Here is a 288,358-nt window from a genome sequence, read left to right on the forward strand (position 1 = left end):
GAAAAACGAACATCAAGTCAGTCAATTTAGATAACAGGTTATTGACCACATAGGGCAACAACGCAATGAAATGGGCAGGGAAAAGCTTTTAAAACAAAGAGAGATGCAATGGATTCAAAGGGTTGGAAACACTCAGACCTGATTTAACAGTATTTTTATAGATAATTCAAATATGGGTCTAATCTATGTATTCTTAGATAGAATAGCCAGCATATATCTGTGTATGCAAATTAAGTGCAGCGTTTTTAAATTAGAATGTAATTTAGTGAAATTTTGTTTAATTAATTTAGAGTAACTGCAGTTACTGATTGAGTCCAATAGATGGCAGTAGATAACTAAGAATTGAGAAACTTGTGCCAATTTGCCTTTATAAGCTTGTATGAAATGTTTGCACAACATGTATGATTAAGGGGGTGACCCCGAAACGTCACTAGTTTGTTTTAACTCTGTTGCCAATAAAATAATACCTTTTACAAAGGTGCTGTGGACCATCTCAGTGATTTACCTATCTCTATAGGAATACATTATATATATATATATATATATATATATATATATATATATATATATATATATATATATATATATATTTACAATAAAAAGTGCATTTTTTGTAAGAACATTGGGATGTGAAGTTTTCATATCTCCTGTTGGGGTGAATAAATGGGTAATATTTTTTTATTTTTTTTCTGCACTCTCCATTGACTTCTATAAGAAGTTAACATGGCTGCAATATTTTGTTAGTGTGTCTGGTTTCGTCAGGGTTGTCTCCAGAACTAATTAAATGGCGGGGGGGGGGGGCATTTTTTCCCACGAGGGGGCACGCATATATACTGTATATAAATATATACACACATATGTACACATATATATATATATATATATATATATATATGTACACACACACACATATATATACACACACACACATATATATATACACACACATACACATATATATACACACACACATATATATATATACACACACACACACACATATATATACACACACATATGTACACATATATATATATGTACACACACGCACACACATATATATATATATATATACACACACACACATACACATATACTGTACATACAAATACACTAATAATAACGGAGAGGGTCTAAACTTGATTAAACAATTCATATAATGTTATAACCCAGTTGCAGACCCTATAGTAAGTATTTAGCAATTAATAAAGAACTATACACATAACCAATTAATGAAAGGGAATACAGCATAAGAGAGGATTTTACCTCAATATTATTCCAATATAGCAATAACAAACAAATGATAACAAAGGAACATCCCTTAGCAAGTCAAAAGCTCAATACCACAACAATGTAGTTCATCATATGTATTAAATTTTATCATGTGCATTTCAAAGGTTTAGGCTAGAATCAAACTGCCAGCAAAAAAGTTGAATGCAACCAGAGGGCTAATTCATGGAGTCCCATATATGCACATATAGATATGTCCAGTTAACAAACACAGAAGTAACATGCAGTAGCTTCAAATCATTTTCTGTTTCATGGCAAACCTCTTTATATCTTATATCCCCACTGCGTACCCGGTTGAAGTGTTAGATGGCAGTTATAGCAAACTCCAAAATAGTTTAACACTTTGGCCTCCCTCGATCACAGCTGATGCTGCATTTCAAGTCACACGGCCCTCTCAGCTCTACAGAAGCCTACGCGCAGGCTGTAACAATTTGCTGCGTGCAGTCTTCTTTTATTGCTCTGAAGTTCTCACACTACAGCTGCACCTCCTGCTGGCCGCTATTAAAATAGCAATAAAAAATAAATTGAAAAAAAGCTTTAGCCCTTCTGTGGTCTGCTTACCCGCAGCAGGGCTAAATGTAAAAAGAAACCGCATGTCCAGCGCACAAAACTGCATGTCCCGGGCGTCGGGTGATAGGAATTGTGCATCCCTGTATCAATATTTTTTGAGGGGGCACAGCATTCCATTTGGGCGGGCATTGCCTGTCAATGCCCCCCCTTGGAGCCTACCCTTGGTTTTGCTTGCGTGCAAATGTTTTACCTTTAACATATAAAATGCACACTATTCAATGTGTGCCAAAAAGCCTCCGTCTATCAAAGTTATCCAACCTCTCAGGTGTGTGGTTGTATATAAATCTGCACTCTCCTATGTTGTTTCTCCGCAGCTAGTAAATGCAGCTACTGCAGGGTGCCCCAATGTGTAGTCCTCCTATATTGTATTCAACAGATGAGGTCTATGCCATCCTGGCAACAGATGAGGTCTATGCCAGGTCAGTACAGAGACACAGACAGTGTCACTTGAGAGAGTGTCACTGAGGCCCCTAGATATGTCACTTGTGGTCACGATGTGGCATGGGTACCCTCAAGTGCCACATCCCCAGAAATTCCCCTTTTAGTGCTCACCCTGTTGTAAATTTGGATATGGCAAATTTTACACCCATTCAGTACCTAGATATCATTTTTGGGGAAGATATTAAGCAGGAAAGCCTCCCATACAACTATATATGCCACCTAATATCTTGACCACAAGTTATATAACCAAATGTAATCGATGGTACCCCACATATTTAAAAAGATTCTGGCCTCTAATCTTATGAATGGGTATTATTAAAAAACCTACTAAGACCCAGTTTTATAGACCCCCATATTCTGAATTACAATGACAAGGGCACGACATGAAATACTGTTGAGCTTTCTGCACTTTAGCCACAACAGCATTTGCCCCCATAAAGATCACCCAGCTATGACAGATTGTTCAAAATGTGCAGCCTTATTAACTATTTCCAGGCTATGTTTGCTGAGGTGTACACCCCAGAAACAATATGTTTCTAGTGATGAGTCTCTAATGAAATGTAAGGGGGGGGGGGGGGCTGAGGTTTAGGCAATACATCCCATCTAATAAAATCTAAATTTGGCATAACATTGTATAAACTCTGCAAGACTAGAAGTGCGTATACCTTGGCCTTTTGGGTGTATGAGGGTAAGTACAGCCACCTTCATCCTCCTGGTTGCTCAAACTATCTGAGAACCACTGCCAAAATAGTTTGGGACCTATTTAACCCCTTTTTGAACAAAGGGTACCATTCATATCTGGATATTTCTGTTCCGTATTCTTTATTGTTTGGATACCTTGGCAAGTCAAAAATACAAAGGAGTTCCCAAAAGAATTGTCTGAAATCCGTTTAAAAAGGGGAGAAACCTCAGCTTTGTGTCAGGAGGACCCTTTTGAGAAAGCCGAGTCCTTCGGCGAAACATGTCAGGGGAGGTTAGGAGTTAATGGGCTCTCATTTTTCGTTATTTTAATGTAGCAGGAATATAACTTAAAAAACACCAGCTTACTAAATTTTGGCTGCACGTAGCCTTTAGTGTTGTCATTAGACTATTATGAATTTAGGCTCAAGCAGCTGATTTTTATAACCGTGTTGTATATACAGGAAAAGGCAGTCACTAGAACAATTATATAAAGTACTCTTTAAACAAGACGATACCTAAGGGACAGTAATGGTCAGATAATTAACAAATACGTGTGTATATATATATGTATTCGATCTGCAGATTTTCAGGATTAGGCACTACCGGTTTATATAACCTGCACAGAACTACAACCTAGATTGTGGATACACTCCGACTATAAATAATAGCAGATCCATACAGGACGCTCATATACAGCATAAGAGTCAGCAGATATATATAAGTCTAACAGAAGGGTCTTTGATATTTAACAAGCTAATGTTTTATATGGCAATGAGTACTACATTGGTAAACTAGATTTGATCCATTAGAACTACTTTAGTTTGGATACTACCTTCTATAAAGATAACTGCAATTTAACTTATCTTTATTATATCTTGCTTAAACCGATTACATGTCCTTGATGGAATAGATAATAAGTATAATACTAGAGCAAATATGCTTTATTCCACTAGCACATTAGTATTATAGTAGCAATAGAAGTTACTATCTACCAGCAGTATAAAGTGCTAACATAGGAATCAATACAACTTTATACATGACATTAAAGCAGATCTGATAACAGTAACTCTGTGGGTTTTTTCACACATACACAAAAGAGGATTTTGAATTGTATAATATTATCAGTAAGAATATTACAAGGAAACTTTGAATGACCTTATTCCTGTTCAATACATAATGCACTTTATATATATATATGGTATATCACAATATGCCATAATCACTAATCCATATGTGTTACTATAATACTTTCAGACTTAATCTGACCCGGTCCCATTATTAGGATCCCTCTTGATACAATCTTGAGATTATATAATCATTTGTTCGCCTAAAAACTATGGATTAATATTACATCCTAGGTCTGTGCTATAAAGACGAGGTAGTAATAATATAACGTTTTTATCTCATTAGAGGAGACCCTGCACCTCTAACAATGATATAATCTGGTATTACCATTTCTGCCGTTTAGTCCTGATTTAAGTTACAATTATTTCCTGTGGTTAAATGTTTTGTCTTTCCATTATTTTAAATGCCCTAATAAAAGCTAAATTTTAATATATGTTTCCCTGATATATCTGCCACTTGTTGCTTAGTTAAATCTAATTCACACAAGGGATTTTGAGTGCTGCTTATGTGTACATTTTTGGTGGTCTTGTACCTCCTTTTGTTAAAATAAGCGACTAGTACACAGCACCTATATTCTATATCATTATATTTTATTATGTTAGGAAGGTATATACTTTGCCTCCCTTTATGTAATTACAATCACCTAGATTTAGAGTTTTGCGTTAGAAGGGGTGCGTTAGCTACGCGTGTTTTTTTTCCCCGCACCTTTTAAACAACGCTGGTATTTAGAGTTCTCTGAAGGGCTGCGTTAGGCTCCAAAAAGGGAGCGTACAGGCATATTTACCGCCACTGCAACTCTAAATACCAGCGTTGCTTATGGACGCGGCCAGCTTCAAAAACGTGCTCGTGCACGATATCCCCATAGCAAACAATGTGGCAGCTTGAGCTGAAAAAAACCTAACACCTGCAAAAAAGCAGCGTTCAGCTCCTAACGCAGCCCCATTGTTTCCTATGAGGAAACACTTCCTAAGTCTGCACCTAACACCCTAACATGTACCCCGAGTCTAAACACCCCTAACCTTATACTTATTAACCCCTAATCTGCCGCCCCCGCTATCGCTGACCCCTGCATTTTATTATTAACCCCTAATCTGCCGCTCCGTACACCGCCGCAACCTACATTATCCCTATGTACCCCTAATCTGCTGCCCCTAACATCGCCGACACCTATATTATATTTATTACCCCCTAATCTGCCCCCCCCCACGTCGCCGCTACCTACCTACACTTCTTAACCCCTAATCTGCCGACCGGACCTCACCGCCACTATAATAAAGGTATTAACCCCTAAACCGCCTCACTCCCGCCTCCAAAACCCTATAATAAATAGTATTAACCCCTAATCTGCCCTCCCTAACATCGCCGACACCTAACTTCAAGTATTAACCCCTAATCTGCCGACCGGACCTCGCCGCTACTATAATAAATGTATTAACCCCTAAAGCTAAGTCTAACCCTAACACTAACACCCCCCTAAGTTAAATATAATTTTTATCTAACAAAATAAATTAAATCTTATTAAATAAATTAATCCTATTTAAAAATAAATACTTACCTGTAAAATAAACCCTAATATAGCTACAATATAACGAATAATTATATTGTAGCTATTTTAGGATTTATATTTATTTTACAGGCAACTTTGTATTTATTTTAACTAGGTACAATAGCTATTAAATAGTTAATAACTATTTAATAGCTACCTAGTTAAAATAATTACAAAATTACCTGTAAATTAAATCCTAACCTAAGTTACAATTAAACCTAACACTACACTATCAATAAATTAATTAACAAAACTATCTACAATTATCTACAATTAAATCAACTAAACTAAATTACAAAAAAAAACACTAAATTACAAAAAATAAAAAAAGATTACAAGAATTTTAAACTAATTACACCTACTCTAAGCCCCCTAAAAAAATAACAAAGCCCCCCAAAATAAAAAAAAATGCCCTACCCAATTCTAAAATAAAAGTTAACAGCTCTTTTACCTTACCAGCTTTTGCGGGGCATACCCCAAAGAAAACAGCTCTTTTGCATTTAAATAAACATACAATACCCCCAACATTACAACCCACCACCCACATACCCCTAATCTAACCCAAACACCCCTTAAAAAACCTAACACTAAGCCCCTGAAGATCTCACTACCTTATCTTCACCATGCCGGGTATCACCGATCCGTCCAGAAGAGGGTCCGAAGTCTTCATCCTATCCGGCAAGAAGAGGACATCCGGACCGGTAGACATGTTCATCCAGGCGGCGTCTTCTATCTTCATCCATCCGGCGCGGAGCGGGACCATCTTGAAGCAGCTGACGCGGATCCATCCTCTTCTTCCGGCGACTCCCGACGAATGAAGGTTCCTTTAAGTGACGTCATCCAAGATGGTGTCCCTCGAATTCCGATTGGCTGATAGGATTCTATCAGCCAATTGGAATTAAGGTAGGAAAAATCTGATTGGCTGATTGAATCAGCCAATCAGATTCAAGTTCAATCGGATTGGCTGATCCAATCAGCCAATCAGATTGAGCTCGCATTCTATTGGCTGATCGGAACAGCCAATAGAATGCGAGCACAATCTGATTGGCTGATCCAATCAGCCAATCGGATTGAACTTGAATCTGATTGGCTGATTCAATTAGCCAATCAGATTTTTCCTACCTTAATTCCGATTGGCTGATAGAATCCTATCAGCCAATCGGAATTCAAGGGACGCCATCTTGGATGATGTCACTTAAAGGAAGCTTCATTCGTCGGGAGTCGCCGGAAGAAGAGGATGGATCCGCGTCGGCTGCTTCAAGATGGTCCCTCTCCGCGCCGGATGGATGAAGATAGAAGACGCCACTTGGATGAACATGTCTACCGGTCCGGATGTCCTCTTCCTGCCAGATAGGATGAAGACTTCGGACCCTCTTCTGGACCTCTTCTTGCCGGATAGGATGAAGAATTCGGACCCTCTTCTGGATGGATCGGTGATACCCGGCGTGGTGAAGATAAAGTAGGGAGATCTTCAGGGGCTTAGTGTTAGGTTTTTTAAGGGGTGTTTGGGTTAGATTAGGGGTATGTGGGTGGTGGGTTGTAATGTTGGGGGGGTATTGTATGTTTATTTAAATGCAAAAGAGCTGTTTTCTTTGGGGCATGCCCCGCAAAAGGCCCTTTTAAGGGCTGGTAAGGTAAAAGAGCTGTTATTTTTTTAAGGGGGCTTAGAGTAGGTGTAATTAGTTTAAAATTCTTGTAATCTTTTTTTATTTTTTGTAATTTAGTTTAGTTGATTTAATTGTAGATAATTGTAGATAGTTTAGTTAATTAATTTATTGATAGTGTAGTGTTAGGTTTAATTGTAACTTAGGTTAGGATTTATTTTACAGGTAATTTTGTAATTATTTTAACTAGGTAGCTATTAAATAGTTATTAACTATTTAATTGCTATTGTACCTAGTTAAAATAAATACCTGTAAAATAAATATAAATCCTAAAATAGCTACAATATAATTATTCGTTATATTGTAGCTATATTAGGGTTTATTTTACAGGTAAGTATTTATTTTTAAATAGGCATAATTTATTTAATAAGAGTTAATTTATTCCACTAGATAAAAATGATATTTAATTTAGGGGGGTGTTAGTGTTAGGTTTAGACCTAGCTTTAGGGGTTAATACATTTATTATAGTAGCGGCGAGGTTCGGTCGGCAGATTAGGGGTTAATACCTGAAGTTAGGTGTCGGCGATGTTAGGGAGGGCAGATTAGGGTTAATACTATTTATTATAGGGTTTTGGAGGCGGGAGTGAGGCGGTTTAGGGGTTAATACATTTATTATAGTGGCGGCGAGGTCCGGTCGGCAGATTAGGGGTTAAGAAGTGTAGGTAGGTAGCAGCGACGTGGGGGGGGGCAGATTAGGGGGTAATAAATATAATATAGGTGTCGGCGATATTAGGGGTAGCAGATTAGGGGTACATAGGGATAATGTAGGTTGCGCCGGTGTGCGTTCGGCAGATTAGGGGTTAAAATTTTTTATTAGAGTGGCGGCCATGTGGGGGGACCTCGGTTTAGGGGTACATAGGTAGTTTATGGGTGTTAGTGTACTTTAGAGCACAGTAGTTAAGAGCTTTATGAACCGGCGTTAGCCCAGAAAGCTCTTAACTCCTGACTTTTTTCTGCGGCTGGAGTTTTGTCGTTAGAGTTCTAACGCTCATTTCAGCCAAGACTCTAAATACCAGCGTTAGGAAGATCCCATTGAAAAGATAGGATACGCAATTGACGTAAGGGGATCTGCGGTATGGAAAAGTCACGGCTGGAAAGTGAGCGTTAGACCCTTTCCTGACTGACTCTAAATACCAGCGGGCAGCCAAAACCAGCGTTAGGACCCCCTTATGCTGGTTTTGGATGGCTAATGCAGAACACTAAATCTAGGCGTAAGAATTAAGTCCATTTTACTCCCCAGTAGTGCCATTGGGCCCTCTTTTTTTGTTAATTGTGCCAGGAGGAGCTGCTAGCAGTAACATTTAGGGACAAAAAGGACGTGCTCGTGATTACAACAATCCAAGATGAGAGCAGTGTCCCTGTCGCTGTCAAAGCATTTAATAAACGCATATAATAAACATATGGGGGGGGGCAATCTTGCTGATCAGTTACTGCAGCCGCACCTCACTATGAGGAAGGTTAGGGCCCAGTATAAAAAAGTTGAAATTTATATGATGCACATTGCAACATTATAATTGATACATTTTGTTTACAAAAACATCCCTGGAAAGATATGTACCTTCCTCCAATATCAGCTCCAGAGGGGATTTTGCCTCAAGCGCCTGGTACTGTAAGGAGGACAGTGCACTTTATTTTTTTAATTCCTCCAACTCCAAAAAGAAAAGTCCCAAAGGTGCTGCAATGTTTGCTCAAGTAAGGGTAAAAGTACAGATAGAATCTACTACTGTCCTGACTGATATAATTATTTTTTTCTTTTTATTTTATCTAATGCATGTAAGCAGCCCATTTTAGTTTATATAGACTTCTTTCCCCTAAATCTCCCATAAGTTTAGGGATTCAGAAGTTTTACCCTATAATTGCACAAGAACCAGGTCAAGACGCAGATTGGGGGTACTGATGCTCAATGGGGACATAAAATGATGGTCCTGGTTTGAGTCTGGGGCCTCTCAAAAAATTACAGGTCTGGCATCTAAAAAATTAGCTGCACTGAAATGCCAGCCTATAATTGTCCAAGAACCAGCTCAAGGTGTAAAGTAGGGGTACCACTGTGCTTGGGAGGAGTTGTAAAATGCAAATATGTGACTTATACAGTAATATCATAAAATTGAAGCTTGTGAAATGCAATTGAAAATGGGATATGTCTGTAAAAAACACAAGAAAAACACATTTGGGGGTGAAATGCCAACATGAACAGACTCACTGTACCCCATATAGTGTAGCCATGTGTATTGTAAAAAAAATGTATGTCATGATGGGTTCTTCTGAAGTTCTCCAAAAGGGCCATCATGTCAAAATTACACATCTGGAATCTGAAATGGGCAGCACTGAAATGCCACCCTATAAGTGACCAAGAACCAGCTGAAAGTGTATATTGAGGGTACCACAGTACCCGGGAGGAGTTGTAAAATGCAAATATGAGGGTTTTACAGGAATCAGTCATTTTTGTAAAATTTACAACTAAAATGTGATTTGTCTGTAAATAAATCACAAGAAAAAGACGCTTCCACTATATTCATCAGCTATTGGTTGTGAAATGCCAACATGGACAGCCCACGTTGTAGCTTTGGATGTCTACTTTTGAAAATGGTATGGCATGATGGGACTTTTTTCGATCTGGGGGCTTGTGAAGTGCTTCAAATGAGACATGGGGGCACATTTATCAAGCCTTCAGACTCACTGGAAACATAAGTTAAGAAGCAGTGGTCATAAGAACGCTGATTCTTGACTCGTCCGCCACCTCTGAGGTGGTAGACAGCAATCATCCCGATCGGATACAATCACTATGATTGACACCCCCTGCTAGCGGCCGATTGGCCGCAAATGGGCAGGGGCGGTATTGCACAAACATTTCACAAGAAATGCTTGTGCAATGATAAATGCCGACAGCATATGCTGTCGGCATTTATCGATTTTAGGCTGACATGATCCGCTACACTGGATCGTGTCCTTCTGACAAATGATAAATCGGCCCCTTAAGCCCTGGAAACCATTTGGGTTACGGCTGTACTTGGGAGGAGTCATAAAATGCAGATTTTACAGTAACAGGAAATCTCTTGTCTATAAAATACATGTGAAGAATAGAATTCTGTGTGTGTAGCTGTGTGTTAAAAACCCAAGGAACCAAATCATATGAAAGACATTGGCCATAAAATGGTTAAATATAAAGTGTCAAAATGCCTCTAGATAAATACCTCAAGGTGTCTAGTTTCTATAAATATATACTTTTGTGTAGTTTTTGTATTGGGTTACCTCTAATAAAGGGACAGTCTACTCAAAAAATGTTATTGTTTAAAAAACTATTTATGTAAGAACTTACCTGATAAATTAATTTCTTTCATGGTGGCAATAGTCCATGAGCTAGTGATGTATGGGATATACATTCCTACCAGGAGGGGACAAAGTTTCCCAAACCTCAAATGCCTATAAATACACCTCTCACCTCACTCATACCTCGGTTTAACGTATAGTCAAGTTAGTGAGGTGTAAAAGGAGTAAAAGCATAAAAAATAGGAACAGGATAAATAAAATACTTTATATAAAAAAATCATAACCTGAAAAAAATTGGGTGGGTTTCATGGACTCTTGCCACCATGAAAGAAATGAATTTATCAGGTAAGTTCTTACATAAATTATGTTTGCTTTCATATAGGTGTCCATGAGCTAGTGACGCATGGGATATAAAACCCAAGATGTGGAAGTCCACGAGTCACTAGAGAGGGAGGGATAAAATAAAAACAGCTATTTCCGCTGAGAAATTAAATCCAAAAAAATAATTAAGTTTTCCTAAAAATTCAAAAAACTTAAATTATAGGCACTAGAATCAAACCGAGACAGCTGCCTAAAGAACCTTTTTTACCAAAAGCTGCTTCAAAATGGTAAAATGTTGTTAATGTATGCAAATAAGACCAAGTGGCTGCTTTGCAGATTTGATCAACTGAAGCTTCATTCTTGAAAGCCCAAGATGTGGCAACTGATCTTGTAGAATGAACTGTAATTCTCTGAGGCGGACCCGCCTCCAAATAAGCTTTGTGAATCAAAAGTTTCAACCAAGATGTCAAAAAAATGGCAGAGGCTTTCTGACCTTTTCTGGAACCAGAAACAAACCAAATAGACTAGAAGTTTTTCCAAATTCTTTAGTAGCCTCAACATAATATTTCAAAGCTCTTACCTTATCAAAAGAATGTAAAGACTTTCAAGAGAATTCTTAGAATTAGGACACATGGAAGCAACAATAATTTCCCTATTGATGTTGTTCGAATTTACAACTTTAGGCAAAAAATTAAACAAAGTCTGCAAAACAGCTTTATCTTGATGAAAATCAGATAAGGAGACTCGCAAGAGAGAGCAAACAATTCAGAATCTCTTCTAGCAGAAGAGATAGCCAAGAGAAATAACACTTTCCAAGAAAGTAGTTTAATGTCCAAAGAATGCATAGGCTCAAAAGGAGGAGCCTGCAAAGTTTTTAATACCAAATTTAGACTCCAAGGAGGAGAGATAGATTTAATAACAGGTTTGATACGAGTTAAAGCCTGTACGAAACAGTGAACATCAGGAAGATTAGCAATCTTTCTGTGAAATAAAACAGAAAGAGCAGAGATTTGTCCGTTCAAAGTATTGGCAGACAAACTTTTATCCAAACCATCCTGAAGAAACTGTAGAATCCTAGGAATTCTAAAAAAATTCCAAGAATAATCATGACTGGAACACCATGAAATATAGGTTTTCCAAACCTTGTGATATATTTTCCTTGAAACTAGCTTTCAAGCCTGTATCATAGGGTTAATCACAGAGTCAAAGAAACCTCTATGACTAAGGACGAAGCATTCAATTTCCATGCCTTCAAATTTAGAGATTTGAGATCCGGATGGAATAACGGGCCTTGAGACCGAAGGTCTGGTCTTAGAGGAAGTGACCAAGGTTGGCAACTGGACATTTGGACAAGGTCCGCATACCAGAACCTGTGAGGCCATGCTGGTGCTATCAGAAACACATAAGATTGTTCCATTATGATCTTTGAGATCACTCCCCGAGGTGAAAAAATGTAAGCAGGTTGGTAAAACCATGGAACTGCTAGAGCATTCATCAATTCCGCATGAGGATCCCTGGACCTGGAGAGATATTTGGGAAGTTTCTTGTTTAGACGAGAGGCCATAAGATCTATGTCTGGAAAACCCCACATCTGCACAATCTGAAAGAACACATCCGGATGGAGAAACCACTCCCCAGATGTAGAATCAGACGGCTGAGATAATCCGCTTCCAAATTGTTTACACATGGTATATGAATTGAAGTGATTAGACAAGAGTTGGATACAGCCCAGGAAACGTCTCTGTTCTGTAAGAAATAGAGTCATGGACACTGAATCTATTTAGAAACCTAAAAAGGTGACCTTTGCCTGAGAAATCAAGAAACTCTTTGGTAAATTGATCCTCCAAACATGTATTTGAAGAAACAACAGAAATTGTTTTGTGTGAGATTCTCTAAATGAAAAGATTGAGTTAGTACCAATATATTGTCCAAATAAAGAAACACTGCAATACCCTGCTCTCTGATTACAGATAGAAGGGCACCTAGAATTATTAAGAATATTCTTGGTGCTGTTTGAAGGCCAAACGGAAGAGCGACCAATTTGTAATGCTTGTTTAGAAAAGAGAATCTCAGAAAACGATAGTGATCTGGATGAATCGAATTGTGAAGGTAAGCGTCCTGTAAGTCTATTGTGGACATGAAGTGACCTTGCTGAACAAAAGGCAGAATAGTCCTTATAGTCACCTCTTGAAAGTTGGGACTCTTACAAAACGATTTAAAGTTTTCAGATCCAAAATTGTTCTGAAAGAATTTCCCTTCTCTGGTACAATAGATTTGAATAAAAAAAAACAATCCTTGTTCCTGCTGTGGAACCGGGATAATTACCCCTGAAAGTTCTAGATCTGAAACACATTTCAGAAAGACTTGAAATTTTACTCAGTTTTTGTTACATGGGTAAGAAAGAATCTTCCCAAAGGAGGTCTTATTTTGAATCCTATTCAACACCCCTTAAAAATTATTTTCTGAATCCACTGATTTTGGACAGAGTTTGTCCAAACTCTTTTAAATAGCTTTAGTCTGCCCCCTACCAGAAGAACTGGCTTGAGGGCTGCACCTTCATGCAGGTTTTAGGGGTAGGATTTGGTTTCTTATAAGGCTTGGATTTATTCCAATTCGGAGATGGTCTCCAATTAGAGCCAGAGGCCTTAGGGGAAGGAGTGGTTTTCTGTTCTCTATTCTGACAAAAGGAACGAAAACGATTGGGAGCTTTAAATTTACCCTTAGATTTCTTGTCTTGGGGCAGAAAAAACTCCCTTACCCCCCAGTAACAGTGGAGATAATAGAATTCAATTGTGAACCAAAAACATTTTTACCTTGAAAAGAGAGAGATAATAATCTAGTTGTATACACCATGTCAGCATTCCAAGATTTAAGCCATAAAGCTCTTCTAGTTAGAATGGCTAAAGACATGGATTTGACATTGGTCTTCCTAACATCAAATATAGCATCACAAATAAAATGATTTGTATGTTGAAGTAAAACCATAATGTTAGATAATTCAGAATCTGAAGACAACTGCTGTGCTAAACTGTCCAACCAAAAAGTAGAAGCAGCAGCTACATTAGCCATAGATATAACAGGTCTTAGAATATAGCCAGTATGTGAATATGCCCTTCTTCGATAAGATTCAAGCTTCCTATCTAAAGTATCATTGGCTACAGGGATAGGATACAATTTCTTAAACATAGAAGAAGAGTTAAAAGAAATACCAAGCTTAGACCATTCTTTAGCAATCACATTAGAGATAGCGTCAGAAAAAGGAAACTCTTCAGGAGTATTAACAGTAGTCTTAAATACAAAATTTAGACAATTACTAGCGTTATCATCAGGAGATTTAGACTCCTCAATACCCAAAGTAAACAAAACTTCCTTTAAGAGAGAATGAATATATTCTAATTTAATAAAAAAGAAGATTTGTCTATATCAGTCTCTGAAGTGGCATCTTCTGAATCAGAGGAGACCCCATCAGTAGAAGATACATCAGTATGCTGAAGGTCAGAACTTAATTCACTAAGTTTAGGAAAACTGCATGATCTAGAAAAGGTGCAGGAGGCTATTTGCAGCTTAGTTTAAGGTAAGACTTTAAGATGACTATGGTGTAGACTTTCCCTTTAAGCTTCCTGGTGCTGTCCCCTTTGTGACATGACCAAATGCGTAAGTGATGATGTCACCGGGACTCCTATGAAGCATGGAACTGCTGCCCACTAGACCACAACAATCACAACAATCCCCAACCAATGTTATTCCTTTATTCCCCCCACCCACACTCATTCCCACCATCTTGAGTACTGGCAGACAATTGTTGTTTTATTATTTTTTGTATTTATTTTTTCTGCAGTGTAGTGGTCCTCCTCAGCCCTCCCACCTCCCTGGTCCTTTTTAAATAGCTCTCTAACCCTACCCCTCCCACTAATGGTGGCCATATTTGGTACTGGCAGCTATCTGCCAGTTCCTAATATATACTTTTTTTCTGTAGTGTAAGGGTTCCCACAGCTCTCCCTTCCTGCGATAATTAGTAAGTGCACCCTAACCCCCCATTCTACCTTTTTTTGTAGTGTAGATTCCCATCCCACCCTCTCCCTTTTTTCTCTGCACTGTAGGGCCCCTCCCACTCCACTACACCGCTGGACTGCCACCCGCCTTCCTCCCACACCTCCCACCGGCACCAGCATTTTTTGTGTTTCATGTCCCTTTAAGTCTGGAGTCTGCACTTCTACTTTTACTACAATTATTTGAAAAAGTCATTTTACTACATATAATTAAAGTATAGTACAATATCAGGTTGTTTAATGCCCATATAAATTCAGTTCAGCCTGTTTGGTTCCTCAGTTGTGGTAAGCAATTCTCAGATGTATTATTGGTTAGAATAGACAGTTTGGTGTCTTGAAGATTTTTAATTTCTTTCCTTATATTTTTCAAATTTGACTCCATGGCAGTTGTTCAATAATAGACAGCTAGATTACGAGTTGTGTGTTATGAGTGAAAAAGCAGCGTTATGGCTCTTTTTTCATTACCGCTGGTATTACAGGTGTTGTAGGTACAGGTGTACCGCACACCTTTTTGGCCATCACACAACGTAACTACCGCACCTTTCAACAGCAGTTGGAGCAGTTGAAAACGTTCTGAATGAATCTGATAGATATACTACTTCACAGGCAGAGTTTATTTTGCAGTTATTAAATATTGTTTTAAGGTGTAATTATTTTCTTTTTGAGGATAATTATTATCTTCAGCTTCAAGGTACTGCCATGGGTTCCAATGTTGCCCCCACATACGCCAACATTTTTATGAATATGTTTGAGGAACATTTTGTGTATAATAATTCTTTATTTTTATCATATGGTGCCACTTGGTGGCGCTATATAGATGATGTGTTTGGCGTGTGGGGGGGCGACATTGGAACACTGGTAAATTTTGTTAAAGATTTGAATGCAGCTACTAGTCACATCAGATTTAAATTGGTCTTCAGTGAGGAGAGTGTTGTATTTCTGGACACAGTTGTGTCAAAATGCAAATCAGGTCTGACTTTAGACCTTCATAGGAAAGAAACAGATTGCAACACTCTCCTGCACTATAAGAGTGCACATCCCCCTTCATTGGTAAGATCTTTACCCAGGAGCCAGTTCCTACCTGTAAGGCGTATTGTGTCTGAGGAAACAGTGGTTAAGGATAGGCTTAAAGAAATGGGAGATTGATTCCTTCAAAGGGGATATCCTTGTGAACTGATTGAAACTGAATTTGAGAATGCATTAAATACCCCCAGACAGATGTTATTGGAAAAGAAAAAACCTTTGAATAAAAAACCCCCTAGACTAGTTTTTGTGAGTCAATATGCACCTTGGAATCAACAGGTTATGAAGATTCTCTGCAGACATTGGCATATTTTGAGCACTTGTAACCCTGGTATTCAAGAATTTAAGATTCCCCCTATGCCAGCCTTTAAAAGGGGAAAAATGTAAAAGATGTTTTGGTAAGGGCAGATATTGGTCCATCTAAAGGACCTGTCCAAACTTATATTGGTAAGAAAAATCTGGGAAGTTTTCCCTGTTTAGGGTGCTCAAATTGTAACAGCTTAAATAAAGGGCCAATATTTAGTCATCCAAGTACTGGCAAAAAATATTTTATTAAAGGGCACTATACTTGTAATACTGACTTTGTGGTATATTTGATTAAATGCCCATGTGGGCTGGGATATGTGGGGGAGACCTCCCAGTGTGTAAGGGAACGCATAGTCCAACACAAAAGTAGTATTAGAACCAAGAAAAAGGATGCCCCAGTTGCCCACCATTTTTTGTCTGCAGGCCATAATCTGAGTCAATTAAGGTTCCAGATTTTGGAACAGGTGAAACATCCTAGGAGAGGGGGTGATCGTATGAGATTACTAAAGAAATGTGAAGCATATTGGATTTATGAACTAGGTACATTATTTCCAGGTGGCATGAATAAAGAACTAGATTGGTCAATTTTTTTTGTAAAAAATCTTTATTTAAATATTTTTCTAGAACATTTATAATATCTGTTTATGCTAATATGTGATACAGATGAGCATTGATTGATGAAAATAATATGTATTACATATGGGCCTGCACTTTACACAGATATCTTTAGACTATGTATTAATTCATTGTTAGGTTAAAAACAATTATAGAGGTGTGATTTTTTAGATGACCACAAGGTGGCAGCATTTGGTAAACAGGGATATACCTGGCTATACAGGTGTTGCAATTAGCTTTGAAGGTGTGACTTAGGTGGGTATATAAGAAGTGAATTAGTGTCTGTTATGCATGATTAAGAAACGTTGCTGATTTTTTTTAATTTGGCTCAATAAAGCAATACATTTGTTAAACTTGGTGGTGCGACTATCATCTTTTGCTATATTGACTGGGGGTATTGTGCAGTGCCCCCTAGTTTGCACACCTTGGATCCCAGGTGCTGGACTCTTGGAATTTTATATAAGTTTTTGAAGACCGGACATCCATCCTCATTGAGCCGGGAGAAGTCTTCATCCAAGCGGGCAGAAATCTTTAATGAAGCCGGGAGAAGTGGCACTGTGCGAGTTAAAGTGGGATTGGTATAATAAAGATCCCTACATGAAATACCTAAATTAGGTGCGCACTTCCTCCAATGATTATTGATATCAATTACAAAAAGAAAAGGGAAAAACAAAGGGAAAAAGGAATGAAGGTTTAAGGAGCACTATTATCCACTATAAAATATACATCTTTATTTAATTTTATAAAAAAATCCAGGTTTAGGAAATAATTTAGATTCTCAGCCAGTGAGGTATATCAGAGATAAATTAAATACGTTTGATAAAAAATACTGCAGTTGTGAGTATAGGGGTTAAACTAATCCCCTGTATATGCTCCACTGCAGAATGGGAATACAAATATTTATGTACTTAAACCAGTTAGCTCACAGAGATACGCATTCCATGAATGCCCGGCCGATAATCAGAATACCTCGGCATCGGTCTGGAAACGTATTTGTAGCTTCCTGGCACTAGTTACAGACACACAAATATTAAATAGCACAAATGCATTTTGGTCCATAAACGGACCTTTGTCAATGTGAAGTTGTCTTTGAATTGGACAATACCTGAATGCCTAATCCAAGCCCTCGCTATTTAAGATCTGAAGTTTACACCTACTTAGGGGCATTTTCAGTTCTAAATCATATGGCTAATCGTAATATTCCTCCCTTACTTTTTATCAACCAATCATTGTTTAGGATGTGGTTGGTGTGTTATTGTCCCCACCTCCTCAACCATAGTAACATCATTGTTAGGGGAGTGTATCTTTATTGTGGATGCATGCCATAACGACACTACCTCTATAATAATAAACTGATTATTGGCCGGAAGAGATGGGCATATATTTCATCCGCCCTCTTGACATCATGGGTGGGGTGTATAAGAACTTGTATCAGATATATCACAATTATGCTATCTATAGGTATACACAACCTGTCAGAATTAAATACAGCTAAATTGTGTATGTTATAATCACTGATTCCCCATGTGAACTTATCTGGGAACCGCAAAAATGCGTTTTGTGTGAATTCGTAAGCCACTCATTTGCAAGCTCTAGTAGTCACTGAAGAGTCCATGATTCCACTCCGTCTGTATTAGTTTCCCTGTTATTGGTCAGAAAACAGTGGCCATGTATTGTTTCTCCGCCCCATCAATATCATCATGAGGGGAGTGAAAAATGACTAATGCCCGATATTTATAATTATGCCATCTAAGGGGATAATACAACATGTCAGATTCTAAATAAGACAGCGTTTATTATTATACCTGATTCCTCTATGTGTAGGCTTATCTTGGCTATACATTATGTGTGTAATATAAATTCATTCACACAACCAGATAGTCACTACAGAGTTCATATGTAGTAGTGGTTCTGTCACATATTGATTATGTATACTGATTTCATCCTCATAGATTATATCCATTCTCTCCATTACATATCTGTCTTACTCTGTAGGATCCAATAAAAATAACTAACATTTAAAAGCTTTATCATAGCCTTGGCTATTAGGATTATTAACTACTGGGTTTACATCTCTAATTGGAGCATCTTATCTCATTTCAACCTATGATCATACTCTCCCCTCTCATGTAACCTATATATGAATTACAGTCTATAGGATTTTTCATTATTAGGTGGGCTTTAAATGGCTGATGTATATATTATGTTATTCCATATAACTGTAGATTATTATGGGCCATCTTTTGACATGTTTATGTTGAATTAAAACATATGCAGTAAGTTTATCAGATGACTGAAGGATGATTTATATGAGTGCACTTTGCACATTAGTACACACTGACAGCTTTATTGCCAGTTTATTACAACTAGTTTTATTGCTGTCTATTATACTTTGGACCAATATCAAACAGTTATTTAAAAATATACCCAGTAATTATTGCATTCATTCAAACCGTTTGGGAATACCGTATTCAACAAAAATATCCATTTGGTTTCCTTTTGTAACAGGGTATTTTCTACATTGCCACCCCTAATGCCACATTTAGTCTGCTCTAAACCACAGCATTGTATTGCCTTTGCATTTCCATAATGAGGAGAGAAATTTCCTTGCTGTAAAAACTCAAAAAATAGCTACATTATACCTAATGCCAAAAATCCAGAAAAATAGTAAGTGCCCTCCGAGTAGATCGATTATATTGGGTAATGCTTCTCTAACTGAGAAGGCTAGTAAATATTAAGATGCCAGACTATCTAAAATAGTTACGAGAATCCCCTCCTATACTAGAGATACTGCTCATGTAATACAAATGATCAAAGATTTATATATCCCCGATACAGTGATACTGGTGTCATGTGACGTTGAATCTTATAAACCAGCATTCAAACTAAGTGGGGAATTAAAGCAGTTAAGCATTATCTTTCCAATGAGGAGAACATCCCAGATATTACCAAGGGTTTTCTCATAGAACTTATGTTTGTTCTCAGACATAATTATTTTGCGTTTGACGACAAGTTCTATGTTCAAACATGTGGTACGGCAATGGGTACCTTGTGCGCTTCGACGTACGCCAATTTGTATTTAGGGTGGTGGGAGAGCCAGATAGTCTCCAGAAGTGAATATCAGGACTATAGACAATACATACTCCACTGGTCAAGATACATAGATGACCTCTTCATCTACTGGGTCGGCCCTAAATCAGAATTAGAAAAGTTTATAATGGAGTAAAACAGTAACTCCCTTGGACTATATTTTACATACAAAACTAGCCCCTCTGAGATACAATTCTTAGATCTAGTGATTAAAAGGTTGTGTGAGAATAAATTGGTGCCTGAATCATATCGAAAACCAACAGCCACCAATAATATTCTGCATGCCTCAAGTGCCCAGCATCCTATGACAGTTAAAAATCTACCAGTGGGTTAATATTTTTTCAACTCTAGAATCTTTCAAAAAGAGTGCTAATGAATTAAGAAATAGATTACAAGACAGAGGATACTCGCGAAAGTACCTAGCAAGAGCTTATCACAGAGCTCTACAATATGAACAGGGAGATCTTCTACATCCTAAAATTAGAGATAAGGAGTCTGAGAATACTATCAGATTCATCTCTACCTATGATTCTGCTAGCCTAGAAGATAGCAAGATTATTAGGAAGCATTGGCATGTGCTGTTATCAGATGAAAAATTTTAATCTCTTCTACCTAAATACCCAATCTTCACATATAGGCGAGCACCAAATCTTAAAGATAAGTTGGTATCAAGTCATTACGATAAAAATGCTAAATCACAGCCTTTATATAAGGGGTCTTTATCATGCGGGGGTGCCATATATGCCCAAACATAATTAAAATTACAGTAATGACAGACAGATTTGGCAGACAGCAAAAGATAAACCAATACATAAATTGTAAAACCAGAAATGTGATTTATTGTATTGGATGTAGCTGCAATTTATTTTATTTGGGTATGACCACTAGGAGCCTGGGTACAAGGATCACAGAACACTTGTCCAATATCCGTAATGCCAAAAAATTATTTAGCTAAAGCTAAGAAAATAACCTCAGTAGCTAAATATTTCCTAGAGAAACATAATGGAAATGCAATGGCAATAAGATGCTGGGGTTTAGAGCAGACTAAATGTGGCATTAGGGTGGCAATGTAGAAAATACCCTGTTACAAAAGGAAACCAAATGGATATTTTTGTTGAATAAGGTATTCCCAAATGGCATGAATGAATGCAATAATTACTGGGTATATTTATAAATAACTGTTTGGTATTGGTCCAATGTATAATAGACAGCAATAAAACTAGTTGTAATGCGGGGGCGGGACTAGCCCTGCATCTGAGCGGTCGCATATTACAGCAACTCCAGACTTGTACCGATAATATATACATCTCTGACCGCTCAAAACATTTCAATTAATACTTAAGAGGAGGGAGATATCATACGGAGGTGAAATAGAACGCCGCAGTTTAAAGGAAGAAGACGGCTGCCCACTACCCCGAAAAGCATAACAGAGAGCATTGGAGAGCGGCCATCTTATCACCCACGTGTGTTTTAGCTAAAAACAGTAGAAGATTTCTGCATGACCTGCCGCAAACCCTCATTATGGAAGATATAGCTACAGTGCTATATGCCCTCTTTTCGAAGTTTGAGAGCTTGATGGTTCAAAAGATTGATCATGCACTGAACAATGCGGATACAGAGGGCAGGTACTCTTATACTCCTATGCTGATGATGTTCACTGAGGATAAGCATGTAGAACAAAACGGCTTTGCTCTCTGCTCTGTGTGCCAGACCAATGACACCGTGGATACCACGGCATCAATAGTAGCTTATTTAAATTCCGAGGCTGTCTTCTTGTCATCCAGTGAGTGTATTGTGGGGGATGTGGTCGGACCCCAAAAAAAAGAAGAATACCCTTCCCAGGAACAGAGGAAGGACCCCAATGGAACGGATTCCATAACAGAAAGTGAAACGCCTGTGTAGCCAGAGCGGATAAAACACACTTATGCCGATACATATAGTGAAGAGCAGAGGGGCGACGCATGGACAAGCTTGGAGTTCTATGTTAACACTGCAGTAGTTCACGTATATTACCTCCAGCTATCTCCTTCCAGAAGATGCAGTCACGAGGGAGTAGGTATGGCACTGAGACTTACTATACACATGCTGACAGATAAAAGACGCCTGCTTGAGAAACTGAGGCAGCCTACGGAAGGGGAAGAGGCTTTACCTTTCCTAGAGGTGATGCGAGTAACCCATGTTGGGCAGCAAATTCCCCACACTTCGGTACCCAAAACGAGAGTGACCGTTGGGGTAGGGTATGTCACTTGGTCGGAATCATCTGCAGCTATAACTGGTGGACTTTGGATGATCCATTGACTTTTTAACAAGGGCTCTACCAGCTTTGGCTACCTTGTAGAACTCCCATGCTGTGACTCTATCTAATGCCTACTATGTATATAAGTCTGCTAACCCGACTTAATTTACACACTAATGCAGCCTGACTCTACCTATACACCTAGCTTTACAGGATGTTCATAAGGTTTATTTAGAATTATGTTTTTTTTTTTCAAACACGCTGCCCAGTTCAAAGATAAACTGTAAATCACTCCTCAGTAGTGCTAGGTCTATCACACTACCTACTAATATGATACCAGACATATGACAATGTATTTTACTACCTATTAAGGGATATACTTGTTTATTTAGGATGTTATACAGACCAGAGTTAATACCTAGTCTTTGATCAATCTTGTTGGTTAGCTCAGGGAGTATGCTAAATTATATATATAAATATGTTGCATAAACAGTTCACATGCTAAACTAGTTATTCAAGTTGAATTGTGTTACTGAACCTTCTATTGATAGTGGCTTATTGTACTCATCTTTTTATGCTCTTTGTAATTCCTTCCTATGTGATATGAGTACCATTTAGCGTATACACATTACAGTTATAATTATGTCAGATACATTTGGTTTATCTGTATTAGTCATCCTTACAATGCTTGTTGTACTCTTCTTTAGGATATAGAATTAGTCAACATCCAGTACACATATATTTTCTGAAATATTTAGTGTGGTACGCTACTTACTAGTTAAGGTTGTTGACTTCAGTTTCAAATTTATTGTTAAGATATTTATTGTTCAAATGTTCGCTAAGGTATTCCATATAATTCAAGAAATACTACAAAGTCATGTTACTCTTTAATAGTTCAGTATAGGATAGGAAAGTTATTCATGAGATACTTTTGGTCAGAAGACATATATATATTTTTTACTTTAAGTTGATATCTGTATGTAAGTATTGAAGTAGATAGCACACACAGTTCACAGTATGGTCTATATTGACTTTGCTTAGCCTCAGGTAAATTTTTTGGTTGATGTGGGATTATAATGTAATACTAGTTAATATGTAATTATATATGTTAGGGGGTGATAAAATGTTACTCTATGAAACCTTATGAAACCTTGAAGGACTGCAATCTTGCTCTGAACCCCCTTAGTAATGGATATACAAATGGTAGCCATATAATATACTGAATCAACTATTTGAACTGGAGCTTTTTGCCGCAGGGTATAGGGCCATACTCTTGTGGCAATCTTACATTCTTCTCAACATCTACAAAACAAAGCTTTGTTCTGCAGATTACATATATGAGGTTAGATACAGACTGATTCAGGGTCGGATGAGTTATATTCATATTAGGTTGCTTTATCACATACCTACCCCCAGTCATTACCTTTGCATTTAATCCCACTAGAATATAAACCTTAACAGGATCTTTCAGATATCCTATAACCTGTGCTGTTCTTTCCATCAAGAGGTGTATGTGTGTGTGTGTGTATATACATGTGTATATATATGTATATATATATGTGTGTATGTGTATATATATATATATATATATGTGTGTGTATGTATATACATGTGTGTATATATATATATATATGTATATATATATATATATATGTATATATATATATGTCTGTATGTGTGTGTGTGTATATATATATATATATATATATATATATATATGTATATATATATATATGTATATATATATATATATATATGTATATACAGGGAGTGCACAATTATTAGGCAAGTTGTATTTTTGAGGATTAATTTTATTATTGAACAACAACCATGTTCTCAATGAACCCAAAAAACTCATTAATATCAAAGCTGAATAGTTTTGGAAGTAGTTTTTAGTTTGTTTTTAGTTTTAGCTATTTTAGGGGGATATCTATGTGTGCAGGTGACTATTACTGTGCATAATTATTAGGCAACTTAACAAAAAACAAATATATACCCATTTCAATTATTTATTTTTACCAGTGAAACCAATATAACATCTCAACATTCACAAATATACATTTCTGACATTCAAAAAAAAAACAAAAAACAAATCAGTGACCAATATAGCCACCTTTCTTTGCAAGGACACTCAAAAGCCTGCCATCCATGGATTCTGTCAGTGTTTTGATCTGTTCACCATCAACATTGCGTGCAGCAGCAACCACAGCCTCCCAGACACTGTTCAGAGAGGTGTACTGTTTTCCCTCCTTGTAAATCTCACATTTGATGATGGATCACAGGTTCTCAATGGGGTTCAGATCAGGTGAACAAGGAGGCCATGTCATTAGATTTTCTTCTTTTATACCCTTTCTTGCCAGCCACGCTGTGGAGTACTTGGACGCGTGTGATGGAGCATTGTCCTGCATGAAAATCATGTTTTTCTTGAAGGATGCAGACTTCTTCCTGTACCACTGCTTGAAGAAGGTGTCTTCCAGAAACTGGCAGTAGGACTGGGAGTTGAGCTTGACTCCATCCTCAACCCGAAAAGGCCCCACAAGCTCATCTTTGATGATACCAGCCCAAACCAGTACTCCACCTCCACCTTGCTGGCGTCTGAGTCGGACTGGAGCTCTCTGCCCTTTACCAATCCAGCCACGGGCCCATCCATCTGGCCCATCAAGACTCACTCTCATTTCATCAGTCCATAAAACCTTAGAAAAATCAGTCTTGAGATATTTCTTGGCCCAGTCTTGACGTTTCAGCTTGTGTGTCTTGTTCAGTGGTGGTCGTCTTTCAGCCTTTCTTACCTTGGCCATGTCTCTGAGTATTGCACACCTTGTGCTTTTGGGCACTCCAGTGATGTTGCAGCTCTGAAATATGGCCAAACTGGTGGCAAGTGGCATCTTGGCAGCTGCACGCTTGACTTTTCTCAGTTCATGGGCAGTTATTTTGCGCCTTGGTTTTTCCACACGCTTCTTGCGACCCTGTTGACTATTTTGAATGAAACGCTTGATTGTTCGATGATCACGCTTCAGAAGCTTTGCAATTTTTAGAGTGCTGCATCCCTCTGCAAGATATCTCACTATTTTTGACTTTTCTGAGCCTGTCAAGTCCTTCTTTTGACCCATTTTGCCAAAGGAAAGGAAGTTGCCTAATAATTATGCACACCTGATATAGGGTGTTGATGTCATTAGACCACACCCCTTCTCATTAAAGAGATGAACATCACCTAATATGCTTAATTGGTAGTAGGCTTTCGAGCCTATACAGCTTGGAGTAAGACAACATGCATAAAGAGGATGATGTGGTCAAAATACTCATTTGCCTAATAACTCTGCACTCCCTGTATATATATATATATATATATATATATATGTGTGTGTGTGTGTGTATATATATATATATATATATATATGTGTGTGTGTGTGTATATATATATATATATATATATATATATATATATATATATTTAAAACAGTTATACCAGCTGTTTTTAGGAAATAATAATGGGGTCGAGTTACAGAGATGCAAAAAATACCTGTTGCAAGTCTGGTGCAAGGGGGTAATATTAAAAACTATTGAAAAACAGGAGAGGCCAATTAGAAATACCCTTAATCCGGCACTACTCGTATACCAAAAAATTCCTTACTCCTCTGATGGGAAGTGCATAACAGGAATGGATACAGACGAAATTGGTTCGCACAAAATCAAAACACCTTTATTAAAGGTGATACACACATAAATGTATCATCTACCATAAGCGGTGCATTACATCAACATCACAATATCAGACACCAAATGAAACAAAATAATAGGCAACTGTGATTCTGTCATAGTCCATACAAATGGAGAAGCCGGCTTCAATTTCTTCGCATACACAATGTTGTCAACAATAGTATTACAGATTGAAAAGCAAAGTTAGTGATATAGCTGAAGCTAGTGGATTAGTAGCCAGGCAATTTAAGTTGGTCACAACCTGCGCAGGTAAGTTAAATAAAGTAGCCAGTCCACTTTCAACAAATGGGAGACAGATAACACAGTCAGTAGTGGTGGAGCGGTACTTCCCCTTACCTTCACAGTGGTACATATGATAACAGCTCACCTCAGTCGTAAAGTCCCAATATGGTCTAAAGGATTACAAACCGCTTCCTCGGTTACAGAGATCACTGTTATACAATACCCTGCTTCTCCAGATAGACTAGTGGTTCCGTCTTATGACACAAGACCTGGTCCCAATGGTGAGCTGACACACTGACTCAGTCGTTCCTCCTAGCATCCAGGGCTAGGGTACATCTTACTTCTCAGGGGTAAACCGCTTCCAACCAAACCAAACAAATGCCACGCTCACGGAGCTCCAGTGGGCGTGAACTTCAAAGCGACACGTGTTTCACCTATACCAATCATTCTATTGGGCTTCCTCAGGCATATGATTACGGCATGTTACATCTGTGCTATTTATCTAATGCCGGGTGAAATAGTTAACTACTTCAGTGTCTTTGTTAAGAATAACATTCAAACAATATTATATACAATTAATGCTTTCATGGCTGGCCTAAAATGACAAAACTTACGTTAGATTGTTATTACAAAATAAGCAATAAGTTGATTTAAAAACTGAGGATCCTCTTTAGTCAGAGGACTCAATTTAAAGGAATAGCGTTCCCACATTCATCAGTTACAGCAGCCACAATATTCATGTATGATGTAGAATCCATAGTGATTGTTACAATGTGTAATAGGAAATACATTGTCCTAGAGGTGCTAACGAGGAGGAGTAAAATTATGTAAATCAATAGACACGGTTATAGAAATTATTCTACTTTCTATATTATTATAAAAAGGGAGCATAATTTAACTCATTATTAAAGCCATTAGGCTGTACTGTGTCCAAATTAAAGATCCATTTGCATTCCTCTTGGAGAAGGGCTTTATCCCAGCCCCCCCCCTCTCTCACTTACACTCACTTTTTCTACTCCCATAAAGTATAGGTTTTTAACCTCACTATTGTGTATTTCAAAGAAATAATGTGCAATGCCACTGGTTTTAATACGTTTTTTTAGGATGTCACGTCTATGTTCTTTCATCCGCTCTTTGAATTCATGGTAGGTTTTCCCTACATACTGTCTGGGACAAGAACATGAAAGGACATAGACAACGCCAATGGTCTTACATGTAATATAACCTTTTACTCTGTGGGTGGTACCTTTGATATCTTTAATGGATTTTCCTCGCAATAAATGTTTACACATTTTACATTTATTACACGGATAACATCCATCTTTAGGTTTTGAGCTCTGTAACCAATTTGTTTTATCACGCTTAATGTAGTGGCTGTGTACCAACTTATCTTTAAGAGAGGGGGCTTTTCTAGAGGTTAATAAAGGAAAATCACCTACATATGGATGCCAATGCTTTGAAAGAATGGCTTTAATGTCATACCAGCTTTCATTGTAAGTTGTGATCATTCTAACTTTTTCGTTTCTAGGTAGATCTTTGGTCTGGTACAGCAATGACTGTCTAGGACAGTGATTTTTAACCTTTTTTTTGCCGTGGCACACTTTTTTACATTAAAAAATCCTGTAGCACACCACCATCCCAAAATTTCAAAAAAATCACACGTAGCCTAATACAGCATATATATATACACATACACACACACACATTGTATGTATTGTGCTGTTATGCCATGCCTCCTACAAACTACCCCTGCACTGGGAGTAAAAAACAACAACATTGTGCATGCAAAGAAATTGAAGCCGGCTTCTCCATTTGTATGGACTATGACAGAATCACAGGTGCCTATTATTTTGTTTTATTTGGTGTCTGATATTGTGATGTTGATGTAATGCACCGTTTATGGTAGATGATACATTTATGTGTGTATCACCTTTAATAAAGGTGTTTTGATTTTGTGCGAACCAATTTCGTCTGTATCCATTCCTGTTATGCACTTCCCATCAGAGGAGTAAGGAATGTTTTGGTATACGAGTAGTGCTGGATTAAGGGTATTTCTAATTGGCCTCTCCTGTTTTTCAATATATATATTGATATTTCTAACCATTTTGGCTTGAACCATAAAGTATGGTACCGTCACTCCCGCTTCGGCCTCCCCAAAATTAAAAATAAAAAGATAAAATTGGTTATAATACTACTTTCAAAGCTGAAATAGGTACAATCAGATTACAACCCTATCGTCCTTATTTTTATATATTTTATCCACTCCAGCCCACACTTTAGAAAGATATCTCCCCTCACCCTTTCCCATTCTGTGAGAGAGAGTGGGTCATATCCACTACCCCTTCTCCGTCTCTGTCCAGTGGTGACAGCAACCCCTGAGGGGAGATAAAACAAATATCCCTTTTCCATAATGGTTTAGTGGCGTCATAATTCTAGAGGGGGGGATACAGCTAACTGAAAACATTATATGGTCGAAACTTGATGCATATACCTTAACCCTCCACAGAAAGCTATATATATTCTTTACCAACCCAGCCTTCAAATTTTTATCTTTTTCTTTTTGCACACTAGTCTCCGCCTCCTGAGATTCTGCACTGTCTTTTGGCTCCACCCCCCACCCCCTCTTTTCCCCCTCCCCCCTGATGCCATCAACATTCCTACTGAGCATTTCTCTCCTCCCCCTATGTGTTCTTGCATTATATCTCTGCTTCTCAGAAATTTCAGTTTTGAAGACATATAGTTATACCTTTGCCCCACTTCTTTACACCTTTGAGCTTACTTTGTAAGCCGCGGAAAATATATCTTATAGAAATTTACTCTAGTTTTTCATGTATGTCTGTATGTTTTATTATCCACTGTTATTACAATTTAATGATGCTTAATTCTATGTCCCTGAACGAGCTATGACTAAACCTTAGTAAACTAGCTAGATGGGATCCTGATATCCGTGAACAGACTTTATTTTGTCTGATATACACCCTGAGAACATATTATGTAATTTTGCTCAATACTACTAAGATACATAATAAGCACGTCTCTATTGGATGTATTACTGAATCTTGTTGATAATGTGAAATACCACTAGTGTTTGCTAAATGTTTCGTTACAACGAAAAGTATCGATGCAAATATTTTCAATAACGTGACACTTTGTATACTACTGTATTTGATGAATCTGTCTTTATTAGTTAACATCTTGTATACATTCATATTCGATGTTTATTTGTTCACTTATGCAAAAAATCTTTCAATAAAACAATTTTGAAAAAACACAAAAAAAAAAAACTAGTTGTAATAAACTGGCAATAAGGCTGTCAGTGTGTACTAATGTGCAAAGTACACTCATATAAATCATCCTTCAGTCATCTGATAAACTTACTGCATATGTTTTAATTTAACATAAACATGTCAAAAGATGGCCCATAATAATCTACAGTTATATGGAACAGCATAATATATACATCTATCAGCCATTTAAAGCCCCCCTAATAATGAAGAATCCTATAGACTGTAATTATATATAGGTTACATGAGAGGGGAGAGTATGATCATAGGTAGAAATGTGATACAATGCTCCAATTAGAGATGTAAACCCAGTAGTTAATAATCTTAATAGCGAAGGCTAGGATAAAGCTTTTAAATGTTAGTTATCTTTATTGGATCCTACAGAGTAAGACAGATATGTAATGGAGAGAATGGATATAATCTATGAGGATGAAATCAGTATACATAATCAATATGTGACAGAACCACTACTATATATGAACTCTGTAGTGACTATCTGGTTGTGTGAATGAATATACATTACACGCATTATGTATAGTAATGTCCCGAACTGTTCGCCAGCGAACGGTTCCCTGCGAACATAGCTTGTTCGTGTTCGCCGCCGCGGGCGAACATATGCGATGTTCGATCCGCCCCCTATTCGTCATCATTGAGTAAACTTTGACCCTGTATCTCACAGTCTGCAGACACATAACAGCCAATCAGCAGCAGACACTCCCTTCCAGACCCTCCCAGGTCCCGGGCAGCAGCCATTTTAGAATCATTGTGATGCAGCTTTTGAAGAGAGAGGAGGTTTATTGTTGCAGCTCCTGATTTTATTGGGAAATTGATAGCTAGGCTAGTCTATTCAGTCTCCACTAAAGTCCTGAAGGACTCATCTGATCTCTGCTGTAAGGACAGCACCCCAAAAAGCCCTTTTCAGGGCTAAAATTTTTATTTATTTTTTTGCATAGGGCTAGAACTCCAGTCGTTTTTTTTTTTTTTTTTGCATTTGCCTGCCTGCCACCAGCCTGTGTGTGAGCCTCACAGCATATATTGTGCCAACTTGCTCACTGCCACCACTCATATCTGGTGCTTTAACATTATATTAAATGTAAAAAAAAAAAAACTTTTACATTAGTTTGCTAATTGCAAGTTTAATCTAATTTTATTTTCCATCAGGCCTGTGTGCCAGGCCTACAGCAAGCATATACTTTTATTTATTGCTCTGTGCAATCACTAATACCTGTTGTTTTAACATTATTTTAAATTTAAAAAAAATAAACTTTTACATTAGTTTGCTAATTGCAAGTTTAATCTAATTTCATTTACCATCAGGCCTGTGTGCCAGGCCAACAGCAAGCATATACTGTGATTAATTGCTCTGTGCAACCACTCATACCTGTTGGTTTATCATTATTTAAAAAAAACAAAAAACTTTTACATTAGTTTGCTAACTGCAAGTTTAATCTAATTTCATTTTTCATCAGGCCTGTGTGCCAGGCCCACAGCAAGCATATACTGTGATTAATTGCTCTGTGCAACCACTCATACCTGTTGTTTTAACATTATTTAACCCCTTAATGACCGGACCATTTTTCAATTTTCTTACCCTTAATGACAATGGCTATTTTTACATTTCTGCGGTGTTTGTGTTTAGCTGTAATTTTCCTCTTACTCATTTACTGTACCCACACATATTATATACCGTTTTTCTCGCCATTAAATGGACTTTCTAAAGATACCATTATTTTCATCATGTCTTATAATTTACTACAAAAAAAATAATAAAATATGAGGAAAAAATGGAAAAAACACACTTCTTCTAGCTTTGACCCCCAAAATCTGTTACACATCTACAATCACCAAAAAACACCCATGCTAAATAGTTTCTAAATTTTGTCCTGAGTTTAGAAATACCCAATGTTTACATGTTTTTTGCTTTTTTTGCAAGTTATAGGGCCATAAATACAAGTAGCACTTCGCTATTTCCAAACCACTTTTTTTCAAAATTAGCGCTAGTTACATTGGAACCCTGATATCTGTCAGGAATACCTGAATATCCCTTGACATGTATATATTTTTTGTTAGAAGACAACCCAAAGTATTGATCTAGGCACATTTTGGTATATTTTATGCCACCATTTCACCGCCAAATGCGAGCAAATAAAAAAAAAACTTTACATTTTTCACAATTTTAGGTTTCTCACTGAAATTATTTACAAACAGCTTGTGCTATTATGGCACAAATTGTTGTAAAAGCTTCTTTGGGATCCCCTTTGTTCAGAAATAGCAGACTTATATGGCTTTGGCATTGATTTTTGGTAATTAGAAGGCCGCTAAATGCTGCTGCGCACCACACGTAAATTATGCCCAGCAGTGAAGGGGTTAATTAGGTAGGTTGTAGGGAGCTTGCAGGGTTAATTTTAGCTTTAGGGTAGAGATCAGCCTCCCACCTGACACATCCCACCCCCTGATCCCTCCCAAACAGCTCTCTTCCCTCCCCCACCCCACAAATGTCCCCGCCATCTTAAGTACTGGCAGAAAGTCTGCCAGTACTAAATAAAAGGAGTTTTTTTTTTTTTTTATAAAAAAAATAAAATATTTTAGCTGTGATGGACTCCTGCCTTAGCCCCTCTCCCCTATCTAATTGCGGCCATCTTGGGTACTGGCAGCTGTCTGCCAGTACCCAATTTGCCCCAAAAACAAAAGTGTTTTTTGTTCTTTTGTTTTTTTTTATGTTTTCTGTAGTGTAGCAGCCCCCCACAATACCCCTATCCCCCTCCCCTTCCCAGATCCTTTTATATTATTTTATTAAAAAATATTTCCCCCCCCTCTTCCCTCCTCATTGGTGTCAGTGTCAGTGCCAGGTAATGCGTGCAAGCGCGCGCACATGCACGCGCGCCCCCCGCACGCTCCCGGCACCCGGCGTGCACATTGCACTTCTAGGAACCGGATGCCGGGTAGCGATGGGCCGCCCACCCGCCTCCCTGTTACGCTCCCACCCACCAACGAACCGGCACCATCGCTACCGGTGCAGAGAGGGCCACAGAGTGGCTCTCTCTGCATCGGAGTCTTCTAAAAAGGTATTGCAGGATGCCTCCATATGGAGGCATCACTGCAATACCCTGAGAGCTGCTGGAAGCGATTGCGATCGCTTCCAGCACTCTCTTAGACAACTGACGTACCAGGTACGTCCATTGTCATTAGCTGCTTGTTAATGCATGACGTACCTGGTACGTCAGTTGTCATTAAGGGGTTAAAAAAAAAGTAAAAAAAACTTTTACATTAGTTTGCTAATTGCAAGTTTAATCTAATTTTATTTTCCATCAGGCCTGTGTGCCAGGCCTACAGCAAGCATATACTGTTATTAATTGCTCTGTGCAACCACTAATACTTGTTGTTTAAACATTATTTTAAATTAAAATAAAAAAACTTTTACATTAGTTTGCTAATTGCAAGTTTAATCTAATTTCATTTTCCATCAGGCCTGTGTGCCAGGCCCACCGCATGCATATACTGTGATTAATTGCTCTGTGCAACCACTCATACCTGTTGGTTTAACGTTATTTAAAAAAAATGAAAAAAACTTTTACATTAGTTTGCTAACTGCAAGTTTAATCTAATTTCATTTTCCATCAGGCCTGTGTGCCAGGCCCACCGCAAGCATATACTGTGATTAATTGCTCTGTGCAACCACTCATACCTGTTGGTTTAACGTTATTTAAAAAAAATGAAAAAAACTTTTACATTAGTTTGCTAATTGCAAGTTTAATCTAATTTCATTTCCCATCAGGCCTGTGTGCCAGGCCCACCGCAAGCATATACTGTGATTAATTGCTCTGTGCAACCACTCATACCTGTTGGTTTAACATTATTTAAAAAAAATAAAAAAGATTTTACATTAGTTTTCTAACTGCAAGTTTAATCTAATTTCATTTTCCATCAGGCCTGTGTGCCAGGCCCACCGCAAGCATATACTGTGATTAATTGCTCTGTGCAACCACTCATACCTGTTGGTTTAACGTTATTTAAAAAAAATGAAAAAAACTTTTACATTAGTTTGCTAATTGCAAGTTTAATCTAATTTCATTTCCCATCAGGCCTGTGTGCCAGGCCCACCGCAAGCATATACTGTGATTAATTGCTCTGTGCAACCACTCATACCTGTTGGTTTAACATTATTTAAAAAAAATAAAAAAGATTTTACATTAGTTTTCTAACTGCAAGTTTAATCTAATTTCATTTTCCATCAGGCCTGTGTGCCAGGCCCACTGCAAGCATATACTGTGATTAATTGCTCTGTGCAACCACTCACACCTGTTGGTTTAACATTATTTAAAAAAAAATAAAAAAAACTTTTACATTAGTTTGCTAATTGCAAGTTTAATCTAATTTCATTTTCCATTAGGCCTGTGTGCCAGGCCCAAAGCAAGCATATACTGTGATTAATTCCTCTGTGCCACCACTCATATCTTCTTGTTTAATAGTAGTGTAAGTGTACATTAAAAAAAAATAAACTTTTTGGATTGTGAAACATCAGTCTGCTTTTTTGTTTCCTGCTCACAGCGTATACTGTGCCCACTTGCCCAGTGCCACCACTCATTATTTGTTTAATAGTATTGTAAGTGTACATTTTTAAAAAAATGACAGGCAGAGGCAGGCCACCCCGCAGGTGCCGTCGTGGTCATGGTGCTGTGATTCCTTTAGACCCTACAAATATGCACATTGTTCAGATGCCAGGTGCCAGGGGGGACGCAAAAAGTTCTGAGGAGGACCTAGTTGAATGGCTAAGACAGGACACCCAATCTTCTACAGCTTCCGCTCCTAGTCCTCCTAACCTTGACGCACCATCTACGTCCAGCTGTGCTTTGGGCACCTCTCAAGTGACCAGTGCCACTTGCCCGCCTGTCGCCATCACCAACACTAGCACCACAGCCGCTTCACTTGATCTGTCACAGGAGTTATTGACACATCAGTTGGAAGAAATGAGTGATGCGCAACCATCATTGACAGAGGATGTAGATAACAGTGATATGTCTCAGTCAGGCAGCATTACAGACATGGAGGTACGGTGTGATGATGATGATGATGTTGTACCCGCTGCTGCTTCCTTTCTTGATGTGTCAGATACAAGTGAAGCGGTTGATGATGATGTGTTGGTGGATGTCACGTGGGTGCCTGCTAGAAGAGAAGAAGAAGAGGGGGAAAGTTCAGATCGGGAGACAGAGAGGAGGTGGAGGAGACGAGTTGGAAGCAGGGGGAGGTCGTCTCAAGGAGCTAGTGGCACAGTCAGACAGCATGCATCGGCACCCAGAGTCAGCCAGACAGCACGCCAACGACCATCAACGCATGCTGTTGCCACCACCAGAATGCCGTCATTGCAGAGCTCAGCAGTGTGGCATTTATTTTGTGTGTCTGCCTCTGACAACAGTGATGCCATTTGCAACCTGTGCCAAAAGAAACTGAGTCTTGAAAAGTCCAACACCCACCTAGGTACAACTGCTTTGCGAAGGCACATGGTCTCACATCACAAACGCCGATGGGAAGAACACATGAGTAGAAGCAGCACACAAACTCAAAGCCGCCCTCCTCCTCCTGCTCCAGCATCTTCAGCCACGTCAACCACTGCTGTCCTCCTTACCCCCTCTCAACCATCCTCCACTGAGTCTCTCTTACGTAGCAGTTCCTGGTCATCTGCCCACAGTCAGGTGTCTGTTAAGGACATGTTTGAGCGTAAGAAGCCAATTTCTCAAAGTCAACCCCTTGCCCGGCGTCTGACAGCTGGCTTGTCTGAACTCTTAGCCCGCCAGCTTTTACCATACAAGCTGGTGGAGTCTGATGCTTTCAAAAAATTTGTATCTATTGGGACACCGCAGTGGAAGGTACCTGGCAGAAATTTATTTTCACAAAAGGAAATCCCAAACTTGTACTCTATTGTGCGAAAGGAAGTAATGGCATGTCTGGCACACAGTGTTGGGGCAAGGGTCCATATGACCACGGATAGCTGGTCTGCAAAGCATGGTCAGGGCAGGTATATCACATACACTGCGCATTGGGTAAACCTGCTGACGTCTGACAAGCATGGAATGCGTGGCTCTGCAGAAGAGTTGGTGACACCGCCACGACTTGCAGGCAGGCCTGCTGCTACCTCCTCTACTCCTCCGATCCATACTCTTCCATAACCTCTTCCTCGGCTGAGTCCTCTTCTGCTTCTACATCTTGCTCCACATCAACGGCACCCCCCCCAGCTCCCTAGGTACTCTTCAACATCCCAGATACGGTAGTGTCACGCCGTCTTGGGGTTGACTTGCCTGAAAGTGCAGAGTCACACCGCACCAGCACTCCTGACCGCCCTGAACGCACAGGTGGATCAGTGGCTGACTCCTCACCAACTGGAGATTGGCAAGGTTGTTTCTGACAATGGAAGTAATTTGGTGGCGGCATTGAAATTGGGCAAGTTGACACATGTGCCGTGCATGGCACATGTGTGTAATCTGATTGTACAACGCTTTGTGCATAAGTACCCAGGCTTACAGGACGTCCTGAAGCAGGCCAGGAAGGTGTGTGGCCATTTCAGGCGTTCCTACACGGCCATGGCGCACTTGTCCGATATCCAGTGTCGAAACAACCTGCCAGTGAGGCGCTTGATTTGCGACAGCCCGACACGGTGGAATTCAACACTCCTAATGTTCGACCGCTTGCTCCAACAAGAAAAAGCTGTTAATGAGTATTTGTATGACCGGGGTGCTAGGACAGCCTCTAGGGAGCTGGGGATTTTTTTGCCAAATTACTGGACGCTCATGCGCAATGCCTGTAGGCTCATGCGTCCTTTTGAGGAGGTGACAAACCTTGTCAGTCGCACCGAAGGCACCATCAGTGACATCGTACCATTTGTTTTCTTCCTGGAGTGTGCCCTGCAAAGAGTGCTGGATCAGGCCGTAGATGAGAGTGAAGAGGAAGAGTTGTGGTGTCCATCACCACCAGAAACAGCCTTATCAGCATCGCTTGCTGGACCTGCGGCAATGCAGGAAGAGGATTGTGAGGAAGAGGAGTCAGAGGAGGAATGTGGCTTTGAGGAGGAGGAGGAGGAGGAAGACCAAGCACAACAGGCATCCCAGGGTGCTCATTGTTGTCACCTCTCTGGTACCCATGGTGTTGTACGTGGCTCGGGGGAAGAAGATACCCTCAGTGACATCAGTGAGGATGAGGAACGGGACATGATTAGCTTGGCATCCAACCTTGTGCAAATGGGGTCTTTCATACTGTTGTGCCTGTTGAGGGACCCTCGTATAAAAAAGCTGAAGGAGAACGACCTGTACTGGGTGTCCCCGGTATAAGCATAAAGTGCCGGAAATGTTAGCAAATTCCCGCAAGTCAGGAATCTAACAGGGGAAGATATGAAAGTAATCCTCCTCCTCCCATGACCACGGAGGCAAGGACAGGACGCTTTCCTGACATCTTGTTGATGGAGGACATGCAGACCTTTTTAACTCCTATGCATCGCCAGAGCCTTTCGGGATCCAGCCTCAGAGAAAGACTCAACTGACAGGTAGCAGACTACATAGCATTAACTGCAGATCTCGACACTCTGAGGAGCGATGGACCCCTTGACTACTGGGTGTGCAGGCTTGACCTGTGGCCTGAGCTATCCCCAATTGCAATTGAACTTCTGGCCTGCCCCGCTTCAAGTGTCCTGTCCGAAAGGACCTTCAGTGCAGCAGGAGGTTTTGTCACTGAGAAGAGAAGTCGCCTAGGTAAAAAAAGTCTTGACTATCTCACCTTTATTAAAATGAATGAGGGATGGATCCCAAAGGGACTGACATTGGGCGATACATTTGAGTAAAAAAGGCCTGATGATGAGATGAGCTGCCTTGGGCTACAAATGGTACACACGCTCGCTTTTTTTTTCTTATAATGCAGGCTGACTTGCGTGACTTATCCGCCAACAACTAGTGTTCAAGCCGCAAGGTTTTAGGGCACTTTCTAACTGTTTTACAAACATCAATTATCTCCGGGTTCCATCTATGCCATACCTGTACTCTATTGTGCAAAAGGATGCCATATGTGCTGTTTCATGCTGTTGTACCTGTTGAGAGTCGTGGGCCATCTTATAAAAAGGCTGAAGGAGAACGACCTGTACTGGGTGTCCAAGCACGTTTTTTGTTCAATATTCCCGGAATCTCTAAATTATCTCCGGGTTCCTCAAATCAATGCCATACCTGTACTCTTTTGTGCAAAATGATGCCATATGTGGTGTTTCATGCTGTTGTGCCTGTTGAGGGTCGTGGGCCATCTTATAAAAAGGCTGAAGGAGAACGACCTGTACTGGGTGTCCAAGCACTTTTTTTGTTCAATATTTCTGGTTCCTCTAAATTATCTCCGGGTTCCTCAAATCAATGCCATACCTGTACTCTATTGTGCAAAAGGATGCCATATGTGGTGTTTCATGCTGTTGTGCCTGTTGAGGGTCGTGGGCCATCTTATAAAAAGGCTGAAGGAGAACGACCTGTACTAGGTGTCCAAGCACGTTTTTTGTTCAATATTCCCGGTTCCTCTAAATTATCTCCGGGTTCTGCAAATCAATGCCATACCTGTACTCTATTGTGCAAAAGGATGGCATATGTGGTGTTTCATGCTGTTGTGGCTGTTGAGGGTCGTGGGCCATCGTATAAAACGGCTGAAGGAGAACGACCTGTACTGCCTTGCTGCTCCTTTTAGGCAGGCCAGCTCTTTGCATACATGCCCACAGACTCTGTAACAGATGCCTCTTTTAGGGAGAGGTGCAGCCATAATGCAGGGTCAGAACCTCTGTCTGCAACTGGTATACTTGATTGTGCAAAAAAGAAGTAACCTTACCATGGTTCCCTGACCGCACGTCTTGTTGTTATATTTTGGTGAGGGTAATAATGCAGGCTATATAGACCTCCCCCAATAGGGGGAGTAACAGGGGTGAAAGTGCTAATAATAGTACTACTTTACACAACCGAGTTAGCCATGGGTCCCAGTCCAAGACCGCATGTCTTGTTGTTTTATTTGGTGCGGCTCATCATGCAGGCCATATAGACCTCCCACTATTAGGGGTTGTAACAGGTATTAAACTAATAAGAACAGTACTACTTAACACAACCTAGTTACCATGGGTCCCAGACCGCATGTTTTGTTGTTGTACTTTGTTAGGCTAATCATGATGGCCATGTAGACCTCCCCCAAGAGGTGGCAGTAACAGGGATGAAAGTGCTAAGAATAGTACTACTTTACACAACCAAGTTAGCCATGAGTCCCAGTCCAAGGCCGCATGTCTTGTTGTTTTATTTGATGCGACTAATCATGCAGGCCATATAGACCTCCCACCATTAGGGGTTGTAACAGGTATTAAACTAATAAGAACAGTACTACTTAACACAACCTAGTTACCATGGGTCCCAGACCACATGTTTTGTTGTTTTACTTTGTTAGGCTAATCATGATGGCCATGTAGACCTCCCCCGAGAGGTGGCAGTAACAGGGATGAAAGTGCTAAGAATAGTACTACTTTACACAACCGAGTTAGCCATGGGTCCCAGTCCAAGACCGCATGTCTTGTTGTTTTATTTGGTGCGGCTAATCATGCAGGCCATATAGACCTACTACCATTTGGGGTTGTAACAGGTATTAAACTAATAAGAACAGTACTTCCGAAATAAACCTACTTACCATGGTTTTAAGAGCCCAGGTTTTATTGTTGTACTTTGTTAGGCTAATCATGATGGCCATGTAGACCTCCCCTGAGAGGTCTGGAAGTAACAGGGATGAAAGTGCTAAGAATAGTACTACTTTACACAACCTAGTTAGCCATGGGTGCCAGTCCAAGACCGCATGTCTTGTTGTTTTGTTTGGTGCGGCTAATCATGCAGGCCATATAGACCACCCACCATTAGGGGTTGTAACAGGTATTAAACTAATAAGAACAGTACTGCTGAAAAAAACCTAGTTACCATGGGTCCCAGACCGCATGTTTTGTTGTTGTACTTTGTTAGGCTAATCATGCAGGCCATATAGACCTCCCTTGATAGGGGGAGTAACAGGGATTAAAGTGCTAAGAATAGTACAACTTAACACAACCTAGTTAACAGTGGTTCCCAGACCGCATGTCTTGTTGTTATATTTCGTCAGGATAATCAGGCAGGCCATATAGACCTCCCCGATAGGGGGAGTAACAGGGATTAAAGTGCTAAGAATAGTACTACTTAACACAACCTAGTTACCATGGGTCCCAGACCGCATGTTTTGTTGTTATACTTTGTCAGGGTAATCATGCAGGCCATATAGACCTCCCCCGATAGGGGTAGTAAGAGGGATTAAACTGCTAAGAACAGTACTACTTAACTCAACCTAGTTACCATGGGTCCCAGACCGCATGTTTAATTATTATACTTTTTCAGTGTAATTATATATCTAACAAATCTATCTATTTATCTTCTATCGATTCTATCTAACTATCAATCTATGTATATCTATCTATCCTATCTATCTATCTATCTATCTATCTATCTATCTTGTGTCCGGACTGTTTTGAGACAGCCACTTGTGTTTTTGACAAATTTGAAGTAGGAGGACAGACCAATCACAGGGATTAAACTGCTAAGAATAGTAATACTTAAGAAAACCTAGTTATACCAGTACAACCATGGGTCTCAGACCGCATGTTTTGTTATTATACTTTGTCAGGGTAATCATGCAGGCCATATACACCTCCCTTGATAGGGGGAGTAACAGGGATTAAAGTGCTAAGAATAGTACAACTTAACACAACCTAGTTACCATGGGTCCCAGACCGCATGTTTTGTTGTTATACTTTGTCAGGGTAATCATGCACGCCATATAGACCTCCCCCGATAGGGGTAGTAAGAGGGATTAAACTGCTAAGAACAGTACTACTTAACACAACCTAGTTACCATGGGTCCCAGACCGCATGTTTAATTATTATACTTTGTCAGGGTAATTATATATCTAACAAATCTATCTATTTATCTTCTATTGATTCTATCTAACTATCAATCTATGTATATCTATCCTATCTATCAATCTATCTATCTATCCTCTGTCCGGACTGTTTTGAGACACCCACTTGAGTTTTTGACAAATTTGAAGTAGGAGGACAGACCAATCACAGGGATTAAACTGCTAAGAACAGTACTACTTAAGAAAACCTAGTTATACCAGTACCACCATGGGTCCCAGACCGCATGTTTGGTTGTTATACTTTGTCAGGGTAATCATGCAGGCCATATAGACCTCCCTTGATAGGGGGAGTAACAGGGATTAAAGTGCTAAGAATAGTACAACTTAACACAACCTATTTAACAATAACAGTGGTTCCCAGACCGCATGTCTTGTTGTTATATTTTGTCAGGATAATCAGGCAGGCCATATAGACCTCCCCCGATAGGGGGAGTAACAGGGATTAAAGTGCTAAGAATATTACAATTTAACACAACCTAGTTAACAGTGGTTCCCAGACCGCATGTCTCGTTGTTATATTTTGTCAGGATAATCAGGCAGGCCATATAGACCTCCCCCAATAGGGGGAGTAACAGGGATTAAAGTGCTAAGAATAGTACTACTTAACACAACCTAGTTACCATGGGTCCCAGACCGCATGTTTTGTTATTATACTTTGTCAGGTTAATCATGCAGGCCATATAGATCTCCCTTGGGGAATAACAGGGATTAAAGTTCTAAGAATAGTACTACTTAACACAACCTAGTTACCATGCGTCCCACACCGCATGTTTTGTTGTTATACTTTGTAAGGGTAATCATGCAGGCCATATAGACCTCCCCCAATAGGGGGAGTAACAGAAATTAAAGTGCTAAGAATAGTACTACTTAACACAACATAGTTACCATGGGTCCCAGACCTCATGTTTTGTTGTTATACTTTGTTAGGGTAATCATGCAGGCCATATAGACCTCCCCCGATAGGGGGAGTAAGAGGGATTAAACTGCTAAGAACAGTACTACTTAACACAACCTAGTTATCCTGGGTCCCAGACCGCGTGTCTTGTTGTCATACTTTGTCAGGGTAATCATGCACTCCATATAGACCTCCCCCGATAGGGGGAGTAAGAGGGATTAAAGTGCTATGAATAGTACTACTTAACACAACCTAGTTGCCATGGGTCCCAGACCGCATGTTTTGTTGTTATACTTTGTCAGGGTAATCATGCACGCCATATAGACCTCCCCCGATAGGGGGAGTAACAGGGATTAAAGTGCTATGAATAGTACTACTTAACACAACCTAGTTGCCATGGGTCCCAGACCGCATGTTTTGTTGTTATACTTTGTCAGGGTAATCATGCAGGCCATATAGACCTCCACTGATAGGGGGAGTAAGAGGGATTACACTGCTAAGAAAAGTACTACTTAACACAACCTAGTTACCATGGGTCCCAGACCACGTGTCTTGTTGTTATACTTTGTCATGGTAATCATGCAGGCCATATAGACCTCCCCCGATAGGAGGAGTTACAGGGATGAAAGTGCTAAGAATAGTACTACTTAACACAACCTTGTTACCATGGGTCCCAGACCGCATGTTTAATTATTATACTTTGTCAGGGTAATTATATATCTATCAAATCTATCTATTTATCTTCTATCGATTCTATCTATCTATCAATCTATGTATATCTATCTATCAATTCTATCTATCTCATGTCCGGACTGTTTTGAGACAGCCACAAATTTGAAGTAGGAGGATAGACCAATCATCTTCTTCCATCTCCCTGTTCCAAAAATGCAGGCCAAATAGACCTCTCCCGATAGGGGGAGTAACAGGTAGTAGTAAACTGCTAAGAATAGTACAGAAAGAGTGATTGATTTATGGAATAAACTTCCTCAAGAGGTAGTAGCAACAAACACTGTGGGGGACTTTAAAAATGCATGGGACAAGCATAGGGCTATCCTACGAACTAGATAAGTTTATACTGTTAGGTAAGGTGGGGCAGACTTGCTGGGCCTATGGCTCTTATCTGCCGTCAATATCTATGTTTCTATGTTTCTATGTACTACTTAACACACCACAGGTCCCAGACCGCAATGTCTTATTGTTATACTCTGTCAGGGAAATTATATATCTTTCAAATCTATCTATTAATCTATCAAATCTATCTAACTATCAATCGTATCTATCAAATGTATATTGCATCTATTGATCGATGTAATACGTATCTATAAAATGTATATTGCATCTTTTGATCGATGTAATTCGTATCTATCAAATTTATATTGCATCTTTGGATCGATAAGATTCATATCTATCAAATGGATATTGCATCTATTGATCTATGTAATTAGTATCTATCAAATGTATATTGCATCTATTGATCTATGTAATTTGTATCGATCATATGTATATTGCATCGATTGAGCTATGTAATCTATCTATCTATCAAATCTATCTCGTGGTTGTGCAAATGGACTGTTTGCGGTTGTTTGCGGTGCATTACACTTGGAGTTTGGTCTGTCACTGTGAAGCGGGCGTAACCCTTACAATACCTGATCGATACGACATCATAACTGATGTTTTAAAGCACGTTATTGCAAACAATTTATTAATGTTAGGTGATTTAGGCCCTTTATGGGTTAAAAGCAGACTCTGCATCAACTATGTAATTTCCATAGGAGTTTTGACATGGATCCCCCTCCAGCATGCCACAGTCCAGGTGTTAGTACCCTTGAAACAACTTTTCCATCACTATTGTGGCCAGAAAGAGTCCTTGTGGGTTTTAAAGTTCGCCTGCCTATTGAAGTTCGCCGGTAGTTCGAGTCCGATGTTCGCGAACCGAAATTTTTAAGTTCGCAACATCACTAATTATGTATTGCCAAGATAAGCCTACACATAGAGGAATCAGGTATTATAATAAACGCTTTCTTATTTAGAATCTGACATGTTGTATTATTCCCTTAGATGGCATAATTATAAATATCCGGCATTAGTCACTTTACACTCCCCTCATGATGATATTGATGGGGCGGAGAAATAATACACACCCACTGTTTTCTGACCAATAACAGGGAAACTAATACACAGGGAGTGGTATCATGGACTCTTCAGTGACTACTCGAACACGCAAACAAGTGGCTTACGAATTCACACAATACGCATTTTTGCGGTTCCCAGATAAGTTCACATGGGGAATCAGCGATTATAATGTACACAATGTTGCTGTATTTAATTCTGACAGGTTGTTTATTTCTATAGATGGCGCAATCATAATATGTCTGTTAAAAGTTCTTATACACCCCACCCATGATGACGTCAAAAGGGCGGAGGAAATGTACGCACATCTCTTCCGGCCAATAATCAGTTTATTATTATAGAGGTAGTGTCGTTATGGCATGCATCCACAATAAAGATACACTCCCCTAACAATGATGTTACTATGGTGGAGGAGGTGGGGACAATAACACACCAACCACATCCTGAACAATGATTGGTTGATAACAAGTAAGGGAGGAATATTACGATTAGCCATATGATAGGTTTAGAAGTGAAAATGCCCCTAAGTAGGTGTAAACTTCAGATCTTAAATAGCGAGGGCTTGGATTACGCATTCAGGTATTGTCCAATTCAAAGCCAACTTCACATTGACAAAGATCCGTTTACGGACCGAAATACATTTGTGCTATTTAATATGTGTGTGTCTGTAACTAGTAAGAAATAGTTAAGTCTAGCACTGTGAAAAATAATATGGTAGGAAAAAGGGATATGATATTCCCTGGTGCTAACCCTTGATATAATTACTTAAATAAGAATAGGGGGAAGAGACTGGACAAGAAGGGGTTAAATAGCACTCATTCCTATAATTATTAGTAAATATGTTGATGTATTCAACTATTCAAAAGTATAAAGTTAAGTTAAAACTTAATATTTATTTAACCACGATTAAAAAGAGTGTAAAAGAACAAGACACTCTCACCAATTGCTAAATTCCCACAATTACCTCTACACACACACCAGTGATTATCACCCTGCAATATACCCAGACAGTGAACACAGATTCCACCACCCCCCTGTATTCCTGGCCAGTAACAGGATACGCTGGCTTCAGGTGACAGGGATGGCTTCTATTCTGTGTACACACGTCCCTTGCAGGATTTGGTGTGAGTAATAAAATAATTAAAAACACTTATGCTTGAATAAGCATACTGTTATGTTAGGCACAAACACGTTTCAGCCGAGTAGCGGCCTTTCTCAATGTGCTATCTGAATTTGACAAGACGAGTGACTCGTTCACAGCACCTTATAAACCAAACCCCTCTTCATTCCACCCAATCGTAGCGTGCGTTTACATCACGCCCACCTATCAGCGAATCACAAACAATTCAGAATAGCATGCTATGGGGTTGGAAGTCAGTGACCGATTGGTTGTTATTAGCTTACTACAGGTCCAATCAGAGATAGCCTTAAGTTATCTACGGTCATAACAGGATGGGCTATAACTTTTACTGTTGCTGTGATCACTCTGAAAATGCAGATTCTATGTGCACCCAAAATGATTCCATGAGCTTATGGTTACTTAGGTACAATAGTTATTGCAGTAAGTAATTATCCTATACCTAGTATACCAATGAGTCCGAATTATGAACTGTGGCTCAATTGTTTATTATGACTGAGGGCATTAACGGTTTGTGTGTAGAAGACATATGCTGTTTAATAAGTTATAATGAATTGGATATATTAGGTCCAAGTATAAACCAACTTAGACATTTATATAATCATTCGAGAATTCCAAACTTATAAAGTAGCATATCCATTATATCATTATATTATTGTAAGCAAGATAGTACAGTGATCCGTTAAGCACATAAAAAAGTGTCCTCTACGGAAATTATTCTGGGTGCACATTAGAATTCGGTTTACTAATGATCATCAAATATAGTTGATATATTTGCAAGAGATAAATATGAAATGTTCAGTTAAAATTTAGAGGAATGCCCAAAAATTATTATTCTCATTCATGCCATTAGGCATGACAGCATTCAAGTTAAAAATCCATTTCACCTCTTTTTTCAAAAGGGCTTGTTCCATATCCCTTCCACGTATTCCTGGGCATATTGTTTCCAGTCCCCAGAACTTAAATGTGTTGGTTTTTCCTTCATGACAGTGTAGAAAATGCCTGGCAACACTGGTGATTTGTTTGCCCTTCTCTACATCCTTTGCTGTATTCCTAATGTTGCTTAGGTGCTCAGTGATTCTAACCCCCATTGATCTAGTGGTCATACCTACGTAAAAACAATTGCAGCTGCATGATAGACAATAAATAACATTTGATGTTTTACAAGTGATATGATTTTGAATCATCCATTTTTTGTTAAATCTAACATATATTTCTTTTTAACCATATATGTGCAGTTTTTACAATTACCACATGCTATAGATCCTTTGTAGATCGGAGCTTTTTTGGCATTTCTGTCAAAGTGGCTGGAGGTTAGTTGATCACTTAGGTTGTTTGCACGTCTATAGGTGCACAAAGGATTCTGTGGGATAATGGAGTTAAGCTGTTCATCTAATTGTAAGATATGCCAGTGTTTGGATAGTATATTGGATACTTGTTGGCTTTGGTTACAATATGTAGATATGAATCTTAACGGATTGGAATTGGATTGTATCCTTTTGGGTCTTAAAAGTTCCTCCCTGTTTTTATGTAGTGCTTTCTGATAGGCTCTCTTAAGAGACTTTCTAGAATAACCCCTTAGAAGTAATCTATTCCTTAATTCATCAGCAGCCTTCTGGAAGGATTCTAGTGATGACGAATTCCTGCGAATCCTCAAATACTCCCCAGTTGGTAAACTCCTAATGGTGTTAGGGTGATGGAAACTGTTGGCATTGAGGATATTGTTTGCTGCCGTGGGCTTTCTAAAGGTTTCTGTCTCTAGATTATTGTTATTTTTACGAATAGATAAATCTAGAAATTCTACCTTATGATCATCACATGTCATAGTTAGATATAATCCAAACGGATTATCATTAAGTGTAGCAATGAATTCATGGAGTAATTCTATAGAGCCCTCCCATATAAACAAGATATCGTCTATATACCTGGACCAGTGGGTAATGTACTTGGTAAACTGTAGAAGATTATTATGGAAAACTACAGTTTCCTCCCACCAGCCCAGGTATATATTGGCGTAAGTAGGGGCGCAAGATGTCCCCATCACAGTTCCACACAACTGAAGGTAGAACTTCCCATCAAAAACAAAGTAGTTGTGTTCTAATACAAATTCCAACAGGTCAATGATGAATTGTTTGGTTTCATCTCCACCAGAAATGGACATATTAGCTGATAATCTTTCTGAAGAGGAAAAAATAGCCCTTAAATCTATGAAACAATGGACAGATGTCCAAATAAAACAGAGTGACAAGGGAGGGAATATTGTTATTTGGCCCACTAACATGTACACCACTGAGGTTAAAAAACAATTAAATAACCCTAAAAATTATAAAAATCTTTTTGGGAACCCAACGGAGGAATTTCTAAAACAGTATAAAAAAATGATTTGTGCAGCAGCTGCTGAAGGCATAATTGACAAAAAAGAACAGCAATTTCTAGATGTTAAACACCCTACAATAGCAACACTCTATTTATTACCTAAAATCCATAAAAATCTGGAATGCCCACCGGGAAGACCCATTGTATCTGGCATTGGATCCATGACGGAAAAGGCCAGTAGATATGTGGATGCTAGACTTAGGTATATAGTGGATGCTTTGCCCTCCCACACTAGAGACACTATGCATGTACTAAATAAAATTAATACACTGACTGTAAGACCAGAATCTTTATTAGTAACGTGCGACGTGGAGTCTCTTTACACAAGTATAGACAAAAAATGGGGCTGTCAGGCAGTGTCCTACTTCCTATCAAAAAACAAAGACCTAACAGATGAAACCAAACAATTCATCATTGACCTGTTGGAATTTGTATTAGAACACAACTACTTTGTTTTTGATGGGAAGTTCTACCTTCAGTTGTGTGGAACTGCGATGGGGACATCTTGCGCCCCTACTTACGCCAATATATACCTGGGCTGGTGGGAGGAAACTGTAGTTTTCCATAATAATCTTCTACAGTTTACCAAGTACATTACCCACTGGTCCAGGTATATAGACGATATCTTGTTTATATGGGAGGGCTCTATAGAATTACTCCATGAATTCATTGCTACACTTAATGATAACCCGTTTGGATTATATCTAACTATGACATATGATGATCATAAGGTAGAATTTCTAGATTTATCTATTCGTAAAAATAACAATAATCTAGAGACAGAAACCTTTAGAAAGCCCACGGCAACAAACAATATCCTCAATGCCAACAGTTTCCATCACCCTAACACCATTAGGAGTTTACCAACTGGGGAGTATTTGAGGATTCGCAGGAATTCGTCATCACTAGAATCCTTCCAGAAGGCTGCTGATGAATTAAGGAATAGATTACTTCTAAGGGGTTATTCTAGAAAGTCTCTTAAGAGAGCCTATCAGAAAGCACTACATAAAAACAGGGAGGAACTTTTAAGACCCAAAAGGATACAATCCAATTCCAATCCGTTAAGATTCATATCTACATATTGTAATCAAAGCCAACAGGTATCCAATATACTATCCAAACACTGGCATATCTTACAATTAGATGAACAGCTTAACTCCATTATCCCACAGAATACTTTGTGCACCTATAGACGTGCAAACAACCTAAGTGATCAACTAACCTCCAGCCACTTTGACAGAAATGCCAAAAAAGCTCCGATCTACAAAGGATCTATAGCATGTGGTAATTGTAAAAACTGCACATATATGGTTAAAAAGAAATATATGATAGATTTAACAAAAAATGGATGATTCAAAATCATATCACTTGTAAAACATCAAATGTTATTTATTGTCTATCATGCAGCTGCAATTGTTTTTACGTAGGTATGACCACTAGATCAATGGGGGTTAGAATCACTGAGCACCTAAGCAACATTAGGAATACAGCAAAGGATGTAGAGAAGGGCAAACAAATCACCAGTGTTGCCAGGCATTTTCTACACTGTCATGAAGGAAAAACCAACACATTTAAGTTCTGGGGACTGGAAACAATACGCCCAGGAATACGTGGAAGGGATATGGAACAAGCCCTTTTGAAAAAAGAGGCGAAATGGATTTTTAACTTGAATGCTGTCATGCCTAATGGCATGAATGAGAATAATAATTTTTGGGCATTCATATTTATCTCTTGCAAATATATCAACTATATTTGATGATCATTAGTAAACCGAATTCTAATGTGCACCCAGAATAATTTCCGTAGAGTACACTTTTTTATGTGCTTAACGGATCACTGTACTATCTTGCTTACGATAATATAATGATATAATGGATATGCTACTTTATAAGTTTGGAATTCTCGAATGATTATATAAATGTCTAAGTTGGTTTATACTTGGACCTAATATATCCAATTCATTATAACTTATTAAACAGCATATGTCTTCTACACACGAACCGTTAATGCCCTCAGTCATAATAAACAATTGAGCCACAGTTCATAATTCGGACTCATTGGTATACTAGGTATAGGATAATTACTTACTGCAATAACTATTGTACCTAAGTAACCATAAGCTCATGGAATCATTTTGGGTGCACAGAGAATCGGCATTTTCAGAGTGATCACAGCAACAGTAAAAGTTATAGCCCATCCTGTTATGACCGTAGATAACTTAAGGCTATCTCTGATTGGACTTGTAGTAAGCTAATAACAACCAATCGGTCACTGACTTCCAACCCCATAGCACGCTATTCTGAATCGTTTGTGATTCGCTGATAGGTGGGCATGATGTAAACGCACGCTACATTTGGGTGGAATGAAGAGGGGTTTGGTTTATAAGGTGCTGTGAACGAGTCACTCGTCTTGTCAAATTCAGATAGCACATTGAGAAAGGCCGCTACTCGGCCGAAACGCGTTTGTGCCTAACATAACAGTATGCTTATTCAAGCATAAGTGTTTTTAATTATTTTATTACTCACACCAAATCCTGCAAGGGACGTGTGTACACAGAATAGAAGCCATCCCTGTCACCTGAAGCCAGCGTATCCTGTTACTGGCCAGGAATACAGGGGGGTGGTGGAATCTGTGTTCACTGTCTGGGTATATTGCAGGGTGAGAATCACTGGTGTGAGTGTAGAGGTAATTGTGGGAATTTAGCAATTGGTGAGAGTGTCTTGTTCTTTTACACTCTTTTTAATCGTGGTTAAATAAATTTTAAGTTTTAACTTAACTTTATACTTTTGAATAGTTGAATACATCAACATATTTACTAATAATTATAGGAATGAGTGCTATTTAACCCCTTCTTGTCCAGTCTCTTCCCCCTATCCTTATTTAAGTGTCTGTAACTAGTGCCAGGAAGCTACAAATACGTTTCCAGACCGATGCGAGGTATTATGATTATCGGCCGGGCATTCATGGAATACGTATCTCTGTGAGCTAAGTGGTTTAAGTACATAAATATTTGTATTCCCATTCTGCAGTGGAGCATATACAGGGGATTCGTTTAACCCCTATACTCACAACTGCAGTATTTTTTATCAAATGTATTTAATTTATCTCTGATATACCTCACTGGCTGAGAATCTAAATTATTTCCTAAACCTGGATTTTTTAATGAAATTAAATAAAGGTGTATATTTTATAGTGGATAATAGTGCTCTTTAAACCTTCATTCCATTTTCCCTTTGTTTTTCCCTTTTCGTTTTTTCTTTTTGTAATTGGGCAGCTAGAACACCCAGGAGGTGCAAAGATTGCTTGTATTAGGAAGGGGGAACAGACCTGTAAGTTTTAAAGACTATTTCATAGTGTTCACTCATTTGAATATTTGGTTCAAATATAAAAATTGGTTCCTCTCTTCTATTTTTTTTTTAAGGGACATAAAATTGAAACATTTTCTTTCATGATTCAGATATAACAGAATTTTAAACAGCTTCCCAATGTACTTTCATTATAAAATCTTCATTTTCTTGTTATCCTTTGTTGAAAATCAGGGCAGTAAGGTTAGGATAGTGTATGAGTCTGCAGGACTATATGCCAGCCGCTTTGCAAAAATGTTATATACAGGTGGCCCTCGGTTTACAACGGTTCAATTTGCACTGTTTCAGAATAACAACTTTTTTTTTTCCAGTCATGTGACTGCTATTGAAAAGCATTGAGAAGCAGTGCATTGATTGTGTTGCAGCAAAGATATGCAAACCAAGCAACCGTTAAACTAAGGGTGGTGAGGGAGGAAAAAATGGGTTGTTTGATCAAAATTCAGGGGTTAAATCAAACTTAATATTACTTACGTGCAGAGATCTGCAAAATAAATCATAGGCAGACATATATTGATTAATTACATATTTTGCTGTTAAATGCTCGGTTATTAGGAGCGTGAACAATTTGGGAGCCATGTTTCTAATTTCCTCCTTTATGCGCTACTATAGTTTGTGATACATACATTGGCCCTTGCCTCAATAGATTCATTAAAATCTATGAATGAGCCAACTGATTTAACATGTCCAGCGATGTCTTATCATCACTCAACGTATACTAACCAATGAAAAGTTACACAGCGTAGTCTTGGAGAACCAATCCAAGTACAGGGGCGGGTGTTAGATCTTCACATTACCCGCTCTGTCCAGCCGGCGCGTACCCCTCTGAGGAAGCATAATGTGAAACGCGCGTCAGGGGCACTAGCACGGGGTAATGGAACCTCTATCTTTTTAATTGCTGACTCAGCCAAGCACTCTGATTACGGTCTTTATAAAGAATAGACAGTTAAAAGTTAATCAGGTCTCCGCTATAGAAGAGACCTTTCTGAAGCTTAGTCTTTTTCTTATCTCTACATAGATAACAGCTGTTATATCTGGGATTGTATGTTTGTTTGCAATTATTATTTCAACTCCTAATGGGGCCAGTGATTCGTTAGAATTCAGTGAGATTCAATATGGGGGCATATTTTCTACAATAAGCAGTATATTTACTTTATTTCAAAGGTTACCGCACTAGGTAATTTTCAACATAGCATTAATACTGGCGGGTAATATATATATTAATATGATTTGCTAGCTGACACCTGTGGATTTGAGCAAGGTTTGTGAATAGATAAACGTTTGCACCAATGAATATAGGAAGCTAATGATATATAATCTCAGGCTTCAGTGATAGTTCATTTGTTTTTGTGCAAAAAACGTACAATTTACAACCCCCTAAATATTTGCTTTGAATTACACTGCATGACTAGCAATGATTTGATTAAAAGAACATCTGTTGATTTCGCACATCATAAGCAATAGAACTTATGGTTACAATGTTATGTAATTAATACACTTGCAACCAGAAGCCTCATCACATTGCAACTAGCATATATCTAAGATGGCCATTCACCGGCATTTAACACATTAGGAGGTGATGTCAGTATTTTAGCTACATTGTTTGCTAGATTTAATATCTGATGGTAACATCCATTAACTGTGATTCATAGCATATACCGCTGTGATATTTTTACTACAAATAGTAGCATATATTTGACTTGAAAACAAACTATATTTAGCTATCTAACAAAATACCACATTTAAAGTGGTGGGTTACACACAGCAATTGAAACGCTGAACATTAGCCTTAAAGGCATATACCACACCCTATGAGCAATCCAAGGTTGATATGAAAACATTTGTGGATCCCATATACTTAAGATCTTAAAATTGCCAGGTGCAATAGCTACTAAAATAATTATAGGGCTACCATCACCCTGTTTGTGATAAAGCTACTTTAATACCTATTTGTGTGTATGGACAGCTACTTAACATATTGATTTCCCAGCACACAAAATTATATAATATCTTGCTTATTCCTCACTCTGAGGTGGTTCTCTTGGAAAAGACTTACAAATTGATTAGACATATTTTATCACAGTGTCTATAATTATTTGTATACTCCCAGGGTTGAATTATTACAATATACTAACATATGATTGATACTCCATGGCAGTAACAAATTAATATTTAAGCAAGTGCTTTTTGATATAAAATTATTTTTATCTGAGTTTCAGCTAGTTTTAATTGTATGTGTGTGTGTGCATGAGTATGAGTCCAGTTGGACTTTTATTTTTTCTCCAATAAAGTTATCTAGTATAAATGGGAATGTTTGTGTGAATTGATTAATATATTGGTCTATCTCTCTTTGTCTGACCTTATTTTTCAAGTGGGCTCAAGTATTTACTAGTCCAGAAACCTGCAGTCTTTTTCTCTGTGGTGCAAGCCTTTTTGCATTCATTTTTGTACATATTGATGCAAACCAAGCAAGCTGAAATTAATCAGTTTAACTAGACCTCGAGCAGATTTCAAAGGAACAAGATCTTCCTGTCTATAAATCAGTCCAGATTGGAATGCATAGAAAGAACTGTTTGCAGAAAAATGCAAGTAAAGTCTGTGCCGTGTGATTATTTTATTAGGTTTATAATGCTGTTTAGCAAATGTGTTTGTTCATTTAACTTAGTTTAATTATATATTCTGTGTTGTGTGATTATTTTATTAGGTTTATAATGCTGTTTAGCATGTAAAGTCTTCATTTCAAAGCTTTACAAATAATGTATTAGGTGTTACTTATGACAATTTTGAGAGGGGCCTGGAACCTAACTCCCTCACTTCCCATTGACTTACATTATAAGTTGGGTTTCAATTAACAACGGTTTCGATTTACAACCATTCCTTCCGGAACCTAACCCCGGCGTAAACTGAGGGCTTCCTGTATTAGAAAAAGCACTAGAAAGCAGCACTATTTATTGTAATGTAGTGCCCCAAACATGTGCACGCTACCTATCTAGATATCGCTTCAACAAAAAAATAACATGAGAGTGAATCAAATTTGATAACAGAAGTATATGTGAAACTTTTTTTTAAATTGTATTCTCTTTCTGAATCATGAAAGAAGAAAAAATTGGGTTACATGTCCCTTTAATGAAATGTCACTTTTGAATAAAGTTTTTCTAATCTATTACTCAATTTTTTTGTGGAATTTGAACTCTGCTGTAATCCCTGTGTCATTGAAGGTAGAACTGATTTATTTTTCTATTTGGTGTTTTTTCAAAAGATCTGATTTTAGAAAATATAGTGATTTTATTAGAAAGATGTTTAATACATTTTACAAAATATAGATGTTGTAAGGCTATTTGAATATTTTTTGTATGTTTAATTTGACAGAACCTCAATGTTTACATATTACAAATGTCAAGTTGTATATATCGTAGCCTCGGTGGTCACACAATCTGATTTTTCAATTTATAGATTCATAGGGGCGGATCAAGTGTCTGTCCGACATGATCCGCTCAGCGGATCATGTCGGACATTGCACAGGCAGTTCTGGTGAACTGCTTGTGCAATGCCGCCCCCTGCAGATTTGCGGCCAATCAATCGCAAGCAGGGGGTGTCAATTAACCCAATAGTATGAGATCGGGCGGATTGATGTCTCAGCCTCAGAGGCAGCGGACAAATCTTAAGAACGCTGCTTTTTAACTGCTGTTTCCGGCAAGCCTGAAGGCTCGCGGGGAAACAGATGCCTTGGGGCCAATTGACAGCTTGTAATATTTAGCCTGATAGGGGCCTATTTATTAAAGGTCTTGCGGACCTGATACGACAGTGCGGATCAGGTCCGCAAGACCTCGCTAAATGCGGAGAGCAATACGCACTCCACATTTACCATTGCACCAGCAGCTCACAAGAGCTACTGGTGCAACGCCGCCCCCAGCAGATTTGCGGCCAATCGGCCACCAGCAGGGAGCTGTCAATCAACCCGATCGTACTCTATCGGGTTGAATTGTGGCGATTCCTGTCCGCCTGCTCAGAGCAGGCGGACAGGGTTATGGAGCAGCGGTCTTTAGAGCGCTGCTTCATAACTGCTGTTTCTGGCGAGTCTTCAACAGGGGCCCACAAGCTTCGTACGGAGCTTGATAAATGGGCCCCATAGTGTGATCTGGAGAATATACCTCAAATAATGTGTCACACTGTCTTATAGTGTGAATCGATAGATCTAAAAAAACCCAAAATGTTTTAATTAAAGGGACATGAAACCTAAAATGTTTCTTTCATGATTCATATAAATCATACAATTTAAAACATCTTTCCAATTTACTTCTGTTATATAATTTGCTTCATTCTCTTGGTATCCTTTGTTAAAGAAGCAGCAAAGCACTACCAGGAGCTAGCTGAATGCATTGGGTGAGCCAACAACATGAGGTATATACAGGGAGTGCAGAATTATTAGGCAAGTTGTATTTTTGAGGATTAATTTTATTATTGAACAACAACCATGTTCTCAATGAACCCAAAAAACTCATTAATATCAAAGCTGAATAGTTTTGGAAGTAGTTTTTAGTTTGTTTTTAGTTTTAGCTATTTTAGGGGGATATCTGTGTGTGCAGGTGACTATTACTGTGCATAATTATTAGGCAACTTAACAAAAAACAAATATATACCCATTTCAATTATTTATTTTTACCAGTGAAACCAATATAACATCTCAACATTCACAAATATACATTTCTGACATTCAAAAACAAAACAAAAACAAATCAGTGACCAATATAGCCACCTTTCTTTGCAAGGACACTCAAAAGCCTGCCATCCATGGATTCTGTCAGTGTTTTGATCTGTTCACCATCAACATTGCATGCAGCAGCAACCACAGCCTCCCAGACACTGTTCAGAGAGGTGTACTGTTTTCCCTCCTTGTAAATCTCACATTTGATGATGGACCACAGGTTCTCAATGGGGTTCAGATCAGGTGAACAAGGAGGCCATGTCATTAGATTTTCTTCTTTTATACCCTTTCTTGCCAGCCACGCTATGGAGTACTTGGACGCGTGTGATGGAGCATTGTCCTGCATGAAAATCATGTTTTTCTTGAATGATGCAGACTTCTTCCTGTACCACTGCTTGAAGAAGGTGTCTTTCAGAAACTGGCAGTAGGACTGGGAGTTGAGCTTGACTCCATCCTCAACCCGAAAAGACCCCACAAGCTCATCTTTGATGATACCAGCCCAAACCAGTACTCCACCTCCACCTTGCTGGCGTCTGAGTCGGACTGGAGCTCTCTGCCCTTTACCAATCCAGCCACGGGCCCATCCATCTGGCCCATCAAGACTCACTCTCATTTCATCTGTCCATAAAACCTTAGAAAAATAAGTCTTGAGATATTTCTTGGCCCAGTCTTGACGTTTCAGCTTGTGTGTCTTGTTCAGTGGTGGTCGTCTTTCAGCCTTTCTTACCTTGGCCATGTCTCTGAGTATTGCACACCTTGTGCTTTTGGGCACTCCAGTGATGTTGCAGCTCTGAAATATGGCCAAACTGGTGGCAAGTGGCATCTTGGCAGCTGCACGCTTGACTTTTCTCAGTTCATGGGCAGTTATTTTGAGCCTTGGTTTTTCCACACGCTTCTTGTGACCCTGTTGACTATTTTGAATGAAACGCTTGATTGTTCGATGATCACGCTTCAGAAGCTTTGCAATTTTAAGAGTGCTGCATCCCTCTGCAAGATATCTCACTATTTTTGACTTTTCTGAGCCTGTCAAGTCCTTCTTTTGACCCATTTTGCCAAAGGAAAGGAAGTTGCCTAATAATTATGCACACCTGATATAGGGTGTTGATGTCATTAGACCACAGCCCTTCTCATTACAGAGATGCACATCACCTAATATGCTTAATTGGTAGTAGGCTTTCGAGCCTATACAGCTTGGAGTAAGACAACATGCATAAAGAGGATGATGTGGTCAAAATACTCATTTGCCTAATAATTCTGCACTCCCTGTATGTGCAGCCACCAATCATCTGTTCCTGTGTCTACCTAGGTGTCTTTTTCAACAATGGTCACCAAAAGAACAAAACCAATTAGATAATAGAAGTAATTTGGAAAGATGTTTAAAATCACATGCTCTATCTGAATCATGAACGGAAAAAAGCTGATTTTTGCCTGTTGAAACTGCCACCATACTGAAAATTTAAATGTAGCAGTAATGGCTAAAGAAAAGCTATGTAAACAAACTATATCAGAAGAAATCAACCTCCCACTGGGTGGGAGAAAGACCAGCTCTTCTTAACCCCTAGACACCGTTAGGACGTTACATGCCTTCCACACAACGTTGGGCTTTAGCGATGTTAGGACGGCATGAAACGTTCTAAATTTTACGGCATCATGCCCCCACCTCCTTTAAGAAAATGGAAAAGTGAACTGGGCAGCATGCCTAGAATTATAGGCAGTCCCCCATGATCTGATCCCGGCCTTTGAATCATGTGATCACATCAAAGATCGCGTGATTTCATTTTACCAGCAACTTGGTTCAAATCTAAAGCCCCGACATAAAGGGATTAAAATGTGTTCCTGAATGAACTTTAAATTACATTGTTCCACAAAATTGCGTAATTTTGTTAAAGTGATTGTCAAGTTGATAGCTTTTATGGGTACTATATAACATTACTATAAAAATCAGAGGCACTTTAATTGTTATTTGTTGATTTTTTAAGAAGCGTCAATTTGAAAACATTTACCATTTAGAAATGGTAAACATCGTACCGTTCATCCGCCCACATCTCCGACTTTCTTTAGCTGAAGGAAGACGAATCCAGCTTTATCCAATCGTAGCATGATCCACTTGGCATCCAGCTCATGGGGCACACAACAATTGGATAAAGCTGGTTTTGTCATCCCTCAGCTAAAGAAATTCGGAGATGCGCATGGAGGAACGGCGTGATGTTTACTATTTCTAAATGGTAAATATTTTTGAAGTGACTCGTCTTAAAAAAAAAAAAAATTAATTAAAGTGCCCTTAAAGTGAATGTCAATTTTTCCGTTTTGTGTAATCTAGTTTTGTAGTCATTACTGAGATTAAGCATACCGCCGCAATAAATTTCTAATAAAATGTGTATTTTATTTTTTATTTTAAATATTGCATATCGCTCATTCGCTTACCCGCTCCTCCCACTCACTGCTTCCTACTTTTCATCCATATTACGTAAACTGCGGTCCCACCCGCTGTTTACGTATAGGCACTGCGCGCTCCCGTGTCTATTTTACATTGTGCATGCCGTGTTCATTAGTATTGCGCATGCGCGAAATGTGCACGAGCTTACAGTAGATTAGCTCGGCACCAAAGACGAACGCATATTACGTAATGAGAAGAGGGTGGGTCCCCCCGTGGTTAGAGCCGTTATTGGCTATTAAGAAATCAATCAAAAAGATGAGCAAAAGAGCACGAATGCCGGGCGGAGGACGGTTTAGCCGCAAATTGATATAAATTTATGAAAATAAAGGTATACATTTAGAAAATTTAAATTTGATGAATGAAACTCAGGTTTTTTTTTTATATTTGATAGACTGCTGTTTAGAACGAAGGCTGAGTTTACATTCACTTTAATTTTTGCAGTAATTTTTTATTGTATCCAGAAAAGGTATCAACTTGACAATCACTTTAATTATATAACTTTGAAAAGCAATAGGTGAGATCTTCTTGCAAGACAGCTTAGATAGTAAATGTGTTTAGTGAGTAATTTATTACTAATATGATTCTTCCTGTAACAAAAAAAATAATTTTCTTTTTAAAGACAAATACAATTGTGTTATACTTTGTGTGCATGTTTACTGAATAGAGTTATTTCCAAAAAATAAAATAAAAGTGTCAACTTGTTATGGTATAACTAGAGCAAATCTGTACAAAGCACATGCAGATAGGGAGGGGTGTGTGTGTGATTAGTTAAGGCGAAACCAGCAGGGAACACAGGAAAACAAACAGAACTGCACAGACTGGGAAAGGGGTGAGTAGGAGAGAGAGTGAAATGTGAAAGAAAAGGGGTTGTGAATGGTGAGAAAATACAGGTAAGTGGCTGGGGGGTTATGCTGGAGAAGAGAAGGTAAAATAAAGAAATGAGCAAGAATAAAAAAGTGCAGATAAAAAGTAAAGAAAGAGGAGTTTGTGATTAACAGACAGATCATTATTATAACAGCATTTAAATGATTACATTAACAGGTTTTGAGTTTAGTATTAGAAATACAAGGGCTTCTGTGAGCGTCTGTGCACACCCCTTCCTAGCTGTAGCTTTCCCGAAACATAAAGCTGTCAGCTGGCCGGAAATTACAGTACTTGCTTTTCTTCATATTCAGTGCCCTCCCTAGTGCTATGGGGAGGCAGAGAAAAGAGATTTAAAGGGACAGTATACACCTGAAATTACAATACTTGCTATTCTTCATACTCAGTGCTCTCCCTAGTGCTATGGGGGAGGGGCAAGGGAGAGAAAAAGAGATTTAAAGGGATAGAATACACCTGAAATTACAATACTTTCTATTCTTCATATTCAGTGCTTTACCTAGTGCTATGGGGAGGAGTAAGGAAGAGAAAAGAGGAAATTTAAAGGGACAGTATAACTTTTGTAATAAAGATGTTTCTGAAGTCTTGCAATAAACATACTGGGTGACTTGGAAAATTTTCAGAATCCGTTATTACCACCTGCTCCACCGACCTTATCTGGAGTAAATCAGGACTTGTTACTAGAGTAGACACAGCTAGCCACCACTATTATTTTAGCAAGATAACCATTTTGTTTCTTAATCAGATCTCTGCTGAAGCAAATTAGGGACATATATGTAGCAGGGTTAGGCTTGAGCTGTGAGACTTAAATAGAATGAAATGAGGCAAAATACATTTCAGAATAAATAGCACAGTTGTCTTACTGACTATAATATAAAGGGACACTGAACCCAATTATTTTTTTCGTGATTCAGATAGAGCATGACATTTTAAGCAATTTTCTAATTTACTCCTATTATCAAATGTTCTTCATTCTCTTGGTATCTTTATTTGAAATGCAAGAATGTAAGTTTAGATGCCGGCCCATTTTTGGTGAACAACTTTTGTTGTTCTTGCTGATTGGTGGATAAATTCATCCACCAATAAAAAAAGTGCTGTCCAGCGTCCTGAACCCAAAAAAAAGCTTAGATGCCTTCTTTTTCAAATAAAGATTCCAAGATAACGAAGAAAATGTGAGAATATGAGTAAATTAGAAAGTTGCTTAAAATTGCATGCTCTATCTGAATCACAAAAGAAAAAAATTGGGTTCAGTGTCCCTTTAACATTTTATATTACAATCTTGAAGTGTTTAATTGTCTCCTGGGACCAAAGTAGACTTGAGACTTTAAATAGATTCAATAAAACCTGGTCATGAACTTAATATCACATGGGGAAAAAAAACATGCATCATTATAAAAACTGAATATTTGCGAAATTCAAAAAATGTTTGTACGCACCTCTCACCACATCTGGGAGCTGTGAGTTACATCTATTATAATCAATGGAGAAGAATTTATCATGTAACAGCTCGCCTCTTATCCTTTATAGTAGAACTCATTCTATGCGCTAACAACATCCCAAAAAGGCCATCAATATGTTAAATAATGTAGATTCAGTAAATGTATAATACAAATACAATTCAATAACATGATCAAAACTTTGCTGTGTCAGTTGTGAAAAACTACACTGACACAGGGAATTCCCTCAAGAAATTATCTTAACCCCTTAACGACCATGGCATACCCTGTACATCAATAGTTGTTAAAGGGACAGTCTACTCCAAAAATTGTATTGTTTAAAAAGATAATCACTTTATTACCTATTCCCCAGTTTTGCATAACCAACACTAATATATTAATATCATTTTTACCTCTGTGATTACATTGTGTCTAAGCCTCTGCAGACTGCCCCTTAAATAAATTCGTTTGACAGACATGCATTTAGCCAATCTTAAATAACTCCATGGGAGTGGGCACAATATTATCTATATGGCACACATGAACTAGCCCTTTCTAGTTGTGCAAAACTGTCAAAATTATAAGATAAGAGTCATCTTTTAAGGCCTTCGAAATTAGCATATAAGCCTACCTAGGTTTAGCTTTTAACAAAGAATACCAAGAAAACAAAGCAAATTTGGTGATAAAAGTAAATTGGAAAGTTGTTTGAAATTGTATGCTCTATTTCAATCATAAAAGTCTAATTTTCACTAGACTGTCCCTTTGGTTTGATGGCTGGCAGCGGCAAGACCGCTCTATTATAAACTCAATCAAGCCTCATAGAAAGACCAGCTATGTACAGGGTACGTCGCTGGTCATTAAAGTGTGGACGAAACCGGGGAGATTGAATTTCTCCACCTAAGAGGTGGAGAAGATGGTAGGGAAGCAGCGGTCTCATGACTGCTGTTTTATAAATCTTGACTGCTGGTTCTCTTGTGAGAACCGGCAGTCATAGAAAAGAGAAGGGCTTGATAAATCGAGGCCATAGTGTGTTCAGTTCTGGAGGCCATAACTAGTGATTTGTAAAGTGGCTTTAAAACCTTTAAAACCTTACTATTCCTGCTGCAAATATCTACACCCATATAACCAAACATTCTACTGTCCTAACTTGCTGCGATACTATATTGTTTACCGAATTTCAAATCATATGAAATAATAATTCCCAAGTCCTGTTCCTATTTTGTAACAGTCAAAAAAGTATCACTGAGTCCGTCATTAGCCTTTGTTTTTCTATTTCCTGAGTACGTAATTTTGCACTTTGTGATGTTTAAAGGGATAGTCTAATCCGCAATTTTTTATTGTTTAAAATTATAGATAATCCCTTTATTATCCATTCCCTAGTTTTACATAAACAACACGGTTATATTAATATACCTTTTACCTCTGTGATTACCTATTATCTAAGACTGCACCTTATATCAGTTCTTTTGACAGACATGCATTTTAACCTCAGCAGTGCTGACTCATTAGGGCTTACAAATTAGCATATGAGCCTACCTAGGTTAAGCTTTAAACAAAGAATGCCAAGAGAACAAAACACATTTGATAATAAAGAAACTGCCTTTGAAATATTACACCAGGGGGTTCATAGTACTGGCGAGATTTCGTAGGAAAATCTCTCAAGCCTTTAGATAATCAGGGCCTATGTCTAAATTTCACATGAGTAGTAGATTTTTCCTGACAAATTTTGAAGTTACTATTTCCCTGACCTATGTATCACGTAACAGCCATCAGTAAGGTTGCCAACTTTCTGTTGAAGAAAATAACGGAGACTAAGTAATAAACAAATTTCACATAGAAAATTGACAAATTATACCGTAGTTACTGAAAAAAACTTTATTTTACAATTTGATACACTTTGGTACAATAAAATTCTTCATCCAAATCATTTTGATTCACACAGTCTAGATTAATACATTCAACAACTTTCTGCAATTCCGTGAATTCATATATATCAAGAAGAAAACAAGGGTTATTAGCAAATGGGTAACACAGACAACAATGGTCACTGTGGAAAGATCCAGAGTAGTATTGACAGTTCCGATGCCAAATAATGGTTCGAAATAGGTAACTGTAAAAAGTTCCGCACTTTAGCTAGACAGGAACGTTCCAAAGTAAAGATGAAAGTTCAAATACCGTATACTGGTTCAAGTTTAGTAACTATGCAGAGTCCCGTGCTTATGCTGAGTGTAATGTAATGAGACAGCATGAAAGCTGTAAAGGGATCCCAGTATAGTCAGAGTAAGCAGTAAACGTGGCCAGTGCTGTGTTTGATCCCACTGTAGTACCTAGGAGCCTTGACACAACCAGGTGTGAGTAAACAAAAGTACCTTTTGGGTAAGTTAGAACAGTTCGTGTCGATGTCACCACCGTATAACTTCCACCGATGTTCCTGGACAGGCAATGCTAACCAGTCCTGTCAGCAGGGAATGTCGCGTCGATCCTACACGCCGTCCACAGTGGGCAGTACTCTGACATCAGAGGTCTGTGCGCCGTTGCACAGAAGGTCCGCTGGATCCCAAAGGCAAGTAGAGGTAGGAGGCTCCTAGTGACAGAGACCAGGCTGTGGGCTACGAACAGCCAAAGTGGTATCCAGCCGCTGTATATAGTAGTAGAAGATCCCCCGAAGGAGAACAAAAAGGAGGCTGATTCAAGTCCCAAAATACTGGTTCAAAGGTGGTTTATTGAACAATGCAAGTGCATATGCGAAAACACAAACTTAACACTTGACGCGTTTCGCACATGCACTTCATCAGAATATATATAATAGATATTCAGTAGATATAGATATATGTTGTATCAAAATACCATCAGATATCTGTAGAAATATTTATTGGAATGTGAAGTATTCATATTTTCATGTCAGGTTAGCGCACTTGAGAATATGTGATCAGAATTGCGCATGAGTAGCGTGATATTTATCCATTTTTTTTACTTCATTGACTTCTATGTGGGAATATGTAAGCATGCACGCAACATTTTAAGTTCTACTTTTTGCGCTTGTCGGTCAACTCATAATACAAGCGCAACCCAATGAGCGCAAAAAGCTTACTTCTAGCGCAGTTAACGCTGGAACGTTAAATAGCGCCTCACTTGTAATCTGGCCTTAAATTGTCAGAAATATCAAAATTATTAACTAGAAGGAAGATTTTACATGTTGTAAAAACAATGGATTATTATCACCATCATCTAGAGCAGGGTTCTTCAAACCATGGGTCGGGAACCATTACTGGGTCGCAACACCATGTTTACTGGGTCGCAACTGTGTGCGAGAGTGTTTGCGGTGTGCGAGAGTGTGTGTATGAGTTGTAGGAGAGTGTGTTGTGTGTGTTGTAGGAGAGTGTGTTGTAGGAGTGTGTTTGTGGTGTATGAGAGTTTAAGTGGTGTGTTTATTGTATGAGAATGTGTTTGTGTTATTACATTTTACAACACGTTCAAGTTTTACTACAATCAGGAATAAAGTATGCACAAATTTTAGTCACTTTGCAAAGAATTGCAACTATCTTGTATATTACTTCAGACCAAGCATAAAAATAGGGTCACAAAGGTATGTGGTATATCAGGGCACTGGGTCTTGGGAATTTTTTTTTTTAAGAACCCTGATCTAGAGAGTGTAGGAGGAGCCAGTTTACAGACTGGCAAAACAGAGCAGCTGATGTAGATCAGCGACTTGGATGGATGAGTCTAATTTAAGTATTCATAATAGATTGGATGGGAGAGAGGTGGTGTTTGGGAAGGTCATTTAGAAGTAGATTGCAGTAGACAATGAGTACAAAAATATAAATTAATTCCCTCATTTTGTCAGTTTCTTGCATAAAGTTCGGATTCTGGAAATGTTGTGCATGTGTGCATGACAGTATTTGGTGAGCGCTTGTATAATTGGAGTGAATGTAAATTCAGAGTCAAATGTGACCCTAAGACAGTGGACCAGGGTGAGGTGTTGAGAATAGAGTCTCTATAAGAGAAATTTCAGGTGTCGGATGTCTCAAAGTGGGGGGTGAATAAGAATCAGCTCAATTTTAGACAGATTGAGTTGGAGGTAGTGCTAGGACATCCAAGAGGAAATTGCTGAGAGACAGTTGGTAATATGGTTAAGTAGTAGTATGATTGAGGGAGAAATATAAAAAAAGAGGAAACATAGATTAAGTTAACATATAACTGTAACTAGAGCCCAGAGGAAGATAAGTTTCCAAGGGAGGAAGTGTAGAGAGAAAAAAGCAAGGGACCCAACTTAGAAACAAAGGATCAGAGGATATTCTGATAAAGAAAAGTGCAAACAAGCAGTTTTCGAGATAGGAATCAAACCAGGAGAGGGCTATTTCTCGGGATGCCAAAAGAATGCTATTTTTTTTTAGGATTTGTAAGAGGAGTGGATGGTCAACTGTGTTGAAAACAGAAGATAGATCCAGAAGAAATAGTAAGTAGTAGTGTCCTTTGGTTTAGCGGAGAGCAGCTCATTTGTTAGTTTAGTAAGAGTGGTTTCTGTTTAGTGTGGAAACCATATTGTATGGAATCAGGTAAGTAGTTCGTTGAGAGAAATTGAATGAGGTGATTATAGACAAGTCATTGCAATAATTTGGAGGCAAAGGGAAAATAAGGAGATAGTTGAGGGGGGGGAGGGGTTGAGCGAGGGCTTTTTTTTTTACGATTGGTGTGATTGACCCATGCTTGAATGTATCAGGGAATGTGCCAGTGGAATGGTTAAAGAGATGAGTTAGGGCAGGAGTTAGAGAAGTAGAGAGATAAGGAAGAAGTTGCGATGGAATATGGTCAAGAGGTTGTGAGATGAGTGGAAGACAGGAGTATGAAGATTTCTTCCTCTGTTACAAGAGAAATCATGGCTATGATTACGGCTGAGTGCCGAAACATGTAAGCCGTTGGTGCCATGCTCACACACCTCTTCTTGTTTTATGCTGTACTGTCAAGCCTACATGGCGTTTTAATTATGCCTAATAAACCTTGGATTTTATTTCATACAAGCTGGATCCTGCCTTCTTGTGACAAGAGGAAAGTAACAGAAAAGAATGTTCTAAGAGCAGATAAATAAGGAAGCTTGGAAGACTGTAAAAAAAACATTTTGGCAAATAATGGAGATCCCTTAATATAAGGGAGGGCTGGCAAGTCTTTCCATAAGCTAATAACAAAATACACATACTGTACCTATACACTTTTAAATTTTGAACATGTTCAGTATGAACTGGTGCCTCACAAAATCTACATATAAAAAGATTGTGCACAATTTGAAAATGGAAGTAAATTGGAAAGGTTTTATAAATTGCACACTCTAGTTTTGACTATATATAAAAACATTAATGTAACAGACCATCCTGACATATGCGCAAAAGAAAACCTGAAAATAGTGAGAAATTAATAGTGAGGAATGAATTAGTGAGAAACGACCATGAGTTGAGATAATTCACAAGCACAGTAGAGTCTTTATGAATCAAACATACTGGCCAAATTATAGGTGAAAATATAAAGCGTGGCTGTAGACTGCATCTGAATGCTAATAGTCAGCCTCTCGTTCACATGTGGGAGATCAGCAAGACAGCTTTTCGGCCAGGTGGAAAGGGATTAAACGGGGTAGCAATCAGCTCTTTTAGGGCAAAGTTCAGTTACTGCAACAAACAAGGGGAACTTGTGGGAAACATAATATTCAAACTGGTGAAGGGATTGTCTTTGCAGCCTGGTATCCATAACTGTCCCGACTCCCTGATGACAGGGTGGAGGGGAAAGGGAAGGATCTGTGGCACAGCCTGCCCAGAGTTAGACCACCAGATCAACCCTTTAGGCTGGTATATGCCGCTGGTCCGTCACACGTTCCTGCTAGGTCCAAAGTCTACAAATGACAGTGACATGTTTATGGGATCAGTTCCTGCTAGGACTAAAGTGTACATGACAGTGACATGTTTATGGCTTAACCCCCGCTAGGACATTTTAAAATGATATTTTGGATACTCCTTTTTCTCATTTACAGAGTTTATAACTTCACAATGGATCTCTCAGGAACTGGAACATTATTTTTGATCTTCTGCCTTACTTTTCTGATATTTTATATAATGCGGATAAGGAACAAAAAGCTGCAGGGAATGCCACCTGGGCACAAGCCGCTGCCTCTACTGGGGAACATATTACAGCTTGATATGCAAGAACTGCCACAGTCATTATCAAAGGTCAGTCTGATACCAACTAGGAGATTTGTGCTTTTATATTATATCAGTATTGGTCAATATGCATTAATCCTTTTAACAGATTTTAAAACATTTTTGACTTTTTATACATAGATTTTGTGAAGTAAAACAGTAAAACCTAAGGCCTAGTTTCCATTGAGGTGGTAAACTTTGGAAACTGGTGGAAACATAAAAAAATCTCCATAGACTTTAACGGAGATAAATGTTTTTATCACCGGTTTCCACAATTTACCACCTCAATGGAAACTAGGCCTAACTGTGCAATGACACACATTAATTCCTAAGATACTAAGGTCTAGTTTTCATTGCGGTGGAAAATTTTGAAAACTGGTGGTAACTTAAAAAAATCTCTATAGACTTTAATGGAGATAAATGGTTTTTATCATCAGTTGCAACAATTTAACACCTCAATGGAAACTAGGCCTAGTTTGGGCCTAGCACTCTTATACTTTGAATACCTTTGCCTATCCTCCCCAGTTAAAAAGAGAAGAGATATTTTAAAATGCATGCTTCTTCTATGGAATGTTTAACTCCTTCACGCCCTTGGGATGTCCCATGCTGTCCTAACAGTGTTGAATGGAACATCCTACCTTATATGGCGCTCAGCAGTCTCCTCCTTTCTGGAAATGAAAAATCGGACCTGGGGGTGTGCCTATCAGCGTAGCCATCCCCCATGAGGCAATCCCAACCTTGAAATCACGTGATTGCATCCTTTTTCAAGCAAATGTTTATATCGAAGCATGAAGGGGTTAAAAACCAGCCTCAAAGATGTTTGATTTTTTTTTTTTATATATATAGCTACATAGCCAATCAGAGGACATATCACCAGATCTCTTCATTTTAAAGGGTAGATTTTAATGCCTATATAAATGATCATTTTTTTAGATAGATATCTAACAAGTTTAACCCTTTACGACGGCTCTTAGTCTTTGCAGAGTTTCCCACTCTGGTGCTAATGACGGCTCAGAGCCGTTGCTAGCACTCTCCCACCTTGATGGAGATTTGAGTGCTCCCACCCGCTTCTACCCCGGCAATTGTGCCTGTATAGTGACAGGCATTGCCGTAGCTTCCTGTTTTGCGTGGTGACATCACCGTGCAACTCTATTAGCAAAATGACAATGTTAAGTATAGGAAAAGGGAGCATGCTGCTTAGAAGCCTGTATCTCACGCAGCTACAGGCCCCCAAGACCCACCATTGGAAAGGTAATCACCTAACCTTTCCAACAGTGTAAGTCTTAGGGATCTTGGGGAAAAAAAGTTTTAAAAAAAATATTTAAAAAAATAAAAAAAAACTTAAAACAGCTTAGCACTCAAAGGGTAAAAGGGATATGAAACCCAAAATATCAGATTTGTCAGATTAGCCAACAAGATTTATCAGATCTATTAGGTTAGCCAACAAGATCTATTAGCTTGGCAACCAGATCTATTAGATTGTTCTATCTGATCTATTCCATCAGATCTAAGCTATGTAAACCCTAAAGCGATGGAAATTCTGAAAGGAGTAGAAGAAATCATCAAATAACTTCAGCTTTTTATAGACAGTGGGGTTAGATACTAAAAGTGTGATCAGAATCACACTTTGTAATGACAATGTGGTTAAAAACAGAGGCTTTGCTTTCCTAATAGATATCCTTGGTTTAAGAAATAGCAATGCACATGGGTGAGCCAATCATACAAGGCATCTATGTGCAGCCACCAATCAGCAGCTACTAAGCCTATTTAGATATGTTTTTAACAAATGATATCAAGAGAATGAAGCAAGCTAGATAATAGAAGTAAATTGGAAAGTTGTTTAAAATTGCATTCTCTTTCTAAATCACGGAAAAAAATCTTTTGGTTTCAGGTCCCTTCGAATATAAACACATTCGCCCATCCCTAATTACAATATGCTGTACTGGCTTTGTTACTTGCTACATGCAGCATAACCCCACTGCATGTAGCAAGTAACAAAGCCAGTACAGCATATTGTAATTAGGGATGGGCGAATGTGTTTATATTCGAATTCAAATGTTAGAACGAATGTTATTGTAGAAATTCGATTTACATAATAGAATGTTGATAAGAACGAATATTCTTAAAAATTCTAATAAGCGAATGTTATTTACAGTTTTCAAATGTCACTTTCGAATTCGAATGTGACCTTCGAATACGAACGTGGCATTCGAATATTACATTTATAAAATACAGTATTTAGACTAGAAATACTATTTAGAATTCGAATGTTACATTTAAAATACACAGTATTAGACTCAAAATACTATTTTGAATTTGAATGTTACATTTATTAAACATAGTTGTAGACTAGAAATACTATTTTGAATTTGAATAATATATTTATTAAACACAGTTGTAGACTAGAAATACTATTTCAAATTCGAATGTTATACAGGGAGTGCAGAATTATTAGGCAAGTTGTATTTTTGAGGATTAATTTTATTATTGAACAACAACCATGTTCTCAATGAACCCAAAAAACTCATTAATATCAAAGCTGAATAGTTTTGGAAGTAGTTTTTAGTTTGTTTTTAGTTATAGCTATTTTAGGGGGATATCTGTGTGTGCAGGTGACTATTACTGTGCATAATTATTAGGCAACTTAACAAAAAACAAATATATACCCATTTCAATTATTTATTTTTACCAGTGAAACCAATATAACATCTCAACATTCACAAATATACATTTCTGACATTCAAAAACAAAACAAAAACAAATCAGTGACCAATATAGCCACCTTTCTTTGCAAGGACACTCAAAAGCCTGCCATCCATGGATTCTGTCAGTGTTTTGATCTGTTCACCATCAACATTGCGTGCAGCAGCAACCACAGCCTCCCAGACACTATTCAGAGAGGTGTACTGTTTTCCCTCCTTGTAAATCTCACATTTGATGATGGACCACAGGTTCTCAATGGGGTTCAGATCAGGTGAACAAGGAGGCCATGTCATTAGATTTTCTTCTTTTATGCCCTTTCTTGCCAGCCACGCTGTGGAGTATTGGACGCGTGTGATGGAGCATTGTCCTGCATGAAAATCATGTTTTTCTTGAAGGATGCAGACTTCTTCCTGTACCACTGCTTGAAGAAGGTGTCTTCCAGAAACTGGCAGTAGGACTGGGAGTTGAGCTTGACTCCATCCTCAACCCGAAAAAGCCCCACAAGCTCATCTTTGATGATACCAGCCCAAACCAGTACTCCACCTCCACCTTGCTGGCGTCTGAGTCGGACTGGAGCTCTCTGCCCTTTACCAATCCAGCCACGGGCCAATCCATCTGGCCCATCAAGACTCACTCTCATTTCATCAGTCCATAAAACCTTAGAAAAATCAGTCTTGAGATATTTCTTGGCCCAGTCTTGACGTTTCAGCTTGTGTGTCTTGTTCAGTGGTGGTCGTCTTTCAGCCTTTCTTACCTTGGCCATGTCTCTGAGTATTGCACACCTTGTGCTTTTGGGCACTCCAGTGATGTGGCAGCTCTGAAATATGGCCAAATTGGTGGCAAGTGGCATCTTGGCAGCTGCACGCTTGACTTTTCTCAGTTCATGGGCAGTTATTTTGTGCCTTGGTTTTTCCACACGCTTCTTGCAACCCTGTTGACTATTTTGAATGAAACGCTTGATTGTTCGATGATCACGCTTCAGAAGCTTTGCAATTTTAAGAGTGCTGCATCCCTCTGCAAGATATCTCACTATTTTTGACTTTTCTGAGCCTGTCAAGTCCTTCTTTCGACCCATTTTGCCAAAGGAAAGGAAGTTGCCTAATAATTATGCACACCTGATATAGGGTGTTGATGTCATTAGACCACACCCCTTCTCATTACAGAGATGCACATCACCTAATATGCTTAATTGGTAGTAGGCTTTCGAGCCTATACAGCTTGGAGTAAGACAACATGCATAAAGAGGATGATGTGGTCAAAATACTAATTTGCCTAATAATTCTGCACTCCCTGTATTCAAATTCAAACATAGCATTCAAATTCAAATATTACATTTATTAAACACAATTGTAGACTAGAAATACTATTTAGAATTTGAATATTATATTTAAAAAACACAGTATTAGACTAGAAATACTATTTTGAATTTGAATGTTACATTCAAATTCGAATGTAGCATTCAAATTTGAATACTACATTTATTAAACACAGTTGTAGACTGGAAATACTATTTCGAATTTGAATATTACATTTATTAAACACAGTTGTAGACTAGACTAGAAATACTATTTTGAATTTGAATGTTACATTTAAATTTGAATGTCACATTCAAATTCGATTATTACATTTAAAAAACACAGTATTAGACTAGACATACTATTTCGAATTTGAATGTGACATTCAAATTCGAATGTAGAATTCGAATATTACATTAATTAAACACAGTTGTAGACTAGAAATACTATTTTGAATTTGAATCTTACATTCAAATTCAAATGTCACATTCGAATATTACATTTCAAAATTGAATGAATACATAGCTAAACATTTTAATAGCCGAACAAATATTTTCAAATTTTATTGAAAAATTCGAAAGCAAAAATTCAAAAATAGAATGTTAGAATGTAATATAAACATTCAAAATTCGATTTGAACGAACAAATGTATCAAAATTAGTTTTTAATTTCTAATTTTTAGAAACATTCGCCCATCCCTAACTGTAATGTAAAGTGGACATAAGTCGTTTCCTTGACAAATAAACAGCTATACAGTACAGCCTCAGGTTACCTAGGATGGCCTGAATTGTAAACTGGACTTAAAAAAAAGTACGTCTAAGAGGCTTCATTACATGTGTTTTGAATATTAAAAATGTTCACAAAAGAAACTTTTTCCTTTTTTTTTTTATCAATTGCTCTTCTGATCATAACATTTAAAGGGACAGTCAAGTCCAAAAAAACTTTCATGATTTAAATAGGGAATGTAATTTTAAACAATAATTCTAGGAGGTTCATATGCTAATTTCTTAGACCTTGAAGACTGCCTCTAATCTGAATGCATTGTGACCACTAGAGAGTATTAGTTCATGTGTTTCATTTAGATAACATTAAGCTCATGCACGTGAAATTACCCTGGAGTGAGCACTGATTGGCTAAAATGCAAGTCTGTCAAAAGAACAGAAATAAGGGTGGAAGTTTGCAGATGCTTAGATACAAGGTAATCACAGAGGTATAAAGTGTATTTATATAACTGTGTTGGTTATGCAAAACTGGGGAATGGGTAATAAAGGGATTATTTATTTTTATAAACAACAAAAATTCTGGTGTTGACTGTCCCTTTAATAGGGGCTTTATATTAATCAGAGTTTTTATTATAGATTCTGAAATATCTTTGAAGGGAAAGTAAACTCAAAATTAAACTTTCAATATTCAGCTATAGCATTGTATCTCAACTATGGTCCTCAATACCCCCAACAGGACAAGTTTTCATTATAGTTGAACCAATGCACAGGTGAAATAATCATCTTATGGGTGAGAACAGGTTAGTAACCATGATTACTGATTAGCTGATTATTTTGGCCTGTTGAGAGTACTTGAGGAACATGGTTGAGAAACACTGAGATGGTATCTTTTGTTGAAAAGGTAGGCTCAGGAGCTGAAAGCTAGCTGGTCATTGGTGGCTGCACATATATGCATTTTCTTAAAGGGACAATAAACACTTTGAGATGGTAATATAAAATGATAAATCATATATATAAAAACAAGTCTGCAATATATTTTCATTATTTATTTTGTCCCTTTTCCTGGAATTCCATTCTGAAATTGTGAGCTTTTCAGTTCCTGTTAGAAATGGAAGGGCAGAACACTGTTATATTCCACACAGCCATTGGCTGCACACTCTAGTGACCTATTTATAACTGTCCCTAATTGGTCACAGCAGAGACCTAAGTTACAACAGGGTAGCTCCCATTGTTTTATAGAAACTAAAACTTTACAATTGTTTAGTCAATATTTAAACGACTAATGAAACTTAAAAAAAATACATCTAGATGTTATTATCAGAATAATCTTTTCTTTGAATGCATCATTCTATCAATCATTAGTTTAGTGTTTAATGTCCCTTTAATGGCTTACCAAAGTTTTCTGCTAGCTCCCAGTAGGGAATTGTTGTTCCTTCATTAAAGGATACCATGAGAATGAAGCAAAATTGATAACAGAAGTAAATTAGAAAGTTGTTTAAAAATGTATGGTCTGTCTGAATCATGAAAATGTTTGTCCCTTTAATTTAATGCAGGGTTTAAATGTTATATGGAAATCTTTAGTCTCCCCTAGGAACAATGTGCACTAATGACAGTAGCATGTTTAAGGGTTCACGCCATACTAGGACTAATATCTGAGACATGTCTATGGATATTGTCCCTGAAAAGACCAAAGTGTACCAATGACAGTGACATATTTAAGGGCTCTAGCCCTATTGCAACACTTTTTTTTTATTATTTTTATTGAGGTCATTAGTATCAATACATCATCGAAAGGTATTATGCAATGCAAGGAACAGTACAAAGCAAGGGTAAAATAAACTCTTAAAAATCCTAAATTACACATGATAAAGATGAGCCAGATATGTATGCAAAAGTCCAAAATAACTGTTGAATTGAGACCTCTATTTTTTCAATTTAAAATTATAAAGTTTTCTCCCCTACAAGCATGAGGTCACTTATGTACCTCAATCAAGGTATCAATGTGAACTTACGGGGATCTATAATGACATTTTAGGGAGATTAGCTTTTGTAGGACTAATTAGCCGGTCACTATTGGACCAATTGATGTAGGTAACACTGGAAGATCTAGTTAGTCCAGTTTATGACCCTTCAGGCCTATTTATAAACAATAAGGAAAATCCAACAGTGGGTAAACACTGCTTAAGGCTTTACGCCAATAATTTGATTAGGCAATAGCAATAAAAATAAAGAGAACATTCAAGTTCTACACTGGATGTAGCCTACTGAGAGGCTCATGTTAGCGTATGGGGGGGGGGGGGGAGGGGTTATTATTATAAGGAGACCTTAGGCTTTGGGAGAAATGATATAAAAAACATTCAACTAGGGTTGTACTATATGCTGAGACATAAATAACATAACTGTAACTCTCAAACTACTGGCTGGAACTTCTATAATTAGGACCTTTTCCCAAATTTACAATTAACTATGATGAGGGACAGGAAAACTGTTCTGAGGAAATATCTTTGGGGGGGTTACATAATAGAGCTATCAAACCTTTCCAACCCTCGCCGGCTGAGGGGAGGAAGTTAGAACCTCTTATGAGCCAGCGTAACATCTGAAATATGAGAACGAATATTAGTGAAATCGCCGTCAGCAATAATAATAATGATGGACTGTGGATAAAATGTAAGCTACATATAACCCCCATGTGTCAGTCATGCATAAAATAAAAATAATGTAGCCTAGAAGATCCTCATCTATGTGTTTAAGTAAACGTGGAGTGAAACACAATAATAGAACTAACAGAGCGCCTGGCAAGTGAGGTAAAGCTACACACAAGTTAAAAAAAAAGGAGAAAGAGGAATGCATTACAATAAAAGTGAACTAAAGCTCTATGCATCAACGCACATATGGTGAGAACCATACTCATCAAACCTACCCCATATAATCTAATTAACAAAATAAACGGCATATATAGTATGAAATATAGGGGTGAGATTTAGCATCTTTTTGATCAGAACCTTGCTAGGAGAGCGGCAGTCCTCACATCCTGTCAAAGATTTTCTATAGTGTAAAACTATACAGGGCTATTTACAAAAGGAGTACTCTAGTTCTTAAAACATCAAAGAGAAAGGTCCAGCTTGGCTATCTGACTGGCACCTCAGATTGGTGATGATAGGATACTTCATCCAATACCAAATCTCGGGAACAGCATTCTCACCAGAGCGACACCGGAGACTTCCATATCTACGTGTCCTCCTCCTTGTAACTGCGGAGCAACCAAAGAAGCAAGACCCTGGGGCAATAGGCTATCCCACCACAACAATGGCGCAAGGCCTCCCTGTGAAGGCGCAAGATCTAAGAGCTCCAGGTCCCGACTACGGAAGTCGGCCACCCCTCCACGGTCAAGGGGCAAAAGCATGTAGGACTCCCTCTGCGTGGTTTTAGTAGCAGGCTTCGGCTCAGGGTATAGATAATGGATCAGGATCTGTGTATTCCTCTCCGTCCTTACTATGTTGCTTCTGACAGCTGCCGTTTGTAGGTATTTACCCCTATTATGGTCAGATGGTTGCAAGTCGACCGTATCTTGCCGTATGGCCCCAATATCGAAATTATAGCTGTTAGGTGTTAGGCATCATTGCGGTTTGTCAGATCGATGATCCGGGAGTTGCTCTATTAGCATGTCTCTTGGCTCGACGCCACAAAGTCTCTCATCTGTCTCCTCCCAGGCCATTGCCTCTAGGGTGCTATGTAAGTCAAAAAAGCACCTGTCTAGCTGGCGATCAAAGTCCAGTAGTACAGCTTGCAATGACTTGTGAGTTTCCTCCATCTCCAATGCAGCTATGCTTTAGACGATAAATAGCTATAAAACAGCTATGATGTTCAATGTGTCGGCAAAAGGTGTCAGAGGTTTTGCCTAAAGTCTCCACTCTAGGCCTCAATAGACCAGATAACTGCATAGGTAGATGTTTTCTGTGAACTTGGATTCCTATAACACCCGTTGATTTACCAGAGCGCTCTGTGTTTTTTGAAACTCCTGCATTGGGACAGTCAGAGGGGAAACCCCTCAGCCGATTGGGTGTTTGTGTCCACGTGACGATCTCTATTATGGCACACGCAGAAGGAGGAAAATACCGCTGCCAGAAAGACCCGGACGCCTAAATCAGGTGATTCTCGTTCCCTGTCGGGGCTTAGAGAGAAAGTCCGTCTGGATGGTTGGTCTGCAAATTTAAAGGTAAAGACTGGAACTCCATTTACACCGCCGACATTGCAATTTATTGGATCTATAGTTTTCAATATACTATCTATACTGCCTTTATTGCCTTTCACTACGGATATCTTTTTTTAGCCTATTTTATCGCATCGACAGGAAAGTGATTGGGACAATTATTTATACCAGAACTACTGCTCACTTGACATTATATATCCTTTGTATTTATATCATTGGCTCATTGTTGCTGCTTTGATTTGTTTTTTCGTGTCTTTTTTTATACCACCGGTGGTTTATTGTATTATGTGTATTTATATCTATTGTGTTTAATTAAATTAACCTTTATTGGGAAAACCTTTAAATAGTTTATTTTTAGTTTATTTATAACTTTTATATCCATAGTCTTTAGACTTGACCTACTCCATTTCCCTGATAATTATCCTATTATCAATTAGACAGCATTAACTTATTTTATTTATTTGTTTTATTATTACTATATATCAATTTTGCACATATTAATATTATTATACATCAATTTTGCACATATATAGTGCATTTTTACAATTATTGTACCCTTTAATATACCCAGCTCTTTAGCGCCACATCTATTTTTCTTATCAGATCACTGCATAGGCTGATGAAGTGTCAGATCGGTTATAATAAGTCTGCTATTGACTCCCAGACTCAGCTTTAGAGTATCTTGTATATTTGGGGTAGTCCTCAGATTAAATTCAGGCTGTAAAAGCTGTTAAATAAGCCCCATTCTATACATCTAGAGCTAGGAGCTCTGCAAAGATGCGACCATCCACTTCAGCAGTTAGCCCCGCCCCCTATTGCAACACTTTTAATAATTTGCAACACTTTTTTCAATTGTTATTTATAGTTGGTCTTGTTACTGGTCCACACTTTTGTTTGTTGAAAAAAATAATACTTAAATAATGCATACTATGTTAATACCATCTCATTGTAGGTTACTCTCGGACTATTGTTTACATCAGGAATGGTCACATGGTAGCTCATGGGCTATATACACCTAGGGTTTCCATGTGTCCCGTATTAAGCTGGACAGGCCAGTATTTCAGCAGGCTGTGCAGTAAAACCTCTACAAAAATACTGGACACTTAAAGGACTTAAAGGAACATTTAACACTAAGGACCAGTTTACAAATGGAGAGTTAAATATCGATTTGTGAAATCGATATTTGCGCTCCACTGAGTAATACCAGCGCACGCTAATGTGCGCTGGTATTACAATTTGACAGCAATGTGAATTTAAGCTTGTGAGCGCTTCCATAGGCTCAAATAGGAGCCTCATTCGGATGTCCTCAGAGACTGCACATAACCTAAGAGCAGTGAAGGCGATAAGTAGTAAAGAAGATGGCAGCAAACTTAAATAATATATATTTATGTGTTAATATGTGTGTATACAGATAAATATATATATATATATATATATATATGTGTGTGTGTTATTGTGTGTGTGTGTATATATATATATATATATATATATATATATATATATATATATATATACAGGGCCGCCATCAGGGGGTGACATGGGTGATTCCTGTCAGGGGCCCAATGGGCTAGGGGGACCCCATGAGGCAAGAACTAAAAAAAAAAAAAAAAAAAAAATTTTTTTTTTTTTAATTTTGGCAGCCACCAGTGGGTACTACAGCAGAGTACTAATTGAGCATGGGAAATGTTATTACAAGAAGTAAAGTATTAGCATTTGAGAGGATTTCTGAGTGTGCACTAAACTGCTATGCACAGTGTGAGACAGACTTGGCACTTGTTTGTAGAGTGTGTGCCTGAGTCAGAACGGCTGATCACTTTAATTTGCAGAGGAGGTAGGAATTACTTAGCAAATGTTTTTTATTTCTTTGTGCAATTTAAGATTGTAACTTCAGTGTGGTAGTTGTTGTATGGTGGGGCCAGGGGTCCATAAAAACACATTTTTTTTTAGCAGCAGTGTATTTATGATTATTTGACAATGCTGTAGAAATTCTATATTTAAAACCATGCAGAAATGTTTCCTCCTCAATACACAAATTATATATTACATTCCAGTTTACTGCCCCTTTATGCAAGGACTTTCCAGATACAAGGAGGCATTTTATCTAAGATTTTTACATCTGCATAACATGTTATACTCTCAGACTTAGATTGCTCAGTGTTGGAAATGAGACAGGTTAACTTAAAACTGTTCAGTTTACTCTACAGCTGACTTAATTTTGAAATGCATACCAACAAGCTTAAATCCTGCATTTAACCAGATCTAATGGTATGAGTACCACAGCTTATAGTTCCACCAAGACCATATAGAGTACAGCATTTTCAAAATCCACAAGTACAGCTGACATATGGGAACATTTGTACGCTATATTTGAAGTGGTGCTCTTGGTTGAGGAAAATGGGGAAAATATGAAACAAACATATGTCAACCTTTTAAAAGTAATTTTCTTCATCTAGCCATCTACCCAGATCATTATTGTACAATTTTGAATTCACATAATTATTTTTGATTGCACATTTACAAATATGATTCTTTAAAAAGTGATCTCTTAATTTCTGCATTTTTTTTATCATGCATGTCACACACTGTTGATTTAGGGGATGCAAGGTGCATAAATGTTTCCTCCTGTGAGTGTTTCTGTGGGTGTCTGTGTTTATGTCTTTGTGCTTTGGTTTGTGTCTCTATGAGTGTGTATGTATTTTTTTTTTCTGTTGGTATCTCTGTGAGTGTGGGTGTGTATGTATTTGTGCATTTTCTGTGGATGTCTGTGAGGGTGTGTGCATATGTCTTTCAGCTTTTTCTATGGGTGTCTCTGTGAGGGTGGGCGTGTGTTTGTCTTTGTGTATTTTCTCTGGATGCCTCTGTGAGGGTGGGTGTGTATGTCTGTGTTTTTTGTGGATGTCTCTGTGAGGGTGTGTGTCTGTATGTATGTCTGTGTTTTCTGTGGATGTCTCTGGGAGGGTGTGTATTTTCTGTGGGTGTCTCTGTGAGGGTGTGTGTATGTCTTTCTGTGTTTTCTGTGGGTGTCTCTGTGTGTGTGTGTGTGTATGTCTTTGTGTGTTTTCTGAGGCTGTCTCTGTTGGTGTTTCCTTGGGTGTATGTGCAAGTTTGAGTTTGTGTGTGTGTGTGTGTGTCCATTGTCTGTTCCTTTTTAGGACATTTTGACCTTACTACTGATTATTCACATCTTTCTACAGACTTTAAGACTAATGAGACCTTTCCGGAAGTCACCAATCTACCATATAACCTTTAAATTATTGTTTAGGCAGTTCAGGGCCCTTCCTTTCAGCCACTGCATGCTGTTGTCATCATTTAGTTGGCATCTTCCTTTACAAAAAGATAATCAGAACTCCATATTTTGTTTTCTAAATCTCCTTTTTTTTTTTTACAAAACTGTAGTTTACCTCATTACTTGTCAGGTCAATGTAAACAAGTGCTAAGTGTCTGTTTGGGTGTCTGTGTCTGAGTTTCTTTGCATGTCTGCTAGAGTGTCTATATGTGAATCCTTATGTGTGAGCGTGTGTGTATGTTTCAGTGTACGAGTGTGTCTGTGTTTGTGTATGTTTATACCTTTACAACATTTCCAAGTTTAAATAGACACTTAAGAATAAAGTGCATATGCGTTTTAGTCACTTGGTCAAAAATTGCACATGTCAAAGGAGAGGGGGGGCCCTGATCAATGGTTAAGTCAGGGGCCCCAAAATTTCTAGTGGTATATATATATATATATATATATATATATATATTAACTGAACAATGAACTGTGAAGTCCCAGGGTTTCTCAAACAGTGTCAAATTTATTAATGTTTCGGGGATGTTGCTCCCCTTCAACAGAAAAAACAAATGATGAACAACATCCTCTTAAATAAGGCAAACAATTATACAGTGATTACCTCCTCCCTGTGTGAAGGCGCCAAACTTAATTACAACACTGAGTAAAATCGCCAAACCAGAAGTGGTGCCACAAGTCACTTCCGGTCCGGAGTTAAACATATAAGCCAGTCTCTAGCGGTGATATAACATTAGTGTACATAAACATATTCAAACTTTGATCATATGTGTGAAGGAAGTCATCACTCAGCTTGCATATAAACGTTAAAGCAAAAAATCCAGATGAGTAATAAGCGCTTTCCTGTAAGTGACATCACATCCACCAAAACTGGAAGTGGGGCATTTCAAAACAACAGTGTGTATATGGAAAACTGGTACCCAAAACCATAAGTGGGGCATGTTGAAGTGACTTAATGTAAATAAAGCTACTGAGTACATATACGATATGTCAGAGAATTGGGCATGAAAGACATATTTTTTAACAGCAGAAGCAAAGGAGAAATCAATGGCTGAACGAGCTAATTAATCATACAAATTGGGGTAAATACATGTGTGTAGAGATACATATGTATCTAGAAACTGAGGCCTAGATTTGGAGTTCGGCGGTAGCCGTCAAAACCAGCGTTAGAGGCTCCTAACGCTGGTTTTGGCCGCCCGCTGGTATTTGGAGTCAGTGATTAAAGGGTCTAACGCTCACTTTTCAGCCGCGACTTTTCCATACCGCAGATCCCCCTACGCCATTTGCGTAGCCTATATTTTCAATGGGATCTTTCTAACGCTGGTATTTAGAGTCGTTTCTGAAGTGAGCGTTAGAGCTCTAACGACAAGATTCCAGCCGCCTGAAAATAGCAGGAGTTAAGAGCTTTCTGGGCTAACGCCGGTTCATAAAGCTCTTAACTACTGTACCCTAAAGTACACTAACACCCATAAACTACCTATGTACCCCTAAACCGAGGTCCCCCCACACCGCCGCCACTCGATTAAAATTTTTAACCCCTAATCTGCCGACCGCCACCTACGTTATACTTATGTACCCCTAATCTGCTGCCCCTAACCCCGCCGACCCCTGTATTACATTTATTAACCCCTAACTTGCCCCCCACAACGTCGCCGCCAGCTACTTAAAATAATTAACCCCTAATCTTCCGACCGCAAATCGCCGCCACCTACGTTATCCCTATGTACCCCTAATCTGCTGCCCTAACATCGCCGACCCCTATATTATATTTATTATCCCCTAATCTGCCCCCCTCAACGTCGCCGACACCTGCCTACACTTATTAACCCCTAATCTGCCGAGCGGACCTGAGCTCTACTATAATAAAGTTATTAACCCCTAACCCGCCTCACTAACCCTATCATAAATAGTATTAACCCCTAATCTGCCCTCCCTAACATCGCCAACACCTAACTTCAATTATTAACCCCTAATCTGCCGACCGGAGCTCACCGCTATTCTAATAAATGTATTAACCCCTAAAGCTAAGTCTAACCCTAACACTAACACCCCCCTAACTTAAATATAATTTACATCTAACGAAATAAATTAACTCTTATTAAATAAATTATTCCTATTTAAAGCTAAATACTTACCTGTAAAATAAATCATAATATAGCTACAACATAAATTATAATGATATTATAGCTATTTTAGGATTAATATTTATTTTACAGGCAACTTTGTATTTATTTTAACCAGGTAAAATAGCTATTAAATAGTTAAGAACTATTTAATAGTTACCTAGTTAAAATAATAACAAATTTACCTGTAAAATAAATCCTAACCTAAGTTATAATTAAACCTAACACTACCCTATCAATAAAATAATTAAATAAACTACCTACAATTAACTACAATTAACCTAACACTACACTATCAATAAATTAATTAAACACAATTCCTACAAATAAATACAATTAAATAAACTAGCTAAAGTACAAAAAATAAAAAAGAACTAAGTTACAGAAAATAAAAAAATATTTACAAACATAAGAAAAATATTACAACAATTTTAAACTAATTACACCTACTCTAAGCCCCCTAATAAAACAACAAAGCCCCCCAAAATAAAAAATTCCCTACCCTATTCTAAATTAAAAAAGTTACAAGCTCTTTTACCTTACCAGCCCTGAACAGGGCCCTTTGCGGGGCATGCCCCAAGAAGTTCAGCTCTTTTGCCTGTAAAAAAAACCATACAATACCCCCCCCCAACATTACAACCCACCACCCACATACCCCTAATCTAACCCAAACCCCCCTTAAATAAACCTAACACTAAGCCCCTGAAGATCTTCCTACCTTGTCTTCACCATCCAGGTATCACCGATCCGTCCTGGCTCCAAGATCTTCATCCAACCCAAGCGGGGGTTGGCGATCCATAATCCGGTCCAGAAGAGGCTCCAAAGTCTTCCTCCTATCCGGAAAGAAGAGGACATCCGGACCGGCAAACATCTTCTCCAAGCGGCATCTTCGATCTTCTTCCATCCGGAGCGAAGCGGCAGGATCCTGAAGACCTCCAGCGCGGAACATCCATCCGGACCGACGACTGAACGACGAATGACTGTTCCTTTAAGGGACGTCATCCAAGATGGCGTCCCTCGAATTCCGATTGGCTGATAGGATTCTATCAGCCAATCGGAATTAAGGTAGGAATTTTCTGATTGGCTGATGGAATCAGCCAATCAGAATCTAGTTCAATCCGATTGGCTGATCCAATCAGCCAATCAGATTGAGCTCGCATTCTATTGGCTGATCGGAACAGCCAATAGAATGCGAGCTCAATCTGATTAATTATTTTATTGATAGGGTAGTGTTAGGTTTAATTATAACTTAGGTTAGGATTTATTTTACAGGTAATTTTGTAATTATTTTAACTATTTTAGCTATTAAATAGTTCTTAACTATTTAATAGCTATTGTACCTGGTTAAAATAATTACAAAGTTGCCTGTAAAATAAATATTAATCCTAAAATAGCTATAATATAATTATAATTTATATTGTAGCTATATTAGGATTTATTTTACAGGTAAGTATTTAGCTTTAAATAGGAATAAGTTATTTAATAAGAGTTAATTTATTTCGTTAGATAAATATTATATTTAACTTAGGGGGGTGTTAGTGTTAGGGTTAGACTTAGCTTTAGGGGTTAATCCATTTATTAGAATAGCGGTGAGCTCCGATCGGAAGATTAGGGGTTAATAATTGAAGTTAGGTGTCGGCGATGTTAGGGAGGGCAGATTAGGGGTTAATACTATTTATGATAGGGTTAGTGAGGCGGATTAGGGGTTAATAACTTTATTATAGTAGCGCTCAGGTCCGCTCGGCAGATTAGGGGTTAATAAGTGTAGGCAGGTGTCGGCGACGTTGTGGGGGGCAGGTTAGGGGTTAATAAATATAATATAGGGGTCGGCGGTGTTAGGGGTAGCAGATTAGGGGTACATAGGGATAACGTAGGTGGCGGCGGTTTACGGAGCGGCAGATTAGGGGTTTAAAAAAATATGCAGGGGTCAGCGATAGCGGGGGCGGCAGATTAGGGGTTAATAAGTGTAAGGCTAGGGGTGTTTAGACTCGGGGTACATGTTAGAGTGTTAGGTGCAGACGTAGGAAGTGTTTCCCCATAGCAAACAATGGGGCTGCGTTAGGAGCTGAACGCTGCTTTTTTGCAGGTGTTAGGTTTTTTTTCAGCTCAAACAGCCCCATTGTTTCCTATGGGGGAATCGTGCACGAGCACGTTTTTGAGGCCGGCCGCGTCCGTAAGCAACTCTGGTATCGAGAGTTGCTTTTGCGGTAAAAATGCTCTACGCTCCTTTTTTGGAGCCTAACGCAGCATTTGTTTGAACTCTCGATACCAGAGTTAATTTTATGGTGCGGCCAGAAAAAAGCCCGCGGAGCGTTAACAGCCCTTTTACCGCCGAACTCCAAATCTAGGCCTTAGTGTTGTATATGTATAAAAAAATATTAAAAAAAGAAAAAGAAAAATACTAATCAAATACTGGCAATAAACAACAGAGCCTCAATAAAAGTTTAGAGTAAACTGTGGAAAAAGCACATATGAAACTTGAAATATTGATACAGAGGAACCCATGTCATACTTTATAATTCAATGAACTGGTATATATCATATAAGGGGTTATTAAGCAGAAAGGTGTCTCCTGTAATAAGAACAGCTAAGTTGTAGTTACATGTAGAACCATTATGGGTACTCAGAAGGAGCTATTGTGTAAAAATTAGGGTCCACTCTAGGGTCAATAGAACTCTGGGGTGTAGCCAAAATCTTGGTGATAAGCAGATCAAGTAACTAAATGGAAGTCATACTGTAGTTCATTTTAAACCTTACTTTGGTATTGTATTGATTAAACCAATCTTGTAAGCTGTTCTCATTACCCCTCCACACTAGTAAAATATCATCGATGTATCTCCTGTAAAAAATTACAGGAGATACATTCTTGGACCACAGATATTCCCCTCTCAAAACTTGCCATAAAAATGTTGGCATAGGCTGGGGCAACATTTGACCCCATTGTCATGCCAGATGTTTGGAGAAAGAATGATCTTTTGAATTTAAAGTAGTTTTTCTTTAAACAAAATTCCAGAAGTTGTAATACATATTTAATAGGTGGGCCTATATATTTGTCAGTCGTTTTGAGCTGTCAGGCCAATGTCATGAGGAATGATGGTAAACAGCTTAACTTGTATGTATGGGTTTGGGAGCACAAGTATTATCTGTTATTGGATGTATTGCAGGTGCCTTGATGTCTTTTGACATTAGGTATGTGCATCTTTACACCCGATTTTGGCTTCACCCCAGAGTTCTTTAATTTTAATTTTATTATTAATGATTGCTACTGTGAGCTTTCAGAAGCAATAACCAGCCACTTGTAATCTGGACCTAAATAAATAAAATATTTTTGTTTGAATGATGCATTCAAACAAAAATAAGTCTGAGAATAACACATAGATTATGTGTTTTTTAAAGTTTCATTAGCTGTTTAAATATTAACAAAATAAGTGTAAAGTTTTAGTGTTTATATAACAATGGGAGCTGCCATGTTGTAACTTAGGTTACCTTCTCTGCTCTGGCCAATTAGAGATAGTTATAAATATGTCACTAGAGTAAGCAGCCAATGGCTGTGTGGAATATAACAGTGTTCTGCACTTCCATTTCTAACAGGAACTGAAAAGCTCATCATTTCATATTGGAATTACAGAAAAAGGGGACAAAATAAATAAAGCAAATTATATTGCAGAGATTTATATATATATATATATATATATATATATATATATATATATATATATATATATATATATATATATATATATACACTAGTCCTAAAGCCTGTGTACATGGGCCAATTTTTTAGGTACCGCGTTTCCAACCCTTGCCTCCCTCTCTCTCCCCCCTCTCTTTTGCGCTCTCTCTCTCTCTCCCCCCTCTCTTTTGAGTTCTCTCTCTCCCCCTTATTTTGCACTCTCCCCCCTCTCTTTAGCGCGCTCTCTCTCTCTCCCCTTCTCTTTTGCTCTCTCTCTCTCCCCTTCTCTTTTGCTCTCTCTCTCTCTCGCCTTCTCTTGTGCTCTCTCTCTCTCCTCTCTTGTGCTCTCTCTCTCTCCCCTCTTGTGCTCTCTCTCTCTCCCCTCTTGTGCTCTCTCTCCCTCCCCTCTTGTGCTCTCTCCCTCTCTCCCCTTCTCTTTTGCTCTCTCTCTCTCCCCTCTTGTGCTCTCTCTCCCTCCCCTCTTGTGCTCTCTCTCCCTCCCCTTCTCTTTTGCTCTCTCTCTCTCTCCCCTTCTCTTTTGCTCTCTCTCTCTCTCTCTCCCCTTCTCTTTTGCTCTCTCTCTCCCCTTCTCTTTTGTTCTCCCTCCCCTCTTGTTCTCTCTCTCTCTCTCTCTCTCTCTCTCTCTCTCTCTCTCTCTCTCTCTCTCTCCCCTTCTCTTTTGCTCTCTCCCCTCTTGTGTTCTCTCTCTCTCCCCTCTTGTGCTCTCTCTCTCTCCCCTCTTGTGCTCTCTCCCTCTCTCCCCTTCTCTTTTGCTCTCTCTCTCCCCCCTTCTCTTTTGCTCTCTCTCTCTCCCCCCTCTTGTGCTATCTCTCCCCTCTTGTGCTCTCTCTCTCTCTCTCTCCCCTCTTGTGCTCTCTCTCCCTCCCCTCTTGTGCTCTCTCCCTCTCTCCCCTTCTCTTTTGCTCTCTCTCTCTCTCCCCTCTTGTGCTCTCTCTCCCTCCCCTCTTGTGCTCTCTCTCCCTCCCCTTCTCTTTTGCTCTCTCTCTCTATCTCTCTCTCTCTCTCTCCCCTTCTCTTTTGCTCTCTCTCTCCCCTTCTCTTTTGATCTCTCTCTCTCTCCCCTTCTCTTTTGCTCTCCCTCCCCTCTTGTTCTCTCTCTCTCTCTCTCTCTCTCTCTCTCTCTCCCCTTCTCTTTTGCTCTCTCCCCTCTTGTGTTCTCTCTCTCTCCCCTCTTGTGCTCTCTCTCTCTCCCCTCTTGTGCTCTCTCCCTCTCTCCCCTTCTCTTTTGCTCTCTCTCTCTCTCCCCTCTTGTGCTCTCTCTCCCCTCTTGTGCTCTCTCTCTCTCCCCTCTTGTGCTCTCTCTCCCTCCCCTCTTGTGCTCTCTCCCTCTCTCCCCTTCTCTTTTGCTCTCTCTCTCTCTCCCCTCTTGTGCTCTCTCTCCCTCCCCTCTTGTGCTCTCTCTCCCTCCCCTTCTCTTTTGCTCTCTCTCTCTCCCCTTCTCTTTTGCTCTCTCTCTCTCTCTCCCCTTCTCTTTTGATCTCTCTCTCTCTCCCCTTCTCTTTTGCTCTCCCTCCCCTCTTGTTCTCTCTCTCTCTCTCTCTCTCTCTCTCTCTCTCTCTCTCTCTCTCTCTCTCTCTCTCTCTCTCTCTCTCTCTCTCTCCCCTTCTCTTTTGCTCTCTCCCCTCTTGTGTTCTCTCTCTCTCCCCTCTTGTGCTCTCTCTCTCTCCCCTCTTGTGCTCTCTCCCTCTCTCCCCTTCTCTTTTGCTCTCTCTCTCCCCCCTTCTCTTTTGCTCTCTCTCTCTCTCCCCTCTTGTGCTATCTCTCCCCTCTTGTGCTCTCTCTCTCTCTCTCTCCCCTCTTGTGCTCTCTCTCCCTCCCCTCTTGTGCTCTCTCCCTCTCTCCCCTTCTCTTTTGCTCTCTCTCTCTCTCCCCTCTTGTGCTCTCTCTCCCTCCCCTCTTGTGCTCTCTCTCCCTCCCCTTCTCTTTTGCTCTCTCTCTCTCTCTCTCTCTCTCTCTCCCCTTCTCTTTTGCTCTCTCTCTCCCCTTCTCTTTTGATCTCTCTCTCTCTCCCCTTCTCTTTTGCTCTCCCTCCCCTCTTGTGTTCTCTCTCTCTCCCCTCTTGTGCTCTCTCTCTCTCCCCTCTTGTGCTCTCTCCCTCTCTCCCCTTCTCTTTTGCTCTCTCTCTCTCTCCCCTCTTGTGCTCTCTCTCCCCTCTTGTGCTCTCTCTCTCTCCCCTCTTGTGCTCTCTCTCCCTCCCCTCTTGTGCTCTCTCCCTCTCTCCCCTTCTCTTTTGCTCTCTCTCTCTCTCCCCTCTTGTGCTCTCTCTCCCTCCCCTCTTGTGCTCTCTCTCCCTCCCCTTCTCTTTTGCTCTCTCTCTCTCCCCTTCTCTTTTGCTCTCTCTCTCTCTCTCCCCTTCTCTTTTGATCTCTCTCTCTCTCCCCTTCTCTTTTGCTCTCCCTCCCCTCTTGTTCTCTCTCTCTCTCTCTCTCTCTCTCTCTCTCTCTCTCTCTCTCTCTCTCTCTCTCTCTCTCTCTCTCTCTCTCTCTCCCCTTCTCTTTTGCTCTCTCCCCTCTTGTGTTCTCTCTCTCTCCCCTCTTGTGCTCTCTCTCTCTCCCCTCTTGTGCTCTCTCCCTCTCTCCCCTTCTCTTTTGCTCTCTCTCTCTCCCCTTCTCTTTTGCTCTCTCTCTCTCTCCCCTTCTCTTGTGCTCTCTCTCTCTCCCCTCTTTTGCTCTCTCTCCTCTTGTGTTCTCTCTCTCCCCTCTTGTGCTCTCTCTCTCTCCCCTCTTGTGCTCTCTCCCTCTCTCCCCTTCTCTTTTGCTCTCTCGCTCTCCCTTCTTGTGCTCTCTCCCCTCTTGTGCTCTCTCTCTCTCTCTCTTTCTCTTTCTCTCTCTTTCTCTCTCTCTCTCCTGTACCTGATCATCACGCTGCTGTTATACTTGCATCACACTTGCGGTGGGAGTGCGCGTGCGAGTTCAGGTTGTTCATCGCGCTGCTGTTACAATGCGCGTGCGAGGTCGGGTTGTACCTGATTATTGCGGAGGTGCGCGTGCGAGGTCAGTTTGTACCTGATTATTGCGGAGGTGTGCGTGCGAGGTCGGGTTGAACCTGATCATTGCGGAGGTGCCCTTGCGAGGTCGGGTGGGTGCGCGTGCGAAGCTCTATTCTCTGCTGTGTGCTGCTTAAACTACGGAGGTGCGCGTGCGAGGTCAATCTAAGGCGCTGGTATTAAAACACTGCTCTGTGTGTGCTACTGTCAGTCAAGGTTACGGGAGGTGTCCAATCAAGAGGATAAAAAGTGTGTGGAGACTGAGGATAAAATGAGGGTGCTGGATAAGGCAGAGATTTGGGGAGTGGCCATTGCGTGACCCATCTATCACCTTTACCCAATCACAGGTCTACTAGTCGTCCAGTAATTTTGCCCCTTTGAACTAGTTTATACAGCATCTGGGAAAACGCAGAACTAAGTATGTGTGCCAAAGTTTTTGTGGCCCCAGGAAAAAGTGGAAATAAAAATATGTGCTTTGAGGAATTCTGGTGGATGGGAAAACAATGAACTAGTGTACATTACTTAAAATTGGCCCTGTGTCACTGAACATTTTTATGAAATATATTATTATTTGCATGCTTAAAGTGACATAAAACCCCAATATTTTATTTCATGATTCAGACAGAGCAAACCATTTGAGACAACTTTCCAATTTAATTCTATTATCAAATTTGCTTCATTCACATGGTATCCTTTGTTGAATGGTCTACAATACACTATTGGGAGCTAGCTGAACATACGTGGTGAGCCAATAACAAGAGCCATATATATGCATCCACCTATCAGCAGCTAGCTCCTAGCAATACATTGCTGTTTCTAAGTCTACCAGAAAAAGAAGGAAATTTGTACGTTCTCTTATAAACCCTTTACTTTGTTAGGACGGCATGGAATGTACCAACCATATACAGCATCCTGCAGTTTCCCCCATTGATGAAGGAAAGGATTGGCATGGGGGGGTGCCTAGCAGCATAGGCAGTACCCCATGATCCAATCCCAGCCTTGAAATCACATGATCGTTTAGGTGATCGCGTGATTTCATTTTTACTAACAGTTTTTACATTGGAACTGTTATGATGTGAACACTATTATTCTGCCACAAAAGAGTTAATCCAAAAATAGCTGAATGCCGAAAACAAATATATGCACACCCCTAATATGTATATAGTGTTAGGAAAAGGGATGGGTGAATGTGCTAAATTGCTATTCACCTGATAGAACCAATAGTCCTGTGGACATTCGTTTTGGAGAATCGAATGCTGATAAAAACAAAAATCCATTAAAATTCGGTTCTCAAATGTTATTTCCAGTCTACGAAAGTTACTTTTATTTTACGAAATGTTCATAATTAGACTGAGTATACACATTTTGAAACTTTGAATCTAACACTTGATTTAACAAATACTGTTCAGAAGTTCATGGGGTAGAGAATTTTAGTAAATAAATACAAATATATTTATTTTTAATTGATTCATTTTTCTATTTCGAATATTGCATAATTTGAATATTACATTTAAAGAAAGCATTAAAAATACTATTACAAATATATTGATTCACATTTTTCAAATTCAAATATTGCATAATTTAAATCGAATAGCACTGGAAATACTATTACATTAAACAAATGTTAGAATGTTGTACGAACATTCGAAATTAGAAACAAACAAATTAATTTGTTAAAATTGGTTTAATTTTTTGAATGTTGCAAAACATTCGCCCATCCCTAGTCAGGAAGTTGACCGTCACTGGATTACAACATAACCAGAAGGTAGAATAACCATTGAGTAGTTTGTACATTGCGTAAGTTTATTCGTTTTTTTGTTTCTTTAACAACTGTGTTGTTTCAATAGTTGCACTACTTGTGAACGTAAGGGTGAAATTTAAAAATTATACATAGAATCTACCAAAGGGAAAAATATGTATAAACCTATATACTTCATTTATTCGAAATTTATATCTTCCCTTATTTTTTCACTTTAATTAAAATTTGTGTTTTCTGCAGCTTGCAAAGGAATATGGATCTGTGTTCACTGTCTATTTGGGGCCAAGACCAACTGTTATCTTGTTTGGTTATGATGCAGTCAAGGAAGCTCTTGTAGACAACGCAGACATTTTTGGCGATAGAGGAAAAGCAATTGCTGCAAAGATTCTGTTTAAGGATTACGGTAAATAATCCATCACTTGTGGTAATGTAATAAACCAGACATCCCCTTGATTTATGGTCACATTTTAAATAGCAGAAAAATCCAAAATGGTGTTCACTTTAGTAACCTGATATGGATTCTGCCTAGAGTGAATGTCTGGTTATAAGCACATAGATGTAAGGTGGGGCAGCATTTGGGTATTGCCTATGGGGGTAGGTCAGGCCTGCACCTAATCCAGTGAAGGAGAGGATTGGTAACTAAAATGTCTGATATTAGGCCAGTAATGGATTCCTGTGGTGTTTTCAGAACAGCATTATGGGACATTGCTTGCTAATTTTAGACAGAGGAAACTGGACTTTGTATTAGCTCTGCAAAAGTACCATGGCTATAGCCCCTCCTACTACGCCAGCAGCTAATGCATGATTTGGTTAAAACATGGGCAATTAAAGGCTGTAATTTTTGTTTATTTATAGTTAGTCCCTTGTATTTTATACCTGCAACGGTAATTGCGTTCCCTGTATTGTTACCTTTTCGTATTAAACTTTAATTTAATTAATATTCAATTTAATTTGTAATCACAGCTAAGTACATTAAACCAGCGGTCAAGTCCAGCGGGAATGCATGGGAACAGAGTTGCTGCACTATTTTTGCCGGTGGAACTAAGTTCCCCCTGGAAAGAGAACAAAAACGCTTTAGTAAACACTGCTGCTGGGAGGAGTTGGAGTACAGTCTGGTTAGAGGTATAGTGAGATCCTTTAGTAATGGGCAGTAACACTTCCTACAATACACTAAATTCAAGCCTGTAAGCAGTCTTGCTGTGTGATCACCCCACACACATTTTTGTGGCTCACCTCAGCAGAAATAAGACTATTGCACCTTAAGTGGGTGAGACGCTATGACAAAGGAGGAGTCTGGGGTTTGTCATACATTGAGGTCTCAGCCCGCCCTGGAAAGGAAGGAGAGGGGAGGAAGGAGGGAGTGAGGAACTCAAGCTAAGCTGGCTATGCACCATGTAAGTTAAAAACAAAGTATGGACACCCTGGATCTTAACATGTGTGTCTAGTTTAGTTATTTTAAAGTTGTTTTTAAAAGATCAGTGTTTCACAAAAGGAAAATTTGCTCATCAAACAGGGAAATCATGTCCTTCCTGCTTCCTCTCTGATTGGAAGTCTTTTGAGTTCTTCCAGAGATAGCTGGGATAAGGTTTGCAAGGGAAATACATGTGTACACACAAAGGAAAAGAGTCCTTGCAATTTAAGGTGTTTGTGAAACATCTTGTAGTAGGATAAGCCCAATTACTTTATTTTATACATCAATAGTATACGCAGTCTTTATATATCTTGGTGTCTTTATGTCTATAAATTTATGTTCAGCAGGCCAGATTATGTGCAGAATGCTGACCTTACCAGTTTCATCCTAAAGTTCAAGGTGATCTGTTTTGCTTTCAATGTTACCGTGCCCTCGTGCCTCCTGCTTACTCTGCCACTGTTACTTGCTTCACATTTACTTGGTATATGTGTTAATGGTAAAAGAAAATTACACTCAGACGCCTTGTGACCATAATTTTACTTTAAATCACATTGCCATTGTTTTTTACTGTAGCGTGGGTGCACACACAAACCTTATCAAGTTCATGATATCAGATGTTTACATTACAGAGCTTTACACATCATGAGAGCCAGAGAGTGACAATACGCCTAGATTTAGAGTTCTGCGTTAGCCGTCCAAACCAGCGTTAGGGGGTCCTAACGCTGGTTTTTACCGCCCGCTGGTATTTAGAGTCAGTCATGAAAGGGTCTAACGCTCACTTTCCAGCTGCAACTTTTCCATACCGCAGATCCCCCTACGCCAATTGCGTATCCTATCTTTTCAATGGGATCGTTCTAACGCTGGTATCTAGAGTCTTGGCTGAAGTGAGCGTTAGAAATCTAACGACAAGACTCCAGCCTCAGAGAAAAGCCAGGAGTTAAGAGCTTTCTGGGCTAACGCCGGTTCATAAAGCTCTTAACTACTGTGCTCTAAAGTACACTAACACCCATAAACTACCTATGTACCCCTAAACCGAGGCACCCCCACATCGCCGCCACTCTATAAATTTTTTTTAACCCCTAATCTGCCGACCGCACACCGCCGCCACCTACATTATCCCTATGTACCCCTAATCTGCTGCCCCTAACATCGCCGACCCCTACATAATATTTATTAACCCCTAATCTGCCCCCCCAACGTCGCCGCTACGTACCTACAATTATTAACCCCTAATCTGCCGACCGGACCTCGCCGCTACTCTAATAAATGTATTAACCCCTAAAGCTAAGTCTAACCCTAACCCTAACACCCCCCTAAGTTAAATATAATTTAAATCTAACAAAATAAAATAAATCTTATTAAATAAATTATTCCTATTTAAAGCTAAATACTTACCTGTAAAATAAACCCTAATATAGCTACAATATAAATAATAATTATATTGTAGCTATTTTAGGATTAATATTTATTTTACAGGCAACTTTGCATTTATTTTAACCAGGTACAATAGCTATTAAATAGTTAAGAACTATTTAATAGTTACCTAGTTAAAATAATTACAAAATTACCTGTAAAATAAATCCTAACCTAAGTTACAATTAAACCTAACACTACACTATCAATAAATAAATTAAATAAACTATCTACAATTATCTAGAATTATATCAACTAAACTAAATTACAAAAAAACAAAAACACTAAATTACAAAAAAAAACAAACACTAAATTACAAAAAATAAAAAAAGATTACAAGAATTTTAAACTAATTACACCTACTCTAAGCCCCCTAAAAAAATAACAAAGCCCCCCAAAATAAAAAAAATGCCCTACCCTATTCTAAAATAAAAATTGTAAAGCTCTTTTACCTTACCAGCCCTTAAAAGGGCCTTTTGCGGGGCATGCCCCAAAGAATTCTGCTCTTTTGCCTGTAAAAAAAAACATACAATACCCCCCCAACATTACAACCCACCACCCACATACCCCTAATCTAACCCAAACCCCCCTTAAATAAACATAACACTAAGCCCCTGAAGATCTCCCTACCTTGTCTTCACCACGCCGGGTATCACCGATCCGTCCAGAAGAGGGTCTGAAGTCTTCCTCCTATCCGGCAAGAAGAGCTCCTCCAGAGGGTCCAAAGTCTTCATCCTATCCGGACCGGCAGACATCTTCATCCAAGCAGCATCTTCTATCTTCTTCCATCCGGCGCGGAGTGGGACCATCTTCAAGCAGCCGACGCGGAGCCATCCTTCTTCACCGACGGACTAACGACGAATGAAGGTTCCTTTTAGGGACGTCATCCAAGATGGCGTCCCTCGAATTCCGATTGGCTGATAGGATTCTATCAGCCAATCGTAATTAAGGTAGGAAAAATCTGATTGGCTGATTGAATCAGCCAATTAGATTCAAGTTCAATCCGATTGGCTGATCCAATCAGCCAATCAGATTGAGCTTGCATTCTATTGGCTGTTCCAATAGGGTTTATTTAAGGGGGTTTGGGTTAGATTAGGGGTATGTGGGTGGTGGGTTGTAATGTTGGGGGGGTATTGTATGGTTTTTTTTTACAGGCAAAAGAGCGGAATTCTTTGGGGCATGCCCCGCAAAAGGCCCTTTTAAGGGCTGGTAAGGTAAAAGAGCTTTACAATTTTTATTTTAGAATAGGGTAGGGCATTTTTTTATTTTGGGGGGGGCTTTGTTATTTTTTTAAGGGGCTTAGAGTAGGTGTAATAAGTTTAAAATTCTTGTAATCTTTTTTTATTTTTTGTAATTTAGTGGGGTTTTTTTGTAATTTAGTGTTTTTGTTTTTTTTGTAATTTAGTTTAGTTGTATAATTGTAGATACTTGTAGATAGTTTATTTAATTTATTTATTGATAGTGTAGTGTTAGGTTTAATTGTAACTTAGGTTAGGATTTATTTTACAGGTAATTTTGTAATTATTTTAACTAGGTAACTATTAAATAGTTCCTAACTATTTAATAGCTATTGTACCTGGTTAAAATAAATACAAAGTTGCCTGTAAAATAAATATTAATCCTAAAATAGCTACAATATAATTATTCGTTATATTGTAGCTGTATTAGGGTTTATTTTACAGGAAAGTATTTAGCTTTAAATAAGAATAATTTATTTAATAAGATTTATTATATTTCGTTAGATTTAAATTATATTTAACTTAGGGGGGTGTTAGGGTTAGGGTTAGACTTAGCTTTAGGGGTTAATACATTTATTAGAGTAGCGGCGAGGTCTGGTCGGCAGATTAGGGGTTAATACTTGAAGTTAGGTGTCGGCGATGTTAGGGAGGGCAGATTAGGGGTTAATACTATTTATTATAGGGTTTTTGAGGCGGGAGTGAAGCGGATTAGGGGTTAATAACTTTATTATAGTAGCGGTGAGGTCCGGTCGGCAGATTAGGGGTTAATAATTGTAGGTAGGTGGCGGCGACGTTGGGGGCGGCATATTAGGGGTTAATAAATATAATATAGGGGTCGGCAGGGGTTAGGGGCAGCAGATTAGGGGTACATAGGGATAACGTAGGTTGCGGCGGTGTACGGAGCAGCAGATTAGGGGTTAAAAATAATATGCAGGTGTCAGCGATAGCGGGGTCGGCAGATTAGGGGTTAATAAGTGTAAGGTTAGGGGTGTTTAGACTCTGGGTTCATGTTAGGGTGTTAGGTGCAGACTTAGGAAGTGTTTCTCCATAGGAAACAATGGGGCTGCGTTAGGAGCTGAACGCTGCTTTTTTGTAGGTGTTAGGTTTTTTTTCAGCCCAAACTGCCCCATTGTTTCCTATGGGGGAATCGTGCACGAGCACGTTTTTGAAGCTGGCCGCGTCCGTAACCACCGCTGGTATTTAGATTTGCAGTGGCGGTAAATTATGCTCTACGCTCCCTTTTTGGAGCCTAACGCAGCCCTTCTGTGAACTCTAAATACCAGCGGTATTTAAAAGGTGCGGGGGAAAAAATACACGCGTAGCTAACGCACCCCTTTGGCAGCAGAACTCTAAATCTAGCCATAAGGCTTTTAGATTTTTGGATTATTCAGCATCATCTATATACAATTGACCCCTCAGGGACAATTTATTATTGCCCGAAAGGGGCCAAATACCCCTGTTTCCACACAAGCCTTTAGGCTCGCCAGAAACAGGAGATAAGAAGCAGGGGTCTTAAGACTACTGCTCCTTAACTCATACACCTCCTCTGAGGCAGCGGACATCAATCCGCCCGATCAAGCAGTCGATTGACCACAATTCTGCAGGGGGCGGCATTGCACAAGCAGTTCACGAGAACTGCTTGTGCAATGCTGGCGGACATGATCTTCAACAGCAATCATGTCCGGCAGACATTGATAAATCGTCTCCTTCATGTGTTCTAAAAAGTGTGTGTCTGGCTTCTCAGTACCAGTTGAATCCTAAATTACAAATAAAAATGAAACCCATTTTTTTTTCCTTTCGTGATTCAGATAGAGCATGCCATTTTAAACAACTAATTAGCTTAGCTCTTTTCGTATCCTTGGTTGAAAAACATACCTAGGTAGGCTCAGGAGGTGGGAGCTAGCTGCTGATTGGTAGCTGCTTATGGTCTTTGGCTTACCAATGTCTTCAGCTAGCTCCCAGTAGTGTATTGATGCTCCTTCAAACAAAGAATATCAAATAGATAATATATTGTAAAGTTGTTTAAAATGTATGCTCTATTATCATTATTATCTACTTCTATCTAAATTATGAAAGAAACATTTTAGGTTTCATGTCACTTTAATTTAGAAGTTTTGGCAACCAAAGTGTTTTTTTCAGATTGTGGATTTTATTTTTCTATTAAGTATTATTTTGGGGTGGAGCGTGAGTAGACGTTCCATCACAGGTGATACTTAGCAAACTTGGATATTAAAATATGATTATCGGTAAGTTTTGATGTTTGATTTTTCTTTCTCTGCAGGAATCGTTCTCAGTAATGGCGAAAGATGGAAACAGCTCAGGCGATTTTCTCTCACCACAATGAGAAATTTTGGGATGGGAAAGAGAAGCGTAGAGGAGAGAATCCAAGAGGAAGCGCGGTTTCTTGCAAATGAATTTAGGAAGAAAAAAGGTTAGTGTACAAAAGAAAAAAAACATTTATAAAAATGTTGCTCATAGATATTTTTGACTCTTTTACCCACAAATCATTGCACTGTCTTTGAAGGGACATAAAGCCCATTTCTTTCATGTAATTAGCAAGAGTCCATGAGCTAGTGACGTATGGGATATACATTCCTACCAGTAGGGGCAAAGTTTCCCAAACCTCAAAATGCCTATAAATACACCCCTCACCACACCCACAAATCAGTTTTACAAACTTTGCCTCCCGTGGAGGTGGTGAAGTAAGTTTGTGCTAGATTCTACGTTGATATGCGCTTCGCAGCAGGCTGGAGCCCGGTTTTCCTCTCAGTGTGCAGTGAATGTCAGAGGGATGTGAGGAGAGTATTGCCTATTTGAATTCAATGGTCTCCTTCTACGGGATCTATTTCATAGGTTCTGTTATCGGTCGTAGAGATTCATCTCTTACCTCCCTTTTCAGATCGACGATATACTCTTATATATACCATTACCTCTACTGATTCTCGTTTCAGTACTGGTTTGGCTTTCTACAAACATGTAGATGAGTGTCCTGGGGTAAGTAAGTCTTATTTTTTGTGACACTCTAAGCTATGGTTGGGCACTTTTATATAAAGTTCTAAATATATGTGTTTAACCATTTATTTGCCTTGATTCAGGATGTTCAATATTCCTTATTTCAGACAGTCAGTTTCATTATTTGGGATAATGCATATGAATAATACATTTTTCTTACCTTTAAAAATTGACTTTTTTTCCTGTGGGCTGTTAGGCTCGCGGGGGCTGAAAATGCTTCATTTTATTGCGTCATTCTTGGCGCGGACTTTTTTGGCACAAAAAAATTTGTTTGTCATTTCCGGCGTCATACTTGTCGCCCGGAAGTTGTTTGTGTTTGCGTAATTTTTTTGACGTTTTGCGCCAAAAATGTCGGCGTCGCCGGATGTGGCGTCATTTTTGGCGCCAAAAGCATTTCGGCGCCAAATAATGTGGGTGTCTTTTTTGGCGCTAAAAAATATGGGCGTCATTTTTGTCTCCACATTATTTAAGTCTCATTGCTTATTTGCTTCTGGTTGCTAGAAGCTTGTTCATTGGCATTTTTTCCCATTCCTGAAACTGTCATTTAAGGAGTTTGATAGATTTTGCTTTATATGTTGTTTTTTCTATTACATATTGCAAGATGTCTCAGATTGACTCTGAATCAGAAGCTACTTCTGGAAAATCGCTGCCTGATGCTGGATCTACCAAAGTTAAGTGCATTTGTTGTAAACTTGTGGTAACTGTCCCTCCGGCTGTAGTTTGTGATGAATGTCATGATAAGCTTGCTAATGCAGACAATATTTCCATTAGTAATGTTCCATTACCTGTTACTGTTCCATCAACATCTAATACTCAGGGTGTTCCTGTTAATATAAGAGATTTTGTTTCTAAATCTATTAGGAAGGCTATGTCTGTTATTTCTCCTTCCAGCAAACGTAAAAGGTCTTTTAAAACTTCTAATTTTTCAGATGAATTTTTAAATGAACATCATCATTCTGATTTTGTTTCTGATGATGATTTTTCTGGTTCAGAGGATTCTGTTCCAGAGATTGACACTGATAAATCTTCATATTTATTTAAAATGGAATTTATTCATTCTTTGCTTAAGGAAGTCTTAATTGCATTAGAAATGGAGGAATCTGGTCCTCTTGATACTAAATCTAAACGTTTAAATACGGTTTTTAAACCTCCTATAGATATTCCGGAAGTTTTTCCCGTCCCTGGTGCTATTTCTGAAGTAATTTCTAGGGAATGGAATAATCTGGGTAATTCATTTACTCCTTCTAAAAGGTTTAAGAAATTGTATCCTGTGCCATCTGACAGATTAGAGTTTTGGGACAAAATCCCTAAGGTTGATGGGGCTATCTCTACTCTTGCTAAGCGTACTACTATTCCTACGGCAGTTAGTACTTCCTTTAAGGATCCTTTAGATAGGAAAATTGAATCCTTTCTAAGAAAAGCATATTTGTGTTCAGGTAATTTACTTAGACCTGCTATATCTTTGGCGGATGTTGCTGCAGCTTCAACTTTCTGGTTGGAGGCCTTAGCACAACAAGTGACAGATCATAATACTCATAGCATTGTTAATCTTCTTCAACATGCTAATAACTTTATTTGTGATGCCATCTTTGATATCATTAGGGTTGATGTCAGGTATATGTCTTTAGCTATTTTAGCTAGAAGAGCTTTATGGCTTAAAACTTGGAATGCTGATATGTCTTCTAAGTCAACTTTGCTTTCCCTTTCTTTTCAAGGTAATAAATTGTTTGGTTCTCAGTTGGATTCTATTATTTCAACTGTTACTGGAGGGAAAGGAACTTTTTTACCCCAGGATAAAAAATCTAAGGGTAAATATAGGGCTGCTAATCGTTTTCGTTCCTTTTGTCAGAATAAGGAACAAAAGCCTGATCCTTCCCCTACAGGAACGGTTTCTGTTTGGAAACCATCTCCAGTCTGGAATAAATCCAAGCCTTTTAGAAAGCCAAAGCCAGCTCCCAAGTCCACATGAAGGTGCGGCCCTCATTCCAGCCCAGCTGGTAGGGGGCAGATTACGATTTTTCAAAGAAATTTGGATCAATTCGATTCACAGTCTTTGGATTCAGAACATTGTTTCACAAGGGTACAGAATAGGTTTCAAGATAAGGCCTCCTGCAAGAAGATTTTTTCTTTCTCGCATTCCAATAAATTCAGTGAAGGCTCAAGCGTTTCTGAAATGTGTTTCAGATCTAGAGTTGGCTGGAGTAATTGTGCCAATTCCAGTTCTGGAACAGGGTCTGGGGTTTTACTCAAATCTATTCCTTTTACCAAAGAAGGAGAATTCCTTCAGACCAGTTCTGGATTTAAAAATATTGAATCGTTGGGGGGCGGAGCCTGGCCACGACTGCTAATGGCCGCACATTGAGAGTGCTCCGACACCTTGTTACCCTCAGCATAAGGTATAAAGCAGTCAATGGCACTAAAATAGCTTAACATAGCTTAAATACAGCACACATGACGAATGAGCACCTATATGTCTGAGATGTGATTACTTCAAACCGGACAAGCAGCTATAACGGAAGCCTCAAGTAACAGCAAGGAAAAACAGCAGACCGCCATAGTGTGCAAACTGGTACGCACTTACGTGTTAGCCGGGAATCACTTGAAGTCACCGAAGACTAGAGCTGTCACGGAGCGCCGCTACACAGAGTCCATATCCAAACGCGGTAGTCGTTACTACCGGGACCTAGGTGCGGAAGTACGGCAAACGACGGAGACACGCAAAAGTAAAAGTGGCGACACCTGGGCCCATCATAAGGTCAGCGGCCATAAACATTAGAACACTTGTAACGGCTGCAGAATAGCACATCCAGACCTAAAGACAGTGAAAGGTGAGTGGCGGATTGAAAGTGCATGTACCCACAGACCATTACTCGCATAGGGGATGAGCACTGTATAAAACAACCGGAGATAAGGCAAGAGACGCCCTAAACAGAGCCTTAACAAAATTAACAGGAGGCCCAGTATAGCAAAGCTAGAGGCACATTACGGCTGGGACCGAGCTTACACATAGAGATCACAAAGAGTGATAGGATATAAGCCACGAGGCCTACTGTGTCAAAGTTGCAGAATTGACAGAAACTACTTATACAGCCATAGAGGCATACCTAACATATACCTATACAAAAGGACTATTATCTATCTTTACTGCTGTATATAGTAGCCCTCAAATTTGTTTATCATGTCAAACAGAAAGGGCCCCAAACCACCCAAGAGCATACATGCATCAAATATGGAAAGCTACCTAATCTCAAGTGATACACCACAAGGCCCTCACAGAGAGATCCCAGATCCGGCAGGGGTTACAGCCTCAGTCTCCCAACATAGCACAGAGCCTAGACAAAGTGACTATGTTACTAAAGATGATATCAGACACTTATCATCTAAAAATGATATAAAAGAGGCCATGCTAGAAATGAAACATATGTTTGGGGAGCTGAAGAAGGACATTGCCACTATATAGATAGGAGAGTCACGTCTGTGGAGGAGTCACAAGAGTCGCTACGCTCAGACCTACAGCATAACACCAGCTGCATGCAATCGCAAGAAATGGTTGTTCTAAATCTTACCGACAGGATGGAAGATCTAGAAAATAGAAGTCGGCGGAACAATCTACGGATAAGAGGGGTTCCAGAAGTAGTGACTCCAGCGGAGATTGGTCAGTATATACAACGACTTTTTAAGCATATAAAAAATGAACCGGGAGCTGAAGATATTCATGTGGAAAGGGCCCACAGAGCACTGCGGCCCAAGCCGCCTGCAAGAGCACCGCCTAGAGACATCATAGCCAAGCTCCTGTCGTATAGAGACAGGGAAGACATACTACGACACTCCAGAAATAGACAGTCCCTGACTTATGAGGGAGCAGAGATTAAGATCTACACAGACCTCTGTCCCGCGACACTGCAAAAAAGGAGAGAGATGTGCTTTCTTACATCCAGTCTCAGAGAACAAAGAATTCCATACAGGTGGGGTTTCCCAACCTGCTTAATCGCCACTAAAGATGGACTTACGGCTACATACCGGACGACTACTGACCTCCTTGCTTTTAACCAGGCCTTGGGCACACAGATCAGACCCCCTGGCCCTGCCGCGGACCCTGCCCAGCAAAGAGACAATCCTATAGAAGATGGAAATCTACCTAGCAGAAGGCCACTTTAAGGCCCCTGCCCCTCCATTTTTCTCTTCAGGAGCACAATGCATGCTGATACTCTGTTGCTACGGGGTTGCATTATGACCCCCATGATAGATATCATATTGGAGATTACAACCCATTTATCCTGAAAGATAAGTATGCTGACAATTATTTTGGTTCATTTTATCCTATGTTCACCCTAATCTGAGGAGATATGGACAGATGTAAAGAAACATACACTAGCTATGCTGAAATCATCAAAACCACATTGGGTGGTATGTGAACACTTAGCTGACCACCAGCAGTTATAGAGTGTTTATCAGACATTGCTAATGATATTATAATTACATATGTATGATATCTCATTTATGTCTTAAAACTGTGATACAAAATTGTTTTAGTTGCCTTAATAGTAAGTTACTGTTTAAAATAAACACATGTACCACTCAAGATAACACTCAGGCCACTACAGAGGCATGATAGAATGAGATAGGAGCCCCTCAGATAATAAATGGGGGACACGGGTGCAACATATATTAGCTGTTTGATGATCGAGTTAAGTATTAGAGGTTGACTAGTTGAGGATCTGAATAGGTATTATCGAGTTCGGGTGTTACAAACTTAGGGTACACTTAAACTTCACAGCTGGATAGGGAACCCCGATTTGATAAATATCACCGCACACACACAACTACTCACTCTATTACAGAAACAACCAGACTCACTAAGTAAAACATAATTCAGAAGAGAGGTGCTATACCTGGCTACATACCATCTATAACGCCTAGATACATACAACACAGGCTTCACTAACACTGCAAAGCATGTAGGATCTAAATACTGATACTGACACTGCCTCAGAATACAACACACTCATAACTCAACTACATAACGCCACTTACAGACACAGAGCCGCCATTATGAGTATAATTAAATCACAATGAAAGCTTAGTATATGAGGCGGAGATCTTCATTGGCACGCCTTAAATCACACTGGCAGAGTAAGAATAGCAACACGATACGTGAATAGAGCATAGAGAAGTGAAGGGAACGTGATATTGAACCTGATGGGGTATTTTGGGATTGATAGACACCTGCACTGCCTTAACGGATTCCTATCTTATTTTGATGTATAAGTTATTAATAATATAATTTATCGACATGTGTGTTGTTCTGTTTTTGGATAAATGTTAAAAGAATTTGTTTAACCTTTTATTGGTTGCTTTTACCTACAGAATATATAACTAATTATAAAATTCAGCTGCTGAGAGTATAAGGGTTACTACCCCCCTTGAATTACTTATACTTACTTGCGATTTTTAGAGTAAGACTCTCTACTTCTTTGTTTTTCTTTTCTCTCTTTTTCTCTCCTAGGTCCTTCTTGCTACTGTCTCCTTAGTTTACTGCCACTTACTAATCTACTTCTTAGCTTCCTGCTTACACCTTTAGCCGCTGGTCTCACATCCAGACTTTTAAATCTTCACTTCTTAACTTCTCATACCCTTTTTCACCGCCTATCTCTTTTTCTACCCGCACTTTTCTTTCCACACCTCCCACCCCCCCCCCTTTTTTTTTTTTTTTCCCTTTTCCTCCCCTTTACCCCCATTTGCAGTATCCCCACCACTGTCCCCCCACCAATTAGCTTACATAACTGACCCATTTAAACCCCTACCCCAATGGCAGAAGTGATGAGGGACGCTAGGGCTCTATCTATGGATCTTGTCACGGTTAATGTTAATGGCTTCAATAGCCCTGGGAAAAGATCAATTGTCACCAGAGACCTACATAGAATTGGTGGAGATGTTGTGTACATCCAGGAGACGCACTTTTCCAAACACAAAGAGCCTAAATGGTATAATCAGAAATACCCAGTGGCATATTTTGCCTCTGGGCCCACAAAAAAAATGGAGTGGGGATCTTATTTGGAGCTGGAGTTCCCTTCCGGATGGAGCAGATCATAAGGGACCCTGATGGCAGGTACTTGATTATAGCTGGTAATCTATATGGCAAATCAGTTACTTTTGTTAGTCTTTACTCACCCGATACAGCGCAGGATGTCTTCTTTAAGAAGCTGGCGACCAAAATACTAGAAACCCAAAAGGGAATTCTTTTTATGGGCGGAGACTACAATGTGTCCTTTTGTCCGAATCTGGACACATCAGATGGTTTGTCCAGCACCTCCTGTCGGGTGGTAAAGCGTGTTGCTAAAACTATGAGAGATTTAGTTCTCCATGATGTGTGGCGCACGTTGCATCCTACTTCCAAAAACTATACGTTCTACTCCCATCCACATGGGAAATACACGAGAATTGATCATATCTTCACAGACTCGGCGGGGTTGTCCGTCACGACCAGCAGCCATATAGGTCAAATTACATGGTCAGACCACGCCCCGGTGAGATGCACTATTGAGTGGCCTGGGGCACCTGTCACTCCTTATATATGGCGATTGGACGAGTCCTTATTAGATAATCGGGTATTGAGACAGAAATTGGATAGTACAATTGAGGAATATTTCCGTTTAAATGCAGATGACGCCATGGCTGACACCACGGTGTGGGAGGCTCACAAGTGTGTCCTGAGAGGGGTCCTGATTAAACACACATCAGCTCTACGTCGTGAGAGGAGAGCACAGTATGATACCCTCCTAGCAAAGGTGACACAAGCTGAAGTGAACATAAAGAACAACCCTCTAATGTGGCGAAACAAGAAGAACTAGCTCGCGTGAGATCAGACTTACTGAGCCACTTACAGTGAAAAATAGGTGTGTTAGGGTTTGCGCTAGCTAAAGCTTAAAAGAGTGTAAATTAAATTATTTCTTATAGAAATTATATCTGAGGATTCAATGTTTAACACAATAATACTATGAAAGTGCAATTAATAAAAAGTTTAATACAATTCAATCATACAAAATAAAAATGGATGCCGGCATCAGTAATATAAAAAACAATTGAATGCAATTTTATACAAATGTATCGAAATGTCTAAAAATCACTCCTAAGAGACAGATTGACAAAGGTTATATTTGGAGGAGAGAATAGTGATAATCACCTTATATTTAGGTAATAAGTACTGGTATGGATTTACCTTAATACACTGATAACTCGTGTGTATTCGCTGTTGTAATGGACCGGGACTCTCAGTATTTCTGTTGGTTAGGGTCTCTTATTTTAGAGACAGTTTCTGTTTATCGGTAGTTCTTTTATAATAAAAATAGATCAATGTTCCGCCCGTAACTTTCAGTGCGGTTAGGTGTCCGTGTCCTGAAGTTAGACGTATACTCCTATACTGGCTTTCTGGTTTGTATTAGTTCCAAAAGCTGTTTTTGAGTGTCAGCGTGGTTGTAAAATCCTGGTATTCCTGTGTGAAAGTTCTCCGTTGTGTGAGGTTAACTACAAGTGGTTCCGGAGCAGAGTTGGAGTACTATGGATTGTTTGCTAAATCACCGCTGTCTTTTGTTCACAGCGTTAAGGTGTAAGAAGGAAAGTGATCAGATCATGGGTTAGGGATTACACTTATAGAACTGCACAAGCTTATGTTTAGTTCAAAGTACCCAACCTACTGCACTATATCCGACTTTAATGAAGATATCCAAAAGTTATAGCGTTTCCAGGGAGTGAGCAAATATCTACGCGTTTCAGCCGCTTGGGCCTTTATCAAGACCATCTATCAGACTTACTGAGCCACTTACAGTCAGAGCACCAGAAAACGGCGCTTCGGCTTAGGCAATACTATTTTGAACAGGGCAACAAGGCGGGGAAACTTCTTGCTCGAGCAATAGCGCGACAGAGATTGAAAACATACGTGTACGATGTGGTAGATCGGGACGACAATAGGCACTGTGATGGACCGGCCATAGCTAATACCTTTGGTAGATTTTATGAAGCTCTATATAACATACACCCTCCACAACAAGAGCAATTTAGACGACAACCTGAAGTTGATCAGGAGAGAGTGATTCTAGAATATCTGGATAAGATAGAGATGCCACGACTGCCCCAAGCTGAGGCAGATCAGCTCGATTCACCATTTACTCTATCGGAAATTCAGCGCGCCATTAAACTTCTCCCGGGGGGTAAAAGCCCCGGTCCAGATGGATTTGGTATGCGCTACTATAAAACATTCTCTGATAAATTAGCACCTCGCTTGCTTCAGATGTTCAATCGGTTATCTGAAACACCACACCTACCAAGCTCAATGCTTGAGGCGTATATATCGGTAATACATAAGCCTGGGAAACCCGAAAATCTACCAAGCAGTTATAGGCCGATCTCACTCCTCAACTCTGACGTGAAGATCCTAGCCAAGGTCATAGCTTGTCGACTCTCCAAGTATTTGCCCTGACTAATCTCTACCGACCAAGTGGGATTTGTACCGGGAAGGGAAGCCCGGGACAATACCCTCAGAGTAATCCAACTAATATCTTATGCCCACAACAATTCTGCTCCGTTGGCCTTAGTGTCAACGGATGCAGAAAAAGCCTTCAATCGGGTTAACTGGCTTTTTATGCGCCATATTTTGGCCAAACTGGGGTTTGGAGAGGGCTTGATACGCACAATCTTCTCTCTGTACTCTACACCAAGCGCTAGGGTGCGAGTCAATGGTGTGTTTTCTAGGCCTTTTTTGATCTCTAACGGCACTAGACAGGGGTGCCCCCTCTCCCCTTTGTTGTTCGCCCTGGTGATAGAGGCCTTAGCATGTAGGATACGCAACAACCCTAACATCGCAGGTTTGATAGTTGGACAAAAAGAACACAATTTGGCTATGTATGCTGATGACATTTTGGTTATGTTATCGGATACATCAACCTCACTAACAGCGCTACTATCAGAATTTGTAGAGTACGGGAAAGTCTCAAATTTTCTACTCAACCTATCCAAGTCCGAGATCTTGAATTTATCCGTTCCTGATGCAGAGTTTCAGGAGGCATGCTCTCACTGCCCCCTTAAAGTAGCAGAGCATCAGTTAAAATACCTTGGAATTTACTTGACTCCCTCGGTTAAAGACATTGTTGACATAAACTATAAGCGCATTAGGGATACCGTAGGGAATGATATGGCTAAATGGAAAAATAAATCCATCACGTGGATGGGTCGAATCCACGTGGTTAAAATGAATGTTTTGCCAAGAGTGCTATATGTGATGCAGACAGTTCCACTCATGGCTGCGATGCATATTATACATCAGATTCAATCAGAGATTGAAGCATATGTTTGGAATGGAGTGAGACCGAGAGTTCGTAAAAAAACATTGTATCTGCCCAGAGATAGGGGGGGGGGCCGGGGTCCCACTGCTGAGGGCATACTTTAAAGCGATAATTGTCCAGCGTTTGGTCCAGTGGTGTCACAATGGCCATGATAGAGCCTGGGTTGAACTAGATCGCAAGATTTTGCAGAGAGGCAATGTGGGATCACTTGCATGGGTCTCTGCGCCAAACCGGAACCCATTGATCGGACGATATCCTTTGCTGGAGGATGTCTTCTGTATCTGGGATACACTGATCAAACAAGACGGGAGTGTGTCATCCACAAACTCCCCAGTTACACCGATCTTTGAGAATCCTGACAATGGACTGGCATATAGGGCGCAGTCCCCTAGACAAATATACACTTTAGCTGAAGCTGCTATGAGTAATGCTTTCCACGAGGGGAAGATTCAGACTCAAGAGAACCTTAAAAAATGGGACCACTGGCTGTTCTCCTCGTGGTTCAGAGTGGCACAGCTGCGCCACTATGTGAACAAACGAGGGGGTGCGGCTCCCTTCACAAGAGACAAAACACCCCTGGAATCTATCTGTACGATGGCCCAACTGCCGGGACACTTGATTTCCCGCCTATATAAATTGCTACTGCTGAGCGGAGAGGAGACATTACCCTCCTATGTAGACGCATGGCGAGCAGAATTAGGCTCTGAGATCACTATAAAAGAATGGCATATGATCTTCAATAAAGCCAAAAAAGCCTCGGTCTCTATGAGACTCCAAGAGATGCATTATAAATTTATGAGGCGATGGTATTTGACGCCCCTGAGATTAAATAAAATATATCCGCAACCGAGCAGAGATTGCTGGAGGGGATGTGGGGAGGAAGGTTCTATTCTGCATATCTGGTGGGCTTGTCCGCTAATACAGGAGTTTTGGAGCGGAGTGTTTTCAGAGATTGGTAGACTCCTCGGTATCATCCTCCCCCTAAATCCACATTATCTGCTGTACCACTCCCTTCCTAAAATAGTAATGGAGGCGAAAAATAAACTCTTCCTACTGATGCTGAATTGTGCCAAGGGTTTGATCCCAAAATATTGGAAATTGTTGACCGTACCAAGTCTAAATGAGTGGAAACATGGAGTGGGAGATCTGCTTAGTCTGGAGAGGTATCATTACCTCAAAACATGAAAATTAGAAACACATGAATACATGAAGCTGATATGGGAGGGAAAGGAATTATAACATTCTTGGTTAATGGAAATTGATTGTATTTGCTCAATAAGGCGTCTCCTGGATGGACACCCCACTACATGGGGTTGGAGGGGACAGAGATACAGAGTGTTGATGAAGCAGTTTTGAAGTGACCCTTCTGATTCTCTGCCTTTATAGTGTAAAGAGACACACCAGCCCACTCCCCAGATCACCTCCCCCCTTTTTTTTGTTTATGTAGACTGGGCCGTTTGGGGTGATATCCCCCCTCCCCCCTGTACCCCTTCTTGCCCCTTACAGAAGATATCCCGCTGCACATGCACCAATTCCCCTCTCCTTCCCCTTTTTTTTTTTTTTTCTCTCTTCCTCTCTCTATACTTTGATATCTTTCTTCTCTCTTTCTTTCTCATATTACTCACATGCTAGATATGAATTAATATCTAAGCAGATTTATAGCTGATAGCAGAGCTGTGATATGTGAGTTATTTTATATTATTTTAAGCTGATACATGAAAACAATGAACATATGTTGTACAGAAGGAAAAAGGCATATTGTTACTAAGCTGTCATTATAGTAAGATTGATGTTAATTGCTAACCTGTATAGTATGATAACAAAATACGTGTATTTTATTGCTCTTTTTGTTCATTCAATAAAGCTGTTGTTAAAAAAAAAATATATATATATTGAATCGTTATGTAAGAATACCAAAATTCAAAATGGTAACTATAAGGACTATTCTGCCTTTTGTTCAGCAAGGGCATTATATGTCCACAATAGATTTACAAGATGCATATCTTCATATTCCGATTCATCCAGATCACTTTCAGTTTCTGAGATTCTCTTTTCTAGACAAGCATTACCAGTTTGTGGCTCTGCCGTTTGGCCTAGCAACAGCTCCAAGGATTTTTACAAAGGTTCTCGGTGCCCTTCTATCTGTAATCAGAGAACAGGGTATTGTGGTATTTCCTTATTTGGACGATATCTTGGTTCTTGCTCAGTCTTCACATTTAGCAGAATCTCATACAAATTGACTTGTGTCGTTTCTTCAAGAACATGGTTGGAGGATCAATTTACCAAAGAGTTCATTGATTCCTCAGCCAAGGGTAACCTTTTTAGGTTTCCAGATAGATTCAGTGTCCATGACTCTGTCTTTGACGGACAAGAGACGTCTGAAATTGGTTTCAGCTTGTCGAAACCTTCAGTCTCAATCATTCCCTTTGGTAGCCTTATGCATGGAAATTCTAGGTCTTATGACTGCTGCATCGGACGTGTTCCCCTTTGCTCGTTTTCACATGCGACCTCTTCAGCTCTGTATGCTGAACCAGTGGTGCAGGGATTATACAAAGATATCACAATTAATATCTTTAAAACCGATTGTACGACACTCTCTGACGTGGTGGACAGACCACCATCGTTTAGTTCAGGGGGCTTCTTTTGTTCTTCCGACCTGGACTGTGATCTCAACAGATGCAAGTCTGACAGGTTGGGGAGCTGTATGGGGGTCTCTGATAGCACAGGGGGTTTGGGAATCTCACGAGGCGAGATTACCAATCAACATTTTGGAACTCCGTGCGATTTTCAGAGTTCTTCAGTCGTGGCCTTTTCTAAAGAGAGAGTCGTTCATTTGTTTTCAGAGGGACAATGTCACAACTGTGGCATATGTCAATCATCAAGGAGGGACTCACAGTCCTCTGGCTATGAAAGAAGTATCTTGAATACTTGCATGGGCGGAATCCAGCTCCTGTCTAATTTCTGCGGTTCACATCCCAGGTATAGACAATTGGGAAGCGGATTATCTCAGTCGCCAGACATTACATCCGGGCGAATGGTCTCTTCATCCAGAGGTATTTCTTCAGATTGTTCAAATCTGGGGTCTTCCAGAAATAGATCTGATGGCTTCTCATCTAAACAAGAAGCTTCCCAGGTATCTGTCCAGATCCAGGGATCCTCAGGCGGAAGCAGTGGATGCATTGTCACTTCCCTGGAAGTATCATCCTGCCTATATCTTTCCGCCTCTAGTTCTTCTTCCAAGAGTGATCTCCAAGATTCTAAAGGAGCGTTCGTTTGTTCTGCTGGTGGCTCCAGCATGGCCTCACAGGTTTTGGTATGCGGATCTTGTTCGGATGGCTACTTGCCAACCGTGGACTCTTCCGTTAAGACCAGACCTTCTATCGCAAGGTCCTTTTTTCCATCAGGATCTCAAATCATTAAATTTGAAGGTATGGAGATTGAACGCTTGATTCTCAGTCATAGAGGTTTCTCTGACTCCGTAATTAATACTATGTTACAGGCTCGTAAATCTGTGTCTAGGAAGATATATTATCGAGTCTGGAAGACTTACATTTCTTGGTGTTTGTCTCATTTTTCTTGGCATTCTTTTAGAATTCCTAGAATTTTACAGTTTTTCAGGATGGTCTGGATAAAGGTTTGTCTGCAAGTTCCTTGAAAGGACAAATTTCTGCTCTTTCTGTGCTGTTTCACAGAAAGATTGCTAATCTTCCTGATATTCATTGTTTTGTACAGTCTTTGGTTCGTATAAAACCTGTCATTAAGTCAATTTCTCCTCCTTGGGGTTTGAATTTGGTTCTGGGGGCTCATCAAGCTCCTCCGTTTGAACTTATGCATTCTCTGGATATTAAATTACTTTCTTGGAAAGTTTTGTTTCTTTTGGCCATCTCTTCTGCTAGAAGAGTTTCTGAATTATCTGCTCTTTCTTGTGAGTCTCCTTTTCTGATTTTTCATCAGGTTAAGGCGGTGTTGCGAACTTCATTTAAATTTTTACCTAAGGTTGTGAATTCTAACAACATTAGTAGAGAAATTGTGGTTCCTTCATTGTGCCCTAATCCTAAGATTTCTAAGGAGAGATTGTTACATTCTTTGGATGTAGTTAGAGCTTTGAAATATTATGTTGAAGCTACTAACATAATATTCCTACCTGTCAAACCGTACCTTCAGTGTAGCCTTCTCTGGGGCCTCCTCTGCCCCGTCACCACTTTCTGTCGGAGTACCGCAAGGCTCTGTCCTCGGTCCCCTTCTCTTCTCAATCTATACGTCATCACTAGGTTCCCTAATTAAGTCCCACGGTTTCCAATATCATTTGTATGCCGATGACAACCAAATCTACTTCTCTGCACCAGAACTATCTCCTTCCTTGCTAACCCGTGTCACTAACTGTCTTTCTCACATCTCTTCCTGGATGTCCTCTCACTACCTCAAGCTAAATCTCTCCAAAACTGAGCTCCTCATTTTCCCCCCTTCTTCCAAAATCTCCACCCCTAATATCTCTATAACTGTCGACAACTCCATCATTACCCCTACCTCGCATGCCCGATGTCTCGGGGTCACATTTGACTCAGATCTTTCCTTCACTCCTCACATTCAGTCCTTGGCTACAGCCTGCCGCTTCTACCTTAAAAACATCTCTAAAATTAGACACTTCCTTACGCAAGACACAACTAAGATTTTAATCCACTCTCTCATTCTTTCCCTCCTTGATTACTGCAACTCTGTCCTCTCTGGTCTCCCCACCTGCCGCCTAGCTCCTTTACAATCCATAATGAATGCCTCTGCCAGACTCATCTTCCGTACACGTCGCTCTTCATCTGCTGCGCCTCTCTGCCAATCCCTTCACTGGCTTCCTCTTGCCTCTAGGATCAAACACAAAACTCTCACTCTTACATACAAAGCCCTCAACTGCACTGCTCCCCCCTACATCTCAGACCTTGTCTCCAGATACTCTCCCTCCCGTCCCCTTCGCTCTGCTCATGACCTCCTACTCTCCTCCTCTCTTGTCACCTCATCACACTCCCGTTTACAGGACTTCTCCAGACTGGCTCCCATCTTGTGGAACTCTCTGCCTCGCTCCACAAGACTCTCTTCTAGTTTTAAAAGCTTCAAGTGCTCCCTAAAGACTTTACTGTTCAGGGACGCATACAACCTATGCTAACCCTTCCTAATACTAGTTCCTCTCCTCCACTGCAATCCCCTGAACCCTCTTAGCATGTAAGCCTAAAAGTCCAGCTGTTTGTAGATCACCTTCTTAAGAGCTGACTACAACAGTGCAACTTTTGGCAGGGCCCTCTACCCTATAATTGTTTTGTTGTACTCCCCCTTTTGTTTATAGCGCTGCGGAATCTGTTGGCGCTCTACAAATAACCGATAATAATAATAATAATACTAAAGATTTCCGAAAGACTTCTAGTCTATTTGTTATCTTTTCCGGTTCCAGGAAAGGCCAGAAGGCTTCTGCCATTTCTTTGGCGTCTTGGTTAAAGTCTTTGATTCATCATGCTTATGTCGAGTCGGGTAAAACTCCGCCTCAAAGGATTACAGCTCATTCTACTAGGTCAGTTTCTACTTCCTGGGCGTTTAGGAATGAAGCTTCGGTTGATCAGATTTGCAAAGCAGCAACTTGGTCTTCTTTGCATACTTTTACTAAATTCTACCATTTTGATGTGTTTTCTTCTTCTGAAGCAGTTTTTGGTAGAAAAGTACTTCAGGCAGCTGTTTCAGTTTGATTCTTCTGCTTATAATTTCAGTTTTTTTCATTATAAGATTGAAACTTTCTTTGGGGTGTGGATTATTTTTCAGCGGAATTGGCTGTCTTTATTTTATCCCTCCCTCTCTAGTGACTCTTGCGTGGAAGTTCCACATCTTGGGTATTGATATCCCATACGTCACTAGCTCATGGACTCTTGCTAATTACATGAAAGAAAACATAATTTATGTAAGAACTTACCTGATAAATTCGTTTCTTTCATATTAGCAAGAGTCCATGAGGCCCACCCTTTTTGTGGTGGTTATGATTTTTTTGTATAAAGCACAATTATTCCAATTCATTATTTTTTATGCTTTCGCACTTTTTTCTTATCACCCCACTTCTTGGCTATTCGTTAAACTGATTTGTGGGTGTGGTGAGGGGTGTATTTATAGGCATTTTGAGGTTTGGGAAACTTTGCCCCTCCTGGTAGGAATGTATATCCCATACGTCACTAGCTCATGGACTCTTGCTAATATGAAAGAAATGAATTTATCAGGTAAGTTCTTACATAAATTATGTTTTTTTATTATTTAATTTAGTTATTTTTTTAAAGGGACACGAAACACAAAAATTTTCTCTCATGATTCAGATAGAGAATACAATTTTAAATAACTTTCTAATTTACTTCTATTATCTAATTTGTTTCATTCTCTTGGTATCATTTGTTGAAGGAGCAGCAGTGCACTAATGGTTTCTAACTAGAACCTAGGTTCTCTGCTGCTCCTGAGCTTGCCTAGATAAACCTTTCAGCAAAGGATAACAAGAGAAGGAAGCAAATTAAATAATAGAAGTAAATTGGAAAGTTGTTTAAAATTGTATTCTCTATCTGAATTATGAAATAAATGTTTTGGGTTTCATGCCCCTTTAATTGTTTGTTCTATCAGATTTGCTTCATTCTTTTGATATCCTTTGTTGAAAGAGCAGCAATGCACTACTGGGAGCTAGCTGACCACATTGGCTGAGCGAATTATAAGAGACATATGAGTGAGCCACTAGTTTAACAATAATGCATTGCTGCTCTTGATTTTACCTAGCTACCTAGCTGTGGTTTTCAGCAAAGCTTCCTGGAGAATGAAGCAAATTAGATAATAGAAGTATATTGGAAAGTTGTTTAAAATTGTATCCTCTATCTGAATTATGAAAGGTTAAAGGGACAGTCTACCTCAGATTTTTTATTGTTTAAAAAAATAGGTAATCCCTTTATTACCCATTCCCCAGTTTTGCATAACCAACACGGTTATATTAATATACTTTTTACCTCTGTGATTACCTTGTAGCTAAGCCTCTGAAGACTGCCCCTTTATCTCAGTTCTTTTGATAGACTTGCATTTTAGCCAATCAGTGCTGACTTATAATTAACTCCATGGAAGTGAGCACAATGTTATCTATATGGCCCACATGAACTAGTGCTGTCTAGCTGTAAAAACTGTCAAAATGCATTGACAAGAGGCATAATTGATGATAAAAGTAAACTGGAAAGTTGTTTAGAATTGCATGTCCTATTTCAATCATGAAAGTTTAATTTTGACTAGACTGTCCTTTTAATGTTTATTTCATCTCGTAATTCCATGACCACTTGTTCACTTAAAGGGACACTGAACCCAATTTTTTTCTTTCATGATTCAGATAGAGCATGCAATTTTAAGCAACTTTCTAATTTACTCCTATTATTAAATTGTCTTCATTCTCTTGGTATCTTTATTTGAAAAGCAAGAATGTAAGTTTAGATGCCGGACCATTTTTGGTGAACAACCTGGGTTGTCCTTGCTGATTGGACAGAACCAATAAAAAGTGCTGTCCATGGTCTGAACCAAAAATTGGCTGGCTCCTTAGCTTAGATGTCTTCTTTTTCAAATAAAGATAGCAAGAGAATGAAGAAAAATTGATAATAGACGTAAATTGGAAAGTTGTAAAATTGCATGCTCTATCTGAATCATGAAAGAAAAAAATTTGATGCCAGATCATATTTTTAAATTCCAAAAATCTTGATTCTTTGGGAGACGTCCAATATTTTAAACTCATCTTCCTAGCAAGGAGAATGACTGTATCAAACAAAATATGTTCACTACCAAAATCATTGTAATTGGTCCCTGGATACAGTGCTTTCCACAGGAGGATTTCAGCTTCAGAGAGGTTCCGATGGGAGGAGCTAGCTGTGTTCTGAGCTAGCAAGCTGCTCACGAAGGGCGTGCTGTTCAAACTGCCCATAAAAACAGAGGATTCCTTGGCTGTAGAAGCTTTCACAGCCCGGAAACTGGTGCTTTCCGGGAAAGCGGTCGAATCTGCAAAGAGAGCTACCGGCTCCGAAATCCGGAAAACTTAAATTATGCTTACCAGATCATTTCCTTTCTTTTCCTGTATAGAAAGAGTCAACAGCTGCATTCCTTACTTGTGGAAAATAGTGGAGGAGGCAAAGACACCCCAGCCAAAGACTTAAATGCCTCCCCCACTTCCTCATAACCCCAGTCATTCTGCCGAGGGAACAATGAACAGTAGGAGAAATATCAGGGTGAAAAATGTGCCAAAAGAATAAATTAAATTTAGGGCTGCCCATCGGAGAACACGGGGTGGGAGCTGTGGACTCTTTCCATACAGAAGGAAAGGAAAGAGTCCACAGCTTCATTCCTTACTTGTGGGAAACATATACCCAAGCTTCAGAGTACATGGAATGCTAACGGGAGGCGGACCCTAACCTGAGGGCACCACAGCCTGTAAAACCTTTCTCCCGAAGGCTGCTTCAGCAGAAGCAAAAACATCAAACTTGTTAAGTTTGGAAAAAGTATGTAAAGAGGATCAGGTAGCCGCCTTACAAATCTGATCCATAGAGGCCTCATTTTTGAAGGCCCAAGAGGAAACCACTGCTCTTGTAGAATGAGCTGTAATCCTCAGAGGAGGCATATGTCCCGCTGTCTCTATGCTAAACGGATGACACTCCTCAGCCAAAAAGATAAGGGAAGTCAAAGAGGCCCTCTGACCCCCATGCTTCCCGGAAAAGAGAACAAACAGAGAAAGAAGTTTGTCTAAAATCCTTTGTGGCCTGAAGATAGAACTTCAAGGCACAAACCACATCCAGAAATTCATTGTAAACATTCCTTTGACGAAGAAGGATTAAAACATAAGAAAGGAACCACAATCTCTTGATTGATGTTGCGAATTGACACAACCTTAGGAAGAAAACCTAACTTGGTTTGTAGAACAGCCTTATCAGCATGGAAAGCCAGATAAGGAGGGATGCATTGCAAGGCAGCAATTACATATACTCTGCGTGCAGAATAACCAGTAGAAAAGGAATCTTCCAAGACAACAATTTAATGTCTCCTTCATGCATAGACTCCAATGGAGCCCGTTGTAAAACTTTAAGAACAATATTTAAACTCCAAGGAGGAGCGTTAGATCTAAACACAGGTCTGATCCGAGCAGAGCCTTAACAAATGACTGCACATCGAGAAGCTCAGCGAACATCTTGTGCAGTAACACAGACAGGGCCAAAATCTGTCCCATCAGGGGACTTGCAGAAAAACCCTTCCCCCGTTCATCATGGAGAACAGTAGGTCCTCCACACCTTATGATAGAAGTAATGAGCAACCAGCTTACGAGCTTGAATGAGAGTAAAAGTAACTCTCTCAGAAAACCCTCTCTTGGCTAGGACTAAGTGTTCAATCTCCACGCAGTCAGCCTCAGAGAATCTAGACATTGATGAACAAAGAGACCTTGGTCAGCAGATCCCTGCAACAAGGTAACTTCCATGGAGGAGATGAGGACATCCCCACTAGACCCGTGAACCATATTCTTCGTAGCCAAGATGGAGCAAACAGTATCACTGATGCCTGTTCTTCCTTGATTTGAGCCACTACACGAGTAACTACCAAGAAAGTGATTCTCTCAATCAGTTGTCCAGAGAAATCTTTTGAGAGCATGTGCAGTTGCAACAGTCTAAGGTGAAACCTGGCAAAGGGAATGATGTCTATGCTGGACACCATGAGACAATCACCTCCACACACTGAGCCACAGATGGCCTTAAGGAGGTCTGAAGGGCAAAACATGTTGAAGCTAGCTTGCAATGTCTCTGGTCTGTTAGAAATATTCTCATGTCTATGGAGTCTATTATAGTACCGAAAATTCTACCCTGGTACTTGATATAAAAGAACTCTCTCTAGATCTATCTTCCATCCATGGGAAAAATTTATTGGAGCCACAGCTAGACCCAATGGAAGTGCAATAAACTGGAAGTGCTGGTCCAGGAACGCAAACGTTCCAAGAACTGGAAGTGGTCCTTGAGGATTGGTACATGAAGGGAGCATCCTTCAGATCAATCGTGGTCATGAACTGCCCTTCTCAAATGAGGGGAAGAATGGACCTTATTGTCTCCATCTTGAACGAAGGGACATATAAAAACTTGTTTAAACACTTTAGGTCCAAAATCAGACAGAAAGTTTCCTCCTTCTTTGGGACCATGAAAAGGTTTGAATAGTATACCAAATCTCTCTCTGCAATAGGCACTAGGACAATAACTCCGAAGAGGACAAATCTCGTATGCACCCCAGTACCTCTTTTCTAGTCAGGAAGACAGGTTTGAGAGGAGGAATCTGCCCCTGGGTGGCTTAGACTTGAAACCTATCTTGTAAACCTGAGCTATGACCTTCAGGACCCATTGATCCTGCACGTCCCTGAACCAAGTGACTGAAAAGAGCGACAGATTGCCCCCTACACAATCCAGAAAAGTAACCGGGGACCGCCCATTCATGCCAACTTAGACTCAGCAGGCTTCTTGTTCTGCTTGGACTGAGCCGGCTTCCAAGAGCTCTTGGTTTTCTCTGGCTTAGCCGAGGACTGCTGACAATGGGCTTTATGAGAACGAAAAGAAAAATTGTCCCTTAGACTAGTTCTTATTCTCTTTCAGCACCCTTGCCCCCTGTGACCGTGGAGATAATTGAGCCCAGGTCTGGACCAAACAAAATCTTTCCCTTAAAGGGGAGGGAAAGAAGTCTAGACTTAGAAGTCATATCCGCAGATCATGACATCAGCCAGAGCCCGACGGGCCTGAGCAGAAAAGCTGAAGCCTTAGCATTCAGCCGAATAATATGCTTAATAGCCGGATGAAACAAATATCCTGTATGTTGTAACATCTTTTTTAACAGAGTTTCCATCTTTTATCCACGGGTTTTTAAACGAAGAGCTATCCTCAAGCGGGATAGCAGTATGTTTAGCAAGGGTGAATATAGCGCCATCCCTTTTAGGGACGGAACCCCGCAACTCCATTGAGAGTTCAGGACCGGAAACAATTTCTTAAAGGAAGAAGAGGGGGAAAAGGAATGCAATCCTGTACCATTCATTCTTAATAATGTTCACCATCTAACAGGAGCAGGGAAGGATAAGGTACCACCCTGTCCCCAAACTCTATATAATTTAGGAATCAAAGGTTCATCAGGCAATTTGGCCTCTGGAACCTCTAAATTTGCCAAAACTTCCTTTAGAAGAAAGCACAAATTCCCAGCCAGAAGTTTAGAGGCAGCAGACTCCGATCCAGAATGTTCAGAAAGAACTTCATCTTTGAATAACCCTCAGTTAAATCCAATAAATTATCTGATGTACGCTTGGCAGGGCGAAGTAAAGCAATAAAGGCCGCAGACACCGCCGTCTGAACTGCGCAGTAACGTCTGGTGGAAAAAAGGCCTCCTCCAGATGAAGGATCAGCAATGCTACAGGAAACTGCATGTGTAGAGAGAGAAGAATGTAGGGTACGCACCTCACTTGACGACAACTCCTCAGAGGTGGACGTGTCAGTGGTATCAAACATGTTTGATATTATCACATTATCAAGGCATATGGAACATAATTGAGAGGGCGGATCTAAGGCATCCTCACAATATAAACAGGAATTTCTCTTTTGGAATAGAGGGAGTACTCTCTAAAGTAACAGAATCCTCCGTCGCTAGTGCAATAAGCAGAGAACTATAGAAAATAAAACAATCTTATTTTAGTCACAAAAACACATACCCCAATGGCTGGGGCATTCCCCACCTCCTATGACCCAGACAGTACAGAGATTTGACTCCTCTCTGATAGACACCCAGTCAGGAAAGAGGGAATGGAAACTGCACAATGCAAGAGAGAAAAAGCACGCCAAACTTGTAAGCTGCACAGCTCTCAAAGTGAAAGTAAAACCTGTATATTCCATAACAGCCTATGAGCCCATAACATCTCACACATACAATCAAACTTATAAGATTATTCCCCACTGTTCAATAATCCCCCTCAGGAGATATTAACCCTTGATTCTATACAGATAAAAGGAGTCACACTGTGACCCTGTCTTCTTGCGTTATCATACATGTATAAAAAAATTAAACGATCTTACCAGAATCTATGCCGTGGAACAGTAGCACAGTCCTTTACGTTTGGCAGATAGTAGCGTTGCTTCTGACATGGACTTGAGTGAAGAATGCAGGCAGCGAAACCTGTCAACGCTGATTGCTTATGGAGCTGTTAATTTGAGTCTGGATGGTTTCGCAGAAAGTCTCTCCCTGCATCTCTGGACACTAACTTTCATCCATGCTCTCACTGTGAGAGGCTGACAGGACTACTTAAAACTCCAGTCCCATCTCGAAGAGTACTACCCTCCATATGAGACTACTCCTTCTGACACTTCTCTGCCAACCTCCTGTGACGAAAGGCAAAGAATGACTGGGGGATGAGAGAAGTGGGGGAGGTATTTAAGCCTTTGGCTGGGGTGTCTTTGCCTCCTCCTGGTGGCCAGGTTCAGTATTTCCCACAAGTAATGCTGCTGTGGATTCCCATATTAAGAAGGAAAGGAGATATACAGCTCCAGGAGTCACAAGGGTCCTGGCAGTCAGTCGAGGCTGCCGCTACACAGTGTATGACTGGTACTGCCCTCTGTGAGCTTTTGTGGAACTGAGAGCTGGATCCGGTGGAAATCGATAGAGAGGAAACTGGAGGTGCCATTGAAAAGCGGTGAAGACGCCTCAGTGATACCTGTACCCACAGGCTGGGATGCAGTAGGCTTCTAGTCTTCGCTAAACTACTAAGAAATATAAAGGGGACGCGGAAAGTGGTGAAGAAGCCTCATCAACAGCTGCACCCATGGGCCGAGGCGCAGCAAGCCAGAATTCCACTCTAAACCTCAAGTATTATATCTTGATTGACATAAACCAAAACTAACTGATTTAACCCTACTATGTGCCTTATTTTCTCAGTTCATTTTATTAGTATAAGTAACCAGACTAACTGAGCTAACTGAGTTAATACTAACCAATCTAATTATCATTGTGGGACATAAAAGGACTTTTATTGCCAGTCTTGGACCAGGGTATAGCTCTGTGTTCACTTTACACTGCCTTCGACAAATTGTTTACTTTTTCTGGCATCAAATCTAATAATATCTGTGTATAAAACACGTTTCTTAAAGGAACTATGATGTGATCTTCAACACATCCTTTGTGTTGGAAAACGCTTTAAGGCACTCCAGGACTTGACTCCCTTAAAGAAAGAGTACCTAAGTTCTACCTATTTGTAAACACAGACAACAATAATATGGGACTATGATTTTTGTCCTTTTTACAGCTTGCTTGATGTTTTGGGCCAGTTTAATTCCAAGGGTCCCTGCGGCTATTCTCAAAGTAACATTATTTGCCTCTTGAGTAAAAGGTCATAAGTGTCCAGAACTGGACTTCATTCATCATCTGTTTAAGACGAAAGACACTAAAATGTAATATATAACTGAATTTGTCTCACTAATCAATCTGCTATCCAGTCTTTTGCAGATTATTTCCTTCAAAAATCAGCTGTTTAAGACTAAATACAACTAAAGGTGGACTCTATCTGACCATTTTTGTTATATGAGATATATGTTGTCTTTAAGTAGTAACTAATACTGTGGAAGACATTTTTTTTTCTGTATACTAAAGTTACTAACAATATTAGCTGTTAAGTGACATATTTAGGGAATTGGAGTAACCAGGGTTGTTGCCATTATCCCCTTGCTGACTTAATGACGCCACATTTAGATGGCATTAGGAAGGAACTATCCTCTCTATCTTCAGAGATTAGAATCTTTTCAACTAGACTGTCAGAAGCAGAGACAAGAATTTCTACACTAGAAGATCAAGTAGTTACTATGAATAGTAATTTTTTTGGCCCAGGAAAAAGAGGTGGCTGCACTGCGCGCAAGGACAGAAGACTTTGAAGATAGGTCAAGGCATAACAATATTAAAGTGATAGGTCTACCAGACCAACTATAGACTTTAGAGACCTCCTGTCCTTTGCGTAAGTGCAGCTACCTCAGGACTTGGGGACTCAATACCGCTAGAAGTAGAGAGAGCTCACTGAATTAAGGAAAGATCCGCAGGACTCTGTCAGGGTGCCAGGAATCAGACTGAGATGAGAAGTTCAAAAATAATCACACCTTTATTAATAGCAAAAAATAATAAAAAGTCCACAAGTCAAATAACAAGCCAGGAATCAAAACCAGAGCTGGTAGTCAGACGAGCCGAGTCAGGAGCCAAAGCGAATAGTCAGACGAGCCGGAATCAGGAACAAGGAAAACTGCAGAGTCAGGAACAAGCCATGGATCAGGAACCAGGAAGGGCGTCAGGCAGCCAGGTAATACACAGGAACTCTCACAAACAAGTCTGAGACAACACAAAGGCAAAGCATACTGAACAGAGGCCCTTTAAATAATAAGTGATGACCTCTCAATTCTGAGACTGCATCCTGTCTCACATGGATGATGCACACCAGTCTGGCCATAAAAGGAAGTGCAGGAATTGAGCAGCATCCCCCACAATGCACCATAGTCAGGAAGAGAGGTGAGTAAAATGGCTGCCAGCAGCACATGGCAAACACAACAGGGAAAAAAAACCTGACAGTACCCTCCCCTCAATGACCCCTCCCCCGCGGGAGGACAAAAGGCTTATTGGGGAAACGGGCATGGAAGGCACGGAGGAGGGCGGGAGCATGAACATCAGAGGAGGGAACCCAAGAACGCTCCTCCAGACCGTAGCCTCTCCAGTGAACCAAATACTGTACACGGCCCCTGGACATACGAGAGTCAATAATGCTGCTGACCTCATATTTCTCATGGTTGTTAACAAAGATTGGACGGGGACGAGGCAACACAGTGGTAAACCGATTACAAACTAATGGTTTCAAGAGGGAGACATTAAAAACATTGGAGATGCGCATAGCAGGAGGAAGGTCAAGAGCGTAGGCCACAGGATTAACCCGTCGGAGTATTCGAAAAAGACCAACATAATGGGGAGCCAATTTATTGGAAGGCACACGAAGGTTCAAGTTGCGGGAGGACAGCCAAACTCTCTCACCAACCTGGTTGGATGGTGCGGGCAGACGCCTACGATTAGCCTGGAACTTTTGGCGCTGCATAGAACGATGAAGGCAATCCTGAATCTGTACCCACGTGTAACGGAGTTGCCGGAGATGCTCCTCCAAAGCCGGAATACCCTGAGACATGAATGAATCGGGCAACAAGGATGGTTGAAACTCATAATTCGCCATGAACGGGGATAACTTGGAGGAAGCATTAATAGCACTATCACGAGCAAACTCTGCCCAAGGTAACAGTTCAGACCAATTATTGAGGTGATCTGAGACATAGCAATGGAGGAACTGTTCCAGAGCTTGATTAGACCGTTCCGCAGCCCCATTGGATTGAGGGTGATATGCCGAGGAGAAGGAAAGCTGGATCCCCATTTGAGCACAATGCCAAAATCTGGAGACAAACTGGCAACCCCGGTCCAACACTATCTCCTTGGGTAACCCATGTAAACGGAAGACCTCCCGGGCAAAAATTGAAGCAAGCTCCTGAGTGGTAGGCTGCTTCATCAAGGGAATGCAATGTGACATTTTAGAAAAACAGTCAACCACCATAAGGATAACAGTATTGCCATTGGAAACAGGGAGCTGGACAATGAAGTCCATGGAAAGATGTGTCCAAGGACACTCACCATTAGCAATAGGTTGAAGAAGACCCACAGGAAGACGTTGAGGAGTCTTATTCTGTGCACAAACTGAGCAGGAGGCAACACACGCAGCAACATCAGAACGAAGACCTGGCCACCAGAATTGTCAAGTGACAGACCAAATCTTTTGGTTCTTGCCTGGGTGACCTGCGGCTTTAGGATAGTGGTAAGTGTGTAAAATTTTAGTTTGAAGATTCTCAGGAACAAAACACTTACCACTAGGTTTCTCAGGATGTGCATTGGTTTGTGCATCAAGGATCTCCTCCCCCAAGGGAGAAGTCAAATTAGTACGTATGGTAGCCAAAATATGGTCAGGAGGTACAACAGGAGTAGGTACAGACTCCTCCTTGGACAGAGGTGAAAATTGTCGAGAGAGGGCATCAGCCCTAACATTCTTACTACCAGGGAGGTAGGAGACCACATAATTAAACCGAGACAAAAATAACACCCATTTGGCCTGTCGGGGCGACAAACGTTTTGCTTCAGATAGATAAGTTAAATTCTTGTGGTCAGTAAGAATGAGCACTGGCACTCTAGTACCCTCGAGAAGATGCCTCCATTCCTTAAGTGCCAAAATTATGGCCAGTAATTCCCTGTCGCCAATTTCATAATTGCACTCCACTGGAGACAATTTCTTAGAGAAGAAACCACAAGGATGCAAGGAACCGTCAGGCATAGGACGTTGAGACAAGAGGGCACCTACTCCAGTCTCAGACGCATCGACCTCAAGAACGAAAGGCAGGACAGCGTTATGATGAGCCAGAACTGGAGCAGCAGCAAAGGCAGTCTTAAGACTATCAAAGGCCTTAATGGCAGTAGGTGATCAATGGAGTGGATCATTCTCTTTACGGGTCATGTCTGTGATAGGTTTGACCAAGGAAGAAATGTTTTTAATAAACTTTCTATAGTAATTGGCAAACCCCAAAAAACGTTGAATAGACCGAAGACCAACTGGGCGAGGCCACTGCAGAACTGCAGATAACTTGTCAGGATCCATGGAGAACCCTGCAACGGAGATAACATAACCTAGGAAGGTTACTTGAGTGTGATGGAACTCACATTTCTCGAGTTTACAAAACAGGCCGTTCTCAAGTAGTCTCTGAAGAACCCGTGTAACATCAGAACGATGAGCCTCAAGTGTGGGTGAGTGTGGCGATGTCATCTAAGTACACCACAACACATTGTTGCAACATATCTCGTAGGACATCATTAATATATTCCTGAAAAACAGCAGGAGCATTACATAGGCCAAAGGGCATTACAAGATACTCTTAATGCCCGCTCCTGGTGTTAAATGCTGTTTTCCATTCATGGCCCTCCTTAATCCTAACGAGATTGTACGCTCCTCTCAAATCAAGTTTAGTAAAGACCGTAGCTCCCTTGAGGCAGTCAAAGAGTTCCGTAATAAGCGGAATAGGGTAAGCATTCTTAATGGTAAGACGATTAAGACCCCTATAATCGATACATGGTCTTAACTCGCCACCCTTTTTCTTCACAAAGAAGAAGCCAGCCCCTGCAGGAGAGCAGGATTTGCGGATGATCCCCGCGACAGAGCATCAGCAACATACTCCTCCATAGCACAATTCTCTGCAACAGACAGAGGGTACACCCGGCCCAGAGGAGGAATGGCTCCGGGTGGCAGGTCTATGGCACAATCGTAAGACCGGTGAGGAGGCAACGTACCAGCACGCACCTTGTCAAACACAAACAGCACCTAGCACAAACAGCACCTAGCACAAACAGTACCTAGCTCATGCAGAACCTGGCACACGCAGTACCTAGCACACATATTATCTCACACAATCAGTGCCCAGTTAAAACAGTACCTAGCACAATAGTACCTAGTACAATCCGTACCTAGCACAACAGTACCTGGCACAAACAGTACCTAGCACAGACATTACCTTGCACAAGCAGTACCTGGCACAAAAAATGCCTAGCACACACTGTACCTAGCACACATTGTTCCTAGCACAAATAGTACCCAGAACAACAGTATCTAGCACAAAAAGTATCTAGCACAAAAAGTACCTAGCACAAACAGCACCTAGCACATACTGTACGTAGCACACACTGGACCTAACATAAAATGTACCTAGCACCAACAGTACCTAGCACAAACCTAACCCAAACAGTACCTAGCACGCTCTGTACCTAGCACAGACAATACCTAGCACGCAATATACCTAGCACTCACTAAACCTAACATAATGTCATTCATGGTTGTTATATATATATATATATATATATCATCAAGCAATATAAATGATCCTAGCTGGCTGTGCTGCTAGTATGATATGTAAACTGTCTGGGGATATGCATGAACAAGCTCATTAGATAGGCAGGTAGTTCCGCCGTACCAATGTCCTCAGGGATGCCCCGTATTCTTACATTATTGCGGAAGGGATCTATCTTATCGGGATTTATATCAGTCATTTTAGATTCTAGATCTGCAATATTTTCTGCAAGTGTTTGAGCATATGATAAAACTTTTGCGTGATCTATGGCAAGATCTTCTTTTTTCCTTTCTAATGTCTCTGTTCTCTCGCCTTGTGTGTTCAGATCTCTCCGTAATTCAGCAACAGAGCTTCATATCTCATTTTTAAGTGAGGAATAGTGGTTATCAATTTTAGATGAGGCATTTATGGAATCTAGGACTTGTGAGATTCTGGGTTCTGGCGTGTCTTTGTAAGATAGATGTGAGTCTCTAGATTCTTCATCCGAGCAATCTCTATCTCGCTGTATCTTGCTTTTGAAGTGATCAGCGACAGTGCGTTTAGGGCCCTCAGGGTGTCTTTGCTGTTGCTTTTTTCTATTAGAATGTGCCATCTTCGTGCGAGAGAGGTCTAATGTGAGAACTGTATAGGAGAGTTAACTGAATAACTTTGTATTATCAGTGCAACTTTCTTCTTTATGGAACACTATAGATTTTTTATGCACTTGCTAAGCCTGAGTATAAATCAGCAGTGGCGGAGTCCCCTACCGTCGCCCCATTTGGGTGTTTTAGTGAAGGGTCATGATCTTGAGTAGTCTATCAATTTTAACACCCAAGCTCAGAGATGTTATACAGATAGGACAGTCTGATGATAAAATACTGCAGGAGGTAGATGAAAATGGCACTGTTCCACAGGGAAGGTGTCCTCACTGGACGAAGATGGCAAAGGGGATTGGGGTATGACCTACTGACACTAGGTTCAGCAGGAAAGGGGGGGTGCCTAGTAAACTTTCCGCACAGGTATCTCACGCCAGACCCTTAGTACAGTGGTTTACCTTTCTATAGAGTCAGGATGCAAAGTTATTTGGTATATCCCACAAGGTAGAATAGTTTAGGTGGGCCTCAAATTTGCTAAATGTCAGTTTATGCAAACTGGGTAAAACACTTAGACAGGCATCTATCTATGAAGTCAGGATGCAAAGTTATTTGGTAAAACCCACAAGGGATCAGAGCTGGGCCCCTATTCTTTTTAATATTTTTATAAATGACTTGGAGCTAGGATTAAATAGCGATATCTCTATTTTTGCAGATGATACTAAGTTAAGTAAGGTCATTAGGTCAGAGCAGGATGAACTTTCGTTACAAAGGGACCTGCAAAAATTAGAAGTATGGGCAGGTAAATGAAAAAAGATTTAATACGGGAAAATGCAAAGTTCTACATTTTGGAAGTAAAAATAAGCAGGCAACATATTATTTAAATGGGACAAGACTTAGCCAAACACAGGAGGAAAGGGATTTGGGAGTCGTAATAGATAACAAGCTAAAGATGGGTGCACAATGCAGGCCAGAGCTTCAAAGGCTAAGAAGATACTAGCATGTATTAAAAGAGGCATTGACTCAAGGGAGGAAAGCATTATTCTGCCCTGGTAAGACCTCACCTTGAGTATGGAGTGCAGTTCTGGGGACCGATCGCAAAATAAGATATTGCAGAACTAGAAAAAGTTCAGAGAAGGGCCACAAAACTAATAAGGGGATTGGAGAATTTAACTTATGAGGAGAGACTAGCCAAACTGGGTCTGTTTTCTTTAGAAAAAAGGCGCTTAAAAGGTGACATGATTACTTTATATAAATATATTCAAGGCCCATATACAGAGATGGCAGAAGTGCTGTTTATTCCAAGAAAATTGTTTGTGACCAGAGGTCACAATTTAAGGTTGGAGGAAAGGAGATTTAATCTCCTGCAACGGAAACGTTTTTTCACTGTAAGAGCAATAACATTTTGGAACTCATTACCAAAGGAGGTAGTGAATGCCAATACCCTAGATACCTTTGGATACATTTCTGTCTATAAACAAAATTCATGGATATGATTGCTAGTATTAAATGGGTCACCTTTTAGTGGGATTATTTAAGCTTAATTGGAGCTTTTTGTATATATTTTAGATTTGTATAGGTTGAACTCGATGGACTTCGGTCTTTTTTCAACCTCATCTACTATGTTACTATATTAGATAGAATAGGCTAGGTGGGCCTCAAGTTTATCAGGCAAAATGTCCATTTATGTAGACTGAGTAAGGCACTAGGACAGGGAGGTTTGGTTTAAATGGGGTTATTGAAAAACATAGCAAGTCATTACTCCTAATCCCCTGTCAAGTATGTTTCTGCTTCAGCCCCCCAGGCAAGGGTTGCTGCCCCTGCCATGTGTGGCGAGATGAAAATGGAGTAGATTTTCTCAATTCTGCGTGCATAAGTCCTTGCGCTATATATTGGATGCCAAATTGCGCGACAGTTCTATGTTAGTTAATGGGAGTAAAAAATGCGGGCGACAGGTAAAATATACACGCATACCTTGTATGCTACGCCGTATATGCGATACCAAAACCGGCTTTTGCGGGCGACGCCGCATATGTAATCTTGTCCAATATTTCTATATATTAACCTTAACTCAAAATATCCCACAAATCTGATGTCATTTCCAGGGAATAAAATTCACTATATTACCCAAACATAGTCTTATAATACTTTAAATAATCAACCAGAGATTTTTACACAAACATATACCACTTAATATAGCATTAAATAGTTCCAACTTAGCCACAATAATAAATGCAATTTCTAAAATATATCTCAACTCAAATTAACTTATGACTTGAAAATACAAAAATCATTCCCTCTTAATAGTAAATTGCTTAATTATAGATATGATTTTTATAGACTACACAGGTTTGTGAAATATGAATTATAACTTATAAATTACCCCTTTAAATACAGCTTCAATTAAACTATGGCTATAAAGAATATATTTGCTATAAACTATTAAAAATATAACAACATCAAATCGCTTAATGCATTACAAGATGACAAATATTTGAGAGTTCAGTCCTCAATCAAAATTCTTTTCACTGTCATATAAGAAAAAATCTGAAAGCGAATATTATGCCCAATTTTATATGATCTTTCGGTATAAAGAGTTTCCCATCAGAAATGTGTCTCACAAAGACTGTATATTTCCCAGGCAGCAATTCAGCCAGTAAGACAAGGTAAGCACATCAGCCAGCATTGACCCAGATTACTTCCTGTGCATGAGATTTTATCTGTGATAAAACCCACCTCTTTTTCTAATCATTCAGTGAAATTTTGGGTACGACCTTAGTCTGAGCTTATCTCTCATTCGCCCTTTGAAATGCATACGATAATTTTAAATCCCCTGCCAATTTAAAACACCCTGTGGTTGCAATTCTCGCATTGCACAGGGGGTGGGAGGGGCAACAGGCTACGGAATGCAGCTTAATTAGCAAATACTATTACAGAAAAATATATTTCCTTAAATGTATATTTAATATATTTATTATTTCCTAGTATTAATAAACTATGGCCTAGATTTGGAGTTCGGCGGTAGCCGTCAAAACCAGCGTTAGAGGCTCCTAACGCTGGTTTTGGCCGCCCGCTGGTATTTGGAGTCAGTGATTAAAGGGTCTAACGCTCACTTTACAGCCGCGACTTTTCCATACCGCAGATCCCCCTACGCCATTTGCGTAGCCTATCTTTTCAATGGGATCTTTCTAACGCTGGTATTTAGAGTCGTTTCTGAAGTGAGCGTTAGAGCTCTAACGACAAAATTCCAGCCGCCTGAAAATAGCAGGAGTTAAGAGCTTTCTGGCTAACGCCGGTTCATAAAGCTCTTAACTACTGTACCCTAAAGTACACTAACACCCATAAACTACCTATGTACCCCTAAACCGAGCTCCCCCCACATCGCCGCCACTCGATTAAAATTTTTAACCCCTAATCTGCCGACCGCCACCTACGTTATACTTATGTACCCCTAATCTGCTGCCCCTTAACCCCGCCGACCCCTGTATTATATTTATTAACCCCTAATCTGCCCCCCACAACATCGCCGCCAGCTACTTAAAATAATTAAGCCCTAATCTTCCGACCGCAAAGCGCCGCCACCTACGTTATCCCTATGTACCCCTAATCTGCTACCCCTAACACCGCCGACCCCTATATTATATTTATTAACCCCTAATCTGCCCCCCTCAACGTCGCCGACACCTGCCTACACTTATTAACCCCTAATCTGCCGAGCGGACCTGAGCGCTACTATAATAAAGTTATTAACCCCTAACCCGCCTCACTAACCCTATCATAAATAGTATTAACCCCTAATCTGCCCTCCCTAACATCGCCGACACCTACCTTCAATTATTAACCCCTAAACTTCCGATCGGAGCTCACCGCTATTCTAATAAATTGATTAACCCCTAAAGCTAAGTCTAACCCTAACACTAACACCCCCCTAACTTAAATATAATTTACATCTAACGAAATAAATTAACTCTTATTAAATAAATTAATCCTATTTAAAGCTAAATACTTACCTGTAAAATAAACCCTAATATAGCTACAATATAAATTATAATTATATTATAGCTATTTTAGGATTAATATTTATTTTACAGGCAACTTTGTATTTATTTTAACCAGGTACAATAGCTATTAAATAGTTAAGAACTATTTAATAGTTACCTAGTTAAAATAATAACAAATTTACCTGTAAAATAAATCCTAACCTAAGATATAATTAAACCTAACACTACCCTATCAATAAAATAATTAAATAAACTACCTACAATTACCTACAATTAACCTAACACTACACTATCAATAAATTAATTAAACACAATTGCTACAAATAAATACAATTAAATAAACTAGCTAAAGTACAAAAAATAAAAAAGAACTAAGTTACAGAAAATAAAAAAATATTTACAAACATAAGAAAAATATTACAACAATTTTAAACTAATTACACCTACTCTAAGCCCCCTAATAAAATAACAAAGCCCCCCAAAATAAAAAATTCCCTACCCTATTCTAAATTAAAAAAGTTACAAGCTCTTTTACCTTACCAGCCCTGAACAGGGCCCTTTGCGGGGCATGCCCCAAGAAGTTCAGCTCTTTTGCCTGTAAAAATAAACATACAATACCCCCCCCCAACATTACAACCCACCACCCACATACCCCTAATCTAACCCAAACCCCCCTTAAATAAACCTAACACTAATCCCCTGAAGATCTTCCTACCTTGTCTTCACCATCCAGGTATCACCGATCCGTCCTGGCTCCAAGATCTTCATCCAACCCAAGCGGGGGTTGGCGATCCATAATCCGGTGCTGAAGAGGTCCAGAAGAGGCTCCAAAGTCTTCCTCCTATCCGGCAAGAAGAGGACATCCGGACCGGCAAACATCTTCTCCAAGCGGCATCTTCGATCTTCTTCCATCCGGTGCGGAGCGGGTCCATCTTGAAGCAGGCGACGCGGATCCATCCTCTTCTTCCGATGTCTCCCCGACTAATGACGGTTCCTTTAAGGGACGTCATCCAAGATGGCGTCCCTCGAATTCCGATTGGCTGATAGGATTCTATCAGCCAATCGGAATTAAGGTAGGGATTTTCTGATTGGCTGATGGAATCAGCCAATCAGAATCAAGTTCAATCCGATTGGCTGATCCAATCAGCCAATCAGATTGAGCTCGCATTCTATTGGCTGTTCCGATCAGCCAATAGAATGCAAGCTCAATCTGATTGGCTGATTGGATCAGCCAATCGGATTGAACTAGATTCTGATTGGCTGATTCCATCAGCCAATCAGAAAATTCCTACCTTAATTCCGATTGGCTGATAGAATCCTATCAGCCAATTGGAATTCGAGGGACGCCATCTTGGATGACGTCCCTTAAAGGAACCGTCATTTGTCGGGAGACATCGGAAGAAGAGGATGGATCCGCGTCGCCTGCTTCAAGATGGACCCGCTCCACACCGGATGGAAGAAGATCGAAGATGCCGCTTGGAGAAGATGTTTGCCGGTCCGGATGTCCTCTTCTTGCCGGATAGGAGGAAGACTTTGGAGCCTCTTCTGGACCTCTTCAGCACCGGATTATGGATCGCCAACCCCCGCTTGGGTTGGATGAAGATCTTGGAGCCAGGACGGATCGGTGATACCTGGATGGTGAAGACAAGGTAGGAAGATCTTCAGGGGATTAGTGTTAGGTTTATTTAAGGGGGGTTTGGGTTAGATTAGGGGTATGTGGGTGGTGGGTTGTAATGTTGGGGGGGGGGTATTGTATGTTTATTTTTACAGGCAAAAGAGCTGAACTTCTTGGGGCATGCCCCGCAAAGGGCCCTGTTCAGGGCTGGTAAGGTAAAAGAGCTTGTAACTTTTTTAATTTAGAATAGGGTAGGGAATTTTTTATTTTGGGGGGCTTTGTTATTTTATTAGGGGGCTTAGAGTAGGTGTAATTAGTTTAAAATTGTTGTAATATTTTTCTTATGTTTGTAAATATTTTTTTATTTTCTGTAACTTAGTTCTTTTTTATTTTTTGTACTTTAGCTAGTTTATTTAATTGTATTTATTTGTAGCAATTGTGTTTAATTAATTTATTGATAGTGTAGTGTTAGGTTAATTGTAGGTAATTGTAGGTAGTTTATTTAATTATTTTATTGATAGGGTAGTGTTAGGTTTAATTATATCTTAGGTTAGGATTTATTTTACAGGTAAATTTGTTATTATTTTAACTAGGTAACTATTAAATAGTTCTTAACTATTTAATAGCTATTGTACCTGGTTAAAATAAATACAAAGTTGCCTGTAAAATAAATATTAATCCTAAAATAGCTATAATATAATTATAATTTATATTGTAGCTATATTAGGGTTTATTTTACAGGTAAGTATTTAGCTTTAAATAGGAATAATTTATTTAATAAGAGTTAATTTATTTTGTTAGATGTAAATTATATTTAAGTTAGGGGGGTGTTAGTGTTAGGGTTAGACTTAGCTTTAGGGGTTAATACATTTATTAGAATAGCGGTGAGCTCCGATCGGAAGTTTAGGGGTTAATAATTGAAGGTAGGTGTCGGCGATGTTAGGGAGGGCAGATTAGGGGTTAATACTATTTATGATAGGGTTAGTGAGGCGGATTAGGGGTTAATAACTTTATTATAGTAGCGCTCAGGTCCGCTCGGCAGATTAGGGGTTAATAAGTGTAGGTAGGTGTCGGCGACGTTGTGGGGGGGCAGATTAGGGGTTAATAAATATAACATAGGGGTCGGCGATGTTAGGGCAGCAGATTAGGGGTACATAGGGATAACGTAGGTTGCGGCGTTTTACGGAGCGGCAGATTAGGGGTTAAAAGTGTAATGCAGGGGTCAGCGATAGCGGGGGCGGCAGATTAGGGGTTAATAAGTGTAAGGTTAGGGGTGTTTAGACTCGGGGTACATGTTAGAGTGTTAGGTGCAGACGTAGGAAGTGTTTCCCCATAGGAAACAATGGGGCTGCGTTAGGAGCTGAACGCTGCTTTTTTGCAGGTGTTAGGTTTTTTTTTCAGCTCAAACAGTCCCATTGTTTCCTATGGGAGAATCGTGCACGAGCACGTTTTTGAGGCCGGCCGCGTCCGTAAGCAACTCTGGTATCGAGAGTTGCATTTGCGGTAAAAATGCTCTACGCTCCTTTTTTGGAGCCTAACGCAGCATTTGTTTGAACTCTCGATACCAGAGTTAAATTTATGGTGCGGCCAGAAAAAAGCCCGCGGAGCGTTAACAGCCCTTTTACCGCCAAACTCCAAATCTAGGCCTATATGTTCAATACATGGCCAATCTAATCTAACTGAGCACGTATTTACAAGTCAAAACATGGGTATATTTAGAATATATATATATATTACGATGTGATTAATCATATAGCCATATTAATAAGTTATTATATCCTTAATTATTTGTTTTTCATAGAATCATAGCATTTAATATCCTGGTATTACATTGCAGTTTTGAGCATATCTCTATATTCCATACATACCTGGGGCGCGATCCGATATATGGCGCAGGTTTCGGCGCAAGCGTGGAAACCTGTGCCGCCCGTAATTTCACCTTGCACATCGGGGTATTACATATAAGGTGCCGGCATTTCCTAAGTGCCGTAAGTCTGAAAAACTAGCGATGTCCAGAAATGAGCGTAAGTACAAATTTCTGGAGTTGCCAGTGACTTACGGCACTTTAGAAACTGCCGGCGCCTAAGAAAACTAACTAAAATTTAAAATCTCCCGTAACTGTCTAACACGTCTCCCAAAAATAAGCCTGACACGTATACCCCTCTATCCGCAATCCCCCCTCTCACTCCTAATAATAAACGTATGAACCCCTAGACCGACAACCTCCACAATGCAATAAGCCTAAGTATTAACCCCTAAACCGCCATAGCCCACACCGAAAGTCGCCTATTAAAGTATTAACCTATTAAAGTATTAACCCCTAAACCACCATAGCCCACAACGCAAGTCACCTATTAAAGTATTAACCCCTAAACCGCCATAGCCCACAACGCAATACAACTATTCTATTATTAACCCCTAAACCGCCATAGACCACAACGCAAGTCACCTATTCTATTATTAACCCCTAAACCGCCATAGCCCACAATGCAATACACCTATTCTATTATTAACCCCTAAACCGCCATAGACCACAACGCAATAAATCTAACCCCTAACCTAACCCCCCCTAGCCTAACCCCCCCTAGCCCAACACCCCCTAAATGAACTAAAAATACTTAATTTACAAAATACTAAAGTTAGTCATAAATTACAAAACACTAACACTACTTTAAAAATTAAAATATACTAAGTATAAATTAAAGGGGCAGTCTAATCCAAATTCTGGAGTAGACTGTCTCTTTAAGCTAGAATTACAGAAAAAAAGCTAAGATTACAGAAAATAATAAATAAAATTACAACATTTTAAACTAATTACACCTAATCCCTATGAAAATAAAAAAAAAACACCCAAAATAAAAACACCCCCTAATCTAATAAACTACCAGTAGCCCGTAAAAGGGCTTTTTGCAGGGCATTGCCCCAAAGTAATCAGCTCTTTTGCAAAATACACAACCCCCCAACAGTAAACCCCCCCCACCCACCAAACCCCCCCAAAAAAAAACTAACACTAAAAACATAAACTACCCATTGCCTTGAAAAGGCCATTTGTTGGGCATTGCCAGCTCTTTTGCTGCCCACCCTATCTAAATAAAATAAACCCCCCAAAAACCCCTTAAAAAAACCCTAAGTCTAACCCCCAAGTGGTCCTTACCTGTCCTGAAGACCGGCGGAGAAGGTCCTGTTCCAGGCGGTGAAGTCTTCTTCCAAGCGGCGACCTCTTCTTCTTCCAGGAACCGGCCGGCGCGGAGCGGAGGAGTTGAAGACCGATGACCGCGGAGCTGAAGACCGTCGACTCTGGAACTGAAGACCGGCGACACTGGAACTGAAGACCGTCGACCGTGGAGCCATGGAGCGTGGATGATCCTCTTCATACAATCTCCGCCGTACACTGAATAGGAATTCAAGGTACGCGATTAATAATGGCGTCCCTTGAATTCCTATTGGCTGATTTGAGCCTTCAAATTCAAATCAGCCAATCAGATGAGAGCTACTGAAATTCTATTGGCTGATTTGAATAGCCAATAGGATTTCAGTAGCTCTCATCCATTTTTAATCGCGTACCTTGAATTCCTATTCAGTGTACGGCGGAGATCGTTTAAAGAGGATCCTCAACGCTCCATGGCTCCGCGGTCGCCGGTCTTCAGTTCCAGAGTCGCCGGTCTTCAGTTCCAGCATCGCCGGTCTTCAGTTCCAGCATTGACGGTCTTCAGCTCCGCGGTCATCGGTCTTCAACTCCTCCACTCTGCGCCGGCTGGTTCCTGGAAGAAGAAGAGGTCGCCGCTTGGAAGAAGACTTCACCGCCTGGAACACTACCTTCTCCGCCGGTCTTCAGGACAGGTAAGGACCACTTGGGGGTTAGACTTAGGTTTTTTTAAGGGGTTTTTGGGGGGGGTTATTTTATTTAGATAGGGTGGGCAGCAAAAGAGTTGGCAATGCCCAACAAATGCCCTTTCCAGGGCAATGGGTAGTTTAGTGTTTTTAGTGTTAGTTTTTTTTTTTGGGGGGGTTGGTGGGTGGGGGGGTTACTGTTGGGGGGGTTGTGTATTTTGCAAAAGAGCTGATTACTTTGTGGCAATGCCCTGCAAAAAGCCCTTTTAAGGGCTACTGGTAGTTTATTAGATTAGGGGGTGTTTTTATTTTGGGTGTTTTTTTTTATTTTCATAGGGATTAGGTGTAATTAGTTTAAAAAAATTTAATTTTATTTATTATTTTCTGTAATCTTAGCTTTTTTTTTCTGTAATTCTAGCTTAAAGAGACAGTCTACTCCAGAATTTGGATTAGACTGCCCCTTTAATTTATACTTAGTATATTTTTATTTTTAAAGTAGTGTTAGTGTTTTGTAATTTATGACTAACTTTAGTATTTTGTAAATTAAGTATTTTTAGTTCATTTAGGGGGTGTTAGGCTAGGGGGGGGTTAGGCTAGGGGGGGTAAGGTTAGCGGTTAGGTGTATTGCGTTGTGGGCTATGGCGGTTTAGGGGTTAATAGGGGTTAATAATAGAATAGGTGTATTGCATTGTGGGCTATGGCGGTTTAGGGGTTAATACATTAATAGTTGACTTGCGTTGTGGGCTATGGTGATTTAGGAGTTAAAACTTTAATAGTTGATGGGTAGAAAAACGACGTCCGACGGGTGAAATATACGAGCGTAACTTCTATGTTACGCCGTATATAGGATACCAAAAACGTGCAAAATCTGGCGTTGACGGCTTTTGCAGGCAACGCTGCATATCGGATGGGGCCCCTGCAATAGAATTTTGTAGAAATTAAATCATGACAGATATATAGGAGCATTATAATTATTGATCACTCAATACAGATATTTCACTTCACCATTTCACATGTCTCAAAAATGTTTAAAATACGGACCCACATTCATGAATATATTAATAGAATATGTATTTATTTCAAAACCTCATTTTCACACCAGATTCCTGAACAAAGAAAATAAATGTAGCTTTATTCTGACACAGTTAAACATTTTAAATTCACCAATGCAGCTATTTATTTAATATAGCAGATATTTATTCAATATGGAATATTTCTAAAGGTAATCTTATATGTTGGTATTTTTTCATAAAGTCTTAGTATATTAAATATTTCTGCAAATTATAAACTATTTGTACTTTAAAATGAACTTTAAGGTCACAATATTATCACATGCCTGTAAGTGTATTTTCTAGATAACATACAGTGGATATAAAAAGTCTACACACCCCTGTTAAAATGTCAGGTTTCTGTGATGTAAAAAAATGAGACAAAGATAAATCATTTCAGAACTTTGTCCACCTTTAATGTGACCTATAAACTGTAAAACTCAATTGCAAAACAAACTGAAATGTTTTAGGTAGAGGGAAGAAAAAATATAAAAATAAAATAATATGGTTGCATAAGTGTGCACACCCTTAAACTAATACTTCGTTGAAGCACCTTTTGATTTTATTACAGCACTCAGTCTTTTTTGGTATGAGTCTATCAGCATGGCACATTTTGGCTTGGCAAGATTTGCCCACTCTTCTTTGCAAAAACACTCCAAATCTGTCAGATTGCGAGGGCATCTCCTGTGCACAGCCCTCTTCAGATCACCCCACAGATTTTCAATCGGATTTAGGTCTGGGCTCTGGCTGGGCCATTCCAAAACTTCAATCTTCTTCTGGTGAAGCCATTCCTTTGTTGATTTGGATGTATGCTTTGGGTCGTTGTCATGCTGAAAGATGAAGTTCCTCTTTATGTTTAGCTTTCTAGCAGAAGCCTGAAGGTTTTGTGCCAATATTGTCTGGTATTTGGAACGGTTCATTATTCCCTCTAGCGTAACTAAGGCCCCAGCTCCAGCTAAAGTAAAACAGCCCCAAAGCATGATGCTGCCACCACCATGCTTCACTGTGGGTATGGTGTTCTTTTGGTGATGTGCAGTGTTCTTGCGCCAAACATATCTTTTCAAATTATGGCTAAAAAGTTCAATCTTGGTTTCATCAGACCATAACACCTTTTCCCACATGCTTTTGGGAGACTTCAGATGTGTTTTTGCAAAATGTAGCCTGGCTTGGATGTTTTTCTTTGTAAGAAAAGGTTTTCGTCTTCCCACTCTATCCCATAGCCCAGACATATGAAGAATATGTGAGATTGTTGTCACATGTATCACACAGCCAGTACTTGCCAGATATTCCTGCAGCTCCTTTAATGTTGCTGTAGGCCTCTTGGTAGCCTCCCAGACCAGTTTTCTTCTCGTCTTTTCATCAATTTTGGAGGGACGTCCAGTTCTTGGTAATGTCAGTGCCATATTTTCTCCACTTGATGATGACTGTCTTCACTGTGTTCCATGGTATATCTAATGCCTTGGAAATTATTTTGTATCCTTCTCCTGACTGATACCTTTTAACAATGAGATCCCTCTGATGCTTTGGAAGCTCTCTGTGGACCATGGCTTTTGCTGTGGGATGCGACTAAGAAAATTTCAGGAAAGACCAACTAGAGCAGCTTAACTTTATTTGGGGTTAATCAGAGGTACTTTAAATGATGGCAGGTGTATGCTGACTCCTATTTAACATGATTTTGAATGTGATTGCTTAATTCTGAACACAGCTACATCCCCAGTTATAAGATGCAACCACATTATTATAGTTATTTTGTTTTCTTCCCTCCAAAGATTTGTTTGTTTTTACATTGAGTTGTACAGTTTATAGGTCACATTAAAGGTGGAAAAAGTTCTGAAATGATTTATCTTTGTCTTATTTTTTTACATCACAAAAACCTGACATTTTAACAGGGGTGTGTAGACTTTTTATATCCACTGTATGTGTATTAAAATCTTCAAAGGATTCTTTGTCTCATCATCTGCCTGTGTTAAATTAATTACCCTTCTGAGATTTTGCTAGCTTCAAACATGAGTCCAGACCTGTGTCTGCTGTGACTACAGGGGTCACCTGATCAGCTAATTTTATTACCCACTGTTCAGGTAGTGATCAAACTTTCCTTTGAATTGACATTATCTCTTATAGTTTGGGACAAATATTTATTTCCTTTTGTTCTTTGAGGCATCCATCTGTATTTGAGTATAGCTAGGGGGAGGTCTGTGTCTGGGATGTAGTTTCAGGCCTGTTTGAATAGACCTGTACTTTACAATTTCAAAACATTTGTACCCAGGGTTAATATTTTAAGATAAATGTATTATTTATCTATATAATGCATATATATATATATACACACACACAGTATATGTGTGTATATATACAGTATATACATATATATATATATATATATATATATATATATATATATATTATATAATGTCACTCAGCAATACCCTGACAATCTATTATCAATTTTGATTAATTATCCTGTTAAAGAGTAGTTCTAGGTTAACTGATAATGTAAAAAGTGCTGCAGATAAACAATTAAATTGTCTGCTTGTGATCACAATATCTAATAGTGCTCACCTGAAGCTGTTGACATGCAGATAATAGATTTTGATCATCCCCATAATTGTCATTAGGTCTTTTTTACCTCCTTAAGAATGACCCTTTAACACAAATATATCATTATATTTTGTTAGATTCTCCTTTTGACCCCACCTATCTTCTTTCCTTGGCCGTTTCTAATATAATCTGCTCTATCGTGTTTGGTGAGCGTTTTGAATATGAAGATGAGAAGTTTTTGGGTCTTCTGTCCTTGTTGAAGGAAATCTTTCAGGTCGTAACCTCATTTACAGGCCAGGTAAAATAAATCAAAAAATGGCACACATTACATCCTCATAGGCAGTTAGGTGTCTTTTAAATAATATTATATTTTGGGGATTTTTTTTTACAGATGCTCAATATATTTCCTAAGCAGCTTCAATACATCCCTGGACCTCACCAAAAAATGTTCAGGAACCTTAGGCGCCTGAAAAGCTTTGTGATGGACAAAGTGAAAGAGCATAAGGAAACTTTGGATGAAAACTGTCCAAGGGATTATATAGACTGTTTTCTAACAAAAATGATGGAGGTAAGTCACACAGACGGAGGGTTTAACGACATTGAGAACATCTGTTAGATAAAATAACTAGTCCATGGAGAAGATTCCTTTGTGTTAGTTATAAACCAATAAATCATTCTACAAGCTTACAGACATTATTTTGAATATGAGGGAGTAATCCGATCTGAGCTAAAGAGGAAAACATAGATACTAAAGAAATTAGAAAGATGAGGCCAATTTTTTTGTTACTATTGTTCCTGCACACCAAAATTATGTTCCTGATGATTCAACAAACCACCTGCTTTATCCTTGTGCTTTCAATTTTTGCAGTGAGGATGAGTTTAACTCCTATTCTGTGAGGCATTTAGGTGTGTAATAGCTCTGTCTCACTGTTACAGCCCAGAAAATCCCTTGTGACAAGTTATTTATGGGGTATGTAGCTGTTTGTAAAGAGGTGAATGTAGGCCCATCATGCACCTGGTGATTTCTGAGGTATTTCACTAAAGCATCTCAATAAACACTAGGGTCAATAAGTGTCTTCTGAAAAATAACATTGAAAGGGTCATTAAACTCAAAATTGAATCTCCCTGTAAGATGTTTAAGGAAAATAAAACATCACTGAAATATACAGTTATTTTTTGTTAAATACCTGTAAATATTGTTTGAGTTAGACTCTCCCACTAGAATCTGCCAACATTTCTCTGAGCCTGCAACAATCTCCACAGTGATTCGTTAGATCAGAGTGCATGCTCATTTACTTTTTACCCTAATTGGCCAGCTATGAATCAGTCTTTTTGATTGGCTACTGTGCAAGGAATCTACTAGATTTTGGACACATTCTTTCTTCAAATATATTATTTTAGGTAAATAAGGAATCTTAGGTCAAAATATTACTTATATTAATATCGTTTTTTCAAACCCTTTACAGGAGAAGGACAACCTCAACACAGAATTTCACCATGAAAATCTCTTTATTAGCGTAATTAATCTGTTTTTTGCCGGAACAGAAACCACAAGTATGACTTTACGACACAGTCTGCTCATTCTTCTCAAGTATCCAGACATTAGACGTAAGTCAGTCAAATAAGATTTTTTTTGTGTGCTTATTGCAGAATATTGATTAGTTTTTTTGTTTTGTATTTGACATTTTGTAGAAAATATCCAAGAGGAGATTGACCGGGTTATTGGACAAGATCGATCTCCTTCAGTTGAGGATAGGTCTAAAATGCCATACACAGATGCAGTTATACATGAAATCCAGAGATTTGCTGATATTACTCCCCTAGGACTCCCACATGCCGTGTCTCAGACAACCACATTTAGAGGCTATACAATACCCGAGGTTAGAGGAATTTTTTTTTTTTTTATATACACTACAGCTAAATTATATCTGAACAAGTAAATGGCCCTTAGACAATGTAGATAAAAAGACTACAGACAACATAAAAAGTAAGCTTCAAAAACTGAAATTTATTGATAACCACTGCACCCCATCAAGGCTTACATGGGATAAACCAAAGAAAGATATATGAATAAAATACAAACATTTATTTACTATATATAGTTTCTATTTTAAGTACACCCTAACTAGATTACAATGTATCGGTAAATAGCAGTAGCAGTCAGTCTGAAATAAGACAACAATGGGATCCTTTCAAATGGAAGTCCGTGTCCCAGCTGATCTGCGGAAGATGAATAAAACTTCTCTGTTGAAGTAAAAAACGGACAGCAAACAGAATACACAAATGGAACTATTCAGAAGGTGGAATTGCCAGATAGTAATATCCTGGAACTTTGTTTAAGATATTGTCCTGCTGTGGAACAGAGACGCTCCTCGTGTTTTCCTCAAGTACAGCCATTCTGAATGCCCAATAATGATGTCACATAAACAAAGAGTCCAGGATTTTAGAGTCTGTAGAAAACACGGAAATAATGGTGTTAGAAGCACAACACAGTCTCTCTGGAAAGCAATCGCAAACGCTAGCAAAAACCAAATGCGATTACAAGGTGCAGACTTCGTGACTTAATTACACCAAAATAATTAAGTAAAAAACGTATTTAAAATACAAATGAGATAGAGCAACACATTTCAGTCTCCTAAAGGCCTTTCTCAAGCTCATAATAAAGTTAAGAAACCACTCCTATTTATACTCTTGATCGTCCAATTGGATTTGATCGAGTTTTTTTAAAGGAATATTACATTGCATATTTGTAATTATATTTACTGCATATATACTATATGTAACCATATGCTAGATTAATATATCAAATAGTCGCATATTAGTAAATTCAAGACAGACTGATAGCATATAATTTGAACATAGAAAGACTACACCCACTTTTTGAGAGTGACTACGGAGTCCAATGACTTTGGACCAAATGGAATCTGTTAACCATGCTTTTGTTGTTATCAACTTAGGGAACAACGGTGATCCCTCTATTGACATCTGTGTTGAAGGATCCTAAACATTTTAAGAATCCAAACACTTTTGACCCAGGGCACTTTCTTGATGAGAGCGGCTGCTTGAAGAAGAATGAAGCCTTCATGCCATTTTCTGCAGGTAAATCTGAATCCTTGAGAGACAGCATTTAATATTAACACACATTATCTTAAAATATTCCCTTTTACAGCATGTCATATGTATATCTACGCATTAGCAAACAAAACAATGTATCCTGTGTCTTATAAAAGAACATTCCCATTGTAGAATATGCATTCATTGTAGTCTACTATTTTTAAAACCCCACTAAATGGATAATTCAAATAGCAAGTTTGAAGAAATACAGGAGGAACTAAGGGCCCTATTCCCATGAGAACTTACAATCTAGAAGGGTAAGCGGGTGAGAAACAGGAAGTGAGGACTGCTAGGGTAAGAATGATGTTGATGCAAAGTAAGATGAGGGCAAATATTAAGTAAGTGGCATTTATTTGTTACAGAGATGGGTGGTAAGCTTGCTTGAATAAAAATGTTTTTAGAGAGCATTTAAAAGAAGGCAGATCAGGGGAAAGTTTGACAGTGTGAGGAAGTACATTCCTAGGGGGTGGTGCCGCACAAGAAAAGTCTTACAGTATCGCATGGGAAGAGGTGATGATAGAAGATGCAAGAAGCAGGTCATTGTTGGATCTTAGGGGGCAGGATAGCAAGTAATTTAGTATGCTGGAAGTCAAATGATTATATTACGTTGTATATAGGTTTAGCGTTATCTAAGTTATAGGATAAAGGTTAATCACTGTGATAACGTTGTTAATGTCAGCATTTGAATAGGATGCCCACTATGCCCATTCTCTAATAATCTCTCCAGGGAAGCGGATTTGCCTGGGTGAAGGCATGGCTCGTATGGAGTTATTCCTCTTTTTAACCTCCATTCTGCAAAGGTTCAACCTAAAATCAGAAGATGACCCACAGAGCATTGATATCTCTCCTCAACCCAAAAGCAACAGCGCCGTCCCCCGTCTCTACAAATTGAACATGCTGGAACGTTAATCCTGACCTTCTCTTGAAATTATCTTGGTATTTGCTGCTGTTTATAATGTGTGTCTACCAACTTAAGACTTGAACTTAATTGAGCTAGAGTTAAGCGAAGATAGTTGATAGAGCAGCATTACATTTCTGGGAGCTAGCTGAGCACATTAGGTCAGCCAATGACAAGTGGCATATATGTGCAGCCGGCTATCAACACCTAGCTCCCAGTAGTGCATTGCGGATCCTGAGCCTACCTATGTATGTTTTTCAACACAGGATACCACAAAAAGCAAATTAGATAATAGAAGTAAATAGAAATATTGTTTAAAATTGAATGCTCTTTTTGAATAATGGAACTTTAATTTTGATTTTACTGTCCCTTTAAGAAACACTAGATAAGAAATAACCAGTTATGTCATGGTAGCACGTTAGAAATTACTTACATTTTCTAAAAATATAAAAAATAAATGACTGAAAATATGCAAAAGTGTTCTCTAAATTTCTTTACCTAATATTGACATTGAAAGAGGCCTTTCTATTGCATCAATCTGTGAGACTTAAACCTGTGATTTGTCAGATGACTTGTGTATAAAAGGACATCCTCTTTATGATTAATTGTAGACATTAACGACTGCCTAAGGCCTCACTCATGATGGGGCCTCGCAGAGGGGCGTAGAATAAATATTCTTTGTTTTCTTTTTCTGCCCCTGGAATGTTAATAATTTTTGGTAATATAGTGGCCCTGTCCATTAACATTCACCTGGCACAGCTGGATATTCTAAAGTGCACAGACTCTTTCACAACTGCAAGTTTTCTGGATGTCCTCATTTCGGTCCATCCTCTCCCTGCAACCTGTCAGTGCTGTCAGCTTCAGCATACTCAGGACGCAGAGGAGACACAGGCAGCAATAAACATGTAGAAGGGAAAGGGGAACAGCATTTTAATCATTTAACCCCTCCTATTTCCCTTTCTCTTTTCCTTGCATTATTATTGAGAGATTTGGTAAAATGGAAGACCAAAACATAAATTATCTAAAATTCTAGAGGGGCCTCTGCTGTAGATCTAATGTAGTGCACTCAATAACACAAGGATTATTACTTAAAGGGACATTCTACAACTTAGTTATCTTAAAGTCTTTACCTTAGGTTAGGTTGCACCCCTTTCTATATCATGCAGCAGGAATGATAAAAAAGTTATTTTAAAATTATTATTGTTTCTGGCCACTTTGAAATGGCTGTCAAGCTTGCCCTCTAATGATATCACAATCTAGGGCTTCATATGGCGTCCAATCACAAAAGTCTCACTAGTTGGATTCAACAGACTGCCAATGCTATTCAGCAGAGTGCCTAGATGCTGCCCAGATTGTGATGTCATCAGTGGGTAGAGCTTGACAGCCATTTCAATGTGGCAAGAAACAATATTAATTTTAAAATAACTGTTTTACTGTTCCTGCTGTATGATATAGAAAGGAGTACAGGAGGCTATTTGCAGCTTAAAGGGACACTGAACCCAAATTTTTTCTTTCGTGATACAGATAGAACAGGCAATTTTAAGCAACTTTCTGATTTACTCCTATTATAAATTTTTCTTCGTTCTCTTGCTATCTTTATTTGAAAAAGAAGGCATCTAAGCTTTTTTTTGGTTCAAGACTCTGGATAGCACTTTATAATTGGTGGATGAATTTATCCACCAATCAGCAAGGACAACCCAGGTTGTTCACAAAAAATGGGCCGGCATCTAAACTTACATTCTTGCATTTCAAATAAAGATACCAAGAGAATGAAGAAAATTTGATAATAGGAGTAAATTAGAAAGTTGCTTAAAATGTCATGCTCTATCTGAATCACGAAAGAAGAAATGTGGGTTAAGTGTCCCTTAAATCTAATGTAAGACTTTAAGATGACAAAGGTGTAGACTGTCCCTTTAAAGGGACACTGTAGTCAAAAAACAAAGTTAGATATTTGAAAAAAACAATGATTTAATTAGCATTTTTGCAATATAAAAAAGTTGTTAAAATTGAGAGTGAACTTGCCTGTGTTGTCATTCCCTGTTATCAGCTGTATAATACACAGTATTGTTCCTTCCCCACACACCTCACTATTTAGCTGATTCCTACCTATCATTGGCTGTAACAGTACTAGCTGTAGACAGTATATAGTGTACACCTGACATCACAATCTTGGATAATTCTTTTTGTACTTTTCCATGCTTAGTACGGAATACAAATTGGATCACAAATTTGCTTGCCACAACTAATTGATAATTACGACTTTATCCTATTACTAACTGATATGCAAGCTTCAGATCATAGCCCATGATCCTGGATATAATTTATGACGCAGCACCCGGATGTACACTTGTGATGCGTGAAGAGCTGAGAACGTTCTTATCTTTTCCTCAAGAATGTATTGGAGGGGATGTAACAGGATTTCATTAACCCTGTGATAACCTGTGCTTGTAAATGTAATTTTTATTTAACAATGCATAACTTTGCAAATAAACTTTGTTTATAGCATGCTTGTCTCACTAAAAGCTGCTATGTAAATGTTAGTTTGCATATTAACATTGCTATAAAATGTTTGATTAAAAACTATACTAACAGTAAGAAATACATTCTTTCAGAAAGACACTTATAACTTACTATAAATTAAAGATATCTTTTAAATCTTTCATATACAACTCCTATAGATAAAGGAGTATAACCTTACATATATAACATGTTTATAAAGGATGTATATAAATCTTTCATATGCTTATCCTGCAATATTCAAATATATGTTTTAATAAAGTTCTTTAACAATATATAAGATTTATAACTATGTTTAGTGGAATTAAAACAGTAACAAATGATGTTATATGATTTTCTGTACTGAAACTAAAATGGAGGATTGTTTAACCTTGTATTAGAAAATCCTAAGATGGATGCTCATTGCAATAATTACAAGTGCATATGTCTAAACTCTTGTATAAAAGATTTTCAAGGCCACGTTGTTGACATACAAAACTGTTGATAGGAAAAGCTAGACAAGTTTTGTTGATGTTATAATGATGCTAAAAATACATATAAAAAGAAAACAATAAATGACAACGTCATCCAAATAAAAAAAACTATAAATACACCTTGTTGTAAACATGAGGCAGGTGACTCTGACAGGATATTATAGAGCATCTCTAAGGATAAGATTTGGTTGCAAAGATGTCATTTCGAGTAGTATGTAAACAATTGTTATTGAAAGCAAGTTTATTTGATAGTCTTTTAACTCTGTGTGTATTTTGGATCTAAATGATTTTAATTTTATATTACTTCTGTAAGCTGATTTTTCTGTATAATAAAAATTTATTTTTAAACAATGTTATACTCTCAAGTACCATTTCTTTATTGTACTCAAAAACTTTATTTGTAAGAAATGAGACCTGTTTCACTGATATAATATTTAAAGTTCTGTGCTTGGAAATCATATTTCAATATAACTGTGCTTTAAGACCTTATAAGTGAATTAGGTGTGAACCACTACAAACTGTAGCTAGGGTTGCCACCTTTTCTGGAAAAAATACTGGTCATATGCATTAGCATACATTAGCATAAATATACAGCATAAATTAGGAACTGAGGCTGCTAGGACGGATTTTAAATGATTATTTGTTTGTAATTATATCTCAATAAACTTAGAATAAATATTACCATGATTATACTTCATCTTTTTTTTCAACTTTGACCTAAACCTTAAAAATATCAGACATGTCAATAAAATACCGTCTGGGTGGCAACACTAGTTGTAGTTGTGCACAGTATATTGTGTACACCTGACATCGCTAACTGTAATAGTACTAGCTATGCACTGTATATTGTGTACACCTGACATCACTGTATGTAATAGTACTAGCTGTGCACCGTATATTGTGTACACCTGACATCACCTTATGTAATAGTACTAGCTGTGCACAGTATATTGTGTACATCTGACATCACTGTATGTAATAGTACTAGCTGTGCACAGTATATTCTGTACAACTGACATCACTGTATGTAATAGTACTAGCTGTGCACAGTATATTGTGTACACCTGACATCACTGTATGTAATAGTACTAGCTGTGCACAGTATATTGTATACACCTGACATCACTGTATGTAATAGTACTAGCTGTGCACAGTATATTGTGTACACCTGACATCACCTTATGTAATAGTACTAGCTGTGCACAGTATATTGTGTACATCTGACATCACTGTATGTAATAGTACTAGCTGTGCACAGTATATTGTATACAACTGACATTACTGTATGTAATAGTACTAGCTGTGCACAGTATATTGTGTACACCTGATATCACTGTATGTAATAGTACTAGCTGTGCACTGTATATTGTGTACACCTGACTTCACTGTATGTAACAGTACTAGCTGTGCACAGTATATTGTGTACACCTGACATCATTGTATGTAATAGTACTAGCTGTGCACAGTATATTGTGTACACCTGACATCACTGTATGTAATAGTACTAGCTGTGCACAGTATATTGTGTACATCTGACATCACTGTATGTAATAGTACTAGCTGTGCACAGTATATTGTGTACACCTGACATCACCTTATGTAATAGTACTAGCTGTGCACCGTATATTGTGTACACCTGACATCACTGTATGTAATAGTACTAGCTGTGCACAGTATATTGTATACAACTGACATTACTGTATGTAATAGTACTAGCTGTGCACAGTATATTGTGTACACCTGATATCACTGTATGTAATAGTACTAGCTGTGCACTGTATATTGTGTACACCTGACTTCACTGTATGTAACAGTACTAGCTGTGCACAGTATATTGTGTACACCTGACATCATTGTATGTAATAGTACTAGCTGTGCACAGTATATTGTATACACCTGACATCACTGTATGTAATAGTACTAGCTGTGCACAGTATATTGTGTACATCTGACATCACTGTATGTAATAGTACTAGCTGTGCACAGTATATTGTATACAACTGACATCACTGTATGTAATAGTACTAGCTGTGCACAGTATATTGTGTACACCTGACATCACTGTATGTAATAGTACTAGCTGTGCACTGTATATTGTGTACACCTGACTTCACTGTATGTAACAATACTAGCTGTGCACAGTATATTGTGTACACCTGACATCACTGTATGTAATAGTACTAGCTGTGCACAGTATATTGTATACACCTGACATCACTGTATGTAATAGTACTAGCTGTGCACAGTATATTGTATACACCTGACATCACTGTATGTAATAGTACTAGCTGTGCACAGTATATTGTGTACATCTGACATCACTGTATGTAATAGTACTAGCTGTGCACAGTATATTGTGTACACCTGACATCACCTTATGTAATAGTACTAGCTGTGCACAGTATATTGTGTACATCTGACATCACTGTATGTAATAGTACTAGCTGTGCACAGTATATTGTATACAACTGACATTACTGTATGTAATAGTACTAGCTGTGCACAGTATATTGTGTACACCTGATATCACTGTATGTAATAGTACTAGCTGTGCACTGTATATTGTGTACACCTGACTTCACTGTATGTAACAGTACTAGCTGTGCACAGTATATTGTGTACACCTGACATCATTGTATGTAATAGTACTAGCTGTGCACAGTATATTGTATACACCTGACATCACTGTATGTAATAGTACTAGCTGTGCACAGTATATTGTGTACATCTGACATCACTGTATGTAATAGTACTAGCTGTGCACAGTATATTGTATACAACTGACATCACTGTATGTAATAGTACTAGCTGTGCACAGTATATTGTGTACACCTGACATCACTAGGGTTGCCACCTCAGCCATGTTTTCTTGGATACTTATGAGTTACACATGCTGCAGGGTGTGCAGGGAGGAGCATCTATTGTGTTTCTGGACAGCACTATTTATATTCCTCCCTGCACACCCTACAGCATGTGTAACTTATAAGTGTTCTGTATTTTAAGGGACAGGTGGCAACCCTAGCACATCACTGTATGTAATAGTACTAGCTGTGCACTGTATATTGTGTACACCTGACTTCACTGTATGTAACAATACTAGCTGTGCACAGTATATTGTGTACACCTGACATCACTGTATGTAATAGTACTAGCTGTGCACAGTATATTGTATACACCTGACATCACTGTATGTAATAGTACTAGCTGTGCACAGTATATTGTGTACACCTGACATCACTGTATGTAACAGTACTAGCTGTGCACAGTATATTGTGTACACCTGACATCACTGTATGTAATAGTACTAGCTGTGCACAGTATATTGTGTACACCTGATATTACTGTATGTAATAGTACTAGCTGTGCACAGTATATTGTATACACCTGACATCACTGTATGTAATAGTACTAGCTGTGCACATTATATTGTGTACACCTGACATCACTGTATGTAATAGTACTAGCTGTGCACAGTATATTGTATACACCTGACATCACTCTATGTAATAGTACTAGCTGTGCACAGTATATTGTGTACACCTGACATCACTGTATGTAATAGTACTAGCTGTGCACTGTATATTATGTACACCTGATATCACTGTATGTATTTGTACTAGCTGTGCACAGTATATTGTGTACACCTGACATCACTGTATGTAATAGTACTAGATGTGCACAGTATATTGTGCACACCTGACATCACTGTATGTAACATTACTAGCTGTGCATAGTATATTGTATACACCTGACATCACTGTATGTAATAGTACTAGCTGTGCACAGTATATTGTGTACACCAGACATCACTGTATGTAACAGTACTAGCTGTGCACAGTATATTGTATACACCTGACATCACTGTATGCAATAGTACTAGATGTGCACTGTATATTGTGTACACCTGACTTCACTGTATGTAACAGTACTAGCTGTGCACAGTATATTGTGCACACCTGATATTACTGTATGTAATATTACTAGCTGTGCACAGTATATTGTGTACATCTGACATCACTGAATGTAATAGTACTAGCTGTGCACAGTATATTGTGTACACCTGACATCACTGTATGTAATAGTACTAGCTGTGCACAGTATATTGTGTACATCTGACATCACTGTATGTAAAAGTACTAGCTGTGCACAGAGTAATGTGTGCACCTGACATCACTGTATGTAACAGTACTAGCTGTGCACAGTATATTGTGTACACCTGATATCACTGTATGTAATAGTACTAGCTGTGCACGGTATATTGTGTACACCTGACATCACTGTATGTAACAGTACTAGCTGTGCATAGTATATTGTGTACATCTGACATCACTGTATGTAACAGTACTAGCTGTGCATAGTATATTGTGTACATCTGACATCACTGTATGTAATAGTACTAGCTCTGCACAGTATATTGTGTACACCTGACATCACTGTATGCAATAGTACTAGCTGTGCACTTTATATTGTGTACACCTGGCATCACCTTATGTAATAGTACTAGCTGTGCACAGTATATTGTATACACCTGACATCACTGTATGTAATAGTACTAGCTGTGCACAGTATATTGTGTACACCTGACATCACTGTATGTAATAGTACTAGCTGTGCACTGTATATTATGTACACCTGATATCACTCTATGTAATAGTACTAGCTGTGCACAGTATATTGTATACACCTGACATCACTGTATGTAATAGTACTAGCTGTGCACAGTATATTGTGTACACCTGACATCACTGTATGTAATAGTACTAGCTGTGCACTGTATATTATGTACACCTGATATCACTCTATGTAATAGTACTAGCTGTGCACAGTATATTGTATACACCTGACATCACTGTATGTAACAGTACTAGCTGTGCACAGTATATTGTGTACACCTGACATCACTGTATGTAATAGTACTACCTGTGCACAGTATATTGTGTACACCTGACATCACTGTATGTAACAGTACTAGCTGTGCACAGTATATTGTATACACCTGACATCACTGTATGTAATAGTACTAGCTGTGCACAGTATATTGTGTATCCCTCACATCACCTTATGTAATAGTACTAGCTGTGCACAGTATGTTGTATACACCTGACATCACTGTATGTAATAGTACTAGCTGTGCACCGTATATTGTGTACACCTGACATCACCTTATGTAATAGTACTAGCTGTGCACAGTATATTGTGTACACCTGACATCACCTTATGTAATAGTACTAGCAGTGCACAGTATATTGTATACACCTGACATCACTGTATGTAATAATATTAGCTGTGCACCGTATATTGTGTACACCTGACATCACCTTATGTAATAGTACTAGCTGTGCACAGTATAATGTGTACACCTGACATCACTATATGTAATAGTACTAGCTGTGCACAGTATATTGTATACACCTGACATCACTGGATGTAATAGTACTAGCTCTGCACAGTATATTGTGTATACCTGACATCACTATATGTAATAGTACTAGCTGTGCACAGTATATTGTGTATACCTGACATCACTATATGTAATAGTACTACCTGTGCACAGTATATTATATACACCTGACATCACTGTATGTAATAGTACTAACTTTGCACTGTATTCCAAACGGATGAAATGTAATGGCGCTACCAGATGATTTCAGATCGTAAAGGAGGCAAAGCGTGGATCAGACTCTGCAGCAGGGCACTATTTCAAGCAAAATACTAAAAAAGTGCTGAAAAATGAAAACTACAGCGTTCTTACAATAGTCTGACAGCTATATTATCTGGTCATAAAAAGAACATTGCACCAACTATTGCAATCCTTAGTCACCTAATATTTCCCTGAAGCTCTCGCTATTTTCAAGTAAGCAGACCACAATGTTGGCCAACTAAAATTTTAAATCATAGAACAGGTTTCTCCATTTTGGAGAGAGGGCAATAGAGAGCAATATCATAAACAAAAGGAAGTCCTTTTGGATTTTTCATTTAAATTCATTTATACCAATAGGGCATGAATAAAGATTATGATCTGTCTGTATGGCATGATTAAGGGCATATAGCCTGAAACGTTGCTGCTACTTTTCTATGTGATGCTCAATAAATTTATAAAGAATTGAAACAACTTGTGTGCTGCTGTGGTATCAGTTTTTTTATGTTATTGCATTGGGTTGTGGTGTAGGATGTTATAGCAGCTTTGCACCTGACTTTGTGCTGGACTATATATGTTTTTTTTTCTGTTATTTTCAAGAACCTGACTAGGATCAGTAGCTCAGAAATTATATTCTCTAATGATTTAGAGCATGCCATTTTTGCAATATAATGTCCCTATAACTGCCTACTGGCTTTATTATGCAGTTAGAATCACATATTGCAAAGTCATATTTGACTGAGCAAAGTACATGATTTCAATGTCATATAAATGAAAACCTTTAAACTTAGATAATTATTTACTGAAAGCATGACTGAGTAGTCAAATCCATTAGGACACTAAGGGGTCTATCTATCAAGCTCCGAAATGAGCTTGATGGCCCGTGTTTCTGGCGAGTCTTCAGACTCACCAGAAACAGCAGTTATGAAGCAGCGGTCACAAAGACATCGCCGGAAAATCAACCCGATCAAGTACGATCGGGTTGATTGACACTCCCCTGCTGGCAGGAATCTGTAGGGGGCGGGGTTGCACCAGCAGCTCTTGTGAGCTGCTGGTGCAATGCTGAATACGGAGAGCGTATTGCTCTCCGTATTCAGCAAGGTCTGGTGGACATGATCCGTACTGGTGGATCAGGTCCGCCAGACTTTGTTAAATATAGGCGTAAGTCTTCTGGAACTGTAGTACTATTTTAGACAAGTGCGCTGGTAGTACAAGTGAGTTGCAATGCGAGCGCAACTTCATCTTCGCATTGCACGGAAGCATTGCACTCACAGGAGCGCGCTTCCATAGACTCCAATGGGAGCCTCGTTCTGATGCCATCATACGCGGCACAGAACCTAAGTGCAGCAAAGGGGGTAAATAGTGCAGCAATAGGCAGCAATTTTAAATATATAGTAATATATAAGTTTTTAAACATTATTAAATTGTGTAAGTAATACTTAATAATAGTCATTAATATACTTTGAGAATTCATTAATCAAAACTTATTTCAGTTTTATTATACAAGAAGTAAAGTATGTGAGGCTAATTTCAGTAAATATTCTGCTTAGTTTCTTAAAGGGACACTGTAACCAAAAATTTTCTTTCGTGATTTAGATTGAGCATGAAATTTTAAGCAACTTTCTAATTTACTCCTATTATCAAATTTTCTTCATTCTCTTGGTATCTTTATTTGAAATGCAAGAATGTAAGTTTAGATGCCGGCCCATTTTTGGTGAACAACCTGGGTTGTCCTTGCTGATTGGTGGATACATTCATCCACCAATAAAAAAGTGCTGTCCAGAGTACTGAAACCAAAAAAAAGCTTAGATGCCTTCTTTTTCAAATAATGATAGCAAGAGAACGAAGAAAAATTGAAAAAATTGAGTAAATTAGAAAGTTGCTTAAAATTTCATGCTCAATCTGAATCACAAAAGAAAAATGTTGGTTACAGTGTCCCTTTAAGGGTATAGTTGTGAATTTCACATACTGGATTCAAGGTTGATTTGTAGCTTATTCCTATGAATAAGTGATTTTTTTTTTACAGAAAAGGTTCTATTGAAGCTATGGAAACTAGATTGTTATCTCTCACATAAACAAAGATTGTAAAAAAAATATTACCTTCAATAGAACTTTGTCTTTGCCAAAAGTTAATTATTCATATTCACATGAATAAGTAACATGAATTGCATTTTGTTAAAATTTACAATTACATATACATTTAAACACACATGAACCCCAGAATATTTATTTCATGGTTCAGATAGCGAATACAATTTATAAAATAGTCTCCAGTTTACTTCTATAATCAACTTTGCTTCCCTCTCATGTTATTCTTTGTTGAAAAGATAGCTAGATAGGTAATGTGCACGTCAGGGGCACTACATGATAGGAAATAGTGCTGCCATCTAGTGCTCTTGTTAATATATAACATTGTTATAAAACTGCTGCCATCTAGTGCTCTTGCTAATGTATAACATTGTTATAAAACTACTGCCATCTAGTGCTCTTGCTTATGTATAACATTGTTATAAAGCTGCTGCCATCTAGTGCTCTTGCTAATGTATAACATTGTTATAAAATTGCTGCCATCTAGTGCTCTTGCTTATGTATAACATTGTTATAAAACTGCTGCCATCTAGTGCTCTTGTTAATGTATAACATTATTATAAAACTGCTGCCATCTAGTGCTCTTGCTAATGTAGAACATTGTTATAAAACTGCTACCATCTAGTGCTCTTGCTAATGTATAACATTGTTATAAAACTGCTGCCATCTAGTGCTCTTGCTAATGTATAACATTGTTATAAAACTGCTGCCATCTAGTGCTCTTGCTAATGTATAACATTGTTATAAAACTGCTGCCATCTAGTGCTCTTGCTAATGTATAACATTGATATAAAACTGCTACCATCTAGTGCTCTTGCTAATGTATAACATTGTTATAAAACTGTTGCCATCTAGTGCTCTTGCTAATGTATAACATTGTTATAAAACTGCTGCCATCTAGTGCTCTTGCTAATGTATAACATTGTTATAAATCTGCTGCCATCTAATGCTCTTGCTAATGTATAACATTGTTATATAACTGCTGCCATCTAGTGCTCTTGCTAATGTATAACATTGTTATATAACTGCTGCAATCTAGTGCTCTTGCTAATGTATTGTTGCAAAAGTGCTGCAGACAAGTGAACTCTCCTGAGCTTTACTTCCCTTCTTTTCAACAAAGAATAATAAGAAAAACGAAGAAAAACTTATAATAGAAATAAATTAGAAAGTTGTTTAAAATTTTATATTTTATCTGAATCACAAAATAATTTTTTTGGGTTTCACGTCCCTTTAACCCCTTAATGGCCAACAACGTGCAGGGTACGTCCTCTAAAAAAATACAGTTAACACCTGAGGATGTACCCTGTATGTTGTCAGTCTTGGAAAGCGGCGGAAGCGATCCTGATCGCTTCCAGCCGCTTTCCGGTTATTGCAGTGATGCCTCGATATCGAGGTATCCTGCAATAACCTTTTTTACCCTTCCAGTGCAGAGAGAGCCACTCTGTGGCCCTCTCTGCACCGGCCATCGATGGCCGCAATCGTTGGTGGTTGGGAGCCAAAGTGGGAGGCGGGTGGGCGGCCATTGATGGGTTCCTCTTCTGAGAGGAGGAGGGATCGGGGCCATCGGGGGCATGCACGTGCATGGGAAGGGAGCAGGTGGGAACTGCTATGCTACCGAAAATGTATGGCAGCAACGTGGGAGAGAGGGTGTGTTAAATACAAATATAAAGTGTCTAAAGGATCTGGGAGGGGGTGGGGGGAAACTACACTACAGAATTTAAAAAAAAATAAAAAAATCCTTTTTTTGTAAACTGGGTACTGGCAGACAGCTGCCAGTACCCAAGATGGATCCTAATACGTTTGAGGGGGAGGGTTAGAGAGCTGTTTGGGGGGGGATCAGGGAGGTTGAGGGCTAAGGGGGGATCCTAAACAGAAGCATATGTAAATATGCTAAACAAAATTAAAAAAAAATTACAAGATAGCTTTTATTTTAGTACTGGCAGACTTTCTGCCAGTACTTAAGATGGCGGGGACAATTGTGGGGTGGGGGAGGGAAAAGAGCTGCTTGGGAGGGATCAGGGGGTCTGATGTGTCAGGTGGGAGGTTGATCTCTACACTAAAGCTAAAATGAACCTTGCAAGCTCCCTACAAGCTACCTAATTAACCCCTTCACTGCTAGCCATAATACACGTGTGATGCGCAGCGTCATTTAGCGGCCTTCTAATTACCAAAAAGCAATGCCAAAGCCATATATGTCTGCTATTTCTAAACAAAGGGGATCCCAAAGAAGCATTTACAACCATTTGTGCCATAATTGCACAAGCTGTTTGTAAATAATTTCAGTGAGAAACCTAAAATTGTGAAAAATGTAACGTTTTTATTAATTTGATTGCATTTGATTGTGAAATGGTGGCATGAAATATACTAAAATGGGCCTAGATCAATACTTGGGGTTGTCTACTACACTACACTATAGCTAAAATTAACCCTACAAGCTTCCTACATGCTCCCAAATTAACCCCTTCACTGCTGGGCATAATACACGTGTGGTTCGCAGTGGCATTTTAGCCTTCTAATTACCAAAAAGCAACGCCAAAGCCATATATGTCTGCTACTTCTGAACAAAGGGGATCCCAGAGAAGCATTTACAACCATTTGTGCCATAATTGCACAAGCGGTTTCAGTGAGAAACCTAAAGTTTGTGAAAATATTTGTAAGAAAGTGAAAAAATAAATTTATTTGATCACATTTGGCGGTGAAATGATGGCATGAAATATACCAAAATGGACCTAGATCAATACTTTGGGATGTCTTCTAAAAAAATATATATACATGTCAAGGGATATTCAGGGATTCCTGAAAGATATCAGTGTCCTAATGTAACTAGCGCTAATTTTGAAAAAAAGTGGTTTGGAAATAGCAAAGTGCTACTTGTATTTATTGCCCTATAACTTGCAAAAAAAGCAAAGAACATGTAAACATTGGGTATTTCTAAACTTAGGACAAAATATAGAAACTATTTAGCATGGGTGTTTTTTGGTGGTTGTAGATGTGTAAAAGATTTTAGGGGTCAAAGTTAGAAAAAGTGTTTTTTCATTTTTTCCACATATTTTATAATTTTTTTATAGTAAATGTTAAGATATGATGAAAATAATGATCTTTAGAAAGTCCATTTAATGGCGAGAAAAACGGTATTTAATATGTGTGGGTACAGTAAATCAGTAAGAGGAAAATTACAGCTAAACACAAACACCACAAAAATGTAAAAATAGCCTTGGTCCCAAACGGACAGAAAATGGAAAAGTGTGGTGGTCATTAAGGGGTTAATATCTTATCTTATTACATTTAGTGCATCGTTTTAATAAAGGTGCACAACATTGCAGTATAATTTTTCATATGTAATGATTATCTAAGCTATTTCATTATAAAAAGGATCTGATTAATACAACGCATGAGACAAATATACTTTCAAAATATAAGAAATATAATCTATTTGTTCTAATAAGTTTGTAAAGTAACGGAATAGTAATTTCAAAGTTTAAAAAGTTAAGAGAAAAATTGGGTATAATATTCAATATTATAAATGTAATTAGTTCTATGGATTTGTACTATGAAGTTTGGTTGGACTGAATGATATCCTGATTATCTGGCCCAATGATCCTGCAATTAGTTTATTTTTATACAATTATGGTTGCATCTCTCAGATCTAATGAAAGTCCCATATGTCCATATATTTCCCATATCTCTCTCTTTATTCTTCTCTAACTCCCCAACCTCACATTGATATTTTCTTTACCCTTTTCCTCCAACCCCTCTCTTTTTTTTTTTCTCTTCCATCTTTATATCTGTTTACCATTTAAAGTCTATGGGGTAAATTTACTAAATGTCGAGCGGACATAATTCGCTATAGCAAATCATGTCCACTCGACATCGCTAAATGCTGACAGCATACACTGTTGGCATTTATCATTGCACAAGCATTTCTAGTGAAGCGCTTGTGCAATGCTGCCTCCTGCAGTGGCGGGCAATCGTTGCTTCTTAACTTCTGTTTTATGTGAGCCTGAAACGATCGGACTCCATAAATGGAGCCCCTATGACTAAAATTACATATTCAGATTTCTCCTTGGTTTATATAAGTACAGTCTAATACCCTTCTGCTTTTGACACATCCTTCTCTACTTGTGGGCTCAAATAGTTTGTATCAAGAGTGACATTATTTTATATAAGTTTTGCGTCGTGGCCCCTGTAAATTTTATGAAACGCCATATATAAAACTAAATCTTTCTATCTCAGCACCTACTGTGGTTATGACGTACTTAGAGGTACTTGTAATATGAAAATATAGATGTATTATTGTAGACGACTTAATCATATGTTGACATATTGTATAGTGATTTATTATAATTGTTGTTGCCCTTAAAGGGACAGTCTAGACAAAATTAAACGTTCATGACAGAGATAGAGCAGGCAATTTTGAGAAACTTGGTATCTTTATTTGAATGTAAGCTTAGGAGCTGGCCCATTTTTGGTTCAGCTCTTGCTGATTGCTGGCTACATTTAGACACCAATCTGAAAGTGCTATACAGGTGCTGAACCAAAAACGGGCTGGCTCCTAAGTTTACATTCAAATAAAGATTCCAAGAAATATTGAAAATAGTTGTAAATTAGAAAGTTGCTTAAAATTGCTTATTCTATCTGAATATGAAAGTTCAATTTTGACTAGACAATTCCTTTTAACTATATGTTCACATGTGTGTTCACTATCTGAGGTACCCTATCTTTCTTGTATGTAATGAAGATGTAGTTTGTTGAATTCCTCAACAAAAAACTTTGACAAAAAAAGTAAAATATAATTATTATATTAAAGTTATGCTTAGGACTATAATTATTTCAGATAATATAGATATATAAGTCCTAAAGCTTTAACTAGGATTGATTCTTATAATAATATTTATATTATAAATATAAAGAATATATCTGGCATAAAATCTTGTGAGATTTCATAGTAATCCTCATTAAACTGAATATGGAAATAACATGCCCGATTCACACTCCCTTGCAAGTCCTGGGACAAGTATCCTGATTGGCCACTGAAAGTCTCTTTATAGTTGGGTGTGAATACTTAGGACATTTTGAGGTAAAATATCTTCCTTTTTTACATAGAGATGCTCAGGTTATATTTTCTAGTCCGCTTTTTACAGCTATTCTGCATCACAATCAAGTACTTAAACATTTAGTTATCATGTCCCTTTAAGACGATAAAGGTTTTTCTCAAGCATTTCCTATTTCTTACCACATAGATCTGTTGATGTGACATAAAACAGTATGAACTCCCATTAACCTCTTTCTCACACGTTCTTTTACCTTTGACTCACCAAGCGCAGCGCTTAAAAATCTCCCTTCTTCCTACTGATAGAGGGAACACAGATCAAAGACCGAGTAACGCTTAATGATACACTAGGGCTTCCATTTCATAAGTGGTACTCGTATCTCCAAATCATACATTCAATAAACACCAGCTCATAGTAAAGATATTTTCCGCCCTCTAAAACCATTCGAAAATCTATTCATACACTCCTGCATAATGAAATCTCACCTCTCAATGGTATACAAAATACCACATAAAAAGCCAACATACTTTCCCAAGTGGTAAACAGAACTAAATAGCCAATTTTTTAGAAGAAAGCTAGATACATAGCTTCAAAATGACACACTCCTCATCGGTCTCATTAGCACTTGCAGAACTTAATTACAAGATATTATCACGCTGGTATTTAACACCCCAAAGAATTGATGACATTTTTCCTGGCGCAACTTCCAGCTGCTGGAGGAGATGCGGAGATATGGGTACACACTCACATTTATGGTAGTTCTCAAATCCTATTGGTATCAGATAGATAGATAGATAGATGCATCAATCATACAATAGGCATGAATATTCCCCTCAGCCCTAACATTATCCTCCTCAACCAAATACCACAAACAGGTTGAATATACCGCACTAAACTATTACAACTTATGTTAACATGTGCCAAATGCCTAATCCAAGGCTTTGGAAACAACAGCAGCTACCTACCTTTCCTCAATGGATATCTGAAATGGATCATGTTTTATCACTGGAAAAGATGCACTATTGATTCATAGGCAAGCAAATTTTCATTTTAGACATAATTTTATCATGGGACCAAAGACCATAGTTTAGGACACAGAGATAAAAATTTTGCTTCCATGTTTTGTTTTTTTACTTCGAGTGTATAGGATTTGTTTTCCTTCCCTAATTCCCTACCCTATTAATCTTTAGAAAAATGGTTGTCTATGTGATACTATGTACTTAAACGATGTAACCTTTGCCAATCTTTTTGTTATTCTTCATGTACTACAGTATTTAATCTTGTAATACTGTTTCTGATCAACCTCAATAAAAATCATATATTAAAAAACAAAAAACAGGAGGACTTCGTGTGTGCGGAGCTAGCGGCTGGCAGCAAAGGGAAAGAGCTCCGTAATCCAGCTCCATGTATATGCTATTTTTTGCTGCCAGCTGATTTCTCCCACGACATTGCCTTGTTGGGTTGTTGCCCAGAGAACCCCAACTGGTCAGGAGCAGATCGTAAAGGGCCGAAAACCGCACTTGCCCCGGGAGACATTTGATACTGCGCCACGCTGCGCAAACAACAGAAATCGCGGGCGCCATCTTGGAGGAGCCCTCCCCATCTCCGTAACTGCCTTAGCTCTGGTGGAGCTCTAGAACTGACCCGGCACAGAAGGAAACTGCAGAGAGGCCTGGGTAAATATTACAGCACCGCATGAGACCAAACGAACGGTAATAACCACTCAGATAGCGACAGTGTCAGACCAACACAGAGGGAACCTCTGTCTCAGGGAAATCATACAGGCCCAAACAAGATGTTTATTAAGCATGATGTGTGGCCTCATGTGTTGTGCAAACTGTGACAAGCAGCTTTAACTACACCAACCTGCTTTACCTAAGAGAAGGCATAACGCAGCACAAGCTTGCTGATATTTTGGGGACTTATGTAACTTTCTTGCAGAGACTCATACCCTAACGCATCAACAGCTCACAGATAGGGGCAGGGACAGACCGGCACTTTGAGAACCTCTGTCTCAGGGAAATCATAAATAAGACATGTATTCAACATGATATGCAGCCTCATACGTTGTACTAACTGTGACAAGCAGCTTTAACTGCACCAACCTGCTTTATCTGAGAGGAGACATAATGTAGCACAAACTTGTTGATACTCTAAAGACTTAACTTTCTTACAGGGACCTTCACCCTACTGTTACAACAGTTCACAGAACGTTCTAATAGCTATCTCAAAGTAAAGCACAGTCAAACCTGTGTTTACCAGATGATGATCTGCATGGGAAACCATAGTATTGGGGTGTTGTGAATGAGACAGACAACCTCTAACCATATTGCATCTTGCTAGATCAACCATAAGACACTGTGAACTTCATATAATTCTTACAACACCCTCCAATTCTAACGCAACAGCGCCATCTACTAGTGCCAACCTATAAGTCTAAATATCTGCCTGAACTTTGATATTACATTTTTCTCACTCATTGCACTTCATATGAAGATTGATAAATACTTCAAACCTCTCTCTTGTTCATCGGAGGGCAAGATGTCTTCAAAATCCAAACAATCAGACAGGAGACAACGTCACACTGCAGAGATGCAAATAGAAAACCCGCCATCACCGAGTACCTCACATCTAACTACTGGTGACTCAACAAATCTGCTACAAGAATTAAAATCCTTCTTTCTGCCCAAGATGGAATCTCTCCAAGCAGGTATGGACACTTTTACTAGGGAAGTGCGACAATTTTCTGCAAGAATGAACCAGGCAGAAAAGAGAATTTCGGACATTGAAGATCGTCAAAACAACACTACTACCTCTCTCAGACAACTACTACGCCAAAATCAAGCTCTGCAAGATAAGGTAGAGGACCTTGAGAACCGTAGTAGACGCAACAATCTTCGTATAATTGGTGTCCCAGAAAGCTCTCCACTACTACATCAGCCAAGCCCCGGCAGGTCATCTTTAAATGTTTAAACTACCAAGAAAAGCTCACATTGCTAAGAGCTTACAGATCATTGAATGCAGACGTCCTATTTGAAGGGAAAAAACTCTTGCTATCTCAAGACTTCTCCGCTGAGGTAACAAAAATGCACAAGGAATTTGCCCCCTACTGTTCTCAGCTGTATGAGGAAGGCAGACAAGTTGCACTCTTATATCCCGCCAAGCTTAGACTACAAACTCCCAGAGGTGCCAAGTTTTTCCGCTCCCCCAAAGAACTGAAAGCCTTCCTGGCTGCAGAAAAACATCAAGCGGAATCATAGGCTTGTATCACTTAAGGACACTTGAAAGACTCTTCTTAGGGCGGAAGGTCCTGGATGTAAGCAAAAAGACTGGGGAGCGAACAACTTCCCCAACATTGATATTAATAGTATTGTCAATAACCTCAGGAAATCTTTTTTTCAGGTTAATGCTGATGCCTGTACTCCTGGAGCAGTTACCCCTGCTCCATTGAGAGAAAGACTAGTTGAAACTGTTATTGTTGTTGTTGTTACTTATGTTGTTTATTTTGTTATCCTTTATATAGCGTATATGCTCGACTTCAGTTACGTCAGGATCTCCTTCCTCAACCTTTGGTGTCTAGTAGTGAATATTCTTTGTAACTTGCTGCTACAGATGTGCCCCCTAACTATTCATCCTGAAGTTGGTACATGTATTAACCATTTTTTGTCTCTAGCAGGAATCAATGTGGCTGTGCACGGCAGATGGTCTGACTGGAAATTGACACTCAAACTAAAGACCAAAACTCTCCACAACGACCTCTTACTAACGATGTCCGTGAGTCATTTCCTTTATTACATTACACACAAGGGCACACATACAACAACACTTTAGTTCTTCACTTCCTCTCTCCAGACATCTGGCCTAGACACCCCTGGACTTTTGCTGGTGACACTAACCTGGCTCCCCACCAACAGACACATCCGCTGACCTTATCTCCCCTCCAATTAACCTTATGACCGTGAACATTAATGTGGTATCTTGGAACGTAGGGGGAATAACATCTCCAGCTAAAAGGAGTAGAATCCTCCAATACCTTAATTCAATACATGCAGACATTTCTTCAGGAAACGCATCTCACTGCAGAGGAACATGAAAAATTAAGGATCAGATGGGTGGGACCGATTATGTACTTTCGGTCAGAGGGGAGGAAACGTGGGGTGGCAATCTTAATACGGAAAAAGTTACCGGTGACCTTTTCCAACACAAAAATCGATAGACAGGGACGCTATATTTTCACCTCACTTCATATCCACACCCACACTTTCCAACTGTGCAATGTATATGGTCCGAATCACTCTGACCAGACCTTCTGGGCATCCCTACAATCACTTCTTGCCCAACATTCTGACTCGCCAGTAATAGTAGGGGGAGACTTTAATATGGCGCAAGCCCACCCATTGGATAGATTTTTTGACCCATCCCACCCTAGCAGTAAAAGGGGTACTCACTTCAAACACAAACAAGAAACGCAAATTATAGCTATGTTTAGAGATGGATTGGGTTTACACGACCTATGGAGATCTCAACATCCAGACCAACGGGACTATACATGTGTCTCTAAGACGCATCACACTTTCTCACGAATCGACTATTTTCTTACCTCCCCTCAAATCACCCCCAGCATACTGAACACATCTATCCTTCCAATTACGATCTCAGACCATGCCCCCATAAGATTAACGCTTCAACCTTTTAGAGTAGAATCTCACAAGCAGCCATGGAAGTTTCCCTCCCATCTATATACCAATGCAGATTTTAGACAGCACCTGAAGGCATACTGGTGTTGAAAAAACTGTTGAAAATAATAAGCAATATCTGTCTCTGTTTTTTGCAGTGCCTTGTGAGGTCTGAATGGGTTAATTTGTATGTGGGCATTATTAGTCAGGAGGGCAACTCTGGTTAATGGGATCATAAAATATAGCTAGTTCTTAGAGTGTCTGTTTATTTGTTTCTCAATCTAATCTTTTTCTATCCTTGTTTAAGTTCTTGCATTCCAGCTAGTATCAGTAAATACTTAAATCCTGGTTATCTTGATATGCCAAATATATGAATGTATGTACACAACTCATTGTAAACATTGGGAATGTATCTAGTTCATCTCTGACCTTTGTTTTGTTTTGATGTATTCTCAAACACAATTCTGATGTGTAACTGTTATTTACTTATGTTGTAACCATATTTGTTAAAACCCTTGCATTTTTTTTAGCTAGCTAATCATAAACTGTAAATAGCCTAGATGTGGAATGTATAAATACCTGGGAAGGGGACTGACCCCCTCAGAGAAAACTTTGTATTGTTTATCTCCATACTGCAGTGTGTAATCAATAAACAAACTCTTTTTAACCTGTCTTGGTCTGAAGGAGTTATTCAGTCCAGGGTGAGTATATCACCAACACATGGCGTAGTCGGCAGGATGGCAAAATCTCAGACAGCAGTCCAAGTGGCAAAGACTTTCTGCTCCAGGGACACTCAATTTAGACCGGTCTTCTGAATGGTAAGAACATTTTTGTTTTTAGTTTAACAGTAATTGAGTGTCTCTGGGTAAGGGGTCAGAGCTGTTTGGCTTTCTGGGTGACGCTATCCTAAGAGGCTTTGTTTATTGATTTATTAATGTTATGTGTTGTATTGTGTAAATTGTTTTTGTAAAAAAGTTAAAACTTGTGACCTAGGAGGGTGTCTATTTAAAGGCAACTGGGATTAGGAAACTGGGTTTACAGTTCTAGTCGCCCCAACCTGACTGCAAGTCCCACCAGACGTTAACCGGTCAGTGTTTGAATGCAAGGGGAACTGTGACAAACCTATATCCGAAACTGTGACCTGGCAGACACCCTAAAAGGACACATAGTTACCTGTTCTGATTATATGTTTAGGAAAACCTCTTGGATAAGTCCTGATTAGACAGCTTTATTTTTTGTGAGAGCACTGATAGTATTCCCAGTGAAGAAAATATTGTTAATCTTAGGAAGGGGCTATCCTGGCTTTTGGATAAGTCCTGATTAGATAGCTTTATTTTTTGTGAAAGCACTGATAGTATTCCCAGTGAAGAAAATATTGTTAATCTTTGGAAGGGGCTATCCTGGGTAGACGTAAGACTGCAGCAGTCATTTAAGGGGACAGTATACACTCATATATACTCATTTTCATATAACTGCATGTAATAGACACTACTATAAAGAATAAGATGCAGATACTGATATAAAAATCAAGTATAAAACTGTTTAAAAACTTACACAGAGCTCTCAGATTGCTCTGTTGAAAAGGACATAAACAGGAGCAAGTTGGAGTAGGTAACTAATGGTATTCTCATAAAACTGTGGGAAGTCTGAAAGTCAAAGCAGTGTTATTTGCAAATAAGCAAACCTATACATTTAAAAAAAAAAAAAACAACAACTACTTTATGGGCTATAAATAGATAATCTACAAAACATTTATGCAAAGAAAAAAATTAGTGTATAATGTTCCTTTGAGGGCAAACACGTGGTGTAGTGTTGCCAGGTTGGGGTGGAGGTTCCCCTGATACAATTTCTACGAGAGAAATATATATATATATATAGTAAGATAAATAAAAAGTCCATTCAAAATGGGACATAACTCCTCTAAAGGGTGTTCCAATAATCCTAAATGGCCAAAGGGTTCCCCAGCAGAATATATGAATCAACACCATGGCCCTTTTTGTAATAAGTACCATACTAAATGGTCCCGACTAACTCAAAACAAAGGGTCCAATATATGGCCAGAGGGTGGCTCTTGGAACCTAGATAAAATAAATACCCTAAGTAATGTTTTACTAGAGGTTTCAAAAAAGAACAACCCTACATCAGAAGAGTGGAAAGCATATTTTAAATGGAATACTGAGGCAGTAAAAAGACAGTGTGAGTCGTTAAAGGCTTCACTAGAGGATTATCAAAAAGAAATTAAAAACTTAAAATTAAATCTCCCAGTAAGGGAAGAAAAAGAGCAAAAAAATAAGAAAAAGAGTGCAAGGGGTAAAAGAATAAAATGTTTCACATGTGGAAAGGTGGGACACATGAGCAAAGATTGTTGGTCACTCCAGCAGCACTAAAATACAGACACAATAGCTGCATGTAAGAGGGGTATAGGAATACTGATAGATGGACTGGTAAAAGTATGTGGTAGAAAAAATTGTGTTTAAATGATTAAAAGATTAAATAATACATTAAAACTGTGCTTTATATTTTTTAAGTAGGGTAAATCATGTTTTAGTGTTCTTTATCAGGGAGTACCCATGGACAAAGTAAGTGTATATTATACAATTTTGTAAAAATAGGAATAATTGAGAGGAAATTTATTTCTTTGTTAGATGGTTCAGAATATAATGCTCATGAAAATGTGTATAAATATTGAAGAGGTGCTGGAGATATGTAAGGAGATATTAGAAGTTTGCATGGTGGGTTTTCTACCTTAGGAGTGAATATTTTTGAAGTTTTAATTAGTGGTTGATTGTCAGTGTTCAATGTGTCTCTGCTGTATGATTTTGTCAGAGCAATAGTGCACAATGTGTAGTTTAAGGTAAATGTAGTATTTTGTGTGTATAAGGTTTATTGTGTTCTCCACTGAAATTACACAGAATTATTGATGGTAAATTATATGCCGCAAATTTTCATATATACATGTTGTCTTGTATTGATTTGCAGAACTGGCCAGCTGCAATAATTATGCAAAGACAATATTTAGTTCAAATACTATTTAGTGGATGAATACAATTAAACCAGGTATAATCTTAATGAAAATGTTTGTATATGGTTGTCTAACTTCTTTTACTTAAGTTTTTTAAGTGGAATAAAATGTTTTAACTATAGAAAAATCTGACACAGATAAGACTTTTGAGCAGTCAGACAGTATAGACATAGGAGCTGCGTTGCTATAAGAAAAAGGGTGGAGGGGAGAATGTAGGCTCTGACTGACTGTCAGTTCTTGATAGACAAAGTACATAGCCCTTTGTAAATATAGCCAAAAGCTTTAATGATTATTGGAGTTGGGAATAAGCACATACCAGAACCTTTGAGTGTAACTGTAGGTCCTGAAACAGAATGACATGTTCCAAAACTGTTCAATAATGTCATTAGGAAAGACTTACTGTGTGAACTAGGGAAAGTTTTCCTTAATGTGTCTGGAGGAGAACAAGAAAGTGTATACCTGCCTTGGAGTGATAATTGCAGAATCTATGTATTAAAGATTTGTCACTAATACAATCAGCAGGGGAAGTGTTTTTGAAATTAAAGGGACAGTGTACTTGACATTTTTATTGTTTAAAAATAAAAAAATAAAAAAATAGATGGTCACTTTGTTATTGATAAACTTCTTTTACCGCTGTGATTACTTAGGCCTAGATTTAGAGTTTGGCGTTAGCCATGAAAACCAGCGTTAGAGGCTCCTAACGCTGGTTTTAGGCTACCGCCGGTATTTGGAGCCACTCAAAATAGGGTCTAACGCTCACTTTCCAGCCGCGACTTTTCCATACCGCAGATCCCCTTACGTAAATTGCGTATCCTATCTTTTCAATGGGATTTTTCTAACTCCGGTATTTAGAGTCGTTTCTGAAGTGAGCGTTAGACATCCAACGACAAAACTCCAGCCGCAGGAAAAAAGTCAGTAGTTAAGAGCTTTCTGGGCTAACGCCGGTTTCTAAAGCTCTTAACTACTGTACTCTAAAGTACACTAACACCCATAAACTACCTATGTACCCCTAAACCGAGGTCGCCCCACATCGCCGACACTCGGAAAAAAATTTTTAACCCCTAATCTGCCGACCGCCACCTACGTTATCCTTATGTACCCCTAATCTGCTGCCCCTAACACCGCCGACCCCTGTATTATATTTATTAACCCCTAATCTGCCCCCCTCAACGTCGCCTCCACCTGCCTACACTTATTAACCCCTAATCTGCCGACCGGACCTGAGAGCTAGTATAATAAAGTTATTAACCCCTAATCCGCCTCACTAACCCTATAATAAATAGTATTAACCCCTAATCTGCCCTCCCTAACATCGCCGACACCTAACTTCAATTATTAACCCTTAATCTGCCGACTTGAGCTCACCGCTATTCTAATAAATGTATTAACCCCTAAAGCTAAGTCTAACCCTAATACTAACACCCCCCTAAGTTAAATATAATTTAAATCTAACGAAATTAATTAACTCTTATTAAATAAATTATTCCAATTTAAAGCTACATACTTACCTGTAAAATAAATCCTAATATAGCTACAATATAAATTATAATTATATTATAGCTATTTTAGGATTTATATTTATTTTACAGGTAACTTTGTATTTATTTTAACCAGGTACAATAGCTATTAAATAGTTAAGAACTATTTAATAGCTAAAATAGTTAAAATAATTACAAATTTACCTGTAAAAGAAATCCTAACCTAAGTTACAAATAAACCTAACACTAGACTATCAATAAATTAATTAAATAAACTACCTACAATTACCTACAATTAACCTAACACTACACTATCAATAAATTAATTAAATACAATTGCTACAAATAAATACAATTAAATAAACTAGCTAAAGTACAAAAAATAAAAAAGAACTAAGTTACAAAAAATAAAAAAATATTTACAAACATAAGAAAAATATTACAACAATTTTAAACTAATTACACCTACTCTAAGCCCCCTAATAAAATAACAAAGCCCCCCAAAATAAAAAAATGCCCTACCCTATTCTAAATTACTAAAGTTCAAAGCTCTTTTACCTTACCAGCCCTGAACAGGGCCCTTTGCGGGGCATGCCCCAAGAAATTCATCTCTTTTGCCTGTAAAAAAAAACATACAATACCCCCCCCAACATTACAACCCACCACCCACATACCCCTAATCTAACCCAAACCCCCCTTAAATAAACCTAACACTAAGCCCCTGAAGATCATCCTACCTTGTCTTCACCATACCAGGTTCACCGATCGGTCCAGAAGAGCTCCTCCGATGTCCTGATCCAAGCCCAAGCGGGGGGCTGAAGAGGTCCATGATCCGGCTGAAGTCTTCATCCAAGCGGGTCAGAAGAGGTCTTCCATCCGATTGAAGTCTTCATCCAAGCGGCATCCATCCGGAGCGAAGCGGCAGCATCCTGAAGACCTCCACCGCGGAACATCCATCCTGGCCGACGACTGAACGACGAATGACGGTTCCTTTAAATGACGTCATCCAAGATGGCGTCCCTCGAATTCCGATTGGCTGATAGGATTCTATCAGCCAATCGGAATTAAGGTAGGAACATTCTGATTGGCTGATTGAATCAGCCAATCAGAATCAAGTTCAATCCGATTGGCTGATCCGATCAGCCAATCAGATTGAGCTCGCATTCTATTGGCTGTTCCGATCAGCCAATAGAATGCCAGCTCAATCTGATTGGCTGATAAATAAATACAAAGTTACCTGTAAAATAAATATAAATCCTAAAATAGCTATAATATAATTATAATTTATATTGTAGCTATATTAGGATTTATTTTACAGGTAAGTATTTAGCTTTAAATTGGAATAATTTATTTAATGAGTTAATTAATTTTGTTAGATTTAAATTATATTTAACTTAGGGGGGTGTTAGTATTAGGGTTAGACTTAGCTTTAGGGGTTAATACATTTATTAGAATAGCGGTGAGCTCAAATCGGCAGATTAGGGGTTAATAATAAAGTTAGGTGTCGGCGATGTTAGGGAGGGCAGATTAGGGGTTAATAATTGAAGTTAGGTGTCGGCGATGTTAGGGAGGGCAGATTAGGGGTTAATACTATTTATTATAGGGTTAGTGAGGCAGATTAGGGGTTAATAACTTTATTATAGTAGCGCTCAGGTCCGGTCGGCAGATTAGGGGTTAATAAGTGTAGGCAGGTGGAGGCGACGTTGTGGGGGGAAGATTAGGGGTTAATAAATATAATATAGGGGTCGGCGGTGTTAGGGGCAGCAGATTAGGGGTACATAGGGATAATGTAAGTAGCGGCGGTTTACGGAGCGGCAGATTAGGGGTTAATAATAATATGCAGGGGTCAGCGATAGCGGGGGCGGCAGATTAGGGGTTAATAAGTCTAAGGTTAGGGGTGTTTAGACTCGGGGTACATGTTAGAGTGTTAAGTGCAGACGTAGGAAGGGTTACCGCATAGCAAACAATGGGGCTGCGTTAGGAGCTGAACGCGGCTTTTTTGCAGGTGTTTGTTTTTTTTTCAGCTCAAACAGCCCCATTGTTTCCTATGGGGGAATCGTGCACGAGCACGTTTTTGAGGCTGGCCGCGTCCGTAAGCAACTCTGGTATCGAGAGTTGAAGCTGCGTTAAAAATGCTCTACGCTCCTTTTTTGAAGCCTAACGCAGCCTTTATGTGGACTCTCGATACCAGAGTTATTTTTATGGTGCGGCCAGAAAAAAGCTGGCGTTAGTTTTTCGGGTCGTTACTGACAAAACTCCAAATCTAGGCCAAAGTATCCAAATCTCTGCAGACTACCTACTTATCTCAGTGCTTTTTTATAAACTTGCAATTTGGCAATTAGTGCTGCAGCCTATGAGCCTGCCTAGTTTTAGCCTTTAACAAGGAATACCAAGCGAACCAGGCAGATTTGATGGTGGGAGTAGATTTGGGGGTTGTTTGGAATTGCATGCCCTATCTGAATCATTAAAGTTTAATTTTATTGACCCTGTAAAGAAAAATGTAAATTACCCTGTATTTTACAATACCCCCTGTGTAAAATGCTGATGACTTCGTTTAACATTGCTTAGAAACAGGCTGTAAATATAATATCTGTTATGTTGATTTTGGAGACTGACATACAACTAACATCAATGCTTAAGTCTTTTCATATCCAGGTACTTGCTGCACAGTTAAAGAATGATAATCGTGTAGTGCATGCCATCTCACCTGGTGATCTTATAATGGTTAAAAGTTTTTCTAGAAAAAACAGCCCTACAGCCAAAATGGAAGGGACTTTTCTGTGTACTACTTATCACGCATACAGCCATTAAAGTTGCAGAAGTTAAATCGTGGATCCACGTATCTCATTGTAAATTGGTGCCACCACAGACTGATCCTATCACTGGCAAGGAAATCCAAAAAGACTGAGCGTTTGGGAAGTATTATTCTTTGACAGTGCCTGACTGTTTCCTGAGATTTGACTTATTTTTACTTGTTATTATTCCTGTATGTTGCATTTACATTCTGGTGATGTTTACTAGAGTGTAAAGAAAAATCCCTGATTTATATACCTTCTAATAGTCACTTAGATAATAACAGTTCATTTTGTATGATTTATTTATTCTATTACTGTGTAATTGTTATATGTATACCAAACTCACCATGTATCCTTTTATATTTTTGTGCATTCTCATTGTTCCCAGTTATGTCTGCCATACCACCCATGTGAACAAGACAATGCATTTATTGTTACTGCCACACTGATGGTACAGGTGCATGATGGATCTGTGGTTTCATACCACATATCCATGAGTCTGGTACCTCTGTATTAATAATGTTCTTTCAGTTAAAATACTATTAAATTGGGCATTTCAACAATGTATACAATGTTTCACTATTAATGAAACATTACTATACATTCATTTTTATTTTGCTTAATTTTTTGTAAAGTACATATACAAATTATACTTGTTACATTTTCTCCCAGTGATGATTGGATGAATTATTTTGGCTAATGTATCTGGGAAGTTTTGTATATTGCACCTTCCCCACATTCTCTATTTGTTTTTTGTTTATTTCAGATGGATTATTAGTTTTGAATCCATTTAATAGCAGTGAGCATTCAAGGTAGTTTTGGTGTTAATATAATTGTGCTCAAATACGTATGTACTTATGTTTAGCTATTAGATAGAGATTACAAAGCAATATATTGTATGTCTGTGGCAACCCCAGTCTCTTAAAGGGACAGTACATTGAAAAATTATTTTTATATTAATCTATTTTAGACTTGTAAGAGCAGCTGCAGAGTATAAAATGTATGAGAAATTGCATTTTCGGGTTTATTTGTGTATATTAAGTAGCTGGTTTTGTGCTTTAAAACTACAGCCTATCTTCAGGTAATATCATATTCCATTATGTTATCACTTTGTTTACACAGACTTACATCCTTATCTTTTAATAATGTGGAGAACCAAAGCTCAATACTTAGAGAGAAAAATGGAAAAATAATAATTGTATTACTTACCCATTCTGCATGATACTTAGTTTAGTGTTTTGGTTTCTGATTTAACTTTTGGCCTCTCAGGATGGCTGGGAAAATTGGGAGTACAGATACTGCAAGGTTTGCTAATCTTTGTCGTACTAATTGTTTTTCTTTCTCTCGTAGTAATCTGTCTCAAACTAATGCTACACAAGCTCTGTAACCTCGTCAGCCCAGCAACCAGCAGACTGATGCCCTCCTGTGAAGATTCAGCCCCGCATGTGCCCCATCGCTATGACCACGGTGACTCTATACTGCAGTTTGAAATGGGGTTCACCCGTCGGCAACTAAATCATATTGCTGTTTGATGCTATTGTCACAGAGTTTAACAGCATCAGAGGAGGGACTGTTGAAAATAATAAGCAATATCTGTCTCTGTTTTTTGCAGTGCCTTGTGAGGTCTGAATGGGTTAATTTGTATGTGGGCATTATTAGTCAGGAGGGCAACTCTGGTTAATGGGATCATAAAATATAGCTAGTTCTTAGAGTGTCTGTTTATTTGTTTCTCAATCTAATCTTTTTCTATCCTTGTTTAAGTTCTTGCATTCCAGCTAGTATCAGTAAATACTTAAATCCTGGTTATCTTGATATGCCAAATATATGAATGTATGTACACAACTCATTGTAAACATTGGGAATGTATCTAGTTCATCTCTGACCTTTGTTTTGTTTTGATGTATTCTCAAACACAATTCTGATGTGTAACTGTTATTTACTTATGTTGTGACCATATTTGTTAAAACTCTTGCATTTTTTTTAGCTAGCTAATCATAAACTGTAAATAGCCTAGATGTGGAATGTATAAATACCTGGGAAGGGGACTGACCCCCTCAGAGAAAACTTTGTATTGTTTCTCTCCATACTGCAGTGTGTAATCAATAAACAAACTCTTTTTAACCTGTCTTGGTCTGAAGGAGTTATTCAGTCCAGGGTGAGTATATCACCAACACTGGTTAGAATACACTTTTGATAATGAGCAGCACAGTACTAATCCTGACCTGTTTTGGCATGCCTCCAAGGCGGTCATTAGGGGCAAAATCACGGCATACACAGCCCATCACTTCAAATCCCAAAAGAAAGTCACCACACAACTCCTATCAGATTTGACTACTGCCTACAACGCTTACCTAGCTAACCCCATGGAGATAAACCGCCAAAGATACTACACTGTTAAAAAGGACAGAGATACACACTTACAGATTCTTGATAATAAATTTAACCTGAACAGGCAAGGCAGGTTTTACCTCCATGGTAATAAGGCTGGTAAACTCTTAGCAAACTTAGTGAGACTCCACACGCCCAAATCCATTATAACCGCAATTAAATCGGGGGAGCACCTCAAAACAGACACTAAAGATATAATGCAAGTGTTCACAGCCTATTACAAATCCTTATACACTAGGCAGAATATAAGTGAGGAAGACAAGAACACGTTCTGGCAAAAGGTTACAGTACCCCGGCTGTCGGATACTCAAAGAGACAGCCTTAATTCTCCCATACAGGTACAAGAGGTGCTACGTGCTATTGGAAACTCAAAAATAGGGAAAGCGGCAGGTCCCGACGCCCTACCGATTGAATACTATAAGATTCTCAGACATAGCCCCAACCTTAGCCACCACATATTCTAACTACCTACTAGGGGAATCCACACCAGATGAGAGATTCACGGACGCTAACATTTGCATACTCCCAAAACCAAACAGAGACCATACACAACCCTCCTCATACAGACCGATCTCGTTGCTTAACAGCGACTATAAATTATTCACTAAAATTCTAGCAGATAGATTGGCAGCTTTATTACCGGATGTCATACATCCTGACCAGACTGGTTTTATCAAGCATCGCACTTCAGTGGTTAATATCAGAAAGACACTAGCCGTTATATCCCACTATAATAACCCACACTACACGGATCCACAGAAACCCAGTATTGACGCCTGCCTTCTCGCCATTGACACTGAGAAGGCGTTTGATAGAATAGAGTGGGATCATCTGTACACTTCTTTGGAAAAGTTTGGCATATTTGGAAACTTTCTTAATACACTCCGACAACTGTACACATATCACCATTAGCTTCTATAATCATTAATGGCCAGTTATCCCCACCATTCCTCTTGGAGAGAGGAACCAGACAGGGTTGCCCCCTGTCCCCGTTGCTCTTTAACTTGGCAATAGAACCATTAGCATGTTATATCCGTCAGGGTAGCGAAGGCTTAAGAATTCATAGGCAAACCTTACACCTGTCCCTCTATGCTGACGACCTTCTGTTGTATGTCCCCAACCCACACACCAATGTACCCAACTTGTTACATATACTAAACAAATTAGGCGAATTCTCAGGCTACAAAGTTAATACAGATAAATCCAAATTAACATGGCTACTTAACGCCCAAAAAAAACCCACTACAGGGCACTGATTTAAAAGTAACTACAGGAACCTTCGCCTATTTAGGGATCCACTTACATATTGATACTAATAAATTATACCACCTGAATATAAGTAATACTATAACCCTCATTCATAATCAAGTGAAGGGGTGGAGGAACTTGCCCCTCTCCCTCACAGGTAGGATCCATCTTTTAAAAATGATCATCTTGCCAAAGTTGCTTTACCCCCTTCAGATGCTTCCTATCCTTCTCACAAAACGAGACCTCAATAACTTAGCAACTTTGTTTGGTACGTTTGTCTGGAATCAGGGAAAACCAATAATAAGTAGACTCCAACTGGCAATGCCAATCAGCTCAGGTGGACTTAGCCTCCCTAATCTTAGATGGTATAATTGGGCATCTTTGATCAAGGTTATAGTGGGATGGTTGACCCAATCAGACTATTTTTGTCCCCCCATAGAATATGAATTACTAGCACCAATACACCCTGCTTTCTTGCCACACACCCGGCTTTCAGCCCTCCCCCTGCATGTAAAACAAAACATACTATTAAGTAAACCACACGCGATCGGATGAAGAGGAGCATCCATGTCGCCGAGGGCCACCGCTGACCACCACCGAGGATCACCACATCTGGGAAGACCGCTCCTGACCTCCACTCCGTGCCGCCTTTGCTGTGGATGAAGATGATGGACCTGCCTGGAAGAAGACTTTCTCCGCCGGACTTCTGAAACCGTGAGTACCTATTTGGGGCTTTAGTGTTAGTTTTTGTTTTTTTTTTAACTTAGGTTTTTTGGGCACTTTGAAAAAGAGCTGAATGCCCTATTAAAGGCAATGCCTATACAAATGCCCTTTTCAGGGCAATGGGTAGATTAGGTTTATTAGTGTTAGGTTTTTTTATTTTTGGGATTTGGTGTGTGGGGGGTTTTATGTTAGGGGGACTTTGTTTATTTTTAATTTTAAAGAGCTGTTTAACTTAGGGCAATGCCCTACAAAAAGCCCTTTTAAGGGCTATTGGTATTTTAGCGTTAGATTAGGGGGTGTTTTTATTTATGGGGGGCTTTTTTATTTTCATAGGGATTAGGTTTAATTTTTTTATTTTGGATAATGCGTTTATTTTTCTCTGTATTTCTAGTTTTTATTTTTTGTAGCTTGGGGGGTTGTATTTACAACTAGCTTTTGTAATGTCCGTCGGCAGTTGCGCACGCATCCTCAAAGGAATGTTGGCAGCGCAAGGCAGTCAACAGAATGTTGACTGTTCTTTCACCACCCTATAAAAACCAAAGACCAGGAGAGAGATATTATTTGTAAAATAACATGCATCATTGTTTGTTTGTTTATTTATATACTTTTTGGATAATTACAAAAAATGGTCCGCTTTCACCCACTGAACATAAGGGGTTAAATGTACTCTGGGCGTGTTGTTGTTTTTAATGACGTGTCAATTTTATCCAATGGTGATGTTTCAATTATGTATATAAAGCACACCTGTGGCTGGCACCAGTATGCTATGACTACGGCTTTGCCGAAACGCATAAGCCTGCCAGCTAGAGGTATCCCATCTCTATTTGTTCTACTATGACTGTATGTCCTATTTTAAATAACCAATAAAGGTTATGTTTTATACATTTTACTAGCGCTCCAGTTTCCTTTTTGCTTTGGTGGACTTTCACCACCCTGCCATTTTTGAAAAGCCACCGGGATGCAGCGAAGGCAAACGGAGCATTACAAGAAAAAAAAAAACTGCCTGCAATAAGTATGGAAACAAACTAAACCTAACCTCCTGTACGAAGTATTAAGAAAAAAATAAACTAACCGCCCACACAAAGTATTAAGAAAAAAAACCTACCTAATACAATTATTAACCCCTAAATCCGCAAAACCCCAACATTGCAAACTTCCTAATACATCTATTAACCCCTAAACCGCCAACCCCCATAATGCATTAAACCTAATTTACCTATTAACTCCTACACCGCCAACCCCACAACGCAAAAAATGAATTTAATGACTAAGCCCCCTAATTTAACCTAACACCCCCTAAATTAACCCCTTAATTACAATAAAATTAAATAACATTGCAATAAAAATAATAATAATATATTAATCTAATTTCAAAAACTAAAAAAAGCAAACATTACAAAAATAATAAACGCATTATCCAAAATAAAAAAATTAAACCTAATCCCTATGAAAATAAAAATGCCCCCCAAAATAAAAACACACCCTAATCTAATGCTAAACTACCAATAGCCCTTAAAAGGGCTTTTTGTAGGGCATTGCCGTATGTTAAACAGCTCTTTTACATTAACAATAAACAAAGTCCCCCTAACAGTAAATACCCCCCAACCACCAAACCCCCCAAAATAAAAAACCTAACACTAAAAAAATCTAAACTTCCCATTGCCCTGAAAAGAACATTTGTATGGGCATTGCCCTTAAATGGGCATTTAGCTCTTTTTCACTGCCCTTAAAAGGGCATTCAGCTCTTTTTCAAAGTGCCCAAAAAAAAAAAAAAATTTAAATTAAAAGAAAAAAACCTAACACTAAAGCCCCAAATAGGTACTCACGGCTCCTGAAGTCCGGCGAAGGTCTTCTTCCAGGTGGGTCTATCATCTTCATCCACAGCGAAGGTGGCGCAGAGCGGAGGTCCGAGGTGGTCTTCATAGATGTGGCGATCCTCTGCGGCGGCGCTCCTCGGCCTCAGCGGCGGTCCTCGGCCAAGGCGTGGAGGTTCCCTTTCATGCGATTGTCAGCCGCACACTGAAGAGAGGGCTATTGGTAGTTTAGCATTAGATTAGGGTGCGTTTTTATTTGGGGGGGGCTTTTTTATTTTCATAGGGATTAGGTTTATTTTTTTATTATGGATAATGTGTTTATTTTTAATGTGTTTATTTTTTCTGTATTTCTATTTTTTATTTTTTGTAGCTTTGGGGATTGTATTTACATCATATAGACTGCCCTCTATAGTTCCTATATATCTGTGGTCTGCCCCTCGTGGTCTGACCTTCTAGGTCTGGTGAACATACTCGGCCAAAGGGGTGCGTTAGCTACGCATGCTTTTTTTTCCCCGCACATTTTAAATACCGCTGGTATTTAGAGTTCACAGAAGGGCTGCGTTAGGCTCCAAAAAAGGAGCGTATAGCATATTTACCGCAACTGCAACTCTCAATACCAGCGGTGCTTACGGACGCGGCCAGCTTCAAAAACGTGCTCGTGCACGATTCCCCCATAGGAAACAATGGGACAGTTTGAGCTGAAAAAAAACCTAGTCTGCACCTAACACCCTAACATGTACCCCGAGTCTAAACACCCCTAACCTTACACTTATTAACCCCTAATCTGCCGCCGCCGCTATCGCTGACCCCTGCATTTTATTATTAACCCCTAATCTGCTGCTCTGTACACAGCCACCACCTACGTTATCCCTATGTACCCCTAATCTGCTGCCCCTAACACCGCCGACCCCTATATTATATTTATTAACCCCTAATCTGCCCCCCACAACGTCGCCACCAGCTACCTACAATAATTAACCCCTAATCTGCCGACCGCACCTCACCGCTACTCTAATAAAGTTATTAACCCCTAATCCGCCTCACTCCCGCCTCAATAACCCTATAAGAAATAGTATTAACCCCTAATCTGCCCTCCCTAACATCGCCGACACCTAACTTCAATTATTAACCCCTCAATGCGAGCTCAATCTGATTGGCTGATCCAATCAGCCAATCGGATTGAACTTGAATCTGATTGGCTGATTCCATCAGCCAATCAGAATTTTCCTACCTTAATTCTGATTGGCTGATAGAATCCTATCAGCCAATCGGAATTCGAGGGACGCCATCTTGGATGACGTCCCTTAAAGGAACCTTCATTCTTCAGTTGGACGTCGGAAGAAGAGGATGGATCCGTGCTGGAGGTCTTCAAGATGGAGCCGTTCGTCATCGGATGAAGATAGAAGATGCCGCTTGGATCAAGATGGTTGCCGGTCTGGATCTCCTCTTCTTCCCGGATAGGATGAAGACTTTGGAGCCTCTTCTGGACCTCTTCAGCCGCCGCTTGATAGAAGACTTCAGCCGAATTATGGATCGCCAGCCCCCGCTTGGGCTTGGATGAAGACATCAGAGGCTCTTCTGGACCAATCGGTGAACCTGGCATGGTTAAGACAAGGTAGGAAGATCTTCAGGGGCTTAGTGTTAGGTTTATTTAAGGGGGGTTTGGGTTAGATTAGGGGTATGTGGGTGGTGGGTTGTAATGTTGGGGGGGCGGTATTGTATGCTTTTTTTACAGGCAAAAGAGCTGAATTATTTGGGGCATGCCCCGCAAATGGCCCTTTTCAGGGCTGGTAAGGTAAAAGAGCTTTGAACTTTTTAAATTTAGAATAGGGTAGGGCATTTTTTTATTTTGGGGGTCTTTGTTATTTTATTAGGGGGCTTAGAGTAGGTGTAATTAGTTTAAAATTGTTGTAATATTTTTTCTAATGTTTGTAAAAAAAAATTATTTTTTGTAACTTAGTTCTTTTTTATTTTTTGTACTTTAGTTAGTTTATTTCATTGTAGTTATTTGTAGGTATTGTATTTAATTAATTTATTGATAGTGTATTGTTAGGTTTAATTGTAACTTAGGTTAGGATTTATCTTACAGGTAATTTTATAATTATTTTAACTAGGTCGCTATTAAATAGTTAATAACTATTTAATAGCTATTGTACCTGGTTAAAATAAATACAAAGTTGCCTGTAAAATAAATATAAATCCTAAAATAGCTACAATATAATTATTCGTTATATTGTAGCTATATTAGGGTTTATTTTACAGGTATGTATTTAGCTTTAAATAGGAATAATTTATTTAATAAGAGTTAATTTATTTCGTTAGATTTAAATTATATTTAATTTAGGGGGTGTTAGGGTTAGGGTTAGACTTAGCTTTAGGGGTTAATCCATTTATTAGAGTAGCGGCGAGATCCGGTCGGCAGATTAGGGGTTAATAATTGAAGTTAGGTGTCGGCGATGTTAGGGAGGGCAGATTAGGGGTTAATACTATTTCTTATAGGGTTATTGAGGCGGGAGTGAGGCGGATTAGGGGTTAATACATTTATTATAGTAGCGGTGAGGTCCATTCGGCAGATTAGGGGTTAATAAGTGTAGGTAGGTGGAGGCGACGTTGGGGGCGGCAGATTAGGGGTTAATAAATATTATGTAGGTGTCGGCGGTATTAGGGGCAGCAGATTAGGGGTACATAGGGATAACGTAGGTGGCGGCGGTGTGCGGTCGGCAGATTAGGGGTTAAAAATTTTTAATAGAGTGGCGGCGATGTGGGGGGGCCTCGGTTTAGGGGTACATAGGTAGTTTATGGGTGTTAGTGTACTTTAGAGCACAGCAGTTAAGAGCTTTATAAACTGGCGTTAGCCCAGAAAGCTCTTAACTCCTGACTTTTTTCTGCGGCTGGAGTTTTGTCGTTAGATTTCTAACGCTCACTTCAGCCACGACTCTAAATACCAGCGTTAGGAAGATCCCATTGAAAAGATAGGATACGCAATTGACGTAAGGGGATCTGCGGTATGGAAAAGTCGCAGCTGCAAAGTGAGCGTTAGACCCTTTCCTGACTGACTCTAAATACCAGCGGTAGCCCAAAACCAGCGTTAGGAGCCTCTAATGCTGGTTTTGACGGCTAACGCTAAACTCTAAATCTAGGCGTAAGTCTCTTATTTCCCTTTCTATATATTTGGAATATTGTTTTATACAGTGATCTGTCCCTCTATATCGGTTTAATGCCCTGCAATCTACCTATTTAAAGGGATACTGAACCACAAAACTATCTTTAGAGATTCAGATAAAGCATAGAATTGTAAAAAAAGTTTCCAGTTAATTTGTATTATTACATTTGTTTTCATTCCCATGGTATTCTTTGTTGATAGGTGTCTGGATCACTGCATTTCAGGGTATAATGCTTCCATCTAGTGCTCTTGCAATTAGATAACATTCTTGCGAAACTGTTGCCAAATATTGCTCCAGACAATTGCACACTCCTGAGCCTACTATTAAAACTAGAAAATATGATTAAAAAATTTTGAAAGCTTTTTAAAATTGCATGCTTTAGCTGAATAATAAAAGAAAAAAATGAGGTTTCATGTTCCTTTAAGTCTGAGAATCTGCAATCGCCCCTTTAAGTCTTTGATCTACCCCTAAAGGTCTGTCATCTGCCATTCTGTGTCTGACCTGCCGCTGTAGGACTGCAGTAAGCTCATCTAAATCAATAACTTGCCCTTTAGGATCTGTGAACTTCTTCTTTAGCGCTGTTATCTGACTCTATAGGTCAATAACGTGGCCTCAAGGTCAGAGTTTTGCACCTCTAGCTCTGAGATCTGCCCATTTGTTTGTGTGTGATCTGCCCCTCTTGGTCTGTTATTTGCCCCTGTAGGTAAGATCTGCATTTCTGGGTCTGTGTAGCTATGAAACACATTGCACAGCAAATACCCTTTGTAACAAAACCTTTTTATAGCAGTTAATAACAATGAAAATTAATAGAATCATTTAAAACCTAAAATAAAAGACAGGGGAATCACTCATACACAGTGGTTTATTTAGGGTTTGTGCTGCCCTAGGCACTCAAAATTCTGCTGCTCCCTAATGCCTGCCCACCAAGGATTTAGGTCTTTTATGGCCATAATATTTTTTGCTCGTGGAGTAATGTGATTTAAAAAAAAAACAATGGCATTTCCTAAGTAAATGTTCTCCAGGGCTTACAAAACACTTACATACACACATACAGAGTTATACACATGGTCACGTGCACACACATATATACACGCAAACACTATTGTATACCTGTATAATAGTTCTAAAATAACTGTAAGCTTCTTACAAATATAGTCACAACAAATGTGCTGCCCCCTCCCACTCTGCTGCCCTAGGCAAGTGCCTTGTTTGCCTAGACCAAAATATGCTCTTGTTCATACGTTTCATGAAACATTGACTATTATTCATTTTGCTTAAAACAGACAATTTACTACTCAACTGAGATATTTCAGATATTTTCCCCATCTTAATATATTTCCAGTTTCCTTGTGGTCTGATGATGATGATGATTATTATTATTATTATATCTAGTGTCCCTTTATGATTAGTTTCTTTTCTTCTCTGTGCTGTGATCCCGATTTGCCTGGTAGTGTAAGAGTTAACGTTTTAAAGAGGAGGATGCTTAAGGAACAAGCCCATCCCTTCTGCAGTGTATTGTGGGAGTTGAATGTTTTAAACGCTAGGACATAGAGGTAAGTTATGCAAGTACATTTTATAACACAGAAAAAAATAACATAATAGCAGCATAAGCACACAACATATTGCAACAGAAATGTGAATAAACAATGTAAACAATAATACAATGTAGAAAAATAAGCTACTTATCACATTGTAACAAAGAATAAACAAAAAGACTGGAAATACAATGTAACAAAACAATCTATACATTCAACACACTGTAACTAACAATATTCTTACAAATTATACTGTAACAAGCAAACTAAACACATCACATATGGCAACAAAAACAACAAACATACCAAATGCTGCAGAAAAGAACAATAGCAAATACAATTACACAGAACACACTGTAACAACAACACGGTATAAAAACAACATAAACACACTAAATGCTGCAGAAAAGAACAATAGAAAATACAATTACACAGAACACACTGTAACAACAACAATGTATAAAAATAAATATACTTTACACTGTGCCAGATAATCTAAGGTCCATTTGTGCAGTTTGATTTGATCAAATCTATCTCAGTGTTTTGCTCTGCTTTAGCGGACCAGTAAATACAATAGATTTGCATAATCAACACATAAATGATAAAAAAGACAATGCAATAGCACTTTATCTAAGCATCAAATGAGTAGCAGATTATTTCCTGATAAGTTTCAAAATTATGTCTTAGTCCACTTCCCTTTTATCATGTGACAGCCATCAGCCAATCATGCATATACATATATTCTGTGAATTCTTGCACATGCTCAGAAGGAAATGGTGCCTCAATAAGTGTAAATATAAAAAGATTGTGCACATTTTGTTAATAAAAGTAAAGTTAAAAGTTGTTTAAAATTGCTGCTCTATCTGAATCATGAAAGTTTAATTTTGACTTGAGTGTCCCTTTAATAAAGCAAACAAAATAGTCTGCTCTTTGTTGTAAAGTGGTTTCCATTTGTAAAATAAAGGTTTTGGAAGCTTATGTAATTTGGACATATTCACAATTTATGGTTAATGTCAGCATTCATCTAACATGCATATTTCTGTTGTACATTTCATTACCATTTAATGGTTTATGATTTGTTATATATAAACATTAATATTTGCATTCATTTATTTGTAAAATACTAAATTGTGTAGTGATTAAAGTAAAGTGTTCTTGTCATTTATATTAAGGGGGGGGGGACAACTTATCTTGCTAATTAAATCGTTATAAAAAAAGATTAGATAATTTGAGTTGTGTTATATTTTGTTTAAAGAATAAAACTATACTTGCAAGGCTTTCTTATTGTAATACTAGTTAGGCTCACAGATTGCCAACGTTTATCATTCGGTTATGTAATGCAAACAGCATTTGGATCATGTTAAAGAATGGGTTTTATTATTTATATTGAATTTTAAATATGATGTAAAATAAACAATATTAAAAAAATATAAGATTATAAACTATTTTTTTTTAAAAATGTTTGCAATACAGTTAAATATAAGACATAAAAGATTCACATATTATACTTATTTACTAGATTTTTCTCTTTACAAAAGAATGAATTGCTGAAATTTATTTTAATAAAAAATAAATACAAGCAAACATCTTTAATTTTATGTATATACATATATATATATATATATATATATATATATATATATATATATATATATATATATATATATATTTCACAGATGAAATTGCACTCTCACCAACCTCCGACTACCAGGGTGGTGTAGCAAAAAATCCCACTTCCAAAATAAGCATTCATTGGACTTTAGATATCTTCAAATATTCATTTTATTTGTGATGTTTCGGGACTGCTATAAAGAAGGGGCAATATCCTGAAACATCACAAATAAAATGAATATTTGAAGATATCTAAAATCCAGTGAGTGTATTATATATATATTTATATATATATTATATATATATATATATATATATATATATATATATATAGTCAATTAGCCTGTGGCCCAGCACTCCAACCAGGATGGTGTATCAAAGACCTGGGTGCAATCCTCAAAAGAAAAAAGTATATGATTCCATGTAGAAAAGGGCACTCTCAGGATTTGTATATAAGCCCAATTTTTACTTTATTAATTGTATCAACAGAACATGGTCGACATTTTGGCCCTCAACCGGGCCTTCATCAGGACATTTATAATCTGAGATCAGCTGTGCTGCAACGCATGCTGCATACACATGTGTATATGTGTATGTATATATGTGTATATATATATATATATATATATATATATATATAGTATTTTCAAAATAGGACTGCACTCGCTGGATTTAAGCATAAAACTTATTTTATTTTATTGTGGTAACGTTTCGGAGTCCACAGACTCCTTCCTCAGACCAGTACAAACATGCAAGTGAACACAGTGCCTTATATATACAATAAGCCCCACCCATCTAACAATACCTGTGTGAATTGCGCCAAAAACATGGTTGTCATGGTGATAACCCCCTCAACCAAACAATATTGCCATACTACTAAGCTAATAAAATATATAGAGCAGAAATATAAACATATCATTATAGCAATGTATATCCATATAGACCAACATTTGCAGTATCAGGTTATATTGTGTTAACAATAATTCTGCACGTGATTCATGTTATAAAGTCACATTAAGCATGGAACAATTGAGTCACAATAATCTATCCCTCATTTATAACCAGTTGGTTACTTATATGAGTCTGTATGTGTCCATAATTGAGGTTATTACACAGTCATCATATCAGATATTGTTTAAATAAGCGTTACCCAGAATTGGAGAATCCTAGTAAATCTATGCCACTGCTATTGTAAACGCATCATGTTTATCAGGTCATAACAGATCTAGATTATTGCTGATACTCATAGCAGACACCTCCGTATAGGAACATACCTTATGTAAAAATGCCAGTATCCCCAGTCTGACTAGTGATCTGCCAAAAAGATGTGTTGCTGTCAAGTGCCAAGTTATGTGTCTCAGAGACGCTGTGCAGTGAACTCCGGCGTCTGTGGTGTAATTCCTCAAACCGCATGGCTAATTAGCATATGCGGCTGACGTCACCCGGCTTGCGCTACTGCTTGTAGTCATGGTAACCGCGGTGCGTTTATACAGCTTCAAGCCCTGTCAGTATTATCAGAGTGATTTGAACACATTAGTGAGTGTTAGGTGGCCATGTAACAATACAGCAGTAGCTCACCCAATGTTACCAGAACGGTTACAACAGGTGTAAAAGGGCAAGGTATAAAGGCTTCCACCGGTGGGGAATAATTTACATAGTGCACAACTTATAGTGCATAGTAAAAGTATATTGTCACCCATATAGCTATTGTGGGGTAGTTGCTAAGGCTCTAGTAATAAATCCCTTGTTAGGTTACCGCAGCTGTGGTGGCAAATGGGTCATATGAGAAAGAAACAAAAATGTACATAAAGATAAAACTAAATGTAAATACAGATACAACCAAGGCTTCCACTAGAAGCAACATAACATGGTCCAACACATTATGGTATCCCACATACCTCATCAAATAAGGTAGCATATTGTCTTGTTACTCCAATTTTAAGCATATATCTGATACAGACTAACACAGTGAGTATATATCTCAGGATACTTATTAGCATAACATACGTTTAACAGTATTACCTCCTTGTGTCTGGATACCATTGTGTCCATATAGCTGAACCTCAAATGATATCATTGGTTCACTATTCATAATTGGCAATCAAGGAAGGGCATGTAATCTAGTTTAGTTCTGGTCCATACATAAGTCATTATAAGGTGTTAACTCCTTATATAAGGTGGTGGTATTATAGTGGTCATAGACTTCCATTCATGATGGTGACAGGTGACTCCATGGAGAGATGAGAGTTATATTTATACTAGGTTCGTGGAGATGTCATGGTACCCTAACATTATCCAAGTGCCCTTCAATCCCATGTTTCAACCACCTCTGATAAGGCAACAGTAGAGACTCATGAGTGGCACGGATACCTAATCCAGTGTGTATCACATTGTGTAACATGAAACACACTGGTTAGTGTTCCAACCCTCATGTATAGTCAAGATCGAGGTGGTCCATCTTAGTGTGTATCCCAGAGCTACAAGTGACTATCCCTGGTTGGATATCAAGCTCTATCAAGTGTCCCACTATAGCGGGTGATTCACCACAGGTGAATCCTCACAAGTATGGGATCAGTGGTATATAACCACACCACACTGTTATCAGAGGAAGCAATGCCAATCGTTAGACATATTTAGGCCCTTAGGATGTAGGGTACCAAGTCTGTGTATCCACCTCGTTTCACACTGAAGTAAGGCTTTGTCCCTGTCACCTCCTCGTTTAAGTGGTGGAACGTGGTCAATCAAGACAAATCTTAGGTCCGTTACCTTATGTTTGGCCATAAGGAAATGGCGTGCCACGGGATGGTCCGATACCCCTTTGTCCAGGGCACTCCTTATGGCTGATCTATGGTTCGCCATCCTGAGTCTTGCGTTGTCCGTCGTTTTTCCTACATAAAATAGGCCACAACAACAGCTGAGCAGATAAATAACATGAGAGGTTGTACAGGTAATGAAATGTTTTATTGTATATTTCTGGGTTGTGTGTGGATGTCTGAAGACTTTACACGGGATCATCCCACTGCATGTTGTGCATCCCAGACACCTGTAGCAACCCTTTTTCTTAGTCTTTAGCCATTGTTGTTTATTATAGCACTGCTGGGGGTCTGTGGACATGAGCAGGTCTCTTAGGCTCCTTCCCCGTCTGTAACCCATGATGGGAGGATCTATATGCTTAAATGGTAGAGTATGGTCTGTAGTTAAGATCTCCCATCTCTTCCTGATATTATCAGCCATCTTGTCCTTTCCTTTGTTGAAGGTCGTAGTGAAAACCATCCTGTCTCTCTTTGGCTGCTCCCGTTGGTCTACCGGATTCATTCCATGAGTGACCACCTCAGCAATAACATTTTGTATGAGTTCCATACTGTAGCCCCTTTGTAAGAACTTTTCAGCCATCATGTTTAATTGTGTTTCATGATTGCTGGCTTCAGTATTGTTTCTTAACACTCTAATCATTTGTGACTTTATAATTGCTTTTCTGGTGTGGGGAGGGTGGTTACTGGATGCTTCGAGTATTGAATTCCGGTCAGTTGGTTTAGTGTAGAGAGTTGTACATAATGTGCCTTGTTTTTTGTAAATCCTAAGGTCTAGAAAGTCAATATAATTCCCATCGTATTTAAGTTCAAATTTGATTGGGGTCTCAAGCGCATTTATGTGAGTGACCCAATCCACCAGAGTGTCTTTTGTGCCATGCCATATGAAAAAGACATCGTCAATGTATCTTTTGTAGTGTTTCACTGTGTCGATATTATAGATGTCAATGGTTTCACGTTCAAACTGTTCCATATACAAGTTGGCATATGACGGGGCCATGTTCGATCCCATGGCTGTCCCCGTCAATTGCTGGTAAAATGTGTTTTCAAAACGGAAATAATTCAAGGTTAAGCATTTTTCCAATAGGTCCAGGATCAGAGAGATAGGTGGTCCCACGTATGGGAATCGTGTCAACGCCACTGCTACTGCCTTAAGTCCCTCCCTATGGGGAATGACCGTGTACAAGCTTCTTACATCCAATGTGACTAATAAGTCATTGTCATCAACTTTATCCACCGTGTTGAGGATGGAAATGAGGTCACCTGAGTCCCTAATATATGAGTCCATAGATCTTACAAGGGGTTGTAAAAGGGCATCAACAAACTGTGCTATAGGTTGTAGTAAGGACCCTCTGGCTGACACAATTGGTCTTCCTGGGGGATTCTGTTGATCTTTATGTATCTTCGGTAAAGTGTACAATATTGGATGAATCGGATGAGTGGTCCTCAAGAAGTTGTATTCATCAATGTTGATCCAGTTCATCTGGTGTGCTTCTAATAGTGTACTGTCTATATCCCTTTTGAACTCATTCGTTTGGTCCCGGGTTAATTTCTTATAGGTCTGGTGATCATCCAGTTGTCTTAAGATTTCCTTGCGATACTGTACATAGTCCATGACTATGATTGCTCCTCCCTTGTCCGCTGGGCGTATGATAATGTCTGTGTCTTTGGCCAAGGTTTTTAGTGCCATTCATTCTGCTTTATTGAGGTTAGGTCTGTGTTTCATTTGTTCTAGCTCCTTAGTGTCATTACCAATCAATCTGGTGTAGGTTTTAATGCTTGAGCCACAGGTTTTGGGTTCAAATTTGCTTTTAGGTTTAAATTGCTTTATTTCCTTTTCTATGGATATATCCTTAAAGTGTTCCTTTAATTTGAGGTTCCTTTGGAATCTTTGTATATCCAAGTAATTCTCAAAGTCATCATTAGTAAATGTAGGGATAAATGTGAGACCCTTATTTAGTAAACTAATCTCACCTTCTTCCAGTGTCCTTTGACTAAGGTTGATGACTATATCAGGGTTTTTCATCTTGGTGGCAGGGGGGGTCTTCTACCTACAGTAATTCCCCCTCCGCGGGTGCGGCCTCGACCTCTTGTGTTTGCCGATCTTGTGGTTACCCCTAAAAAAGGTGTCTGTGATGGTGTGGGTGCCTGGTCTTGATGGCGTTGTTCGTAGTTCCCGGTCTCATTCTCAGAGCCTGAGCTACTGTCAATAGTATTGAGATATCTTGATCTGTAGTTCCGTAGACGTCTCTGTCTCTGTGGGCCTCCTTGGTTACCACCATGGATCCATGCGTAAATTCTTTTGTCCTTATAATCGTTGTCTACCGTTAGTAGTTTCTGGTTTTTAAAAGCTACCAATTCTTTTCTATAGTCACTGACTTGTTTGTTGATCTTGTCCATCACCAGCCTAAGAGACCTGCTCATGTCCACAGACCCCCAGCAGTGCTATAATAAACAACAATGGCTAAAGACTAAGAAAAAGGGTTGCTACAGGTGTCTGGGATGCACAACATGCAGTGGGATGATCCCGTGTAAAGTCTTCAGACATCCACACACAACCCAGAAATATACAATAAAACATTTCATTACCTGTACAACCTCTCATGTTATTTATCTGCTCAGCTGTTGTTGTGGCCTATTTTATGTAGGAAAAACGACGGACAACGCAAGACTCAGGATGGCGAACCATAGATCAGCCATAAGGAGTGCCCTGGACAAAGGGGTATCGGACCAACCCGTGGCACGCCATTTCCTTATGGCCAAACATAAGGTAACGGACCTAAGATTCGTCTTGATTGACCACGTTCCACCACTTAAACGAGGAGGTGACAGGGACAAAGCCTTACTTCAGTGTGAAACGAGGTGGATACACAGACTTGGTACCCTACATCCTAAGGGCCTAAATATGTCTAACGATTGGCATTGCTTCCTCTGATAACAGTGTGGTGTGGTTATATACCACTGATCCCATACTTGTGAGGATTCACCCGTGGTGAATCACCTGCTATAGTGGGACACTTGATAGAGCTTGATATCCAACCAGGGATAGTCACTTGTAGCTCTGGGATACACACTAAGATGGACCACCTCGATCTTGACTATACATGAGGGTTAGTACACTAACCAGTGTGTTTCATGTTACACAATGTGATACACACTGGATTAGGTATCCGTGCCACTCATGAGTCTCTACTGTTGCCTTATCAGAGGTGGTTGAAACATGGGATTGAAGGGCACTTGGATAATGTTAGGGTACCATGACATCTCCACGAACCTAGTATGAATATAACTCTCATCTCTCCATGGAGTCACCTGTCACCATCATGAATGGAAGTCTATGACCACTATAATACCACCACCTTATATAAGGAGTTAACACCTTATAATGACTTATGTATGGACCAGAACTAAACTAGCTTACATGCCCATCCTTGATTGCCAATTATGAATAGTGAACCAATGATATTATTTGAGGTTCAGCTATATGGACACAATGGTATCCAGACACAAGGAGGTAATACTGTTAAACGAATGTTGTGCTAATAAGTATCCTGAGATATATACTCATTGTGTTAGTCTGTATCAGATATATGCTTAAAATTGGAGTAATAAGACAATATGCTACCTTATTTGATGAGGTATGTGGGATACCATAATGTGTTGGACCATGTTATGTTGCTTCTAGTGGAAGCCTTGGTTGTATCTGTATTTACATTTAGTTTTATCTTTATGTACATTTTTGTTTCTTTCTCATATGACCCATTTGCCACCTCAGCTGCGGTAACCTAACAAGGGATTTATTACTAGAGCCTTAGCAACTACCCCACAATAGCGATATGGGTGACAATACACTTTAACTATGCACTATAAGTTGTGCACTATGTAAATTATTCCCCACCGGTGGAAGCCTTAATACCTTGCCCTTTTACATCTGTTGTAACCGTTCTGGTAACATTGGGTGAGCTACTGCTGTATTGTTACATGGCCACCTAACACTCACTAATGTGTTCAAATCACTCTGATAATACTGACAGGGCTTGAAGCTGTATAAACGCACCGCGGTTACCATGACTACAAGCAGTAGCGCAAGCCGGGTGACATCAGCCGCATATGCTAATTAGCCATGCGGTTTGAGGAATTACACCACAGACGCCGGAGTTCACTGCACAGCGTCTCTGAGACACTTAACTTGGCACTTGACAGCAACACATCTTTTTGGCAGATCACTAGTCAGACTGGGGATACTGGCATTTTTACATAAGGTATGTTCCTATACGGAGGTGTCTGCTATGAGTATCAGCAATAATCTAGATCTGTTATGACCTGACAAACATGATGCGTTTACAATAGCAGTGGCATAGATTTACTAGGATTCTCCAATTCTGGGTAACGCTTATTTAAAGAATATGTGATATGATGACTGTGTAATAACCTCAATTATGGACACATACAGACTCATATAAGTAACCAACTAGCTATAAATTAGGGATAGATTATTGTGACTCAATTGTTCCATGCTTAATGTGACTTTATAAACATGAATCATGTGCTGAATTATTGTTAACACAGTGTAACTTGATACTGCAAATGTTGGTCTACATGGATATACATTGCTATAATGATACGTTTGTATTTCTGCTCTATATATTTTACTATTTTATTAGCTTAGTTGTATGGCAATATTGTTTGGTTGAGGGGGTCATCACCATGACAACCATGTTTTTGGCGCAATTCACACAGGTATTGTTAGATGGGTGGGGCTTATTGTATATATAAGGCACTGTGTTCACTTGCATGTTTGTACTGGTCTGAGGAAGGAGTCTGTGGACTCCGAAACGTTACCACAATAAAATAAAATAAGTTTTATGCTTAAATCCAGCGAGTGCAGTCCTATTTTGAAAATACTGTGAATATTACTCACCTGGCACCCTGGTTGATGACTGGAAGAGATTGAGAGTGCAGATACACATGGAGGATATATATATATATATATATATATGTGTATGTATATGTGTATGTATATATATATATATATATATATATACATTGTATATACATATATATATATACACACACATACACACGCACATATATATATACTTACAAATGGGGAGAGGAAAATACAACAATATATCATGAATGTTTAATTTGTATAAGGAAGAAATAAAATAGAGAATACATATATTCTCATAAAAGACAGGGATTTCAGCACTCAATTAAATTATTAAAGAAGGTGTGACACCAATTCAATTCAAAAGGCACATATTTAATTAGGCTATGTCCACATACGCACAGACTCTGGCGGCAGAGAAATTCAATTACATAAAGGCAAAAAAAAAAACAACGCTAGATGCAACACCTCTTCCAGAGAGTAACCCTGTACTCCACCAGGAATCTGCTACCTTGGACTATCAATGATGATCTATGCAAATGCATTACTACAAAAATGCTTGTAATGAGAGAAATCAATGGCAACACCTCTCCCAGAGGGTGACCCAGAAAAAAACACTGGAAACTGTCAACATGGGATAAAACCTGAGGATCTATGCCAAAGAATAGAGGAACATTTGAATACTTAGATGCATAAAAATGCAGTGGAATAGACAATAATGCTAGCTGGATGAACAACACCAATACTAGAGGATAGCACCACCCATCCGGTGGTTCTGGCTACCATAGATAATAATTAGGATCTATGTCCATCCTTAGTAAGCACATTGTTAGTGCTTAGTGGAATATTGCTACACCTAACTGATGGGGCCCAATAAAGGCCAAAACTATCGTCTGGGGTTGCTGTGTTTCTTGTTCAGAGAGGAATTGCCAGGTATTTCAGCACTGGACTGACCGTAATAGGCCGGATCAGACTGAAATACTACAGGAAAGTTCTACTCTGTGAAAAGCATTACTGGGCTAAAAAGCTGCACCCAGGTGGTAAATCACCATAGAACAGGTTAACAATGGTATTGAGCCAGTTGTTCATTCCTGTGAGGGAGACCAGACGTGAACTCCTTGCTCAGTGTGCTTAGAGGATTATGGCTACACCTCACTGACGAGGCCCAATGAAGGCCGAAACTATCTTCTGGGGTTGCTGTGTTCCTTGTTCAGAGAGGAATTGCCTGATATTTCAGGGCTAAAAAGCTGACCCCAGGTGGTAAATCGCCATAGAACAGGCTAACAATGGTATTGAGCCAGTTGTTTGTTCCTTTGAGTGTGCTTCTCTTTGTATGTATTTAGTCTCCCTATGGGAAAAAAGTGGCAACCAGACGTGGACTCCTTGCTCAGTGTGCTTAGAGGAATATGGCTACACCTCACTGACGAGGCCCCATGAAGGCCAAAACGATCGTCTGGGGTTGCTGTGTTCACGTCCATCACTTATGGCAAGAAAAAAGAAGAAGATCACAGCCGCACTAAAAAGGCATCAGGGAAAAAGGGCTGATATAAAACAAAAATTTAGAAAAAGGGGGTGTATCACAGCGCCCTCTCTATAAGAATTCTTATAGCTCCCTAGAGACAAGATACCTAGTATATCTTGAATAAGATTGATAGAAAAGAGTCTAAGATCTAAGGAGCGCCTCAAAATGGGCAAAGGATAATAAAATTGTGTTCAAAATAGGTTTTGTGTTATCTAAAAGATTGTGATGTATGATTGCATCAAATCATTTATTTTACAGTACAATTACAGCTAAAATATTTGACCAGTTGTGCAAAATCTTAACATAAAAACATTCATGGATCCATGTGATAAAAGATAGAAATAAAAAATAATAAATAATAAATAATAATAATAGCGCACACAAAATACTACTAATTAGTATAAAAACATACATAAAATCACATATGCAGAATAAACCAGTCTGAGGTTGACTAGATACAAATTTCCACTTCTAATGTAAAAAGAGAAATAATTAAACAAGGGAGTGATCAATGGTATTTATGGTATGCCTCATTTCATATATATCTAAAGTTTAAGAAGCAATTTTGCACTATTTTGTTTTTGTATTCCACAGGTTCTACTGGGAATGTTTGTTCTATTTTTGATTTAGCATATATTTTGGTATATGGATTTTATCTCAAACACCAAGGAGTACCACACTACACATTATTGACTTTCTTACTTCTGGAAAATCACTTAACATTTTATTTTTCATGTATGTTTCACTATTTTTATTTTTTTCATATTTTTTCACATTTTTTAATTTTTATATTTTTGCTATTTTTCACATTTTGCTATTTTTCATTGTTCCACAATTCACGTTTTTTTATCTTGGACACATTGATGCCTGATTCTGTAAACACCATTTATTACTCATCATTCATACTGGATTAAGTGAACTTTCTTTTGGATTTGGTCACCGCAGAGAGACTTGGAAACATAACTTTTATCACTAGGGACAATCACCACATTTGTGTGGATACGCACTTATATCTTTTCGTAACACTTTGTCTTAATTTGTTTGACAAACTAATTGATCACTCCCTTGTTTAATTATTTCTCTTTTTACATTAGAAGGGGAAATTTGTATCTAGTCAACCTCAGACTGGTTTATTCTGCATATGTGATTTTATGTATGTTTTTATTCTAATTAGTAGTATTTTGTGTGTGCTATTATTATTATTTATTATTTTTTTATTTCTATCTTTTATCACATGGATCCATGAATGTTTTTATGTTAAGATTTTGCACGACTGGTCAAATATTTTAGCTGTAATTGTACTGTAAAATAAATTATTTGCTAAAACCATACATCACAATCTTTTAGATAACACAAAACCAATTTTGAACACGATTTTATTATCCTTTGCCCATTTCGAGGCGCTCCTTAGATCTTACACTCTTTTCTATAAAACAAAAATGTATTGGAACAATTTAAAACCAGGTACGTGGCAGGCAGACATCCTGACTAGTTTCGGAGCACTTAATCATAGGATCCCGTCCATCACTACCACAGCCCCACCCTTATCAGTAGGGCGTATCACGATCATGAGATCTTCGCTGAGTTTTCTCAGTGCTTGTCTCTCTTCTTTTGACAAATTTTCGTTGTGTCTACTATGGGATGTGAACATCCCCTCATTGATAGGCTGGGAATACTGCGCATAGCTCCGAGGGTCAGGTACAACACACACAGAACTGACAGCCACATATGGCTCATCAGACACCTACATAGAGAAGTTAAACACAGTGAGGGTGCTGCAAATAAAATGGGGCCCTTGTTTAGGGTGTTATACATATAAGACCAACCTTAATATTAACTCTGCAAAGCGGGTACCTCTCCTGAAACAACAATCCCATGTCGAGAGCCACACACTCACATACAGAAGTATCCACCTGGCAACACTATCGTCAGTCATCCCAAAAGTGTGCACATTTATCCAAAAAAGAGAAATATCATAACCTGAAATACCATCACAGACTAGTACCCTATAAGCACCCAAATCATATATTAGCAGCATACCCCTAAACCTCTACCAGTCAACGCTCCAACCACTGACTGGTGCCCTACCCCTCAGATCCCGAGGGGGTACATGCCCAACAGGTCAGACTAAAAGCACCCACATCCTATCCTTTCTGGATATGCCAAAAGAAGGGGGGGTATCAGCGACCCCTATAGTACACCTGTATACTCATCACCCTATACCACATATTCTCAACACCACCTAATCAGGAAAGCGCAACCGATCCACACATATGTGGAGCAAAACAATATAATCCTCCACTGACATCCCATACACCAACATCTACCCCTCAGGATCAAATAACCAACGTCAAGAGGGCGGAATCCACTCACATGCCCGGCATGGAATAAGGGTCGTGAGATCATGAACACTAAATGACATAAGTGAACAGTGTGATAATCTGCATAAAAAGTGAGACAAATATATGAACAAGGACAAACACTATCATTAAAAAGAGAGATAAAACTCAGATATAAAAACAAAAACCCTTATCCAAACAGGGCACTTAAATGCTGGGACTCACAGTGACTGGGACCACTCCGCAATATAACACAGGATGAGAAACATCCCACAGTCAGATCCCACTAAAATTCAGCAAGGTAGAGGGTGGCAGACTGCTTAAATGGGGTAACCACCATTGTAGGAAAATATATGATACTGTGGACCCTCATAACAGGCTATATCTATAATGCGATCAGAGACTCTCATCTAGAACTATAATCCATTAGTTGTGGAAGTCCTTCACAGGAAACACTGCCATCCACTCTGGACATTGAGGCCTCTAGGGGCCAAAGTTCCCAGTTCGTGTATCCATCTGGTCTCCTTCTGCAAGAGGGTCTTAGCTCTGTTACCCCCTCTTCTTGGGGTGGACACATGGTCGATTATTCGGAATTTCAAATCTGTGACCGTGTGTCCTCTCTCTAGGAAGTGTCGGGCCACCGGTTGTTCAGATTTTCCACTTTTTAGAGCTGATCTTATGCCCGACCGGTAATTGGCCATCTGGGTTCTGGCATCATCAATGGTTTTACCAGTATAGAACAGTCCGCACGGACAGTTCAGAAGATAAATGATGTACGGTGTTGTACATGTTAGAAATAAGTTAATTTTGTATTTCTTCTTTTTCTATGGATGTTAGAAGGTTGCCCCTGTATGCATACTGTTGCATGTCATGCAGCTTGTGCACTTGAAACAGCCTTTTTTCTTCCTCAGCCAGAGTTGCTTATCAGCCAGGGGTGTAAGGTCTGTCCTCATCAGGAAATCCTTCAGGCTCCTACCCCTTCTGTATGCTAAGCGGGGTGTTCCCCATTTCCCAAATGGAAGTGTGGCATCAGACAGGATCAATTTCCATTCATCCTCGATTGTTTTGGTGATGTGATACTGATCTGGGGTGTATGTTGTCACAAATGTAAGTTGGAGGGTGGTGGTAACCTGTTCTTTCTTGTTACTTCTGCTCTCATCTTGGACAGCCTGTTCACACATGGTCAAAAGCTCTTTTCTCTTATATCCACGTTGTGCGAATCTTTCCATCATCTCTGCTAATTGAACTTTACACCTCTCAGGATCTGTGATGTTACGTACTACACATCTGTGGTTCATTTGCATGGGGTAAACCATGATGACCGGGGTCTGGGGCATACGTCGGTGTGGCATTGAGGGAAGTGTGAGATCATGTTACACTAATATTATGGTAACATTACTATGATCATTACACTATAGTTTGTGTTTACACTATAATTTTCACATGATAATATACTGCACATACTGTTAAGCTATGTCACGATTTTTGGGCTATTCAATTGGTACAGCCCAATGTTTTGCACACGGTCTCCAAGGATTGGTGACCTGATATAGGGGAGGGGCCTATAGGCCTATTTAAGTTTGCTTACATACTCACACACACATATATATATATATATATATATATATATACTGTATACACACACACACACATATATATGTATATATATGTATGTATGTATGTATGTGTGTATATATATTGTTATATATTTTAGAATACAATATTAAATTATGACTATCTCCGTAACCTCCAACGTGTTATATATTTTATATAAGGTTACAGATATAATTAAAACTATCTCAGCGGTAAACTCCAATATATTTGTATTATTTTTCAATAGTTCTAATCAGGTGATATCTTTTTAAACACGGCAAATTACTTTTGTGGAGTAAAGAGGATTCAGTTTGGAAAAATATATACAGATTTATTATACATTAAACAAGATATTAACAAGCGATATATCATTTAATTATACACAAAAAAAAACTATACACTTTGCTTTGATCCTATGGGTATAAATTTAACAGTGAAGTCTATAACAAGGTCAAATTAAATCAACATGAACCAATTATGCAATATGTGTTACTAACAACAGTTATTTAATACAATCTTAGCAGATATTGTCATTATTAGGTTTTGAAAACTTAAAAATACCATGCAATCAGTCAGATTCAGAATGTATATCTACAGCCAAAGAAATGCATAAAAACTTCTCTAATGCCTCATCAAGTTTCAACTTTAGGGAATATAAAACTACTAAAATAAAATATACTTAAACACAACACCAGGGTTGTTCTTACAATAAACTGAATTAAGTGAACACTATCTGGAACAAGATTTTCTGGTATTGGTAGCTGATTTAGAGTCCTAGACAATATAAATTAGACTATAGGGGTAAGTACATATAAAAATTGGGCCTATAACCATCTAATACAAATCTTAATAAGGACCTTAACCCCTTAACGACACGCGTCGTACAGGGAACGTCTTGCACAAACTGGTCTTTAAAGACCAGCGACGTACCCTGCACGACGTTGGGGTTGAAAGCGGCTGGAAGCGATCCTGATCGTTTCCAGCCACTTTCCGGTTATTGTAGTGATGCCTCGATATCGAGGCATCACTGCAATAACATTTTTCCCCATCCGATGCAGAGAGAGCCACTCTGTGGCCCTCTCTGCACCGGACATCGATGCCGCGATCGTTGGTGGGTGGGAGCAGACGTGGGAGGCGGGTGGGCGGCGATCGATGGCTTACCGGTGGGCGGGATCGTGGGCGGGATTGCTGGGGGGCGCGCACGGACGCGCGCGCGTGCACAGGGGAGGCGGGCGGGCGAGTGCACGGGGAGGGAGCGGGTGGGAACCATTACACTATGGAACAGTGGTTTCTATTTAGAGGGAGAGAGGGGGGATAAATATGTTAATCGAAGGGATCTGGGAGGGGGTGGGGGTTTAGTCTTGGGGGGGGAAGCTACACTACAGAAAAGTGGGGAAAAAATAAAAAATATACATTTTTTTTGTAAACTGGGTACTGGCAGACAGCTGCCAGTACCAAAGATGGCTCCCAATAATGTAGAGGGGGAGGGTTAGAGAGCTGTTTGGGGGGGGGATCAGGGAGGTTTGGGGCTAAGAGGGATCCTACACAGCAGCATATGTAAATATGCTCCCAAAAAAAAAAGAAAAAAAAAAGATACCTTTTATTTTAGTACTGGCAGACTTTCTGCCAGTACTTAAGATGGCGGGGACAATTGTGGGGTGGGGGAGGGAAGAGAGCTGTTTGGGAGGGATCAGTGGGTCTGATGTGTCAGGTGGGAGGCTGATCTCTACACTAAAGCTAAAATTAACCCTGCAAGCTCCCTACAAGATCCCTAATTAACCCCTTCACTGCTAGCCATAATACACGTGTGATGTGCAGCGGCATTTAGCAGTCTTCTAATTACCAAAAAGCATTGCCAAAGCCATATATGTCTGCTATTTCTGAACAAAGGGGATACCAGAGAAGCATTTACAACCATTTGTGCCATAATTGCACAAGCTGTTTGTAAATAATTTCAGTGAGAAACCTAAAATTGCGAAAAAAATTACGTTTTTTTTAAATTTGATCGCATTTGGCGGTGAAATGGTGGCATTAAATTTACCAAAATAGGCCTAGATCAATACTTTGGGTTGTCTACTACACTACACTAAAGCTAAAATTAACTCTACAAGCTCCCTACATGCTCCCTAATTAACCCCTTCACTGCTGGGCATAAAACACGTGTGGCGCGCAGTGGCATTTAGCAGCCTTCTAATTACCAAAAAGCAACCCAAAGCCATATAAGTCTGCTATTTCTGAACAAAGGGGATCCCAGAGAAGCACTTACAACCATTTATGCCATAATTGCACAAGTTATTTGTAAATAATTTCTGTGAGAAACCTAAAGTTTGTGAAAAAGTTAACATTTTTTTTTATTTGATCGCATTTGGCGGTGAAATGGTGGCATGAAATATACCAAAATGGGCCTAGATCAATACTTTGGGATGTCTTCTAAAAAAAAATATATACATGTCAAGGGATATTTAGGTATTCCCGACAGATATCAGGGTTCCAATGTAACTAGCGCTCATTTTGAAAAAAAGTGGTTTTGAAATAGCAAAGTGCTACTTGTATTTATGGCCCTATAACTTGCAAAAAAAGCAAAGAAGATGTAAACATTGGGTATTTCTAAACTCAGGATAAATTTTAGAAACTATTTAGCATGGTTGTTTTTTGGTGGTTGTAGATGTGTAACAGATTTTGGGGGTCAAAGTTAGAAAAAGTGTGTTTTTTTCCATTTTTTCCTCATATTTTATAATATTTTTAATAGTAAATTATAAGATATGATGAAAATAATGGTATCTTTAGAAAGTCCATTTGGTTGCGAGAAAAACGGTATATAATATGTGTGGGTACAGTAAACGAGTAAGAGGAAAATTACAGCTAAACACAAACACCGCAGAAATGTAAAAATAGCCCTGGTCCTTAAGGGAAAGAAATTGAAAAATGGCCGTGTCCTTAAGGGGTTAAATGCAACAACTGCTTATATATAATTAAAGACTTTTTATACTTCCCCAAATGTTTGATCCTCCAAGCCCTGGGTTATCACTGGTCAAGCTGTGTGTTTCCCTTGCATCGGGTCCCACAAAATCTCTTAGTCTGCAGGAAATGCAGGCAATAATTTCCAAGGATATCAAAAATATAGAATGGGTACAACCAGGATTCAAAATTCTATTTCAGAGGGAAATTGGACAGCGTATCCACCCTTCTTTCATGCAACCCAGCGTCTCTGTGAATGCTCAGTAACCCAATTTATGCTTAACTATAACTCCGCCCTAATCTCTAACAGCCATTCACAGATGTGTGAGGATATGTAGTGCTATGATTGGATGGATGCTAATTAACTTTTGGGAATAATTCATCCAATGTTAAGTATAGCGGGTTGTACTTTTACTAATTCACCACAAGATGGCGATGGTGAGCTGTGCTATAAAAGTGAACTTGTGTAAATTTCTTATATTTATTCTTCTTAGAAGTCATTTTTCATACACACACACACACAACACATATATATATATATACTTCAAGGAAAGAAGAGGCACTCACAGGACTTAGTAAACATAAATTTTATTAGTATTTCATCAACAAAGGTTCAGTCAACGTTTCGGTCCTCCCAGGACCTTTGTCAAGACTGTATCATAATCCGTATATGTGCAATATGACAACTGCTGAACATATTGCACATATATGGATTACGATACAGTCTTGACAAAGGTTCCTGTGAGGACTGAAACGTTGACTGAACCTTTGTTGATGAAATACTAATAACATTTATGTTTACTAAGTCCTGTGAGTGCCTCTTCTTTCCTTGAAGTTTCTACCTATCTACCATAAAGAGCACCCAGGCAATTCACTAATACATTGAGTGCTTGGATCCCAAAACTACTAATTTTAATATTTTTTTTGTTTAACTAAAATGTACCAGTTTAAAATTAAATCCTTATTACTTAGATATACACTTATTTATACATAAGGCATATACATAAATAGAATTTCCTTATGTGGGCATCTCATATATAAGTGTATGTTACAGATGAGGCATAATGAATTATATAGTATTTTACAATAGTTTCTTATTATATGTATCTTTTATTCTGTCATGACTCCTCAATGCGTGGTGATACCTGGGAGTATAATTTGGTCAGATAATCAGTATATATATATATATTTATATCTATATACTATACATAAATGTACAAGTCACATACATACATACATACATACAGACATACATACATATATATATATATATATATATATACACACACACACATACATATATATATATATATATATATATATATATATATATACACAGGCATATACATATTCATATACTGGTTATTTCATATACTTAATTCCATATTTAACTTATCTATACATATAGTTATCAAATTTTTGAAGTAGTTATTTTAAAAACATATGAACCTTCTACACACATAATGCAATACTGGTAATTTTTACATGTCCATTTAATTTCTCTATACATTTAGATACGTTGGACATTATCACAATTTTATGTGCCAATTCTTATATACACCATTCTAACCTTTAATTTCTTATATTTCAAAATTTTATTTATTTTCTTAATAAACATTGTTGTACCACAGTTCAATTTAGGGAGTGTCTGAATTGGTCATTTAGAATAGCAGGCATCATTTGTTTGTAATTCCATCCACCAGAGCATAAACAAAATCTTAGACAAAGGGACTCCACTCCCTTGAGTTGGAACAACAGTTCTCTCTGTTCTGTTGATAACAACCCCCCCCCCCCACCCCAGGTAACATTTTTTTGTGTTTACAAACAGCAGGGGTTCTTATTGGTAAAAGGTAACATTTAGACACGTGATCCAAGACAATTTACATTGTTACCTTATGACTCATGGGTAGGCTGACCATATTGCCGCTTTAAAAAGGGACAGATATGAAAAATACATATGTCAGGGCTGTTTTCAGGACTGTTTAAAGAAATATTTTGTATAAGAAATCTGACATATGCATATATCATATGTGTCCCTTTTTAAAGCGGCAATATGGTCACCCTACTCATGGGGGTGTGGTAAATGTTAGCCAAATGCTCTTGTTCAATTAGAATGTTATATCCAAGATGATTTTAAATACATTTCCTGTATCAAATGAATTCTTTTTATAATTTGATAAAATAATTCTTCTGACATAGGCAACTCCCCACAGATGATGTAACATAATATATATACACATACACAAACAAATATCCATACAGTACAACACATTCAGCAAACTCCCTTACAATAGAGATGTGCATTAGTTTTAGGATGAGTGCACATTAATCATGAAAATAGGATTTTCGTTTTCACAAACTAAATCCAAATTAATGCACCAAAAAAAAAGAAAGAAAACAGAGAAATACTGTCGAAATTCATCAATATTAGTTTTCCTTAAATGGACAGTCAACACCAGAATTTCTGTTGTTTTAAAAGATAGATAATCCCTTAGTTACCCATTCCCCAGTTTTGCACAACCAACACAGTTATAATAATACACGTTTTACCTCTGTTATTACCTTGTATCTAAGCCTCTGCAGATTGCCCCCTTATTTCAGTTCTGTTGACAGACTTGCATTTTAGCCAATCAATGCTCCCTCCTTGGTAAATTCCTGTGTATGAGCTCAATGTTATCTATATGAAACACATGAACTAACGCCCTCTAGTGGTAAAAAAATGTCAAACGCAGAGACGGCCTTTAAGGTCTAAGAAATTAGCATATGAACTTCCTAGGTTTAGCTTCCAACTAAGAATACCAAGAGAACAAAGCAAATTTGATGATAAAAGTAAATCGGAAAGTTGTTTAAAATTGTATGCACTATTTGAATCATGAAAGTTATTTTTTACTTGACTGTCCGTTTAATTTTTTTATTATGGGTTTAATACTTATCTGAACGTGCTGGAGAACACGCTAACCCGATCCTCTTCTTGTTAGAGCCCCAACCGCGCTAAAGTTAATATAGGTTTTGGGAACCAAGAGCATTAAAGGGACATTAAACCCCAATTTTTTTTCTTTCATGATTTAGAAAGAGCATGCCATTTTAAACAACTTTCTAATTTACTTCTATTATCTAATTTGCTTTATTCTCTTGATATTTTTGCTGAAAAGCATATCTAGATAGGCTCAGAGGCTGATGATTGGTGGCTGCACATAGATGCCTTGTGTGATTGGCTCACTTATGTGCATTGCTATTTCTTAAACAAAGAAATCTAAACAATGAAGCAAATTAGATAATAGACATAAATTGGAATTTGTTTAAAACTGTATTCTCTATGTGAATAATGAAATAAAAAATTGGGTTTAATGTCCCTTTAACCCCTTGAGACTTATCCTGTTGGAATGGTTAGGTGATTACCTTTCCAACGGTGGGTCTTGGGGGTCTGTAGCTGCTTAGATGTATGAGATACAGGCTTCTAAGCAGCATGCCCCCTTTTCCTATTCTTAACATTGTTATTTTTAAATAAAGTTGCACGGTGACATCATCACGTCATTGCGCGTGACGTCACCACACATAACGTGAAGCCTTGGTGATGCCCATCACTAAACAGGCCTGGTCGCCGGGGTAGGAGCGGGTGGGAGCCCCCAGATCTTCCTCAAGGTGGGAGAGTGCTAGCGACGTCTCTAAGTCATCGTTAGCACCTGAGTGGGAAACTCTGCGATGGCTCAGAGCCATTGTTAGCACTGAAAGGGTTAAAGGGACAGTCAACACCAGAATTGTTGTTGTTTAAAAAGATAGATAATCCCTTTATTGCCCATTCCCCAGTTTTGTATTAACAAACACAGTTATAATAATACACGTTTTACCTTTGTAATTACCTTGTATCTAAGCCTCTACAGACTGCCCCCTTATTTTAGTTCATTTGACAAACTTGCAATTTAGCCAATCAGTGCTCACTCCTCGGTAAATTCACATGCATGAGCTCAATGTTATCTATGTGAAACACATGAACTATCGCCCTCTAGTGGCGAAAAAATTGTCAAAATGCTTTCAGATTAGAGGCGGCCTTTAAGGTCTAATACATTAGCATATGAACCTCCTAGGTTTAGCTTTCAGCTAAGAATAGTAAGAGAACAAAGTAAAATTGGTGATAAAAGTAAATTAGAAAATTGTTTAACATTACATGCCCTATTTGAATCATGAAAGTTTTTTTTGGCTCTTGGCTGTCCCTTTAAGCCAGCTGTTATCATGGTCAGGGCTCTGGAAAGCAGAGGATCTCCAGCACATTATCCAGCTGTTATCTTGGCCAGGGCTCTGGCAAGCAGAGGATCTCCAGCACATTAAGTATTTGTAGCTACAAGTGACTTATCACCTGTAGCTTTTAAACATTAACATTTGTTTGACCTTGACTCTCCTTTACCCCTGGATCTCCACATTATAGGACACTGACCTTGACTCTCCTTTACCCCTGGATATACGCATTATAGGACTGACACTGACCTTGACTTTCCTTTACACCTGGATCTCCACATTATAGGACACTGACCTCGACTCTCCTTTACCCTTCGATCTCCACATTATAGGACTGACACTGACCTTGACTTTCCATTACCCCTGGATCTTCACATTATAGGACTGACACTGACCTTGACTTTCCTTTACCCCTGGATCTTCACATTATAGGACTGACACTGACCTTGACTTTCCTTTACCCCTGGATCTTCACATTATAGGACTGACACTGACCTTGACTTTCCTTTACCCCTGGATCTTCACATTATAGGACTGACACTGACCTTGACTTTCCTTTACCCCTGTATCTTCACATTATAGGACTGACACTGACCTTGACTTTCCTTTACCCCTGTATCTTCACATTATAGGACTGACACTGAGCTTGACTTTCCTTTACTTCTGGATCTTCACATTATAGGACTGGCACTGACCATGACTTTCCTTTAACCCTGGATCTTCACATTATAGGACTGACACCTGGCTTTGATCTCGGACTGTATTGTGACCTTGGTCTTGTCTTTTGATACCTGTTCCCCACCTGCTCCTGGCTACACCTTTGTAGATGCTATTCTGTGACTTACTCTGTTCCGGGCCTTATCATTATCTGGAACTTTTCATAGCCAGAAGTGGCCCAGAGTCTTTGATTAGCTAAACCCAAATACTACCTCGGTCTCTGGGGGATTTCTGACTGGTCACTCACTCAATTAGTGCATATAAATTACACAATTAAAAATAAATCAAAGCTATATTTTCCAGTGTAATTATTGTACTGCATTTGTCTATGCTTCTTAGACAGCAACGTAATTGTCGTTTTTTCAGTCGTTCTTGTGATATATATATATTTTTTTTAATAAAAAATGACTGTCACTCAAGAGCTTTTTATATTACAATAGAAAAACAATTTTACAACAAATTCTAATATATAACAAAATAGTGTATTCAGCAGGAATGTCAACTCATGCACTCATTGACAACAGATTGTTTTGTTTACATTTTAATGTCTAGATCTGTGTCTTCATGCCATGATGATAGAAGCACTGGGAGTGGGGTTGCTACTTCTGATATTATGTATCACTCTCCTGGTTACCTTGGTGATCTGGGGAAAACGTCACAGCTCAGGAATACTGCCCCCTGGACCTACCCCACTGCCCCTACTGGGGAATGCCCTGCAGCTGGATTTTAAATGTCTAATCAAGGAGTTCAAAAAGGTGAGTATGCAAGGAACTGGAAACTACAATAATTTATTTTCACATGTACAGAGTAGTCCTTACTCTCAAGAATCTTCTTGACTTGTAAAGAACGTTCCATAAAATCACAAATGATTTTAGCAAATCCACAGAGCTTTTTCAAGAATCACAGACCATTTAAATGGCTATTACAAGTCTCATACATATATAGGGATATTTCCTAACCCTCAAAGTTCTCTTGTTCACATGTACAGAGCTTTCCTAAACCTCACAGCTCTCTTCTTCATATGTACAGAGCTTTCCTAAACTTCACAGGTCTCTTATTCACATGTACAGAGCTTTTCCAAACCTCAAGTCTCTTCTTCACATGTACAGAGCTTTCCCCAACCTCACAGGTGTCTTCTTCACATGCAAAGAGCTTTTCCAAACCTCATGGGTCTCTTCTTCACATGTACAGAGCTTTACCATACATCAGCGGTCTCTTCTTGGCATGTACAGAGCTTTCCTAACCTCATGGGTCTCATCTTCACACGTACAGAACTTTCCTAAACTTCACAGGTCTCTTCTTCATATGTACAGAGCTTTCCGAAACCCTACAGGTCTCTTCTTCACATGTACAGAGCTTCCCAAATCTTACAGGTCTCTTCTTCACATGTACAGAGCTTCCCAAATCTCACAGGTCTCATCTTTGCATTTACAGAACTTTCCTAAAGCTCACAGGTCTCTTTTCACAAGTATAGAGCTTTCATAAACCTCACGGGTCTCTTCTTCACAAGTACAGAGCTTTCACAAACCTCACAGGTCTCTTCTTCACATGTACAGAACTTTTCCAAAACCTCACATCTCTTCTTCACATGTACAGAGCTTTCCCAAAACCTCACAGTTCTCTTCTTCCCATGTACAGATCTTTCCCAAAACCTCACAGGTCTCTTCTTCACAAGTACAGAGCTTTCCCAAAACCTCACATCTCTTCTTCACATGTATAGAGCTTTTCCAACCTCACAGGTCTCTTCTTCACATGTATAGAGCTTTTCCAACCTCACAGGTCTCTTCTTCACATGTATAGAGCTTTTCCAACCTCAGAAGTCTCTCCTTCACATGTACAAAGCTTTCCTAAACACCACCAAGGACCTATTCTAAAAAGCTCTCTGGGCTGGTGAGATTCTATAAGAATGCTTGCTAGTCCATCCTGTGGTGGAATTCCATAAAGTCAATTTTTACCCTGAAAACGTATGGGAAAGAGATGCATACAATACAAAAGTTCACAATAACAACTGTTAATTAAAAATCATAAAAAATGAATAATTGAACCATTCACACAAAAACACTCAGTTACATCAACAATCGCAACAAAATTGTTCAGCAAAAATTGTATTTTATCAAAAACATAATGTATGTATGTAAATGACATACGCCTAGATTACGAGTTTTGCGCTATAAACGAACTCAACAGAAGTGGCATTATTTCACCCTACATAGCGCTGCCATTACAAGTTTCTGAAAAGCCGCCTTGTGCGTGCGATATGGTGGCAATAAAAATCCAAGGGCTGCTTTGACGTGCTTGTGCACGCTTTCCCCATAGACATCAATGGGGAGAGAGTGTTAGAAAAAAAACTAACACCTGAAGCGCGGAATGGCAATTGCTGTAACGCAATCCTATTGATGTCTATGGGGGGAAAAAGTTATGTTTCAACCTAACACCATGACTAAAAACCCCAAGTCTAAACACCCCTAATCTGCCGCCACCGACATCGCAGACAACAAAATAAAGTTATTAACTCCTAATCTGCCACTCCCGACATCGCCGCCTGGATGAAGACTTCTCGCCGCCTGGATGTACGGACTTCAGAAAACATAAGTGGATCGTCGGGGGTTAGTGTTAATTTTTTTTTTTTAGTTTTTTTTGGGTGTTTTTTTTTAGATTAGCGTTTGGGCTTTTTTAAAAAAGAGCTGAATGCCCTTTTACGGGCAATGCCCATACAAATGCCCTTTACAGGGCAATGGGCAGCTTAGGTTTTTGTTAGAGTTAGGTTTTTTATTTTGGGGGGTTGGTTGGGTGGTGGGTTTTACTGTTGGGGGTCTGTATTTTTTTTTACAGGTAAAAGAGCTGAATTATTTAGGGCAATGCCCTACAAAGGCCCTTTTAAGGGCTATTGGTAGTTTATTGTAGGCTAGGTTTTTTTTATTTTGGGGGGCTTTTTTTATTTTGGGGGGCTTTTTTATTTTTATAGGGCTATTAGATTAGGTGTACTTGTTTTTATTTTGGATAATTTTGTTTATTTTTTGTAATTTAGTATTTTTTTTTTTAAATTTTAGACTTACATTTTTTTAGTAGTGTTTGGTTTTTTAATGTGTAATTTAGTTTATTTAGTAGTTATTTTAATTTTAGTATAATAGTTATGTTAGATTGTTAGTTTAAACTTTGGTTTTTTTAATTTCATAGGTAATGTTTTTTTATTTATTTTAAGATAGGGATATTAATTATAATTATATTATAATAATTTTAATTTAAAGTTAGGGGGTTGTTAGGTTTAGGGGTTAATAGTTTAATTTAGGTTTTTTGAAATGTGGGGGGCTGGCGGTTTAGGGGTCGGAATCTGTTGGCACTCTACAAATAACCGATAATAATAATAATAATAGGGTTTATTTAGTGGCGGTTATGTGGGAGGCCAGAGGTTTAGGGGTTAATAACTTTAGTGGCAGCGATGTTGGGGAGCGGCGGAATAGGGGTTAATAGCTTTATTATAGTGTCGGCGATGTTGGGGTGCGGGGGAATAGGGGTTAATAACTGTTATAGTGGTGGCGATGTCGGGGATCGGCAGAATAGGAGTTAATAACTTATTAGTGGCAATGATGTTGGGAGCGGCAGATTAGGGGTTAATAAGTTTTAAATAGTATTTGCGATGTGGGAGGGTGGTGGTTTAGGGGTTAATAGGTAGTCTATGGGTGTTAGTGTACTTTGTAACATTTTAGCTATGAGTTTTCTGAAACATTTTTGTTGCGCAAAACTCATAACTACTGGTCTCAGATAGCAGAATTGATCGTGTCCGTATAGGCTGGAACGCAAGCTTTTTAGCCTCACCGCACAACTTATAATACTGGTGCTATGGAAATCCCACGCAAAAAAAGTCATTTTTTTGAGTGCGGGATTGATGTTGCATTACAGGCTAAAATGTTTGCGGTATAGCTATACAGACAAGACTCGTAATGGCTGCATTACTGTTTTTACGCTGAAATGGCCATTTTTTCAGCGTTAAAACAGTAACGCAAAACTCGTAATCTAGGTGATAGAAATTAATTGTATTAAATATGTACAGTATAAATTGTAATTTAAAGGGACATAATACTCATATGCTAAATCACTTGAAACTGATGCAGTATAACTGTAAAAAGCTGACAGGAAAATGTCACCTGAGCATCTCTATGTAAAAAAGGAAGATATTTTACCTCACAATCTCCTCAGCTCAGCAGAGTAAGTTCTGTGTAAAAAGTTATACTTAGCTGCTGCCCAGCTGTAGGTAAAAAAAAATAAGAAATGAAGAAATGAACAGCAGCCAATCAGCATCAACAGTGCTGAAGGCATGAATTTTTTTCTGTGATCTCATGAGATTTGACTTAACTCTCATGAGATTTCATTGTAAACTTCCTTACACTGAATAGGGAAATAAGATGAGTGTGCATGAAAGCTCGCTCCTTCCGCTGTCCCGGGACAGACATACTGATATGCTGCTTAGAAATTCTTTACAATGGGATGTGGCTATTGAGGAACTTTTGAGGTAAAATATCTTTCTTTTTTACATAGAGATGTTCAGGTGATATTTTCTAGTCAGCTTTTTACAGCTATGCTGCATCCCTTTAAGTGCCCTGAATGTGCAAAAAAAAAAAGTACAGAATACAAAGTGTAATTGTTGTTTTTTCTTAAAATAGGCATTCCATGAGCGTGTATGAAATATTCTCTCAAACCCCAGTGTAATTCTGAAAACATTTCCTTCCTACAGAAATCACAGTTTTTTTCTCACAAATTAAAAGGTGGTGAGCTTTTATCAAAATACTCACACACAAAAAAACAATTACTCTGAAAGACAAACCCAGGGCCGCCATCAGGGGGTGACAGGGGTGACTCCTTTCAGGGGCCCAATGGGCCAGGGGGGCCCCATGAGGCAAGAACTAAAAAAAAAAAAATTAAATTTGGCAGTCACCAGTGGGTACTACAGCAGAGTGCTAATTAGGCATGGGAAATGTTATTACAAGTAGTAAAGTGTTAGCATTTGAGAGGATTTCTGAGTGTGCACTAAAACACTATGCACAGTTTGGGACAGACTTGGAACTTTGTACAGTGTGTGCCTGAGTCAGACGGCAGATCATTTTCATTGGCAGAGGAGGTAGGACTTACTTAGCAAATGTTTTTTATTTCTTTGCGCAATTTCGGATTGTAACTTCAGTGTGGTACTAGTTGTATGGTAGGGCCAGGGGTCCATAAAAACACATTTTTAGCAGCAGTGTATTTATGATTATTTGATAATGCTGAAGAAATTCTATATTTAAAACCATGCATTCCTCCTCAATACACAAACGGTAGGTGCCCTTTTGGAAGATATGTATTTTTTTAATTTGAAATGAGACAGGTTAAATTAAAACTGTTCAGTTTACACTACAGCTGACTTAATTTTGAAATACATACCAACAAGCCTAAATCCTGCATTTAACCAGATCTAATGGTATGAGTACCACAGCTTATGGTTCCATCAAGACCATATAGAGTACAGCATTTTCAAAATCCATAAGTACAGCTGACAGATGGGAACACTTGTACACTAAATTTGAAGTTGTGCTCTTGGTTGGGGAAAATGGGGAAAAAACAAACTGTCAACCTTTTAAAAGTACTTTTCTTCATCTAGCCATCTACCCAGATCATTAATGTACTATTTTGAATTCACAGAATTATTTTTGTTTGCGCATTTACAAATATGATTCTTTAAAAAGTGATCTCTTTATTTCTGCATTTTTTTTATCATGCAAGTCACACACTGTTGATTTAGGGGATGCAAGGTGCATAAATGTTTCCTCCTGTGAGTGTTTCTGTGGGTGTCTGTGTTTATGTCTTTGAGCTTTGGTTTGTGTCTCTATGAGTGTGTACAGGGAGTGCAGAATTATTAGGCAAGTTGTATTTTTGAGGATTAATTTTATTATTGAACAACAACCATGTTCTCAATGAACCCAAAAAACTCATTAATATCAAAGCTGAATATTTTTGGAAGTAGTTTTTAGTTTGTTTTTAGTTATAGCTATTTTAGGGGGATATCTGTGTGGGCAGGTGACTATTACTGTGCATAATTATTAGGCAACTTAACAAAAAACAAATATATACCCATTTCAATTATTTATTTTTACCAGTGAAACCAATATAACATCTCAACATTCACAAATATACATTTCTGACATTCAAAAACAAAACAAAAACAAATCAGTGACCAATATAGCCACCTTTCTTTGCAAGGACACTCAAAAGCCTGCCATCCATGGATTATGTCAGTGTTTTGATCTGTTCACCATCAACATTGCGTGCAGCAGCAACCACAGCCTCCCAGACACTGTTCAGAGAGGTGTACTGTTTTCCCTCCTTGTAAATCTCACATTTGACGATGGACCACAGGTTCTCAATGGGGTTCAGATCAGGTGAACAAGGAGGCCATGTCATTAGATTTACTTCTTTTATACCCTTTCTTGCCAGCCACGCTGTGGAGTACTTGGACGCGTGTGATGGAGCATTGTCCTGCATGAAAATCATGTTTTTCTTGAAGGATGCAGACTTCTTCCTGTACCACTGCTTGAAGAAGGTGTCTTCCAGAAACTGGCAGTAGGACTGGGAGTTGAGCTTGACTCCATCCTCAACCCGAAAAGGCCCCACAAGCTCATCTTTGATGATACCAGCCCAAACCAGTACTCCACCTCCACCTTGCTGGCGTCTGAGTCGGACTGGAGCTCTCTGCCCTTTACCAATCCAGCCACGGGCCCATCCATCTGGCCCATCAAGACTCACTCTCATTTCATCAGTCCATAAAACCTTAGAAAAATCAGTCTTGAGATATTTCTTGGCCCAGTCTTGACGTTTCAGCTTGTGTGTCTTGTTCAGTGGTGGTCGTCTTTCAGCCTTTCTTACCTTGGCCATGTCTCTGAGTATTGCACACCTTGTGCTTTTGGGCACTCCAGTGATGTTGCAGCTCTGAAATATGGCCAAACTGGTGGCAAGTGGCATCTTGGCAGCTGCACGCTTGACTTTTCACAGTTCATGGGCAGTTATTTTGCGCCTTGGTTTTTCCACACGCTTCTTGCGACCCTGTTGACTATTTTGAATGAAACGCTTGATTGTTCGATGATCACGCTTCAGAAGCTTTGCAATTTTAAGAGTGCTGCATCCCTCTGCAAGATATCTCACTATTTTTGACTTTTCTGAGCCTGTCAAGTCCTTCTTTTGACCCATTTTGCCAAAGGAAAGGAAGTTGCCTAATAATTATGCACACCTGATATAGGGCGTTGACCACACCCCTTCTCATTACAGAGATGCACATCACCTAATATGCTTAATTGGTAGTAGGCTTTCGAGCCTATACAGCTTGGAGTAAGACAACATGCATAAAGAGGATGATGTGGTCAAAATACTCATTTGCCTAATAATTCTGCACTCCCTGTATGTATTTTTATTCTGTGGGTCTCTCTGTGAGGGTGGGTGTGTGTGTATGTCTGTGCATTTTCTGTGGATGTCTGTGAGGGTGTGTGCATATGTCTTTGAGCTTTTTCTATGGGTGTCTCTGTGAGGGTGTGTGTATGTTTGTCTGTGTATTTTCTCTGGATGCCTCTGTGAGGCTGGGTGTGTTTGTCTGTGTTTTCTGTGGATGTCTCTGTGAGGGTGTGTGTGTGTGTGTATGTATGTATGTCTGTGTTTTCTGTGGATGTCTCATTAAGGGTGTGTGTTTTCTGTGGGTGTCTCTGTGAGAGTGTGTGTATGTCTTTGTGTGTTTTCTGTGGATGTCTCTCTGTGTGTGTATGTCTTTGTGTGTTTTCTGTGGGTGTCTCTGTGTGTGTGTGTGTGTGTATGTCTTTGTGTGTTTTCTGAGGCTCTCTCTGTCTGTGTTTCCTTGGGTGTATGTGCAAGTTTGTCTTTGAGTTTGTGTGTGTGTGTCCATTGTCTTTTCCTTTTTAGGACATTTTGACCTTACTACTGATTATTCACATCTTTCTACAGACTTTGAGACTAATGAGACCTTTCCGGAAGTCACCTAATCCACCATTTAACATTTAAATTATTGTTTAGGCAGTTCAGAGCCCTTCCATTCAGCCACTGCATGCTGTTGTCATCATTTAGTTGGTATCTTCCTTTACAAAAATATAATCAGAACTCCATATTTTGCTTTCTAAATCTCTATTTTTTACAAAACTGTAGTCTACCTCATTACTTGTCAGGTCAATGTAAACAAGTGCTGAGTGTCTGTTTGGGTGTCTTAGTGTGTTTCTTTGCATGTCTGCTAGAATGTCTATATGTGAATCCTAATGTGTGAATGTGTGTGTGTGTGTGTGTGTGTGTGTTTCAGTGTATGAGTGTGTCTGTGTGTTTGTATGTTACTACCTTTACAACATTTCCAAGTTTAAATAGACACTTAAGAATAAAGTGCATATACGTTTTAGTTACTTGGTCAAAAATTGCACGTCAAAGTGTGTGTGGGGGGGCTGATCAATGGTTAAGTCAGGGGCCCCAAAATTTCTAGTGGCGGCCCTGGACAAACCTATGCATACGAAAATAACAGGGAATTTAAGCTACAGTACACTGAAAACAGCATAATTTGATTTGCATTAGTGGTAATATTAAAGTTTTAGCATATGTTGGGGTCTCTCTCTGTACTTTGCCCTCTATTGCAAACTTTTAGTTGACAAAGAGCTCTCATTATGTCTAGCAGAGATATTACCACTCACAGGGACAGACCCTATTTTTTATGGAATTCCATTAGGGGTGCCCCCGCTAGTGTCGGCATGGAAAACCACTTCTAGACTGGTGAATTTTATAGAATCGGACCCCTAAACCTCACAGGTGTCTTCTTCACATGTTCAGAGCTTTTCCCAACCTCATAGATCTCTTCACACGTAGAGAAGTAAAGTTCTGCAAGCTCTATAATTATATTAAAAAAAAAACTAAATGATACCTATGTTGGTATTTTTTATCTCAAAAGTCAGCAACTCTAAGTTCACCCATACAGTTTTTTTTTTGCTGTTCTAACCAAATGCTATATTTCTTTCAGAGCTTTGATACTAGTCTTGACTTCAAAAAGCAATTAGGCAAACATCAACTTTTTAACTAGAAACAATGTTTCTGCATTGTTTTGTTCTCTCTTATATGGAAGCAATTATTATTGTTGTTGTTTTTTTGCCTCAGATCAGCTCAAGATATGGTCCAGTGAGTATGGTGTATTTAGGACCAAAGCCAGTTGTGATTTTGAATGGGTATGAAGCTGTGCGAGAGGCATTTGTGGAGAATTGGGATGTTTTTGGTGATCGAGGGATACTTGCACTTGGTGAAGAGATTTTTAAAGGGCACGGTGAGTGATGAACATAAGTGTACCGATTAGTATGGTAGCAACATAAAAGGTCAGCATTTCTACGTTGCACATTGAGTAAATCTTTGTTAGGAAGCATGAAACTGTGCAGTAGCAAGTAATACCAGCACCATGTAGTGCTGCTCATTTTTTTTCTTCTTTCTTTAAAACTCCTGAGATTAGTGAGGGATGAAATTATACCTTTATATGCTGATGATCTCATCTACAGGTGTGCTCTTTAGTAATGGAGAACGATGGAAGCAGATTCGGCGGTTCTCTCTCAGCACTCTTAGGAACTTTGGAATGGGAAAGAGAAGTCTGGAGGAACAAGTGCTGGAGGAGGCTCGATGTCTTGGGGAGGAGTTCCAAAAGAACAAAGGTTTGATTGACATTTCTATTTATACACATGTACAGTACATTAAGACAGATAAATACATTACGGATAAATCTGATAATCAAGGATTCTTGTCTTTCCTAGATGTGCCATTTGACCCTGCTTACCTCCTGAATCTAGCTGTCTCCAATGTCATCTGCTCTATTGTCTTTGGGGAACGTTTTGACTATGATGATGATAATTTCCTGTCCTTGTTGGCCTTATTAAGGGAGTCCTTCCAGATTCTGACCTCGCCATGGGGTCAGGTAACTTAGAGAACTCATACCCCCTATCCAATTATATAAAGTATCACACAGATCCTCACTATAGATGAACCTCTGCTCAATGCCAGACCTCACCTTACCTATATCTGAGATTATGGTATTAATATTGTGATGGGTAATACCACAAATCTTCATATCTTAATGAAGAAGCTGGAGCAGATCACTTCTGTGACAGTTAGAACAAAACCACCACAATATCCTCCTACTACTCAGCACAGCACACCCAACAATAACTGTCATTGATTGTCTCTATAATAGAAATATGACCTTGGTACCCTTAAAAAATCTCATTAGCTTTTAGGACATAAATATTAGCTACCTATGTTTGTCCAACCCCCATGGAGCACCAGCTTCAATATCTTTCAGATAACCAGGTATGATATATACAGTACTTTTACTCCGTAAAGTATTATGGTATCTCCATATTACTCAAGTAACGTTCAACTTTATTAAAATTGAGTCTTTTATATCCTACACATCTTCTCTATCCATGCACTGGTATTCCTCATTTTCCCAAGACAATTGTATTTTGTTCCATGACCTACAGATATTCTATCTATATATTTGTTTATCTACAGGCCTATGGAGTGTTCCCCAGTTTGTTCAAACACCTCCCAGGTTCCCACAATAAGCTTTTCAGAAACTTTAAAAAGTTACGGGAGTTTGTGATGGAGAAGGTAAAAGCCCACGAAGAGAGCTTTGATGTCAATTGCCCAAGAGATTACATAGACTGTTTTCTCATTAAGATGAGTGAGGTAAGGTATTTTTGTTAACTATACTATTATATTAAAGCAAACAAGTTCTGGCTAGTACAAAAGGGATCAGAATGACACAATTTCTTACTTAAAACATAAATATGCCAAAGTTCTTAAACTATAGAAGTGTTAAGTACATGAAACCCATTTTTTTTCCCATTCACAATCCCCATAGAGCATACAATTTTAAACAAATTTTCCAAATTACTTCTGTTATCAAATTTGCTTCATCCTCGTAGTATCCTTTATTGAAGAGTAGCAATGCACTACTGGTAGGAAGCTGAACACTGCAACAATGTAGCGTGAAGCACAGCACTCACTGCACAGCCAGGAACAGGCTCACCAGACCCAGCATCGATACAAAGAAATCAAATTGTTCCAGCTGGTGCAAAAAATGACTTTTATTTGTACAAAACAGGGATCAACAAGCAACGTTTCAGGCCCAAACTTGGCCCTTTCTCAAGCTTGACAATAGATTAGTGAACAAACATTTAAATAGCCATACTGGCGCCAAATATTGTGATTAAAAGTGATACAATGTTGCCCTCTAATGGTGAGCAATAATATAACATATAAAAAAGTGTTTTAAAGTGCATTTTGATGGCCTATAATACTGCCACCTAGTGAATCATCATGTTATCTAGCAAACATATAGATTTCATATCATAAGTGAAAATTCATATATCTAAGAATAATAAATGTTTTAACCATTTCATCAATATATAAATGACATAAATTTCTACATTAATACAAGTTTAAAAATGCATCATAAATTTATCATAATCGAATTAATCATTGTTTCCAATAATCAAAATATTTTAAATTTAAAAACATATATATGTGTCTGGTGCGTCTAGCTCTAGATGGATGAATTATTTTTATCAGTTAACTCAATTTTGTAATATCTTAACTCACAATCCATCAAGAGACAGACAAACCAACATATCTAGTCAATATTAGATATTTAACTGGGACATTCATTTGCAGATTTCCAGAGACATCAAATCTCATATTAATATCTACATATATTTGCACATTCATCAATACATAATTTTAACAGTACAATACTATAAAGAAATTTTACATTCTACTTTATTAAGTTACCAAAAGGCAGTCCAATTGCATTCCCTATTTAGGCCTTTCGGCCACAGAGTACATAATTCATTAATCCAGTATGTTTCCCTCCTGGTTAGAATATTTTCTTTATCACCCCCTCTCCTAGGTGTATGGACCCTTTCAATAATTTGAAAGCGCAATTGACTTATTCTGTGACCTGCCTCTAAAAAGTGTCCTGCCACTAGAGTATCCTTTTTTCCACAACGGATATTCGACTTGTGCTAAGAGATTCTCTCTCGTGCCTCCCTGGTCGATTGACCAATGTACATCAAGGAGCACGGACATTTAATTGCATAAATAATATACTCTGACTACAAGTCAAATATTAATTTATGGAATATTTCTTACCCGTATAGGGGTGACAAAAAGTGTCCCCTTTAATCATAGAATTGCAATTAATGCAAGATAGACATGGGTAACATCCCTTTCGTTTTTGACCAGTTATTGTACTTTGTATTTGTTTCTTCTCAGCCCCCATATCGGCTCTCACCAGTTTATCTTTAATATTAGGGCCACGTTTATAGGCTAACATAGGTGGTCTTGAGAATGCCCCTATATCTGGGTGACACTTGGACAAAATATGCCAATATTTTCGAATGATTTTGTTAATTTGATTGCTTCTTGTATTGTACTGTGATATAAACTTAATCCTTTGCAAATTTTTAGAATTTTTAGAATTATTTCTATTCTCATCTCTCCTTACTATTTCAGATCTACTCTCATTTTTACTCACATCTTGTTTTATATCTTCAATCAATGATTCGGGATAACCCCTTGAGACAAATTTCTCTGACATTTCCTCTAGGCGAAACTTCTTAATCACAGGATCTGACATGATCCTATTAACCCTGAGAAGTTGGCTCTTTGGAACAGCCTTAAAGGTGGTGGGTGGATGGAAACTCTCAAACCACAAAGTGTTATTTATATCTGTAGGCTTGGAATAAATATCAATTTTCAATGCATCCACCTCCTTATAGACTCTAGTATCCAAAAACTGGATTGAGCATTCATCATGTGTTAAATTGAATTTAATGCCATTAACTGAACAATTAAGGTCACCCACAAGGACCCAATGTCGCCATACCAAATGCCAAACACATCATCGATGAAACGCCACCAAGTGGCTCCATATTGTTTAAATAAATGATGTTCATAAACAAATAACTCTTCAAAATTAATCATAAATATGTTGGAATATGTAGGGGCGACATTGGATCCCATGGCTGTTCCCTTTCTTTGAAAATAAAAAGTGTCCTTAAATAGAAAGTAATTGTCATACAAGAAAACCTCCAATAAATCAACAAAAAATTGTATCTGGGCTAAACTGTACTTTTTATCAGTAGATAACATTTTCATTACAGCAGCTATTCCACTTGTATGTGTAATTGATGTGTAGAAGCTGGATACATCTAGGGTAAATAAGATACATTTTTGATGTGGTAAATCAAGATTTTCTAATTTCCTCAGAAAATCATAAGTATCCTTAATATATGAAGATGACTTAACAACATAAGACTGAAGGATCTTATCTAAAAAGATAGCAATATTAGAAAATATGGATCCTGTACCAGCCACAATTGGTCTGCCTGGTGGTAAATTTTTATCTTTATGGATCTTGGGTAAGCAATATATTGCAGGTCTTATTGGATGTTTAATTTTTAGATATTCACTCAAATCCTTAGAAATTAAACCACTTCTTACCGCTTTAGATAGAATATTAAGAATTTCACCTTGTATCTTGTATGTCGGATCAAAACCAACTCCAACATATACTGAACAATATTTGGCGCCAGTATGGCTATTTAAATGTTTGTTCACTAATCTATTGTCAAGCTTGAGAAAGGGCCAAGTTTGGGCCTGAAACGTTGCTTGTTGAATCCCGGTTTTGCACAAATAAAAGTCATTTTTTGCATCAGCTGGAACAATTTGATTTCTTTGTATCGATGCTGGGTCTGGTGAGCCTGTTCCTGGCTGAGCAGTGAGTGCTGTGCTTCACGCTACATTGTTGCAGTATTAACTTTAACCACTTTGTAACACTTGTACCGCTATGACTACTGAGATGGCAAATACTATGATGGGATCTAATACCTTTGGGTATTCAACAGAGGATGCACAAATGATATTCTCCTCAGTATTTGGATCAAGTGATTTCCTAAATGTACCCCCTAAAGAGAGATCAAGTAAAAAGCTGGAAAAAGATAGCGTTAAACAGATGGTATTGCAGCTACACGCTGTAACTCTGACAGAATATTTCAAGCTGCAACGCATCCCAAGGGGCCTACGGATGTCTACTGTTTTCGGATAAACCGGAATATTGTGCTCGCTTTGAAAGCATTTTAAATAAATGTTCCTTTGATTTAATCACCTGGACGGTGGAATTTGCTCAAAGGGAAATTGCTGCCTTTAAAGATGAAGTGGAGAAATCGAAAGTGGCACTTCAACAGAGTTTACCACTGGAGGAATATAAAACCCTGGTGGAGAAAATTTCTAAGTCTGTGAGTGATTATAAAAGATTATTAGAGGAGAAGAAACGCACAAAATTCTTGTGCGATGAGCAGGATTACTTACAAGGCAATGTCTACAGGTGGGCACAATGGATGGAAATGGGTGGAGTCCCAAGGATCCGATTCCCACGACAAAGGCGCGACAAGCGGCGCACACCGGATGACACCCAGAGTGAGTCAGAAACATTGGCATGTTTTTTAACGGAAGAGTCAGATGGTGACGCCGGAGGGGCGGTAGGAAGCACCGGAAGCAATCTGCCCCCAATACAGAGCGTGAAATAGGCCAAACAGACTCGCTGGAACAGCCGTGGAAGAGGTCGACAGAGGCAATAAGATCTGCTCAAGTTGTGGTGAGTGAGTCGTATGACTCCAGAATGCAGCAAATGAAAACGAAAAAAATGATTTGTAATGGAGACACTAAGGAAATACACATGAACACTCATTATGATATGGTTGATAAATTGAAAATTATGGACATGCATGTTCATGATGGACGATCAATTGAGAAAATCTCTGATGTGTCACTTAAAGAAAGTGTTATTATAAATGATGGTATTGTACATAACATCTCAGGGATAGATTTCTCTAGTAGGGAATTACTTTTTTTGAATAAAGGTTTATCATACTGCCCAGTAAATAAAGGCAATTTGTTTCAAATTAAACAGGAGTTACATAGATTTTTTAGAGCTATCAAACTAAAAGTTTTCTTTGATAAAAATGCTGATATTGGTGACACTGTTGTTCACACTGAAGATAAAGGCATATTAACCTGTAAGTCGGTTGGTTTGAAAAAGACCAGCAGTTTTAACCCCAGTGTTACAGACAACAGTGCCAACACCTTTTTTGAGTTGTTTCTTGGTGAAGTGGAAAAATTATTTTTGAAACCAGATTACATCTTTAATAAAAATAAAGCAAAATTTGATGCTGATTCTGCTTCACTAAAAGCAATTTGTGAAAGGAAAGGTTTAACAATCAAGGGTGCAGATAAGGGTGGTGCCCTAGTTTTGATGAAACAGGAGAATTATGTAGATGAGATTATGCAACAGTTGAATGATGGTTCAGTATATGTTGAAGTTGGTTTTGATCCGACATACAAGATACAAGGTGAAATTCTTAATATTCTATCTAAAGCGGTAAGAAGTGGTTTAATTTCTAAGCATTTGAGTTAATATCTAAAAATTAAACATCCAATAAGACCTGTAATATATTGCTTCCCCAAGATCCATAAAGATAAAAAATTACCACCAGGCAGACCCATTGTGGCTGGTACAGGATCCATATTTTCTAATATTGCTATCTTTTTAGATAAGATCCTTCAGTCTTATGTTGTTAAGTCATCTTCATATATTAAGGATACTTATGATTTTCTGAGGAAATTAGAAAATCTTGATTTACCACATCAAAAAGTTATCTTATTTACCCTAAATGTATCCAGCTTGTACACATCAATTAAACATACAAGTGGAATAACTGCTGTAATGAAAATGTTATCTACTGATAAAAAGTACAGTTTAGCCCAGATACAATTTTTTTGTTGATTTATTGGAGGTTATCTTGTATGACAATTACTTTCTATTTAAGGACACTTTTTATTTTCAAAGAAAGGGAACAGCCATGGGATCCAATGTCGCCCCTACATATGCCAACATATTTATGATTCATTTTGAAGAGTTATTTGTTTATGAACATCATTTATTTAAACAATATGGAGCCACTTGGTGGCGTTTCATCGATGATGTGTTTGGCATTTGGTATGGCGACATTGGGTCCCTAATGGCATTTGTGGGTGACCTTAATTGTTCAGTTAATGGCATTAAATTCACTTTAACACATGATGAATGCTCAATCCAGTTTTTGGATACTAGAGTCTATAAGGAGGTGGATGCATTGAAAATTGATATTTATTCCAAGCCTACAGATAACAAGCCTACAGATAAAAATAACACTTTGTGGTTTGAGAGTTTCCATCCACCCACCACCTTTAAGGATGTTCCAAAGAGCCAAGTTCTCAGGGTTAATAGGATCGTGTCAGATCCTGTGATTAAGAAGTTTCGCCTAGAGGAAATGTCAGAGAAATTTGTCTCAAGGGGTTATCCCGAATCATTGATTGAAGATATAAAACAAGATGTGAGTAAAAATGAGAGTAGATCTGAAATAGTAAGGAGAGATGAGAATAGAAATAATTCTAAAAATTCTAAAAATTCGGAAAGGATTAAGTTTATATCACAGTACAATACAAGAAGCAATCAAATTAAGAAAATCATTCGAAAATACAGTATTGGCATATTTTGTCCAAGTGTCACCCAGATATAGGGGCATTCTCAAGACCACCTATGTTAGCCTATAAACGTGGCCCTAATATTAAAGATAAACTGGTGAGAGCCGATATGGGGGCTGAGAAGAAACAAATACAAAGTACAATAACTGGTCAAAAACGAAAGGGATGTTACCCATGTCTATCTTGCATTAATTGCAATTCTATGATTAAAGGGGACACTTTTTGTCACCCCTATACGGGTAAGAAATATTCCATAAATGAATATTTGACTTGTAGTCAGAGTATATTATTTATGCAATTAAATGTCCGTGCTCCTTGATGTACATTGGTCAATCGACCAGGGAGGCACGAGAGAGAATCTCTGAGCACAAGTCGAATATTCGTTGTGGAAAAAAGTATACTCTAGTGGCAGGACACTTTTTAGAGGCAGGCCACAGAATGAGTCAATTGCGCTTTCAAATTATTGAAAGGGTCTATACACCTAGGAGAGGGGGTGATAAAGAAAATATTCTAACCAGGAGGGAAACATACTGGATTAATGAATTATGTACTCTGTGGCCGAAAGGCCTAAATAGGGAATGCAATTGGACTGCCTTTTGGTAACTTAATGAAATAGAATGTAAAATTTCTTTATAGTATTGTACTGTTAAAATTATGTATTGATGAATGTGCAAATATATGTAGATATTAATATGAGATTTGATGTCTCTGGAAATCTGCAAATGAATGTCCCAGTTGAATATCTAATATTGACTAGATATGTAGGTGTGTCTGTCTCTTGATGGATTGTGAGTTAAGATATTATAAAATTGAGTTAACTGATAAAAATAATTTATCCATCTAGAGCTAGACGCACCAGACACATAAATATGTTTTTAAATTTAAAATATTTTGATTATTGGAAACAATGATTAATTTAATTATGATAAATTTATGATGCATTTTTAAACTTTTATTAATGTAGAAATTTCATTTATATATTGATGAAATGGTTAAAACATTTATTATTCTTAGATATATGAATTTTCACTTATGATATGAAATCTATATGTTTGCTAGATAACATGATGATTCACTAGGTGGCAGTATTATAGGCCATCAAAATGCACTTTAAAACACTTTTTTATATGTTATATTATTGCTCGCCATTAGAGGGCAACATTGTATCACTTTTAATCACAATATTTGGCGCCAGTATGGCTATTTAAATGTTTGTTCACTAATCTATTGTCAAGCTTGAGAAAGGGCCAAGTTTGGGCCTGAAACGTTGCTTGTTGATCCCTGTTTTGCACAAATAAAAGTCATTTTTTGCACCAGCTGGAACAATTTGATTTCTTTGTAAGGAAGCTGAACACATCAGGTTAGACAATTATTAGAGGCATACATGTTCACCAATCAATCGGAAGCTAGCTTCCAGTACTGAATTGCTACTCATTAACCTACCTAGGTATGCTTTTCAACAAAGAATACTAAGAACATGAAGCCCATTAGATAACATAAATCAATTGGATAGTTGTTCAAAATTGCATGCTCCCCCTGCCTAAATTGGGAAAGTTAAATTTTGACTTTACTGGCCCTTTAACCCAATATTGGATTTATTCCAATATATTTGAAAGAGTCATGTAGGTATATCCCTCGAATTGACCTACCTAATGTGTACTGCTAACTCCCAGTAGTGCATTTCTGCTTCTTCAACAAAGGATAATAGAATATTGATAATAGAGGTAAATCAGAAAGTTCTTTAAAATTGTATATTCTATCTGAGCCATGAAAAAAAGGGTTTATGTCCCTATATGGTCTATTTTTCAACTCTGTATGTTTATTTTATAACATTTTGCTGTGAAGAAGAGGCACGTTATTTCTCCAAACTCAAAATCACAGTTTTGTCAACTACAAAACCAAAAATATGTGATAATATCTTCTTGATAGAAAAATGCCCAAAAGGGATAGGAAACCCCAAAAATTTAATTCATGAGTCGGATAGAACATACAATTTTACAACAACTTTTACTTATACTTTTATTATCGAATATGCTTCATTCTCTTCTTATCCTTTGCTGAAGGAACAGAATTTCCCTACTGGCAGCTAGCTGAACACATCTAGTTAGCCAATCACAAGAGACAAATTTGTGCAGGCACCAATCAGCAGCTATCTCCCACTAGCGTATGAAAATGTAGGTGATTTTAAAAGTGCCTAAAAAATGGCATGCTCTATCTAATTATTGCAAGTTTAATTTTGCCTTCCTATCCCTTTAAATTAAAAAAAAACTAATTAAAAAAATAAATAAATACGATTTTTTTAAAACTGTCATACGTATTTTTTTTCCTAACTGAACAGTGATTTTATAATTGCCAGTAATACACACATCAGTTATTTTAACTCCGGCTGTGGTAACACACACAACAGCGATTTGACGCCCTATTTCTAATGCACACAGGCATAGGACACATTCAAAATGTAGCTGCCACCCATGCGACATAAACATTGGACATTTAAAGGGACAGTCTACTCCAGAATTGTTATTGTTTAAAAAAAGATAGATAATCCCTTTATTACCCATTCCCTAGCTTTGCACAACCAACACTGTCATAGTAATACACTTTTACGTCTGTGATTACCTTATATCTAAGCCTCTGCAGACTGCACCCTTATCCCAGTTCTTTTGACAGACTTGCATTTTAGCCAATCAGAGCTGACAAATAACTTTACGGGAGTGAGCACAATTTTATCTATATGAAACACATGAACTAGCAGTGCCTAACTTTAAAAAAACAGTTAAAATGCACTGAGATAAGAGGCAGTTCAACAGCTTTCAAAATGAGCATATGAGCCTACATAGGTTTAGCTTTCCACGAAAAATACCAAGAGAGCAAAGCAAATTTTATCATAAAAGTAAACTGTAAAGATGTTTAAAATAGCATGCCCTATCTGAATCATGAACGTTTAATTTTGACTAGACTGTACCTTTAAGTGTCCAACATTTTTGTATAGATTTTATTGGACAGCCTGCTAAAATACTGGACTGTTCAGTTAAATACTGGGCACCTTGCAAGTGCAACCCTTGGTGAAAGAAAATTATTACAATTTCACAGGGAGTTTGCTTCCATATACAGTAGTATCTTGTTATAATACAATTTACCTTTATGAATGAGCTGTAAATGAAAGTATTTTGCTATCTAATATAGGGGCTGATAAGATTCTCTTGTTTGGAGAGAAACTATAGTGCAGGCTTTAAGGGGGATGTACTCACTGAATTCCATAAGCAAAGAGGAGAAACCTGAAACTCCCAGAGAGATGAGAGATGCCTCCCATAAAGCTCTCAGATGAGATGATCTAAAATAATCCTTCTGCATCTCTCACACAATTCTAGAAAGACACATTTTGCTATACTTGCCGTTCTATATAAGAGGCATTTGCTACATTTCTGTATGTGAAGGAGAGACAAGCCCAGTGCAGTATACCACTGTATGACATGACAGTTCTGCTGCATTTACACTTTGTGTTTCATATTCTATATTTACACTTCAGAGTAAGTTTTATTACTTTAAAACACGTTCTATTTTGTATTGTAACGCATTTAGATTACTTATACATCAATGATTTCACAAATTCTGATTATGCTTTGAAAGTATTTGTGTAACTTTAACAAATTCGGATCATACTTTGTATACTTCTGTGTATCTTTTACAAATTATATTGCACTTTGTATTTGCTCCGTTGTAAACTAAAACTGACAGCTTCAGAAAGTGGAAGAGACAGGGGATTTTCCTGAGCTCAACAAGGGAGATCCTAGGGTATGTCTGAAGCTCTCTCCCAATTTTCATGAAATGCTCTAAACATTTTGCACAAGCTCATCTCACTGATTTATCTTGCCAGCTCTATGAATGTGAAGTGTGCTCAAAATTCACAATACACTTATTTAACTGATAGAAAAGTAATGTATACAAACTAGAGGCAAAAGCAAGTTAAATTGTAGCAAAAATTTTTTAGTTAAATTCTTATTTGTTGCATAATGAGACTTTATATCAGTTTCAGGTGCTCCCCTGTTAACTTCACTCTCACCTGTGAAATTCTGTATCCCTCTGAAATTCTCTATCCCAGAGAGCTTCATTACTTTCTATGGAAAGCATATCATCTCTGCCCTTTCAGATAGTTCAGCTCTGTGAAGTCTGCACTATAATTTCTCTCCAAACTAGAGAATCTTTGCCCAATAAAGTAATGAAGCTCTCTGGTAAACTGAAGCTGTCAATTTTTAATAAATAGACCAAATACAAAGTGCCATGTAATTTGTAAAATATACAAACATAAATATGCAAAGTTTGACCCTAATTTGTTAAACTTACTGTAATAAAACTTAAAGGACATAATCTGAAATGTAAAGTAATATAAACTATGAAGCACAAGACAATGTGTAAATGTAAGAAAACCCTTATTGTTTCTCCTTTACATACAAAATTGCAGGGAACACCCCTTAGTGAAGTTTAGCAAAACCTCCCTTTTAGAATCTCATGATCCCTCTCACAATCCTTGTGGATCATTTTATATAATCTCATCTGATCTGAGAGCTTTAGAATATAAGTGCCTGAAGGTGAACAGATAAACATTTTAATAACAAGCAATTTGACATTGATTTTGTCTTCTTAATAGTGTAGAAGCACAAAAACAAACGGAGAACCAGCCGGGAGTGTATAAAAACATATATTTATTAAATAAACTTATTAAAAGCCAGGATACTCAGGCACATAGAGACAAAAAGGGGGTCAGCAAGCAACAGCTGACGCGTTTCGGCTAAGAGCACTTGTATAAGGAGAAACCTCTTATTGTTTTGTTTCTTAATAGTGTACCCAGATGCCCTCCACAAAAATACTGGATGATACCTAGGTGGCTGGGCACAGTGTTAAGTACGGTAACTCAATGCCCTGCCACCAAAAAAAAAAAGCCCCCACTCTTGATCCACCATGCTTATTTTTCATAACCGAGTAGTCATTTTATCCTTTGGCTGTCACTAGCATATAATCAATAGTGTTACCTCTTTAACTGCCAGTAACAATAATGATTTGAGCCCCCTTGACTGCTGCTCACTGCTTCCTGTTCCATATTTGTAATGCATTAAGGTATAGGAGACCTACATTTAGCTAAAACTCAGGGACTATAAAAAATATGGACATTTAAGTGTACAGTATTTGTGTAACGATTTTACTTGATTGCCTGCTAAAGTACTGGACTGAATACAGGATACCTGGCAACCCTAATTTTTAAGGGTGATGAGGGTAACCAGATGTGGACCTCTAGACCAATGTACCTAATAAAACCAGGTATTTAAAGGCTGTATTTTCTGTTTGGCTGGGATCTGATACAACTGCAGAGTTCTTCTCTGTGTAAGGCACTAGTAACTTCAACCTGCATGGCACCATCCCATCTAGAAAGGTCTGTTAGTACCCAGTTAAAAGGATCTTCTGAATTAAAATGTTAATGTTGTAAAAATATTTCTCTATTGACCGTTAATTTTCATCTTTAGGAAAAGGACAACCCCAATACAGAATTTAACTACGAAAATCTGTTTGCGACCCTTATACACCTGTTCTTTGGAGGAACAGAGACGTCAGCCACAACAATAAAATACGGCATCCTCATTCTTCTCCGATTTCCTCATATTGCAAGTAAAGTGTCAAACAGCTTACTCGTAAAGCTATAAAATATTCCTCTTATTTTACTGATGGATGTGTGTTACGTATTGTAATTATGAATATTAATAATTAATAGCAGTATAAAACAATTGTCAGCGATATCTACAATTAATATAGCAGAACTTTGTCAATGCACTTCAGTAAGATATTAAATCTCTGTAGTGTACTCCAAAATATCACTACTGAGATATCTATAAATTTAACAACAATATTATTAAACATTAATATTTAATCTTTTGTTCTGATCAGTTATCTTTAGACACATTGAATTATATTTATGTAAAAACTAGATTATCTATCAATTATACACGCTTATTCTATTACAATTTTCTATACAAAAAGACCATAAAATATATCTCTAAAAATGAACCTTACTCAAAGGGAATCGCTTATTAGAATCGCAACTTACCATTAAACTTACAAGGCTATTTGTAATTAGCTAACAACACAAGTCCATTGCCAAAATATGGATCACTCACTTACAATGCTTAATTAACGACAAACCAAATCCTAATAAATCAATGGAATTTCCAGGGAAATATAATGAAACTATTTTCAACCCCATATAATCTAATATACTTCACTTAAAACCAGAGATTGTTACACTATACTACCAATTCAACATATACCTCTTAATATAGCATTAAATAGTTCCAACTTAGACAAAAATAAAACAAATTCTAAAATATATCACAATAGCTACAAATAACTTATGACATTAAAATACATGAATCTTTTCTTAATATTAAGATTTAACACTAGTGTACTTACTACCCTGGTCTAATTAATATTAAATATAAGAATAAGATACCTTTAAACTCACAAACAGCTGCTATACTATGCTATAAAGAATTTCTTAGCTAAAATCTATTGAAATATAAAATAACTATTAATACATTACCAAATAAACCAATATGAAAGTTTAGCTTGTGCCAATATTCTGTCGGTCATACGTGAAAGAATATTCCACTATTTTCCAGGGCACAGATCACAAAATTTTCTTATCCAAAAGAAAGGGTTAAAAAAAATGTCAGAGAAAATACTAGCCCCAAATCTGTGTATTTTTCTCTTAGTCAAGTGAGTCTGATCCTGTTCCTTAATGTGTAGCAGTTTTTATTCAATCATAAGCCACTCCTTCACTTCTAATCATTCCAACAAGGATTTGGTTACGCCCTTAATCAAAGCTTGTCTCTAATTGGTTATTTGGAAATGCCTCTCTGAATAGCCAAATACCTTTTGGTTGCAATACCAGTTTTATTCCATAAGGGGGCAGCAGATATAGAAAAGCTGTTTTATTATCAAATACTGCTAACAGTTTAATATATATATTTTAAAGTGTTCATTAAAATGCACTTATAATTTCCAGCATCAGCAAACAAATATGTCCAATATGTATGGGACATTTAATACTATTTAATCTGAGTTTTTCAAGACTAGATATGAGGTATTTTGATATTCTATAGTATTAAAAAGAAAATGCATTTAAAAATCACCTTTCTATGAAAGGATTTAAAAGGATTACAATACTTTCAGCATGGATCCAACTATTTTCTCAGTTTACAATTGTCATCTCCAGTTATTATTTTAGATCACATACATACCTTGTGAGTAGCAGTCTGATGTAATTAATGATATATGCTATATTTACATTTTATATTATTCCATTTTAATATAAATATATCCCACACTCAGTATATCTCTTGATAATGTTATTTTGAATGCATGAAAACACAAATATGATATAATTTATGGGACAACTCACTAGTTTCTCACAGGTCTGAAATGAAAGAAACAATGGTGTTTAGCAATACAGCTACCTATTCAATATAGCAGACTAGGCACAAAGCATATCTCCCAGACTCATATTTATATATAATATATGTGTCTGAATATATATATTAATTTGAGTATCTTAAACTACATGAAAATTAGGCACGTCATTTATTTGAGATTTAGTCATACTTTGGCTTCTGAGATAGCACTTTTCCAGGCGTATATGTGTATTGGACCTTCAAAGGAAGACCCAGTAATTCATCATGTTGATTATCATATATAAATGTTAACTTACCATAACCTGGGATTTTGCTAGCTTATCTGAAACAGTACAGAATTGTGTGTCAAACCAGGGGGCATCCTGAACTAGGTAAGTATCAGGGCAATTGTTTTAATTGAGTCATTTAGAAATACATCAAAGCATAATCTGCATAGTGAGTGGGGAGAGGGGTCTAGGCTGAAAGGCTTGATTTACAATTTCTGCTGTGGCTATAGCCAAATCAATTCATATCAAGTAGATATTAGCTCAATTGAATTATTAAATTATGTGATACATATGTAGTTTATCCAATGCCAATCGGCAATACCTCAACATGTGGGATTAAAAAACAATGGTTAGGCAGCAAATAAACTGTCAAGTATTGGGTAGATGGGCAAGGTGAAAATATTAAGGGGAAAAATAAAAAAAATAGCTTTGTCCATAGAGTAAAATGTTACAAAGTACCATAAAATATCATTTAATAATACATTATAAAGTTGCTTAAAATTGCATGCTCTATTTGAATCATTATGGAAATACTTGGGGTTAGTATCCATTTAAGTATGCCTCAGTCAAACGAATGATCTTCCTTCCTGGAGTCATCCTGAAGCCATCCTGAAGTGTGCCCATAGGCCAAAATATTTAAATGAGATGACTAGAGGCTTTCACTGGCTGTTTATGCTTGTGAAGTAATCAGTGAGGTAATCTGCTAATCATTCTAAAGTCATTACCCAGAATGTTTTACCTTAGCTGAAGCCTGATGATATGAAAGTGACTTCTAAAATAGTTTGATAATCATCACATGACACCAGGATGGCCTATAAAGTAATCCTGTTTGTCTTGGGTTGTTTGTGTAATACAATGATCTTTCACTACTTAGTTTGTCTACTGTGTCTGCAATTTACCATAGAATTATGTTGTTTTTTTTCACTGGAGATAAAGACTATGTTTTTTTTTTATCATACCCTGGGCAGACATGATTTGCTATAGCAAATCACATCCACCCTGCATCGCTAAATGCCAAAATTATACGCTGTTGGCATTTAATATTGCACAAGCACATCATCTGTCCATAGATGGCTACAGCAAATGAGAAACGTGCTGTGGGCATTTCAAGGGGCGTATACCTTGACTGCTAATCAACGCAGAAATTACTTTAGTGTCCCTTTCAACAAATTTGTTTTACCAAATGATTGGAGTATTAATGTTGTGAAATATCTTAATTCATCAATATCTGCTGTCCATAATTTGTTTGGGGAAAAAAACTTGAATAAGTCCTAAAGTTGTGTGGTTTCCATTTTTGTGCAGAAAGGGTCCAAGAAGAGATTGACCATGTGGTTGGACAAAGCCGATGTCCATCAATGGAGGACCGGAACAAAATGCCATATACAGATGCTGTGATCCATGAGATTCAGAGGTTTGCAGATATCGTTCCCTTGGGACTCCCACGTTCTACAACCAAGGATATCATTCTGAGAGGCTACCTTATTCCTAAGGTCAGCAGACAATGTTACACATTAAGCACATTTATCTTTCTCCAGGTGTGAAAACACTGAAAGGAACACTAACATCAACATTAAAAGGGACAGTCTAGTTAAAATGAAATGATTCATATAGGGCACACAATTTTAAACAAACTTTCCAATTTACTTTTATCACCAAATTTGCTTTGTTTTCTTGGTATTCTTTGTTGAAAGCTAAACCTAGGTAGGCTCATATGTTAATTTCTAAGCCCTTGCAGACCACTTTTTATCTCAGTACACATTAAAATAGCTGTCAAGCTTCACCCACTGATGACATCACGATCTGGGCTGCATATTGCACCCAATCACAAAATACTCACTAATTGGATAGACCAGACTGTCAATGTTATTCAGCAGTGTGCCTAGCTGCAGCCTAGATCGTGATGTCATCAGTGGGCAGAGATTGGCAGCCATTTTAAGTGGCCAGAAACAATAGTCATCTTAAAATAACTTTTTTTTTACCATTCCTGCTGCATGATATAGAAAGGGTGCAGCTTTATCTAAGGTAAGACTTTAAGATGACAAGTTGTAGACTGTCCCTTTAATTAGTCTACAAATAAAGAAGTGCACACTGTAGCTGAGTAATCACATCTCTATAGCTTAAATTATTTCTACCCCCCCACCTTCCTCACTATCACACACATCACCTCTTTAGTGGCCCTTCCTCCCTTTCTTTGGGCTAAATTATCTAAACTTTGTGAGGAGAAACGTGAAAAAACTCAGACACTCACAGGGTCTGCTTCAGGGAATTTTAGGGAAAAAAGGGTCTGTAATTAAGCTACAAGATGTGTCCTAGTCCTACAGAAAATAATTGAGTTTGCTCATAAGAGACTTTGCTGGGGTGAGCGTAGTTAGCAAGGGGCACACATATATTGCAGCTAACACAAATTAGATTGTTCTGTTTTTAGTATGTAGTATCTTAAAAGCGCCTATATTTTCATATAAATGCATTTTCTATTAGATTAATACATTTTTTTTTATGCAATCTCAGCACATTTAAGTTTGCAAGAAAAAAAAAAGAGAGATCTGCAGGGGTAAATGTTAAGAGAATATAACTTTCAGCTACACCCATGGAACTCCCTTGTTTACCCGACTATGGAAAACAATACGCTTTTTATTTTATAAGTATAAATTTTACAGCATTTTAGTTTATATGATTAAAAATGTTTATAAAAAAAATATTTTTTTTAGAACAATTTTGTTACAATTTTTAATGCGATTAAACAATACATTTTTTTTACTGCACATTCTTTTTTCAATACTTAATTTCTTTGTCTCAAACAATTTTTAATGGACAAATTTTGAATGTGGCCTTTTTAAACAAATGCATCGCCTTCACATACTTAAATGCAAGGAACGCCCCTTTGAGAGGCACATTCTGCTTAGGGTGGAAACGCCCTTTAGAGAATTAGGACAGGGGCTTCATAGTACTGGTGAGATTTCTTAGATAATCTTACAAGCCCAGTGAGCTTTAGATAGCACATATGGGGCGAGATTACATATGCGGCTCAAGCTTCAGCGCAACTGCTGTAACCCGCATCACCAGTAATTTCTCTGCGCACATCGGGGAATCACATAAACCCCGCCAGCAGTTTATAAACTGCCGTAAGTCGGATAAACTAGCTATGTCTAGAAATGTGCGTAAATACACATTTCTGAAGTCGCCAATGACTTACGGCAGTTTAGAAACTGCCGGCACCTCAATTTTTTTTAAAAAAAGTAAAATCTCCCGTAAACTTCTAACCCGCCTCACAAAAATAAACCCGACACATCAAAACCCCTATATCTGCAATGCCCCCACATCACAACTACTAATAAAAGTATTAACCAATAATCCGCAAAGCCCCCTGCAACGCAATATACCTAAACTTTTAACCCCTAATCTGCCATTAACCCAAATCGCAATATACCTAATAAAACTATTAACCCCTATATCTGCCATTAACCCACATCGCAATCTAACTAATAATTCTATTAACCCCTAATCTGCCATCCCCCCACAACGCATTAAACCTAATTACACTATTAACCCCTAATCCGCCATTAACCCAAATTGTATTAAACCTAATTCATTTATTAACTCCTAAACTGACAACCCCGACAACGCAAATAACAAATTAAATTACTAAACCCCCTAACCTAACACCACCTAAATTAACCCCAATTAACTAAATCAAAAAATATTGTTACAATTAAAATTATAAACCTAACATTACTTAAAAAAAACTAACGCCTAGATTTAGAGTTCTGCGTTAGCCGTCAAAAGCAGCGTTAAGGGGTCCTAACGCTGCTTTTGGCCGCCCGCTGGTATTTAGAGTCAGGCAGGAAAGGGTCTAACGCTCACTTTCAAGCCGCGACTTTTCCATACTGCAGATCCCCTTACGCCAATTGTGTATCCTATCTTTTCAATGGGATCTTCCTAACGCCTGTATTTAGAGTCTTGGCTGAAGTGAGCAGTAGACCCTCTACCGACAAGACTCCAGCCGCAGAAAAAAGTCAGTAGTTAAGAGCTTTCTGGGCTAACGCCGGTTTATAAAGCTCTTAACTACTGTGTTCTAAAGTACACTAACACCCATAAACTACCTATGTACCCCTAAACCGAGGTCCCCCCACATCACCGCCACTATAATAAAAAAATTTAACCCCTAATCTGCCAACCGCACACCGTCGCCACCTACATTATCCCTATGAACCCCTAATCTGCTGCCCCTAACATCGCAGACACCTACATAATATTTATTAACCCCTAATCTGCCCCCCCAACATTGCCGCTACCTACCTACATTTATTAATCCCTAATCTGCCGACCGGACCTCGCCGCTACTCTAATAAATGTATTAACCCCTAAACCGCCGCACTCCCGCCTCGCAGACCCTATAATAAATAGTATTAACCCCTAATCTGCCCTCCCTAACATCGCTGCCACCTAACTTCAAGTATTAACCCCTAATCTGCTGACCGGACCTGGCCGCTACTATAATAAATGTATTAACCCCTAAAGCTAAGTCTAACCCTAACCCTAACACCCCCCTAATTAATTCTTATTAACTAGTCTTTCTATTTAAAACTAAATACTTACCTGTAAAATAAACCAGCCAATCAGATTGAGCTCGCATTCTATTGGCTGATCGGAAGAGCCAATAGAATGCAAGCTCAATCTGATTGGCTGATTGGATCAGCCAATCCGATTGAACTTGAATCTGATTGGCTGATTCAATCAGCCAATCAGATTTTTCCTACCTTAATTCCGATTGGCTGATAGAATCCTATCAGCCAATCGGAATTTGAGGGACGCCATCTTGGATGACATCATTTAAAGGAACCTTCATTCGGCGAGTAGGCGTCGGGGAAGAAGGATGGATCCGCGTTGGCTGGAAGAAGATGGCTCTGCTCCGCTCCGGATGGATGAAGATATAAGATGCCGCTTGGATGAAGATGTCTGCCGGTCCGGATGTCCTCTTCTGCCCGGATAGGATGAAGACTTCTGCCGCTCCGGATGTCCTCTTTTGGTCCATCGGTGCCCGGCTGGGTGAACACGACTCAAGATAGGGAGATCTTCAGGGGGGTAGTGTTAGATTTATTTAAGGGGGGTTTGGGTTAGAGTAGGGGTATGTGGGTGGTGGGTTGTAATGTTGGGGGGATATTGTGTCTTTTTTTACAGGCAAAAGAGCTGATTTCTTTGGGGCATGCCCCGCAAAAAGCCCTTTTAAGGGCTGGTAATAGAGCTGTTAACTTTTTTAATTTAGATTAGGGTAGGGAAATTGTTTTATTTTGGGGGGCTTTGTTATTTTATTAGGGGGCTTAGAGTAGGTGTAATTAGCTTAAAATTCTTTTTTTTTTTTTTTGTAATTTAGTGGGGGTTTTTTTGTAATTTAGTTTAGTTTATTTAATTGTAGGTAATTGTAGGTACTTGTAGTTAATTTATTTATTGATAGTGTAGTGTTAGGTTTAATTGTAACTTAGGTTAGGATTTATTTTACAGGTAATTTGGTAACTAGGTAGCTATTAAATAGTTAATAACTATTTAATAGCTATTGTACCTAGTTAAAATAAATACAAAGTTGCCTGTAAAATAAATATAAATCCTAAAATAGATACAATAAAATTATTTGTTATATTGTAGCTATATTAGGGTTTATTTTACAGGTAAGTATTTAGTTTTAAATAGGAATACTTTAGTTAATAATATTTAATTTATTTCGTTAGATTAAAATTATATTTAATTTAGGGGGGTGTTAGGGTTAGGGTTATACTTAGCTTTAGGGGTTAATACATTTATTATAGTAGCGGCGAGGTCCGGTCGGCAGATTAGGGGTTAATACTTGAAGTTAGGTGGCGGCAATGTTAGGGAGGCGGGAGTGCGGCGGTTTAGGGGTTAATACATTTATTAGAGTAGCGGCGAGGTCCGGTCGGCAGATTAGGGGTTAATAAGTGTAGGTAAGGTAGCGGCGACGTTGGGGGGGCAGATTAGGGGGTAATAAATATAATATAGGTGTCGGCAATGTTAGGGGCAGCAGATTAGGGGTACATAGGTATAATGTAGGTTGCGGCGGTGTCCGGAGCGGCAGATTAGGGGTTAATAGTATAATGCAGGTGTCAGCGATAGCGGGGGCGGCAGATTAGGGGTTAATAAGTGTAAGGTTAGGGGTGTTTAGACTCGGGGTTCATATTAGGTTGTTAGGTGTAGACATAGAAAGTGTTTCCCCATAGGAAACAATGGGGCTGCGTTAGGAGCTGAACGCTGCTTTTTTGCAGGTGTTAGTTTTTTTTCCAGCCCAAACTGCCCCATTGTTTCCTATGTAGGAATCGTGCATGAGCACGTTTTTCCAGGTAGCCGCTACCGTAAGCAACACTGGTATTGAGGGTTGAAGTGGCGGTAAATTCGGGTCAACGCTCCCTTTTTGGAGCCTAACGCAGCCCTTCAGAGAACTCTCAATACCAGCGTTGTTTAGAAGCAGCGCTAGAAAAAAAAGACGCGTAGCTAATGCACCCCTTCGGCCGCAAAACTCTAAATCTAGGTGCAAGAGTATATTAATCTAAAATTACAAAAAATAAAAAAGTCTAACATTACAGAAAATAATAAACAAAATAATCAAAAATAAAAAAATTAAACCTAATCCCTATGAAAATTAAAAGCCCCCCCAAATAAAAACACCCCCTAATCTAAACTAAACTACCAATAGCCCTTAAAAGGACCTTTTGTAGGTCATTGCCATAAAGAAATCAGCTCTTTTACCTTAAAAAAATCCCCCTCTAACAGTAAAAACCCCCACACACCAAACCCCCCAAAACAAAAAAAATCTATCACTAAAAAAAAAGCTAAACTACCCATTGCCCCTATAGGGGCATTTGTATGGGCATTGCCCTTAAAAGGGCATTCGGCTCTTTTACAAGCCCAAAAAACCCTAATCTAAAAAATAAAAAGCCCCCCTCAAAAAAAAAGCCTAAATCTAATCCCCAAAAAGGTACTCACCATTCCGGAAGTCAGGCGGAGAAGGTCCTCTTCTATGCGGCGAAGTCTTCTTGGAGCCGGCGACATCTTCATCCTGGACCAGCGAGCGTGGAGATCCTCTTCGTACGATCACTGCCGCGCACTGAAGATTGAATGGAGATCTCTGAATCTCTGAAGATTGAATTCAAGGTACCCGTTTAAATAAGGGGTACCTTGCATTCCTATTGGCTGAAATTTTCTAATTAGCCAATAGGATGAGAGCTACTGAAATCCTATTGGCTGATTTGAGTAGCTCTCAATTCCTATTGCTGATTTGAATTTTTCAGCCAACAAGAATGCAAGGTATCCCATATTTAAACGTGTACCTTTCATTCAATCCTCAGTGTGCAGTGGTGATCATACGAAGAGGATCCTCCACGCTCCATGGATCTGCGGTCATCGGTCTTCAGTTTCACGGTGGCCCGTCCAGTTCCGCGGTCCTGGATGAAGATAAAAGAGGTCACCGCGATGAAAGAAGATATCGCAGCTTGGAAGAAGACTTCACCGCCAGACTTCAGGAACAGTGAATACCTATCTGGGGGTTAGGGTTAGATTTAGGCTTTTTTTTTTTTAATTTATAAAAAAAAAATATTTTTAAGATTAGGGATTTATTGCATGGAAAAAGAGCTGAATGCCCTTTTAAGGGCAGTAAAAGAGCTGAATGTCCTTTTAAGAGCAGTAAAAGAGCTGAATGCCCTTTTAAGTGCAATGCCCATACAAATGCCCTTTTAGGGGCAATGGGTAGCTTAGGTTTTATAGTGTTATGTTTTATATTTTGGGGGGTTTGGTGGGTGGGGGGGTTTACTGGTAGGGTGAATTAGCATTTTTTTAAAGGTAAAAGAGCTGTTTATCTTAGGGCAATGCCCTACAAAAAGCTCTTTTAAGGGTTATTGGTAGTTTAGTATTAGATTATAGGGTGTTTTTATTTTGGGGGGCTTTTTTATTTTCATAGGGATTGGGTTTAATTTTTTTTATTTTTGATAATTTGGTTTATTATTTTCTGTAATGTTAGTTTTTTTTTTTTTTTTGTAATTTTAGCGATTAATTTAATCTTATTTTATGTTAGGTTTTTAATTTTAATTGTAAAAGTATTTTTTTAAATTTAGGTAATTGGGTCTAATTTAGGGGGTGTTAGGCTAGGGGGCTAAGTAATTTAATAACGGCTAGATTTAGAGTTTTGTCGGTAAGGACCCGCGTATCTAACGGAGTGTAGAGCATTTTTAACGCAACTGCAACTCTCGATACCAGAGTTGCTTATGGACGCGGCCAGCCTCAAAAACGTGCTCGTGCACGATTCCCCCATAGAAAACAATGGGGCTGTTTGAGCTGAAAAAAAACCTAACAGGAGCCCCATTGTGCAGCCCCATTGTGGGGGGAAGGTTAGGGGTTAATAAATATAATACAGGGGTCGGCGGGGTTAGGGGCAGCAGATTAGGGGTACATAGGGATAACGTAGGTGGCGGCGGTGTGTGGTCGGCAGATTAGGGGTTAAAAAATGTAATCGAGTGGCTGCGATGTGGGGGGACCTCAGTTTAGGGGTACATAGGTAGTTTATGGGTGTTAGTGTACTTTAGAGTACAGTAGTTAAGAGCTTTATGAACCGGCGTTAGCCCAGAAAGCTCTTAACTCCTGACTTTTTTCTGCGGCTGGAGTTTTGTCGTTAGAGTTCTAACGCTCACTTCAGCCACGACTCTAAATACCGGAGTTAGAAAGATCCCATTGAAAAGATAGGATACGCAAATGACGTAAGGAGATCTGCGGTATGGAAAAGTCGCGGCTGAAAAGTGAGCGTTAGACCCTTTTTTGAGTGACTCCAAATACCGGCGGTAGCCTAAAACCAGCGTTAGGAGCCTCTAACGCTGGTTTTCACGGCTACAGCCAAACTCCAAATCTAGGCCTTAGTTATTTGCATTGTAGGGGTTTGGCGGATTAGGGGTTAATAGTTTTAATAGGTTTATTCCGAAGTGGGTTATTGGCGGATTAGGGATTAATATATTTATTAGTTTTATTGCGATGTGGGTTAATGGCAGATTAGGGATTAATAGATTTATTAGGTTGATTGCGATGTGGGTTAATGGGGGATTAGGGGTTTCTAGATTTATTAGGTTTATTGCGGTTGGGGTTGGCAGTTGACAGGTAGATATATATTGCGCATGCGTTAGGTGTTAGTTATTTTCAGGTAGTTATGGTGCTTACAATTTCAGCGCAAGGATTGCTGCGCCTGCCTATGTGTGGTGAGATGAAAATGGAGTCGAATGTATCCATTCTGCGCTGTGTAAATCCTTGCGCTGAATATGTGATATGCAACGTGGTTCTATGATAGCTTATGGGAGTAAACATTGCGGGCAATGGGTGAAATATGCGCACCGCATTTATATGCGGCGCCGTATATGTGATAGCTTTTGAGGGTGACGCCGCTTATGTAATCTTGCCCATTCAAGTGTTAAAAACCTTAAAGGGATAACTTATCAGACTTTTTTCTATTTCTTCTTTTGTTATAGCTCACACCACTTCACTAGGACCCCATTCTCCCTCCCCACCATGTCACTGGGACCCCATTCTCCCTCACCATGACACACTACAGTTCTAACACCCTCAACCTCATAATTAGACAATATCTCTCTAGCGCTCCTACTCAAACTAGCTATCTGGAGACCCCTGCTCCCTCATTTTGGCTTGTACAATCTCACTGGGGCACTAATCTCTCCATTATAGCATAAACTAATATTATAACCCCTCCCTCATCCACACTACCTCTCAGGAGACACTCTACTATTTCTATAGATCCCAGTACCTCATTGGAGTCCTGTTCTTATTACACAATGGGGCAGATTTATCAAAGCGTCAATCGGCCCCAATGCATCCCTTTACTCACAAGCCTTTAGGCTTGCCGGAAACAGGAGTTAAGAAGCAGCGGTCTTAAGACCTCTACTCCTTAAATCATCTGCCACCTCTGAGGCAACGGACAGCAATCAGCCGATCGGATACGATCGGGTTGATGACACCTCCTGCTAGCTGACGATTTTCCGCGAATCTGCAGGGGGTGGCATTGCACAAGCATTTCTTGTGAAATGCTTGTGCAATGATAAATACCGACAGCGTATGGTGTCGGCGTTTATCGATGTGCGGCAGACATGATCGCTACACTTTGCACTTTGATAATTCTGCCCCTATGATTCAACTCCTATTTTCCTCACTATAGCACACTCTACTACTTGGGTGCTCATACTCCCTCACTATAACACCCCTACTCTCATCCTATCACTTTGAGGCCACCTCATGTCACTATAGCAATATAAAATATCTGCAGCCTCCTATTTCTACCAAATGTATCAGCCTTTTTTAACTAATGACGTATAAGAATTCTACCTATCCTCATGCTGTCATCAGATCTAGTGATAAGTCACACGTAACTGGTAATTTATAGGGGAAATAATTAACCTATTCCTTCATATATCATAAACAAATAATTGCATTATCTTGTCTAGGGCACCAGTGTGTTCCCTATGCTGACCACTGCCCTGAAGGACCCAAAATTCTTCAAGAACCCAGAGGAGTTTGACCCAAACCATTTCTTTGATGACAGTGGAAGTATTAAAAAAAATGATGCGTTCATCCCATTCTCTATAGGTAATATTTTAAACATTTATTATTATTGTTGTTGTTACCACCATCATTTTAGTGTTATCCTAGCTTAAAAATGCTAAATCCACCTCTGTTACTCAATAACCTATATTACCAATTTAACCCCTCACTTTACCTACTCCAAATCCCCCTATTGCTTTCTATAACCTCTTATTATAGCTTCTAGAATTGTTCTATTTTTCCATGTGGCTCCCTATAATTCCTCCTAATTATCTATGTGACACCTCCCTATAACTCTGTGTTAACCCTCCCTATTACTCATTACTTTATACAACCCTTTTACTCTTCCTATTTCTCTATGCGACACCTCCCTATTACTCATTGTTCCCTATGTGACCCCTCCTTGTTACTCTACCTATCTCTCTATGTGACCCCTCCCTATTATGCCTCCTATTTCTCTATGTGACCCCTCCCTAATTTACCTCCCATTTCTATATGTGACCCCTCCCTATTACTCCTTTTTCTCTATGTGACCCCTCCCTGTTACTCCTTTTTCTCTATGTGACCCCTCCCTATTACTCCTTTTTCTCTATGTGACCCCTCCCTGTTACTCTTCCTATCTCTCTATGTGATCTCTCCCTATTACTCCTATTTCAATATGTCACCCCTATTATGCCTCCTATCTCCATATTAGTCCTCTTATTTTTTTGTAACCCCTCTGTTACTCCTCCTAGTTTTCTATGTGACCCCTCCCTTTTACTCCTATTTGTTGTGACTGCTCCCTTATTACTCCTATTTCTCTATGTAACCCCTCCCTCTATGCCTCCTTTTTTCTCTATGTGTCCCCTTCCTCTCATGTCTCCTATTTCTCTATGTGACCCCTCCCTCTATGCCTCCTATTTTTCTGTGTGACACCTCCCTCTATGCCTCCTATTTTCTCTAGGTGGCCCCTCCCTCTATGGCTCCTTTTTTCTCTAGGTGACCCCTCCCTCTATGCCTCCTTTTTTCTCTAGGTGACCCCTCCCTCTATGCCTCCTTTTTTCTCTAGGTGACCCCTCCCTCTATGCCTCCTTTTTTCTCTAGGTGACCCCTCCCTCTATGCCTCATTTTTTCTCTATGTGACCCCTCACTCTATGCCTCCTTTTTTCTCTATGTGACCCCTTCCTCTCATGTCTCCTATTTCTCTATGTGACCCCTCCCTATATGGCTCCTTTTTTCTCTATGTGACACCTCCCTCTATGCCTCCTATTTTCTCTAGGTGACCCCTCCCTCTATGCCTCCTATTTTCTCTAGGTGACCCCTCCCTCTATGCCTCCTATTTTCTCTAGATGACCCCTCCCTCTATGCCTAATTTTTTTCTGTAGGTGACCCCTCCCTCTATGCCTCCTTTTTTCTCTATGTGACCCCTCCCTCTCACATCTCCTATTTCTCTATGCGACGCCTCCCTCTCATGCCTATTTCTCTATGCGACCCCTCCCTCTCATACCTATTTCTCTATGCAACCCCTCCCTCTCATACCTATTTCTCTATGCGACCCCTCCTACTCATACCTATTTCTCTATGCTACCCCTCCCTCTCATACCTATTTCTCTATGCAACCCCTCCCTCTCATACCTATTTCTCTATGCGACCCCTCCCTCTCATGCCACCTATTTCTCTATGCGACCCCTCCCTCTCATGCCACCTATTTCTCTATGCGACCCCTCCCTCTCATACCTATTTCTCTATGTGACCCCCTCCCTCTCATACCTATTTCTCTATGCGACCCCTCCCTCTCATACCTATTTCTCTATGCGACCCCTCCCTCTCATACCTATTTCTCTATGCGACCCCTCCCTCTCATACCTATTTCTCTATGCGACTCCTACCTCTCATACCTATTTCTCTAGGCGAACCCTCCCTCTCATGCCACCTATTTCTCTATGCGACCCCTCCCTCTCAAGCCACCTATTTCTCTATGCGACCCCTCCCTCTCATGCCATCTATTTCTCTATGCGACCCCTCCCTCTCATACCTATTTCTCTATGCCACCCCTCCCTCTCATACCTATTTCTCTATGCGACCCCTCCCTCTCATACCTATTTCTCTATGCGACCCCTCCCTCTCATACCTATTTCTCTATGCAACCCCTCCCTCTCATACCTATTTCTCTATGCGACCCCTCTCATACCTATTTCTCTATGCGACCCCCCTCCCTCTCATACCTATTTCTCTATGCAACCCCTCCCTCTCATACCTATTTCTCTATGCGACCCCTCCCTCTCATACCTATTTCTCTATGCAACCCCTCCCTCTCATACCTATTTCTCTATGCGACCCCTCTCATACCTATTTCTCTATGCGACCCCCCTCCCTCTCATACCTATTTCTCTATGCGACCCCTCCCTCTCATACCTATTTCTCTATGCGACCCCTCCCTCTCATACCTATTTCTCTATGCAACCCCTCTCATACTTATTTCTCTATGCGACCCCTCCCTCTCATGCCTCCTTTTTCTCTATGCGACCCCTCCCTGTTCCACCTATTTCTGTATGTAAGCCTCTCTGTGACTCTTATTGTTCATTCTCTATGAATTATGTATGTTTCCTTAGGTAAACGTGTTTGCCTTGGAGAGAGTCTTGCACGAATGGAGATTTTTCTTTTCATCACCTCCATCTTGCAAAAGTTTAACCTTCAATCCCAGTTGTCTACAGAAGAGATCGACATTTCTCCACTTCGAACTAGTGCTGCCAATTTTCCTCGAACATACACTTTCTTCGTGGTTCAACGTTAATCAAACTCCTACAAAGTGATCAAGCCGTCAAAGCTAATGCCCTTACATAAAACTGCATCTCAACAATGGTCTAATATTTTATGTTAAGTTTATTATTTTACATAAAGTCATTTACACTAGTAATATGTATTTATGTAAAAGTTATTAAATGGATATAGTATGTTTTATTGTTGGAATAAAAAAAAAGCACAAAGCAGTGAGTTATACATAATAAAAATCTTGATTAAATAAATATATTTCACCTTGAATTTTTTTTTTTCAGAGGGTCCATTACCTCCTGTCACAACCCCACAAGGGTGCTTTGTTTCTCTACGATAAGAAATAGTTTTTACTTTCATGTGGTTGCTAGGAGACACCTGCTCTAGTTTATTGCTCATGCTCAGTGGAGGACAATTATGTAACAGTAGAACTTAAGTTTTTTGTCAGCTCCCTTATCTTAGTAGAGGCAGTAGCCACACTGAGAATTTCTAAGTGCTCATCTTGGGAAGTGAGCTTTGTTCCAGTATATACAAGGATAAGCATAAGTGTGGCTTGGTTCATTTGTCACAGCTTGGCGGTGCTTGCCTATTGGGTGGCTTTGGTCAGAGTGGGATTTGTTAATACCTCTTGTTTGACTGGCAGGGGAGAATGCAGCACAAGGGGGGGTGCCATTCTTGGGGGAATATTGTTCTTGTGCAAAAACGTTTGGGGGGGGGGGGGGACTTATGGAAATGCTTAACTGTTTTTTAATTGTATGACTATCTTATATTGGGTGTTCAATAAAAGCAAATTGCTATCTTATTAAACCAATTTCTTGGTGTAAAACTATTTAATTGAGCAGAATATAGTGTCTAATATGGGGGTCATTTGATTTCTAAGTTCTCATAATCTAAAGGATATCAGGGCCATTTCCATACTTTATAGGTAACACAGGACAGGGTTATGATACAATGTCAGATACTGAAAACAAACAAATTCTTTCATGACTCAGACAGAACATACACTTTTACACAACGTTCCAATTTACTTCTGTTATCTCATTTGCTCTGTTCTCTTGATAAGCATACCTAGGTAGGCTTAAGAGCTGGGAGCTATATGCTGATTGGTGGCTGCACATATACCTCTTATTGGCTCACTCAATGCGTTCAGCTAACTCCCAGTAGTTTGTTGCTGCTCCTTCAACAAAGTATACCAAGGGATTGAAGCAAATTTGATTATAGAAGTACATTTGAAAATTGTTTAAAATGTTATGGTCTGAATCATGGAGGGGGGGGGGAGTTAAGTTATAAAAAAATAATTTTGGATTAAGACTGATTTTATAATATCTTGTGTGCTTGTAAGTAGCAAGTTTTTACCATTTACTGTTGGCCTAATACACTGGATTTCAAACCTGTTCTCAGGTTTCCCTAACAGGCCAGATTTTGAGGATATCAACTAGAGCACAGGTGAAATAATCAGCTGATTAGTAAACATGGCTATTTCACCTGCTCTTACCCAAGGTGATCCTGAAAATCTGGCTTGATAGGAAGGTCTGAGTATAGGTTTGAAAGACAGTGGTCTAATAAAAGTTAAAAATATAATATGTCCTTATTTCTGTCACCATGACAACACTGGCTGCTAGTGCTTAGTTATCACTGCTGTACAGTGAATGTTTAAACTGTCACATTATGACACTTTCTTGGAAAGGACATTTGAGAAATAGTCTCAGCTAATTTGCTAACAAAAACACTGGATTGTTTCTATTCCATTTTTCCCTCAGACTTAAAGGGATATTAGAGTATTTGTATATATCTGCAATTAAGGGGACAGTAAACCCCTTTATTTTTATTAAAACTGTTTATTTGTATGCAATGAAACAACTTTGCAATATACTTATTTATTTTACCCCCTTTGCATGTAGTTTAGCTCTGAAAATACACCCTGCTTACTTCAAGGCTAACCCTGCTACAAGTCCCCCTAAATGCACTTTATAATTAACACAATAACCGTGGCTAGCCTTCTTGTCTGCAGACTCCAACCCTCCATATAAAGGAAATCAGTGGGAAGAGTTATTGAATTAAAAAAAAAAAAAAAAGCCAAACGAGATGTTATTTTTGGTTTAAATAGTCGGACTTAAATTATGTTATTTTATAGCGGGTCAGCAGAAATGCCTTGTAGAAGATATTTAATGTCCCTTTAAGTGCTAAATTGCAAAAGTTTTTTTAATACAAAATAAAAAAAAGCTTTAAAATCTTGGCTTAAGCAATCACTGTATAGTATGTACCTGGTTAAGGCAATTTACAGAATGTTGCTACATTTTTAAATTACAGAATTTTACTTTTCGAATCTCTAGGGATCATGGGGAAATCAGTTTTACCCCTTGAATCCTCTTGCTGTTATTAATTAATCCTTTGAGGTCAGCAACAGAACAGTTTAACTCTGTCTGCAGTAACATTGGTTCTATATCCCCTTTATTTCAGTAATATAGAGCATATTTTACCCCCTTGATGCCAGCAACACAAATATTAACCCCATATCAGTAATATAGATTATACATTCCACTTCCTAATGCCAGTAAAACATATTTTAACCCCATGATCAATAATACAGAAAAAACATTTTTAACCCCTTGATGCCAGTAACAGATTCTAACCCCTTCATACAAAGTAATATTTTTAAATTCCATTCTTGCCACTAAACCATTTACCCCCCTTAATCCCACACTCATACATATACAGTATATGCATTTGCAGAGACAGACAGAGTGACAGATATAAATGCTTAGAAACATGCACAGTGATACAGTATCCTAATACCTATCTGTCAGGCCACACTAATTTTAGCAGCTGTCTTTTACCGCATAGCTCACTGTAATGCCCATTAAACTCAATATTTTAAATATTTAATTACTGAAAATATATTTTTGCAATACATAATTTATTTTGCTGCCTTTTGCTAAAAAATACATCAGAAAATTGTGCTTGTTCAACTTTCTGTCAGGGCGGCTTGGGTTAAAGTGAATGTAAATTTTTGGGTATTAAGTTAAACCTACTTGCTCACAATATTAGATATATGCAAACCGCAATAATAAAAGTTAAATATCCTATATTATAAAAGACAAGAGTTTGTCTGAAGCCGTCATGCGCAGTTCAGACAAACTCTTGCCGCGAGGACCCGGCAGCAGCTCAGCTGTGAGAGGCGCGCGAGGACGAGAGAGAGAGAGGAGAGAGAGGAGAGAGAGGAGAGAGAGGAGAGAGAGGAGAGAGAGGAGAGAGAGGAGAGAGAGGAGAGAGAGAGAGAGAGAGAGAGAGAGAGAGAGGGAGAGAGAATGAGAGAGAGGGAGAGAGAGAGAGAATGGGAGAGAGAGAATGGGAGAGAGGGAGAGAGAATGGGAGAGAGGGAGAGAGAATGAGAGAGAGGGAGAGAGAATGAGAGAGAGGGAGAGAGAGAGTGGGAGAGAGAGAATGGGAGAGAGGGAGAGAGAATGGGAGAGAGGGAGAGAGAATGAGAGAGAGGGAGAGAGAGAGAGAGAGAGAGAGAGAGAGAGAGAGAGAGAGAGAGAGAGAGAGAGAGAGAGAGAGAGAGAGAGAATGGGAGAGAGAGAATGGGAGAGAGAGAATGGGAGAGAGGGAGAGAGAGAGAGAGAATGGGAGAGAGAATGGGAGAGAGGGAGAGAGAATGGGAGAGAGGGAGAGAGAATGAGAGAGAGGGAGAGAGAATGAGAGAGAGGGAGAGAGAGAGAGAATGGGAGAGAGAGAATGGGAGAGAGAGAATGGGAGAGAGAGAATGGGAGAGAGAGAGAATGGGAGAGAGAGAATGGGAGAGAGAGAATGGGAGAGAGAGAATGGGAGAGAGAGAATGGGAGAGAGAGAATGGGAGAGAGAATGGGAGAGAGAGAATGGGAGAGAGAGAATGGGAGAGAGAGAATGGGAGAGAGGGAGAGAGAGAGAGAGAATGGGAGAGAGAATGGGAGAGAGGGAGAGAGAATGGGAGAGAGGGAGAGAGAATGAGAGAGAGGGAGAGAGAGAGAGAGAGAGAGAGAGAATGGGAGAGAGAGAATGGGAGAGAGAGAGAGAGGGAGAGAGAGAATGGGAGAGAGAGAATGGGAGAGAGAGAATGGGAGAGAGAGAATGGGAGAGAGAGAATGGGAGAGAGAATGGGAGAGAGGGAGAGAGAATGGGAGAGAGGGAGAGAGAATGGGAGAGAGGGAGAGAGAATGGGAGAGAGAGAATGAGAGAGAGAGAATGAGAGAGAATGGGAGAGAGAGAATGGGAGAGAGAATGGGAATGGGAGAGAGAATGGGAATAAGAATGGGAATAACACGGCCCGTGTCAACGGGCTTTAGGACTAGTAAAGAATAATTATCTTTTAATTTTAATTTCAACTTAGCTCCGTTATAAGCCTTTAACTCCTCCCAACCGTCTTCTTCCTGTATTTCATCCGATTTCTCTTCTGCATCATTACAATATTTGACGCCCACTCGCTGACGTCTGTTTCATGCTCGTTCACGATCAGTGCTGGCATCTGCGCATGCGTTTAAAATTTTGCAGACAAAGCGCGCATGCGTATAGCAAAAACTAACGCACTAAACCTTGGCACCTCGTTTCCCATTGCGCATGCGTTTACACTCCGTAAGAATATTATAAACAAAGTATTCAATGAATGTTTGCATTCATTGAATACTTTGCGAGCAAGGAGCAGCTTTGTTTATTGATTGCAATAAGCATCAATCCGATATCGCCCTTATTTGTAAAGATTGTCTATTATATCGGACATTACATATCAGTATTGCGCATGCGCGAATCGCGGACGAGCATTGAGTAAGCTACGTCATCGTGTAGTTCACGCATGCGCTGTTAAAGCGCGTCACGTAGCGAACAACTGGCCTGACGCCCCGGGGGTGAATAAAATATTAAGAAAGCGAAGTGTCAATCAATACAGAAATGTGGGACCAAAATGGCAGGCGGAGGAACCGGCGACAAGAATAAGAAGTAAAAATCGTTATATTTACTTTTAGAAAGAGATTACAAAAATATGATGAATTAAAGTAACCTTTATTTTTGCGATTAAACACTTTGATGATTAGCTATTCAGTTGACTTTACATGCACTTTAATAATGTTAGCTACTTTTCTGTGTTTAACTCACCTTATCTGTAGTTGTAACTTGTAAGGATGGTATACAGCATTTATAGTAAGTTGCAGCTCACTGGCAGAAGATACTTGCACACTTTTGCAGAATCACACAACTCAAAGGGATAAGTTGGAAAATGACTTTAATGGGAGTTGCACTGCGGTACATAACTAGCAGGGACGTACAGACAAAGATAAATGGTACAGCAAGCATAGGAGAGTCAGCAGGCACAGGATACACAGCGGGTACTGTTGGTGAGACTGCCACAGGGTACTAGGTACAATGAATACAGGTGAGCTGCTACTGGTACAGCAAGCATAGGAGAGTCAGCAGGCACAGGATAACCAGCAGGTACTGTTGGTGAGGCTGCCACAGGGTACTAGGTAGGTACAGTGAATACAGGTGAGCTGCTACTGGTACAGCAAGCATAGGAGAGTCAGCAGCCACAGGATACACAGCAGGTACTGTTGGTGAGGCTGCCACAGGGTACTAGGTACAATGAATACAGGTGAGCTGCTACTGGTACAGCAAGCATAGGAGAGTCAGCAGGCACAGGATACACAGCGGGTACTGTTGGTGAGACTGCCACAGGGTACTAGGTACAATGAATACAGGTGAGCTGCTACTGGTACAGCAAGCATAGGAGAGTCAGCAGGCACAGGATACACAGTGGGTACTGTTGGTGAGGCTGCCACAGGGTACTAGGTAGGTACAGTAAATACAGGTGAGCTGCTACTGGTACAGCAAGCATAGGAGACTCAGCAGGCACAGGATACACAGTGGGTACTGTTGGTGAAGCTGCCACAGGGTACTAGGTAGGTACAGTGAATACAGGTGAGCTGCTACTGGTACAGCAAGCACAGGAGACTCAGCAGGCACAGGATACACAGTGGGTACTGTTGGTGAGACTGCCATAGGGTACTAGGTACAGTGAATACAGGTGAGCTGCTACTGGTACAGCAAGCATAGGAGAGTCAGCAGGCACAGGATACCCAGCAGGTACTGTTGGTGAGGCTGCCACAGGGTACTTGGTACAGTGAATACAGGTGAGCTGCTACTGGTACAGCAAGCATAGGAGAGTCAGCAGGCACAGGATACACAGTGGGTACTGTTGGTGAGGCTGCCACAGAGTACTAGGTACAGTTAATACAGGTGAGCTGCTACTGGTACAGCAAGCATAGGAGAGTCAGCAGGCACAGGATACACAGTGGGTACTGTTGGTGAAGCTGCCACAGGGTACTAGGTAGGTACAGTAAATACAGGCGAGCTGCTACTGGTACAGCAAGCATAGGAGAGTCAGCAGGTACAGGATACACAGCAGGTACTGCTGGTGAAGCTGGCATAGAGTACTAGGTGCAGTGAATACAGGTGAGCTGCTACTGGTACAGCAAGCATAGGAGATTCAGCAGGCACAGGATACACAGTGGGTACTGTTGGTGAGGCTGCCACAGGGTACTAGGTAGGTACAGTGAATACAGGTGAGCTGCTACTGGTACAGCAAGCATAGGAGAGTCAGCAGGCACAGGATACACAGTGGGTACTGTTGGTGAGGCTGCCACAGGGTACTAGGTACAGTGAATACAGGTGAGCTGCTACTTGTACAGCAAGCATAGGAGTCTCTGCAATCACAGGATACTAAGCAGGTACAGTTGGTGAAGATGCCACAGGGTACCAGGTAGGTGCAGCGAATACAGCATAATAAAGATGAGCTGATACATCAAGTCTATAAATACCCAGGATACCCAGCAGGTACCAGTTAGGTGCGGCTGCTACAGGATACTAGGTAGGGGCAGCAAATACAGATGAGCTTCTACTGGTACAGAAAAAAAAATAGAGTCACAGAATACCCAGCGGTTACTAGGTAGGTGCAGCAAATACAGGTGAGCTGGTAAAGCAAGGATAGGAGACTCAGCAGGCACAGTATATTCAGTGGGTACTGTTGGTGAGGCTGCCACAGGATACCAGGTAGGTGCAGCAAATACAGCAGGATACAGGTGAGCTGCTACTGGCACAGGACGTATAGGAGACTCAGCAGGCACAGGATAACCCAGTGGGTACTGTTGGTGAGGGTGGCACAGGGTACTAGGTAGGTACAGTGAATACAGGTGAGCTGGCACAGCAAGCATAGGAGAGTCAGCAGGCAAAGGATACCCAGTGGGTACTGTTGGTGAGACTGCCACAGAGTACTAGGTAGGTACAATGAATACAGGTGAGCTGGCACAGCAAGCATAGGAGAGTCAGCAGGCATAGGATCCCCAGAGGGTACTGTTAGTGAGATTGCCACAGGATACTAGGTAGGTATAGTGAATACAGGTGAGCTGGCACAGCAAGCATAGGAGAGTCAGCAGGCACAGGATACCCAGTGGGTACTGTTTGTGAGGGTGCCACAGGATACCAGGTAAGTGCAGCAAATACAGCAGGATACAGGTGAGCTGCTACTGACTTTTTTTTTATCAGTTACCCACACCTTTACTTAGATTATTATGTTAAATTAATTCAACTTTATTTACTTGAGAGTTTGTTCTCTGAATTTTTATCTTTGAAAAATTTGATCTAATTAGATGTTCACAATAAATGAATGAGAGAGATTCCAGGAAACATACTCTGTCATGTACAGTATCTGAAATATCAAATGCTCTTCTACTAGCAGAAAACAATGTAATAGTCGCTGTCTGACTATGGCAATATACACAGTTTTACTAATGACCAGGGGCTAAAAAAGTAACTCATACTTCAGAGTATTTATTGGCAGAAAAGCAAAAACCATTCATACTGTTGTATTAGTGCTCATTGGCAAGCAGAAACTACTACTAATGCTGTATTAGTGCTTATTGGCAGCCGGCAGGTAGGCATAACATATTGATCTATGAGTGCTCACTGTCAGGAAGGCACAATTACTACTGATGTATACATTTTTACTGATAGGCAGACACCCTTCCTACTGCTCTAAATGTGCTCACTGCACTCAGTGATAATCAGGTACAATTCATAGCGATGTAAATGTGCTCACTGCACTCAGTGATAATCAGGTACAATTCATAACGATGTAAATGTGCTCACTGCACTCAGTGATAATCAGGTACAATTCATAGCAATGTAAATGTGCTCACTGCACTCAGTGATAATCAGGTACAATTCATAGCGATGTAAATGTGCTCACTGCACTCAGTGATAATCAGGTACAATTCATAGCGATGTAAATGTGCTCACTGCACTCAGTGATAATCAGGTACAATTCATAGCGATGTAAATGTGCTCACTGCACTCAGTGATAATCAGGTACAATTCATAGCGATGTAAATGTGCTCACTGCACTCAGTGATAATCAGGTACAATTCATAGCGATGTAAATGTGCTCACTGCACTCAGTGATAATCAGGTACAATTCATAACGATGTAAATGTGCTCACTGCACTCAGTGATAATCAGGTACAATTCATAGCGATGTAAATGTGCTCACTGCACTCAGTGATAATCAGGTACAATTCATAAGGATGTAAATGTGCTCACTCCACTCAGTGATAATCAGGTACAATTCATAGAGATGTAAATGTGCTCACTCCACTCAGTGATAATCAGGTACAATTCATAGTGATGTAAATGTGCTCACTGCACTCAGTGATAATCAGGTACAATTCATAGCGATGTAAATGTACTCACTGCACTCAGTGATAATCAGGTACAATTCATAGCGATGTAAATGTGCTCACTGCACTCAGTGATAATTCATAGAGATGTAAATGTGCTCACTCCACTCAGTGATAATCAGGTACAATTCATAGCGATGTAAATGTGCTCACTGCACTCAGTGATAATCAGGTACAATTCATAGCGATGTAAATGTGCTCACTGCACTCAGTGATAATCAGGTACAATTCATAGCGATGTAAATGTGCTCACTGCACTCAGTGATAATCAGGTACAATTCATAGCGATGTAAATGTGCTCACTGCACTCAGTGATAATCAGGTACAATTCATAGCGATGTAAATGTGCTCACTGCACTCATTGATAATCAGGTACAATTCATAGCGATGTAAATGTGCTCACTGCACTCAGTGATAATCAGGTACAATTCATAGCGATGTAAATGTGCTCACTGCACTCAGTGATAATCAGGTACAATTCATAGCGATGTAAATGTGCTCACTGCACTCAGTGATAATCAGGTACAATTCATAGCGATGTAAATGTGCTCACTGCACTCAGTGATAATCAGGTACAATTCATAGCGATGTAAATGTGCTCACTGCACTCAGTGATAATCAGGTAAAATTCATAGAAATGCAAATGTGCTCACTGCACTCAGTGATAATCAGGTACAATTCATAGCGATGTAAATGTGCTCACTGCACTCAGTGATAATCAGGTACAATTCGTAGCGATGTAAATGTGCTCACTGCACTCAGTGATAATCAGGTACAATTCATAGCGATGTAAATGTGCTCACTGCACTCAGTGATAATCAGGTACAATTCATAGCGATGTAAATGTGCTCACTGCACTCAGTGATAATCAGGTACAATTCATAGCGATGTAAATGTGCTCACTGCACTCAGTGATAATCAGGTACAATTCATAGCGATGTAAATGTGCTCACTGCACTCAGTGATAATCAGGTACAATTCATAGCGATGTAAATGTGCTCACTGCACTCAGTGATAATCAGGTACAATTCATAACGATGTAAATGTGCTCACTGCACTCAGTGATAATCAGGTACAATTCATAGCGATGTAAATGTGCTCACTGCACTCAGTGATAATCAGGTACAATTCATAGCGATGTAAATGTGCTCACTGCACTCAGTGATAATCAGGTACAATTCATAACGATGTAAATGTGCTCACTGCACTCAGTGATAATCAGGTACAATTCATAACGATGTAAATGTGCTCACTCCACTCAGTGATAATCAGGTACAATTCATAGAGATGTAAATGTGCTCACTCCACTCAGTGATAATCAGGTACAATTCATAGCTATGTAAATGTGCTCACTGCACTCAGTGATAATCAGGTACAATTCATAGCGATGTAAATGTACTCACTGCACTCAGTGATAATCAGGTACAATTCATAGCGATGTAAATGTGCTCACTGCACTCAGTGATAATCAGGTACAATTCATAGAGATGTAAATGTGCTCACTCCACTCAGTGATAATCAGGTACAATTCAAAGCGATGGAAATGTGCTCACTGCACTCAGTGATAATCAGGTACAATTCATAGCGATGTAAATGTGCTCACTGCACTCAGTGATAATCAGGTACAATTCATAGCGATGTAAATGTGCTCACTGCACTCAGTGATAATCAGGTACAATTCATAGCGATGTAAATGTGCTCACTGCACTCAGTGATAATCAGGTACAATTCATAGCGATGTAAATGTGCTCACTGCACTCAGTGATAATCAGGTACAATTCATAGCGATGTAAATGTGCTCACTGCACTCAGTGATAATCAGGTACAATTCATAGAGATGCAAATGTGCTCACTGCACTCAGTGATAATCAGGTACAATTCATAGCGATGTAAATGTGCTCACTGCACTCAGTGATAATCAGGTACAATTCATAGCGATGTAAATGTGCTCACTGCACTCAGTGATAATCAGGTACAATTCATAGCGATGTAAATGTACTCACTGCACTCAGTGATAATCAGGTACAATTCATAGCGATGTAAATGTGCTCACTGCACTCAGTGATAATCAGGTACAATTCATAGCGATGTAAATGTGCTCACTGCACTCAGTGATAATCAGGTACAATTCATAGCGATGTAAATGTGCTCACTGCACTCATTGATAATCAGGTACAATTCATAGCGATGTAAATGTGCTCACTGCACTCAGTGATAATCAGGTACAATTCATAGCGATGTAAATGTGCTCACTGCACTCAGTGATAATCAGGTACAATTCATAGCGATGTAAATGTGCTCACTGGCCGACAGGCACAATTCATACTACTGTATAAGTGCTCACTGATAGGCAATCACAATTCAAGCAACTGTTTTGGTGCTCCCTGTCAGGTAGGGAGAGTGCATATTTTTATGTTTGTGCCTGCTGCCAGGAATGCCCATCTCCTGGTGCTGCATTAAAGCCCGCAGGCAGGCAAGCACACCTCATGCTTCTTTATTAGTAATCACTGGTCAGTGTGCTCTAACAGTCAAGTTCAACTAGTTCAGTTATAATACTCACTAAAAAGGGACGAATTCCCAGAAGACCTGAAAAGAAAAATATTGGCAAAAAGGTGCTATATAAAAAAAAAAAAAACATTCTAAGACCATTTTAACTGTAAAATACAAATCTTGAATAAAAAACATATTTTAAGCAATATTGAATATACATGGGTTAGCAACACTGCATGCTATATGCTGGGTGTCAGCAGGGACATATTTATCTAACCACAGAACAACTGTGTGAGAGCAAAATGCACCACTCATCCAGTCCTGAAACCCCAATATAGATAGTGATTAATACATATATATAGAATATATGTCCTTGTTGGCAAATATCTTGACAGTATAACTTGATCTGCAGCTGTGCAAAAAGATGGAGGAGGCAGGCTGTCATGAATGATAAAGTCTTAATTTGTGAAAAGCTCCCAATTCATGTTTAACAGTAGTGTACTGTATTAATTTATGAAGTCTATAATCAATAAATTTGTGTGGTGTGTGTGGGTGTGGTGTGGGTGCATATGAGTGCGTGTATGTGTGGTGTACGTGCATATGGGTGTGTATATATGTGGTGTGCATGCATATGAATGTATGTATATATATATATATATATATATATATATATATATATATATATATGATGTGCATGCATATGAGTGAGTATGTGGCGTGCGTGCATGAGTGCGTGTATGTGTGGTGTGCATGCATATGAGTGCATGTATATGGGGGGGTGGGCTGCTTTGCCTTAAAATGCCCGGGCCTATTTATGGTCCCAGTCCGGCTCTGCAGGTGAGCTGCTACTGGCACAGGACGTATAGGAGACTCAGCAGGCACAGAATAACCCAGTGGGTACTGTTAGTGAGGGTGGCACAGGGTACTAGGTAGGTACAGTGAATACAGGTGAGCTGGCACAGCAAGCATAGGAGAGTCAGCAGGCACAGGATACCCAGTGGGTACTGTTTGTGAGGGTGCCACAGGATACCAGGTAGGTGCAGCAAATACAGCAGGATACAGGTGAGCTGCTACTGGCGCAGGACATATAGGAGACTCAGCAGGCACAGAATACCCAGCGGGTACTGTTAGTGAGGCTGCCACAGGGTACTAAGTACAGTGAATACAGGTGAGCTGCTACAGCAAGCATAGGAGACTTAGCAGGCACAGAATACCCAGTGGGTACTGTTGGTGAGGTTGCCACAGGGTACTAGGTAGGTACAGTGAATACAGGTGAGCTGCTAAAGCAAGAATATGAGAGTCATTAGGCACAGGATAACCCAGTGGGTACTGTTACTGAGGGTGGCACAGGATACCAGGTAGGTGCAGAAAATACAGCATAACAAGGCAATGGAACAATTCAGGTAGTCAGAGCATTGCCACAGCACATCAAACAGTAAAAACACACAACCATAGACTGAGCTCAGCCAGAAGCTGGCTTATAAAGCCTGCTAATTTGTAGCAGGTGTGACGTGATTGCTGCAGATGGTAAACAGGGCTCAGCTATACAGGAAAACAGCTAATAGCAGATAGGTATAGATCCCCAGTGGACTGCAGGCTAGAGAACCTGACTGGGAAGGTGATAGTCTGGGTTCAAGACGGGCCAGCTCTCTTAAAGGGGCAGCCAAATCTGGCTGTTTGAAGGACTTGGGGTAAACCCTTACTGTTGTCATCTCTTCTTTTAAAATAGATTATCAGTTTTACATCAACAATCAGGAAAGTACAACAATTCTTTGCAAAAGCAGTGGGCCTATTGCTAGGTAGTTTATATATTTATATCTAGCTAATAGATGATATTACAAATATACACATATATATGTTAGTTAAAGGGACATTATACACTCATTTTTTCTTTGCATACATGTTTTGTAGATGATCTATTTATATAGCCCATGAAGTTTTTTGTTTGTTTTTTAAATGTATAGTTTTACTTATTTTTAAATAACATTGCTCTGATTTTCCTAACCAAGCCCCAAAGTTTTAGGAGAATACTGACGTATACCTACTTCAGCTTGCTCCTGTTTGTGTAAAGGGCCTTTTCATATGCAAAAGAAGGGGGAGGGGGAGTCTTATTTCCCACGTGCAGTGGGCTTTCCAGCTACCTTTTCAACAGAGCTAAACTGAGAGCTTCTAAGTAAGTCTTTAAAACGTTTTATACTGGATTTTTATATTAGTATCTGTGCATCTTATTATTTATAGTAGTGTCTATTACATGCAGTTATATGAAAATGAGTGTATACTGTCCCTTTAAATAAATATAATTTATTAAACAGATATTTAAACAAAGCTAAGTCACGTATAAACCACCTTAAAGGGATACTAAACCTCATTTTTTTTCTTTCATGATTCAGATAGAGCAGCAATTTTAACATTTTAAGCAACTTTATAATTGACTCCTATTATCATTTTTTTTTCGTTCTCTTGCTATCTTTTTTTAAAAAAAAGCAGGAAATCTAAGTTAAGGAGCTAACCCCTTTTTGGTTTATCACCCTGGATAGCTCACCCAGGTGCTGAACCAAAAATGGGCCGTCTCCTAAGCTTTACATTCCTGCTTTTCAAATAAGGATAGCAAGAGAACAAATACAATTGATAATAGGAGTAAATTAGAAAGTTGCTTAAAATTGCTGCTCTATGTGTGTATTAGTTTGTGATTGGTTAACAAGGTTAATGTTGTTCTGGGGGACAGAGAAATCAGTTAAAAGGAGAAAAAAAAACATAAAACAAAATAAAGTTGTTTTATTCTTTGCAAAGTTCTTCTCAGATATGAATGTACATTACAATTTGTGGTTAAAGGGACAGTTTTCTCCAGAATTTTTATAGTGTAAAAAGTTAGATCAACCCTTTATTACTGATTCCCCAGTTTTGCATAACCAACACTATTACATTAAAGGGACAGTCTACACCAGAATTTTTATTGTTTTAAAAGATAGATAATCCCTTTATTACCCATTTCCCAGTTTTGCATAACCAACACAGTTATATTAATATACTTTTAACCTATGTGATTATCTTGTATCTAAGCCTCTGCAAACTGCCCCTTTTTTCAGTTCTTTTGACAGACTTGCAGTCTAGCCAATCAGTGCCTGCTCCCAGATTACTTCTTGTGCACGAGCACAGTGTTATCTATATGAAATATGTGAACTAACACCCTCTAGTGGTGAAAAACTGTTAAAATGCAATCTGAAAGAGGTGGGCTTCAAGGTCTAAGAAATTTGCATATGAACCTCCTAGGTTAAGCTTTCAACTAAGAATACCAAGAGACTTAAGCAAAATTGGTGATAAAAGTAAATTGGAAAATTGTTTAAAATTACATGCTCTATCTGAATCCTGAAAGTTTATTTTGGCCTAGACTGTCCCTTTAATATACTTTTTACCTCTGTGATTACCTTGTATCTAAGCCTCTGCAGACTGCCCCCTTATTTCAGTTCTTTTGACAGACTTGCATTTTAGCCAATCAGTGCTAACTCATAAATAACTCCAGGGAGTGAGCACAATGTTATCTATATGGCAGACATGAACTAGCACTGTCTAGCTGTGAAAAAACTGCACTGAGATAAGAGGCGTCTTCAAGGACTTAGAAATTAGCATATGAGCCTACCTAGGTTTAGATTTCAACAAAGAATACCAAGAGAACAAATAAATATTGATGATAAATAGGGATGTGTGTTTCGTTTAGTTCCGAATCAAAATTCGTACTAATTTGTCAAATACCGTAGCACCGAAACTAACGTATAAATCCAAATTAGTTCGGATTTATTTGTTACATTCGGATGGGCATGGACTAATCACAATTACACTAGTATTGTACAGTATATTAGGTTATATCGCTCTGCTATGGGTTACACCTAATATTACAGTACATAATACTAGTCTAATACACAGCACATACCACCTAACACATACTGAACTTCCGAATTTACGAATCAAATCCAAACCGAATACATCTGAATTTATTCGAATCCGAATTACCCCGAAACGAATACATTCGAATGTATCCGAATTCAAATCGATCCGAAAACGAAATTCTAAAACATCCGAATCAATCCGAAACAAACCGAAACAAATTTTTCCGCCGCGCACAAGTCTAATGATAAAAGTAAATTGGAAAGTTGTTTAAAATCACATGCCCTATCTGAATCATGAAAGTTTAAAGGGACTACACTAGAACTGTTATTGTTAAAATAGATAGATAACGCTTTTACTACCCATTCCCCAGCTTTGCACAACCAACATTGATCTATTAATATACTTTTTAACAGTTAAACCTCTACATTTCTGCCTGTTTCTAAGCCACTACAGACAGCCTCTTATCACATGCTTTTTATTTGCTTTTCACAACAGGAGACTAATAGCTCATGTGTGACATGTAGATAACTGTGTTCACGCCCGTGGAGTTATTTAAGAGTCAGCACAACACAGCACTAATTGGCTAAAATGCAAGTCAATAGATAATAATTAAAAAGTCATGTGATCGGGGGGCTGTCAGAAGATGCTTAGATACAAGGTAATCACAGAGGTAAAATGTATATTAATATAACTGTGTTGGTTATGCAAAACTGGGGAATGGGCAATAAAGGGATTATCTATCTTTTAAAACAATACAAATTATATTGTAGACTGTCCCTTTAATGTCCCTTTTCTTTTTGCTTTGTGCTGCCTACCCTCCCACTGAAAAGAAAACGGCAGAAGGTTGGAGGGGGGAAATGTTAATGATTTCAACACTGAACTTTAGTTTGGGGTGCACAGATTTAATTAGAATATATATATATACACAATAAACTCACAATAAAAATCTAAAAGTGATAATAAATGTGATAAATAAATCAGTGTTAAAAAGAAAGGATATGTCCATACAAAATAATGAAGTAACTCTACCAGTGCCTTTAATTAGAATAATACTAAAGTAAAGGATATGATCATCCAAGTGGTGTCTCAATCTGTGCTTTCAGATGTTCCTCAAATGAAAGGCAAACAGAATGTGGTGTAATACTGCAAAAAGGGGTCATATTTATTGTTAGGATGAAGATTCACTACTCACATGTAGTAGAGCTAAAACAAGCTGTATAGTATGCACACATCCTCTTTTATACTGCTGGGTAAACAGTCCTCCATGAATATGTACGTATAAAAAAAATATTTATCAAAACATTAAAATACGCCAAATGCTCAGTAAATATTGTTAAAGGGACAGTCAAGTCCAAAATTAACATGCATGATTCAGATAGGGCATGTAATTGTAAACAACTTTCCAATTTACTTTTATCACCAATTTTGCTTTGTTCTCTTGGTATTCTTAGTTGAAAGCTAAATCTAGGTAGGTTCATATGCTAATTTCCTAGACCTTGAAGGCCGCCTCATATCTGAATGCATTTTGACAGTTTTTCACCACTAGAGGCCGTTAGTTCATGTGTGACAGATAACATTGTGCTCACGCATGTTGCATTACCTAGGAGTTCGCACTGATTGGCTAAAATGCAAGTCTGTCAAAATAACTGAAATTAGGGGGCAGTCTGCAGAGGATTAGATACAAGGTAATTACAGAGGGAAAAAGAATATTAATATAACTGTGTTGGTTATGCAAAACTAGGGAATGGGTAATAAAGGGATTATCTATCTTTTTAAACAACAAAAATGCTGGTGTTGACTGTCCCTTTAACACAAAAGGTCACAGTGTGAGACAGTTCAAACACACTGTCCAGAGTGAGCCGGAAAACCGGATGGAAGCGGATCGGGAATAGTCTCAATACTACACCACACACCAAAATCTCTGACCAGCAAGGTAACACTCTGCCCCAAGCGTCACTGGCACATGATGACGTATATATCAAAGGTATGGTCCCAACGCACTTTTCGATGTTTGCTCATAGCTTTTTCAAGGAATAAAGTGTGCATGTCTTGTTCGTCTTAAATATGCTGTTAATAATGAAACCGGAAATACTTTTCCTTCCCTCGGCCATTTTTGTTACTGGCACAACCAAGATATCTTTAAAATTTAAATACAGAATATCTGGACACAAATTAAAGTTAAACACCAGTCAACACCAGAATTTGTGTTGTTTACAAAAAAAGATAGATAATCTCTTTATTACCCATTCCCCACAGTTTTGCATAACCAAACAGTTATAATAATATACCTTTTACCTCTGTAAATACCTTGTACCTAAGTCTCTGCAGACTGCCCCCTTATTTCAGTTCTTTTGACAGACTTGAATTTTAGCCAATCAGTGCTCACTCTTAGGTAACTTCACGTGCGTAAGCTCAATGTTATCTATATGAAACACATAAACTAACGCCCTCTAGTGGTGAAAAACGATCAAAATGCATTCAGATTAGAGGCGGCCTTCAAGGTCTAAGAAATTAGCATATGACCCTCCTAGGTTTAGCTTTCAACTAAGAATACCAAGAGAACAATGCAAAATTGATGATAAAAGTAAATTGGAAAGTTGTTTAAAATGACATGCCCTATTTTAATCATGAAACTTTATTTTAGACTTGACTGTCCCTTTAAGGGCAAAATAAACACACACATTATTTTGTACACATATTAAAAACAGTGCAATACATATAATCATCCTGAATCAAAATAACTTAAGTTTATGCATATCATTCTATGCTACAGTATCCTAACATATGGACACATTTTATTACAAAGTGCTTATTTAATGTGCATTTATAAAAAAAAAAATTGTATTTCAAAATCTTTGTTCAGACTGTTCGGGAATCAATAGTGAAAATCCATTTCATTTCCATACGGCGTAAAGATTTTTTTATGTCTCCTCCTCTCCAACTACTGTCTACTTTACGAATACCTATCCTTTAATAGAAAAGGCCAGGTATGTTTGTCCGAAGCTTTCCTGCACAGTAGACTGATCGAGGACAAACATACCTACCTGGCCGTAAGGAAGGATCAGTCAGTGGGTGGAAATGGGTGAAGTTGGGGCGTGGCCAGTGGGAGCGGTTGTGATGGGGGCGTGACCAGACGGGAGTGGACCTGGTGTGGGTGTGAACGGGTGGGAGCACAGGCGAGTGGGATCGCTGCACTGCAGAAAATGGCCCGTGTACACAAGCTTTAGGACTAGTAAATTCTAAAGCCGTTATGTTTTTATTGTGTTTCTTATCAAAATGAGCAGAAACCGAATGTTTGGAAAAAACCTCTCTCTATGTTATATGAATGAATTTGCCCACCTATGCAATTACTGTATACAGTTGTGCGCATTTATCCACGTGTGTGTTTTCGCAATATAAAGTACTATCAAATAAATTAATCAATTTGTCCTCTTCTTACTTAACTTTAAAGCACTGCAAGCACAGTTCTTGATAGCTATACTATGTGAGTGTGTACAATTATGCGCATTTGTGCACGTGTGTGTGAGTAAAATAAAATACTATCAAATAAATTAATCTATTTGTCCACACACTCGGTTATAGATCTACTGTAGATGAAGGTCCATACAAATTAGTAAGTTGTGTAGGTGGATATATTCATAAATGTAATAATTAACTTATCCACATGGTTAAATATATTTGTAGAAAGTTCTGTGAATAATCTGTGCTGGTTTTTATGTAAATTGCAGTCCGTTAAAGGAATATTAAACCCAATTGTTTTCTTTAATGATTCAGATAGAGCATGCAATTTTAAGCAACTTTCTAATGTACTTGTATTATCAATTTTTCTTTGTTCTCTTGCTATCCTTATTTGAAAAGCAGGAATTTAAGTATAGGAGCCAGTCAATTTTTGGTTTAGTACCTGGGTAGAGCTTGCTGATTGGTGTAGCCAATGTAGCCACCAATTAGCAAGTGCTAACCAGGGTGCTGAACCAAAAAAAAGCCGACTCCTAAGCTTACATTATTGCTTTTTCAAATAAAGATACCAATAGAATGAAGACAATTTGATAGTAGAAGTAAATTAGAAAAAAAATTGGGTTTAATATCCCTTTAATGGAAAAATACCTTATTGGGCCTATATCTACATGGTTTATAGAATTGCCCCACACCTATTGTCTGATAATGTAACTAATATGTCATCCAGATAAGAATTCCATTTGATACCTTTTCCTTTCTGCAATTTTCTTTTGCTCTTTTCTTTTTATTAAAGGGATTTACATGAATATTGTTTTGTTTCAAATTTTTATTGAATTCCTTTCCTGTCACATCTTCCAATCCAAATTGCTATTCACAGTAGAACTCAATGTCCTAGTATTTTGTAAACATGCCAGCATCTACACATACGCTGCCCTCCCTCCTAAGCAAGATTAAACAGCAGAAGGGCGGGGGGCTGAGAGAATATTAAGGATTTCAGCACAAGACAAAGAAAACAACCAGAACAGTTTTATGTTTTTCACTGTAGTCAGCAGTCAACTTTATCTAGGAAAAAACAATCCCAGAATGTTATAGATGCACTGTAGATTTTAGGTGGGTGATTTTGGTTGGTTACTGTTATTTTCCTGCTTATACCTGGAAAAACTGTGAAGATATCTCAGAGAGTTAGAAGTAAAAACATCTCTTGAATATCTTCCATGGATATTACATGGTTAGGAACATTGCTTCTGGTCATATCCAGTATTTTCATCTACTCAACATGGAACCAACTGTACAGGAAACGTAACCTTCCTCCAGGTCTAACACCACTTCCGCTAATCAGCAATTTGCTGGCAATAAAAAGGGGTAAATTTGTAGGATCTTTGATGAAGATCAATCATTACACATAACTCAGCTGCATGGAACAGCAAAAGATCTTGTCGTAGATTTAGAGTTTGGCGGTAGCCGTGAAAACCAGCGTTAGCTGCTCCTAACGTTGGTTTTAGGCTACCACCGGTATTTGGAGTCAGTCAGGAAAGGGTCTAACGCTCACTTTTCAGCCGCAACTTTTCCATACCGCAGATCCCCTTACGTCAATTGCGTATTCTATCTTTTCAATGGGATCTTTCTAACTCCGGTATTTAGAGTCGTGTCTGAAGTGAGCGTTAGAAATCTAACGACAAAACTCCAGCCGCAGAAAAAAGTCAGTAGTTAAGAGCTTTCTGGGCTAACGCCGGTTTATAAAGCTCTTAACTACTGTGCTCTAAAGTACACTAACACCCATAAACTACCTATGTACCCCTAAACCGAGGTCCCCCCACATCGCCGCCACTCGATAAAAATTTTTTAACCCCTAATCTGCCGACCGCCAGCTACGTTATACTTATGTACCCCTAATCTGCTGCCCCTAACACCGCCGACCCCTATATTATATTTATTAACCCCTAACCTGCCCCCCACAACGTCGCCGCCAGCTACCTACAATAATTAACCCCTAATCTGCCGACCGCAAAACGCCGCTACTTACGTTATCCTTATGTACCCCTAATCTGCTGCCCCTAACATCGCTGACCCCTATATTATATTTATTAACCCCTAACCTGCCCCCCTCAATGTCGCCTCCACCTGCCTACACTTATTAACCCCTAATCTGCCGAGCGGATCTCACCGCTACTATAATAAAGTTATTAACCCCTAATCTGCCTCACTCCCGCCTCAATAACCCTATAATAAATAGTATTAACCCCTAATCTGCCCTCCCTAACATCGCCGACACCTAACTTCAAGTATTAACCCCTAATCTGCCGATCGGAGCTCACCGCTACTCTAATAAATTTTTTTACCCCTAAAGCTAATTTTAACCCTAACCCTAACACCCCCCTAAGTTAAATATAATTGTATTCTAATGAAATAAATTAACTCTTATTAAATAAATTATTCCTATTTAAAGCTAAATACTTACCTGTAAAATAAACCCTAATATAGCTACAACATAAATCATAATTATATTATAGCTATTTTAGGATTTATATTTATTTTACAGGTAACTTTGTATTTATTTTAACCAGGTACAATAGCTATTAAATAGTTAATAACTATTTAATAGCTAAAATAGTTAAAATAATTACAAAAGTACCTGTAAAATAAATCCTAACCTAAGTTACAATTAAACCTAACACTACACTATCAATAAATTAATTAAATAAACTACCTACAATTATCTACAATTAAACCTAACACTTCACTATCAATAAATTAATTAAATACAATACCTACAATTATCTACAATTAAACCTAACACTACACTATCAATAAATTATTTAAATAAAATATCTACAAATAACTACAATGAAATAAACTAACTAAAGTACAAAAAATAAAAAAGAACTAAGTTACAAAAAAAAAAAATATTTACAAACATTAGAAAAATATTACAACAATTTTAAACTAATTACACCTACTCTAAGCCCCCTAATAAAATAACAAAGCCCCCCAAAATAAAAAATGCCCTACCCTATTCTAAATTAAAAAAGTTCAAAGCTCTTTTACCTTACCAGCCCTGAACAGGGCCCTTTGCGGGGCATGCCCCAAGAAATTCAGCTCTTTTGCCTGTAAAAAAAACACATACAATACCCCCCCCAACATTACAACCCACCACCCACATACCCCTAATCTAACCCAAACCCCCCTTAAATAAACCTAACACTAAGCCCCTGAAGATCTTCCTACCTTATCTTCACCATACCAGGTTCACTGATCGGTCCTCGGAAGTGTTGATCCAAGCCCAAGCGGGGGGCTGAAGAGTGACGTCCATCCTCGGGCTGAAGTCTGGATCCAAGCGGTGACTGAAGAAATCCATCATCGGGCTGAAGTCGGAAGTCCATCATCGGGATGAAGTCTTCTATCAAGCCGCATCTTCAATCTTCTTTCTTCTGGAGCGGAGCGGAACCATCTTCTTCCAAGCCGACGCGGAACATCCTCTTCAACCGACGACTAGACGACGAATGACGGTTCCTTTAAATGACGTCATCCAAGATGGCGTCCCTCGAATTCCGATTGACTTAAAGGATTCTATCAGGCAATCGGAATTAAGGTAGGAATATTCTGATTGGCTGATGGAATCAGCCAATCAGAAACGAGTTCAATCCGAATGGCTGATCCAATCAGCCAATCAGATTGAGCTCGCATTCTATTGGCTGTTCCGATTGGCTGATTGGATCAGCCAATCGGATTGAACTTGATTCTGATTGGCTGATTCCATCAGCCAATCGGAATTCGAGGGACGCCATCTTGGATGACGTCATTTAAAGGAACCGTCATTTGTCGTCTAGTCGTCGGTTGAAGAGGATGTTCCGCGTCGGCTTGGAAGAAGATGGTTCCGCTCCGCTCCAGAAGAAAGAAGATTGAAGATGCGGCTTGATAGAAGACTTCATCCCGATGATGGACTTCCGACTTCAGCCCGATGATGGACTTCTTCAGTCGCCGCTTGGATCCAGACTTCAGCCCGAGGATGGACGTCACTCTTCAGCCCCCCGCTTGGGCTTGGATCAACACTTCCGAGGCTTGGATCAAGACTTCCGAGGACGGATCGGTGAACCTGGCAGGGTGTAGATAAGGTAGGAAGATCTTCAGGGGCTTAGTGCTAGGTTTATTTAAGGGGGGTTTGGGTTAGATTAGGGGTATGTGGGTGGTGGGTTGTAATGTTGGGGGGGGGTATTGTCTGGTTTTTTTTTACAGGCAAAAGAGCTGAATTCTTTGGAGCATGCCCCGCAAAGGGCCCTGTTCAGGGCTGGTAAGGTAAAAGAGCTTTGAACTTTTTTAATTTAGAATAGGGTAGGGCATTTTTTTATTTTGGGGGGCTTTGTTATTTTATTAGGGGGCTCAGAGTAGGTGTAATTAGTTTAACATTGTTGTAATATTTTTCTAATGTTTGTAAATATTTTTTTATTTTTTGTAACTTAGTTCTTTTTTATTTTTTGTACTTTAGTTAGTTTATTTCATTGTATTTATTTGTAGATATTGTATTTAAATAATTTATTTATAGTGTAGTGTTAGGTTTAATTGTAGATAATTGTTGGTATTTTATTTAATTAATTTATTGATAGTGTAGTGTTAGGTTTAATTGTAACTTAGGTTAGGATTTATTTTACAGGTAATTTTGTAATTATTTTAACTATTTTAGCTATTAAATAGTTCTTAACTATTTAATAGCTATTGTACCTGGTTAAAATAAATACAAAGTTACCTGTAAAATAAATATAAATCCTAAAATAGCTATAATATAATTATAATTTATATTGTAGCTATATTAGGATTTATTTTACAGGTAAGTATTTAGCTTTAAATAGGAATAATTTATTTAATAAGAGTTAATTTATTTCGTTAGATTTAAATTATATTTAACTTAGGGGGGTGTTAGTGTTAGGGTTAGACTTAGCTTTAGGGGTTAATACATTTATTAGAATAGAGGTGAGCTCCAGTCGGCAGATTAGGGGTTAATGTTTGAAGTTAGGTGTCGGCGATGTTAGGGAGGGCAGATTAGGGGTTAATACTATTTATTATAGGGTTAGTGAGGCGGATTAGGGGTTAATAACTTTATTATAATAGCGGTGCGGTCCGCTCGGCAGATTAGGGGTTAATAAGTGTAGGCAGGTGGAGGCGACGTTGTGGGGGGCAGATTAGGGGTTAATAAATATAATATAGGGGTCGGCGGTGTTAGGGGCAGCAGATTAGGGTACATAGGGATAATGTAAGTAGCGGCGGTTTACGGAGCGGCAGATTAGGGGTTAATAATAATATGCAGGGGTCAGCGATAGCGGGGGCGGCAGATTAGGGGTTAATAAGTGTAAGGTTAGGGGTGTTTAGACTCGGGGTACATGTTAGAATGTTAGGTGCAGACGTAGGAAGTGTTTCCCCATAGCAAACAATGGGGCTGCGTTAGGAGCTGAACGCGGCTTTTTTTCAGGTGTTAGGTTTTTTTTCAGCTCAAACAGCCCCATTGTTTTCTATGGGGGAATCGTGCACGAGCACGTTTTTGAAGCTGGCCGCGTCCATAAGCAACTCTGGTATCGAGAGTTGAAGTTGCGTTAAATATGCTCTACGCTCCTTTTTTGGAGCCTAACGCAGCCATTCTGTGAACTCTCAATACCAGAGTTATTTAAAAGGTGCGGCCAGAAAAAAGCCAGCGTTAGCTACGCGGGTCGTTACCGACAAAACTCTAAATCTAGCCGCTTGAGATTCTATTGACATTGGAGGTCTGTTTAATAATATACCTCTAAATGACTTAGACACTGTAACATGTTTAATGAGTCAAGGTTGTCCAAAGTCTATTCTCAAAGTCAGCAGACAGATATTTAGATATCCGCAAAATAAAGTCTAACTAAACTGCTAAATGAGTCTGTGCCCAAACAGGAATGTCCTTAAAATATGGTCTGCTTCTAGACAGGGAGTTGTAAGGAAAGAGTGACCCAAATTACATATATTGCAATTTCTAAACATTTTTTATCTACTCTACAGTAACTACTACTAGTGATGTCGCGAACTTAAAAATTTCGGTTCTCGAACGGCGGACTCGAACTTCCGGTATTGTTCGCGAACCGCCATTGACTTCAATAGGCAGGCGAACTTTAAAGCCTACAAGGACTCTTTCTGGCCACAATAGTGATGGAAAAGTTGTTTCAAGGGGACTAACACCTGGACTGTGGCATGCTGGAGGGGGATCCATGTCAAAACTCCCATGGAAAATTACATAGTTGATGCAGAGTCTGCTTTTAACCCATAAAGGGCCTAAATCACCTAACATTCCTAAATTGTTTGCAATAACGTGCTTTAAAACATCAGTTATGATGTCGTATCGATCAGGTAGTGTAAGGGTTACGCCCGCTTCACAGTGACAGACCAAACTCCAAGTGTAACGCACCGCAAACAACCGCAAACAGTCCATTTGCACAACCACGAGATAGATAGATACATAGATTACATAGCTCAATCGATGCAATATACATATGATCGATACAAATTACATAGATCAATAGATGCAATATATATTTGATTGATACAAATGACATCGATCAATAGATGCAATATCCATTTGATAGATACGAATGTTATCGATCCAAAGATGCAATATACATTTGATAGATATGAATTACATCAATCAAAAGATGTAATATACATTCTATAGATACGAATTACATCGATCAATAAATGCAATACACATTTGATAGATACGTTTGATAGTTAGATCGATTTGATAGATAAATAGATAGATTTGAAAGATTTTTAATTTCCCTGACAGAGTATAACAATAAGACATGCGGTCTGGGACCTGTGGTGTGTTAAGTAGTACTATTCTTAGCAGTTTACTACAACCTGTTACTCCCCCTATCGGGGGAGGTCTATATGGCCTGCATTTTTTGAACAGGGAGATGGAAGAAGATGATTGGTCTGTCCTCCTACTTCAAATTTTTCAAAAACACAAGTGGCTGTCTCAAAACAGTCCGGACACGAGATAAATAGATAGATAGGATAGATAGATATACATAGATTGATAGTTAGATAGAATCAATAGAAGATAAATAGATAGATTAGTTAGATATATAATTACCCTGACAAAGTATAATAATTAAACATGCGGACTGGGACCCATGGTAAGTAGGTTGTGTTAAGTAGTACTATTCTTAGCACTTTCATCCCTGTAACTCCTCCTATCGTGGGAGGTCTATATGGCCTGCATGATTACCATGACAAAGTATAACAACAAGACACACGGTCTGGGACCCATGGTAACTAGGTTGTGTTAAGTAAAACTTTTCTTAGCAGTTTAATCCCTCTTACTCCCCCTTTTGTTGGAGGTCTATATGGCCTGCATGATTACCCTGACAAAGTATAACAACAAAACATGCGGTGTGGGATCCATGGTAACTAGGTTGTGTTAAGTAGTACTATTCTTAGAACTTTAATCCCTGTTACTCCCCCTATGAAGGGAGGTCTATATGGACTGCATGATTACCCTGACAAAGTATAATAACAAAACATGCGGTCTGGGACCCATGGTAACTAGGTTGTGTTAAGTAGTACTATTCTTAGCACTTTCATCCCTGTAACTCCTCCTATCGGGGGAGGTCTATATGGCCTGCATGATTACCCTGACAAAATATAACAACAAGACATGCTGTCTGGGACCCATGGTAACTAGATTGTGTTAAGTAAAACATTTCTTAGCAGTTTAATCCCTCTTACTCCCCCTTTTGGTGGAGGTCTATATGGCCTTCATGATTACCCTGACAAAGTATAACAACAAAACATGCGATGCGGGACCCATGGTAACTAGGTTGTGTTAAGTAGTACTATTCTTAGAACTGTAATCCCTGTTACTCCCCCTATCAAGGGAGGTCTATATGGCCTGCATGATTACCCTGACAAAGTATAATAAAAAAACATGCGGTCTGGGACCCATAGTAACTAGGTTGTGTTAAGTAGCACTATTCTTAGCACTTTAATCCCTGTTACTCTCCCTATCGGGGGAGCTCTATATGGCGTGCCTGATTATCCTGGCAAAATATAACAACAAGACATGCGGTCTGGGATTGGAACCACTGTTAACTAGGTTGTGTTAAGTTTTACTATTCTTAGCACTTTAATCCCTGTTACTCCCCCTATCGGGGGAAGTCTATATGGCCTTCCTGATTATCCTGAAAAAATCTAACAACAAGACATGCGGTCTGAGAACCACTGTTAATGTTAACTAGGTTGTGTTAAATTGTACTATTCTTAGCACTTTAATCCATGTTACTCCCCCTATCAAGGGAGGTCTATATGGCCTGCATGATTAACCGGACAAAGTATAACAACAAAACATGCGTTCTGGGACCCATGGTAACTATGTTGTGTTAAGTAGTACTATTCTTAGCATTTTCATCCCTGTAACTCCCCCTATCGGGGGAGGTCTATATGGCCTGCATGATTACCCTGACAAAGTATAACAACAAAACATGCGGTCTGGGACCCATGGTGGTACTGGTATAACTAGGTTTTCTTAAGTATTACTATTCTTCGCAGTTTAATCCCTGTGATTGGTCTGTCCTCCTACTTCAAATTTGTCAAAAACACAAGTGGCTGTCTCAAAACAGTCCGGACAGAAGATAGATAGATAGGATAGATAGATATACATAGATTGATAGATAGATACGTTTGATAGTTAGATCGATTTGATAGATAAATAGATAGATTTTAAAGATATATAATTTCCCTGACAGAGTATAAGAATAAGACATGCGGTCTGGGACCCGTGGTGTGTTAAGTAGTACTATTCTTAGCAGTTTACTACAACCTGTTACTCCCCCTATCGGGGGAGGTCTATATGGCCTGCATTTTTTGAACAGGGAGATGGAAGAAGATGATTGGTCTGTCCTCCTACTTCAAATTTTTCAAAAACACGTGTGGCTGTCTCAAAACAGTCCGGACATGAGATAGATAGATAGGATGGATAGATATACATAGATTGTTAGTTAGATAGAATTGATAGAAGATAAATATATACATTTGTTAGATATATAATTACCCTGACAAAGTATAATAATTAAACATGCGGTCTGGGACCCATGGTAACTAGGTTGTGTAAAGTAGTACTATTCTTAGCACTTTTATCCCTGTAACTCCTCCTATTGGGGGATGTCTATATGGCCTGCATGATTACCATAACAAAGTATAACAACAAGACATGCGGTCTGGGACCCATGGTGGTACTGGTATAACTAGGTTTTCTTAAGTATTACTATTCTTCGCAGTTTAATCCCTGTGATTGGTCTGTCCTCCTACTTCAAATTTGTCAAAAACACAAGTGGCTGTCTCAAAACAGTCCGGACAGAAGATAGATAGATAGGATAGATAGATATACATAGATTGATAGATAGATACGTTTGATAGTTAGATCGATTTGATAGATAAATAGATAGATTTTAAAGATATATAATTTCCCTGACAGAGTATAACAATAAGACATGCGGTCTGGGACCCGTGGTGTGTTAAGTAGTACTATTCTTAGCAGTTTACTACAACCTGTTACTCCCCCTATCGGGGGAGGTCTATATGGCCTGCATTTTTTGAACAGGGAGATGGAAGAAGATGATTGGTCTGTCCTCCTACTTCAAATTTTTCAAAAACACGTGTGGCTGTCTCAAAACAGTCCGGACATGAGATAGATAGATAGGATGGATAGATATACATAGATTGATAGTTAGATAGAATTGATAGAAGATAAATATATACATTTGTTAGATATATAATTACCCTGACAAAGTATAATAATTAAACATGCGGTCTGGGACCCATGGTAACTAGGTTGTGTAAAGTAGTACTATTCTTAGCACTTTTATCCCTGTAACTCCTCCTATTGGGGGATGTCTATATGGCCTGCATGATTACCATGACAAAGTATAACAACAAGACACGCGGTCTGGGACCCATGGTAACTAGGTTGTGTTAAGTAGTACTTTTCTAAGCACTTTAATCCCTGTTACTCCCCCTATCGGGGGAGGTCTATATGGCCTGCATGATTACCTTACCAAAATATAACAATAACACATGCGGTCTGGGAGCTAGTGTTAACTAGGTTGTGTTAAGTTGTACTATTCTTAGCACTTTAATCCCTGTTACTCCCCCTATCAAGGGAGGTCAATATGGCCTGCATGATTACCCTGACAAAGTATAACAACCAAACATGTGGTCTGGGACCCATGGTGGTTCTGGTATAACTAGGTTTTCTTAAGTATTACTATTCTTAGCAGTTTAATCCCTGTGATTGGTCTGTCCTCCTACTTCAAATTTGTCAAAAACACAATTGGCTGTCTCAAAACAGTCCGGACACAAGATAGATAGATAGGAGAGATAGATATACATAGATTGATATTTAGATAGAATCGATAGAAGATAAATAGATAGATTTGTTAGATATATAATTACCCTGACAAAGTATAATAATTAAACATGCGGTCTGAAACCCATGGTAACTAGGTTGTGTTAAGTAGTACTATTCTTAGCACTTTCATCCCTGTAACTCCTCCTATCGGGTGAGGTGTATATGGCCTGCATGATTACCCTGACAAAGTATAACAACAAGACACGCGGTCTGGGACCCATGGTAACTAGGTTGTGTTAAGTAGTACTTTTCTTAGCACTTTAATCCCTGTTACTCCCCCTATCGGGGGAGGTCTATATGGCCTGCATGATTACCTTACCAAAATATAACAATAAGACATGCGGTCTGGGAACCAGTGTTAACTAAGTTGTGTTAACTTGTACTATTCATAGCACTTTAATCCCTGTTACTCCCCCTATTGGGGGAGGTCTATATGGCCTGCCTGATTACCCTGACAAAGTATAATAATAAGACATGCGGTCTGGAACCCATGGTAACTAGGTTGTGTTAAGTAGTACTTTTCTTAGCACTTTAATCCCTGTTACTCCCCCTATCGGGGGAGGTCTATATGGCCTGCATGATTACCTTACCAAAATATAACAATAAGACATGCGGTCTGGGAACCAGTGTTAACTAAGTTGTGTTAACTTGTACTATTCTTAGCACTTTAATCCCTGTAACTCCCCCTATCGGGGGAGGTCTATACGGCCTGCATGATTACCCTTACAAAATATAATAATAAGACATATGCTCTGGGACCCATGGTAAGGTTGTGTTAAGTAGTACTGTTCTTAGCATTTTAATACCTGTTACTCACCCTATCGGGGGAGGTCTATATGGCCTGCATGATTACCCTTACAAAATATAATAATAAGACATATGCTCTGGGACCCATTGTAAGGTTGTGTTAAATAGTACTGTTCTTAGCATTTTAATACCTGTTACTCACCCTATCGGGGGAGGTCTATATGGTCTGCATGATTACCCTTACAAAATATAATAATAAGACATATGCTCTGGGACCCATGGTAAGGTTGTGTTAAGTAGTACTGTTCTTAGCACTTTAATCCCTGTAACTCCCCCTATCGGGGGGAGGTCTATACGGCCTGCATGATTACCCTTACAAAATATAATAATAAGACATATGCTCTGGGACCCATGGTAAGGTTGTGTTAAGTAGTACTGTTCTTAGCATTTTAATACCTGTTACTCACCCTATCGGGGGAGGTCTATATGGCCTGAATGATTACCCTTACAAAATATAATAATAAGACATATGCTCTGGGACCCATGGTAAGGTTATGTTAAGTAGTACTGTTCTTAGTATTTAAATACCTGTTACTCACCCTATCGGGGGAGGTCTATATGGCCTGCATGATTACCCTTACAAAATATAATAATAAGACATATGCCCTGGGACCCATGGTAAGGTTGTGTTAAGTAGTACTGTTCTTAGCATTTTAATACCTCCTTCAGCCGTTTTATACGATGGCCCACGACCCTCAACAGCCACAACAGCATGAAACACCACATATGCCATCCTTTTGCACAATAGAGTACAGGTATGGCATTGATTTTAGGAACACTGAGATAATTTTTAGGAACCGGGAAATTGAACAAAAAACCATGCTTGGACACCCAGTACAGTACAGGTCGTTCTCCTTCACCCTTTTTATAAGAGGGTCCAGGACCCTCAACAGAAACAACAGCAGGAAAGAGGACATATGGCATCCTTTTGAACAATAGAGTACAGGTACGGCATTGATTTTAGAAACCCGGAGATAAGTTTTAGGAACCGGGAAATTGAACCAAAAAAATGATTGGGCACCCAGTACACTTCGTTCTCCTTCAGCCTTTTTATAAGAGGGTCCAGGGCCCTCAACAGAAACAACAGCAGGAAAGAGGACATATGGCATCCTTTTGAACAATAGAGTACAGGTACGGCATTGATTTTAGAAACCCGGAGATAATTTTTAGGAACCGGGAAATTGAACAAAAAAAATGATTGGACACCCAGTACAATTCGTTCTCCTTCACCCTTTTTATAAGAGGGTCCACGACCCTCAACAGAAACAACAGCAGGAAAGAGGACATATGGCATCATTTTGAACAATAGAGTACAGTTACGGCATTGATTTTAGAAACCCGGAGATAATTTTTAGGAACTGGGAAATTGAACAAAAAAAATGATTGGACACCCAGTACACTTTGTTCTCCTTCAGCCTTTTTATAAGAGGGTCCAGGACCCTCAACAGAAACAACAGCAGGAAAGAGGACATATGGCATCCTTTTGAACAATAGAGTACAGGTACGGCATTGATTTTAGAAACCCGGAGATAATTTTTAGGATCCGGGAAATTGAACCAAAAAATGATTGGACACCCAGTACAATTCGTTCTCCTTCACCCTTTTTATAAGAGGGTCCAGGACCCTCAACAGAAACAACAGCAGGAAAGAGGACATATGACATCCTTTTGAACAATAGAGTACAGGTACGGCATTGATTTTAGAAACCCGGAGATCATTTTTAGGAACCGGGAAATTGAACAAAAAAAATGATTGGACACCCAGCACACTTCGTTCTCCTTCAGCCTTTTTATAAGAGGGTCCAGGACCCTCAACAGAAACAACAGCAGGAAAGAGGACATATGGCATCGTTTTGAACAATAGAGTACAGGTACGGCATTGATTTTAGAACCTCAGAGATAATTTTTAGGAACCGGGAAATTGAACCAAAAAAATGATTGGACACCCAGTACACTTCGTTCTCCTTCAGTCTTTTTATAAGAGGGTCCAGGACCCTCAACAGAAACAACAGCAGGAAAGAGGACATATGGCATCGTTTTGAACAATAGAGTACAGGTACGGCATTGATTTTAGAAACCCGGAGATAATTTTTAGGAACCGGGAAATTGAACAAAAAAAATGATTGGAAACCCAGTACAATTCGTTCTCCTTCACCCATTTTATAAGAGGGTCCAGGACTCTTAACAGAAACAACAGCAGGAAAGAGGACATATGGCATCCTTTTGAACAATAGCGTACAGGTACGGCATTGATTTTAGAAACCCGGAGATAATTTTTAGGAACCGTGAAATTGAACAAAAAAAATGATTGGACACCCAGTACACTTCGTTCTCCTTCAGCCTTTTTATAAGAGGGTCCAGGACCCTCAACAGAAACAACAGCAGGAAAGAGGACATATGGCATCGTTTTGAACAATAGAGTACAGGTACGGCATTGATTTTAGAAACCCGGAGATAATTTTTAGGAACCGGGAAATTGAACCAAAAAAATGATTTGACACCCAGTACACTTCGTTCTCCTTCAGCCTTTTTATAAGAGGGTCCAGGACCCTCAACAGAAACAACAGCCGGAAAGAGGACATATGGCATCCTTTTGAACAATAGAGTACAGGTACGGCATTGATTTTAGAAACCCGGAGATAATTTTTAGGAACCGGGAAATTGAACAAAAAAAAATGATTGGACACCCCGTACAATTCGTTCTCCTTCACCCTTTTTATAAGAGGGTCCAGGGCCCTCAACAGAAACAACAGCAGGAAAGAGGACATATGGCATCCTTTTGAACAATAGAGTACAGGTACGGCATTGATTTTAGAAACCCGGAGATAATTTTTAGGAACCGGGAAATTGAACAAAAAAAATGATTGGACACCCAGTACAATTCGTTCTCCTTCACCCTTTTTATAAGAGGGTCCAGGACCCTCAACAGAAACAACAGCAAGAAAGAGGACATATGGTATCCTTTTGAACAATAGAGTACAGGTACGGCATTGATTTTAGAAACCCGGAGATATTTTTTAGGAACCGGGAAATTGAACAAAAAAAATGATTGGACACCCAGTACACTTCGTTCTCCTTCAGCCTTTTTATAAAAGGGTCCAGGACCCTCAACAGAAACAACAGCAGGAAAGAGGACATATGGCATCCTTTTGAACAATAGAGTACAGGTACGGCATTGATTTTAGAAACCCGGAGATAATTTTTAGGAACCGTGAAATTGATCAAAAAACCATGCTTGGACACCCAGTACAATTCTTTCTCCTTCAGCCTTTTTATAAGAGGGTCCAGGACCCTCAACAGAAACAACAGCAGGAAAGAGGACATATGCCATCCTTTTGCACAATAGAGTAAAGGTATGGCATCCATTTTAGAAACCCGGAGATAATTTTTAGGAACCGGGGGATGGAAAAAGAAGCTTGGACAACCAGTACACTTTGTTCTCCTTCAGCCTTTTTAGACGAGGGTCCCGGACCCTCAACAGAAACAACAGCAGGAAACACCACATATGCCACCCTTTTGCACAATCGAGTACAGGTATGGCATTGATTTGAGGAACCCATAGATAATTTAGAGGAACAGGGAATATTGGACAAAAAACATGCATGGACACCCAGTACAGGTTGTTCTCCTTCAGCCTTTTTAGATGATGGCCCACAACCCAAAACAGGCACAACAGCATGAAACCCCATTATGCCATCCTTTTACACAATCGAGTACAGGTATGGCATTGATTTGAGGAACCCGGAGATAATTTAGAGGAACCGGGAATATTGAACAAAAAACGTGCTTGGACACCCAGTACAGGTCGTTCTCCTTCAGCCTTTTTATAAGATGGCCCACGATCCTCAACAGGCACAACAGCATGAAACACAACATATGCCATCCTTTTGCACAATAGAGTACAGGTATGGCATAGATGGAACCCGGAGATAATTTAGAGGAACCAAGAGACGGATAAAGATGCTTGGTCGGTCCTCCTCCTTCAAATTTGGGGCACTGCGCGTGCAATCTACTGTGCCACCAGATATGAGTGGTGTGTTAAGTAGTACTATTCTTAACAGTTTAATCACTGTTATGTGCAGGTTTTTTTTTTGCTTTGAGTTTTGTAGCCACAGTGCAGCAGTAGAGGCCAGAAAAATTAGGCATGTATAAATGCATGAAAAATTCGGTATTGTTGCAGCCACTACTGTAGCAGCGGCCAGAAAAATTGATGTTTGTAAAACAGTTAGAAAGTGCCCTTAAACCTTGCGGCTTGAACACTACTTGTTGGCGGATAAGTCACGCAAGTCATCCTGCATTATAAGAAAAAAAAGCCAGCGTGTGTACCATTTGTAGCCCAAGGCAGCTCATCTCATCATCAGGCCTTTTTTACTCAAATGTATCGCCCAATGTCAGTCCCTTCGGGATCCATCCCTCATTCATTTTAATAAAGGTGAGATAGACTTTTTTGACCTAGGCGACTTCTCTTCTCAGTGACAAAACCTCCTGCTGCACTGAAGGTCCTTTCGGACAGGACACTTGAAGCGGGGCAGGTCAGAAGTTCAATTGCAAATTGGGATAGCTCAGGCCACAGGTCAAGCCTGCACACCCAGTAGTCAAGGGGTCCATCACTCCTCAGAGCGTCGAGATCTGCAGTTAATGCTAGGTAGTCTGCTACCTGTCGGTTAAGTCTTTCTCTGAGGCTGGATCCCGAAAGGCTCTGGCGATGCATAGGAGTTAAAAAGGTCTGCATGTCCTCCATCAACAAGATGTCAGGAAAGCGTCCTGTCCTTGCTGCCATGGTCGTGGGAGGAGGAGGATTACTTTCATCTCTTCCCCTGTTAGATTCCCATTGTGCTGTGACATAACCCTTATATGCTGTGTAAAGCACAGTTTTTAATTTATTTTTAAAATGCTCCATCCTTTCTGACTTGCGGGAATTTGGTAACATTTCAGGCACCTTATGCTTATACCGGGGGTCTAGTAGCGTGGACACCCAGTACAGGTCGTTCTCCTTCAGCTTTTTTATACAAGGGTCCCTCAACAGGCACGACAGCATGAAAGACCCCATTTGCACAAGGTTGGATGCCGAGCTAATCATGTCCCATTTCTCGTCCTCACTGATGTCACAGAGGGTATCTTCTTCCCCCCAGCCACGTACAACACCACAGGTACCAGAGAGGTGACAACAACGAGCACCCTGGGATGCCTGTTGTGCTTGGTCTTCCTCCTCCTCCTCCTCCTCAAAGCCACATTCCTCTTCTGACTCCTCTTCCTCACAATCCTCTTCCTGCATTGCCGCAGGTCCAGCAAGCAATGCTGATAAGGCTGTTTTGGTGGTGATGGACACCACAACTCTTCCTCTTCACGCTCATCTACGGCCTGATCCAGCACTCTTCGCAGGGCACGCTCCAGGAAGAAAACAAATGGTATGATGTCGCTGATGGTGCCTTCGGAGGTTTGTCACCTCCTCAAAAGGACGCATGAGCCTACAGGCATTGCGCATGAGCATCCAGTAATTTGGCAAAAAAAATCCCCAGCTCCCCAGAGGCTGTCCTAGCACCCCGGTCATACAAGTACTCATTAACAGCTTTTTCTTGTTGGAGCAGGCGGTTGAACATTAGGAGTGTTGAATTCCACCGTGTTGGGCTGTCGCAAATCAAGCACCTCACTGGCAGGTTGTTTCGACACTGGATATCGGACAAGTGCGCCATGGCCTGTGTAGGAACGCCTGAAATGGCCACACACCTTCCTGGCCTGCTTCAGGACGTCCTGTTAGCCTGGGTATTTATGCACAAAGCATTGTACAATCAGATTACACACATGTGCCATGCACGGCACATGTGTCAACTTGCCCAATTTCAATGCCGCCACCAAATTACTTCCATTGTCAGAAACAACCTTGCCAATCTCCAGTTGGTGCGGAGTCAGCCACTGATCCACCTGTGCGTTCAGGGCGGTCAGGAGTGCTGGTGCGGTGTGACTGTCCGCTTTCAGGCAAGTCAAATCCAAGATGGCGTGACACTGCCGTATCCGGGATTTGGAATAGTACCTGGGGAGCTGGGGGGGTGCCATTGATGTGGAGCAAGACGCAGAAGCAGAAGAGGACTCAGCCGAGGAAGAGGTTATGGAAGAGGTTATTGAAGAGGATGGAGTAGGAGGAGTAGAGGAGGTAGCAGCAGGCCTGCCTGCAAGTCGTGGCGGTGTCACCAACTCTTCTGCAGAGCCACGCATTCCATGCTTGTCAGACATCAGCAGGTTTACCCAATGCGCAGTGTAGGTGATATACCTGCCCTTACCATGCTTTGCAGACCAGCTATCCGTGGTAATATGGACCCTTGCCCCAACGCTGTGTGCCAGACATGCCATAACTTCCTTTCGCCCAACAGAGTACAGGTTTGGGATTGCCTTTTGTGAAAATACATTTCTGCCAGGTACCTTCCACTGCAGTGTCCCAATAGATGCAAATTTTTTGAAAGCATCAGACTCCACCAGCTTGTATGGTAAAAGCTGGCGGGCTAACAGTTCAGACAAGCCAGCTGTCAGACGCCGGGCAAGGGGGTGACTTTGAGAAATTGGCTTCTTACGCTCAAACATGTCCTTGACAGACACCTGACTGTGGGCAGATGACCAGGAACTGCTACATAAGAGAGACTCAGTGGAGGATGGTTGAGAGGGGGCAAGGAGGACAGCAGTGGTTGACGTGGCTGAATATGCTGGAGCAGGAGGAGGAGGGCGGCTTTGAGTTTGTGTGCTGCTTCTACTCATGTGTTCTTCCCATCGGCGTTTGTGATGTGAGACCATGTTTCTTCACAAAGCTGTTGTACCTAGGTGGGTGTTGGACTTCCCACGACTCAGTTTCTTTTGGCACAGGTTGCAAATGGCATTGCTGTTGTCAGAGGCAGACACACAAAAAAAATGCCACACTGCTGAGCTCTGCAATGACGGCATTCTGGTGGTGGCAACAGCATGCGTTGATGGTCGTCAGTGTGCTGTCTGGCTGACCCCGGGTGCCGGTGCATGCTGTCTGACTGTGCCACTAGCTCCTTGCGACGACCTCCCCCTGCTTCCAACTCGTCTCCTCCTCCTCCTCTCTGTCTCCCCATCTGAACTTTCCCCCTCTTCTTCTTCTCTTCTAGCAGGCACCCACGTGACATCCACCGACACATCATCATCAACCGCCTCACTTGTATCTGACACATCAAGAAAGGAACAGGCAGCGGGTACAACATCATCATCATCACACCGTACCTCCATGTCTGTAAAGCTGCCTGACTGAGACATATAAATGTTATCTACATCCTCTGTCAATGATGGTTGCGCATCACTCATTTCTTCCAACTGATGTGTCAATAACTCCTGTGACAGATCAAGTGAAGCGGCTGTGGTGCTAGTGTTGGTGGTGGCGACAGGCGGGCGCGTGGCACTGGTCACTTGAGAGGTGCCCAAAGCACAGCTGGACGTAGATGGTGCGTCAAGGTTAGGAGGACTAGGAGCGGAAGCTGTAGAAGATTGGGTGTCCTGTGTTAGCCATTCAACTAGGTCCTCTTCAGAACTTTTCGCGTCACCCCTGGCACCCGGCGTCTGAACAATGTGCATATTTGTAGGGTCTAAAGGAATCACAGCACCACGACCACGACGGAACCTGCGGGGTGACCTGCCTCTGCCTGTCATTTTTTTAAAAATGTACACTTACAATACTATTAAACAAATTATCAGTGGTGGCACTGGGCAAGTGGGCACAGTATACGCTGTGAGCCTGACAACAACAAAAAAGACTGATGTTTCAAAGTAAAAAATGTTTATTTTTAAAATATTAAAAGTACTGTGACAACAAATATGATTGGTGGCACTAGTTGGCAAGTGGGCCTGTCTGGCACACACGCTGGGAGGAAGGCAACTGCAATTAGATTACACTAGCTGAGTCATGCTTCTTAGTCCAAATTTTTTTTTTTTTTTTTAAATTGACAATACTGTTAGAACAAATATGATTGGTGGAACAGCCAATAGAATGCGAGCTCAATCTGATTGGCTGATTGGATCAGCCAATCGGATTGAACTTGAATCTGATTGGCTGATTCCAATACAAAGTTGCCTGTAAAATAAATATTAATCCTAAAATAGCTACAATATAATTATTATTTATATTGTAGCTATATTAGGGTTTATTTTACAGGTAAGTATTTAGCTTTAAATAGGATTAATTTATTTAATAATATTTATTTTATTTCATTAGATAAAAATTATATTTAACTTAGGGGGGTGTTAGGGTTAGGGTTAGACTTAGCTTTAGGGGTTAATACATTTATTATAGTAGCGGTGAGGTCCGGTCGTCAGATTAGGGGTTAATAAATGTAGGTAGGTAGCGGCGACGTTGGGGGGGCAGATTAGGGGGTAATAAATATAATATAGGGGTCGGCAGGGGTTAGGGGCAGCAGATTAGGGGTTCATAGGGATAACGTAGGTTGCGGCAGTGTACCGGCGGTATTTAAAAGGTGCGGGGGAAAAAATTCACCCCTTTGGCCGCAGAACTCTAAATCTAGCTGATAATTTAACTATTAACCCCTAAACCTAACACCCCCCTAACTTTAAATTAAAATTACAATATAACTATATTTAAATAAATAAACTAAACTATAAATTAAAGGGACATTAAACCCCAAAAAAAATGATTTCATGATTCAGATAGAACAAGTAATTTTAAACAACTTTCTAATTGACTTCTATTATCTAACGCATTCTCTTGATATACATTGTTGAAAAGCATATCTAAATGGGCTCAAGTAGCTGCTGATTGATGGCTGCACATAGATGTATTGTGTGATTGGATCACCTTTGAGCATTGCTATTTCTTCAACAAAAGATATCTAAAGAATGAAGCAAATTAGATTATAGAAGTAAATTGGAATGTTTTTGGGTTTAATGTCCCTTTAACCTAACCTTACTATTCTAATAAAATTAAAAAAAACTACCAATTAAAAATATTAAATTACAAATTTTAAAAAACCTAATCCTACGAAAAAAAATTAAAATCTAACATTACAAAAAAAACACTAAAATTACGAAAAATAAAAAACAAAATTATCAAAAATAAAAACAATTACACCTAATCTAATAGCCCTAAAAAAATAAAAAAGCCCCCCAAAATAAAAACACCCCCTAACCTACAATAAACTACCCAATAGCCCTTAAAAGGGCCTTTTGTAGGGCATTGCCCTAAGTTAAACAGCTCTTTTATCTGTAAAAAAGTACAAATTCCCCCAACAGTAAAACCCAACACCCAACCAACCCCCCAAAATAAAAAACCTAACTTTAAAAAAAAAACTAAAGGGGCATTTGTATGGGCATTGCCCTTAAAAGAGCATTCAGCTCTTTTCCAATTTGCCCAAAGCTCTAATCTAAAAAAATACAACACCCCAAAAATGAAAACAAAAAACTAACACTAACCCCATAAAATCTACTCACGGTTCATGAAGTCCGGACATCTATCTCCATCCAGGCGGCGACACCTTCATCCATCCTGGGGGCATCTTCTATCTTCATCCTGGCGGCGCAGAGCGGAGCTATCCTGGAAGCTGATGACATCCTGCGCTGAGCGTCCTCTTCATACGTTCACAGCTGTACACTGAAGCTTCAATGCAAGGTAGCCGTTTCAAAATTGCTTACCTTGCATTCCTATTGGCTGATTTAATTCTTCAAATTCAAATCAGCCAATAGGATGAGAGCTTCTGAAATCATATTGGCTGTTCAAAACAGCCAATAGGATGAGAGCTATTGAAATCCTATTGGCTGTTCAAATCAGCCAATAGGATTTAAGTAGCTCTCATCCTATTGGCTTCTTGATTAGAGTTTGAACACTGCTGATTTGCATTCTCAATTCCTTGGATATCTTTTTATATCCCTTTCCTGTTTTATACAGTTCAACTACCTTTTTCCCAAAGATCCTTTGACAATTCTTTTTCTATCCCCATGACTCAGAATCCAGAAACGTCAGTGCAGAACTGGATGAAAGATGCAAGGGACTGTCAGGAGTCCAGAAACTCATTGACCTTTTATACACACACACTAATTACAAGCAAACAGATCACAGATGAGGATGGTTACTTTTAATAGCCATTCAAACCCCTTTGTGTCAACTTGTGTGCTTGTTATCAGGCCAAAATCACCAGGGTATGTAAACTTTTGAGCAGGGTCATTTGGGTAGTTTCTGTTGTCATTATGATTTAAAAAGAGTAAACACAATTGATTGATAATAAATGGCTTCAGCCAAACACTAACCATGAGTGAAAGAAAAGTTTTTGTGTTTTCATTCATATTCTCTGAAAATTGGCCAAGAAATCATAAATTCTGCCAGGGTATGTAAACTTATGAGAACAATATATATATATATATATATATATATATATATATATATATATATATATATATACAGGGAGTGCAGAATTATTAGGCAAATTAGTATTTTGACCACATCATCCTCTTTATGCATGTTGTCTTACTCCAAGCTGTATAGGCTCGAAAGCCTACTACCAATTAAGCATATTAGGTGATGTGCATCTCTGTAATGAGAAGGGGTGTGGTCTAATGACATCAACACCCTATATCAGGTGTGCATAATTATTAGGCAACTTCCTTTCCTTTGGCAAAATGGGTCAAAAGAAGGACTTGACAGGCTCAGAAAAGTCAAAAATAGTGAGATAACTTGCAGAGGGATGCAGCACTCTTAAAATTGCAAAGCTTCTGAAGCGTGATCATCGAACAATCAAGCGTTTCATTCAAAATAGTCAACAGGGTCGCAAGAAGCGTGTGGAAAAACCAAGGCGCAAAATAACTGCCCATGAACTGAGAAAAGTCAAGCGTGCAGCTGCCAAGATGCCACTTGCCACCAGTTTGGCCATATTTCAGAGCTGCAACATCACTGGAGTGCCCAAAAGCACAAGGTGTGCAATACTCAGAGACATGGCCAAGGTAAGAAAGGCTGAAAGACGACCACCACTGAACAAGACACACAAGCTGAAACGTCAAGACTGGGCCAAGAAATATCTCAAGACTGATTTTTCTAAGGTTTTATGGACTGATGAAATGAGAGTGAGTCTTGATGGGCCAGATGGATGGGCCCGTGGCTGGATTGGTAAAGGGCAGAGAGCTCCAGTCCGACTCAGACGCCAGCAAGGTGGAGGTGGAGTACTGGTTTGGGCTGGTATCATCAAAGATGAGCTTGTGGGGCCTTTTCGGGTTGAGGATGGAGTCAAGCTCAACTCCCAGTCCTACTGCCAGTTTCTGGAAGACACCTTCTTCAAGCAGTGGTACAGGAAGAAGTCTGCATCCTTCAAGAAAAACATGATTTTCATGCAGGACAATGCTCCATCACACGCGTCCAAGTACTCCACAGCGTGGCTGGCAAGAAAGGGTATAAAAGAAGAAAATCTAATGACATGGCCTCCTTGTTCACCTGATCTGAACCCCATTGAGAACCTGTGGTCCATCATCAAATGTGAGATTTACAAGGAGGGAAAACAGTCCACCTCTCTGAACAGTGTCTGGGAGGCTGTGGTTGCTGCTGCACGCAATGTTGATGGTGAACAGATCAAAACACTGACAGAATCCATGGATGGCAGGCTTTTGAGTGTCCTTGCAAAGATAGGTGGCTATATTGGTCACTGATTTGTTTTTGTTTTGTTTTTGAATGTCAGAAATGTATATTTGTGAATGTTGAGATGTTATATTGGTTTCACTGGTAAAAATAAATAATTGAAATGGGTATATATTTGTTTTTTGTTAAGTTGCCTAATAATTATGCACAGTAATAGTCACCTGCACACACAGATATCCCCCTAAAATAGCTATAACTAGAAACAAACTAAAAACTACTTCCAAAACTATTCAGCTTTGATATTAATGAGTTTTTTGGGTTCATTGAGAACATGGTTGTTGTTCAATAATAAAATTAATCCTCAAAAATACAACTTGCCTAATAATTCTGCACTCCCTGTATATATATATATATATATATATATATATATATATATATATATATATATATATATATACAGGAACAACAAAAGATTGAAGACTGCAGGATCAATTTCAACCAAGTGGTTTATTCAGGCATAAGTGATTGAACACTCAGTGGTATACAAGGTGAGGTGTCATTGATCTGACGCGTTTCGCGCATGTGCAATGCGCTTCATCAGAGATCATACATGTGTGTTCAACAGGTGAGGTGATATACAAAGTGTTAACCAATCAGGAACGTTTTAAAATACATTTGACCAGGTGCTGGTGCTATTAAGCATATTGTGCGTGACTCATGAATAACAAATAATCTAGTTTGTGTTACAAGTGCAAATGGAGAAAATAAAACCTTTTTTGTTTATAAAGTGCATGCTTATTGTTGCCTACTTGCATAACATTCCTTCTCAACTGATAATAATCAGAAAGGGGAATTATACTTATATATGAGTTATGCACTAATATGTAAAGAAAACTACCTAATTGTGAAAAATAAAAATAAGAAGAGAATGGCGTGGATGTCTGTAGCTATGCCGCTGGAGTCAAGATTAATTTCTTAAAAGGAAAAAGAAGATTAATTAAAATGACAAACAATCAAATAAAATAAAATTGTTGGTTAATATTGATGGTAACAGCTGACGGTTGCTAATGAATGTCAGATTTGATGGTTAGTGATTGAAAGAAGGAAAAATTAAAAGAACATTGTGTTTTGACTATTGGGATGCGGCCGCCAATTCTACTGAATAATAATATGTAGAACACTAAAGAACCATATACATGAGGAACTCATGTATAAGTTTAACACTAAAGGAGCTCGTTAAATGTCTAAAAAAAGGGGGGAAAAGGATAAGTAATAGAAAAATTAATTAAAAAGGTTTTTGCTTGTATATGACAAAATGAACAAAAGTAAAAATTGTGTGGCTAAACAAATAATAAAACTTAGTTTTTTTCCTTTTCTTTACTTTACTGCTCTTCTATAAAAGCTACAACTTGTACCTCTATTAGTAATGTTTTTGCCTAATCTGCAGATGTCTAATAATCTATATATGATTTGGGCCGGCCTATGCAGTGTAGCTAAATGTAGAAGGGCATAAAATTCTTTTACGAATTATCTACCTACAGTCTACTCTATTTCCCTTCCAAGGAAGTAAGATATATAATCAAATTTACTAAATGAATCTGTGGATGAGTATCTACTTCCTATATTGGATATATCAACAACCTGGATGGGCTAAATTCATATTCAAACTTAAATACTGTGACAATGGTCAAGTATATGAAGACCTGCTGGTTCACGATTGTTTGAAAAGGGGCCAGGGTCCTAAGTATGGGCAAGTGTATGACAATGGGGGGGATGCACTGTGCCTCATCACTTGTCCAAAAATAAATCTAGGTCCTGTCTCTTATTGATGCCATTGGGATATTTGGTTTGAAGAGTAAAGATCCAGAATGCCTCTTGCCTAAGTAATTTACCCATTCTATCACCACCCCTGATGTCCCTTCTAATATGGTCAATACCTATGAAGTGAAACAAATGTTTTGTGTGTAGTCCATGAGTTCTAAAGTGTTTAGCGACTGGAGTTTTTGGTTTGTCTTCATCTAGGGAGAGGAGGTGTTCCCTAATACAGTCTTTTAAAAGACGAGAGGTGAGTCCTATGTATTGAGCCGAACATTGTAGGCATGTTATTAGGTAGATGACATAGGTACTGGTACAGTCTATTCGATGTTTGATGCGATAAGTAAGACCTGTTTGTGAGGATGTGAAATGCTCTGTTTTGTTGGTGTAATTGCAGCTTTTACAGATGTGACCACATCTGTAAAAGCCATTTGAGACAGATAGCCAGTTGGTAGATGTACTTGGTTTGTTGAAAAAATGTTTTTTGATTTTTTCGCCTATAGTAGGGGCCTTTTTAGCTACACATCTAATGTGTTTCTTGGTAATGTCTTGTAATTGGTTATCGCTTTGAAGTATCGGTAGGTATTTTAGGACTATGTCACAGATTTTATGGTATTGTTTGCTATAGGCTGTTGAAAACACTACATTGTTAGTTTGTGAGGTGATTTGGGTGGTTGTGTCTTTTTGTTTGTAAAAGCCTGAGAGTAGTTTTTTTCTATCCATTTCACTGACCTTTTTGGCTGTTGATAATAAGAGGTCTTTTTTATAGCCTCTTTCTTGTAGCCTTGTAGTGATAAGGTTTGCTTGAATATTATATTCTTGGAGTGTGGAACAGTTCCTGCGGGCTCTAATGTACTGGCCTTTAGGTATGCCTCTGGTGGTGTGGCCCACATGACAGGAATCCGCTCTGAGGATAGTATTCCTAGATAGGGATTTTCTGAATATGGTAGTAGTTATATTTTTCTGATTACCTGCTATTAGTTGGAGATCTAGATATGGGATAGTGTTATCATCTATGGCATGGGTAAATTTCAGATTAAGATCATTGGTATTTAACCAGTCCACAAAAGAGACAGCACTGTTATGGCTGTCCTTGTTCCAGATGACCAGCAGGTCATCTATGAAGCGACCATACACAACTACTCCGTCCTCAAAGGGGAAGCCTTCACAGAATATATGGTTGAGCTCAAACCAGCCCATATATAAGTTTGCATAAGCGGGGGCAAATTTTGCCCCCATGGCTGTGCCACATTTCTGTAAATAAAAGCTTCCCCCGAAGACGAAGTAGTTGTGGGTAAGTAGGAACCTTGTGATTGAGACTAAAAAGTCAATGTATTCTATGGAGAAATTTGTGTACCTCATGATCATATTTTTCATGGCCTCTAGTCCCTTATCGTGGGGTATACTGGAATATAGGGCTGACACGTCAATGGTTAACCATATATATATAAACTCTGCAATATTCTTTTATTATTTATTTTGTCCACTTTTCTAGTAATTCCTTTATAAAATTTTGTGAGCATTTCAGTTCCTGTTAGAAAAGTGCAGAACACTGTTATATTCCACACAGCCATTGGCTGCACACACTAGTGACCTATTGATAACTGTACCTAATTGGCCACAGCAGAGAAGGTAACCTAAGTTACAACATGGCAGCTCCTATTGTTTTATAGACACTAAAAATTTTCACTTATTTTGTCAATATTTAAACAACTAATGAAACTTTATAAAATACATTTGCGTGTTATTTTTAGACTTATCTTTTCTTTGATTGCATTATTCTGCTTAGCATTAATTTAGGCCTAGATTACAAGTGGAGTGCTAATTTATCGCAAATTATTACAATCTCAAATTAAATGCAATCGCTAGAGCACAATTGAAGTTAACGCGCATTGGGTTAGAGCAACGTCAATGCTCTGGCTAACTGTTTCACAAAATGAAAAAAGTGTCACAAAAAACATAAAAAATAAATTACAAAGTACAGTTACACTCATAATAATACCATCTAATTATTAAAAACAATCCTATAATATAAAAGGCCAAGTATGTTTGTCCGAAGCTGTCATGCGCAGTAGAGACAGCACAAGGACAAACACACCTGGCCTTAGAGATCTGCTCCTGTTTGCGGCACGGTGCGGGTGGAAGTGGGCGCATTCGGACGTGGCGGGAGCGTGGTTGGGCGCGGTCGCGCGTGAGAGAGAGGGGAGAGAGATAGAAAGAGAGGGGGAGAAAGCAAAAGAGAAGGGAAAGAGCTAAAGAGAGGGGAAGATAGAGCAATATAGAGGGGAAAGAGCAAAATAGAGGGAAGAGAGAGAAAAAAAGGAGGGGGAGAGCAAAAGAGATGGGAAGAGAGAGAGCAAAAGAAAGGGGGGAGAGAGGGGGAGAGAGAGGGGGGAGAGAAAACAAAAGAGGGGGGAGAAAGAGCAGTAGAGAGGGGATGAGAGAGCAATAGAGAGGGGGAGAGAGAGCAAAAGAGAGGGGGGAGAGAGAGGGGGAGAGAGAGCAATAGAGAGGGGGAGAGAGAGAGAGCAAAAGAGAGGGGAGAGAGAGAGAGCAAAAGAGAGGGATGGAGAGAAAGAGCAAAAGAGAGAAGAGAGAGAGCAAAAGAGAGGGATGGAGAGAAAGAGCAAAAGAGAGGGATGGAGAGAAAAAGCAAAAGATAGGGATGGAGAGAGAGCAAAATAGAGGGAAGATAGACAGAGCAAAAGAGAGGATGGAGAGAGAGCGCAAAAGAGAGGGGGAGAGAGAGAGCGCAAAAGAGAGGGGGAGAGAGAGAGCGCAAAAGAGAGGGGGGAGAGAGAGCGCAAAAGAGAGGGAGGAGAGAGAGCACAAAAGAGAGGGGGGAGAGAGAGCGCAAAAGAGAGGGGGGAGAGAGAGAGGGGGGAGAGAGCGCAAAAGAGAGAGGGGAGAGCACAAAAGAGAGGGGGAGAGAGCGCAAAAGAGAGGGGAGAGAGAGAGCGCAAAAGAGAGGGGGGAGAGAGAGTGCAAAAGAAAGGAGGGAGAGAGAGCACAAAAGAGAAGGGGAGAGAGAGTGCAAAAGAGAAGGGGAGAGAGAGCACAAAAGAGAGGGGGAGAGAGAGCAAAAGAGAGGGGGTAGAGAAAGAGCAAAAAAGGGGAGAGAGAGAGCAAAAGAGAGGTGGAACGAGAGAGCGCAAAAGAGAGGGGGAGAGAGAGCAAAAGAGAGGGGGAGAGAGAGAGCAAAAGAGAGGGGGAGGGAGAGAGAGCAAGGAGTGGAACCCATGTACTGCAAAAAATGGCCCATGTGAACGGGCTTTAGGGCTAGTAATATATAATGTGCAAAATGTATAATATATATTTTACCAAAAAAACATCAGTTATATGTAGAAATATGAATTTTTGAATAAATTGAACATTCTTTTATGTGCAGAACATTGGAATGTGAAATATTAATATTTTCATGTTGGGTTAGCGCTACTTGTGAATATGTGATCGGGTTTGCACGCGTGTAGGGCATTTTGTTTTCTACTTCTTTAGCTCCCTTGACTTCTATGGGAGAATAAGTTATTGCATGCGCACTATTCTAAATTCGGCTTATTACGCACATGGGGTTAGCACGCAAATGAAAACAGTTCACTTTCAACTTGTAATACCCGTCGTGCACAAAAGCTTACTTCTAGAGTAAACAAAGAAATATATTTATATATTTTATATATTTATTTAACCCACAGTTGCCAAATCAAAATATATTTGTAAATAGAGCTCACCTGGTCATTGGGCAAATTTGTGGCAGGGTTCCCCTCAGACTAGAGAGTTGCAGTTACACCCCCTTTATGCCAGCTATTTGTTTGCACCTTACCCCAAACCAGATGAATTTTCTTTGCATTGCTTTGTTTCCTGTTGAGATCTTACTGAAGAATATATCGCCTAGATTACGAGTCTTGCGTTAGGGTTAAAAAGCAGCGTTGAGAGGTCCCAACGCTGCTTTTTAACGCCCGCTGGTATTACGAGTCTTGAAATGACAGGCTCACCGCTCACTTTTTTGGCCAGACTCGGAAATACCGCAAATCCACTTACGTCAATTGCGTATGCTATATTTTCAATGGGACTTGCATAGCGCCGGTATTACGAGTCTGACCAAAACTGAGCGGTATACCCTCTCCTGTCAAGACTGGTACCGCATTTTAAAGTCAGTAGTTAAGAGTTTTACACTACAATGGCGTAGCATAAAACTCTTAACTAAAGTGCTAAAAAGTACACTAACACCCATAAATTACCTATTAACCCCTAAACCGAGGCCCCCCCCCCACATCACAAACACTAAAAATAAATATTTTAACCCCTAATCTGCCGAACCGGACATCGCCGCCACTATAATAAATATATTAACCCCTAAACCGCCACACTCCAGCCTCGCAAACATTAGTTAAATATTATTAACCCCTAACATCGCCGACACCTACCTACATTTATTCTATCAGCCAATCGGAATTAAGGTAGAAAAAATCCTATTGGCTGATGCAATCAGCCAATAGGATTGAAGTTCAATCCTATTGGCTGATCCAATCAGCCAACAGGATTGAGCTGGCATTCTATTGGCTGTTCCAATCAGCCAATAGAATGCCAGTTCAAACCTATTGGCTGATTGCATCAGCCAATAGGATTTTTTTTACCTTAATTCCGATTGGCTGATAGAATTCTATCAGCCAATCGGAATTGAAGGGACGCCATCTTGGATGACGTCATTTAAAGGAACCTCATTCAGTCGTTGGAACGAAGAAAGAAGAGGATGCTCCGCATCAGATGTCTTTAAGATGGACCCGATCCGCGCCGGATGGATGAAGATAGAAGATGCCGTCTGGATGAAGACTTCTGCCCGTCTGGAGGACCTCTTCTGCCCGGCTTGGATGAAGACTTTTGCCCGTCTGGAGGACCACTTCTGCCGGTTGGGTGAAGACGCCTCCCGGTAAGGTGATCTTCAAGGGGTTAGTGTTAGTTTTTTTTAAGGGGGGATTGGGTAGATTTTAGAGTAGGTTTGGTTGTGTGGGTGGTGGGTTTTAATGTTGGGGGGGTATTTGTACTTTTTTATTTCAGGTAAAAGAGCTAATTACTTTGGGGCAATGCCCCGCAAAAGGGCCTTTTAAGAGCTATTTGTAATTTAGTGTAGGGTAGGGCTTTTTTTTGGGGGCGGGGGCTTTTTTATTTTGTTAGGAGGATTAGAGTAGGTGTAATTAGTTTAAAAATCTTGTAATTATTTTATTATATGAAAATATATTTGTAAATAGAGCTCACCTGGTCATTGGGCAAATTTGTGGCAGGGTTCCCCTCAGACTAGAGAGTTGCAGTTATACCCCCTTTATGCCAGTTATTTGTTTGCACCTTACCCCAAACCAGATGAATTTTCTTTGCATTGCTTTGTTTCCTGTTGAGATCTTACTGAAGAATATATCGCCTAGATTA

The 288,358-nt window shown here is 39.0% G+C and overlaps 2 protein-coding genes and 1 long non-coding RNA gene across 4 annotated transcripts; 2 read left to right on the forward strand and 1 right to left on the reverse strand.

Annotated features, from left to right (window-relative positions):
* Nucleotides 1-58,263: 58,263 nt before the first annotated feature.
* LOC128666867 (cytochrome P450 2C23) lies at nt 58,264-144,101 on the forward strand. The gene is made up of 10 exons (XM_053721671.1): nt 58,264-58,303; nt 65,806-66,001; nt 88,990-89,152; nt 95,093-95,242; nt 136,886-137,046; nt 137,140-137,316; nt 138,215-138,356; nt 138,441-138,628; nt 139,706-139,847; nt 140,590-144,101. The coding sequence occupies exons 2-10, from the start codon at nt 65,822-65,824 to the stop codon at nt 140,769-140,771; spliced, it is 1,485 nt and encodes a 494-aa protein (XP_053577646.1). The 5' UTR covers nt 58,264-58,303; nt 65,806-65,821; the 3' UTR covers nt 140,772-144,101.
* LOC128666870 (uncharacterized) lies at nt 138,737-180,006 on the reverse strand. Its single transcript, XR_008403278.1, has 2 exons — nt 179,851-180,006; nt 138,737-139,198 (listed from the first exon to the last, which is right to left on the reverse strand). It is a non-coding gene; the product is annotated as an uncharacterized LOC128666870 (long non-coding RNA).
* Nucleotides 179,288-239,997, forward strand: LOC128666866 (cytochrome P450 2C18). 2 transcript variants are annotated; one of them, XM_053721668.1, is made up of 10 exons: nt 179,288-179,388; nt 202,597-202,799; nt 211,204-211,366; nt 211,593-211,742; nt 211,842-212,002; nt 212,599-212,775; nt 224,193-224,334; nt 227,702-227,889; nt 236,896-237,037; nt 239,584-239,997. In XM_053721668.1, the coding sequence occupies exons 2-10, from the start codon at nt 202,614-202,616 to the stop codon at nt 239,763-239,765; spliced, it is 1,491 nt and encodes a 496-aa protein (XP_053577643.1). In that variant the 5' UTR covers nt 179,288-179,388; nt 202,597-202,613; the 3' UTR covers nt 239,766-239,997. The 2 variants fall into 2 exon arrangements, with proteins under 2 accessions (XP_053577643.1, XP_053577644.1); XM_053721669.1 differs by lacking the exons at nt 179,288-179,388; nt 211,204-211,366 and having other exon boundaries at nt 202,637-202,799.
* The last annotated feature ends 48,361 nt before the right edge of the window (nt 239,998-288,358 follow it).

The sequence above is a fragment of the Bombina bombina genome, chromosome 7 (genome assembly GCF_027579735.1).
Source record: "Bombina bombina isolate aBomBom1 chromosome 7, aBomBom1.pri, whole genome shotgun sequence".
Classification (NCBI taxonomy): Eukaryota; Metazoa; Chordata; class Amphibia; order Anura; family Bombinatoridae; genus Bombina; species Bombina bombina.

Excerpts from the sequence above, each read along its gene's own strand:
- LOC128666867 (XM_053721671.1), top strand. The coding sequence starts at position 65,822 with ATGGATCTCTCAGGAACTGGAACATTATTTTTGATCTTCTGCCTTACT. Across the intron at positions 66,002-88,989 it reads TGCCACAGTCATTATCAAAG|CTTGCAAAGGAATATGGATC; the intron begins GTCAGTCTGATA and ends TGTTTTCTGCAG. Across the intron at positions 138,357-138,440 it reads CAAGTATCCAGACATTAGAC|AAAATATCCAAGAGGAGATT; the intron begins GTAAGTCAGTCA and ends GACATTTTGTAG.
- LOC128666866 (XM_053721668.1), top strand. The coding sequence starts at position 202,614 with ATGATGATAGAAGCACTGGGAGTGGGGTTGCTACTTCTGATATTATGT. Across the intron at positions 212,776-224,192 it reads TTCTCATTAAGATGAGTGAG|GAAAAGGACAACCCCAATAC; the intron begins GTAAGGTATTTT and ends TTTCATCTTTAG. Across the intron at positions 224,335-227,701 it reads CCGATTTCCTCATATTGCAA|AAAGGGTCCAAGAAGAGATT; the intron begins GTAAAGTGTCAA and ends ATTTTTGTGCAG.